The sequence below is a fragment of the Macaca fascicularis genome, chromosome 15 (assembly GCF_037993035.2).
Source record: "Macaca fascicularis isolate 582-1 chromosome 15, T2T-MFA8v1.1".
NCBI classification, from domain to species: domain Eukaryota; kingdom Metazoa; phylum Chordata; class Mammalia; order Primates; family Cercopithecidae; genus Macaca; species Macaca fascicularis.
This window is the reverse complement of record NC_088389.1, coordinates 3176502-3456141: the sequence shown is the minus strand read 5'-3', so window position 1 is coordinate 3456141 and position 279640 is coordinate 3176502. Positions and strand designations below refer to the sequence as shown.

General features: G+C 56.3%; 3 protein-coding genes and 3 long non-coding RNA genes across 24 annotated transcripts; 1 reads left to right on the top strand and 5 right to left on the bottom strand.

Moving 5' to 3' along the window:
• Positions 1–4355: 4355 nt before the first annotated feature.
• On the bottom strand, positions 4356–36969 carry UBAC1 (UBA domain containing 1). Of its 6 annotated transcripts, XM_074016053.1 has the most exons (11): positions 33937–34575; positions 33717–33840; positions 28726–31917; positions 27087–27160; positions 19724–19831; positions 18249–18351; positions 17891–17999; positions 17043–17265; positions 11685–11771; positions 9970–10108; positions 4356–4904 (listed from the first exon to the last, which is right to left on the bottom strand). In XM_074016053.1, the coding sequence occupies exons 4-11, from the start codon at positions 27111–27113 to the stop codon at positions 4789–4791; spliced, it is 912 nt and encodes a 303-aa protein (XP_073872154.1). In that variant the 5' UTR covers positions 27114–27160; positions 28726–31917; positions 33717–33840; positions 33937–34575; the 3' UTR covers positions 4356–4788. The 6 variants fall into 6 exon arrangements, 5 of the variants coding, with proteins under 5 accessions (XP_073872154.1, XP_065385929.1, XP_073872153.1 ...); XR_012424113.1 differs by lacking the exon at positions 33717–33840 and having other exon boundaries at positions 11685–11961; positions 28726–28846; positions 34353–34684; XM_065529857.2 differs by lacking the exon at positions 33717–33840 and having other exon boundaries at positions 28726–28846; positions 34353–34684.
• Positions 36970–54088: 17119 nt separating this feature from the next.
• LOC141408709 (uncharacterized) lies at positions 54089–55869 on the top strand. Its single transcript, XR_012425006.1, has 2 exons — positions 54089–54189; positions 54319–55869. It is a non-coding gene; the product is annotated as an uncharacterized lncRNA (long non-coding RNA).
• A 10298-nt stretch (positions 55870–66167) lies between these two features.
• Positions 66168–177937, bottom strand: NACC2 (NACC family member 2). 11 transcript variants are annotated; one of them, XM_065529840.2, is made up of 8 exons: positions 177837–177937; positions 128483–129424; positions 86640–86804; positions 84261–84366; positions 83594–83691; positions 76263–76295; positions 75956–76078; positions 66168–67416 (listed from the first exon to the last, which is right to left on the bottom strand). In XM_065529840.2, exons 2-8 carry the CDS (start codon positions 129363–129365, stop codon positions 67226–67228), a joined length of 1599 nt encoding a protein of 532 aa, XP_065385912.1. In that variant the 5' UTR covers positions 129366–129424; positions 177837–177937; the 3' UTR covers positions 66168–67225. The 11 variants fall into 11 exon arrangements, with proteins under 11 accessions (XP_065385912.1, XP_073872120.1, XP_065385913.1 ...); XM_074016019.1 differs by lacking the exon at positions 177837–177937 and adding an exon at positions 130593–130700; XM_065529841.1 differs by lacking the exons at positions 66168–67416; positions 75956–76078; positions 76263–76295 and adding an exon at positions 77091–82439 and having other exon boundaries at positions 128483–128639; positions 129000–129424.
• Positions 177938–181377: 3440 nt separating this feature from the next.
• LOC135967317 (uncharacterized) lies at positions 181378–193539 on the bottom strand. The gene is made up of 4 exons (XR_010581324.2): positions 193179–193539; positions 186889–187019; positions 185947–186095; positions 181378–182471 (listed from the first exon to the last, which is right to left on the bottom strand). It is a non-coding gene; the product is annotated as an uncharacterized lncRNA (long non-coding RNA).
• Positions 193540–198497: 4958 nt separating this feature from the next.
• TMEM250 (transmembrane protein 250) lies at positions 198498–203536 on the bottom strand. 4 transcript variants are annotated; one of them, XM_045374190.3, is made up of 2 exons: positions 202901–203536; positions 198498–200907 (listed from the first exon to the last, which is right to left on the bottom strand). In XM_045374190.3, exon 2 carries the CDS (start codon positions 200781–200783, stop codon positions 200364–200366), a length of 420 nt encoding a protein of 139 aa, XP_045230125.1. In that variant the 5' UTR covers positions 200784–200907; positions 202901–203536; the 3' UTR covers positions 198498–200363. The 4 variants fall into 4 exon arrangements, with proteins under 4 accessions (XP_045230125.1, XP_045230122.1, XP_045230123.1 ...); XM_045374187.3 differs by lacking the exon at positions 202901–203536 and adding an exon at positions 202399–202752; XM_045374188.3 differs by lacking the exon at positions 202901–203536 and adding an exon at positions 201873–202002.
• An 8389-nt stretch (positions 203537–211925) lies between these two features.
• LOC141408577 (uncharacterized) lies at positions 211926–217491 on the bottom strand. The gene is made up of 2 exons (XR_012424104.1): positions 216540–217491; positions 211926–212504 (listed from the first exon to the last, which is right to left on the bottom strand). It is a non-coding gene; the product is annotated as an uncharacterized lncRNA (long non-coding RNA).
• Between the last annotated feature and the right edge of the window lie 62149 nt (positions 217492–279640).

The following is a 279640-nucleotide window of genomic DNA, read 5'->3' as shown; positions in this document are numbered from 1 at the left end:
GGCGCCCGCCACCATGCCCAGCTAATTTTTTGTATTTTTTAGTAGAGGTGTGGTTTCACTGTGTCAGCCAGGATGGTCTCAATCTCCTGACCTCGTGAGCCACCCGCCTCGGCCTCCCAAAGTGCTGGGATTACAGGCTTGAGCCACTGCACACAGCCTGCCCAGCTAATTTTTGTATTTTTAGTTGAGACGGGGTTTCACCATGGTGGCCAGGCTGGTCTCGAACTCCTGACCTCGGGTGATCCACCCATCTCAGTCTCCCAAAGCACTGAGATTATAGGCATAAGCCACCGCGTCCTGCCAGTAAACGGGTTTTTAAAGCTAGGCTTGTATACAGGTTGTATTTTCTCTAAATATCATTGCAAGAAAGCAAAGGAAGCATTTAGAGGAGCTCCGTTATAAACAGGGGGCTGAGATGCCTGGCCCCACCCAGGCCCCATGCCCAGGCTCGGTGCAGTGTGGCCACACAGACTCACGGTGTCAGCAATGCCACGGGTAGGCAGCCTGGCAACGTAAGCCTAACATCACCACCTCGATCTGGAACAGAAGCCTCCCACACCAGATACTCCGGGAACTGCGGGTCCCAGCACCTGAGGCGTTGCTGGGGCGGTTTTCCAGATACTACCAGCCCCACCTGAACCCAAGTGGAGCTGCCACCCGAGTGAGGCTGCCACCCGAGTGAGGCTGCCACGAAGCAGAGGTCCCACAGCAGGAGCCGCTGCAGACGAGGGGCCGCGATCCATAGGGCGGGCTCTGGAGGCTGCTCCGCTGAGCCCGGCCCTGGTCAAGGCCGAGTGCTGTCAATAGCAGAGGCAACTGGCACAGCAGGCGAATCCGAGCGAGGCCCATGAAGGCAACTTGACCTCAGGTCCTAACCACGAGACACGAAGCTGTGGCTGCCACCCGCTTGACAGAACCCCACCCATCTGGGGCGGCCACAGCTCCGGGTCCCCAGACGGGAAAGGAAACCGGCCTCAGGAGCAGGAGCCCGTGGGGAGCCAGCGCGAGCACCCGGGGGCCGTCCTGTCCCCTCCCTCAAACCCAAGAGCAACGTGGGAAGGAAGCAGGCATGCGGGAAGCCCCTCGAGGCCAACGGCTCCTGCGTCTTTCCAGGAGTCGTAAAGGCACAGGAGCACAACCAAAATGAATACGGCTGTGCTGACAGGCACCAATAGGCTTTTCTTTTTTTGAGACAGGGTCTTGCTCTGTCGCCCAGGCTGCAGTGCAGTGACACAATCTCAACTCACTGCAGCTCCGACCTCCCAGGCTTAAGCAATCCTCCCACCTCAGCCTCCCGAGTAGCTGAGACTATAGGTATGCAACACCACACCTGGCTAATTTTTTGTATTTTTTGTAGAGAGGGGTCTCACTATGTTGCCCAGCCTGGTCTCAAACTCCCAAGCTCAGGCGATCCTCCCACCTTGGCCTCCTACGGTGCTGGGATTATAAGCATGAGCCACCACACCTGGCCCCAGTAGGCTTTTCTTACTGAGGGATCTCCTGAGACAGGGCCTTGCTCTGCTGCCCAGGCTGGAGTACAGTGGCCAGATCACGGTTTACTGCAGCCTTGACCTCCTGGGCTCAAGTGATTGCCATGTCTCAGCCTCCCCGAGTAGCTGGGACTACAGGTACATATCACCTTGCCCTGCTAATTTTTGCATGTTTTGGTAGAAACAGGGTCTCACTATGTTGCCCAGGCTAGTCTCGAACCCCTGGGCTTGTCAAGCAATCCTCCTGCTGATCCTCGGCCTCCCAAAGTGCTGGGACTCCAGGCGTGAGCCACCGCTCACCCGGCCTCCTGAAGCATCCTAACGGGAGACATGCATGAGTTCGTGTGAAGCCCGATGGGGTGATTCCCTTACCTGCACCCACCTGCCCAGGGCTGCAGGGGCCAGCCCAGCACCCCCGGGACATTCTCAACTGGGGGCTTTGCTTTTCTGTAGAGGATGAGAATGGAAACACAGAGCCCCGGGCACCCTGTCCAGGGCGGTGCTTTAAGTTTAATGTGCATGGGAAGGCTGTAGCCCCAGGGCCCAGCCCACAGCTTCAGGATGGGGCAATTTCACAGTGTGGGAGCAGAGCAGGAAAGAAAACAGATAGGAGACCTATGAACTATGTACTTTGAATTTGCAGAATAAAAGATTTAGTTGTCATTCAAAAAACAAAACACAGGCCGGGCGTGGTGACTCACGCCTGTAATCCTACCACTTTGGGAGGCTGAGGCAGGCGGATCATGAGGTCAGGAGTTCCAGACCAGCAAGGCCAACATGGTAAAACCCTGTCTCTACTACAAATACAAAAATTAGCTGGCTGTGGTGGCGCACGCCTGTAATCCCAGCTACTCAAGAGGCTGAGGCAAGAGAACTGCTTGAACTCAAGAGGCAGAGGTTGCAGTGAGCTGAGACAGTGCCACCGCACTCCAGCCTGGGAGACAGAGAGACTCCGTCTCAGGAAAAAAAGAAAAAAACAAAACAAAACACAACACAACACAGGTCAGGCGCAGTGGCTCACGCCTGTAATCCCAGCACTTTGGGAGGCTGAGGCAGGCAGATCATGAGGTCAGGAGTTCCAGACCAGCAAGGCCAACATGGTAAAACCCTGTCTCTACTAAAAATACAAAAATTAGCTGGCTGTGGTGGCACACACCTGTAGTCTTAGCTACTCAAGAGGCTGAGGCAGGAGAACTGCTTGAACTCAAGAGGCAGAGGTTGCAGTGAGCTGAGACAGTGCCACCGCACTCCAGCCTGGGAGACAGAGAGACTCCGTCTCAGGAAAAAAAGAAAAAAAAAAAAAAAAAAGAAACACAGGCCAGGCTCAGTGGCTCATGCCTGTAATCCCAGCACTTTGGAAGGCAGAGGTGGGTGGATCACTTGAGGCCAGGAGTTCGAGACCAGCCTGGCCAACATGGCGAAACCCAGTCTCTACTAAAAATACAAAACTTAGTGAGCATAGTGGTGGGTGCCTATAATCCAAGCTACTGGGGAGGCTGAGGTAGGAGAATTGCTTGAGCCCAGGGGGTGAAGGTTGCAGTAAGTCAAGATCACGCCACTTCACTCTAGCCTGGGCAAACAGTGAGACTCCATCTCAAAAAAAAAAAATTAGACGTTGTGGCATGCATCTGTAATCCCAGCTACTCGGGAGGGTAAGATTCGAGAATCACTTGAACCTGAGAGGTGGAGGTTGCAGTAAGCCAAGATCAAGTTACTGCACTCCAGCCTGGGCAACAGAGTGAGACTGTCTTAAAAAACCCCGTCTCTACCGAAAATACAAAAAATTAGCCAGGCGTAGTGGCGGGCGCCTGTAGTCCCAGCTACTTGGGAGGCTGAGGCAGGAGAATGGCGTGAACCCGGGAGGTGGAGTTTGCAGTGAGCCGAGATCGCGCCACTGCACTCCAGCATGGGCGACAGAGCAAGACTCCGTCTCAAAGGAAAAAGAAAAAAGAAGTGAGATTTGTGGGCTGGGCACAGTGGCTCACACCTGTAATCCCAGCACTTTGGGAGGCCAAGGTGGGCAGATCACGAGGTCAGGAGATCAAGACCATCCTGGCTAACATGGTGAAACCCCGTCTCTACTAAAAATACAAAAAACTAGCCAGGCATGGTGGCAGGCGCCTGTAGTCCCAGCTATTCGGGACTAGGCGGGAGAATGGCGTGAACCCGGGAGGTGGAGCTTGCAGTGAGCCAATACCGCACCACTGCACTCCAGCCTGGGCGACAGAGCAAGATTCTGTCTCAAAAAAAAAAAAAAAAGTGAGATTCGCAACTTTCGAAAAGCATTTTTAGTATTTCTGCCCAAAGAGTTTAAACTAACTTTAGTTTTAAATCTAAACCTCAAAAACAATGAAGAGATCTAGACGTGTGAAGAGAAACATTTTCTGAAAACATTCTTACTGAGCTAAAATACAGCCAGAGCTCTGCTAAGGTTCCCACACCAGTGGGCAGGGAAGGGAAGAGGAGGGGCTGGTTCAGGAGAGAAGTTCAAAACAAACAGCTCGGAACTGACTGCTTCCAACAACAACGAGCAGGCTTCACAACAAACAAAACTCATTTTCTCACTTTAAGACACAGGTAATGGTAATGTTTTTTAAAACGAAGAAAAAGGAGGCGGCCAGAGGCAGGCAGGCGCTGCCGTGCTCAGGCCCAGCACCTGTGTCCCGGGAATACGGGCTCAGCTCCAGTCCCTTAAATCCAATACAACACGAGGCTTTGCCCACCAAACGACGCCACAAGACCGCCCACATGCTGCGGTGGCCCCGGCGCCCACTCCGGGTGGGAGCAGCGAGCACGGAGCCGTGGGGATGCAGCCTCCCAGGGACGAATGGGCTGCTTCTGCGGCACCAAGAAAAGACCAAGATAGGAAATAGGAAAAGGGATTTTATTAAAGAAAAGTCATCTGTGAGTGACTAAAGTAGCATGCTTGACGTTAACACTCTGGGTTGAAACCTACCTCCGTCAAATAACACGTGGACTCTCCAAGCAAACGTCTATGGGGCAATTCAAGCAGCGACTCAAGAGCCCAGAGGAGCACTGGAGAGGAGGCCATCACTCCACTTCCCAGCACGACAACCACTTTTTTGTAAACACCTGGCAGACGCTAAAAATACGGCTTTACACACGACCGTCACCGAAGTTTATAAGCAATAAGATCAGAGAGCGGGAGCAGCCGCGGCGCCTCTAACAGTCCAGGGCCGAGGTGCTGAAGGTGAGTTTCAGGTGAGGTCCGCTCTGCCCAGTCTCCGGCCGCGCCAGGGGGCTGCTGTGGCCGGACAGCCAAGTGGGACGGCGCCACCTACGTGCGATTTAGTGTCTGGAAGATTCTAGAGATCTGCAGCATGACGGGACCCGTTTCTGGATCATTCATCCACTGGGTGCTGTTCAGCGGGTTCTCTAGCATGTCTTCAAATGCTGCAGGGAAAACAGAGCCAGCCTGAGTGCCCATGCCCCCACTCAGCCAACAGGCACAGGCGTGACTTTCCTCTTCGGCAGCTTCCTAACGAAGAGGGTGTGTCTCCAATACAAAGGCCACACAGAGCTCACTGCTAAGTGTGCACTCTCAGGCTGAAACCCACCCAACTCTGTCAGATGCACCCATCAAATCAGATCTGATCACAAACAATCATGCACTCAATTCTGGCAGGTGGGCAGCATGACTGTGCATGCTCATGGCACCCACACTCTGGGCAGCTGTCTGGCAGCCGCCAGGGCTCAAAAATCATCTCCCCCAACAACTCCACTTCCAATCCCACCCCGAGAAGGTCAGCAGATGCAGAAAGGACACACAAAGACACTGTTGCAAAGTTAACAACAAACTGGAAAAACGTAATGCTCAGCCTTAAGAAAATTACTTCTTTAAAAAACCAGCGCGTTTAAAATGCAACACACCACTTCTTCAAAATGAAAACTTGGGTTTTAACAGCTTTACAAAACTGTTTCCCCCAAACAGGTGGATTTTAGCAAACAGCTCTCCACTCCACCCACTGTGAAGGAGCACACGTTCTGCTGGCTGCCGGCCCCTCTGCAGGATCGACGGCTCCATGCTGACCTGACACACAGGGATGCACTTCAGCGTAAGTGGCCCCAGGTCTACAGGCTCCAGGGACAGTGCTCACTACAGGAGTTCACAGCCATTCACGGCCCAGTAGCCTGTGGCTGAGCACAGAGCTCAGAGTGAACCCGACTTGGCTCTGTTCGTGATCGGAAACAACCCCCAGGCCCTGAAACAATCTCTGGTGTTCTGATTAAAAGTCCCCAAAAACCACTTTAAAATCTCTGAAAAAGCCAGGCGTGGTGGCTCATGCCTGTAATCCCAGCATTTTGGGAGGCCAAGGTGGGCGGATCACAAGGTCAGGAGATCGAGACCATCCTGGCTAACACGGTGAAACCCTGTCTCTACTAAAAAAATACAAAAAACTAGCCGGGCGCAGTGGCGGGCGCCTGTAGTCCCAGCTACTAGGGAGGCTGAGGCAGGATTATGGCGTGAACCCGGGAGGCGGAGCTTGCAGTGAGCTGAGATCAGGCCACTGCACTCCAGCCTGGGCGACAGAGCAAGATTCTGTCTCAAAAAAAAAAAAAAGAAAAAAGTCCCCAAAAACCACTCTTAAAATCTCTGAAAAAGCCAGGTGTGGTGGCTCACGCCTGTAATCCCAGCACTTTGGGAGGCCAAGGCAGGTGGATCACAAGGTCAGGAGATCGAGACCATCCTGGCTAACACGGTGAAACCCCGTCTCTACTAAAAATATAAAAAATTAGCTGGGCATGGTGGCAGGTGCCTATAGTCCCAAGCTACTCAGGAGGCTGAGGCAGGAGAATGGCATGAACCTGGAAGGCGGAGCTTGCAGTGAGTCGAGATCGTGCCACTGCACTCCACCCTGGGTGACAGAGCGAGACTCCATCTCAAAAAAAAAAAAAAAAAATCTCACAAAAAGTCCCAGAAAGACAATGACAACCTGATGTCTACGAGAACAAACTATAAGGTATGAAACAGCTGTTTCACACGCAGGGCGGGGAACTTAATTTCCCATTTCCTCTCAAAAACAGCAAAATAAATTCTGGAAGGATGAAAGAGTTGAACAAAAAGATAAAGAGTTAAATATGAAAAACCACACAGATGATTATTTATCTGAGAATTTAATTTTTTTGGAGACAACGACTTGCTTTGTTGCCCAGGCCGGAGTGCAGTGGCGTGATCACAGCTCACTGCAGTCTTGAACTCCTGGACTCAATGATCCTCCCACCTCAGTCCCCTGAGTAGCAGGGACTACAGGCACATGTGCCACCACTCCTGGCTGATTTTGCTTTTTTGTTTGTTTGCTTTTTTTAGTAGAGAGGAGGTCCTGCTATGTTAACCAGACTGGTCTTGAACTCCTGAGCTCAAGTGATCCTCTTGCCTCAGCCTCCCAAAGTGCTATGACTACAGGCATGAGCCACCATGCCCAACCTGAGGAAGGACTTTCTTCTCTATATCCTAACTTCTGTATGTCAGAAAATGCCACACAAAATTAGAGAGCAAAAACCGTTTACAATACGCAACAAAGGCAGATGTGCTTAACATCCAAGAAGCTATTAAGGAAGCTCCAGGATTAATATTGCAATAGAAAAACAGATGTGCCGGGTGCAATGGCTCATGCCTGTAATTCCAGCACTCTAGAAGGCAGAGGTGGGAGGCTTGCTTGAAGCCAGGAGTTCAATACTAGCCTGAGCAAAAAAAAAGAGACCCCATCTCAACAACAACAAAAAAATTAGCTGGGTATGGTCGTGTGTGCCTGTAGTCATAACTACCCAGGAGGATGACTTGAGCCCAGGAGGTCAAGGCTGCAGTGAGCTGTGATTGCACCACTGCACTCCAGCCTGGGTGACAAAGCAAGACCCTGTCTCCAAAAAAAGAAAGAAAACAAATAGATGATATGCATACACAATATGTAAAAGAAGAAATGCAATGACCAACAGAAAAGTATTCAACATTGCTAATACCAAAAAGAATACAAGTTAAAACAATGGAGGTCTTGTCTATGATATGGAGGTGGGCAAGTGTGTGTGCTGGGGGCAGATCTTGCATGGACAGTGGCGCCATCACTGCACTCTAGCCTGGGTGACAAAGAAAGAGTCTATATCTATTAGAAAAAAAAAAAAAAGTTCTTGGACAGACCCCAAGGCAGCACACACTAATATCCTAAGGTATACAAACAGCTGGAGAGCTAGGAGGAATATGCTTTCAGTGCGAAAGGAATCACTAAGAATAAAAACAAACTCACAAAAGTCCATTCTCAAGTTTTAGAATTTGGGTACAAAGAAGATCCCTACCTCACACCACACACATACTTCTAGGTAGATTATGGACTTAAATAAGAGAAACTTTTAAAATATTTGGAAAAAAATTTAAAAAAGGAAAACATTTCTGACTTTGGGATAGGAGGGTTTTCTTTTTTCTTTTTCCTTTTTTTTTTTGAGATGGAGTCTCGCTCTGTCGCCCAGGCTGGAGTGGAGTGGCACGATCTCGGCTCACTGCAACCTCTGACCCCCAGGTTTGAACAATTCTGTGCCTCAGCTCCGGAGTAGCTGGGATTACAGGTGCATGCCACCACACCCAGCTAATTTTTTGTATTTTTAGTAGAGACAGGGTTTCACGATCTTGGCCAAGCTGGTCTTGAACTCCTGATCTCGTGAGTCACCTGCCTCGGTCTCCCAAAGTGCTGGGATTACAGGCATGACCCACCACACCCCGCCATGGAAGGTTTTCTTTAAAGCTTCACATCCTAAAAAAAACCACCCTGAAAGATATCAAAACATGGGATTCTGCCCATCAGCATGAGTAAATAAGCCAAAAACTGAACAATGGCATCTGCAGCACAAATAAATGGGAAAAGGGTCAGCATCCAGGAGGTGAGGACCTTTCTGAATGAATAAGAAAACAATCCGGGCCGGGTGCGGTGACTCACGCCTGTAATCCCAGCACTTTGGGAGGCCGAGACGGGCAGATCACAAGGTCAGGAGATCGAGACCATCCTGGCGAACACGGTGAAACCCCGTTTCTACTAAAAAATACAAAAAACTAGCTGGGCGAGGTGGCGGGTGCCTGTAGTCCCAGCTACTCAGGAGGCTGAGGCAGGAGAATGGCATAAACCTGGGAGGCGGAGCTTGCAGTGAGCTGAGATCCGGCCACTGCACTCCAGTCTGGGCGACAGAGCAAGACTCGGTCTCAAAAAAAAAAAAAAAAAGAAAACAATCCAAGAGAAAAGAAGGCCAAACACTGAGCAGACGGTCTCTCACAGCCGAGGTTCTACAGATGGCCAATACACTTTTGAAAGAAGGCCAGCCTTCAAGATCAGGGCATGGCCATCACAGCTTCCAGAGACACTTCCAGCCTGCTTGGGTGGCAAAGGCCCTCCCAACATCCCGGAACTCAGCTCCCAGGGACCAACAGGTCTGTAATCCCAGCACTTTGGGAGGCCGAGGCGGGTGGATCATGAGGTCAGGAGTTTGAGACCAGCCTGGCCAACATGGTGAAACCGGTCTCTACTAAAATACAAAAAATTAGCCAGGCATGGTAATGCACGCTTATAATCCCAGGTTCTCAGGAGACTGAGGCAGGAGAATTGCTTGAACCTGGGAGGCAGAGGTTGCAGTGAGCCGAGATCACGCCACTGCACTCCAGCCTGGGTGACAAGGTGAGGCGCTGTCTCAAAAAATAAAAAAAAGGGGGGGGAACATCGGGACTGGCACCACATGCAGACAACCCAATGACCCCTGGATTCCCGGTGCCTTCCATCAACAAAATACTCCACAACCCCCACAAAGAACGCAGTCAGTCAGTCACAGAGGCCTGCTTAAAACGTGATTCTACTTACACAAAAGCAGTAACAAATGAGAGATTGTTTGAGGAGACACAAATATGGCAAAACTCTACAGGGAAGCAGAGAGGTAAGCCACGGCCACGGCGACGGCCAGGCTGGAGGGAGGGATGAGGTACGTAGGGGAGGGGCACCCCAGGCCCAGAGCTGAATGGCAGATACAAGGCTATTAGTTTTATCCTTCTTTAAAGTTACAACATCATATATACTTTTGCATGTAGGTATCTGACAATAAAAATAAACAATTGCCATCGAAGACCCTGAGGAACAGTAAGAGCAAAAGCCCACACCACGCCTTGTTCTCATGTGAGTTCCTAAGCTGCTGGTGTGGTCTCCACCCCGCTGGCCCTCGGAAAGCCACTGGCACTGGTTTTCTGAAGCCTGTGTCAGAGTCGTCGCGCAGGAGACAGTCACACCACGATCAGAACCTGACCTGTGGGCTCCATGGTGACGTAGCAGAGCTACACCCGCAGGATGCCAACCTGCATGGCAGGACGTGCTGCCAGCGCACGGCGATCCTCAGCGCTGGATCCTCCGCGTCGCCTCCACAGCACCCGCACGTCCTACGAGGGAACCAGCCAGCCTCCCCGACCCGTGACTTAGCGTAAAGAAGGCGCACATACCTAGCAATGTTTTTGGGTTGGTCAGGCCCAGCTGCACCACCGGGTTATCCAGGATGGCCTGAAAGAGAGGACTGTCGGGGTCGATGCCCTTGTCCAGCTCCTCCGGAGAGGGCTTCCGGTCCCCCAGCAGCCACTCGCACTGCAAAGCCAAGAGCACCAATGTCACTGTTAGCGCCTTCAGTGCCTCTGCAAGACGCCGCCAGCAGCAGGCACAACGGTTCCTGCACCTTTCTTTTTTTTTTTTTTTTTTTTTTGAGACGGAGTCTCGCTATGTCGCCCAGGGTGGAGTGCAGTGGCCAGATCTCAGCTCACTGCAAGCTCCGCCTCCCGGGTTTTTACGCCATTCTCCTGCCTCAGCCTCCCGAGTAGCCGGGACTACAGGCACCCACCACCTCGCCCAGCTAGTTTTTTTGTATTTTTTAGTAGAGACGGGGTTTCACCGCGTTAGCCAGGATGGTCTCGAACTCCTGACCTCGTGATCCGCCTGTCTTGGCCTCCCAAAGTGCTGGGATTACAGGCTTGAGCCACCGCGCCCGGCCTCCTGCACCTTTCTATTGAGCCCCCGAGGCTGATCTCACTGGAAGGGACCCTACCATGAAGACAAGCCCAGTCTGGATTCACTGCTGTGCATGTCAGACCAGGCCGGACTGAGAAGGAAGAGCTAGTCTGCTTTTCTCTGCAGACGCTGGCATTGCCCAGCTTGCCTGTGGTCCTGTTATGGGCAGTCAGTAGTGCTGGAGCCATGAGGACACAGGCTCCTCATCTCTGTCTTGGAGGTGTGAGCCACCAACTCCACTGGCAGGAGGGATGGTGGGGGGGTGTCGGCCACCACAGGGCCCTCCCCCAGCACAGCTCCATCAGCCCAGCTGGCACACGGGCACAGGACAGGAATCATTCTTAGAGTCAGTTTAATCAGATAAATGGGCTGGGTGTGGTGGCTCATGCATGTAATCCCAGCACTTCAGAAGCCAAAGCAGGAGGATCGATCGAAGCCAGGAATTCAAGATCGGCCTGGGCAACAAAGGGAGATCTCGTCTCTAAAAAACTAAAATCAATTAGCCGGGCATGGTGGTGCATGCCTGTGGTCCCAGCTACTCAGGAGGCTGAGGCGGGAGGATCGCTTGAGCCCAGGAGATCGAGGCTGCAGTGAGTGTGATCACACTGCTGCATTCCACCCTGGGGGACAGAGACCCTGACTCCAAAAAAATAAAAAACATAAAAAAAAAAGATAAATGAACAAATTATCCATCCATAAAATATGTACATATAAGGCACCCTTTTAAAAAGACAAAGCCTAGAATTCTGTATTTTTACATTTTTATACTGTTTGTGCCATCTATCCTATTATCTCACTTAAAGAGCCACACAGCCGGCTGCATGTGAAAATAGGGAAACACACGGCCTCTACCATGCCCGGGGCACTCATGAGTGAGGCTCCCAGCACTCACCCAGCCTGACACTCACTCACTACAGCCGACACTCATTCACTACAGCCCAACACTCACCACAGCCCGACACTCACTCATCACAGTCGACACTCACTCACTACAGCCCAACACTCACCACAGCCCGACACTCACTCACCACAGCCCGACACTCACCACAGCCCAACACTCACTCACCACAGCCCGACACTCACCACAGCCCAACACTCACTCACCACAGCCCGACACTCACCACAGCCCAACACTCACTCACCACAGCCCGACACTCACCGCGGCATTCTGTTGGTTGTTGTTCACTCTGAGGGCATCTATCACCTCCTTCTCATCGAATCCCATCTCCATCAGGGAAATGACGGCCTAGAGGACAGCACAGCTGTTAGCTCGCTGGGGGCAGCAGGAGGCCGAGGAACCAGTGCCCTGCGTGCAGAGAGGGGGCCCTGCTCCCCGGCACCCTAGCGGGGGGTGCTCCCAACAGCACTGCGGACGTTCTCCGTCCACGTTCTCTTTCCTCACAGCTCTACTGAAACAGATCTTGGTTTTCAGCATCCTAAAGCCGAAGAAGTGAAGAGTATGACTGTAGTTAGCAGAGCCAGGGGGTCAGTGCAGCTCCCAGGCTTGTCTTCAGGGAGCCACAGGTTGTGGGGAGAAGCCACAGGTTATGACAGGTAGAAATGCATCGCTTATGTGGACATGAGGCAGTCAGGCCAACTTCAGACCCTTTCAGGTTTGTCCAATGGCTGTGTGGATAAGACTGTCTCAGCAGCCACTGCAGGTTTACCCCAGAGGGGCTTGTTATCCAAGAATAAGTGGCATTAGAGAAAGGCCACGTCAGTAAATGCAATCTCAATAGAAACAAAAATGTCATTGTAATCCGTGAAAAAAGGTTTTATTCAGATTTTATCTTAGAAAAAAAGTCCTAAAACTAATTTTTTAATTTTAATATTGAACAAAACTTAAGCTACAACTAAACATATACTAATTCATTTTTGGGGAAGGGCGTACATTTTTCTGGACACAATTCATGTAACAAGATAATACATCCTTTACTCTGGAGATTTATAACACAATGTTAAAGGGGTCCGTTTTGAAAAAATATAAATAAATAAAAAGAAGGCTTTATCAAAATTTCAAGGGCCTCTCCTAATCCCTGAAAGGTCAGATCCCACTCTCTTGAAGCCCCCAGAGTCCTCTCCGTCTTTGTCAGTTTTCCGGCCACCATAAGGCTGTAAGTGTAGGGGTGCCGGCCCCACACAGCTCCCAGCACCACCCAGGCTGACTTCACGCAGCACCGCCCCCCACGGACCGTGCGCGTCCGCAGCCAGTCTGGACTGCATTGTCAGATGCTTTCAAGAGAACCTGGCAGAAAAAGACTTGAGCTGGGGTGGAGCTCAGGAAGGATGCTGGCTGGAGCTAAACTGTGTGCGTGATCAGGTCAAAAGTCCCAGCCAGGCGCACTGGCTCACGCTTGTAATCCCAGCACTTTGGGAGGCCGGGGCGGGAAGATCACCTGAGGTCAGGAGTTTGAGACCAGCCTGACCAACATGGGGAAGCCCCATCTCTACTAAAAATACAAAAATTAGCTGGGCGTGATGGCACACGCCTGTAATCCCAGCTACTCGGGAGGCTGAGGCAGGAGAATCGCTTGAGCCCGGGAAGTGGAGGCTGCAGTGAGTCGAGATCGTACCACTGTACTCCAGCCTGGGCAACACAGTGATACTCCATCTCAAAAAAGAAAAAAACTCCGTATCTTCTATTTATGGTCCTTCCTGAGACACATCCTAACTCCAGGAGCTCCAACAATGAACTTTGGAAGAACTCACCATACAATATTTTGGTATCAAAGTCATATAGAATAGCCTGGAATCTATTGAATTCAAGGACAGGATGCCCTTCTCACTAGCTTCAATAGGAAGCACTCTCCCTCATTTCTACCTCAGCCCAGGAAATGATGCCCCAGTACTCCTGAGGCAACACCTGGCAGCCCCCGCCCTCCCTCCCAGCCCATGGGGGCAAAGACTTGCTTGTGGGCAGCAATGGGAGAGGGGCCTTGCACTCACGGGCTGCAGGACCTCAGGCCCTGCCAGCTCTGCCCCCGGCCGGCAGGTATCCTGTCCACCACTGGAAAGGGAGGGGCAGCAGGAAATCTGTTTTGGCCTCAAGTCAGAGATCTCCAATCCTTTCTCGGTAACGAAGCTAATATCTCGATCTCTACTGGATACTTGCCTGATCTCAAGACTCATACAGAAACCAAAGGGTAGAAGGACTGATAGGCTGGCCCCTCAAGCCTTGACCACCTTGTAACCTTTTTCATCAAAGACATTCTACGGAATATTCTGACACAGAGAGATGACAGGAGGGAATGACAATGGGGAAGATCTTAGGAAAATGAGCACGTTAAGATTGTTAAGAATGAGCATATTATTTAACAAAAAGGCTTAAGACGGCAAGAAAGAATATGACTAACAACCTCCAAGAGACCGTGTAGCACCACAACACGGGAGAGTGCAAAGTCCAGCCTCAGCGCACAAGGGACCCAGCTGGAGAGTGGCCGCTCCGCCCGACAGGCTTCCAGGATCAGATGTGAACTTGGCTCCCTAGGAGACAAGCACAACGAGACACACTTTCTGCTAAACCTAGAAATGCTAGATAAAAATAAAACAGAAATGCTTTTAGGCTGGGCACAATGGCTCATGCCTGTAATTCCAGCACTTTGGGAGGCCAAGGCAAGAGGATCACTTGAAGCCAGGAGTTCAAGACCAGCCTGGGCAACACAGGGAGATCCCTATCTGTACAAAATTTTAGAAATTAAAAAATTAGCCCCGTTTGGTGGTGCGTGCCTGTAAGAGCTACTCAGGAGGCTGAAGTAGCATCATTCGAGCCCAGGAGGTCAAGGCTGCAGTAAGCCATGATTGTGCCACCACACTCTAGCCTGGGTGACAGAGTGAAACTGTCTCAAAAAAAAAAAAAAAAAAAGAGAAACTTTTAAATGCATAGCTAAACTCACAAGAAAGGGATATCCACAAGTGACAAAAACCAAGAAGGAAGAGACAGAAAACTAGCTCTGTGAAAGGGTGTGCACAGGGTCTAACGTCCACACACAGACAGAACGTGCGCCTTGGGCCCATGGGAGGTAGACAGTGGGAAATGAGACCCTTACTGAAAAACGAGGACCCTGAAAAGATGAGAAGATGGACTAGAAAAGCATTTGTCTCAATGGGATCTAACTAAACTGAAAAGCTTCTGCACAGCAAAAGAAACTACCATCAGAGTGAACAGACAACCTACAGAAGGGAACATTTTTACAATCTATCCACCTGACAAAGGTCTAATATCCATCATCCACATGGAATAAACAAATTTACAAGAAAAAAACAACCTCATTAAAAACTGGGCAAAGGACATGATCAGATACTTCTCAAAAGAAGACAGTTGGCCGGGCGCGGTGGCTCACTCCTGTAATCCCAGCACTTTGCGCGGCCGAGGCGGGCAGATCACTTGAGGTGAGGAGTTTGAGACCAGCCTGGCCATCATGGTGAAACCCTGTCTCCACTAAAAACACAAAAATTAGCTGGGCGTGGTGGGTGCGTGCCTGTAGTCCCAGCTACTCAGGAGGCTGAGGCAGGAAGAATTCAGCCTGGGCAACAGAGCAAGGCTCAGCATTACTGATCATTAGAGAAATGCAAATCAAAACCGCAATGAGATACCATCTCATGCCAATCAGAATGATGATTATTAAAAAGTCATGAAATTGGCCGGGCACGGTGGCTCAAGCCTGTAATCCCAGCACTTTGGGAGGCCGAGACGGGCGGATCACGAGGTCAGGAGATTGAGACTATCCTGGCTAACACAGTGAAACCCCGTCTCTACTAAAAAAATACAAAAAACTAGCCGGGCGAGGTGGCGGGCGCCTGTAGTCCCAGCTACTCGGGAGGCTGAGGCAGGAGAATGGCGTGAACCTGGGAGGCGGAGCTTGCAGTGAGCTGAGATCCGGCCACTGCACTCCAGCCTGGGCGACAGCGAGACTCCGTCTCAAAAAAAAAAAAAAAAAAAAGTCAAGAAACAACAGCTGCTGGTGAGGCTGTGGAGAAACAGGAACGCTTTTACACTGTTGGTGGGAACGTAAATTAGTTCAACCACCGTGGAAGACGTGTGGTGATTCCTCAAAGACCTAGAAACAGAAATACCATCTGACCCTGCAATTCCATTACTGGGTATATACCCAAAGGAATAACAGAAATCATTCTATTATAAAGATACATGCACACATATGTTCACTGCAGCACTATTCACAACAGCAAAGATACAGAATCAACCCAAATGCCCATGGATAAGAAAAGAAACTGGGTAGGCTGGATAAAGAAAATACGGGACATACACACCCTGGAATACTAGGCAGCCATAAAAAGGAACGAGATCACGTCCTTTGCAGGGTCATGGATGAAGCTGGAAGCCATTGTTCTCAGCAAACTAACACAGGAACAGAAAACCAAGCACCTCCTGTTCTCACTCATGAGTGGGGGCTGAACAATGAGAACACATGGACACAGCGAGGGGAACACCACACACCGGGGCCTGCTGGGGGCCCGGGGGAGGGAGGGCATCAGGATAAATAGCTAATGTATGCTGGGCTTAATACCTAGGTGATAGGTTGACATGTGCAGCAAACCACCATGGCACATGTCTACCTTTGGAACAAACCTGCACATCCTGCATATGTATCCCAGAACTTAAAATTAAATTAAATTTTAAAAGAAACAAAGAAAAGCGTTTGTCTCCACGGGACCCTGTGCAGGGAAGACCTGAGCTGTGAAGCCGGGGGTTACACTGCAGGACATGAGGGGCAGGGGCCCCACTCATCACCGGCAGAAGCAAACTCAGAATCACCCCAGGTGGATGTCTACAGCCTGGCCACAGGGAACTCCACGGAAGACACGAGCCCCGCAGGTGAGGCCACAGCACAACGTCACACACCCCAGGGAAACCATCAACGCCACATGTGAGACGAGAGCATGCGGATGGAAGCCCTGACGGAGCGGATCTGCCATCTGAGCATGTCGGAGAAGACGGAGACCTCCGAGGAGGAAGTAAGACCCGAATCAAAACAGGAGAGAAGGAAGAACGGGGACATGAGGTGCGGGCGAGGAAGGTCCACACACACAGGCGCAGGGACCCTGCAGCCCTGCAGACCGCGCCATGGAGGCGGGTGGCCAGCCTGAGCGGCCCCTCGTTCACAGACACCCACCACAGCAGATGACCCTCCCGGTCTCTGAGCAGGACCCCCACCCCGCAGACACACGGCTAAATAGGGGCGGCTTGTGGACATGAGTGGTCAGCAGGAACTGTAAAATGTCGTTTTTCAAAAGGTGACGAATGTGGCAACAGAGAGGAAACTGGGGTGCCTGGATTCAAGCCAGGATAACTTACAGGGGTGCTCAGAAACTCGGGCCGCGGTCCAGGCTCGCCACTTCCCAGGCCCGCCTATAAACCCCCTTCCCCAGCTTCTCTCTCTCCTGGGACATGAGCCGGCTCAGCCCAAGGTCAGCCACACAGCCCCAGCCTCCTTTCCGTGGCGCCACCTCAAGGGAAGACATGGCGACTCTGCCTGGCGACAGGTCTAGTAACACATACCCGAGCATCAGCCCGAAACTCCCTTTTCCTCCGGATCTTCTTGAAGATTTCCGTGAGCTCATCTCTGGCCTCCTCGTCGGCGGTGCCGGCTTCTGCGGCAGCCTCAGGGGCGGCTGCGGTGGCCCCCTCAGCCCCTGAGGGAGCCTGGCCCGGAAGAGGCATGTCTATGGTCGGATCTTCTGCGTGTTCAATTAGCCACTCCATGGCCTGAGGCACCGACATGCTGCAAGGCAAGAGACTCTTTCCAACACCCCCAGGCTAACGGACTGGGGCCTTCGCCTCCTGTCCATTCCCAAGAGCCTCTGCTATGGTAGTGACTTCTCCAGCATCAGCTGGTGGCCCTTATAATGAGAACCTGAATGAACACAGGTGCAACGGAAGCTCTGGTCCTTGCCTCAGACTACCTTGAGACCCTGGGCAGAAACAGAAGCCCGTCTAAGGAGACGCAAGTGGACCAGGAGGTCTCTGCTGGGAGCTTAGGGATGGAGCGCCCCCGGCTGCCCCTGGATCTCGGATTATTCGTTTTAGATCTGAACACAGAAGCAGGACCAGTAGCTCACACGGAAATCCTGAGAAGATGTTAGAGGCCGTGTTCCTGCTACGAACGGGCTTCACCTTGAGTTCTCATACAACGGCCCAAAGAGAATTTATACAACGACTGCTCTGCCACATTCACCCCCAAAACGCTTTGCAGGCCCATATTTAAGGTACCTCTTGAAAACCCCACACGTTAGAAAAGATTCAGTCAAACAAAGAGTTTAGGGTAGGAGGACGTCACCCACGGTGGGAGCCCCACAAGACCAGGCCCCACGTGTCTCCGGCAAGGGAAGGAGGTGGCCCCCACGCACTGGTTCAGCTGAAGGGCCTTGGTGGCTCTGTTCTCCGGAAAGCCCATCTCCGTGAGCTGCCGCAGGGCAGCCTCGTCCACGCGCTCATCCTCGTCCTCGTCCAGCATCGCTGCAGGGGGAGACGACAGGGCCATGAAGGCTCCAGCCTCAGGCCCAGGGGCCTTATCTGAGCACAAACATTTTCAGGAATGATCTGTCTGAGCTCTGCCTGCCCGCCCTCAGGCGTATCAACAGGAGCTGCCGGTGAGGCAGGCCCCAGGCCCTCAGCACAGAGGTTCTGGTGGTGCGTGAGCTGCAGACGCTCCCCCAGGCAGGCAGCGAACCACGCCTGGAATGCAGCATCAGGGCTGACTCATACCATTCGCCTTCTTAAACAGTTCCACCGCATCTGGGTTCAGTGCTAACAGCTTCTGCGCCACCTCGATGAGAGACACCAAGATCTTCCGGAGTTCTGTCTGGAACTGCAGTGAAAAAAAAGGAGATCAATTCTCTAAATGTCCCGCAAACCTACTTGGACCTATGGCTTGCTCCCATCCTGGAACTCCGATCCTCAGAGTCGAGATGACACTGCTTTCCTGCAAGAAGCAGGATCAACTGAGGGCAAGGCAGGGGATCGGCAGGGCCAGGGGCCTCCCTGAAGGTGGGACTGAAGCCAGTGGAAAGGGACAGGAACGCCCGGTGGCAGTCACTCAGTGCTGGCCTGATACTCAGCCCGTGCCCAGTGAGGAAACCGTCGGTCCAGCCAACTGAAGACCCTCTCTGGCTTCACTGAAGAAAACAGAATCATCTGAGGCTCCACGCCCCTGAGTCTGCCGGCCCCCGGTGGAGGCATGCCTGCCACACAGCGGTGGCCATCACTGTCCTCCCCAGGCAGGACAAGTGGTGGGACGGAAGAGACGCCCTCCAGAACAGCTAGAGGTCAGGTGTCAACTGTCCCTTCTCTCACACAAGTGTGAGCCCTGGTGTGGATCCCACACTAGAGAAACACCTCTGAGCTGGACACACACAGGATGGGAGACACACAGGCTGGCTGCTGGGGAAAAGTCACCATGCCCTGGTCGGCACAGAACTCTCTGGAAGAGACACCAAGAGGTTCATTCCTAAAATGAAACAGGGGTTATGGCAGCAGTGCCCTTAGGTCGGACTGGCATCGGATGACGTTGGAAGCCAGCCGTCCTCCCACCCCAGCACAGCACGTGCCCCACTGCTGGGGCGTCCACGTGAGCACTGCAAACACTTTTCTTTTTTAACTGACAACGTTCTGATCCAAAATAACTCACGGGTTCAGATTTTTTTTTTTTTCTTGAGACAGAGTTTCGCTCTTGCTACCCAGGCTGGAGTACAGTGATGCGATCTCAGCTCACTGCAACCTCTGCCTCCCGGGTTCAAGCGATTCTCCTGTCTCAGCCTCCTGAATAGCTGGGATTACAGGTGCCCACCACCACGCCCGGCTAATTTTTGGTATTTTTAGCAGAGACGGGGTTTCACCATGTTGGCCAGGCTGGTCTCGAACTTCTGACCTCAGGTGATCCGCCCGCTTTGGGTGCAGAATTCTATCTAAACATTTCTGCCAAACTCAGGGCCGGACTGACGTTTTCCCAGGGGTATCTATCTTTCCAGCCCTGCCTTCAGATGGCTTTCCAACTCTTACTTGGAAATAATTTTTGATTTACAGAAAAATGCAAAACAGTGCAGTCCTATAGACCCCCTCATTGACTTCCCCAAATACTCCTAGAGAATCTCCTCTTGCTGCCCCGCCCTGCGGGAACCCCCCACGGCAATCCCCCACATGGGGACCCCACGCGCCCGCCGCCGCTCTGGGCCGACACTTACATCTCTCATGTTGGTCTGGACCGCGGCCCGGTCCATGTTGTAGGAGGGCAGGTTGGCGGTGGCCCGGAGTATGGCCTCTTTATCTGGAGCTTTCTGGTCTTGTTTTTTCTACACAGAAAAGTAATCAGAAAGTCAGACATGAACATAACAGCACCAAAAAGCAAGATGATGAAAACTGAACCAGCAGAGCTCTGCCCAGGAAAGACTCCGTCTCCTTTAGGAGCCAGAGGTGTAAACTCCTTGATGAGCTGGGGGAGCCTGGAGAGTTCTGGGCAAGGCCCAGGGACAGCAGACGTGTCCTCAGCGCCTGCTCTGCGGTAAATGAGAGTGAAGCGGTAGGTGAGGGGCAGAGCAGGAGCAAGGGTCACAGAACGACAACCACACGGGGGCTGTGGCAGGGCTGGGGCAAGGGAGGCGACTCCAGAAGAACCACCCAGGCTGCAGCTGAGCCCTGAGGCCAAAATCACCAACTCATCTCTGCTCCTTCTGGAAGCTCCTGACGGGCAGTTACGGCAGCAGAAACTCACGAGAACAAAAGTGATGGGAGAGGAACAGAACCGGAAGAGTGACAGCACATTCTCAGAAGACGGCAGAGGATGAGGATGGAGGGATCAGCGGAGCTACGAAGGCTCAGGCCAAGAGCAGAGCATGGACGCAAGACCATTCCAGCCTCCGAGAACTGCATCGGTGGCAGGGGACGGGGAGCAAGACCATTCCAGCCTCCGAGAACTCCATCGGTGGCAGGGACGGGGAGCAAGACCATTCCAGCCTCCGAGAACTGCATCGGTGGCAGGGACGGGGAGCAAGACCATTCCAGCCTCCGAGAACTGCATCGGTGGCAGGGACGGGGAGCAAGACCATTCCAGCCTCCGAGAACTGCATCGGTGGCAGGGACGGGGAGCAAGACCATTCCAGCCTCCGAGAACTGCATCGGTGGCAGGGGACGGGGAGCGAGCCTCAGGAGCTAGGACTCCATCCTCCCCCACCCTGCCCTGCGCTCCCCTGCCATCCAGTCCTGCCGGCAACTCCCAGAGAGCTGGGCTTGAGACCCCGGGCCAGAAGCCCTCGGCTCATGAGAGGGAAAGCGGCACCCCCAGCACCCTCGACAGGGAGACCCAGCAGCAGGGGAGTGGGGCAGACACAGCCATGAGGTGGGAGGGGGCAAAATGGCAGGGTCTGCACCCAAAGGGCAGTGCCCCAGCCAGCCACCCAGTCCCAAAGCACTGCTAACAAGATCCAGAGCCTCTGGAAGGTGGCATTCAGCCACAGACAGCCGGCCAGACGTTTGAGGAAAGCTTCCAGAACAAAAGACAAAAACCCAAATAAAAACAGGAACAGGCTGGGCGCAGCGGTGCATGCCTATAATCCCAGCCCTTTGGGAGGCCGAGGTGGGTAGATTACTTGAGGTCAGGAGTTCGAGACCAGCATGGCCAACATGGTGAAACCCCATGTCTAATAAAAATACAAAAATAAGCCGGGTGTGCTGGTGCACGCCTGTAATCCCAGCTACCCGAGAGGCTGAGGCAGGAGAATCGCTTGAACCTGGGAGGTGAGCTGAGATCACAACACTGCACTCAAGCCTGGGTGAGTGACAGTGAGACTCCGACTGAAAAAAAAAAAGAAAAGGAACAACAGAAAGCAGCACAAAGTGAGGAGCCAGCAGGGAAGACGACAGTGGTTATGAGCCAGGACACACGGCCCGCAGAGGAACACACGAGAACACTAGAAGACATCCGAGGAGGAGAACCGGCTTAGGAATTTAAATACGTTACAGCCAGATCAAAAACGCTACAGAATGCTTAGAAGATAAAGCAAGGAATCCCTCAGAAAACAGGCCTGCCGGCCAACTCATAAGTGTTACAGAAAGAGAAAAGAAAACAAGGAGATCAAAAAACCAATTCAGGACATTTTCCAGGACTAAATCTCCCAGAACTCAAACATCTGAATTTCCAGAGTCAATGCGCCAGGAAGAGCGAAGAGAGAAAGACCCGCAGCAGAGACACCGTGGAACATCCCAGAACGCTACAGCACACCAGATGGCAGAAGGTTCTAGAAGGAGCAGAGGAAGGGGAGGCCTCGGCTGGTGCTGGGAGGAGCGGCTCAGAGCTGCCTCGTGTGCTGCACACGGCGGTGCCCCCTCCACAGCTCCTGTGCTGGAATGCAAGGCCTCAAGATGGTTTCTCCTCCCGGGCACTAGAGGAAGTCAGGCTCCACCAGACCAAGGGACAGGTCGAGAAGAACAAGACACCTGGTCCTGCGGCAGGCAGAACTCGAGGACGGCGGCACGCTCCCCGTGCCTGGCAGTTGCCCGTGCGTGGCTGCAGAGCATGAGCAGGAGGACACAGTCCACTCTGGGTCAGGTTACATCACGCGGCACAGCCGACTCTGGAGAAAGAGCATGATCCTTGGTGGGCCTCACCTAATCAGACAGGTCCTTAAAAGGGATGGGTCTCTTTCTGGAAAGAGAGATTCAACACTTCAGAAATCCCGCTCCTGGCTCTGAAGGAGGAGGAGGCTGTGTGGGTAGGAATGCGGGCCACGCCCAGGCCCTGAGAGCAGCCCCCAGCCGGCAACCAGCAAGAAAATGGGTCGGAACTGGACTCTGCCAACCGCCGGAAGACCTCAGAAGCAGAATCTTTCCCAGCCTCGGAAAGGAAGGCAGCCCTTCAGCACCCTGAACACAGCCCTCGGCACTCTGATTTCAGCTCGAGACCCTGAGCACAGAAACCAGCTGAACTCACCCAGCCAGACTTCTGCCCTACAGAACTGCAAGCTACAAGCCGAGTGCTGTTTTAAGCGCCTACGTGCGTGGCGATTTGTTGCGTGGCAACGGAAAACTTGCACAGACTTAGCAAACTCTACCACAGGAGACAGGCAGGAAAGCCAGGCTGTGCAGCAGGCCTGGAAGGCAGCGACTCAGACAGATGCGCAGGCCAGAGGGATCTGGAGGGACAGCCCCAGGAGAAAGGGAAGGCCCCGGCGACCTGACATCTGTGCCCATGTTTCCAGAAGCTTTATCAGCTCTGTGGAAGAGCGTGAAAAAATGAGCGATAAGCCTACAAGAAACTCAACAAGCAAACGAAAGGAAGAGGCAAGTATTAATTCCAGGAAAAACAAAGTTGTGTGAGAAGGATGGATAATCTTAATCTATTTTGCTCACAGCTGAAAACTACACTTCAATTATAATAGTAATGAAAGCCCTGAGATCTTCAACCAGCATTATAATCTAACCCTCAAGGGAGGAGAAGGAGGTACTACAGTTTCTTCATCAAGAAGTCAATAGAGACTGGCCGGGCGCGGTGGCTCAAGCCTGTAATCCCAGCACTTTGGGAGGCCGAGACGGGCGGATCACGAGGTCAGCAGATCGAGACCATCCTGGCTAACCCAGTGAAACCCCGTCTCTACTAAAAAATACAAAAAACTAGCCAGGTGAGGTGGCGGGCGCCTGTAGTCCCAGCTACTCGGGAGGCTGAGGCAGGAGAATGGCGTAAACCCGGGAGGCGGAGCTTGCAGTGAGCTGAGATCCGGCCACTGCACTCTAGCCTGGGCGACAGAGCGAGACTCCGTCTCAAAAAAAAAAAAAAAAAAAAAAGAAGTCAATAGAGACTAAAGTTGGTCATTCAAGGAATAATAATATACACTTATTATTTAGAAATCAGGAAGAGAATTGTTAAACATAAAAAGAGTTATGAGTGGTTGGGCCAGGCGTGGTGGCTTACGCCTGTAATCCCAACACTTTGGGAGGCCAAGGTGGAAGAGACCACCTGAGCCCAGGAGTTCAAGACCAGCCTGGGCAACACGGCGAGGCCCCATGTCTAAAAAAAGATGTAAAAATTAGTAAAGTGTGGTGGCACACACCTATAGTCCTAGTTGCTTTACTCCTGGGGCTGAGGGAGAAGGATCACTTAAGCCCAGGAGGCAGAGGTTGCAGTCAGGTGAGATCATACCACACACTCCAGCCTGATGTGCACTGCCTGGCTTGTGCCAACACGCCCAGCTAATTTTTTATGTTTTTTGTAGAGACAGGGTTTCATCATGCTGCCCAGGCTGGTCTCAAATTCCTGGGCTCAAGTGATCCTCCCACCTCAGCCTCCCAAAGTGCTACGACTACAGGCGTGGGCCACTGCACCCAGCCAAGACCACTAATTCTTATTAAAAGATTTGTAGTATTATTTGACCTTTTAAAAACATACGTCACTTTGACTTACAAATTAATTCATAAATACAAAAATTAGCTGGGTATGGTGGCACACACCTGTGGTCCCAGCTACTCGGGAGGCTGAGGCAGGAGGACTCCTTAAGCCCAGGAGGTCAAGGTTGCAATGAGTTATGATTGTACCACTGCACTGTGGCCTGGGCAACAGAGTGAGATCCTGTCTCTGAAACAAAACCAAAAACTAAACTAAAAATTAATTTAGGCCAGGCGCGATGACTCATGCCTGTAATCCTAGCACTTTGGGAGGCTGAGGCAGGTGGATTACCTGAGGTCAGGAGTTCGAGACCAGCCTGACCAACACGGTGAAACCCCGTCTCTTGTAAAAATACAAAAAATTAGCCGGGCGTGGTGGCACGCACCTGTAATTCCAGCTACTCGGGAGGCTGAGGCAGGAGAATCATTTGAACCTGGGGGACAGAGGTTGCAGTGAGCCAAGATTGCGCCACTGCACTCTAGCTTAGGTAACAAGAGCGAAACTCTGTCTCAAAAATAACAATAATAATAATAATAAATTCATAAAAATATGAATTGATATCTTATAATGTTTCAGTTTGCAAATATTTGAAGAGAAAAGGTAAGCTCCTCAAGTTAGCTCCAAGCTACCCATCCAAGGGTCTGTGGGGCAGTGGCTATCCGGTCAGACACCACTGTTTATATTAGTTACGGGCCTGTAAGTCTGAACACCAACGGTCAAACTGTAATCTGAGAACTGTGAATGCTGCCTGCAGCAGTTCCCAGAAACAGGCCTGACTCAGGGACAGGCGGAGGCAGGCCCAGATCTGTCCACTGCAGATGGGTGGGGCGGCAGCCTGTGTGTTACTCATGCGTGGCTAGGTGTGGCTGAAGATAAGGAGGGGACCCAAGCCCAGGGCGCTCTTCCTGGGGACCCGTGGTCCCAGAGAAACCCAAAAATAGCTTATGCACTCCCAGGCATGGGCCTGGCCCAAAAGAGTTGGGCCCGCTGCTTCTCTGCGGTGAACACTCTCCTTAGCCTCTCAAAGCACGAGTAAGAAACTCTACCCTCGAGATGAGTAATGCAAAGACAGCAGGGGAAAGTGGCTGCCCTTCTTGCCAGCAGGCTCCACGCTCGGCCCGGACTCGGGCCCTGCTGTGGGGTAGGACGTGCCACTTGCAGAACGCATCTTCCTCTGCTCAGTGAGCTTTCCAAAGTGTGAGCTTCTGGGGCAGCCAGCAAACACCACGCTGCACGGTTCTCCTAAGGGACACGCGTGAGTGGACGGCGCAGACCACGAGTCGATAACGTGTGTGTGAATGTACACACCAAGGCCATCCAGTTCTGTTTTGCAAGAAACAGACAAGACAGGCAGAACTCAGCCCCTCTTAGTATGAAGAGTGCAGGCTGAGTGTCCCCCATCTGAAACGCCTGGGGCCAGAACCCCTCTTAGTATGAAGAGTGCAGGCTGAGGATCCCCCATCTGAAACGCCTGGGGCCAGAACCCCTCTTAGTATGAAGAGTACAGGCTGAGTGTCCCCCATCTGAAATGCCTGGGACCAGAACTGGTTCGGATTTCGGGTTTTTTCAGATTTGGGAATATCTGCATTCCAAATAATAAACTCGAAAAGCACCAACGAGCACTTCCATTAAGTGTCATTTCGGCACTCAAAAAGTTTCGGACTGCGGTGCATGTGGATTTTTGGATGGGGATGCCGAGCCTGTGTGGTGTGAGGCGCAGCTTGTCGCGAGTGCTCCCTCGCCGGCCACTCTCTGCACGCGCAGCCCTTATTCCGTGTGGAGGTTGGTTACCAACTTCCCTCCGTTTTTCTGTCAGGACCGACTTGGCTGCTTGAGAAGAGGAGGGAACGGGAGCACACGCAGGTGAAGGCGGACAGCAGCACGGGAGTGAACTGTCACGCAGGATGTGCCCCTACTCTCCTCTCTGTCTCAAACAACTCAGAGGCAGGTTTTCTTTTTTTTTGTTTTTTTTTTTTTTTTTTTTGAGACGGAGTCTCGCTCTGTCGCCCAGGCTGGAGTGCAGTGGCGCGATCTCGGCTCACTGCAAGCTCCGCCTCCTGGGTTCCCGCCATTCTCCTGCCTCAGCCTCCTGAGTAGCTGGGACTACAGGCGCCCGCCACCGCGCCCGGCTAATTTTTTGTATTTTTAGTAGAGACGGGGTTTCACCGTGGTCTCGATCTCCTGACCTTGTGATCCGCCCGCCTCGGCCTCCCAAAGTGCTGGGATTACAGGCGTGAGCCACCGCGCCCGGCCCAGAGGCAGGTTTTCTGTGCTGGTCCCGTGAGCAGGGACCAGGACTGACATGGATTAAACAGGCTCTGCCAGGAGAGAGAACCCCTTATAACCACATCTACTGTAAATGGCAAATATGTGGGTTGGTGAACAACTAGTATGGACAACTTCTTTATAATTCTTTTTTAAAATTATTTATTTATTTATTAAATTTTGAGATGGAGTCTCACTCTGTTGCCAGGCTGGAGTGCAGTGGCACGATCTCGGCTCACTGCAACCTCTACCTCCTGAGTAGCTGGGACTACAGGTGCGCGTCACCACGCCCAGCTAATTTTTTTGTATTTTTAGTAGAAACGGGGTTTCGCCATATTGGCCAGGATGGTCTCGATCTCTGGGATTACAGGCATGAGCCACCGTACCCGGCCTATAATTATTATTTTTTTCTTTTTTTTTGAGACAGAGTCTCGCTCTGTTGCCCAGGCTGGAGAGCAGTGGCATGATCTCAGCTTACAGCAAGCTCCACCTCCCAGGTTCACACGGTTCTCCTGCCTCAGTCTCCCAAGTAGCTGGGACTACAAGCACCCACCACCATGCCCAGCTAATGTTTTGTATTTTTTTTTTTTTAGTAGAGACAGGGTTTCATGGTGTTAGCCAGGATGGTCTCGATCTCCTGACCTTGTGATCCACCCGCCTCGGCCTCCCAAAGCGCTGGGATTACAGGCGTGAGCCACAGCGCCTGGCCATTTTTTTGTATCTTTTTTAGTAGAGACGGGGTTTCACCATGTTAGCCAGGATGGTCTCAATCTCCTAACCTGGTGATCTGCCCACCTCGGCCCCCTAAAGTGCTGGCATTACAGGCGTGAGCCACCGCACCTGGCCTATAATTCTTAAATGTAAACTTCTACCAATCAAGGTCCCCAATTGCAAACTTTGAAATTTACCTTTTCTTCTGCTGAGACCTCAGCCATCTTGGGAAGTGGTGATGGAGCACGCTTTTTTATCAATAATAGGACGTCTAGAAAAAACAACATGTATATCCATCACACTGGTTATCGTTTCATATCCACAGAACGGCATAAAGGGTGCTAGATGCCCTGAGAACAGAACAGCAGGGGTTCGGCCAGGCACAGTGGCTCCCATCTGTAATCCTAGCACTTTGGGAGGCTGAGGTGGGCAAATCACCCAAGGTCAGGCGTTCGAGACCAGCCTGGCCAACACAGTGAAACCCCATCTCTACTAAAACTACAAAAATTAGCCGGGCGTGGTGGCGCACACCTGTAATCCCAGCTACTCAGGAGGCTGAGGCAGGAGAATCACTTGAACCCGGGAGGCGGAGGTTGCAGTGAGCCGAGCACCACTGCACTCCAGCCTGGGCGACAGAGCAAGACTTCGTCTTAAAAAAAAAAAAAAAAGAAGAAGAAGAAGAAGAAGAGCAGGGCTTCAGCTGGGTGCAGCGGCTCACTCCTACAAGCCCAGCACTCTGACAGGACGAGGCAGGCGGATCACTTGAGCCCAGGAGTCCAAGACCAGACTGGACAACATGGCAAGACCCCATCTCTACGAAAATACAAAAAATAGCTGCACATGGTGGCACATGCCCACAGTCCCAGCTACTTGGGAGACTGAGGTGAGAGGATTGCTTGAGCCCAGGAGGTCAAGGCAGCGGTGGGTCTGACTGTGCCTCTGTACTCCAGCCTGGGTGACTGAGCGACACCATGTCTCCAAACAGCAGGGATTCCTTTGGTCTCCCCAAACCAAGGATCTACGCCAGCCTTCCCTCACTTTTTCAGGACGTCTGCGTGGCCCTAGCTGAGGTACAAGCTCCCAGGCCTGGCACAAAGCCCCAGGTGACCCGTGGCCCCAGAGGCGTGCACAGCATGGCCCCAGTAATTGTGCAACGAATTGGTGACAATCCTGCACGGGGCCCTCATTTTCACCAGCTCAGTTTTGAAAAAGTCTGTGAGGCCGGAGAGTTTACTCTCAACCCTCGGAGGTCAAAACTTGAGATGTGGCTCATCCTCAGCCCACGACAGTGACCACCCCCCACTGGCTTGGAGCTTGATGGTCACCTCAGTGGGTATCTGTTAGCAAAACTTCCAGGATTTTCAAAGCAGCTTACTTCAAGGAATTCCATCAGTAAAGGCATTATTTGAATGACATAACCAAAACCGATGTTAGCTCTTCAAGTGCCTCCAGACACAAAACCATAAGCAATCAAATGGACGTGTGTGTCTAACACTGCACTGGGATGCTGACAACAATCCCCACAACGAAGGTGAAAGCTGCAGAGCCCCTGGAGTCTCTCGCTTTGCTCCAAACAGAACTAAAAGCAAAATGCACGTGTGGTGTCTCAAATGTCTGCTGCTTGTTCCATTTCAATTTCTGCTGTTTTTCACAGGTATTCTATCACGGAACTCTTTTTAATAAAGGAAAAACAGAATGCTCTTAGTCGATCGCATTTTTGTGCTCGTGTCCAGCTCAGAACACTGACTCCTGTGGGTGGACCACCCCCTCCCAGCTCCAGCGCCCCCAGCAGCGCACGATGCCTGATGCCAACCCGCCCGCCCACAGCAGCCTTACCTTGGTCCTGGATGTTCTCTTCCAGGATGGTCCTGGCATCACTCAGCACCCTCTCTGAGGCAGCGTGGATTAATTTATGATGGGTTATACTTTTGGGATCTTCTAAGCTCCCATGAGCACACTGGGGAAAAATAGATATTTCAAGGCAGAAAATAAGTAAATCGTAATTCTAATAACATAGGACCTGGCATCCCAAGCCACACCTGGAATTTACTGGGTTTCCTTATGAGCTAAGAAATTACACCATGGATGAAATTCAAGAATTCCCACTAATAGTAGATGGCAAATGAAGCATCACAGCGCCAGATCCCCTGGGCCAGTGAGCTGATCCCGAGCCCACGGAGTACTCCTGAAGCAAGCTCCCAGCTCTGACATACCACACACCCTACTGACAATTCACAGCCACCAGAATTGCTTCTTCGGTCTAGAAAGATCTGGAAAATAATTTTAAATGAAAATAGCAGATCCATTGTTTTCTGATGGTCTAAAGTCCTACCTATGTTTTGGGCAGTCGTTTTTCTTTCTTCCACAGATGCAAGAAAGGGGCCCAAGAGACTGCCCAGAAAGAAGACCAGCTCACAGAGAGCCCGAGACTGGGATAGGTGGAGCATTTGGCATGATTGCTCTTGGCTTGGCCGAGTTCACTAAGCAACAGCCATGCTGCACCCTGAGATTGGGATAAGAGGGGCACTTAGCATGACTGCTCTTGGCTTGGCCCAGCTCACAAAGCAGTAGCCATGCTGCACCCCTGGGCGGCTCGAAGGGGGACCGATGGGCACACAGTCACCAGGACCCTGGAAACCCTGCAACACCCGCACAGGGAACGGGAGGCAACACGTGGGCAGCAGTGAGGAGATCCCCCTCACACACACCACAGCCACCTCTGACCAGTGCTCACGGGGGACCTGGGAAGCCATCTTGACAGCTACCGACTGCAAACTCCAGGAGGACGTTGGAGCAGACGGCTATGATCCCTTCCAACCCTGCCATTACGAAGACCTCACAGCCAACTGCTGGCAGGGGTGGATCCTGCTCCTCAATTCAGCCAGCATCCTCTCTGCAAAACAGCACACAGCTGTCCCTGACTCATGCACATGGCACTGGCTTGCGGGATCTCTGCTTTCCTTTGGACACGGGGGCTCTGCGTGTCGGCTCACCATTTTGTGAAGAACGGCAAACACCGATGGTGCCACATGATGAAGACCAAGGTCGGGACATGTGCCTGCGTGTTCGTGCCCAAGTCGGTCCAGAGCTCCATGACTCCACCCTATTATCTATCTGTCTCAGCACCATACGGCCCGACACATCACACCACACCCCAGCACACCAAACAGCGCCCACCTAAATACCCACCGTTTCCACAGCCTGGCCTGAAAACCCTTCAGAACTCAGAGCTTGGGCGGCGAGAAGGCTGACTATTTTCTTGCTCTTACAGATCCCCTGAGGTTAGATGGTAGAATTACCTGAAGATCAGAAAAGGATGAAACCCTCAAGGGGCACTTTCTAAACCTGGTAGCGGGCTCAGCCCGTGGGTCAGGAGCATGGCCCAGCCTGGAGTGGGGCCGGGGCACCACCCCAGGACAGGCCGTCCTCGGACGTCTCAGGTGGCCGGGCAGAGGCCCCGCTGGCAGCTCACTTTCTACCTCCCTTTGCTGCCACAGAGGCTCTGAAACACCCAGCACACACAACTGCTTGCTGGGAAAGAAAATCTAAGCACACACTTCACCTCTCAACACTGGCATTTGAAGAGTAACTGGAATTTTCTGTTACTCTTTTTTGAAAAAGTAAAAAAAAAGTTTTGAAAAAGGGGCTGTCACTCCTTCACACACAAGACTGGCCAGGCTGAGGGGATGTGAGGGGGGACGCGGCTACTGGGAAGACACACTCCTGCCATTTACGACAGGGCAGAGAGCCCCTCAGGTGCCTCTGGATTTGACAATGGCTCTGCTCCCTGAAATACTGGGGGTGCTTCTTCACGATCCTAAAGTTTGCAGGCCAGTTCATTTGTCAAGTTCAGAATATACAGACTACGAAATGCAATTTTCCAAAATAACTCTCCTACCGATTCCCAAAAAACCTGTAGTCCACGTGTCACCAGCACACCAGAAACAACGTGGAAGCGCTAGGACGACCACGTCACTCTGCTGCTTTGTCCTCAGCAGAAGCTGGGGTATGGCAGCAAGAAAGCCCCAGCCAAGGCGCTGGAGGAGGCCCTCACACCCCCACCCCTCTACATCCTGCTCCTCCCCAGAAGAGCACTAGGTTTCTGCTTGTTCCTGACGCAATCCGTCATCGGAGGACCCACCTTCATGCGATCTAGGAAATGGAAAATTTAACAGCTATACTAGTAGGTACTGTGTTCTATTTTGGCAATTTCATGAACTCCTTTTTTTTTTTTAAAGACAAGGTCTCGTTCTGTCACCCAGGCTGGAGTGCAGTGGCACAATCTGCACTCATTGCAACCTCCAGTTCCCAGGTTCAAGAGATTCTTGTGCCTCAGCCTCCTGAGTAGGTGGGATTACAGGAGTCCGCTACTATGCCAGGCTGTTTTTTACATTTTCAGTAGAGAAGGGGTATCGCCATGCTGGCCAGGCTGGAATTTCGTGAATGTTTACGACACGCACCAAAAACTCTACCGCATCACAGGTACGATTTTCCTAAACTCATTAACCACCTGTTGTACAAGACGGGTTCCCCTGCCCGCTTCTCCATTCCAGGGCCGTGGAAGCTAGAGACCACCACGGTGATCCCAATTTGCACAAAACAGAAAAGGGAAAGACAACAGCAAGAGTTGTAATCATAAAGCCCCTCGATTCAGCAATGCACAACCAGGAGCACAGCGGGGAGAAGCCGACATCATGCCCCTCCAGGTAGAGGGGAAAGAGGAAGGATAAAATCATGCCGGTGTCAGCACGCACTAGGGACCTGGCGAGGAGCAACAAAGCTAAAACACACCAGACCTCACTGCTGACGGCAGGATGACATCCAGGGACCGGCTTCCAGAGAGACGTTCAAATACACAACTTGAGGGTTCTCTTTTCTGACTAATGCATTCTAGCCCTGCCTGCAGAACCACGATGGGATGCAGTGGTGGGGAGCCTTTCTGACTCTCAGCTCTGAAGTCCTGAAATTTATGTCGGCTCTTGTGGTGTGGATATCCCCTGCCAGTCAGATCCTCCACACCTGCGGAGACTGCAGAGTGAAATACAATCTTAGTTTAAAGTAGGATAACGACAAAAAATCCCAAATGATACAGCTCAACATCAGATGGAGTAATAAATATCAGGAATATAATAATCAGCATCACATCGGAACTGGCTGCCTAACTGACCCCCAGTGCTCCTGAAATTCATGAGTGAGTATCTGCGGATCAAACAGCTCTCATTTCCTATTTCCTTTCATAAAAGAATGTCAAGGCAGGGCGCGGTGGCTCAAGCCTGTAATCCCAGCACTTTGGGAGGCCGAGACGGGCGGATCACGAGGTCAGGAGATCGAGCCCATCCTGACTAACACGGTGAAACCCCGTCTCTACTAAAAAAATACAAAAAATTAGCCGGGCGAGGTGGCGGGCACCTGTAGTCCCAGCTACTCGGGAGGCTGAGGCAGGAGAATGGCGGGAACCCCAGAGGCGGAGCTTGCAGTGAGCCGAGATCGCGCCACTGCACTCCAGCCTGGGCGACAGAGCGAGACTCCATCTCAAAAAAAAAAAAAAAAAAAAAAAAGAATGTCATGGTGGCGTGTGCATCGCGCCCTGAGGGAGTTAAACTAAATGCTGCACCAATGCAGGTGACATCCCATGTCGATGCAGTGTGGGGTCCACGGGATATTTTGGTCTATTCCATTAACCCACAAGTTTGTTTTGGTGCCACTCTGAGCCTGGCCCTGAACTTGCGGATATAAACCCAGCCGCCGAGGAGCTTCTGCACTGGCGCAGGGAGGATACAGCACCTCAGAGAAGTTTGTGGGATTTTTTTGTCTGTTGTAGTTTTTTTTTTTTGGAGACAGAGTCTTGTTCTGTTGCCAGGCTGGAGTGCAGGGGCGTGATCTCATCTCACTGCAACCTCCACTTCTCGGGTTCAAGTGATTCCCCTGCCTCAGCCTCCCGAGCAGCTGGGATTACAGGCACGTGCCACCACGCCCGGCTAATTTTTTTGTATTTTAGTAGAGACGGGGTTTCACCATGTTGGCCAAGATGGTCTCGATTTCCTGACCTCATGATCCGCCCGCCTCGGCCTCCCAAAGTGCTGGGATTACAGGTGTGAGTCACCCTGCCAGCCCAGAGAAGTTTTTTAAAACACAAGCAACTAGGCAAGCAACAACGCCTGGCTCAAACAGCCTGGATGCCCACAGAGTTACCGGCGCTGGAGCTTAGTGCTGCCCCGATGGTTGTCCAGACGGCAAAATCATGCAGACTGGGCCAGAAGAAAAGCAAGAAAGCAACCAAAACATACGGACCCTTGAACGCAGGGGGCTCAGCCCCCTCCTTGGTGTGAACCCTGAGGACAGCACCTCCCAGTTGTTCACAGCCAGTGCGTTGCAGACGGGACTTGCCAAGCCTGCCTCTGACAGTTCCAGAACTTCACAGAACCATGCTCACAAAAGCAACTCGAAAGTACTCTATGCAAGCAGCTGCTATGGTAAGAACTGAAGTTTATCCTTAGAGACCACACTTAGCTCAAGTCTAACGCACTCAACCTGTCAACACAGATACGTAACTTATCACATGGAGTCGCCGCTAGAAAGCTGCGGCCTCCTTCAACCTAAATTCTGCCAAGCCCTCAGATCATGTCAAGTATAGACAGGAGGTCGGTCTGACACACAGATAGGCTGCTTAGCTGACCTTACTGAGTCCATTAGAGACTCGAGAACTAGTGCCAAAAATCAGCAACCTAAGGAACTAAATACACAGGAGTATTTCGGGTGAATAAACTTTAACAAGTGTCTCAGCCAGGAGACCCTACTCCTGGGCCTTCCCTCTTGACCAATTTTACCTCTGCAGAAAAGCAGGGGCGCAGGGCCTTGTCCCGCAGCGACACTATTTCAGGCACTCCAGCTAAGAGGCACAGTGGCCAGCCCGGCTGCGCCAGCCAGGAAAAGAGCTCCAAGCAGCCGGCTCTGCGGGAAAGGGGAAGAGGAAGGAGAAGGGGCCTCTTAATGAAGGAGCCTACGTTAATTCTCAGCTCTCAGAGAGGCTGCTGGAAAAAACCTCACCCCAACAGCAAAAAGGTACAACTGCTGGAAAGTCGTCAGGCCCTGCTCCGTCGGCGACTCCACTCTCCAGGCCTCAGTTTCCCGATCTGCCCCTAACTCCCTGCGTAGCTGCAGAGTTAACTGAGAGGCTGGAGTGTATGTAGAGGGCTCGGCCAGGCGGCTGGCACCGGGCGAGCGCTTAGCGACCGGTGTCCGCTGGCCAGGCCCGAGACGAGCGTCCAGAGGTGTGGGATCTGAAAGGGGGAGAGTCGGACAACCGGGCAGGAGGCGCTGCCTCCACCCCCGGAGAAGAGGGCCTGGGAGCTGCGGACTGGGCGGCGGACCCCAGGCCGGAGCGGTTCGGGGACTGAGCCAGGGTCCGCAGTCGGAGGCGTCCGGGGCGGGTGTTGGGGGCGGGGGAGGGGGCCCGGCCTTACGTGCTTGAGGCAGCGCTCCTTGAGCTTCTCCACCGAGGTGTCCTCGGTGGCCTCCTCCAGCCACTCGGCGCCGTCGGACGCGCAGATGTGCAGCCGCAGCACCTTGCCCGCGAAGATCTTCTCCTCCTGCACAAACATCCCGCCGCCGCCGCCGCAGGGGCCTGTGCCCGCCGCCCGGGCCCCTGAAGGTCACCGGGCAGACGGGCGGGGCGGGGGCGGGGCCAGGCCGCCCGCGCGCTCCTTCGCTGGGACGCCGCCGCCCCGCCCCGGCTCCCGTCTGCCTGGCCGCCGTCACTCGCTGCGGCCTCAGCGGTCGCCTCGCTCCCGCCGCTGCAGCCGCTGGGGGCGCGCTGTCGCCGCCGCACCGGAAGTGCGTCACGGGCGCCCCTGACGCATGCCGGGAGATGTGGTTCTCAGACAGGCGTCTCGCTCCCGCCGCCAGGGGCGCACTGTGGCTACCGCAAAGGAATGCGCCACGGGGCGCGCCCGGAGCATGCCGGGAGCTGTAGTTCTCTGGCCGCTTCGTTGCTCCCCCACCTGCAGGCTCTTCCCACCCGGGGCACTCACCACGTGGGACCGTATAGGCTCTAAAGATAAAATACACGCTGGATCCCAAAGAAGTAACTGGAAAAAAGAATGTAAGGCATCTCGATAATGTTTTCATATTGATTACATGTTGAAATAATATTTTGTATCTATTGGGTTAAGTAAAATATGTCATTAAAATTAATTTCACCTGTTTCTTTTAACCTTTTTAAGATAGAATTTTAAATTGCCTACACGGCTGCTGTGATATTTCTTGGAGTGCAGTGGCGCGATCTTAGCTCACTGCAAGCTCCGCCTCCCGGGTTCACGCCATTCTCCTGCCTCAGCCTCCCAACTAGCTGGGACTACAGGCATCCGCCACCGCGCCCGGCTAACTTTTTGTATTTTTAGTAGAGATGGGGTTTCACCGAGGTCTCGATCTCCTGACCTCGTGATCCGCCCGCCTCGGCCTCCCAAAGTGCTGGGATTACAGGCGTGAGCCACCGCGCCCGGCCTGCTGTGATATTTCTTTTGGACTGCACTGCTGTAGAACGGAGGCTCTCCAAAGAAACTGGCTTTAGGCCGGGCGCGGTGGCTCACGCCTGTAATCCCAGCACTTTAGGAGGCCGAGACGGGCAGATCACGAGGTCAGGAGATCGAGACCATCCTGGCTAACACGGTGAAACCCCGTCTCTACTAAAAAATACAAAAAAACTAGCCGGATGAGGTGGCGGCACCTGTAGTCCCAGCTACTCGGGAGGCTGAGGCAGGAGAATGGCGTAAACCCGGGAGGCGGAGCTTGCAGTGAGCCGAGATCCGGCCACTGCACTCCAGCCTGGGCGACAGAGCGAGACTCCGTCTCAAAAAAAAAGAAAAAAAAAAAAAAGAAATTGGCTTTAACAAGCCTAGGTGTCTCTGATTCACACGCAGGTCAGAGAGCCACTGTTCCCGCGAAGCCTAGGTTTGCGGGGCACCTAGAGGGGAGGGAAGCCGCCCTTGGTGCAGGTGGCGCCAGGACTCATTGTCGGTGGGGTGTGACAAAGAGTCTTTGCTTCCCCAAACTTAGGCAGCCTCCTAAACCTTCTACACCATCTGTGCTCTTCCTTGTAAAATCCAGTTTTAGCGAAGAGCCTTGCTAAGTGAGTTTAGCAAGAACTCCCAGCGTCTATATCAGATCACCCTCCACGTCTGGTCAGGTTCCTCCTCCCCCAGGTGCTGTCTGATAGCTCCAGCCTCTCTTCAGCAAGAACCCTGTCGGATCGGTTTAGCCAGAACCGCCCTCATCCCTGATGTTTTCTCCTATTAATTTTCCATTCACTGACCCCACCCTGCTCCCTGGCTGTCAGTTTCCGCTTGCCCTTGCTGTATTCGGAGCTGAGCCTGATCTCCCTCAGCACTGCAAGCCCCCGTGGTAGTGGTCCCTGTACCTAGCGCAACGGTCCCGAATAACGTCTTTCTTACCACACTCCTAAATATGAATTTTGTAGTTCGGTTAGACCTGAAGCATTGACTGATCTGTACTCATTCATCCCATTCATTTAAAAAACCTTTACTGCGCCGGGCCCGGTGGCTCAAGCCTGTAATCCCAGCACTTTGGGAGGCCAAGATGGGCGGATCACGAGGTCGGGAGATCGAGACCACCCTGGCTAACACGGTGAAACCCCGTCTCTACTAAAAAATACAAAAAAAAAAAAACTAGCCGGGCGTGGTGGCGGGCGCCTGTAGTCCCAGCTACTCGGGAGGCTGAGGCAGGAGAATGGTGTAAACCTGGGAGGCGGAGCTTGCAGTGAGCTGAAATCCGGCCACTGCACTCCAGCCTGGGGGACAGAGTGAGACTCGGTCTCAAAAAAAAAAAAAAAAAAAAAAAAAAACCTTTACTGCGCAGAGATGAGTAAGGCACGGTTCCCGTTCTCAGAGGTTAGCAGTCTAACCTGGGAGGCTGTCTCCGGCTCTCACCTGCAGGTTTTTGCTCTCTCCACACCATTTTGCACACACGTCCTCATTTTTCTCCTGATAATTCCAACCTTGTCCAGATTCCATGTGTCCAGCTCAGCACTTACTAATTGCCTCTTACGAGCGGGAGCCTCTGCTACTCAGTGAAAATACGGTAGTGATTAAGATCAAACACGAGGATCCAGTCCTGGAATGGGGCATTTTAAACACAGGAAGCAGAAGTACCGACTGTTGGAGACCCTAGTGCAGTCGGTGGTAGTATCGTGGAAGCTGGTGGAGGAGGAAGGGGTGGAACACCAAGGTGGTGAGCGGAGAGTGGGAGAAGCCAGAGGGCTTGGGGGAGCCAGGTCAGAGCATTCAGACGTTGCTTAGAGAGCCACTCAAGGTGTGACCAAGTGGCAGAATGAATGGTGATGGTTGTGGAGGGAACAGGGAAGAGGGCAGGGCGTCCTTCCAGGGGAGCAATGTGGAGGGAGGGGGAAAGGAGAAGGGGGCTTCAAGTGGCCTGTGGGAGGGGAGGCCAGCAGGACTGGTGTAGACACAAGAATGAAATCAAGGATGACTTGAAGACTTCCAATGTGGGTGGCAAAGTGCAGGGCAGTGCCACCCTTTGAAGTAGGAAGCAGGAGGAGGAGGAGGAGCCATTGGCCAGGAAGGCATTGAGTAGCTTTGGACACGGGGACCTGGATGTGCTGGGGGCATTCACACGGAGGTGGCCTGGAGGCAGCTGGACCTACAGGGCTGAAGTTGAGGAGAGAGGCCCAGGCTGGAGACAAACACTGGGCAGTCAGCCTGGGCCACGTAGCAAGACCCTCTACAAAAAATAAGAAAATTAATTAGCTGAGCATGGTGGTGCACACCTGTGGTCCCAACTACTCAGAAGGCTGAGGTGGGAGGATCACCTGAGCCCAGGAGGTCCAGGCTGCAGTGAGCCGTAATGGCACCACTGCACTCCAGCCTGGGCAACACAGCAAGACCCTGTCTCAAAAGAAGAAAAAAAATAAAACAGGCCAGTCATGAGCACATCGTTGGCAGCTGGAGCTAAGGGGATGCCCGCCCCCTTCACATGTAGAGGAGCCCGTGAAGAAAACAGAGAAGTGTGGTACGAGGAAAGTTCCAAGAGAGTGGCTCCATGAAACACAGGGTGGAGAAGATATTGAGGAGAAAATGGGGCCCGTAAGAGAAGAACCAGAAATACCGTGTCATCTCAGGGAGTGTCTCCAGGGACCGGAAGGGGACTGGGGCCCAAGCCTGCCTGGCTGCGGATCTGGTATCTGCAGCTACGGTGATGCTTCGTAACAAAACCGCCCTAAAACTCAGTGATTTAAATAACCAGCAACTCCTCGGCACTTCTCACAAGTCCACAGTGCTGCTGGCCAAGCCAGGCTGGGCCGAGCTCATGGGGCGCCCACCGTCAGCTGGCAGGTGGGCTGGGCAGGATCCCTAGGCCCTCAGCCTCGGTCTCACGTTCCCCAGTGAGTTCCCACGGGAGTGTGTGGGGTCCACCACAGCATATTTTTCAGCCTTTGCTCGAGCCGTGTTTGTTGATGTACTCTGGACCAAAGTTAAAGAGGGAGGGGACAAAGTGACAGGGAAAGGCTGGAGCCATGGGAAGCCACCAAGAGGCCACAGATGCACCTGTTCCACCTTCCGAGAAGGCTAGGGGAACAGAGATAGGAGGGCACCAGCTGTGGGGGGCCCAGCGGCATGTTTCGATTGGAGAGGCTGGGCGCGTTTCTGGGCTGAGCATGAGAGCGGGCAGAGGAGAGGCTGGGGCTGGAGGAAGGAGGAGGGGTGGGTGGCTGGGGAAGGGGCTGAGGCTAGGGCCTCAGGGGCATCCCGCTTGCTTCTGACAGGAAACATCTGAACCCCCCATCTTGCTATCAAACCCTTTCCCAGTCTCCCTGCTTCCTCCTGACCACGGGCTTTACAGCGGGGGGCAGTGCCATCACCAGGACCCTGCAAGGGTCCACAGAGGCCACGCTAGCAAAGACTCAAGCCAAAGCTGGCCCGAGTCCTGGAGGGACCCCCATGCCCCCCCGTGGAAGGATAGGAGGTTCGTGGTACTCTGCGGCTACTCCAGCCCCCACCCCGCTTCACCCACGAGGCTGTCAACGGACGGGTTCTCATTGTCTCCCCTCCTCTCACGGGTCTGAGGCTGTTTCCTACAACAAATTGCCACCAACTGGGGCTGAGGGGTGGTTCTTAAAACAACGGAAATGTATTCTCACCCAGTTCTGAAGGCCAGAAGTCTGAAATCCAGGTGTCCGCGGGCCATGCTCCCTCTGGAGCCACAGGGAAGGGTCCTTCCTGCCTCCTCCAGCTCTTGGGACCTCCGGGGTTCCTTGGCCTGTGGCCGCATGGCTGCAGCCTCTGCCTCCGTCTTCATGCAGCCTCTCCTCTTCCCATGCCTCTCCTCCGTGTGCCTCCCATGAGGACTTGTCATTGGATTTAGAGCTGCCCTCATCTAGGATGATCTTACCTGGAGATCCTGAACTTAATTACATCTGCAAAAACCCTTCTCCCCAAATAAGCTCCCACTCGTAGTTCCAGGGTTGGGACACCGAGGTGTGTTTATCAGGGCCACCACCATCCAGCCCACCAGAGAGGCTTCCGGCCGACCCCCGGGTACAGCTGGAGCCCAGCAGGGGTTCCTCAGTGGCAGGCAGTTCCCACCCTGCCGGAGTCGTCGGCCTCTGCGGTTCTGATGCTGTCCTTTTTGAACAAGGGCTTATGCTCCTCCTCCCTCATTGTCTGTGTCAGAAGTGGCTTCTTGTGTCTGGTGCAGCCAAAGCACTCAGGCTGGCCTGGCCTGGCCCCTCACTCTGCCTCCTGAGTCTCAGTGAAGCCCCTCCCTCCCTCACGCCTGGGTTGCTCATGGCCGCACCAGCGCTCCTGCTTCTCTCCCTACCTCGAAGCCTGTGCCAATCCAGTCCATTCCTCAGAGCCCATTCCTCAGGCTCAGGGCTTCCTCCTCCAGGAAGCCCGCCCTGGCTGCATCTCCTCTGGGACACCACTCAGCACATCAAGTGTGTCAGCAAGGAGCCTGGAAATTGCTGGAAGCCGCCTCCCTGTTGGTGGCAGCTCTGCCCCAGGCCGAGGTCAGCTGGCAGTACCTCCCCCCAGCCCCTGAATGCAGGAGAGGAACAGCAAGTACCAGAGAGGTCTGGGGGGAGTCCCTCTCCAGTGGCCAGGCTGTCCTGAGGCCTCCTAGGCCCCATTCTCTGGGACTCCCTGGGGGGAAGGGCTGGCATGAAGGGAAGATCCCGGAGTCAAATGGCCCAGTCTGGCATCCACACAGTCTCTTTCCAGTCAAGAGGCCTGGACAGGTTATTTTCTTTTTTCCTTTTTTTTTTGAAACAGAGTTTTGCTCTGTCACCAAGGCTGGAGTGCAGTGGAGTGATCTCAGCTCATTACAACCTCTGCCTCCTAGGTTCAAGTGATTCTCGCGCCTAGGCCTCCTGAGTAGCTGTGATTACAGGCGCCGCGCCCACACCCTGCTAGTTTTTGTGTTTTCAGTAGAGACAGGGTTTCGCCATGTTGGCCAGGTTGGTCTCGAGCTCCTGACCTCAGGTGATCCGCCTGCCTCGGCCTCCCAAAGTGCTGGGATTACAGGCGTGAGCCACCGCACCTGGCCCGTTCTTTTCTTTCTGAGCCTCCGTTTCCCTTTCTAGGAGCATTAGGCTTTGGTATGGACATGGAGACACGACCCAGAGCCCCCTCTGAAAGAGGACCTGCTGCCCCCATCCCTCAGCCTCAGCCTCAGCCTTGGAGGCCACCTTTGAGGTCACACCCTTCCCTGCATGGCGGAGCTGAGTAGGGTGGCAAGACCCAGCCATTTCAGAGGGTCTCCCAGCAGGGAGCCCTTTCCCGAGTCCCCCGCCCCCCAGCTGGCCAAGGCCTGCATGAAGGTTTGGCTTCTCCCTCTGCCCAACGCTGCCTCCCTGGCCTGATCCAGCAGGTGTGGTCCCCAGTGCACCCCAAACTCCATCTCAGCCTCTGCTTCCTGGGAACCCGCCAGGCAGGCCCCCCTTGGTGCATTGGTCCATTGTGTGTTTAGTGCCTACTGTGTGCTGGGTGCTGCTTTAGGCCCGGGGTGCAGCGGGAAGAAGACAGACGAGGCTTCCCATCTGGTGGAGAGTGAGCCCCGTGCTCCCAGGGTGGGGGAGGGGCCTCTTGGTGACTGCAACAGACCCCGGCTCTGACCAGTTCAGGCAGAAAAGGAATTCAAGGAGGGGTTTCTGGGGCGCTCTCAGAACCTCCTGTGGCCAGGAGGACCAGGCTGGGCCCCAAGACCATGCTGCAGAGGGGTCTCCAGGAGAGCCCACCGCCACGGCCACGCCGGGCACCCTACCCACCCCCGACAGCTATAGGAGCAGGCTCTGTGGCGGCGGTGTCAGCCCTCAGATCTCCCTGCAGTGCTCAGGAAGGGGAAGGCCAGGTGCATTCTCTGGAGCTGCCTGCCAGCTCCCCCTGCCTAGTTTGGTCTGGGCGTAGCTGCCCAAGGCCCTGCAGGGAATCAGCGAGGGCCCAGGTGACAGATTCCCTGCATCTGCAGGGGCAGAGCCAGTCCTGGCCTGAGGCCTGGAGTGAGGCCACCCCAGCCTGTCCTGGCTCCTGTCGTGGCCCTGAGAGTTCCCTGGAGGAGCCCCAGCTGCCCTGGGTGGTGGCAGCTAAGGACGTGGCCGTCCTGCCCCCCGTCTCCCCGCCCCCTGCCTCGACTTAGCTCCCTGGGCAGATGTGGCCAGAGCCCCCAACCCCCATATGCTGTCAGCACCTGGCTGGGCAGGCCAAGCAGGGTCTCCTGGCAAAGGGGGCTCCAAGTGTGACGGAGGTGGGGTGTGCTGCTCTCATCCACTGCACCCTCAGGTGGCCTGGACCTAACCCAAAACTCAACAAGCAGCAGCCTGGCCGTGGTGCCTTAAGTCAGCCACTAGAGGGTGCAGGTGAGCTGTCAGCCTGCCTGGAGGGGCGAGGTGGTGGGAGTGAGTGTGCAGGTGTGTGTGTGTGCGCGCGCGTGCCTGTGTGTGGACGTGTTGTGTACATGTGTGCATATGTGTGCACTGTGTATATGTGCCATGTGTATGCACGCATGTGTCCGTATGTGCATGCATATGTGTGTGCATGTGTGCCATGTATGCATATGTGTGCATGTTCATGTGGGGGGAGTGTGTGTGCACCTGTGTGTGGGCGTGTTGTGTGCATGTGTGTACGGTGCATATGTGCCATGTATGTGCATGCATGTATCTGTGTGTGCATGCGTGTGTGCCATGTATGCATATGTGTGCATGTTTGTGTGGGGGGTGTGCATGTTGCTGTGCATGTATGTATGGGTGTATGTGTGCCCATGTGTGTGAGTGACTCAGGGCCTCGGGGCCTGGGATTGCCGCTTCTGATCCACAAACCCTACAGGGGGCCATGCCAGAGCCTGGGCTGGGAGCAGGAGCTGGCCTACAGGAGTGGGGGATACGTGGAGCTCTGAGGACCCAGATAGCTCAGGCCAGCACCCCCAGAGAGGGGCACTGGAAATGGGCCGTAAAGGATGACTAAGAGTTCTCTAGGCAGCAGGAGGGAGGAGGTTGGAGGGTGGCGCTGAGGCGTTCCAGCTCCCAGGGCCCTATGGGTGTGCTGGGGAACCCAGCTTGAAAAGCATAGCTCTGGTTCAACCCCCTGCAGCGGGAGACACTCAGGTGCAGAGAAAGGAGTGGATGAGCATCTAGTCACTTGGCCTGCTCACTGAAAAAGCCGGCATCAGGCCCCACACAGCCAGTCCGTGGGAGCTCCAGGGTCTCAGGACGTGGTCCCCCACCCTGCACACAAGGCCTCCCTCCATCGCTCTCCAGCAGCCCCCGAAAGGGACAGCCGCTGTAGGAGCGTCCTGGGGCTGCCAGAACAAGGCCCTGCAAACCAGGGTTCTTAAAACAATAGAAATGCATCTTCCCCTGTCTGGAGACCAGAAGTCCTAAGTCAAGGCACTGGCTGGCTTGGCTCCCTTCAAGGCTCCGAAGCGGGTGGCCGGCGGGGGCGTCTGTTCCAGCTTTCATGGCACTCCCTGGTCTGTGGTCACATCAGTCCAATCCCTGCCTCTGTCCTACATGGCCTCTTCTCTGTGTCTTCTTCTCTTCTTATACAGATACCAGTCGTTGAATTCAGGGTCCACTCTAAATCCAGGATGATCTCATCTTGAGATTCTTAACTATTGATATTTGCAAAGACTCTGTTTCCAAATAAAGCCACATTCAGAGGCTGCAGGTGGACATGAGTTTTGGGGCCCCTTACTCAACTCACTGCACCAACAGAGAGGTTATGGGTATTCGCTAGGGCAGGGCATGTCCTCGTCACCCTGCTCGGCCTCAACAGCCCCGCTCTGTCCTTGCCCAGGGGAGGCCCAACCCGTCTTCACCAGACAAATCTCCCATGAGCTTTGGCCTCGGTCTCTCAGCCAAGGTCTCAGGCCTTGTGACCTCAGAGGGGCGTCAGTTCCGAGTGTCCCAGCATGCAGAATGGGAATGGGATCAGGGGGCCGGGGAGCCGGAAGGTGGCTACACCCCCACCCTGTAGAAGTTAAGGCATTGGGAGCTTATGAAATGTGAGTGATCCCAAGGTTAATTAATTATTACATTAAAAATGCGCCCGTTAAGGGGCCTCGCAAACAGGAAAGTATTAATCACCCGTTTCCTCAGACTGACAAGCGCATTTCCCTAAATTCCTTGGCTGCTGACTTAACCGAATGATAATCTCCCTGCTGCTGCCATTTCCCATGAAGTCACAGCTCATGAATATTCCAGCATCGCAATTTGCTTTTTAAAAGGACAGACTTATTATTTCATTTTTAAGTTTGCTGTCATGAATAGTAATTTTCCAACCCCTAAATAATGAAATGGCAGTGACCACTCTGGCCAGCCGGGACCCAGGAACTCAATGACACAACGGGGCTAGTCCCTGCCATCCCCTGGGAGACAGGGGATGCCAGGTCACCCTGCACCAGTTCCCAACTACAGTCAGTCCATGGAAACCGCAGTTAATGGGTGGCCCTCCCCTCGGTACTTAACGGTTTATAAGCTGGTCCGCCTCCAGTTCCTGTCTTTGCAGCCACTCTGTTCATTGGGCCACAGCAGTTTTGCTATAGGTAACAGGTTGGGAAGCGTAGCCATGAAGTCAGACAGATGCCAAGTTCAAATCCTGACACTGCTGTTTGCCTGCTGTGTGTTCTTGGGCAAATCACTTAACTTCTCTGGGCCTTGGTGGCCTCATCTGTACAGTGGAATTGCAAACCAGGATCGGACCCCATGCTCACCCAGTGCCAGGGCTGGTGTTTCTTCTCCCTCTCTGCTGCCTTGGATCTGGAGAGACCAAGGACCAGACCCCACTGGCCTGAAGTTTAGATCTCCTCTTTTGATGGAGCAGAAATGATGGCACCGAGGGCTGGCCCGAGGAACAGCCTCTTCAGCTTCCCTGGGAGCAGCTTCCCAGGGTGGTTTCTATTACTCAATGCAATTCCAGGCTCTCCCACGTGCCCAGGAAGCCATGGCAGCTCACTGCACACATAAGTTTAAGTGGCAAATCCAATTTCACAACTCCTTTCTGTAATTGCTCACGTGAGGAGGAGCTCCTCCTGACACCCCCTTTCCAGAGATGGATGGTGGTAAGTGGGACGGGCCCTCCTCACACCGTCCCTCCTCTGGGACTTGGCATCATCACCATGGCTGGCCTCCCTGTGCCCCGGCTGTTACCAGAAGGAACTTCCCTCTTGAAACCCCAAAGGCTCCCACCATGTCAGCCCCTCAGAATGGGAGCATCTCCCCAACTGGCCCCCAAGAAGACTGGCTCCTGGCTGTCCTGGGCTTCCACACCTTTTGCACCCACGAAGCTTCTCCCCAGGCATCTACAGCCCAGTCCCTTCGGCCTGGCCCTCTCCCCTTGCCCCATCACCTGGCAGGAAGCCCCCACCAGGCTTGAGTTAGGACCCCCGTGTCATGGTCCCCCACATGCAGGTCCTCTGGGATCAGCACATTGAGCACCCCAGTTCCCATTGTTTACCTCTGCCCCTTGTTGCCCTTGACAGACCGAGTCCAGGTCTCACCACTTCCCTATTGCTCTTGCCTGGGTGCAGGTAACAGCTCTGCCTGCACTTGCGCTGGATTGCTCTGAGTAAGTGAATGAATGAATGAACTCCTATCAGAGGGGCCAGTGACGCAGGTTTCCCCTGAAAATGATATGTGTTTATGGAGTGTGAGCCACTCACAGACGGCTCTGTGAATTATGTTTTCATTTGCACGGCCTGCGCCACAACTCACATTTCAGAGCAATGGTAAGAAATGTGACTCTGACCCGTAGGGACCCACAGGGCCACTCCCAGCAACCAGGTTAATGTCATGCAGGTTCCGGGGTTGGGGTAAACCTCCAGCATGTAATTAGTTGATAGCACTGTGTGAATGTAAAGCGTCGGCAACCCTTGGGTGAACACTGTTGACTCAGGACCAAGGTTTTACTGTAACCGGATGCCTTTACCATCCCCGGGAATCATGTCACAGAGTCTGAGTGGGCCTACTTTCCGGAAGGCTGCGTGCTCTGGGCTGAAATGGCATTCGTGGAACTTGCAGTAATTTGTCACAGGGGCCTGGTGGGTGGAGGATGCTGGGGGGCAGGGCTCTCACACGAGGGAGGTTTGGCATCCTGGTTCCTGGGCACTAAATGCCAACAGCACAACTCCTTGCCTCCCTGTTGCAAGAGCAACAACAGACTCTCCTAGGGGGAAGGCAATGACATCACCCCAGCTGAGAATTTGGTACCAGAAGGTCGCAGGCCAGAGGCACTCAAGAAAAGAAAAGAAAAGAAACCGGAGTTTCTGTCTTCCCTGTGCTGGCTTCACCTGGGCCCTTCCTGTTCTGGCTGGGCTGGGAAACACTGGGCCCCAGAAAGCCTTTGTGGGGTGGGGTTAAGAGGTCCAGAGAGGGCAGGAACTTTCTCAAGGCCGTGGGGGTGGGCAGTGCAGAGCAGGGTGGGACCCGGGCCTCTGAACCGCCTTCTGGGGCACTGTTGCCTGCTGGGATCTTTCACTGAATCCCTCCGTCTCTTCTGGGCTGGGGCACCCCTCAAGTGCACAGCCTCCGGGAGGAACGTCCGCCTGGCCAGGGGAGTGCTACGAGCATCAGGTCAGAGGGGCAGGGGCCTGGGAAGTCTCCCCAAGCACCTTTTCTGCTTCAGCCAGAGGAAAAGAGAGCCCACAGAGGCTCCTAGGACCTCCTGCTCCTGCACCCAGGTCCAGAGGCACCGCCCAGGCAATCCAGGTGTGGCGGTGTCTCTCTCCAAGGTGCTGAAACGCCCCTCGCCTGGCCACCCTCCAGGCTGGAGTCCTTTCAGTCACAGGCCGCTGTCTCACCAACGCTCCCCGGACATGCCAGGGCCCCTCACCAACACTCTTCACCATCCACATCTTTTTATTTTAAAACTCTAGTAAAATACGCGTAACGTAAAATTGACCATTTTAACTATTTTTTAAGTGTATAGTTCATTTATTTACCTACTCTTTGTTGTCGTTTTAGACGGGGTCTCACTCTGTCGCCCAGGCTGGAGTGCAGTAGCGCCATCTCGGCTCACTGCAACCTCCGCCTCCCGGTTCAAGCGAAATTCTGTCCCCATTAACACTGACTCTGCATTCCCCCCAGCCCCTGGCACCCACCTTTCTACTTTCTGTCTGTATGAAATTGACTTCTCTAGGGACCTTATATAAATGGAAGCATATAGTGTTTGTTCTTTTGCAACTGGTTCATGTCACTTAGTACAATGTCCTCAAGGTTCATCATCCACATTGTAGCCTGTGTCAGAATTTGCTTCTTCCTTTTTATTTGTTTATCTTTTTTTGGAGGAGTCTCGCTTTGGCGCCCAGGTTGGAGTGCAGTGGCACGATCTCAGCTCACTGTAACCTCCGCCTCCCGGGTTCAAGTGATTCTCCTGCCTCGGCCTCCTGAGTAGCTGGGATTACAGGTGCACACCACCACGCCCGGCTAATTTTTGTATTTTTAGTAGAGATGGGGTTTCACCATGTTGGTCAGGCTGGTCTCGAACTCCTGACCTCGTGATCCGCCCACCTCGGCCTCCCAAAGTGCTGGGATTACAAGCATGAGCCACTGCGCCCGGTCAGTTTCCTTCCTTTTTAAGGCTGAGTAATATTTCATTGTATGAATGGACCACACTGGTTTATCCACTTATTTATTGATGGACTCCTGGTTGCTTCCATCTCTTGGCTATTGTGGCTGCTGCTGCTATGAACATGAGTGTGTAAATATTTCTTCATGTCCTTGGTTTCAATCATTTTGGGTGTAGACCCTGCAGTGGAATTGCTGGACCATACAGTTATTCTTTTTTTTTTTTTTGAGACAGAGTCTCGCTGTGTCCCCCAGGCCGGAGTGTAGTGGCGCGATCTCGGCTCACTGCAAGTTCCGCCTCCCGGGTTCACGCCATTCTCCTGCCTCAGCCTCCCGAGTAGCTGGGACTACAGGCGCCCGCCACCACGCCCGGCTAATTTTTTGTATTTTTAGTAGAGATGGGGTTTCACCCTGTTAGCCAGGATGGTCTGGATCTCCTGACCGTGTGATCCGCCCGCCTCGGCCTTCCAAAGTGCTGGGATTACAGGCGTGAGCCACCGTGCCCAGCCTGTAATTCTATCTTTAATTTTGTTGTTGCTGTTGTTGCTTTCTGGTTTGGGTCGTGCACCATCTTAACTGGTGCATCATCACCTTCTTTTCTGACTGCGTTTTGCTTTGCTTCACTTTGTATTTTTGCAGTGGGAGTTGCTAGAAGCAGGCAGGATGGTGGTGGAGAGCACAGTTTTTGAGCCAAACAGAGCTGGACCCAAAGCGTTGCCTCACCGCTCAGCCACACGTGACCTGAGACCGTCCTCAGAGGGAAGGAGGAAATGTATGTGGGGCGTGGAGCAGAGCACAGAAGGAAACAGAGGGCAGCTGTTTTCATCGTCATCGTGACAGGCAGGACTTTGTACTGAAGGGAGGACTTTAACGTGGAGGGCTGTGCACACAGGTGACTGTCCCACCTGGCTCACACAGGGGAGGCGGTGGCCGCTGCCTGCAGAGGCTCCTCTTTTCCTCGCCAGCTTATCAGCTAAGCCGCAGGAGGCCCACCGTCTGTGGTGATGATCTAATGCTTCCAGTTCTGTGGTAATGGCCTCTGAAGATGCACAAAATAGCTGATGTTTGGGCGCCCCCGATGCAGGAAGCATTCGGCACCGTTTCTGGGAACACGAGACATTTAAGTGACTTCCTTGCTGAATATTTCATGATTTACATTAATGGCTTTCTGGTGTTTTTCATAACAAAACTGTCCACATGATGATGGGTTAAAGTGTGGTTATTCCACCCACTCTCGCTGTAAAACACCATCCCCCAGTGCCAGTCCCTGCAGTCCCCCTGCTGGCTCTGTCTCCCCAAGGGCCCACCTCCTCCTAAATGAGGCTCCCCTCCTGTGGGACAGGTGTTACCCATGCATCCAGCAGGCACCTGCATGCAGTAGGGGCTCCGACATGGGGATGGAGGCATTTGTGACAGCTCTGTGCCACAAGGGAGGGCCAAGGCCAGGGACCTGCTACACCAGCCAGCCTGCAAAGTAGCCTGGGGTCTGGAGCTGGAGGGACCCTCCCAAGCCCTGGTCCAGACGTCCCAGCTTTTGAAGCACATGACTTGCCCATGTCATGACCTTGACGGGTTTGTTTGTGTGTGTTTGTTTGTATTTTGAGATAGAGTCTCACTCTGTCGCCAGGCTGGAGTGCAATGGCACCATCTCGGCTCACTGCAGCCTCTGCCTCCCAGGTTCAAGCAATTCTCCTGCCTCGGCCTCCCAAGTAACTGGGACTACAGGTGCACACTACTATGCCTGACTAATTTTTGTATTTTTAGTAGAGACAAGGTGTTCATCATGTTGGCCATGCTGGTCTCGATCTCCTGACCTCAGGTCATCTGCCCTCCTCAACCTCCCAAAGTGCTAGGATTAGAGGCGTGAGCCTGGCCTAATGTTTGTATTTTTAGTAGAAATGGGGTTTCACCATGTTGGCCAGGCTGGTCTCAAACTCCTGACCTTAGGTGATCCGCCCACTTCAGCCTCCCAAAGTGCTGGGATTACAGGTGTGAGCCACTGCGCCCGGCCGACCTTGACAGTTTTGGGAATTGCTGCTCAGGTTTTGTCGGGCATCCCTCAACTGGGCTCTGTCTTTGGTGTTCCTCACGGTTGGACTGGGTGATGGGTTTGGCGGGAAGAGCATGCAGGTGACACACCCTCCCACCACACCGCACGGGGGGACGCTGCCAGCATGGCCTTCACTGCCAGTGTTGACCTCGGTCACCTGGCCGAGGAGAGTTTGCTGGTATTTGCTTTGTCATCAGTGACTGCCACCCTCCCCCCCTTACTGTCTTCTCTGGAAGATGCCACTAAGCACAGGCCACACTTAAGGGGTGGGGACTCAGGTCCACCTTCTTGGGGGGTATCTACATACATTATTTGGAATTCTGCTTGAGAGATGCGTCCATTATCTCCCACTACTTGTTTATTTAATCTTTAATTTACAGCAGAATGGACGCATGTGTCCTTATGTTACACTGTGGGTTATGACCTGGGGTTATGCTATTTTGTCACTCAAGTTGTCCCAGCATTGGCCACCGGGAGCTCTTTTAGTTTGGTTCCTGGGCCCCGTTGACATATCCCCATCTGTTTTTCCCTCCAAGAGATTTTTAAATACATATTTCTAAAATTTTTAATTGTGGTAAAGAGCACATAACATGAAATTTACCATGTTTTTTCTTTTTTTTTCTTTCTTTTTTTTTTTTTTTTTTTTGAGGTTGAGTCTCACTCTGTTGCTCACACTGGAGTGCAGTGGAGTGCTCTCAGCTCACCACAACCTCCGCCTCCCAGGTTCAAGTGATTCTTCTGCCTCAGCCTCCAGAGTAGCTGGAATTACAGGTGCACATCACCACGCCCAGCTAATTTTTGTATTTTTTAGTAGAGACAGGGTTTCACCATGTTGACCAGGCTGGTCTCGATCTCCTGACCTCGTGATCCACCCGCTTCAGCCTCCCAAAGTGCAGGGATTACAGGCATGAGCCACCGTGCCCTGCCAATTTCCTACCTTTTTAAGACTTGAATGTCCCCACGAATTCTTAAATAGTGTGATAATAAGAAATATCTATTCCGACTTTGTCCAGGATTCCTGGCACAGGCTGCTAAAATCCTTGGAATCCCTGAGTGACAAGCTTGCCTTTGGGATGCTGACGAGATGGCTGGTGGCTGGGAGCCCCTAGACAGCTTCAGGGTGGGGGTGGTGCCCTGAAGGACCAGTCGCTGGTTAGAGGGTTGGAATCTTCAACCCCATCCCCTGACCCTGGGAGGGGGAAGGGGCTTGAGGTTGAGTTCGTTCCTGATGGTTGATGGTTTGATCAGTCAAGCCTATTTAATAGAACCTCCATCAAGGCCCCTAAATGATGGGGTCCAGGGAGCTTCCGAACTGACGAGCACATCAAGGTGCTAGGAGTGTGTGCCCAGAGAGGACCCAGAGGCCCTGGCCACCCCGCACCTCTTCCATCTGGAACAGCCTCTTCCATCTGGCTGTTCTGGAGCTGATCCTTTCTAATAAACTGGTAGCAGTAAGTAAACTGTTTCCTGAGTTTTGTAAGTCATTCTAGCAAATGAGGAAGAGGTTGTGGGAACCCTCGATTTACAGTCGGTCTGTCAGAAGCAGCGGTGGCCCCAACGGGAGACTGGCAGCTGAGGTGGGGGCAGTCCTGTGGGACTGAGCCTGCCTTCGGGGTCTGTGCTAACTCTGGGCAGTTGGTGTCGGCATTGAACTGAGTTGTTGAACACCCCCCGTTTGTGTCTATAGAGACCTGGAGAATTGGTTGGTGTGGAAAATCCACACATTTGGTGTCAGGGTGTGGTGGTGTACAAACACCCCTGAAGCCCTCTTATGGACCACCCCAGGGCCTGCTAGTTTCCGGGAAGTCACCACTCGAGAGGCAGAGGGCAGCAGATGGTGGCAGATGCAGGCACAGGGGCTCCTTACCCACCCCCGCTACCCTGTGCAGCCAGCTGGGCTGTGCAGCCAGAGGGCGAGGTCCTCCTTGGGTGGAGCATTTCTCTGCACACAGCTGTCGTTAGCTCAGTGCAACGTCACTGAGAGCTGGGAGAACCTGGGCCTTGGGATGAGGAGGGGTCTTAGAGAGATCTCGCACCTTCTCCCTGGTACAGGGGGGGGGGTGGTGGGCAGAGGTGGGACACGGCGATGGGGAAACCACCCAGCCAGGGCCCCTCTCACTCTGCAGGGGGTTGGCATCCGGCCCCCATGGTGCCTTAGAGCCTCTCCATATTCCATAACTCAAGTTGTAAAATCATAAAAACCAGAACTGTCCGGAGCCTCTTAGAAAAGCCGGGCACGTGCAGTGCAGGCTGGACTTGAAGAACACAAAATTCACCCTTTCATGGAATGCACGGCCTTTCCAGAGGATCCTCACCTGTGCGGGCTGCTGGCCCTTCTTGGAAAGCATTTGACTACCTGAGAGCAGCCCTGGGACACCCCCCATTCCCCCTCAGCAGCCCTGGGACACCCCCCAGAACCCCTCATCAGAAGCCCTGGGACACCCTCCATCCCCCCCAGCAGCCCTGGGACACCCCCCAGACCATCCCAACCAGGAGCCCTGGGACATCCCCCCATCCCCCCAGCAGCCCTGGGACACCCCCTAGACCACCCCAACTAGCAGCCCTGGGACACCCCCCAGACACCCTCCATCCCTCACTCAGCAGCCCTGGGACAGCCCCCATCCACCCCCCTCAGCAGCCCTGGACACCCCCATCCCCCGCTCAGTAGCCCTGGACACCCTGTTAGGGCCCCAGTTTCTCTACCTCCCCAGGGGCTCTCCTCTCAGACCCCAGCGACCCCAGGTGAGGTCCTGGGGGTAAGTCCAGGTGTTGGGCCTCCCTGGTGTCTACCTCACTCTCTGTGCTTCTCCAGGCATCAGCCCCTCTGCAGGGATGGGACAGGAGCCAGCGGAGGCGGAACCCTGGGCCAGGAGTCAGTTCCCCATCTCAACGTGCTGGGCTCCAGGGAAAACTGCTGTCTCCACCTGGACTCCATCTCCTGTCTGTCAACCAGGACTAGCCCTCTGCAGGCTTCCAGCTCCAGCCTGGCACTGGCTTGCAGTTGTCAGGATAGACACCTCTGAGCCTGAGGGTGGAGGCCCTGGGTGACTCTGGGTGGGGGGTGACCAGCAGCTCTGACAGCGAGGCGCATGGGGCAGGGCGCGGCAGCTGGAGGCCCTACCACACGTCACCGAACTCTACCAGAGGGAGGCCAGGAAGCCCAGACACCAGAACCACTCCAGAGCCCTCTGAAGGCATGACAGCCGGGGAGGAAAATGAGTCCCCAGACGCAGGGGCAGAGCAGAGCTGCCGGGAACCAGCAACAGCAGCATGGCCAGGGCGGCTGCCAGCCAAACCCGGGAAACAGGACCGAGCTGGGGCACCAGCCACGCAGAGAGCATAGGCCCCTCCCAGGGCCCTCACCCACCGCCCTGGGGGATGCAGTTGCAGGGAGGAGGAGAGGAGGTGGCCTTCTTTCCTCAGCCAGACCCTGCCAGAGCCTCCCCCAGCCCCCTTCCCCTGCACCCCGTCCCCTCCTCTCTCCCACCAGAAGGCTGGCCTGGCACAAGGACGCCCTTTAATTGTTGGAAACAGGAACGTGGAATATGAACCACAAGGACACTGGGTTTCAATCTGGCTTCAGGATCCAGGCACACAGTGCTTCAAGCCCGGTCCGCATCTGCGGCATGGGCCTCCTGCTAGGGCGTCTGGGAAAACCTAGACTCTGGGGACCGGCAGGGACTCAGCTGCAGGCGGTGGTGGCCTGTCCCAACCTGGGGCCATGTGGAGGGCAGTCCTGGGCCTGCAGACCACCCCAAGCAGGAGTAGACATACCTGCCCTTCCTCCAGGGACACCCAGGGAGGCCCGGCACCCAGGAAACATCCATGGCTGAAGCAGCGCAGCCGGAGCCTCGCAGCAGGCAATGCAGGACTACGGCCCTCGCTGCCTCCTCCCGCCTCGAAGCCCAGCTAGGGTGGGGGTCATTCCCATCTCCATTTCCACAGCCAGCCCCTGTGCTGAGTTCACGGCCGGCCCCCGTGCTGAGGCCGTGCAGGCCTGGCCCAGGAGGGTGGACGTTTCCTTTGTCTTTTTTTGAGACGGAGTCTCGCTCTGTTGCCCAGGGTAGAGTGCAGTGGTGAGATCTCGGCTCACTGCAACCTCTAGCTCCCAGGTTCAAGCGATTCCCCTGCCTCAGCCTCCAGAGTAGCTGGGATTACAGGCGCCCACCACCACACCCGGCTCATATTTTTTGTGTTTTTAGTAGAGATGGGGTTTTGCTGTTGGCCAGGCTGGGCTCCAACTCCTGGCCTCAAGTGATCCGCCTGCCCAGGCTCCCGAAGTGCTGGGATTATGGGGGTGAGTCCCCATGCCTGGGCAAGGTGGGCGTTTCCATCCACATTTGTGGGTGAGGACTGTCCCAGTCACGCAGTTCCCATGTCGTGGTGGCAGGACACGCACCTGCCACCCATACCCCTCCTTAGACAGCATATGGGGCAACTGAGCCAGGCTGGGAAGAGGAGTGGGCTGCAGACTCGGGGAGGGTCTGGGGGGGGGTCCCTAGAGCTGTGGGTGGCCTCACTCCCACAGTGGCTGCAGCACCCACCTACCTGGCTGTGCCGGCCCCTGGGACCCTGCCTCTGGCTGGCAGCACAAGCTTTAGGTGGTCACCGTACTGCTACTAAGAGATGGGTAAACTGAGGCACAGAGAAGGCTGGTGAATGGCTGCAGTGGGTGGTTCCTAGAAATTAATCAGCTCCCTCCTCCCACCTCTACTCCTACCCCCATCCCTCCAGCAAGACCAGAACTTTCGGGAGGAGCAGGGTCTGAGAGGCACCCCCTCAGTCAGCTGACTTTGCTGTGCAGGGCCCCCCAGCACAGTTTTGGGGCTCAGGTTGGGGGTGGTCCCTGAGCCTAGTGCCTCACTTCCACTCCTCCTTTGGCCTCTCCCCACCCCCCGTGGCCAGCCTGGCATCAGCGGCCTGGGCACCACGGCTGGGCCTGGACACACGAGCTGCATTCAGATCTGGTCCCTGACGAGGAGGCGGCGGGAACACAGTGTTCTCTTGGTGCCTGGCCAGACAGCCTGGCCCCTACCCTCCTCCACTCAGGCACTTTCAGCAGTGGCAGCGGAGTCTCAGGCCCTGCCCACTCCCAGACACACACTGTCTGTAGCCCAGGGCCTGTGGGTGCCCCCTGCCAGCCTGTGGGACAGCGACACAGGTAAGGGAGGTAATGGGGGAACCCTGCTGCCCTGGGCGAGGGGACAAGGACCCCACAGGGGCCAGGCCTGGCCACCACTGACCCCAGGCTGGAAAACCAGGACATGACCCTCCCCCACCCTGCTTGCAGGTTGTCACGGGACACGTGGCCCTGCCCAGGCATACTGGGAAGTGTCCTGGCAGCGCTCCACTCAGCGCAGGTCCCGAGGAGCTACAGGCATGACTCTGCCTTGAGAACTCCCCCCAGCCTGTTCCTTCCCAGCCTTGGCTCATGAAGCTCCTCCAAGGACCACAGGCCTTCCATGGCGCAGCCCTGCCACGAAGCCTCCCCACGTCTTGCCTCCAGCATCACCTGGCCGAGATGGACCTAGGGCATCCTTCCCAGCATCACCTGGCCGAGATGGACCTAGCACATCCTTCCAGGGCCGAGGTCATGGCCACATAGCCCCCAGTCAGGAGGGATGACGCCCCCTCCCAGAGGCCAGCAAGGTGGACATGGAGACCCCACTCTTTGGAGCAGAAAATGGTGTTGGATGAGGGGCAGAGCTCGTCCCGGGTCACCAGACCTAGGACGCCAGAGTCAGGATCTCACCCGAGTCTCCAGTGGGTGCCTGGCCATGGGTTCAGCTGTTCCACCTCTGTAAGGATTCGGGGAGCAGGAGGAGAGAGCCCCTGAAGTGAGGGGACAGTGGGGCCTTGTCATTGGGAGGACAGGTGTGTGGTGAGAGCCAGTGATGGGAGCATGGCCTGGACTGGCCAGGAAGTGGTAGGCCAGGGGAGTAGAGGTAACAGGGCCCACTGACAACAGGGCATCTTCTCCAGGGCCTCATTCAGTCTCAGACCAAGTTTATGCATCATTTTCCTCCTATTGACAATTGACCAGCCACCAGCATGGATGCCTCAGGGCCACCAGCACGGATGGCCGTCAGCCAGGAGGAGATGGGGGTCCTGGGGGTCCACACTAGTGTGCTGTCATCTCAGAGCCGGAGCAGCCAGGGAAGGGAAAGACATTTGAGGGGCACAGCTGGCCGCCACCGTCCGCTGAGGTGGGTCTACAGCAGGGGCAGGAAAGAGAATGTTCCAGCAAGAGGTGGAACCCCACTGATAGCCCCAGCCTGCCCCCTCACCCACCTGTCCCCCATCTCAGTGAGGACAGCAGGTGTGTTCTGATACCCTGTCCCTGCCTCCGTCCCGGCTGTAGGCTGGTCCCGTGTCACACCTGGGGGCCTCTTGCTGCTCCGTGGCCTCTGAGGCCCCAGGCACATGCTGGGTCCTGCCCAGCCCTCCCTTCTTCTGCTCTCAAGGGGACCCCTCCAGGAGACCCCTCCCTGCCCAGCGGCCCAGGGGGCTGCGTTTCCCAGCTGGCGCCCGAGAGTGGCGCCCGCGTAGTAATTCCTAATTAGAGCACAAAACAGGGGCCGGCCAACGATGAGCCAAACCAGTTGGATTTTGAAGAGCAAATATCCCGTTAGCACTACTTCTGCCGAGTCCACATGGCCGTGAAGCGGAGACATACGGGAGCTCGGTAATGAATATGGAAACCTTCTTTTCTGGTATTGCTCCCTCATAAACGAAGCCGCTTTATGGAACACGAGCAGAGGGAAAACGACTGCGCCCAGCCAGATTTATCTGCTCAGATGCTTTGTAGTGCTTCAGATTAATAAAAATATTTAATAAAGAATCAAGAGGGTTTATCTGTAATGCAAAGAGAATCACATTGCCTATATTTTTATTACTGAAAAATTGGAAGCAGGAAGAAATAATGATATAAGCTACCGTGTAAATGACAAAAATACCCATTCTGGCTATGTGCTTTGTGCGCCAGTCCCTCGCCGCCCTCTAAACATAATCTATTCGCGTGCCTCTTTCAGCTGATTCCAGAGCCTGCTCTGCACTGTGGAGTTTAATATCACCCTGTTCTCCACTGCACAGGGAAGTGATTAAATAAGAAATAAATTTGGCTGTCATTGCATTTAAAATCAAATCAAGGATCATTTGTTACTCCAAATGAAGCAGTTCTCCTTCCCTGCCCGTAAGTAGGCTGCTGTTCGCTGAACCATTTAGGGATGTATATATAGTAAACTCCCGCATAATGGCTTGTACTCTGATATGATCTTTATGGCGCTGCCTCTCCGAGCGCCGGGAGCGCCCATAAGCAGCACGTGGCTTTTTTAATTTAAAGTTATAGGTACGAGACTTCGCGGTCCATCCGAGTCTCACTGGAGGGGGCCCGTGTGAGATGTGGGGGCCACTGCCCGGGGCCCCTCCCCCTGCATATCCGCTCAGCTGCAATCAGCCCTCCTGTCCCCGGAGGAGGATGGGGGAGGGGAAGGAGCTAAGTCAGGTCCTCAGTGATGCACCCCTAATCCCAACCCAACCCTAAAGGGCAGGAGGGTCCGGGAAGCTGCTCACAGGCAGGAAGTGGAGGAGGGGGCTCTGCTGAGCTCCGTGGTGGGAGGGGAGTGCCGGGAGATAGGACGGCACAACGGACCCCATCCCGTGCATCCTCCTCACCTAGAGTTGCCGTCTCCAGGCTCGAGCGCCCCCCGATGCCTGGCAGTGGCCGAGAAACAGAGAAGGGCTGGCGGGGACGAGGAATCGGAGCAAGTCGACTTGGGGCATCGCGTGGAGGGCATCGTGGGCAGCTGTGTGAGGGGCCAGCCCAGTTGCTGGGCTAGCTTGAGGGCAGCGGGCCGCTGTCCCGTCATGCCCGTGTCCCCGTCCTGTGGCTGCAGCAAGAAAGCCCACAGCCTGGAGGGCTTAATTCAACACACGCTTTCTAGAGGCCGGACGCCCACAATCAGAAACAGACAGGCTCCTTCTGAGGGCCCGAGGGGAGCCCCTTCCGCCCTCCCGGTCCCGGGGCCTGTGGCTGCAGGTCCCCAGTCCCTGCCCCAAGGGCCTGCGTCTCTAACTCCCCTTCCTGTAAGGACGGTTTGTGGGGGCACATTGGATGAGGGGCCCCCCACTCCAGGATGGCCTCATCTAAACCAATCGCCTCTGCATGACTCCGTTCCCAAATAAGGTCCCTACGGAGGTTCTGGGGTTGGGACTTGGACGTATCTTTCTGGGATGACACAGTTCAGCCCGTGGCAGTCACCCTCACACGGATCTTAGGGTCTTATCTGTTCTTATCTGGCATCGACGGGTTGGAGAGAGGCAGGGTGACTGGTCTTATCTGTTCTTTTTTTTTTTTTTTTTTTTTTTTGAGATGGAGTCTTGCTCTGTCGCCCAGGCTGGAGTGCAGTGGCCGGATCTCAGCTCACTGCAAGCTCCGCCTCCCGGGTTTACGCCATTCTCCTGCCTCAGCCTCCCGAGTAGCTGGGACTACAGGCGCCCGCCACCTCACCCGGCTAGTTTTTTGTATTTTTTAGTAGAGACGGGGTTTCACCGTGTTAACCAGGATGGTCTCGATCTCCTAACCTTGTGATCTGCCCGTCTCGGCCTCCCAAAGTGCTGGGATTACAGGCTTGAGCCACTGTGCCCGGCCGTCTTATCTGTTCTTATCTGGCATCGATGGGTTGGAGAGAGGCGGGGTGACGGATTAGTACGTTTCCTGAAACTTTATGCCTTTAAATGCTAAAGTCAGCTGGGCATGGGGGCTCATGCCTGTAATCCCAGCACTTTGGGAGGCCGAGGCGGGCAGATCACATGAGGTCAGGAGTTCGAGACCAGCCTGGCCAACATGGAGAAATCCCCTTTCTACTAAAAATACAAAAATTAGCCGAACCTGGTGGTATGTGCCTGTAATCTCAGCTACTTGGGAAGCTGAGACAGGAGAATCGCTCGAACCTGGGAGGCGGAGGTTGTAGTGAGCCAAGATTGTGTTGCTGCACTCCAGCCTGGGTGACAGAGCGAGACTCTGTCTCAATAATAATAATAATAGTGATAAGGCCGGGCGCGGTGGCTCAAGCCTGTAATCCCAGCACTCTGGGAGGCCGAGACGGGCGGATCACGAGGTCAGGAGATCGAGACCAGCCTGGCTAACACGGTGAAACCCCGTCTCTACTAAAAAAAAATACAAAAAACTAGCCGGGCGAGGTGGCAGGCGCCTGTAGTCCCAGCTACTCGGGAGGCTGAGGCAGGAGAATGGCGTAAACCCGGGAGGCAGAGCTTGTAGTGAGCCGAGATCCGGCCACTGCACTCCAGCCTGGGCGACAGAGCGAGACTCCGCCTCAAAAAAAAAAAAATTAAAAAAAAAAAAAATAATAGTGATAAATAAATAAATGCTAAAGCCTACTAGGCTATTTTTTGTCGGAAAATCTCCTAAAACTCACCTCCCAGTGCCCTGCCTTCTCTGGGAGAGCCTGGGAGTCAGACTGGGAGAGCATCCTGGAGGTGGTGTCGGCCTCCTCTCCCTGCCTTTTTCCTCCTTCTACCAGAAGGAAGGCCACAAGCTGCCACCCACCTCTGGCTCCTGGCCTGGCCCTTCTGGCCAGGGCTCCCGTACCCGCCACTGTGCCCCAGGCGTGCAGCCTTGCTGACGCTGTCCCCTCCCCCAGCTGCTGAACACGAGTGGGTCGGTCTCCAACCCTCCCCCAGCTGCTGAACACGAGTGGGTCGGTCTCCAAGCTTCAAGCTTCTTGAGCCCTGTGAAGTGCTCTGCTCACCTGTTGATTGGGACTCGGGTGAACACGAGGCAGCGGAGGCAGTCAGAAAGGATGCAGTGGCCGGGCACAGTGGCTCAAGCCTGTAATCCCAGCACTTTGGGAGGCCGAGACGGGCGGATCACGAGGTCAGGAGATCGAGACCATCCTGGCTAACACGGTGAAACCCTGTCTCTACTAAAAAAATACAAAAAGTTAGCCGGGTGCGGTGGCGGGTGCCTGTAGTCCCAGCTACTCGGGAGGCTGAGGCAGGAGAAAGGCGTGAACCTGGGAGGCGGTGCTTGCAGTGAGCTGAGATTGCGCCACTGCACTCCAGCCTGGGCAATAGAGCGAGACTCTGTCAGAAAGAAAGAAAGAAAGGAAAGAAAGGAAAGAAAGGAAAGCAAGAAAGCAAGAAAGCAAGAAAGCAAGAAAGAAAGAAAGAGAGAAAGAAAGCGGAGGCCAGGGGTCCCCAGCCTGAGGTGTGGGAACTGGGCCCCTTCCTCTGGGCTCCTGGGGGAGGTGGGCGCACCGTGTTTCCCGGGCAGCTCTGTCCCGGCTGCTTGCAGGCCCCTCCCTTGAGCAGGTTGATTTTCAGTGCTCAGAGAACAACAAATCACTCTCAGACAGTAATGGGGATGAACAACAGACACTTAATTATGAGGCCACGAGACAGCGCGATTATTAATTTTAAATTGTGCAACCCAGTCCTGAAGGCTGAGCCTGGAGTGCTATCCCAGGGGCTCACGGGGGCCGGGGAGCCACAGGGCTGGCCAGGGCTCAGAGACTCGGCTGGGCACTGGACTTGGGGGGCACAGGGCCATGAGGCTGGGGGACACCTGGGTGGCCCTGACCTCCCCCTCCCCACAGCAGAAGGCCCAGGGAGATGGCTCTGCAGAACCTGGCGTGGTCCGGGCTGCAGGCTACCTCCCATGGGCTGACGGGGGTGTGGGCGGGGCCAGGACTCTGGCGCCCCAGAGGCTGGTCTGCCAGAGTACTCCAGGACAGATGAGGGTACGACCGTGCCAGCTCCCCACATCCACTGGGGGCCAATTCTGGCAGAGGGGGCCCACGCGGGGATGGCCTAACCCTTCCCAAAGCAGTCAGAGCAGGGGCTTTACTCTGTGCCTGGCTGGGGCCTAGGCCTATGACCACTCTCCTAGCCAGAGTTGGTGGTCAGTGTCTGCTGGGCAAGGAGGGCATCTCGGAGGAGACGCAGGGACCCCTGGAGGGGATCCCAGGTCCCTGGAGAGTCACAGACCAGACACGCGGCATCAGCTACTGTACAGAGGCTCAAGGCAGAAACCAGTGCAGGGCTGACCTTGAAAGGTGATGGGGGGCCTGTCCCCAAGGCTCGATGACACTTGTGTTCCTTTCTAGGGCTCCTCAGCTCTACCCAAATTTGCCATCTCCCAAAGTCCTTTCATCTCTAGCCACAGGGGTTCTGGATTTCCTCCGTGTCTATGGGGACTCAGGAGCTGCGGAGGTGGCCGTGGGGGGTGGCACGGGGACACAGCCCTGGACAGAATGGGGACACAACAGGACCTGGGGACCTGGGGGAGGCTGCAAGGCTGAGCACATCCAGGGACAGACTCCCGGCTGGCTCCTGTGGGAGGTCGGCGAGAAGCCCGGTGCCAGGCCAGGCAGCTTGTGCGACCGACTGCGCGGCAAGCTGTCGGTGCTGGCGGCACTTGGCAGGCGGCGGCGGCAAGGGGATGTTTGCAGACTGCCGCCGACAGCTTCCCGGATGAAATCTCCCCGGTTAGACTACTCAGAAGTGAGCAGTGCCTGCAGGCGGGTCTCGGAGGAGCGAGAGGCGGCAGAGGGGCTGCTGGGGCTGTCGGGTCCTTCTGGGGCCTCCCACTGGGCCTGCCCACCCGCTGTGGGCCTGGCCTGGGGCCTGGATCCAAGCCAGCACCCCCACACCCTGCAGGCTCCTGGATTCTGGTCTCTGGGGCAGTCGTGTTAGGCACCAGGGGAGAATTTGGGGGAGGGCTCTGTGGGGAGGGAGCCTCGGACCCCTCTGATGGGAAGCCCCTCTGCCTATTATCCCAGGTGGGCCGCACAGCTGAGGTGGGCAGAACCCCCCCCCCCATCCATTTAGGGTAAATTCCTTCCCCAGGAGCTGTGGGAGCATCTGCAGGCAAAGATGGGGCAAGCTTGCCGTGGTGGCGTTGCCATTTGTCACTGTTTCTGTTTTTTAATTCAGGAAGCACACGCACAAAGCATGCATGGAGCGGTTTCGTGGAGCAGACGGCGTCACCGGGCACATCGGAGGGTCGCACAGGGAGCGCAGAGCCAGCCTTGCGGCCTCTGGCCTCTGCAGGGGCAGCAGCTCCCCGACCTGCGCTCCCCATGCCCTCCCCTCTCCACGCCCCTCCGTAACCCCTCCCCTCCGGCCATTTCCCTCCCCTCTCCACGCCCCTCCGTAAGCCCTCCCTTCCCGCCCTTTCTCTCCCCTCTCCACACACCTCCGTAACCCCTCCCCTCCCGTCCTCTCCACACCCCTCCGTAACCCCTCCCCTCTCCTCTCCACACCCCTCTGTAACCCCTCCCCTCCCGCCCTTTCCCTCACCTCTCCACACCCCACCGTAACCCCTCCCCTCCCGCCCTTTCCCTCCCCTTTCTCCCCATTGCTCCTCTCCTCTCCTATCTTGAGGTCAGACAGTCACATCACATCCCCGTTCTGTTTGATCTCCCCAAGAACCCAGAGATGCCGTATACAGATCCCTGCCCTCCTCCCTCGTCCTGCCAGTTTCAGGGTGCCCCTATATGTAGGGCCCTCTCTGCTCTGTGCCTCTAGCTGGAGGCGGAGGCCCCAGCAGCTTCCACAGTCTCCCCGTGGCAGGGCACAGACCTCAGCCCTGGGATCCACCGGGGGTGGAGGCAGGGCCACTGCCACCTCCCGGGGCTTGGGCCCAGCCTCCCTGGTGGCATGCGCCCGTGAGTCTGGCGGGGTCTGGCCATGCAGGTCCCTCCCCCTTTAGGAACCAGGAAATGGAGGCTCTGAGAGCCAATGGCATCCAGTCCTTGGGCTGTGACGGGCAGAGGAGCAGGGGCAGGCAGCTTGAGGCCCAACCCAGGGGGACGGCAGGGCAGACACAGCCCTGAGCCCCTGTGTGCACAGTAAGTGGGGGACACTGATCTAAACACATGAGTTCAGGCCATGGTGGCTCACGCTTGTAATCCCAGCACTTTGGGAGGCTGAGGTGGGCGGATCGCTTGAGCTCAGGAGTTCAAGACCAGCCTGGGCAACATAGTGAGATCCCCATCTCTACCAAAAATTACAAAAAAAAAAAAAAAAAATTGGCTGGGTGTGGCAGTGCACACTTGTGGTCCCAGCTACTTAGGAGGCTGAGGTGGGAGAATTGTGGGGGTCCCGGAGATGGAGGTGGCAGTGAGCTGGGAGGTCAAGACACTGCACTCCAGCCTGGGCAACAGACTAAGACCGGTCCGGAAAAATAAAATACAAACCCGAGTTCTTGGAAAACCAGGACGAGGGCTGTGAACATGGTTGGAGTTTTGAGTGTGTTGTCACGTGAACAAGAGGCACCACTTGTCTGAAGTCTGAAGAGGCTCCCTGCTGGGGCGGCCATGACAAAAGGGAAGGTGTTCTCAGCAGAGGGGTTGGGGTGGCCAAGGCTGCATGGCAGAGACCGGGCGGAGGACCAGACAGGATGGAACGGGGGTCTGGCGGGGAACAGAGCTGGGCGTCGTGAGCAAGGGGAGACCCCATGGGGTAAGGGAAGCTCACCAGAAAAGCACAGAACACCCACCTAAGTTTTGATTTTAAATGAACAGTGCATTTTAAAAATAGAAATATGCCCCCAAATTGGATGGATCATATACTAGAAATTGATTTGTTGCTAGTATGAAACGAGAATTTCACTGGCTGTTAAGTATTTTTTTTTTCTTTTTTTTTTGAGACGGAGTCTCGCTTTGTGGCCCAGACTGGAGTGCAGTGGCCGGATCTCAGCTCACTGCAAGCTCCGCCTCCCAGGTTTACGCCATTCTCCTGCCTCAGCCTCCCAAGTAGCTGGGACTACAGGGGCCCGCCACCTCGCCCGGCTAATTTTTTTTATTTTTTAGTAGAGACGGGGTTTCACCGGGTTAGCCAGGATGGTCTCGATCTCCTGACCTCGTGATCCGCCCGTCTCGGCCTCCCAAAGTGCTGGGATTACAGGCTTGAGCCACTGCGCCCGGCCAGGTGTTAAGTATTTTTATGTGTTCCCTCTGGCCAGAGGGTGAGGGACAGACCCTTGGAGCTCAACTGGCCACACGGGAGACCCCCACCATGGCTCACCCCTGCCCTGGGAGTCCTGACGTTCTCACCGAGGGCAGCCACCTCCCTCTGGGATCTCCTGGCTCTTTCATCCCAAGGTCCTTTCTTGGTGGTGACAAAGAGGGGCAGAGGAAAGCCCTTAGCCCGGTCCCACACCAGGGCCCCTTCCTGGAGGAAGTCAGGGCTTTACCTTGGTTGACCTGGCTCCTAGGTAGCAGGTGGCCCCTGGCTAGACGCTCTGCAGGCCCCAGACACTTCCAGCACCCCAGCCTCCTGCCCAGGCTAGGGGTGTTCCTGTCTTGCTGGGCACCTGCAGGGCCTTGGGCTAGGCACAGAGAGGCCATGCGGCTCCCGAGGCAGCCCAGCCCTCGGCCAGGCCACCGGCCCGCACTGAGGCCTCTCTGCTCCCTGGCGTGGATGATAAATGTCTGCCAAGGAGTTATTACAAACAGTGCAGCTGCCGGTTACAGGAACTGTGGCCGGGCGGGCGTGGCTCTGCCGGCGGTCGCAAGGGCTCAGGCTTCGTCCGGTCTGGAGACTTGACTGCCCCCCCTTCTTTTTCTGGAGGGACAAAAAGACCAGATTTATCACGGCCATAAGAAATCATCCGAGCACTTAGCAGCTTCCAGCCCCTGGTTTGAGGGGAAGCTGGGGCGGTGGGGGCTGAGATGGGCTGGCCTACGGGGAGTGGGGGCTGGCCAGCTCCCGGAATCCCCCTTCCTGAGGCTGCTCAACCCACCAGGAGCCCGGGGAGGCTGCTGCTGGGGGAGGGGCTGTGGCTGGGAAGTGCCCCCGCCCCCTTTCCCCACTGCCCTCGCTCAGCAAGGCTTTTCTCCTGGGAGAGACAGAAGAAGCCCCAACCAGCCAGGACAGGCTGGGGATTTAGGCCTCAAGGTTGTTCTTGCGGCCCGAGATGTCCAGCAGCAGCAGGCTCCCCTCCCAGGCCCAGCCTATGCCCTGCAGAAGGGTATACCCCTCACAGCACCAGGTCCCCTCTCCCAGCCTGGTCCTCTAAGAGTGGCCTGGGCCACATGGTTTCACCCCTCTGATTTCCTTCACCCCTTGGTTTCCTTTCCTGCAAAATGGACAAAACGGGTGGCTTCCAGTGGATTCCAGGGCACCTGCCAGGCCTCCGAGGACAGCTCCAACGCGTAAGGGGCTCACCCCACAGGGGCGGCTGTGATGTTCTGCCCCCCCTCACTGGCCTCCTGGGCCCTGAGGATGGAACGGAGGGGCAGGCTCTGGAGCTTGAGGGTGTGGACCTCGGGGGCTTTGGTAGACGAGCCACCACTTCCCCGCCACGCCTTCAGTGCAAATCCCAGCGATGGGAGCTGTCGGTGATCAGACTCCAATATTCAAAAATAATCGGTGGGCCTGAATTTCCATACAATAACTGTCTTATTAAATCTAAATTTAATGTGTATTTGGAATCCTTAATTTAAAGTGTTACTGCGCCCACCATCTGCTCCACTCTCTAAATACAAAAGCAGCCAGCACATAACTCAGCGCGGCTGCGGAAAAGCGCGGTCCCGGGAGGGGCGCGCACCACTACTGCTGCTCCTGGCCGGCTCTCCCTGGGCAGCAGCACCCCAGGCACTGCAGAGCCAGGCTGGAGAGGTGTCTGCTCCTGACCCAGTATTCGAGGCTGCAGGAGCTCCGTGGCTGCCTGGCCCTCTACCCCTACCGCTGGGGCTCTGACAGGCCTGGACTCTGAGCCTCCCACCTGGATTCAGGCCGTGCCACCACCTGCCCGCCCTTCCCTCCTGTGTCCTGAACACCCTGCAGAGCCTGCTCCTGGCCATCTCCAGCACAAAGACTTCCCCTGCCGCCCTGACCACTGCCCTCTGCCTCCTCCCTGATCTGACGTGAGCCAGGGCCGCTAGGTGACCCCCTGGGGCTCCTTTCCTGTGAACTCACTGGTACCTATGGCTGCCTCTGCAGGGGCCACCCACGCTGGACCCTGGACTCTGAGCCGCCAGCCCTGGGTGCTTACAGAAATGCTTAGAGCCAGAATTGCTTCCCCGAGCATCGATACGGCCTGGAACAGCTCCCTTGCCTTCTCTGTAAGGGGGCATGGGGCTGCGAGGGGCTGGGAGGGGTTAGCCCAACATCTTTGGTGGCTTGAAAGGGCAGGGGTCTGCGGACTCTGCAGCCCCCTCCTCCCTGCCTGCTGGCTGGTCACCACCCCCCACCTTCTGTGGCCCTTCCTGGCCAAGTCCACCCCTGGCTTGGAAGGGAGGGTGGGCCCTGCCCGGGACCAGAGTACCCAAGGACAGCCCCTCCTGCACCAGGGAGCCCTCAGCCTTGGGCCAGCCCCTGTCACCCCGGCTCTTCCCTGTGATCAATAATGTCCCGTGGGCTGGACTCCCACTCCAGGCCAACCCCTCACCATGCCATCCTCTGCAGGATGAAGTCAGAGCCCTAGGAGGGGCCAGCAGTGCCCCTTGAGCCTGGAGTGGAGGCGAATGGAGTGGGGGCAGAGCCATGTCTCATCCCTGTGCCCGGGCCACTGGGGGCACAAATGTGCAAGGAGCCCACCACCCACCTGCCCATGTGCAAGCCCTGGGCATGCCAGACCCCACTCACAGCCAGCCCTGGTGAGGGCACCCGGCCCAGGTGAACCTCCCCAGCACCAGGTCCCCACACAGGGACAGTGGCTGGTGGAGGGCACAGCTGCACTGGCCTGATTCAGATTCTCATCTCAGCTCCACCACTCACTAGCTGTGAGGTGGCTTTTTTTCTAGCTTTTCTTTTTTTTTTTTTTTTTTTTTTTTTTTTTTTTTTTTTTTTTGAGACGGAGTCTCACGCTGTTGCCCAGGCTGGAGTGCAGTGGCGCGATCTCGGCTCACTGCAAGCTCCGCCTCCCGGGTTCCCGCCATTCTCCTGCCTCAGCCTCCTGAGTAGCTGGGACTACAGGCGCCCGCCACCGCGCCTGGCTAATTTTTTGTATTTTTTAGTAGAGACGGGGTTTCACTGTGGTCTCGATCTCCTGACCTTGTGATCCGCCCGCCTCGGCCTCCCAAAGTGCTGGGATTACAGGCTTGAGCCACCGCGCCCGGCCTTTTTCTAGCTTTTCAAAAATTGTGGTAAAATGCACAAAACACAGGTTGCCATTTTAACCAGTGCAAACTGTATAATCCAGTGGCATTAAGTACATACATAATATTATTGTGCAACTACCACCATTATCTAGTTCCAAAACCTTCTCCCACAAAGGAAGCCCCAACCCCATTCAGCAGCCACCCCTACACCTCCCTGGCCACCGCCCCAGGTCCCAGCCACCCCCGTCCACCGTCTGTCTCCACAGGGTCGCCTGCTCGGGGCCTTTCGTATCAATGGAGTGGGGCCGCACACACCTTCTGTGGCTGCCTTCCCTCACTTAGCAGTCTTTCCAAGGGTCATCCGCGCTGTGGCTGTGAACATTCGTGCACACATTGTGCCAGGAGGGAGCGACCAGGTCACGTGGTGATTCTGTGTGTAACTTTTTGAGATCTGTTTCCACAGGGTCTGAGTGCGCCATTTGACATCCTCATTGACCATAAGATCTGGAGCCCCTGGGCCGGGCACGGTGGCTCACGCCTGTAATCCCAGCACTTTGGGAGGTTGACGCAGGCGGATCACGACGTCAGGAGATCGAGACCATCTGGGCTAACACAGTGGAACCCCGTCTCTACTAAACAAAATACAAAAAATTAGCCGGGTGTGTGGCAAGCGCCTGTAGTCCCAGCTACTCGGGAGGCTGAGGCAGGAGAATGGCATGAACCTGGGAGGCGGAGCTTGCAGTGAGCCGAGATGGAGCCACTGCACTCCAGCCTGGGTGACAGAGCGAGACTCCGTCTCAAAATAAAAAGATTTGGAGCCTCTGGAAGCCACGACGTTCCCATCTGCTAAATGGGAATCATAACCTCTGCAGCACGTGAGGAAGCGCGAGGGAGAGGATGGGGTCTACTTTGCCGAGGGTGCACGCCGCGGCTCTGTCACCACGATGACCCACGAGCCTGGTCTTTGGAGGAAGCACCAGGCCTGTTCCACCATCTGCACGTGCTGACGCCAGGTGAGCTGTGGAACTGAGCAGAACCAAAGGGACTCCGATGGAACGGCTGAGGGCACTTCCGGCCCCGAGGCTCTGCTGAGCCGCTGTGAGCCCATGCTGGGCGGTCACGCCTGTCTCAGCTTTGTAGCAGCAGGTCTGGCCTGATGCTCCAGGAGGCTGCTTCGTTCTTGGCTCGGCCCGTGGAAACCATGAGAATTGGAGGTCCTGTGTGGGGCATCTGCGATGTACCAGCCACAGAGCTCGGGGCACACAGTAGCGTCTCAGGAAATACTGAATGGACACTGTTTTCCAATTTCCGTGACACATCTGTAAGATGGCAATCGTGATCCCATTTTACAAAATCTTAGACAAGTTAAGTGACTCTGAAAGTCCCCCAGCCAGGAGATGGAGCTGGGACCCGGTCTCAGGCCCACCTGGCTCCCGACGGCTAGGCCGCTGCACACACGTGTGCGGGTTGCTACTGCACAAGGGCACTCGGCTGAAGGGGAGGAAGGGGCGAATCTCCATTCCCCATCCTTTCTCCCTCCCCACCACCACATGCCGGGCACTGCCTCTGCCCAGGGGCTCCTTGTGATTGTCACAGAAGGCCGAGTGGTCTGGTGGGTCCGGGGCCCATTCTGTGCTGCTGGCTCACCCTCCACACAGCAACACCACGGGAGCCGTTTCCACGGGCGCTATTTCCAAGGGCACTATTTGCCTCTGTTGTGTGACAAGGGTGGGGGCCGGAGAGAGGCCTGCATCCCTGACCAGAGCCCATGAGGGAGAAGGCAGCACAGAACCGCACCGGCCTCCGTGTGGGGCTCAGGCTGCGGTCGCGGGCCCTCCGTGTTCTGGCTTCCAGCACGGGAGCAACAGAGGGGATCCTGCTGTGGTCAGTCCTCCCTTGCCAACCGGGGAGGTGGTCATTGTCCCATACAGAGAAGGAGACTGAGGCTCAGGGTGGCCAGGACGTAAGCCCAGGACCCTTGCCCTTCATGGTCCTCTCCACTCGACCCGCCCATCTTGGGTAATTGTGGTGTTTGGATCCAGCTCTTTCTCGGTGTTTTGGCACAGAATCCCCCAGTGAAATCCTTCAGGGGGCCCAGCGTGTGTGTCAGGCAGCTGAGCTTCCATCTGGGCTAAGCAAAGTCTGCCTGACCAGGCGTTTCCTGGGGTGTCCTACACTCAGGCACTGCTGTGTGCTCTGTAAAAATGGCCACTTTGAGCCCCCCCCATACCTTGCTGGTGAGCACCAGCATTATCCCATTTTACAGAGGTGAACACTGGGGCTGAGAGGAGCTGAGCTACACACCAAGGCCAAATGGGGAGCACCCCAGGGACCCCCACGCCTCCCAGCCCGAGGCCCGGGCCAGCACTGCGCTGGGCACAGCTGTGCAGCCTCCCCACCCCCTCAGATCCTCTCTCCAGCATTTCCCCGGGAAGTTGTACATGTTTTTACGGAGCTGGTTCTCCACCCGGATCACAGCCGCGGTCCTAGCGGTAATTGACTGCTCTCTAATCAAATTGATTTCCATTCCAGTGAGTCCTGCCGTCCTCTCCATTCCAGGAACGCTGTTCTAGCAGGCGGAGCTCCGTACAAATGCACCATCAACCTGCAGAACGCAGAGCGCACCACGGTCCTCTCTGCCACCCAGTGACAGCTAAATGGCCTGAGGGCTTAGGCCTGGCCACTCACTGATGCACTCCCACTGGGGAGAGGCACACATCCCGGGCTCATCAGCATCTGACAGGAGGGCTTGGTGCGTATTCGGAGTGGGTCAGAGTGTGGGATTTCTTTCCCATCGAGTCCCACGGGAGCCTCGCCTGTCCCCACTTGGCTGGGGCTGGCCCGGCCATTGCCTTCCGTTCCTGCAGTCCCGGCTTCTCCTCTTAGCTGTGGCCCAGCGTGGAGCTGGCTGGTTCCTCCTTCTGCACACTCTAGCCCGGGACTGAAGCCCCTGGAGTTTCCACATGGGCTGACCCCAGAGTCAGCTCTGTTTAGGCTGTTTCTGGGTCTGCTCGGACCACCGCCTTGGGGGTACAAGAAGGAGGGGGTGGTCCTGAGGCTGTGATAGTCCAGGGCCCTGTGGTTCCTGGCATCTGTGTGGAGGGACAGACCCGAAGCCCATCAGGGCTGGCAGGGACATACATACTCAGCCTCCTTCAGGTGGGCGAGGAGAGGGGTGGCCTGCCCAAGGCCCCAGGATCCCTGCCGCCCAGCTCCTGGCCTGGCCCCACCACCTGCACCCTCAGGTGGTGCTCCCAGATGCTGGAACAACTTAGGGGGGGTGCCTTGTGCAGATGGGGGACCTCCTGGGACTATCCAGGCCTTCCTGGGTGACCACACCTGTGGGTAGAGTGATGGGGTCTCCAGGTGTCTCCTCCTCTGTCCCATCAGAGGGAGCCTGAGTTTTAAAGCCAATGCAGCACTCCCTCAAAGCTTCACGACTGACCACAGTGGCTCCCAAGCCAGGGACTCTGACGGGAGGTGACCCCCATTCCTCCTCCCCTGGGTGCGAGAAGCTGGAGCCCGGTGGGGTGGGCATACAGAGAACCAGGAGGAGCAGGAGGAGCCTCTGTGGGTTCCCCTGGCGCTATCAGGAACCGAGGCTGCCAGCCCCGCCACTCCAGGGTGGCACAGGTGCCTCTGGGCTGGCTCCAGAATCCTGCCAGCCCCTCTGTGTGCCCGGGCCTGGGGGCTTCTTTCTGCCACAGCCACTGTTACCATGGAGGAGGGACACTGTCATCAGCTTCCTGCCCCCTGGCCAGCACCTGGGCTAGGTTGGCACTGGAAGTGCCACACGCTCACATCATTCACACGCCAGGTGAGATGCCAGCTGGGAGCAGGGCTCCCCAGGCCTCGTTCACAAAAAGCGTGGGATGCCCCTGCTGGCCCTTGGCTGCGGCTGCCAGTTCTCACAGCCTCAAGACTCTGATTCCAGAAACTGAAACCAGAACAGACAGGTGCTACCCAGGGACCTCCCCCAGCCCTGGGACCTCTGTCATGGGCCCCCTGTCCCTTCTGATGCCGAATCCAGTCACCAGTCTCCGACTCTGTGGTCATGCCTGGCTGTTCCGGGGCAAGCAGACTGCTGGTGCCCCCAAGGCCCCTGCAGCGGCTCTGCTGTGACTTGGCCTCTGGTGGCACAGAGATGGGCCTAGAGCAGCCCTGCCCCCAGGCAGTGGGACCCTCTCTCTTCCCATCCCTCCACTGCGGGCAGCTCTGGGGGGATGGGAAATAGTTTTATTTATTTTTATTTTTATATTTTTTTGATGGAGTCTTGCTCTGTTGCCCAAGGCTGGAGTGCAGTGGTGTGATCTTGGCTCAATGCAGCCTCTGCCTCCCGGTTGCCTAACCATGCCCAGCTAATTTTGTGTTTTTGGTAGAGATGGGGTTTCACTACGGCTGGTCTCAAACTCTTGACCTCAAGTGATATGCCTGCCTCGGCCTCCCAAAGTGCTGGGATTATAGGCATGAGCCACCGGCCGGGAAATGGTTTTAGTGCAAATGCCATAAGCAAGGCAGAGGCTGGGAGGCAGTGAGGCCCACACTGTCAGCAGCCAGGCAGGGGCGGCCCAGCCATGCCCCGGGCCCCAGGGTGCTTCGTCCTCCCCTGCTCAGCAACCCGACCAGCCAAGGCTTCCGAAACCCCGTTATCAGCAGACCCAGATCTCAGGTGCCAGCGTCAAAGAGAAAAACGCATCCTCGGAGGAGGATGCCAGATGAGTGGATATAGAAACTCCAAACTTCAGGCCTGGCGCGGTGGCTCACGCCTGTAATCCCAGCACGCTAGGAGGTCGAGGCAGGCAGATCACCTGAGGTCAGGAGTTCGAGACTAGCCTGGCCAACATGGTGAAACCCCATCTCTACTAAAAATACAAAAATTAGCCAGGCATGGCGGCGGGCGCCTGAAATCCCTGCTACTTGGGAGGCTGAGGTGGGAGAATCACTTGAACCTGGGAGGCGGAGGTTGCAGTGAGCCGAAATCGTGCCACTGCACTCCAGCCTGGGTGAAAGAGCGAAACTGTGTCTCAAAAAATATAAATAAATAAATAAAAAGAGAAACTCAGAACTTCTCTTGGGCCAATGCCCACCCCACAGCAATGTGACAGCCACAGAGACCCAATGAGCTGGGAAGGCCTGCAGGAATGGTACAGGGCTCCGTGGTGAACAAGGAGAAGCATGCATGTGGCCGGGACAGGCACAGGATGGCTGTGGACGTGGGAGTGCAACCGCTGACTGAGATTTGCTACCATACAGGTCAGAAGAAGGTTTTTTTTCTTTTTCTTTTCTTTTTTTTTTTTTTTTGAGACGGAGTCTCGCTCTGTCGCCCAGGCTGGAGTGCAGTGGCCAGATCTCAGCTCACTGCAAGCTCCGCCTCCTGGGTTCACGCCATTCTCCTGCCTCAGCCTCCTGAGTAGCTGGGACTACAGGCGCCCGCCACCTCCCCCGGCTAGTTTTTTGTATTTTTTAGTAGAGACGGGGTTTCACCGTGTTAGCCAGGATGGTCTCGAACTCCTGACCTCGTGATCCACCCGTCTCGGCCTCCCAAAGTGCTGGGATTACAGGCTTGAGCCACCGCGTCCGGCCTTTTTTTTTTTTTTTTTTTTTTTAAACACTCATCCATCTGGTAAAAAAGGAAACCATTCGTAAGCCCCAGTGTTGGTAAGGGGGTGGCATACGGGCACATCTCCAGCGAGGACCGTGGATCCTCTCGGGCAGGCAGTGAGGACACCTCCACCCCAGCGCTCCCATGAGCCCGGCAAAGGGAAGCTGAGCAAAGATGCGCGGAGCACCCCGATCTGGACGAGGCCTGCAGACCACAAACGCCGGAGGCAGCGAGTGTGCAATTTTTGGTCTGTGTAGTCTCTGCACACAAGTCTGTGCTGCATGAGGAAAAAGCCAGGTCTCTCCACCAGAGAGTGTGGGCCGACCTCTCCGGGCAGAAGGGATGCCCTTACGGCTTCACTGTGTGGCCAGGATGTTGAAGGCAGAGTCCAGGCCCACGCCAGATCCCCAGAGCCAGATCTGTGCACTAACAAGGCATGAGCCACTGCGCCCGGCTATGTCTAAATCCACCATTTTAGCCATTTTTCAGTGCACGACTCAGTGGCACTGAGCACAGTCACCTTGTCGTGCAGCCATCACCCTCGTCTGCAGAACCCTCCATCTTCCCCAACTGAAGCTCCACCCCCACGAAACACTGGATCCTGCACCCACAGCCGGGCCCCTCCATCATACTTCCTGTCTCCGTGATTTTGGTGACAGGGCACCTCACGAAGTGGACCCTTGCAGGAGGGAGTTGTCAGCCTGGCTCCCCTCACGGAGCCTCGTGCCCTTAGGGTGCATCCCTGTTTTAGGGTGCTTCATGTTGCACTTGGCGGATGGACCTTGTTTGCAGGTCGTCATCTTCATGGGTTCTGGGCGGCTGCACCTCTGGGCAGTGGGAAGGGGCACTGCCGTGACCGTGGGGTCTTGCAGGGTCTTTGGGGTTGCCAGAGTGCTTCTCCCCAGGGACCCTGATCCGGCAGAACTCCACCTGCCCAGCTGCAGCCAGGCTGGTCTGAGGGCACCCCAGGGAGGACTCCTTGCCTTTGGGACGGCCTGGCTGAGCCCGGGGCCCACCCCAGCTCTGGTGCTGACTCCCTCAGAGGTGTCCTGAGCTTGACTGGCCAGTGTGCATGCTCTTGCCACTGCTACTGTCACCCTGCCCCCTGAGGGACAGGGCCAAACAGCCCAATCCGTCCCTCCTTGGAGGAGAGCAGAGGAAGCCCCTCGTGGTGGGGGTGGGGCGAGGTGAAGGGACAGGTGGCACCTCAACATGTGGGTGTGGTTGGTAGGAGACCTCAACCCTGGGCTGGGATCCCAGTTCCGGGGCCACCCCTGGGCTGAGGTGCCTAGAAATACGTGCCCTCTCACCAGCTCACAGGCCCCAAGCCCGACCTTGAACCGGGTCGTGTCTGTCCCAGAGCCCCTTCGATGAGAAGTCACTGAGAAGCGCTGGTCTCCCCGAACAGTCCTGGCCGACTGACGAGGGACATGGGACAGCTGGGGAACCAGCGCCCCAGTGGGCAGCCAGAGCTGTGGACATTCCTGGGCTGCTGGAGCCTCCCAGCTGGAGGGGAGGAGGAGCGGGGGATGAAGACACGTGCTCAGAACCTCTGAGGCTGTCCCTCTGTCCCTCTGCCTCCTGACTGTCCTGTGTGACCCTCCCTCCCTCCCTCCTGAGTGCGGCCCACAGCTGGGGGCCACGGCTGCTTCCTTGAGAGGAAGCCTAGTTTTGGCCTCAAGAGGACTCCAGGAAGAGGGGCTGAGGGGGGCGAGGGATGGGCACCATGGAGCTGGCTTCTCAAGGGCTTGGCTTGGAAGGAGGGGGGCACCCTGAAGCTCCTGTGCGAGGGAGAGCTGCCTCCTGGTGCCAGGGCAGGCACCTGGCGCTGGTGCTCAGGGAGCCCCATTTCAGAACCTGCCCGACTACGGGGGCCAGAGGGACACATAGTGACCTCCCTGGGTTGCCTCATCTTACCTGCTAGAGCTGGCAGCCAGCCACACATCTCAGCCTTGGCCCCATCTCAAGGCCCCTGCCCCCAGCTCAGGACGCCCGCTCTGCCCAGCCTGGGTCTTGAGGGTGGGTGGGAATGGTACCTGGCAGAGAGCCAGTTCCTTTGGTGGCTCAGCCTGACTATTTGCTCACTGAGAGGTCTGTGCACCCCACCCAAACTCCTCTCTCTCTGGGCCCCCAAGCCTTCCGCAGCCAGCTGAGCCCTGCCTGCGAGAGAGGCCCTGGAGAGGGTGGGTGGGGACTTATCATTGGGAACCTTCCCACCTCCAGCCCTGCTCAGTACCCTTGGCCCACCCAGATCGCCTCCCTCAGCCTGGTGGGGTCCCAGGCACCAGGTGGACCCCTCCACAGCGGCTCCCCACTCCCTCTGGAAGCCCAACCCTCAGCTCACTTCTGCCGCATTTCCAGTGGGGCTACCTGGAGTTCCCCCAAACCCCACCCCAGGCTTCCTCTACCCGCTCCCAGCTCCAGCCCTCCAGGATGGCCCCAGATCCCCAGGGAGCCCCAAGGGGAGGGTGTGGCCTCAGGCCCTCAACATGAGGGTGGGGATGCAGCCCTCTCCAAGCCTCTCTACCCCTCAACTCTGTTACAGCCCATGGAACCCATGGACACCCCACCACTCAATCTACCTCCTGCCCCTCACCCGTGTGCTCAGACCCACGTGGGGCCCCCAGTGATCAAGAGGTCATGGGAGCCGGGTGCCTGTGGGCGGGCAGATGAGGCTCCATCCTCCCCCCACCCGCCCCACCCCCCTTCCTGCCCCCGGACTCTTCTTCTGGCCTGAGGTGCCCACTGCCAGACATCTTCCAGTCTTTGAGACCAGAGAGAGTCCTGGCCTGAGGGCCACAGTAACCCACGGCAGGGTCAGCCATTCCAGGCGAGCAGCTAGGGGCCCTCTGCCCCTAACCTGCTGGCCCCGCCCTCCTTCCCTTTACCCGTAAAACTCCCCCCGCCCGCACCATGGTTCCTCCCCAAGAGGCCTGTGTCCACCGCCAAACAGAATGTCTGGCCAGCCTACTCCTCACAGGCTGCCTGGTGGGATGGGCACAGGGCAGGGCTGGACATCCCCCAGCCCCTGGGTAACAGCAGAATCAGGCCGGGATGCTCTCACTGGCAGCCCGGGGAGCCTTCCTCTCATCAGAGTGGGGTCTGTCCATCCCACGGGTGCCAGAAGGCACGCGTGACCCAAAGCAGCTCAGGAGTGAGGGAGGTCACAGGGCCCCATCCCAGTCCCTCAGGCTCCCCGCAGGCGCCCTTCCCTCCCCAGACTCTGGGCTCAGCTCCCTCCCGGGCCCCTCCTCCACCCAGGGCTCCTGACCCTTTTGTGCCGAAGTACAAAGGGCCGGGGACAAAGCCGTGGGTCCTGCTGACGCAGCACCCTCCTGTCCAAACTGACAAAGGGGCACCAGGAGGGGGAGGTGCCCTGATGCCTCAGCCGGTTTCTGTGGGGGCTGCAAGGGCGAGGCAGCCACTGGAAGGACGGGGGATGGGGGATACGGGACATGGGATGGGATGGGCAGCAGGTGCCTGGCTCCCCCTCCTCCTTGGAAAACCAGGGCTGGCTGGGCTGGGTGGGCCCCCTCCCAGAGTGGCGGGATTCCTGAGCAGAGCTGGGGCATTCTCCACGACCCTTCCTCCCCTCACCACGCTGCCCAGACCTCAGCAGTCCTGGCTGCTGGGGTGGCCTGGAACCCACCTGGGTGGGGCATTTGGGGTCTTGCAGGTGTGCATCCAAGCTGCCTGTCCTCACCAAGCTCCCCACCAGCCAGGCAGGTGCCTGGACACTCAGCGTCTGCCAAGTCCACCCCGTGCAGGTGAATGAATAGGCCAGGTGGGGCGGGCACGTGCCACTTGTCTAGAGCAGAGTCGGCCTGGAGGAGCGGGGCTGGGTGGCCAGACCAGCCCTGAAAACAAACCCTGCCTTGGAGGACGGCCCCGAGAGCCGGGGGCTCTGCTCCTTCTCCAGGAGGATGACACTGAAAGCCCAGGGCAGGAGGACGGCCCCGAGAGCCGGGGGCTCTGCTCCTTCTCCCGGAGGATGACACTGAGAGCCCAGGGCAGGAGGACGGCCCCGAGAGCCGGCGGCTCTGCTCCTTCTCCCGGAGGATGACACTGAGAGCCCAGGGCAGGAGGACGGCCCTGAGAGCCGGGGGCTCTGCTCCTTCTCCAGGAGGACGGTCCTGAGAGCCGGGGGCTCTGCTCCTTCTCCAGGAGGATGACACTGAAAGCCCAGGGCAGGACGACAGTCCTGAGAGCCGGCGGCTCTGCTCCTTCTCCAGGGAAGTTGAGTCAGACGCACTTACCCTGGCAGCTTGAGGCTGGACTTGGTGGTGGGATGGGGACCGGAACGCTCCGTGTTTCCTGGCCACCACCAGGGAACAGACCCCTTGGGCGTTCCTGGTGGGGACAGGGTGGTGATGTGGCTCCTGTAGGAGGTAATGGCTCAGGGTGACCCCAAGCCACCATCCGCATTGCCACAGGGGCCCTTCCATCCAGGGGGCCCGTGTGGAAACCACATCCATCCATTTAAGACATCAGGGGCTGCCCTGTGCTGGCCCAGAGGATCCTCTTCTGGGAACACGGCCATGAAGCCCTGCCCAATAAACTCACCACTTCCCTCCGGGAGAGCAGGTGCCACGAACCCTGCAAAAGGGGAAGAGAGGCCAGGGAGGGGTGTCCGTGAGGTGATCAGGATGGTCCCCTGGACGAGACCCTCACATGACCGCAGGAAGCGAGGAGCCCACCATGCAGGTGTCCAGAGGAAAGTGCTTCCAGATGTAGGAGGCACCCATCAAGGGCCCGGCAGGACCCCAGGTCTGGGGGACACATGATTGCAAAGCACTCGGCCTGTCCTTGTGGACACGCCAGAGGAGCAAAGGGAAGTGGGGCTGGCCACGCAGCCTGAACCCCAGGACACCAGCCTCAGGGCTGGAGAGAAGGCCAATCCCGTGGGCCCAGCTCTGCCCACCTGCACTTGTCTCTCTGTGCACCTGGGGGCAGACGTGGCCCAGGAGGGGGTGGCAGGGGGGAGGGGGAGGGAAAGAGGGAGCCATGCACCTTTTGGGTGGCAGGTGAGGCAGGGGCTGCCCCACTTCTCAGATGATAAAACCAAGGCCCTGAAAAGCAGATCCCTTCGTCCTGGCAGGTCGCCTGGGGGTCCGGACAGGGCTCCCCTCTAACAGGCACACTGATACCTGCAGACATCCAACTCACCTTGTAAAACACTGGGGAGAGCAAGAGACGGGTCAGGTGGCCTTGAACCCCACAGCCAGATCCCTGCCCTGTTGTGTGGACAGCTGGCCTGGGGACACCGCTAACAGGGGCAGGGGTCCTGAGGCTGCCCCTGGGGGACCACTGGCCACCCCGCCTTCAACAGCCCAACCTTGGCTTCTCTGCGTCTCCCCCAAACCCCACAGGGCCAAGTCAAGTCCAGGAAACTTAGGTTTGAACTGACTTTATTATTTTGTAAATGTGAATTTTACAAAGCGCTTTACAATTAATGATCACATCCTTTTGTTTGCTTGTCATGGATTTCCACTGTCTGAAACGGCTCTGAGCACGCTTGAAGCCCTCTGTTTCCCTGGTCGCTTTTGGATGTTTCAGTTTTAGTTATTGATACAATGTCAGCCATGGCTAAAAAGTAACAGTCTTGACTCTACCGAGTAACAGCACAAAAAGAGAGTGAGGGCTTAGGAAAACAAAACAAAGGCTTCCTCCTTAAAAAAAGACAAAAAAAAAAAAAAAAAAAAAAAAAAAAAAAGCGAAGCATCTTCTGTGGCTGAAATCTAACTCAGTGGTACTGTGAAACCTTCCTTTACAGCACAGGAAAATTTATTTTTTAACAGTCGTGAGTTACAGTACTTTAACCCCTAAACAGACTCTTTAAAACAAACGTCTCCTTTTTAAAAGTCTCTCTTTTCCAAACATTCCGTCCGAAGGATGGATGTTCTACTTGCACCCAGTGCCATCCAAATGTTCAAGTCAAAAATATTTATACATTTTATACTTAGTTCTTTTCTTTTTTTTTTTTTTTTTTTGTCTGCTAAAAATAGTATTGCAAGTTTTGGCTTCTTTTGACATAAAAATCACAATCATGTGTACGATGCTAACAGTGGAAGCGACTGATCGGAATACGAGCAGGTCGTCCAATCTGAATGCTTTCGATTCTGCATAATTTTCCTTTCTTTTTCTTTTTCCAAAGAAACAAAACAAACACACACGAAAAACCTTTGCCATTTGAGAAACATCTTGTACCAAGCCCTAAATGCTCCGGTGGTGACACACACGCACGCACGCGCACACACAGACACAGACGCGCGCGCGCGCGCACACACACACACACTCGCACACGGAGCCGGAGCCGGCTGGCTGACATGACAAATTTATGCGGCAGCAACATTCTGAAACAGTAGTTACAGCTGAGGACAGCTACGAGTTCTCGATTCTGTTTAGGACTCGCTGCTGGCAGAGGGCAGACAGGTTTCTTGGAGTTTGCAGTTGGTTCATGGGCCATACACCTTTTTCCACTTGCTGCCAAGATGTTTCCATACAAATTTCCCTTCTGAGGGGAACCCAGGCAGTACACGGCTGGGTGGGGTGGGGGGACTGGGCCAGTGCTTACAGCTCCAGCTGTCGAATGAGGACAGGCCAGGGTCAGGCACTAGAGTCCCCTCAGAGGGGTCCAGCCCCGAGGGCCGACCAGCCCTCTGTCCCTACCATCCGCCTTCCTCCTGGCAAACACAAATGCCAAAGAATGACTCTTTCTGGAGGAGAAAGGAGGCCAGGCAGCCGGCTCCCACCTTCTAGGAGCCCTGACCCACGGTCGCCAACACCGGGACATCCAGGCGGGTCCTGCTGGCCTCTCGCCCACAGCTTCATCCACATTCAGGGGCAAAGTACAATAACCAAATCCAATGCAAAGTTAAGTGACGACAGAGAACTCGGGTGGGCAGACACAGTGCGGAAAACAAGACAGAATTCAAGTACCGAGGCACCCAGCCAGGCGCGGCCTGCTGGGCTCACAGTATCTGTCACACCTCCGGTCCCTCCTGGACCTCTGCATGCAAACCAGCTGCCTCCTGGGCCCATCCCCTTGGGGAAGAGGAGGGCAGGGCAGGAGAGGCGGCTAGGTATCAGGCCCACCACCTGCCAGGCGGCAGCTCCAACACAGTCCAGTCCCTTCTGTCCTCCTTAAAAGGTGCGGAGATAACGTAGCTCTGTAATAGATTCTATATAGGATATGCGTATTGCTAATAGTCAGGCTTAGGGATAAAGGTGCGGACAGCTCATAAATACTGAGTGGCTCGTCTCTCTCTACAGGGTCTGGATGAGTCAGGGTCACACTCACAGGACAGGACAACCCCGGATTCTGGAATTAGTCATCTTGTAAACAAAGGAGGGAAGGGTCCGGCTTTCTTAATTGGTTTCCTTGGGAAAAATGATCAAAGGATGCTAAGGCACTCTGGAAGGCCCCTCCGAGCCCGGGCCGCCGCCCCCGCCCCACGGTACATTCAGGACGCGGAGGGAGCACGCGGCAGGTCCGCTCAGCAGCCATGCACGTCCGCAGACACTCCCGACTCACGCCCACCGTGGGACACATTAGTGCAAAATGCTCAGCCTGGCCCGCCCGGGGCGCAGGGAGAGCTCAGAACCCATTCACATTAAATTATTATTATTTAAGTTTTGCCTATAGCTCTTGCCTTCCTTACCCAGAACAACAGAACAGACGGCGATTACAAACGAGGAAGGGGCCACGGGACATTGTGCAGGCCTGAGCAGCAGTCAGGCGTCCTCTGTGCAGCCACCGCCTCCGGCAGCGGCCAGCGGCTCCCTCCCTGTCCTGGCCAAGGGTGAGGGGCACCCACTTTGGAGTGGAGGGCGGAGAGAGCCCTTCTGTCAGCAGCCAGGCCCCCAGGGATGGTCAAATTAAAGTGCAAATTTGGGTGTGGGGCAGATGCAGGAAACTCCAGAGGGAACTGAAGTGCAGCTCAACCTCACCTACCCACCCCTGCTTCCTCCCAGCTCCGAGGAAGGTTTGGTCCAGGTTCCCAGTGGGCCCCATGGGGGCTCCAACCCCACCTGGGCCCAAGACAGGGGAGGAAGAGGCAGAGAGAGGCTCCCTCTAGGCTGGGTGGTTCTGAGCTCAGCAGGAGGTCCAGAAGCCTCTGCACCACTGATCCACCTCCGGCCCTAGGAATGCAGGCCTTGGTCTCCCTGGACTTGGGCCCTGAGGAACGGGTGGAGGGGCCGAGGTTAGTGTCCATAGTGTCTGCCCATGGTCCCCCACCTCCTTCTGGAAAGCAATTTATTTTTCTAGAGGGCAGGCACGTGCTGGGCGTGGCTGGAGGAAGCCCAGGGGGCTGAGTGCAGTCTATAGAGGCGGCCCCACGGGAGGTCTCCCAGGGCCTTGCCACAGGGGTGGGCTGTGGGGCAGAAAGGGGTTACCCAGTGGGAATGCGTCTAACCCACACCCTGTAGGTCCCCAAGCCAGGGTGCAGCACAAGGTCCTCCCCTTGCGGGGGCGGCCTCCACTTGATGGGTTGTGGAGGTTGGGGGAGTGGGGTGTGCTGGTCGGCCACCGCTCACCGGCCTGTGTGCACACGGGAGGGGGTGCTGACGGGTACAGCGCTGCACTTGTTTTGCACACGCAGATGGGGAAGCCGAGTTCTGGAGGGACAGAGGTGAGCAATAGACGTTTCAAGTCTTGGGATGGGGGGTTCTTCTGGCCACACTTCAGAAGGACGGCTGCCCCTGGACAAGGGCCCAGGCCCCCAAAACAAAACGGAGAGGCACCTGGGTAGGTGGCCACACCAGCACTTCACATAGGACTTCACATGGTCTGTGACCCCCACTACTTAAAAAATAGTAATTAAGTTTCAAAGGAAGCACTCCAGCCTCAAAACCTACCAGCCCCATCTTCCATGGGCCTTTCCTCCACTGTCTCTGGCCCCCAACATGCATCCCTAACCTTCTGTCCCCTACCAGTGCCCACACCTCCAACTGCCCCAGCCCAGACCTGTCTTGGCCACCTCCTGCCTGCAGCCTCCATCCATGCACACCCCCAAGGCAGATGGGGAGCCCAGTACTGGGAGGACTCACTCTAGCCCTGGCCCAGCCCTGGCCACTGCCTCCTGCCTGAGCGGAGCCCCCCTCCCCGGGTCGGACCCTGAGCTCAGCTTCACACATACTGGTCACCCATCCGGGACCCCCTTTTTCCCCCAGTGGGAGAGGAGTGGTCCCTGGCCCTGGGCGGGGGGCCAGGGGGGTGCACCCTGACTGCCACAGATGACCCGCCCCAAGTCATGGTGGGCCGGGGACAGGTACACCATCCCACCCAAAGTTTTTGCTCTATCGAGTCGGAAAGTTTCCAAACCATACATGAAATAGATCTAAATTACAACAAAACCTAAAAAAAACAAGACAAGCATAATCCCAAAGTGGCTGAGGCGGCAGAGGGCGGCGTGGGCTCCGTCAGCTGTGCACGTCCCACAGTGGGCCCGGGCAGGACAGTGGGAGGCCAGGCGGGGTCAGCGGTGCCCTGGGGGTCAGGGGACCGAGGGGCTGCAGAGCCGAGACGGATTGGGCAGAACAAGGACAGGGTGAGGGGGCAGAATAAAGTACCCTTTTCTCCACCCCCGAGGGGTGAGCCACAGCCATCCCTGCCCCCTCGCCACGCCCCCGCACACGCGCGCACACACACACACACACACTCGTGCACACACCCCACACAGGTGGGAGGCCTGGTGGGCCTGGCCCCGAGTCTCAGAAAGAAGCAAAAACGAGGAGTTAGGGCCCTGGGGCCTGAGCCCTGCCCCATTACCCCAGAGGGGTTCCACGGGTAAGGAAGGAAGGGTCAGTGACGCACACCCCAGCCCTCACCCCACCCCCCGCCACAGGCCACCGCCCCTGCTTCGCCTTCCGGGCAGAAGGAGCAGGAAGGGCAGGGAGGAAGGGGCAGGGCTGGGCACCAGGGGCCTGGCGGCCTCCCGCCCTCCCCGAGAAGGGGGAGGGAAGCTACACGTGGAGACTGACCTTGTGAATATCAAAAGGGAGCTCTGGGAGCTTCCTCACAGGAGGCTGCCAGTGGCCTAATTGTTTACAGTATAATGAATGCATTTGTTTCCTTCATCAATTTTAAATACAAGCAGAATAAAAATCACATTTTTCTCAGGCAACAGTAGCAGTTCAGTAGGTAAGTGGCTTGATCACATTTGTTTGTATTAGTAACGCATGCAAGCAGCTCTAGTACTCGGTCCCTCGCGCAGCCACCCAGCTCCGCTTACAAAGTCCCTGCATAAGTGCCCTCCGGCCTCCGGGCCGCGGCCGCCGGCGTCTGGGGCCTGCTGGGGCTGCCCCCGCCCTGCTCAAAGGGCTGTGGGGGGCTCTGGCCATCGGGGGGCAGTGGCTCAGGGGCGGCCACCTCCTGGATGACCGAGCCGGCCCCATCCACCTCCTCCCCGGCATCGAAGGCCGGGTTGGTGGCGGTGCTCAGGTCAACATTCACAGCGTCAGTTCTCAGAGCCACGATGGTGGCCGCGTCGCTCCGCCGCTCGGCATAGATGCGCTGCTCGAACACCTGTGCCGCGGCGGGCGGGAACTCGGGGTCAAGGGGCACACTGGCGGCCGAGGAGCCCATGACCGTGCGGTACATCTCCACGCCCTCCGGCAGCATGGACTTGATCTTGGGCAGCCAGCGCTTGCGAACGCGGCGGGCGTTGGTGCACATGTCCGCAGCGATCACGTTCATCTCGCTCTCCTTGAAGCTGGGGGCGAAGTTCTGACAGTACACTGTGAGGACGGGGCGGCGTGAGCTCAGCCACCTGCCTGCCGGGAGGGCCCGCCCCTCCCCAAGGCTGCGGAACCATGATGCCCTGGATGAGCCTCCCTGGCTGCTCCTGGGGCTCCCCTGGGCTCAGCCAGAAGACCAGAGGTCACCTTTCTCACTGCGCGGCCTGGGAGGCCTCCCCACCCCATTCCTCTGGAACAGTCTCTGGCCTGGTCAGGCCCAGCAGCCTTGGCTGTCCGCCAGCTGTGAGGCTCAGGCCTGTTTTTAATCTCTCCGGGCTTCCCTAGCCCCACTGGCTAACGGGAACTGGTCAGAGGGTCCCCCTCTCAGAAATAACAAGACCCTCCCCGTCCCCGTCCCAGCCCCAGCCTGGAGGAGGGGAGCGACAGAAGCCGTCACTTCAGCAACCCTCGCCTCCTTTCTCCAGCAGGAGCCCAGGCCAAGGCCGGGCCATTCCTCCCAACGGCATCAAACCCACAGGCAGGCCCCAGGGGCCACGTCCACCTTGGTGCCTCCCAGAATCTTCCCAGAGCCGCGGCTGCCACCCTACGCTTTGGGACTGTAATTCCTGGATGCAAAGGCCCCTTTGCTCTAAAACAGAATTTGCCTCACAGGTTTTTTTTTTTTTTTTTTTTTAAGGAAGAAAACAAGATAATGCTTCTTGGGCTGAGGGCCACAGGAGGCTGTGCTCTTGGCCACCTGGTGTGAGCCGGCAGCAGTCAGCATCTTCCACATCTGGGGTGCGGGCCGGGGGGCGGCGGTCTGCCCCGGAGATGGACCGGGCTCCGCCCCCACACGCCCAAGAGCGGGAGGCAGAAGCCGGCCGAACAGATGGCAAAGGCTCAAAATAACCGCAAAATGTAAATAAGGGGTTTTGTTCAAAAAGGAAAATTAGATCTATTTCACATATTAAAATAGTTTCGCAGCTGAATTCATCACACTTGGAAACCTACCAAGAACGTTAACACCTCGAGACCTGGCTTCTGAGAGCTGCTCTTTTCTCCTGTCTTTCCCTCAATCCGACCACGCTCGGCCCCCGGGGACGGAAGCTGCAGGTGGCCGGGAGCACCCCCGGGGCCCACCCAGTCCTCCTCAGGCTGGGATCCGAACCCAGCCTCAGCCCCAGCCCCCCACCCGGGAGACCCCAGGCTCTTACGTTTCACAGCGTTCAGCACCCGGCTGTCCAGCGGCTTCCGGCTGGGGTCGCTGGTGGATGAGCGGATGCCAGTCCCACAGCTGTTGGCCAGCGTGTTCCTGGTGGAGGGACCAGAAAGGGTGAGGATGACGGAGAGGGGACCTGGAGGCGACCCGCCCGTGCGAATGCCCTGCTGGGAGGCCACTTGGCCTCACCCTTGGCTGGTTTGCATGTGTCCCAGCTCGTGGTCCAGTGGCAGCAGCCAGCCCAGCCACCCTCTAAGGGACAAGACAAAGGAAAAGTGTCTGGGCTGAGAAGATGACCAGGTGACGGGGCTGCAAGGTGACCCAAGCCTTGTCCTCAGGGACTCTGGGGGCATCTGAGGAAGCTGCTGTGTCCTCGGGAAGGGTTCTGTCAGCCCATCAGCACGACAGAGTAAGTGTGGCTCTTTGCTTTTTTTTGTTGTGGGGGTTGCATCCATAAGGCCCTTTGAGAAAGACCATGAAAGACAGCCCCTCGCTCCCCGGGAGCCTCTCCACCGTCCCGGCGCTGACAGGCCGCGGCTGAAGTCAGGAATGCAAGGGGACTTTCAATGCCACAACCCTGGACAATCAGGCAGCTCACAGCTAAAGGAGCCAGAACCCTCCGCAGCTCCACTGTGCCCTCCAGCACCCCTGCCCCGACCTACCTGTCAAAGAAGGTGGCCAGGAGCCTCCGCAGCAAGACCTTGTGCTTCACCCCTGCGCAGAGGTGGCAGTTCATCAGCTGGCCGCGTGTGATGTAGACCCCAGAGCCTGTGGCCGCCACAAAGAAAAAGGGCTCATGGCCTTCCCGGGCCACTAGGGTCCGAAGAGGGGCACAGAGGGGTGAGGGGGAGGGTGGGGAGGAGCTGGAGGCCTCCAGGATTTTTTTGGGAGGAGCAATTTGAGGTCCCACCTGCTGGTCACCAGGAGAGGCCACAGCCAAGGCCAGCCCCGGCACGTCCCAAATCACACATGGAACTAAGCAGGGGGTGGGGAAAGCCACGGAACCCCCCCACCCTCCCCAACGAGCCCCAAACTCCAAGCTCTCCCCGCTATGCTGTGGCCCCCGGGCTCAGCTCCCTCCCTGGGAACATGCTTTGTTGCTGTTTAGAGACGGGATCTTGCTCTGTTGCCCAGGCTGGAGAGCAGTGGTGCAATCACAGCTTACTGTAGCCTCGACCTCCTGGGCTCCAGTGATCCTCCCACCTCAGCCTTTTGAGTAGCTGGGACCACAGGTGCCACTACCATGTCCAGTTAATTTTGATGAAGTCTCCCTATGTTGCCCAGGCTGGTCTTGAACACCTGGCCTCAAGCAATCTTCCCACTTCGGCCTCCCAGAGTGCTGGGATTACAGGAGTGGGGCACGGCACCTGGCCTGTGGGAACACACTCTGAAGGGCTGGCTCTGGCCCTGGGTCTGGGGAAACACTCATGTCTTTGCCTTTCTGCTCCATCCCAGATACCAAAGAGCCTCAAGCAACGATGAGGGAGACGGAATCCCCCGACTGGAGGGTATGGCTGGAGCTTTGCAGGGCCCAGCGCTGACCTCCTCTGAGTATGTGTGAAGGGGGAAACCAGCCGGGGCAGCGGCGTGGCCAGGGAGGTCCACGCTGTGCTATTTACCCTCAGAAACTTGACCACACCTCAGGTGTCCCACTAGGGTCTGGGTGAGCGAGGGCATGAACCAGCAGCAGGACTGACCCCGCTGGGAAGAACGGGGAGGGACTGCTCTCTGGGGACGGCCAATCTCAATGACCACAAGAGGCCATGTCCTGAAGGATACTGATGTCCAGGTGTGCCTGCTTCTAGGAGCCTGTAGTGCCCATGGCCTCCTCCTGGCATGGCCCGTCTCCTGACCCACTGCTCCCACAGGCCCTCCCTGCCAGGGTCTGGGCTGGAGGAACTCTCCTGAGGAGCTCATAAACTTCAAGCCCCACACCCCAAACACAGGCCACAGCTGCTGGAGGCTGGGGTGACAGACTGTCTTCCCAGGACCACACCAATGTGACGCACCAGGGCCCACGTGGGCACCTGTGCCCCAGAGCCCAACCCCAGGGGCCCACCCAGCCCTGGCAGCCCAGCACTGTGCTCCCCATCGAGAATCAGTGCCGGGGCAGGGTGAGGGCTCAGGGCACAGCAAGGTGGGCCCTTACCCCTCCTGGCCAGGGCAGCCCAACACTGCCAGGTGCAGCCCAGGAGGCCGCTCTCCCATGAGGACCGAAGTCCCTGGCAGCTGGAAGGCGAGGCCAGCCCAGGCCACTGGCAACCCTTAGGCGGCGGTGCACACTTGAGGCACTCGTCCTGCTGGGAAGGGAGGACCCTGACGTGCTGCCCAAGGTGTGGCCTTTGGGGGTGGACAGGAACAGGACAGGGCTGGGGCAGAACTGCTCAGGCTGTGGCCAAGGAAAGCGCCTGAGGGCCCCAGCGTGGGGCTTCCCGGAAAACCAGGAAGAAATCCCCAGAAAATGGCCCAATAGTCACCGAAGAAGGTGCCCATGGCACGGGTCAGACTGGCTTCAGCCTGCCTCATCTTCTCCTTGAACGGTTGTAAAAATCTACAAGGAGCTATGACGCCAAAGGAATCCAACACAAAAGGTAAACATTCCTGAGCGAGGCCTGGCCCCCACGGGCTTCTGGACTCAGACGTGTTTGTTCCGCCAGAAGGATCCCGCCTTGACAGCAGCTACCACTCAGAACCCGGCCGTTACCCCCAAAGGCTGCAACTGGACCCTCGGGGGGCGGGAGGGCTGGCAACCATACGTGACATGGTTTTATCTGTGACCCAAATTAAAACACGTTGCGACTGCAGCCCCTGCCAATCAGGAGCGTGACCAGCCCAGGGGATTCAATTAAAATACTAAATTAATTCAATTGAATAACTTCTCTTAATGACACATTCTTCTAAAAGGAAATTACAGGAAATTTAAGATTTTTTTTTTGACTGATTGGTGATGAGTACATTGTTCAGAGCACCGCAAAAAAAGAAATAATAAATGAATGAGTGAGGACATTTGCATACAATAGATGGGTGGGAGGTAGCCTCACCTGCCACCAGCTCCAGCTTTTCTCCGGGGTCCCCCTCCGAGTACAGCTTGGGATGGCAGCGGTATCCGATCTGGCTGATGAGGCTGGCAGGCAGGGCCACGAGGTCGCGGCGGATGAGGACGCAGGAGCGGCTCTCCAGCGGCACTGGCTCAGGCTTCTCTTGCACTGCGGGCCCAGAACAACCTGGTCAGGTGGGCATCTGGGAGGCTGGGCTGCTCTGTGCCTGCCCGCTTGCCCTCCATGCTCCCTGGGGCCTGGGTTAGACCCACTCTGCCTCCCTGGGCCCAGGTGAGGCCACTCTGTGCCGCTCTCCTGCTGGCCTGGGTCAGACTGGCTTTAGCCTGCCCCATCCCTACACTTGGTGCCCTCTTGCCCACCTGGCCTTGCCCTCACAGTGAAGCCCCTGTGAACGAGTGAGCAGAAGATGTGAGGCAAGGGATGCCCGCCCAGGCCCAGGGAATGAGCTGCTGAGGGCTGGCTCCTGGGAGGGTGCTATGCAGAGCCTGCTGGCCAGGCAGGAGTGACAGCTCAGTGCTCAGGGCCCCAAGGGAGCGTACAGCATGAGACAGGATGGAGGATGGAGGATGGAGGATGGCTTGGCGGGGCCAGCAGGGCAGCCACCTCTGGGGCCATAAAAACTGCCGGGTGGAGGAGAGGCGGGTAGCTGGACAAGGGTGACAGGTACTGTGGCCCCCAACTCTTCTCCCAGCAGCTCCCAGCAAGGGGCAGTGGGCCACGGCCACCTGACTCATAGGCAAGGACATGGGGACTCAGTGCATCCAAGAACACGGCCTGGGACCGCGCTGGCCTGACGAGGAGCAGCTCCATAAACACCTGCCAACAGCCAGGCCAGCAGATGCGCCAACACCAGGGGCAGCCCTCCTGCTGTCTGGGACTGTTCCTGACAAACCACTGCTGGGGCAGACAATGGCCAGGGACCCTGCACCCTCGGGACCTGCAGCTGCGCAGCGTGACCCGGATGGCACCATGCATCACAGATGGGCCCCTCGGAGGCTCTTGGGCCACACAGCCCATGGTGCCACCCCGGGGTCCTCGGGCGGGACTCTCTGCTGTCAGGATCACAGAGCCCCTCTAGAGTGTTCACGGAGGGCCAGGGCCGAGACCCCTCATCTGACAACCACGTGCTGGACACCCAGCATGCACCAGGCACGTGGGGCCGAGGAAACACAGCTCTGGCCCCAGATCCTGCCCAGCAATGCCTGGGGCTCCATTTTCCCCACGGGTCCCCACTTCCCTGTTGTCCCCTCCCACCGGCTACCCTGAGTCCCAGGAAGCCTCACAGGGCCCACCCTCACACAGGGGTCCTCACAAGCCCAGCAGGGTTCCAGAGTGAAGATCAGCTCCCCTGAGCAGACCCCCAGTACTCAAATGCCACCGTGGGCACCAGTCTGGCACTCCTCACACCCCAGCCTGGCAGGCTGCCCGCACAGCCACCCTGCCCAGGTGAGGGCAGAGCGCCGCCTCCCTCATTCCTGTGTCCCAGCACCAAAGACAAGGCCCTGAGAGGGCCACCTCCCCAGTCTGCTGCCTTCACTAGGGAATCCCACTGCCCTGGGCTCCTGCACACCCCACCAAGCTGCAAGGCCTGCAGGGATGGCCCCACGGCACAGCCTCCACCTGCCCGATTGCACGAGGGCAGCCTGCAGGTGGGAAAGGCCCTCAGGCCACCCAGGGCTGGACCTTGCTTGCCAAGGGCAGAGCACGGTCCCCTCGGCAGCCTCAGTGAGATGGGAAGTCCCCCGGTGGGGGGCGGGGGGGGTAGCTTGCAGGACCTGCTGGTCTCAGGTGTGCAGAGGGAGGGGCGGGGTGGAACCTGTGTGTCCAGCAGGCTCGGGGCAGGCAGCTCCATGCAGAGTCCACCAGCAGCTGCACCAGGATGCTCAGAGGCAGGTGCGCCTGGCCATGCTGTCCCTGTTCCCCGTCTCTCCAAACCACTACCTTCACTTTGGAGAGTCACAGAAAAACACTGCAGGAGTGGCTGAGCCTCGGGGTGTGGGGGCTGCCAAGGGGGCTGCCGGGGAGCAGCCTCAGGAGGACAGGAGGCAGGGAGGGTCCCGGAGTCAGCTGGAGTCACCTTTGCACCCAGCGCCTGTCAGGGAGGGTCAGGCCACCCAGCCCTGAGGGGCTGAAACCTTGGTTACTGAGGACCCCACGTCCCAATTCTACAGTGGGCGCCCCACTGAAGACAGTGGGTTCCACTCCTGAGAACCACGCGGGGTCTGAAATCACCCACCCTGGAGTCACCCCGACACTCCCTCCCCAGGGAACCACTCGCCCAGGATGAGCGCGGTGCACACTGCACCTGTCAGTCCCAGGGAGGAGAGGGAGCCTCCCAAGACCCAGGGACACCCGAGCGGAGGCCGCGGCAGAACAGAGGCCAGAAAGAGGGCCTCGAAGGTGGGTGCCAGCCCCTGCTCGGCCGCTGCAGAGATCAGGTAGCATTTCCCGGGGGTGGCAGAGCACCGCAGGATAAGCCCAGAATTACCCGGGTGCTCAGGGAACACAGCAAAACAACCCGGGTGGTATTTTAAAACATAATTACGCACCCCCACCCCCGGTGCAGCCCGCTGTGATTACACACGCAGAGGAGCAGCGTGGTGCGTGGCATTTACATAAAGAGTTCACCAACAGAAATAATTCCCCATCCACAACCACCTCATCTCGAGATGTTTTTCTAAACAGCAGAAGTGGTTTGTGCTCGGCACGCCCGCCCCTCCCCAGCCCCTGCCCGACTCCCCAAGAGCCAGAGACTGTCAGCATCAGAACGGCCAAAAAAACCTCTTCTATTTCTGCCTTGCCGTGCACTGGATGCTGCTGCTGGCTAAAAATACCCCGCACCGAGCGAAGCTCAACTGCAAAGGTGCTTCAAATGTCTTCACGTAGCCTCCACTTTCCCGACCCCCAACTCACCCTCCGCAGGAACTGAGCTTCAAGGTCCAAGTTACAACTGGGCTTTAAAAGAGAACCCATAGAGAGACCTGTTCACGGCAGAGACAGGACGGCTCATCCCTGGTGGCCCCCGGGTGGGCCATGCAGAGGCCCCATGAGTCAGGGTCAGAGCTGGGTTCCCAGAGTGGCGGGAGGCCCCTTGATGGGCTTGTGAGCAGGGAAGAGGCCCCTGCCAGTCACACCGAGGTCCCTCCTGAGCCTGGGTCTTGGGTACTGGGGGATCCATGGCCTCCTGTCACCCCAGGACTGGCCGCCGTAGCAGAACTGCCGCCTTCACCCTCGACAGCCCTGTGAAGAAACTCAGGTGCCAGGACGGTGCCCTCCAAACCTCTCGGTGACATCTGGGAACAGCTGGGAAGAGCAACAAGCCAACTGCATGGAGATGAGCAACAGCTCCCCCCGCACGGAAGGTGTGCCAGGGTCACAACGGGAGGGCTCGGAGCAGCAGCCTCCCGGGCAGCAGGGCCCAGCTACTGAGGGTGGGCAGGTGGGCAGCCTCCCTGGACCACACAGGGCGAAGTAAACACAACGACAAATGCAGCCCAGGACGCGGGGTTGGGGCCTTCAGGGACCGAGAAGGAGCCCCCACTGTGCCTTCCAGGTCCTGCTGCTCCCAGCTGGGCGACACCAGGGGAGCCTGGGACAGGGTGGCTGAGCCTGGAGGACACCAGACTCAGGAAGCGGCCAGACACAGAGGGACACACCCCGGGGCTCCACTCGCAGGCAGCCCCCAGAGTTGTCAGGTCCACGGAAGCGGGAAAGAGGGTGGGTGCGGGGCTGGGTGGGGGAACGGGGAGGGACCATTTCATGGGGACAAGAGGTTCATCTGGGGAAGATGGGAGTTCTGGAGCCGACGGCAGTGATGCTCACACAACAGTGGGAACGCGCTTAGCACCACCGAACCGCGCACGTAAAAAATCACTGCAATGGCCCATCTTATGTCCGCTTTACCACGATAACAACGCTCAGAAAGAACGAACGAACGTTGGAAGGAGGGGGCCGTGCAGGTCTGGAGGGAAATCGGGTGTCATTGGCCTTGCCGTAACTTTTCTCAACTCCCTGGGGGACACTGACTGGGTTCTGAGGAGCCTCACATCCTCCCCAGGCAAAATACCCCGAGACCCTGTCCACGGGCCAACGCCACGGCAGGACGCCCCAGATGGCGAGCCCTGTTCCCAACCCCAAAGCAGTGTGTCACTGGGGATTCGCCCAGGTGACACCATCAGAGACCGCACAGGCAGCCCCACCAGGGGAGTCCGTGCAGATGTGGGTGGCAGTCGGTGGGTGGCAGGGCCGCCTGGTGGAGCCCAGCAGAGCCTTGGCGGGGGTAGGAGGGAGATGGGGAGACCTACTCCCTAAAAGTATATGCCATTTGTTAGGCCAGGCATGGTGGCTCACGCCTGCAATCCCAGCACTTTGGCGGCTGGGTGCAGTGGTTCGCGCCTGTAATCCCGGAACTTTGGGAAGCCGAGGTGGGAGGGATCACGAGGTCAGGAGATCAACACCATCCTGGCTAACGCGGTGAAACTCCGTGTCTACTAAAAAAACACAAAAAATTAGCCGGGCGTGGTGGCGGGCGCCTGTAGTCCCAGCTACTGGGGAGGCTGAGGCAGGAGAATGGCGTGAACCCGGGAGGCGGAGCTTGCAGTGAGCCGAGATCGCACCACTGCACTCCAGCCTGGGCGACAGAGCGAGACTCCGTATCAAAAAAACAAAACAAAACAAAACAAAAACAAAAAAAAGTATATGCCATTTGTTAAAATGCAGAACAAGAAAATGAACCCCTAGTCCTTGACGATATAGAAACATACAACTTAAATGCAAACAGACAGAAGCAGTGCTGAATCACACTGATTTTAAGACTTCCTGTAAAGCTACAGTCATTAAGCCTGTGTGGTTCAGGAAAGTGGACAGACAGGTCAATGGCACAGAATAGGAGACCCACAAACAGACCCACGCGGCCACGCTCGACTGGCTTTTGGCAAAGGTGCACCAGCCGTTCAACGGAGGAGGCAGCGGCCTTCACAAACGGGGCTTGAGCAACGGGTCGTCCGCACACACGCACGGCACCCAAACCACCCTCCGTCTCAGCCTCGCACCCGACACGAAAACTGCAGAAGGTCTTCATGATTTTAGGTTAAGCTTAAAGCCTCAGACAGGACCCCGAAGCATCATCCACAGTGGAAATGATTGACGAGCTAGAATTCACCAAAATGAGAAACTTCTGATCTCTGAATGAAGATAAAAAGACAAGGACTTGTATCTAAAAAATATAAAGAAATGTCAATACTCAACAGTTAAAAACAAACAATCCAGTTTCAAGAATGGGCAAACTGCCGGGCGCGGTGGCTCAAGCCTGTAATCCCAGCACTTTGGGAGGCCGAGACGGGTGGATCACGAGGTCAGGAGATCGAGAGACCATCCCGGCTAACACGGTGAAACCCCGTCTCTACTAAAAAATACAAAAAAACTAGCCGGGCGAGGTGGCGGGCGCCTGTAGTCCCAGCTACTCGGGAGGCTGAGGCAGGAGAATGGCGTGAACCCGGGAGGCGGAGCTTGCAGTGAGCTGAGATCCGGCCACTGCACTCCAGCCTGGGCGACAGAGCAAGACTCCGTCTCAAAAAAAAAAAAAAAAAAAAAAAAAAAGAATGGGCAAACTATTTGAACAGACTCTTCCCCAGGGGACTCACAGATGGAAATTAGCACATGAAAAGACGCTCAGCATCCTTAGCCACTAGAGAAATGCAAATCAAGCCACGATGTGGTCCCACCTCCCAGCGCAGCAAAACGTAAAAAGACCAGCACTGCTAAGTGCTGGCAAGGATGCGGGGCAGCCGGGACGTCCTGACCTCACTGGGGAGAATGCAAAGTGGCACGGCCACTCTGGAAAACTGCTTGGTGGCTTATCAAGTTCATTTTTTTTTTTTTTTTTTTTTTTTTGAGACGGAGTCTCGCTCTGTCGCCCAGGCTGGAGTGCAGTGGCGCGATCTCGGCTCACTGCAAGCTCCGCCTCCTGGGTTTACGCCATTCTCCTGCCTCAGCCTCCTGAGTAGCTGGGACTACAGGCGCCCGCCACCGCGCCCGGCTAATTTTTTGTATTTTTAGTAGAGACGGGGTTTCACCGTGGTCTCGATCTCCTGACCTTGTGATCCGCCCGCCTCGGCCTCCCAAAGTGCTGGGATTACAGGCGTGAGCCACCGCGCCCGGCCCGGCTTATCAAGTTCAACATACACTTATGACACGGCAATTATACTTCTAGGTATATGCCCAAGAAAAATGGGAATTTATCTCCAAAGACAGCCTGCACAGGAACGCTTATCCCATCTCTATTCTTGAATGCCCCAGGCTAGACACAGCCTGGATGTCCTGCAACGGGCACGCAGACCAAGGCACTGTGAACCATCCACATGACGCATTACTGCTTGGCTGTGAAAAGGAATAAATGATTGGCACACAACCTGGATGGCTCTCCAATCGTGCTGTTACACAGAAACGTCAAACGGTTACATACTGGTGATCCCATTTGCATGACATTTTCCAGGGGACAAAATCTGAGGGACAGGAACAGATTGGTGGTCACCAGGTGTTGGGGTGTGGACAAGCCTGAAGGGTAGCATGGAGGGGTTTGGCGAGGGAGCCACTGTGAATCCGGAAAGGTCAGGCTACACACCTGTCCCCAGAGGCGCAGCCTGCACAACTCCAGGCTGCCTCTGCTCACACATCTGGAGGCTGACCTGGCACATGCCCTGCACTACCTCTGCAGCTGCTGGTTCGGCACAGACCAGCTCTGGCAACACTGGTGAACCTGGTGGCACTGGCGCAGAACAGGCGCACAGGGACCCGGGTGGAAATGGTGAGGGGCAATGTGGGGGCACCACAGACGGGTGACCAGGCCCGGGCGATTTGGTAACGGGTGCTCCACATGCAGTGGGTCCCGGGGAGATGACCCCACTCTCCATGTGGGGCTGTGTCCCACCCCCGAAAACACACAGGTGTGGACTCAACACCCTCCTGCCCGATGCCCAGCCAGGCCGGGACCACAACGTGCTTCCCAGCTCCCCGCCCAGGTGCCTCCTGATGGCCAGAGCCCAGGGCTGGCCGTGGGACCATGTGCTGCAGACGTGGCATTGAGTGTGGTCACTGCAGCTCGGGGAGACCTGCCCTCCCTGCTGGTGCCCTTTCCACCCAGCTTTGGGGGTGGGTCCGTGGTCCCAGCTGGCTGCCTCCTGGCCAGCGAGCCTGTTCTGGGCCCAGTGCTTCTGGCAGTGAGGGGAGCTCACCCTGCTGGTCAGTGTCCCCAGGGTCTGGCACACAGCATGCGCTTAACACACAGGCCCCATCAACTACCAGTGCTGCCTGGTGCGGTGCCTCTGTCATCCTCCAGAAAGACCGGAAATGACTTCAACACGGTACTTGGTGGAAACACAGAGGCCACAGTTATAAGGTACACCATTCTCTCATGTGCCACAGGGCAAAGGTACCACCAATTTAACCACATCATGCCATAACTGGGAAGGCAAAACCATCACCAGTTACCACGCAATGCCACACCACACCATGCCTGTGAGAAACAGCCCGTTTCGTGGATGCTGAGACATGGGGAAGTGCAGAAAATCCAGCCGGGAACGCCAGGAGGAAGAAAAATGAAGGCGGAGAGGGACGTTCACGTCAGGACGGAGGGAGGGAGGGAGGACCTGTGCCCACATCCGGCCTCTCTGGGTCTCCTGGGAACCCAGATAGAAAGGGGCTCGCTTGGCTGGGCAGGGTGGCTCACACCTGTAATCCCAGCACTTTGGGAGGGTGGATCATCTGAGGTCGGGAGTTCGAGACCAGCCTGACCAACATGGAGAAACCCCATCTCTACTAAAAATACAAAATTAGCTGGGCGTGGTGGCGCATGCCTGTAATCCCAGGTACTCAGGAAGGCTGAGGCAGGAGAATCGCTTGAACCCAGGAGGTGGAGGTTGCAGTGAGCCAAGATTGAGCCACTGCACTCCAGCCTGGGCAACAAGAGCGAATAACTCAGTCTAAAAAAAAAAAAAAAAAAAAAAAAAAAAAAAAGGGGGCTCGTTGGTCTCTCAAGTCCCCGTGACCAGCTCATGGTGCAGCTGCAGGGAAGACGTGGGGACCAGTAAGAGGTGGAGTCCTCACTGGCACCGCCAGGGGCTTGCACCTGACGTGAGGGGCCGACACAGTCCTGCAGCCAGGGATCCTCCCGAGTGACTGAGGCCCTCTGGGCTTCTCCGTGACCAGCTCAACAATCCCATTAAACCTGGCCCCTACCCTGCCCCACCTATACCCCTGGCCAGTGCCCTCCCTAGAGCTGGGGCTCCCTCCAGGCCTGGCAGGTGCTGCCATTTTATCTCCTGCAAATCCCAGCACCCACTCCTGATAGCACCAAGCCTGGTCCTGGAGACTCGAGAAGTCCCCAAGTGGTCCAAGCCTCCGACAGGGATCCCAGCGAAGATTTTTACTGCTGATCTGATGGCATCACTCTCCGGCTCTACCGCCATCCACGAATTTCTCAGACTTGCCCAAGGACGCCCTCGAGACAGCAGGCGGCCCGCCCTGCCTTTGCAAGAGCTTGTCCAGCCACGGGCACGGGTTGAACCAATCCCACCTACCACAGCACATGGCGCGGGTCACTGTGAAGACACTAGCAGGGTCCGTGTGTGCTGAGAATGACGACCAGGACACTAAGGACACACGAAGGGCAATGCATGGGACGGCACCCACACCACACAAGTATGTACCCAACGCCACACGCAGGTGCATGCCCCCAACCCCACAAATGCACAGCCCCCGACACACGTGCACATGCATCACACATGGAGGAAGCGCCCAGGATGTGTGCCAGCTGTGCGTTCCTCCGGGAGACAGTGTGTGTGTGAAGACAGACTGGGTGTGTGAGGACAGTGTGCGTGTGAGAGGACAGAGTGTGTGTGTGAGAGGACAGTGTGTGTGAGGACAGAGTGTATGTGGCGACAGAGTGTGTGTGACGATAGTGTGTGTGTGTGGGGACAGTGTATGAGGATAGAGTGTGTGTCTGTGTGTGTGTGGGGACAGAGTGCATGTGAGGACAGAGTGTGTGTGAGGACAGAATGTGTGTGGGGACAGTGTGTGTGTGACGATAGTGTGTGTGTGGGGACAGTGTATGAGGACAGAGTGTGTGTGGGGACAGTGTGTGTGTGAGGACAGAGTGCGTGTGTGTGGGGACAGAGTGTGTGTGACGATAGCGTGTGTGTGGGGACAGTGTGTGAGGACAGAGTGTGTGTGGGGACAGTGTGTGAGGACAGAGTGTGTGTGGGGACAGTGTGTGTGTGGGGACAGAGTGTGTGTGGGGACAGTGTATAAGGACAGAGTGTGTGTGTGGGGACAGTGTGTGTGTGAGGACAGAGTGCGTGTGTGTGGGGACAGAGTGTGTGTGACGATAGCGTGTGTGTGGGGACAGTGTGTGAGGACAGAGTGTGTGTGGGGACAGTGTGTGTGTGGGGACAGAGTGTGTGTGTGTGGGGACAGAGTATGTGTGAAGACTGTGTGTGAGGACAGAGTGTGTGTGGGGACAGTGTGTGAGGACAGAGTGTGTGTGGGGACAGTGTGTGTGTGTGGGGACAGAGTGTGTGTGGGGACAGTGTATAAGGACAGAGTGTGTGTGGGGACAGTGTGTGTGTGAGGACAGAGTGTGTGTGTGTGGGGACAGAGTGTGTGTGTGTGGGGACAGAGTGTGTGTGACGATAGCGTGTGTGTGGGGACAGTGTGTGAGGACAGAGTGTGTGTGGGGACAGTGTATAAGGACAGAGTGTGTGTGGGGACAGTGTGTGTGTGAGGACAGAGTGTGTGTGTGTGGGGACAGAGTGTGTGTGTGTGGGGACAGAGTGTGTGTGACGATAGCGTGTGTGTGGGGACAGTGTGTGAGGACAGAGTGTGTGTGGGGACAGTGTGTGAGGACAGAGTGTGTGTGGGGACAGTGTGTGTGTGTGGGGACAGAGTGTGTGTGGGGACAGTGTATAAGGACAGAGTGTGTGTGGGGACAGTGTGTGTGTGGGGACAGAGTGTGTGTGTGTGTGTGGGGACAGAGTATGTGTGAAGACTGTGTGTGGGGACAGAGTGTGTGTGGGGGGACAGTGTGTGAGGACAGTGTGTGTGTGTGAGGACAGAGTGTGTGTGTGTGGGGACAGAGTGTGTGTGTGGGGACAGTGTGTGTGTGTGGGGACAGTGTGTGAGGACAGTGTATGTGTGGGGACAGTGTATGAGGACAGTGTGTGTGGGGACAGAGTGTGTGTGAAGACTGTGTGTGGGGACAGAGTGTGTGTGTGAGGGGACAGTGTGTGTGGGGACAGTGTGTGTGTGAAGACTGTGTGTGAGGACAGAGTGTGTGTGTGAGGACAGAGTGTGTGTGAGGACAGTGTGGGGACAGTGTGTGTGGGGACAGAGTGTGTGTGAAGACTGTGGGGACACAGTGTGTGTGGGGGGACAGTGTGTGAGGACAGAGTGTGTGTGAGGACAGAGTGTGTGTGAGGACAGAGTGTGTGTGAGGACACAGTGTGTGGGGACAGTGTGTGTGTGGGGACAGAGTGTGTGTGTGGGGATAGTGTGTGTGTGGGGACAGAGTGTGTGTGTGAGGACAGTGTGAGGACAGAGTGTGTGTGTGGGGACAGTAAGTGTGTGGGGACAGAGTGTGTGTGAGGACAGTGTAAGGACAGAGTGTGTGAGGACAGTGTGTGTGTGGGGACAGTGTGTGTGTGGGGACAGTGTGTGTGTGGGGACAGTGTGTGTGAGGACAGTGTAAGGACAGAGTGTGTAAGGACAGAGTGTGTGAGGACAGTGTGTGTGTGGGGACAGTGTGTGTGAGGACAGTGTAAGGACAGTGTGTGTGAGGACAGAGTATGTGTGTGTGAGGACAGTGTGAGGACAGTGTGTGTGTGGGGACAGTGTGTGTGTGAGGACAGAGTGTGTGTGTGGGGACAGTGTGTGGGGACAGAGTGTGTGTGTGAGGACAGTGTGTGTGTGGGGACAGTGTGTGTGTGAGGACAGAGTGTGTGTGTGGGGACAGTGTGTGGGGACAGAGTGTGTGTGTGAGGACAGTGTGTGTGTGGGGACAGTGTGTGTGTGAGAACAGTGTGAGGACAGAGTGTGTGTGTGAGGACAGAGTGTGTGTGTGGGGACAGTATGTGTGTGAGGACAGTGTGTGTGTGTGGGGACAGAGTGTGTGTGAGGACAGTGTGTGTGTGGGGACAGTGTGTGTGTATGCAAGGACCAGCAGGGGAGAACGGCTTTCACTCTATGACCTTTTCCTAGTCTTTAAGACAGTGAACACACATTAGCTATGCAAAAATAAATATATTTAACTTTTAAAATGCCCCAGAGATTCCCATTGTGGATATGAGGGAGCAACTAATATTAGACTAACTCCCTCATCAAAAACAACTATCAAAATTATCAAAAAAAACAACGATAACCCTGAGGGGCTGAGATTCTGAGAACAGGGACCTACCGGCCATGGGGTGGAGCGGATGGAGTCGGCAGCCGTTGATGGAGCCGGGAGCCTTGGGGGCCCGGATCCTGAGAGTCGGCCTCAGGCTGCGATTTCAAAACTGTCCCTTGGATATTTGCTGACTACTAAGTAGCCATGTGTGCAGGCAGAGATGGAGCAAAAACAACTGCCAAGAAATGAAAAAAAACAAGGAAATCTAGAGTTTGGCATCTTGTGTATCGGAGAGAGGAAAATGGATTGATTTCAAGGCCAGCCAAGAGGAGGGGTTCTGGGGAACACCAGGCTTTCAGCTGAGGCCCGGGAAGGGCTACAGGCTACGGTGTGGCAAACCAGAAGCACCCCCGCCTTGGAGAATGTGGGCACAGGAGCTGCTGGATGGCACAGATCTCCCCTCACTGCAGACCTTCAGGCAACAGTCCCCAGACCCCTCTTGGAGTAGCACTGCTTAGGGCTTCTCATGCGTTTTCACACACTGTCCGGCCGTCCATGAGAAAGGGCCAGGACAGTGGCTCACACCTGTAATCCCAGCACTTTGGGAGGCTGAGGCAGGCGGATCACGAGGTCAGGAGATAGAGACCATCCTGGCCAACACGGTGAAACCCCATCTCTACTAAAAATACAAACACATTAGCCGGGCGTGGTGGTGGGCGCCTGTAGTCCCAGCTTCTTGGGAGGCTGAGGCAGGAGAATGGCGTGAATCCGGGAGGCAGAGCTTGCAGTGAGCCGAGATCGTGCCACTGCACTCCAGCCTGGGCGACAGAGCAAGACTCCATCTCAAAAAAATACATAAATAAAAATAAAAAAGAAAGGGCCAGGAATCCCAGAAAATAGCACCAAATGACAGAAAACTAATTCACAAAGAGATGTTAGATGTGGACCCATAGACCAAATGATAAAAAAAAAAAGAGAAAAATTTACAAAAGGACATCAGATCAGACAATTAGCAGACACCAACTTTAAAATAACAATTCTTAATGTGTACAAGAAATGCAGGCAACAAGATGGAAAATTTCACCAGAAAACTAGAATCGACAAAAAGGATTAAGTCCTATTAAAAAAAAAAAATGCAGCCGGGTGCGGTGGCTCACACCTGTAATCCCAGCACTCTGGGAGGCTAGGCGGGCTGATCACTTGAGGTTAGGAGTTCGAGACAGCCTGGCCAAAATGGTAAGACCCTGTCTCTACTAAAAATACAAAAAAAAAAAAAAAAAATTACCCGGATATGGTGGTATGTACTTGTAGTCCCAGCTACTCAGGAAGTGGAGGCAAGAGAATTGTTTGAACCCAGGAGGTGGAGGTTGCAGTGAGCTGAGATTGCGCTGCTGCACTCCAGCCTGGGCGACAGAGCAAGACCATCTCAAACAAACAAACAAAAATTCCAACAACTAACAATATGAACTCAAAAGAATGATTTAGGGGAAAATTAAACACTTCAGATGAGATTTGTGAACCGGAAAATAATTTAATACAAAATATCCAGATTGATGCGGAATAAGAAAGAATAGGCCGGGCATGGTGGCTCACACCTGTAACCCCAGCACTTTGGGAGGCCGAGGTGGGCGGATCACTTGAGGTCAGGAGTTCGAGACCAGCTTGGCTAACATGGCGAAACTCCGTCTCTACTAAAAATACAAAAGATTAGTCAGGTAATCCCAGCTACTCTGGAGGCTGAGGCGGGAGAATCGTTTGAACCCAGTGGGGTGGAGGTTGCAGCGAACCAAGATAGCACCACTGCACTCCAGCCTGGGCAACAAGAGTGAAAACTCCATCTCAAAAAAAAAAAAAAAAAGGAAAGATAAAAGAATAGAAAATACAGGAAACAGAGTAAAAGGCACATGGAACACATAGGACTTGGGGAAAGCCTAACATACATGCAACTGGAGCCCCCAAAGGAGAGGAGGAGAGGAGAGGAGGAGGGGAGGAGGGGAGGAGAGGAGGAGGGGAGGAGGAGAGGAGGAGAGAAGGAGGGGAGGAGGAGAGGAGGAGGGGAGGAGGAGGGGAGGAGGAGAGGAGGAGGGGAGGAGGAGGGGGGGAGGAGGAGGGGAGGAGGAGAGGAGGGGAGGAGGAGAGGAGGAGAGGAGGAGAGGAGGAGGAGAGGAGGAGAGGAGGAGAGGAGGAGGAGAGGAGGAGAGGAGGAGAGGAGGAGAGGAGGAGAGGAGGAGAGGAGGAGAGGAGGAGAGGAGGAGAGGAGGCTGAGGCTCTGAAGAGAAAGAGTGAGAGGTTCCCAGACCAACAAGGACATGGAGCTCCATGAAAAGGAAAGTGATCTCAGATAGGGAGTGAGGTGACGCAGGAGACACTGAAAAGCATGGGGAAAAAATGTGCAGATAAATATAAACACGATGTAAAATGACAAAGGCAGGTCTAGTGGTGCTTACAACATACAGAATTAACACACAGAACATTCTAACTCAGGATGAATGCTGAAATCCCTAAACTACAAGAACAGTACACAAACTTACAATAGGCATACACAGGGAAAAATGGAATACCTGATTAATCAGAAAGGAGGGGCAAGAAAGGAGAAGCAACAGGAGGTCAGAGGGGAAGAGCAGAGACCAACGGACAAGACGGTAGATTAACCCAGCAAAGTCAGTAACCAGGTGAAATGAAAGTCAAAACACTCCAATAGAAAATAATGTTTGTTGGCCGGGCGCAGTAGCTCATGCCTGTAATCCCACACCTGTAATCACGACTGTAATGGGAGGCTGAAGCAGGGGGATCACCTGAGGTCAGGAGTTCAAGACCAACCTGGCCAACATGGTGAAACCCTGTCTCTACTAAAAGTACAAACATTAGCCGGTGTGGTGGCACATGCCTGTAGTCCCGGCTACTCGGGAGGCTGAGGCACAAGAATCGCTAGAACCTGGGAGGCAGAGGTTGCAGTGAGCCGAGATAGCGCCACTGCCCTCCAGCCTGGACGATGGAGCAAGACTCTGTCTCAAACCAAATAAACAAAATTAATGTTTGTGAAGAATGAATAAAACCAAACCCAAGAGAAAACCTTAAACAAGAGGACAAATGATGGAAAGAGATGTACCATGTAAATATTAAACAAAAGGGAGCTAAGGTGGCTCTGCTAGTATCAGACCAAGCAGATACTAAAGCAAGACCTGTTGGTAACACTGAAGAAGCATAGTTCATGATAAGGGCATCAACTCAACAGGAAGATACGACACCTGAAATTAATATGCATTTAATAGAAGCTAGCACGACTGAAAGGAGAAATGGTCAAAACTACAATCATGCTTAGAGTTTTTTTTTTTTTTTTTTTTTTGAGACGGAGTATTGCTGTGTCTCCCAGACTGGAGTGCAGTGGCACAACATTGGCTCATTGCAAGCTCCGCCTCCCGGGTTTACGCCATTCTCCTGCCTCAGCCTCCCGAGTAGCTGGGACTACAGGTGCCCGCCACCACACCCGGCTAGTTTTTTGTATTTTTAGTAGAGACGGGGTTTCACCGTGTTAGCCAGGATAGTCTTGATCTCCTGACCTCGTGATCCACCCGCCTCAGCCTCCCAAAGTGCTGGGATTACAGGCTTGAGCCACCGCGCCCGGCCTTTTTTTTTTTTTTTTTTTGAGACAGAGTCTCACTCTGTTGCCCAAGCTGGAGTGCAGTGGCGCAATCTCAGCTCACTGCAAGCTCCGCCTCCCGGGTTTACGCCATTCTCCTGCCTCAGCCTCCCAAGTAGCTGGGACTACAGGCGACCGCCATCTCGCCTGGCTGGTTTTGTTTTTGTTTTTTTTTTGTATTTTTTAGTAGAGACGGGGTTTCACCGTGTTAGCCAGGATGGTCTTGATCTCCTGACCTCGTGATCCGCCCGTCTCGGCCTCCTAAAGTGCTGGGATTACAGACTTCAGCCACCGCGCCTGGCCATGCTTAGAGATTTTAACACACCATGTCCATAACCAACACAAGAAGATAAAAACACATCTGAAAGAATATACATTTGCCTTCCTTATCAGTACCACTTATGCTGTTTCTTTTCAGTGCATATGGAGCATATACAGGGGCACAGGGAAGGTCTCAACAAACACCAGAGGAACAAACTAGGCTGAGTGTGTTCTATTCCACTGGAAATTTAATTCAGGATTCATAACAAAAAAGATGACCAGAAAATCCAAAAAGGTTTATAAATTAAGCAGTACACTGCTACACAGCATAAGGGCAAAAGGGGGAAAAAAATCACAATTCGCTAGAAAATACTTTTATCTGAATGATAATGAAAATCTGACATATGAAAATGTGTTAGAATTAAGCAGCGCTGATCAGGAAGTACAGAACCCTAAGTGTTTTACTTTAAAAGGCTGAGGTATCCATGATCTACAGATCTCTCTCAGAAACTAGGAAAAGAATAGCAAAGTAAACACAAAGGAAGTAGAGAGAAACTGAAATTAAAAAAATATAAATACATCCATAACAGAAAAAATCCAGAAGTTGGTTCTTTGAAAAGACAAATATAATGGAAACTCGCTAGCAAGTCTGACCGAAAAGAAGAGAAAAGACAAAAATTGACATCGGCCGGGTGTGGTGGCTCACACCTGTAATCCCAGCACTTTGGGAGGCCAAGGTGGGTGGATCACTTGCGGTCAGGAGTTTGAGACCAGCCTGGCCAACGTGGTGAAACCCCATCTCTACTAAAAATACAAACATTAGCTGGGCATAATGGCGGGTGCCTGTAATCCCAGCTACTTGGGAGGAGGCTGAGTGGCAGGAGCCACTCCAGCCTGAGTGACAGAGAGAAACTCCATCTCCAAAAAAAAAAAAAAAAAAAAGACAACATCGAGAACACTCCATTACATAACAGGTTCTACAGAACGGGGTTGGCAAACTTCTACTGGAAGGGCTGCAGAGTAAATACTTCAGGTAGGCTGACCACATGTACTTTCTGTCACGTCTTTTGCTTTAGCTGCCTTTTTTTTTTTTTTTTACGCAGGGTCTCTCTCTGTCACCCAGGCTGGAGCACAGCGGTGCAAGCTCAGCTTACTGCAACTCTGCCTCTCAGGTTCAAGTGATTCTTCTGCCTCAGCCTCCTGGGTAGCTGTGACTACAGGTGACAGCAGTGGTGGCACATCTGGACCGGCCACTGCCATGATGCCAGCTGTAGTGGGTAAGGCGTGGCCAGGGCTGCACCCTCCACGGAGCTGACAGGAGCCGGAACAGGTAGAAACCCTGCCCACGTCCAAGTTGGAGGGGTGGGAGTTCCACCCTCCCAGGCACAGTCGCAGTTGCCCAGCTATGGCTGCAGACCTGAGCATCTCTGCACTCTTGGGGGCCTGGGAAGCCCCCTGCCCACACAGGCTCCGAAGTGCCTGCTCCTGCTGCCTGGCCTTGTCCCTGCTTTCAGGACCTGCTCTGATTTTGGAGCAAAGCTGTGGCTTAGCCCAGGCACTGTCACGACCTGGCCGGGTGCACACGCGCTCAGGGCAGTGCTGACACGCCACGTCCCTGCTGCCTTGGCCCCCTCTGGACGTTGGGCACCATCAAGCACAAGAGGGAGGCCGAAGAGGGGGCTAAGGGTGGCTCGGTTTTGGCCTGAAGGCACCCCTCAGCACGAACAGCCTGGGTGTGTGTGACCACCATGGACAGCAGGTTAATGGTGGCAGGAGGCAGACAGGCTCCTGGATGGAAAGGGGTGGGTGCCTGGTAAGCCCTACCTTCAAGCCAGGGATGGCCTGAAGCCCAGGGCCCAGGCTGTCAGTTCCACAGACCAGAGTGAGAACTTATGGCGACTTTTCCAGGCCCACTCATGGCCGCCCATGGACAAATCGGCATGCATGTCCTCCCCTCTGAAGGCCATAAAAACCCCAGACTCAGCCAGACTTGGGCAGACAATGGGATGGCCTACCTGTGGAGAGGAGCTACCTACTGTGGGTCTCCTCTCAGCTGACAGCTGAGCAGATGCCGAGGAGACCTGCCTGCAGAGAGGAGCTACCCACTCCAGGGTCTCCTTGAGTGCTGTACTGTCCCTCAATAAAGCATCTCTTCACTTTACTCGACCTCCAGTTGTCTGCGTACTTCATTCTTCCTGGATGCAGAACAAGAACTTGGGACCTGCCAAATGGCAGGATTAAAAGAGATGCAAGAGCTGTAACACAAACAGGGCTGAAACATGCCCCTTGCTCACCACATTGAGGGCAATGAGGAGAGAAGAGATGCAGCTCTTTGGGGATCCCAGACCCAGGAGGTTCACGAGTCAGGGCTGTGACACCCTCTTTGGAGCTCTCCAGTTCCTGGCATCTCCAAGCTTCCAGGTGCCACCATGTTTCCCAGGGTCAATAGAAGCTGCTTGAGGTATGCCCGGTCCAGCTGCAGGTTTGCAGGGAGCCAACACCTGTGCCGGTGCCTGGAGCTGCCCACCCCACCACAGGCAGCGTCCCTGGCTGTGCACAGTGGCTGGGCCTGGCGCTTGCTCCCTCACATACCCCTTGCTGCTCTGTTCCTGGCTCGCCTTCGGAGGTGTGGGATCCGGGCCGGTACTGCGAGCCTAGCACAGCCTGCCAGGCCAAATGGGTGGAATGAGCCCAGCAGGCACGAGCAAAACTCGGGTAAAGGCACCACCGGCCACAGAGGTTTCTGGCTGGTGAAGTGACATCCCAAGGATCCCATGACACACACTGTGCCTGGCTAAATTTCGTAATTTTAGTAGAGAGGGGGTTTCACCACGTTGACCAGGCTGGTCTTGAACTCCTGACCTCAAGTGATCCACCCGCCTCAGCCTCCCAAAGTGCTGGGATTACAGGCGTGAGGCACCGTGCCTGGCCCTTCCTTGCTTTTTAAAAGGAATCCTTTAAAAATATACACCCCATCCTTAGTTTGCGGGTTGTAGAGAAACAGGACACGGGACAGATCCGCCACAGTCAGAAGAGGCTCATGCCTGCTGCAGACATTCAGAAGATCTCAGAGAGGGTACTGGAACAATTTCCTGTCAATACATCTGTACATTAACACTTGAGACAGGATTCTCGCTCTGTCACCCAGGTTGGAGTGCAGTGGTGTCATCTCAGCTCACTACAGCCTGCGCCTCCCAGGTTCACGCGATCCTCCCACCTCAGCCTCCTGAGTAGCCGGGACCACAGGCAATACACCGCCATGCCTGGCTAACTTTTTGTATTTTTGGTAGAGATGGAGTTTTGCCATGTTGCCCAGGCTGGTCTTGAACTCCTGAGTTCAAGTGATCTGCCTACCTCAGCCTCCCAAAGTGCTGGGATTACAGGAGTGAGCCACCACACCCGGGCAATATATCTCACCTTTAGATGGAGCCAATGAACTTCTAGAAATACACAACTTACCAAAGCTGACACAAGAGGAAATAGATAATGTGAACTATTCCTGCAGCTACTCAAGAAAATGAAGCTAAATAAATATCTCCCTACAAAGAACTCCAGACCAAAATGACTTTGCCTATGACATTTTTTCAAATGTTTAAGAATGAAATAGTACAGAGTTATACAAACTGTTCCAGATCATTAAAGATAAGGAAATAATTCTCAATTCATTTAATGAGGTCAGATAATCTTGATATCAAAACACATGACTTTGGGAAGGTAAAGCGATGAGAACGTTGGTATCAATGTTAGTGCCTTTCCCTCTCTTTTACTCCACAGCCTCCTTTCTTTCTCTTTCAATCATTCACTCATTCACTCATTCATTCATTCATTCTGAGATAGAGTCTCACTCCATCACCCAGGCTGGAGTGCAGTGGCATGATCTCGGCTCGCTGCAACCTCTGTCTCCCGAGTTCAAGCAATTCTCGTGCTTCAGCCTCCTGAGTAGCTGGGATTACAGGCGTGCGTCACCACACCAGGTTAATCTTTGTATTTTTAGTAGAGATGGGGTTTCACCATGTTGGCCAGGCTGGTCTCGTACTCCTGAACTCAAGTGATCCACCTGCCTCGGCCTCCTAAAGTGCTAGGATTACAGGTGTGAGTCACTGTGCCCGGTCCATGGCCCCATTTTAAAACATAGAAAAAAGAACAAGAGGCCGGACGTGGTGGCTCAAGCCTGTAATCCCAGCACTTTGGGAGGCCGAGATGGGCGGATCACGAGGTCAGGAGATCAAGACCATCCTGGCTAATACGGTGAAACCCCGTCTCTACTAAAAAATACAAAAAACTAGCCAGGCGAGGTGGTGGGCACCTGTAGTCCCAGCTACTCGGGAGGCTGAGGCAGGAGAATGGAGTGAATCTGGGAGGCGGAGCTTGCAGTGAGCTGAGATCCAGCCACCGCACTCCAGCCTGGGCAACAGAGCGAGACTCTGTCTCAAAAAAAAAAAAAGAAAAAAGAACAAGAAAACATAGAACTTTTCCTTAAAGGAAAATTAGAGGGCAATCTCTCGTGAACATGGCAACACAAATCCTAAAGAACATATTAGCAAATAAGAAATGTATGATCTCATCCCACACAGCTAGTGGCCACTCATGGAACTGATTTAACCCACATGGCTTTTACTGCTGCCTCCAGGCCCTGGCTCTGTACTCCCACCTCCTCTAACTGTGAGGTTTTGGCATCTGCACCAACACCCACAGTTGATGTGTACGGGCACGGGCAGCTCTTCAACAGCTTACCTGATGTTCAGGCCTCGTGCTCTGCATAAATGAACGGGGGGGTGGGGGTGGGGGCAAGGGGCGTCCTCTGCAGCACCCTGGGTGCCCAGGGTAAATGAATAGGGGGCAAGGGGCATCCTCTGCAGCACCCCCGGTCCTCACTGCCCAGGTTTGGCCACAGAAGGCACGACTTCCCTCCTGCTGGACTCCTGGAATCCCACCGGCCTTTTCTGTCTGAGGCTCTGTGCAGGACTCTAACACTGAGGAGGATCCATGGCTCCGGAGAGCCGTCCAAAAGGAGGGGAAAGAATATTAGCAAGCTGCATCCAGAGGAATGTGTAACAGAAGGCTGCCACAGCACAACTAGGATGCATTTATTCCAGGAATAGGAAGTTATTTCAATATTTGGAAAAGCAGTCAATGCAACTAAGCACATTAACAGAGCAGGACTGTTACAAATGCTTAGAGAAAGCTTTTGTTACAATGCAACACTTACTAGGAAAAAAAAACTCTCTTAACCTAGGAAATGAAATAAATTTCCTTAATCTGATAAAATGTATCACAGTAAGGCCTAAAGCAAATATCCTACTTAAAGAGGAACAGTGAAAGCTTTTCCTGAGTTGAGAAATGAGACAGGGATATGTAAGAAGTTCTGGCCAATGAGTCAACAAAGGAAACAAAGAGGTTAAAATTAGAAATAAAGAAATTGTGGTTATGAGCAGATGACATGTCTGTATCCAAAACAGGCTGGGCCTAGTGGCTGATGCCGGTAATCCCAGCAGTTCCGGAGGCCGAGGCGGGCGAATCACTTGAGATCAGGAGTTCCAGACCAGCCCGTCCAACATGGTGTAACCCATCTCTACTAAAAATACAAAAATTAGGCTGGGCACGGTGGCTCGTGGCTCACGCCTGTAATCCTACCACTTTGGGAGGCTGAGGCGGGTGGATCACTAGACTAGCCTGGCCAACATGGCAAAACTCCATCTCTGTAACCCCGTCTCTATTAAAAATAACAAAAAAATCACCCAGGCATGGTGGCAGGCGCCTGTAATCCCAGCTACTCGGGAGGCTGAGGCAGGAGAATCACTAGAACTCTGGAGGCAGAGGTTGCCGTGAACCGAGATCACACCGCTGAACTCCAGCCTGGGCAACAGAGCAAAACTCCGTCTCGAAAAAAATAAAATAAGTTGGGCATGGTAGCACACATCTGTAATTCCAGCTACTTGGGAGGCTGAGGTAGGAGAATCACTTGAGCCCAGGAGGCAGAGGCTGCAGTGAGCCACGATTGTGCCACTGCACTCCATCCGGCCTGGGTGACAGGAGTGAGACCCTGTCTCAAAAATAAAATAAAATAAAATAAAATAAAATAAAATAAAATAACAAAATTCAAAATAACCTGCAGGTAGACTCTCAGAGTAAATCAGTGAGTTAGCAAAGTGAGCAGACTTCAAAGATAATCCAATTTGTTTCTACATATTAGTAACAAACATGAAAAAAAGAAAGTTAAGTACTATGTAATTCAAATTAAAAAATGAACTTCTAGCCGGGCGCGGCGACTCACGTCTGTAATCCCAGCACTTTGGGAGGCCAAGGTGGGCGGACATCTGAGGTCAGGAGTTCAAGACCAGCCCAGCCAACACGGTAAAATCCCGTTTCTACTAAAAATACAAAAATTATCCAGGTGTGATGGTGGGCGCCTGCAATCCCAGCTACTCGGGAGGCTGAGGCAGGAGAATCACTTGAATTCGGGAGTTGGAGGTTGGAGTGAGCAGAGATCTGCCAATGTACTTCAGCCCAGGTGACAGAGCGAGACTCTCAAAAAAAAAAAAAAAAAAGAATTTCTAGGAATAAATCTTTTTAAAAAAAGATGTGTAGAGAACTACAAAATATTCTAAGAAAAATGGGGACAGACATAAACAGAAGGATACACCACGCCCATGGACTGGAAGACCCAATATGGTAAAAATGTCAGGTCACCCCGCATCAGTCAACAGAACCAATGAAATCCTAATCAAATTCCAGCAGAGGGGTGTGTGTGTGTGTGTGTGTGTGTGTGTGTGTGTGTGTGATATTTGGTAATCTACTTCTGAAAAGCATATGAAAATGCAAAAAATAGGGAGGCCGGTCAGGAGATTGAGACCATCCTGGCTAACACGGTGAAACACCGTCTCTACTAAAAATACAAGAAAATTAGCCAGGTGTGGTGGCGGGTGCCTGTAGTCCCAGCTACTCGGGAGGCTGAGACAGGAGAATAGCGTAAACCCGGGAGGCGGAGCTTGCAGTGAGCTGAGATCTGGCCACTGCACTCCAGCCTGGGCGACAGAGCCAGACTCCGTCTCAAAAAAAAAAAAAAAAAAAAAAAGAAAATGCAAAAAATAGCCAAGGCAAGACAAATCATAAGGAACTAAAACTTGAAACAGTTAGAGAAAATATTTAGAAAGATTTAGAAAAAAAATTGTAAAAACATGTACTGCCATAGGGAAAAACAGAGAGATCAAGGGTATAGAACAGAGTTCAAATACAAACACACACATTTTACAGACACCTCATACACAGCAAAGGGCCCCTGCAGGCCAGCGGTGGAAAAGACCTTCTTGGTGAGAACGCAGGTCAACTGGAAAGTAAAACGGGAACAAGTGAGTTCTGAGCCCTGGATCGCACCACACACAAAAATCCATGCCAGAGATACTACAGACCTGAAAGTCTTTAATAATAAATCATAAGAGAGTCCGAATCTTGACTATCAGGAAAGAAAAATAGGAAGAGAAAAAGAAACAAGCAAAGGAGGAAGGTCAGGAAGAACCCTGGAGTGTTGGTTGCTTTGGGGGGTATCAGTATGAACCCACAATTCTTAAATATATAAATTCCCAGCTCTGACTGCTAAAAGGCTATAAAAACAAAAACATTTAGTGGCAGTAAACAAATCTAGCAGAAACATCCTGATTTCTAAATTCCCCACTACAGGAGAAATAACTGATTCTAGGGCTAGGGACCAGAGAGTCTAGGATGAGCCTGGAATATTTTGCCGAACAAGACAGCAAGAAAATGCTCTAAAGGCCGGGCGCGGTGGCTCAAGCCTGTAATCTGTAATCCCAGCACTTTGGGATGCTGAGATGGGCGGATCACGAGGTCAGGAGATCGAGACCATCCTGGCTAACATGGTGAAACCCCGTCTCTACTAAAAAAAAAAATACAAAAAACTAGCCGGGCGTGGTGGCAGGAGCCTGTAGTCCCAGCTACTCGGGAGGCTGAGGCAGGAGAATGGCATAAACCCAGGAGGTGGAGCTTGCAGTGAGCCGAGATCGTACCACTGCACTCCAGCCTAGGCGACAAAGCGAGACTCCGTCTCAAAAAAAAAAAAAAACAAAAAACCCACAACTCTATACTGATAGTAAACAAATAGTAACCTAACTAGTAAATATGGGAGCTGTGGAGTGAGAAATAATCATAATTGGGGGTCAGGCACAGTGGCTCACGCCTGTAATCCCAGCACTTTGGGAGGCACTGGCGGGCAGATTACCTGAGGTCAGGAGTTTAAGATTAGCCTGGTCAACATGTCGAAACCCCATCTCTACAAAAAATACAAACAGGCCGGGCGCGGTGGCTCAAGCCTGTAATCCCAGCACTTTGGGAGGCCGAGACAGGCAGATCACGAGATCAGGAGATCAAGAGATCAAGACCATCCTGGCTCACACGGTGAAACCCCGTCTCTACTAAAAAATACAAAAAAACTAGCTGGGCGAGGTGGCGGGTGCCTGTAGTCCCAGCTACTCGGGAGGCTGAGGCAGGAGAATGGCGTGAACCCAGGAGGCGGAGCTTGCAGTGAGCTGAGATCCGGCCACTGCACTCCAGCCTGGGCGACAGAGCGAGACTCCGTCTCAAAAAAAAAAAAAAAATACAAACATTAGCCAGGCGTGGTGGTGGGTGCCTGTAATCCCAGCTACTTGGGAGGCTGAGGCAGGAGAATCACTTGAACCCGGGACGCAGAAGTTGCAGTGAGCTGATACCACGCCACTGCACTCCAGCCTGGGTGACAGAGCGAGACTCCATCTCAAAAACAAAACAAAACCCAATCCTATCTGCACCCATCAGAGCAGTACCTGACCCAGGCAGGAATCATCAATAAATACTAGAATTAATAGATAGAAGGCTGAGAGGACACAGGATATTTACACAGCCTCTTCTCACAAAGGGGAAAACAGAGACCACCTGGCAGAGACCACCTGCACCAAACCATCAAAGGAACATCACCAATATTGAGCCAAAGTGGTGTCACATGACTCCTATGACGCACTGAGAAGGTTTTGCTGCTGTGAACTGCAGCCAAAACGCACAACCTGACCCCAATCCTGAGATGAAACCTGACAAACCTAAAGAGAGGGATATTCTACAAAATAATGAACTGTGCTTTCCAAAAGATCAGTGTCAAAAAAGATAGAGGCTGAGAAACTATTCTAGAGAATAAAGGGATGAAAGAGAAGAACCACAAAATGCAATGTGTGATTCTGGATTAAATACCACATCAGGGAAAAAACCACTGCTCTAAAGCACAATATTGAGACAACCGGGAAAATGTACAGTCTGTAGTTACATGAGGATGATGTATTGAGATAACATTTCTTGAATTTTGCAGAGCGTATTGTCGTTATGTAAGAGAATATCCCTGTCTGTAAAAAACAACAACAACAAAAAAAACAGTTCAGCCTTTTGATGTAAAGGGCATAATATCTGCAACTTACTTTCAAATGATTTAGTGAAAAACCTCTACGTGTAAAAAGAATGACAGAACAGACGTGGTAAGTTCCTACCAATTGTGAAGGGGATACAGAAGTTCTCTGTACTGGCCGGGCGCGGTGGCTCAAGCCTGTAATCCCAGCACTTTGGGAGGCCGAGACGGGCGGATCACGAGGTCAGGAGATCGAGAGACGATCCCGGCTAACACGGTGAAACCCCGTCTCTACTAAAAAATACAAAAAACTAGCCGGGCGAAGTGGCGGGCGCCTGTAGTCCCAGCTACTTGGGAGGCTGAGGCAGGAGAATGGCGTGTACCCGGGAGGCGGAGCTTGCAGTGAGCTGAGATGCGGCCACTGCACTCCAGCCTGGGTGACAGAGCATGACTCCGTCTCAAAAAAAAAAAAAAAGAAGTTCTCTGTACTTACAACTTTCCTGCAAGTTTAAAATGATTTCAAAACAAAGTGTGTTTTTTGTTTTTTTACAAACATAGAGAGCATCATCATGATCCTGAGGGGTGAACAAATTTCTCTAAATAGGATATAAAAACTGCTATTGTACAAAAAGTTTGATAAACTTCACTATAAAAAATTACATTAAGAAAACGGAAAGCTGCACAGTGGGAGAAGCTACTTACGTGTCTGACAAAGGATGTCAATTCACAGCGTAGAATGCACAAAGTGGCAAGAGAGGGACAGATAACTCACTCTATGAGGAACTGGGGCAAAATATTTAATTAGGCACTTCACAAAGGAGGATGTCCACGTGGCTGATACGCCTATGAGAATGTGCCCAACATCATGACTCATTATTGAAATTCTACCTAACACCACCGTGAGAGAATCAAGGACGGCAACTTGGAGATGCTCAACAATGCAACAACTACAATGTCCAGCATCTATTAAAAAAACAAACAAGTGAAGGCCGGGCGCGGTGGCTCACGCCTGTAATCCCAACACTTTGGAGGGCCGAGGCGGCCAGATCACAAGGTCAGGAAATTGAGACCATCCTGACTAACACGGTGAAACCCCGTCTCTACTAAAAATACAAAAAACTGGCCGGGCGAGGTGGCAGGCGCCTGTAGTCTCAGCTACTCGGGAGGCTGAGGCAGGAGAATGGTGTAAACCCAGGAGGTGGAGCTTGCAGTGAGCTGAGATCTGGCCACTGTACCCCAGCCTGGGCGACAGAGCCAGACTCCGTCTTAAAAAAAAAAAAAAAAAAAAAAAAGTGAGAAACCACAGAAAGATCACCCTTAAAGAGAAGAAAAATCAGTAAAAACAGAAACAGACCAAGAAATGACAAAATGCTGGCATTAGTTGATAAAGGTTACTTTATATATACATACACACAAACATAGATACATATATATACACAAACACATACATCTATACATATACACACACACATATATACACACGTGTATTAGCTGACAACTGGCTATTATAAACATGATCAGAGCATTATAAAACAAAACAGGAACTCAATGAGGGGAGAAATGAAAAGTATAAAAAAAGAACAAAACAGAACTTTAGAAAAGAAAGCCCTTGAGCATGAAGAAACCACAGCAGAGATTACTCAGCTGAAAGTCTATGGAAGAAAAAGTCTAAATAATAATCAGAACCTCAGTGACAAAAACATACATTTAGTTTAACTTCTAGAGGGTAAGGGGCAGAAGAATATTTGAAGAAACAATAATTTTTAAAATCCCAATTTTTTTTTTTTTTTTTTTTTTGAGACGGAGTCTCGCGCTGTCACCCAGGCTGGAGTGCAGTGGCCGGATCTCAGCTCACTGCAAGCTCCGCCTCCCGGGTTCACACCATTCTCCTGCCTCAGCCTCCCAAGTAGCTGGGACTACAGGCGCCCGCCACCTCACCCGGCTAATTTTTTGTATTTTTTAGTAGAGACGGGGTTTCACCATGTTAACCAGCATGGTCTCGATCTCCTGACCTCGCGATCCGCCCGTCTCGGCCTCCCAAAGTGCTGGGATTACAGGCTTGAGCCACTGCGCCCGGCCCCAAATTTGATTTTTTAAAAAAGTATAAATGCACATGTTCAACAAATCCTAAGCAGAATAAATACAAAGCAACACAAAGGCATACAACAGTCAAATTGCTGCAAACATGAGATAAAAGCAGCCTGAAAAGAAAACACAATAAACACAGAAGAAGATAGATAAGGATGACTGTGATTTCCCAGGCAATTCAGAAGACAAAGAATATGACATCCTTAAAATACTGAAAGCAAAAAGAAACCCTGTCAACCTAGAATTCTATATGCAGCAAAAGTTTCCTTGAAAAGTGAAAGTGACAATAAATTACACGAAGAAAGCTGATGCCTTTTATTGTATGTAAGGTATACCTCACTTAGGCAGATATTTTTATATAAAGTTTTTTCTTTTTTTTGAGATGGAATCTCACTCTGCTGCCCAGGCTGGAGTGCAGTGGTGCAACCTCAGCTCATTGCAACCTCTGCCTCCCGGGTTCAAGCAATTCTCCTGCCTCAGTCTCCCGAATAGCTGGGACTACAGGCCCACACCACCACGCCTGGCTAATTTTTGTATTCCATTGTATGGCCACACCACAGTTTGTGTACTCATTAGTAATTATGAACTAAGCTGCCATGAACATGTGCACATGTGATTTTGTATGCATTTAAGTTTTCTTTTTTTTTTTTGAGACAGAGTCTGGTTCTGTCACTCAGGCTGGAGTGCAGTGGCACAATCTCGGCTCATTGCAACCTCTGCCTCCCAGGTTCAAGCAATTCTCCTGCCTCAGCCTCCCAAGTAGCTGGGATTACAGGCACCCGCCACCACACCAGGCTAATTTTTTGTATTTTTAGTAGAGATGGGGTTTCACCATGTTGGCCAGGCTGGTCTCGATCTCCTGACCTCAGGTGACCCACCTACCTCGGCTTCCCAAAGTGCTGAGATTATAGGCATGAACTCCCGTGCCTGGCCAAGCTTTCATTTCTATTGGGTCAATTAACCTAAAGAGTAGGACTGAAGGTCATATGGTTAAAAAAAAAAAAATGAAAACTGAAGTGCATACAAAATCAGGTATGCACATGTTCATGGCAACTTAATTCATAATCACTAAAAACCTAATGTCCTTTAACCGGTGAATGCGTACAGAAATTGTGGTGTGGCCATACAATGGAATACTACTTACTCAGCAACAAAAAGCATGAAATGCTAACACATGTGAATCTCTAATGCATTCAGATCCACGAGGCCACGTAACTGTACACAACGCCATCTATAAGCCAGGAAACAGATTAGTGGTGGCCAGGAGTCAGGGGAAGCTGGGGAGAAATGACCACAAAGGGGCAGGATGAGTTTAGAGTGATGAGATTGTTCTTATCTCGACCAGGGAGGTGACTACAGAACTATAAGATTTTTTTTTTTTTTGAGATGGAGTCTCACTCTGTCGCCCAGGCTGGAGTGCAGTGGCTCAATCTCGGCTCACTGCAAGCTCCACCTCCTGGGTTCACGTCATTCTCTTGCCTCAGCCTCCCGAGTAGCTCCGACTACAGGCACCTGCCACCGCACCTGGCTAATTTTTTGTATTTTTAGTAGAGACAGGGTTTCACTGTGTTAGCCAGGATGGTCTTGATCTCCTGACCTCGTGATCCACCCACCTTGGCCTCCCAAAGTGCTGGGATTACAGGCTTGAGCCACCGCGCCCGGCCTATATGCATTTTTTTTTAAACACCAGGCTGGGCGTGATGGCTCATGCCTATAATCCCAGCACTTTGGGAGGCCAAGGCAGGTGGATTGCTTGAGCCCAGGAGTTCCAGATCAGCCTGGGCAATGTGCTGAAATCTTGTCTCTACAAAAAAAATCCACGAAAATTAGCTGAGTGTGGTGGCATGTGCCTGTAGTCTCGGCCACTCAAGAGGCTGAGATGGGAGGATGGCTTGAGCCCGGGAGGCAGAGAGTATAGTGAGCTGAGATCGTGCCACTGCATTCCAGCCTGGGTGACAGAGTGAGATCCTGTCTCAAAAAGTAATAATAATATAAATTATTTTGAACCTCCGAATTGTACACCAAAGAGCAAATGTTACAATATGTAAAAATTTTTTTTTTTTTTTTTTTTTTGAGACGGAGTCTGGCTCTGTCATCCAGGCGGGAGTGCAGTGGCCGGATCTCAGCTCACTGCAAGCTCCGCCTCCCGGGTTTACGCCATTCTCCTGCCTCAGCCTCCCGAGTAGCTGGGACTACAGGTGCCCGCCACCTCACCTGGCTAGTTTTTTTTTTTTTTTGTATTTTTTAGTAGAGACGGGGTTTCACCATGTTAGCCAGGATGGTCTCGATCTCCTGACCTCGTGATCCGCCCATCTCGGCCTCCCAAAGTGCTGGGATTACAGGCTTGAGCCACCGCGCCCGGCCACAATATGTAAAATTTTAAAGTTATTAAAAATGGAAAAAGGTTATTTTATGGTAAAAATAATATCAGGCTTATAGCATATGAAGAAGTAAAGTGTAGGACAACATTAGCACAAAGGACTGGGGAGGAGGAACATGAGAAGATACTGTTTTAAGAGTCTTAAGTTATGCACGAGGGGTGTCGCACAACTGAGGAGGTGGGCTGAGGTATGTGAGAGATGCTACCGTGTGGTCTAGAGCAATCGCTAACAACTGAAGCAGAAGCAGAAATAGCTAGTAAGCAGGTGTGGACCTGAACACGAACACTGGATCATATTCAACAGAGAAACATGCAGGGAAGGAGAAAAGGTAAATGAACAAATTGCAAGAGGGCAGACGTACACCTAAAGCCACTGAAAATTACATCAAATGTAAATGGTCCAAAGATCCCAAATAGGCCAGGCGCGGTGGCTCAAGCCTGTAATCCCAGCACTTTGGGAGGCCAAGACGGGCGGATCACGAGGTCAGGAGATCGAGACCATCCTGGCTAACACGGTGAAACCCCGTCTCTACTAAAAAATACAAAAAACTAGCCGGGCGAGGTGGCGGGCGCCTGTAGTCCCAGCTACTCGGGAGGCTGAGGCAGGAGAATGGCGTAAACCCGGGAGGCGGAGCTTGCAGTGAGCCGAGATCGCGCCACTGCACTCCAGCCTGGGTGACAGAGCCAGACTCCATCTCAAAAAAAAAAAAAAAAGATCCCAAATAAAAGGCAGATTGTTAGACTGCATAAAAATGCAAATCCCAACCATATGCCGTCTCTAAAAAATACACTTTAAGACACAGGTAGGTTAAAAGTAATAGGACAAAAAGAGCCAAAACCATGCAAATACTAAATATAAGAAAGCCGAAATGCTATGGTAATACCAAAGTAGACTTCAGAGATGGATAAATGACATGAAAGACCATTACTATGACTAGAACAAGATAAAAGAGAAAATCCTAATAGTTCTATGCCTAAAGTAATATTGCTAATTAAAGTCAATTGTAATTGGTAAGAATGCTGCTAATTACAGTAAATTGGTAATTAAAAGCTTTCCCACAATTAACAACAGCAACAAACCCGAGGCCCAAGGGGCTTCACTGGTAAGACAAGTGTATCAAACGCTTCAACAATGTCAAGCTTACATCAACTCTTTGAAAAAATAAAGGAGAAGGGAACGTAAAGCCTACACAGATACCAAAACCAGACAAAGACATTAGAGGAAAATTACAGATCAATAACCTTCATGAACATAAATGCAAAATTCCTTGAGAAAATATCAGCGAGTTGAATCTAGCAATATATGTACAAACTGTAACACAAAATGACCAAGTGAGGTTTATCGCAGGAATGCAAGGGTGGTTCAATACTGGAACAGTAACTGAAGCAATACACCATATGAACAAAATTAAGGACACCTACAAAATCACTTGCATAGATAGAAACTTCCACAAATTGATCAAATGCAGCCATGAAAAACCTACAGGTGACATCACATGTAACAAAGAAAGGCTGACTGTCCCCCCCGAGAGAGAGCATGGCAAACATGTCTGCTCTCACTACTTCCACTCAATCTGGAGTGGAGATCCAGAAACACAAGGCATGAAAACTGGAAAGGATGCAGTAAAACTGTCATTATTCACAAACAGGATGATGGCCTACGTAGGAAATGCCAAGGAATTTACAGAGAGCTATAAGAACTAATCACTAAAGGTAGCAAGGTTATAGAATACAAGGTCAGCATACAAAAAAATCAACTTTATTCCTATGTACTGACAATAAACAATTGGAAAATGAAATTATAAACAATATAATTCACAAACGCACCAAATTAAAACCAAACAGGAGAATGGAGAAATACATGCAAAAAATACATAACGTCAGCAATTCTACTCCTAGGTATGTAAGTAAACGTATGGAAAACATGCGTCTGTAAAGACTTGTACATGAATGCTCACAACCACATTATTCAAAATAGCCAACAAGTGGAAAAACTCCGAAAGTCCATCAACTACTGAACTGATAAATAAAATGTGGTATTATCCACACAGTGGAATCTGACTTTGCAAGAAAAAAGTGGCCGGGCGCAGTGGCTCACACCTGTAATCCCAACACTTTGGGAAGCCAAGGCAGGTAGATGGCTTGAGCCCAAGAGTTCAAGACCAGCCTGGGCAACATGGCAAAACCCTGTCTCTACAAAAATACAAAAAAATTAGCCGGGCGTGGTGGCGCATGCCTGTAGTTCCAGCTACTCTAGGGGCTGAGGCTAGAGGACTTCTTGACTCTGGGAGGCAGAGGCTACAATGAGCAGAGATCGTGCCACTGCACTCCAGCCCGGGTGACAGAGTGAGAGTGAGACCCTGGAAAGAAAGGAAAGAAGGAAGGAAAGGAAGGAAGTAAGCAAGCGTTCTTGGCTGGGCACAGTGGCTCATGCCTGTAATCCCAGCACTTTGGGAGGCCAAGACAGGCAGATGACTTGAGGTCAGGAGTTCGAGACCAGGCTGGCCAATGTGGTGAAACCTCGTCTCTACTAAAAATACAAAAAAATCCGCTGCCACGGTGGCGGGCAACTGTAATCTCAGCTACTCAGCAGGCTGAGGCAGAAATCGCTTGAACCCAGGAGGTGGAGGTTGCAGTGAGCCGAGATCGCACCACTGCACTCGAGCCTGGGTAACAGAGCAAGACATGATCTGAGAAAAAATAAAGAAAGAAAAAATGAAGCATTGACATATTCTTCAACATGGGTGATTCCTGATGCCAAAAGAAAAAAGCCAGTCACAGTATATCATATGATTGCCCAGAATAGGAGTCTACACACAAAGTAGACTGGTGCTTGTCTAGGGCCGAAGAGAATATGGGGAAACAGAAATGTCTGCCAAATGGCATGGGGTTTCTTTGAGGGATGACAGGAATATTCTAAAATTGATTGTAGTGATGGCCACACAGATCTGAATATACAAAAAAAAAGAAACCACTGGATTATTACTTTAAATGGAGGAACAGTATGGCATGTGAATTATGTCCCAATAAAGCTGTTACATATATGAATGACATCCATATACTAAAAGCTACGAGAAATTACAGTGGCAAGAAATTGAGAGACATACTTTCTTCATGGGTTTTTTTTTTTTTTTTTTTTTGAGACGGAGTCTCACGCTGTCGCCCAGGTTGGAGTGCAGTGGCGCGATCTCAGCTCACTGCAAGCTCCGCCTCCTGGGTTCACGCCATTCTCCTGCCTCAGCCTCCTGAGTAGCTGGGACTACAGGCGCCCGCCACGGCGCCCGGCTAATTTTTTGTATTTTTAGTAGAGACGGGGTTTCACTGTGGTCTCGATCTCCTGATCTTGTGATCCGCCCGCCTTGGCCTCCCAAAGTGCTGGGATTACAGGCGTGAGCCACCGCGCCCGGCTCTTCATGGGTTTCTTAGAAGCCTCAGTATTGTTAAGAGGTCAGTTCTTCTCAAACTGATCCACATATTCAATGCAGCATCAATCAACATTTTAGTAATCTTTTAGTTAGAGATCAGCAAACAGCAAAGGACTATGATAATCCTTCAAAACAATTTCTTTCTTTCTTTTCTTTTGTTTTTGAGACAGAGTCTCACTCTGTGGCCCAGGCTGGAGTGGCACGATCTCGGCTCACTGTAACCTCTGCCTCCTGGGTTCAAGTGATTCTCTCACCTCAGTCTCCTCAGCAGCTGGGACTACAGGTGCACGCCACCACACCGGCTAGTTTTTGTATTTTTAGTAGAGACGGGGTTTCACCATGTTGGCCAGGCTGGTCTCGAACCCCTGACCTCAGGTAATCTCCCCATCTCAGCCTCCCAAAGTGCTGGGATTACAGGTGTGAACCACCGCATCTGGCCCAAAACAATTTTCAATAAGAAAATGAAGTCGAAGACCTACGCCACCTGACTTGAAGACTTATTTACAGCTACAGTAATCCTGACAGTGGGATATCTGGCATAAGCACGGACACACAGATCAATGGAACCGAACAGAATCCAGAAATAGGCCTGCACGTACACAGTTGATTGATTCTTGTCAAAGGTGTGAAGGGAATTCAGCGGAGACCTGGTGCTGCAATGACTGGACGTCCACAGGGAAAGGAAATGAACCTTCCTGCTACCCGAGCCCTTCTGCAAAACTGAGCCCAACACGAACCGTCCACCAGAACATCAGAGCAAAAACTCTAAGACTTTCGCAAGAAAACACCCACACACAGACACACACACAGAGACACACACACACACACAGACGCACACACAGACGCACAGACACATACACAGACACACACACACACAGACGCACATACACAGACACACATACACACACAGACACACACACACAGACACATACACAGACACACACACACACACAGACGCACACACAGACGCACAGACACATACACACACACACACACAGACGCACACACAGACACACAGACACATACACACACACACACACAGACGCACATACACAGACACACATACACACACAGACACACACACACAGACACATACACAGACACACACAGACGCACAGACACACACACACAGACACATACACACAGACGCACACAGACACACATACACAGACACACATACACACACAGACACACACACACAGACACATACACAGACACACACACACACACAGACGCACACACAGACGCACAGACACATACACAGACACACAGACGCACATACACAGACACACATACACACACACAGACACACACACACAGACACATACACAGACACACACAGACACATACACACAGATGCACACAGACACACATACACAGACACACACACACACACAGACACACACACAGACACATACGCACACAGACGCACAGACACACACAGACACACAGACGCACACACAGACACATACAGACACAGACGCGCACAGACACACACACACAGACACACACACAGATGCACACGCACACACACACACACGGACACACACGCAGACACAGACGCACAGACACACACACACACACAGACGCGCACACAGACGCACACGCACACACACAGACACATACACACAGACACACACGCAGACACAGACGCACACAGACACACACACACAGACACACAGACACATACACACACAGACACAGACACACACACACACAGACACATACACAGACACACACAGACGCACACACACACAGACACATACACACAGACGCACACAGACACACATACACACACACAGACACACACACGCACAGACACACACACACAGACACATACGCACACAGACGCACACACACACAGACGCACACACAGACACATACACAGACGCGCACAGACACACACACACAGACACACACACAGATGCACACGCACACACACACATACGCACAGACACACAAGCAGACACAGACGCACAGACACACACACAGACACACACAGACGCGCACACACACAGACGCACACGCACACACACAGACACATACGCACACACACGCAGACACAGACGCACAGACAGACACACACACAGACACACACACAGACACACAGACGCACACACACAGACGCGCACAGACACACAGACACACACAGATGCACACGCACACACACACAGACATACGCACACACACGCAGACACAGACGCACAGACACACACACACACACAGACACGCACACACACAGACGCACATGCACACAGACACATACGCACAGACACGCAGACACAGACGCACAGACACACACACACACACAGACGCACACACACACGCGCACACAGACGCGCGCACACACGCACACACACAGACATACGCACAGACACGCAGACACAGACGCACAGACACAGACACACACACACAGACGCACACACACACACAGACGCGCACACAGACGTGCGCACACACACACACAGACACATACACACAGACACACACAGACACAGACGCACACAGACGCGCGCACACACACACATACACACAGACGCAGACACACACAGACACACACACACACACGCACATACACAGACACAGATGCACACACAGACACACACAGACACAGACACACACAGACACAGACACACACAGACACAGACACACACAGACACAGACACAGTGTTGCCCCATCCCGGATGGGCAGGAATTCACACAGAGACACAGAATTTTAGGTAGACAAGGATTTCTCGAACAGGCTACAAAAAGCACTAGCCATAAAATACATTAATATATTCATCTTCATCAAAATTTAAAACTTCTGGCCTGAGAGTCACCATTACGCCAATGAAAAGGCAGGTCGGACTAGGAGACAGTGCCTGCAATACACATATGTGAACTTACTTGCAAATTATATAGGAAACTCTTAAACTCCAATGTTTAAAAAATGGACAAAAGATCTGAAGACATACGTCACAATAAAAGTTATATGAAGTATCGCTTATTCAACCTGTAAAACATGCTCAGCATTATTGACCATCAGGGAAACGCAAATTGAAACGACAGCGGATGTCACTGCTATTTCACCCGCTAGGAAGGGCTGAAACGTTCAGGCTGACAGAGAACACCGGCTGCTGTAAGGGCGTGGGGTGCCTGCCGTTCTCACCGGCTGCTGGTGGGACCGCGGCCTCATGCAGCCCCTTGACATCATGCATTCAACTGCACGGCGAACAGAAACCATGACACACGGAAATAGACAGGATCTACTGCTGCACGGTTCCACGCACAAGGATCCTATGAGAAGCAAAAGGGCAGCAGGAGGCAGCAGGGTAGTGGTCCCGTGGGGCCAGGGTGGGGTGAACAACCCCACGCAAAGAACCCCAGGGTAACCCTCCACAAGAGGGAACTATTCTGTATCTTGATTGCAACATCGCCCTTGATCGAACTCACTGACGGCACACTTTACACAGAATACAAATACTTCTGGTTTTTGTTTTTTGGTCGGGGACAGGGTCTCGCTCTGTCACCCAGGCTGGAGTGCAGCGGCGAAATCTCAGCTCAATGCAGCCTCTGCCTCCTGGTTCAAGTGATTCTCCTGCCTCAGCCTCCAGAGTAGCTGGACTACAGGCGTGCATCGCCACACCCAGCTAATTTTTGTATTTTTAGTAGAGATGGGGTTTCGCCACGTTGGCCAGGCTGCTCTTGAATTCCTGACCTTAAGAGATCCGCCCAGCTCAGCCTCCCAAAGTGCTAGGATTACAGGGGTTAGCCACCGTGCACGGCCAATACAAACACTTCAACAAGGAAAAAAGGCGGGGAGGAGAGAACAATGGCCTAGACGGGCCGCACCACAGATGAGCCACGTGTACAGGATGCTGATGAAAGCTGCCACACGGTCCAGTGCGGTGGCTCCCACCTGTAACCTCAGCACTTTGGGAGGTTGAGGCATGAAGATTGCTTGAGCCCAGGAGTTTGAGACCAACCTGGATAAAATAGCGAGACCCTGTCTCTATAAATAATTACAAAATTAGCTGGGCATAGTGGCACACAACTGTGGTCTCAGCTCCTCGGAAGGCCTGAGTTGCAGGGCTGTTGGCCCTTCAAAGCAAAAGGAACTCTTCACCCCCCACCCCTGCAGCCAACAGCACTCCTGGGTCTGCCCACCTCTGCTTGGGGCTTCCTCTTGGGCCCCATCCTGTCCAGGCCAGGGATGAAGGCACCCCTCTGCTCCCTGGGTGGGGGTGGGGGGTGGTGGTGGGGGGTGGGGGGTGGGGCTCTAACAGTGTGGACGCCCCCTTCCCAGGCCACGAGGCAGCAGTGGGGGGAGGATGGTGCGATTTGCACACCTGGCAACCCCAAGTCCAGCCCCTCTTCCCGCTTCTCTCTGGGAACCCCAAACAACAGTCCTGAGTTTTGAGCTGCTGGTGGGAGCGGCCTCGGACACACAGCCCTGCCCCCAACCAGGCAGAAGTGCCTTCCGGATGGGTGATGGTGGTGGGTGGGTGGCTGCAACGGAGACCACCATAGCCAGCAGCCCTGGCCACCTGGGTTCTGTGGCCCAGGGATGGGAGTAGTCCACCCAAACCTGGGTGTTCAGCCAAGGGCTGGACGAGGTCAGCGCTGACCTTGCAAGTCACCCTGAAAAGGGTGGGGCCTGAAGCAGGCCTCTCCTGATGGGCAGAGCCAGGATGCCAGGATAGATGTGCTACTATGTGCCAGGACCCATGCCCAGTAGCATCTGTCCAGGGTCCAGGATGTGGGCAGCTGGGCTGAGGCTGGATGGGAGGGTCTCCCAGAGCCTGAGCAGTTCCAACTCTGCCTGTTTTGCCTGAGTTCAGGCCGCCCCATGGAAGTGGATACCGACCTTAGGGATGGGTGCCTGACCTTCATGCTCCGCAGAGAGGCACACAGGGGACACCGGGTGGACCCCAGAGAGGTAGAGGTAGGGGTAGGGGGGGCAGAAGGGAAGGGGAAATGCACAGGGCCACCCACTCACAGGCCCACAGGCCCTGCAGCCAGAGCTGTCCCCTCCCCAGAAAGGGTTACTGTCCTGGACACACAGGCCCTGTGGCCAGAGCTGTCCCCTGCTGGGAAAGGGTTACCGTGGAAGTGTGTGGCTGGTGTCAATACCCAGGCGTGGCTCTGTCTCCGCCAGCCACACAGAGTGACATCTACCAGCTGCAATTAAACATCTGCCTGCCCGAAGCCACTGCTGAGGGCGTGAAAAGGACGGCTAGGCGAGCCCCGTCAAGCACAGGAGCGGGTGCGGGTGCAGGTCCGGGCAGCCCCCTCCCCTTCAGAAGACAGGAGAGAAGCCCCAGCATGGCACTACCCCTTCCCTCGCTGTGCCCTCTTCGAGCTCCATTTCCCTGTCCCTGGACCTCAGTGGGCTGCCATGCCGCAGGTGCCTGTCCTCAGCTTGGGCGACAACGGCCACCCTCACCATGATGAAATAACCGCCAGGGCCCTGTGCCGTCCTCTGCCCTGGGGTGAAAGCAGCAGCCGTGCCCATCTCGGCTGCGCTGCAGGGACCTGTGGAGCCCGATGTGCCAAGGAGACCACGGGAACAGACCCCTGAGGGCAGCTGGGGAGCTCCCACCCCAAGCCCAGCCGCAGCTGGCACTGCCCACCAGACCTGCTGCCTTGCCCAGGGAAGTCCCTGGCTCCTGGAGTCACTGCTGGACGTTCAGGTGCCCCCGAGCCCTGAGAGCCAGCAGGAACGCAGCCACACCCTCTGCGGGAATGAACTCGGGTAAGCGAGGAAGGGGGCCTGAAGAGGAAAGGGCCTGCCGCTCAGGCCACAGCACCACCAAGTCCTGAGGCTCGGGCTCCCTCTGCCAGGCCCACCTCCTGCTCTCTCCAGGGGCTGGCCCCTGACTCGTCCCCGTGGTGGGGGGGGGGTGGGGATGGGGGTGCAGGGGAGGCAGAGGCAGGCATTTCGCAATCTCTAGCTCAGATGCACGGCCCCTGACGAGGCGAGGCAGGCACGCCCGTGCTTCACTGTCCGGAGGTTTCCCCATCAGCCAGAGGGGAACTGCACTGGGCGTTTCCCTTCTGGTGGATACGATGTTTTTCTTTCACCCCTGGGTGCACCCCACCCCCAGCTCATCTTACTCCAGGGTCTCCCATCGCTGCCGGCCACAGGGCCAGGAGGAAGGTCCCTGCCCGCCGCAGGGGTGACGGCTTAAGGCCCAGGAGGGCGCCATGAAGTGACTGCTGCAGAGATGAGGGCTGGTGGGTGGGAAGCACTGAGCGGCCCCAGCCAGAGTCCACCCGATGGGGCCTGCCTCGCTGGGTGTGGGGGGTCTGGACTTGGCCCCATCAACCTCACACACCCAACACAGAGCCTTCTCAGCAGCTTCACTCCTGACTGCAACAAATTGAAAACAACCTAAACGTCCTTTGATAAGGCCCTGGATAAATCAAACGTGGCGGTTCCTTCTGACGGGTGGCGACGCGGGACTTGGAGAGAGGGAGGAGAGGCACGAGACCGACGCCGTGTGGAGACCCTCGCCGTGAGGCCACGCAGACCATGGGACGGGGGCTGCCCCGGGGTCGAAAGGCAACTCACTTTATCTGTAATATTTTGACTTATTTCAAAAACAAGAGAACAGCCCTAGAGGACAAGCTGTCCATGGTTCTTAACGCGAGACACAGTGGAACAGGCACACGCATTACCACACGCCGAGGTGCAGCTCCGGGACCCTCAGCAATCACTCAGGCCCTCCTCTCACTCGACAAGTGGGGAGACTGAGGCCAGAGAGGAGGAGCTCAGCCTGCAGGGACCTTAGAACACGCTGGTCCTACCAGCCCAGAGACAGCTGCCCGACTCCACTTTTGCACGGCCTGGCGAGGGCAGCAGCCAGCCTCCTGCATGGGTATAAGGACGTTCCCCGGACGAGCCCAGGGCACGGGGTACGGGGAGCACGGGGCACAGGGAGCCAGCACCCAGGGGCAGCTCCGGGTCAGGGGACGGCCCCTCCCTCTACCTGCTCCCCCCCATGGCACCGCCAACCCAGCACACCCAGCGACGCCAGCAACGTCACAGCCAGTAACCTAGATTTTAACCAAGAAATCACACACCCCCTTTCTCTGTCCCACTTATGGGCTTGCCGAACAGAAACACCACGACAAGAAACCCAGACTGTGGCATCCAGAGCCAAACTGTATGGTAGGTGGGCGGGAGCAGGCCTGGCCTCCCAGCCGCCCACTTTCTACCATGCTGGCGTCAGCAACACCCGTGCAAAGGCAGGACTGCCTCGCAGCACCTGCGGCCTGGACAAGGCCCTGCAGGAACATGGCCTTGGGGGCATCCCCGCCCCTCAGCCCCAGCAGGACGCTGTACCTCGTCTGGTCTGAGTATGGGGGAGCTGGAGGGAAGGACTCGCCAGAGCGGCTGCCTCCTGTTCCCACCCAACACACATCCGGGACTCCACAGAGCCGCTTCCTGGCTGCAGTCCTGCCTGCTTCCCAAAAATCCGTCAAGGCAGTTGGGCTTGGGGGCTTCTAGCTCACGAAGTCCAGGTGATGTGACGGCTTAAGGCTGACCTAGCACCCAGGAGCAGATGCATAGGACAAGTCACAAGGCTTCACTGTGCTTCCAGCAAACCTGACACCCAGCCCTGCTTTCCATTACCCCAAACACACTGAGGCCCAAGGTCACACTGGAGCAGCAGGGGGCTGTGCAGGGAGGACCCTGGGAAGAGGTGTGGACACGTTGGGTCTATTTCCATCTCCATAGAGCAGCTTCCTGACCTGTCGGCAGGGCACTGTCTGGCTGCCATCATTAGGGGAAGTCCTCAGGGACTGCAGGGGTGCTCAGCCTGTCTGGGGTTCTGCCCTGGGACCGGAGCCCGTGGACAGAGCCTGTTCCCAACAGGGCCCCTGGGTGGGCCTTGGGAGCCTTCCCCAGCAGCCTCTGGCTGGTCCCCTGCCTTCCCCAGGGCCGCTGTCAGCAGGGGCAGCGGGAAAGTACACACGGGGCGGACTCCCCGGAGGCCTCAGCCAGTCGGGTCCACAAGCACTGACATCCTGTGCGGCCTCTGTGGTAAGCCGGAGCCCAGTGTGCTCTGCCCTCGGGAAGGGCCAATTCAGCAGCTAGCACAACTCCTGGTCTCAGGAAAAATCAAGCCCTACCTGCTACCACTAAACAAAAACAAAAGCTGTGAAGCCCAGATCTAGATGGCCTGTGAGCTGGCATTCTGTAGGATTCATGCAAACACAGCAATATACATTTAAATAAAGTGCGGAGTTCTCAGGAAGATACCACGGAGCCCAGAGCACCTGCTGCCAAAGCAGTGGCTTCTCCTGCAGGCGGAGAGGGAGCCAGGTTGGCCAAAGCAGAGGCTACCTCGCTGTTCTGGCTGTGGTGGCACATGCTGCACAGGGACCCAGCTAACCTAGGGGTCCGAGCTGGTGGGTGGTCCTGGCCCCCTCTGCCCCCAACCAGCACTGCAGGAGGGGAAGGGCGGGGGGGAGTCCCATCAGGGCATGAGGATATGTGTGGTGGGGTGGAGTCCCCATGCTGCCCCTCGGGGCCCACCACCTGCCCGCTGCTGGCACTATGCGCCCCCACCCAGGCCCAGGCCACTGCACACAGGCCCTGCATGCAGACCAGCCAGGCGGCCAGCCCAGACACACAGTCAGGTTGCGGGGACACCCGATTCTGGGCACCAACTGTGGGACTCTGCCCAGCAAAGCCTGAACAGTCTCCAGAGGCTGTAACCCAGGAATCTCAAATTAGGGCAACCTGGGTTTGCGGGTCCCAGGAGGGGGAGCAGCCCTTCTTGAAAGAAAGGAAGGGGGAGGAGGGAGGACGGCCACTCACTCGGCTCAGCGCAGCGGGCACTTAATGGCCCGTCCCTGCTGTGGGGCCTGGAGAGGTGGTGGCAAAGGGGTGGAGTTCAGGGGAGCCTCTGGACCTCGCCAGGTGAGGTTAAAGGGGAAGTAGGCGGGTCCTCCTGGACACCTTGTGGCGCCAGGCCCTTCACAGATGGGGAATATGAGTTCTCGGGCAGGTCCCTGGGCCACAGACGCCTGAGTTTCCTCATCTATCCAGTGGAGACAAGACCCTTCCTACAGGCTGGCAGTCTCCCAGGAGTTCCTGTCTCATCCAGGACCAAGTCTGAACTCCCTGGTGAACAGAGCTCTGCCACCTCCTCCAGGCTTGGTGGGGGGCTCCCCTGTGGCCCCGCAAGCCTCCAGCCCAGCGGCCTCCTAAGCCGCCCTGGTCCCAGGCATGCCCTGCTTCCCAGCCAGGTGGTGTGGGGCTCCACCCCATCGCGCATTACCTGCATAGCTGCCAGAGGCCTTGATGTACATCTGGCCGTACTGCTCCTCCACCATGGTGTCGTAGGCCTCGTCGTCCTCCTCGTCCTCCTCATTGTGGTACGAGGTGGGGCTGTCGGTGGTGGGCAGGCTGCTGGCGCCCGGACTGGTCCGCTCCCCCTGGGGGTAGGGCATCTGCTGGATGCCGGGGATGAGGGTGGCCAGGCTGGGCACCCCGTAGTAGGAGACTCGGGGCAGTTTGAGAGGGGCTGCACCCGCCGCCACCGCAGCCCCTGCGGCCACCGCCACGCCGTCCCGGGGCCCCGTCTCCAGCGGACGCTTGGGGGCCAGGCCTGGGCCGGCTGGTGGCAGCTCCATGGCTTCATGCTTTACGCGGGTCAGCAGCGGGATGGGCACCGAGGGGGACACGACGTAGGGGGCGGCGGCGGCGGCCGGCTGCAGCTGGTTGCAGGGGCTCTGGGGCTCGGAGCCGGCGTCCTCGATCACAGCGGTCTGCGAGTCGCAGTGGGGCGAGCTCACCTTGAACATGAGGTCGGTGCCGCGCTCCACGATGTGCTGGATCTGCAGGAAGCCGGCCGTGTACATGACCACGAGCTGCTCGCTGGCCGTCATGGTGAGCCTGCCGGTGTAGCAGAAGGACAGGATCTGCTGGAAGCAGGCGGGCGGCACCGAGCCGGGCAGCTCGAAGGCGTTCTTGCTGTTGCCGCTGAACAGGTCGCGGAAGTAGAGGCTGCTGGCGGCCAGCACCGCCCGGTGGGCCTTGAAGGCCTGGCCCTTGACCACGATGGACACATCGCAGTAGAGGCCCAGCAGGCGCTGCTCGTTCAGGCAGCCCAGCACTGTGTTCCCGAAGTTGGGGATCTCGATGTGCAGCATCTGAGACATGGCGGGCGGGCAGCGGCGGGGCTGGGCTCTCAGCGCGGGGCGGCCCTAGAGGGGCTCATCTGTGGGGGCAGGAGGCACGTGGTCAGTTCCTCCAGGTCCAAGGCTCCCCGCTCAAGGGGCCATTCCCACACCCGCCCCCTCCTGCCACAGGCTTACAAAGAGCGAGCCTTCCCCACGCACCCTTCCCCACCCCTCCCGGCTGGGACACTCCAGAGAAGGGACCCGGGGTCTCCCAGACGCCCTGGCAGAGGAGCAAGAGGGCCCGGCCAGCACCGCTGCAGACCCCCGGGGCGCTGCCCGGCAGAAGAGCGGCCCCACCACTCCCAGGGGGCTGCTGTTAGCGACTCGGGCTCAGCAGGCAGGAGGAGCGCAGGCCTGAACCTGCCCCGGGACAGGAGCGGGGGGGGATGTCGGGGAAGACGGGGGCGCCTCTGAGCAGGTCTGCAGCCACTATCCTTCCCTCAAAAAAGTTCCAGCCCGCACAGGAGCTCCCGGGAGGGGCCGCGCCGGAGCCGTGGGGAAAGAGGGAAGGAAGGAGGGAGGGGTCTTTGGAGCTGTGCAGTTTGCGGTTTGCTTTTTCTCTCTTCCCTCTGAGCAGCCTCACAGAGGGCCCCTGGGGGGAAGGCGGGCCAGTGTCCCCTCGTCCCCCCGAGCCTCCCGGGCAGGTGGGGAGGGGCTGGTGGTGCCGGGAAGTCCGCTGAAGCCGCGTCCACTCCTCCCCCGAGCAGAGAGACCACCCTGGGCGCGCCCGCTCCGTTCTCCGGTGTTCTCCCGGCTCGGACCAGACCCAGGTTCCCGAGCCGCCGCCAGAGCAGGAGTTGGGAAGCCTGTCGCAACCCCACTCGCGGACGCCCCCCACCCCGCTCGCCTCGCTCCCCTCGCGGGCCAATCCCGACGGCCCGGCCCCAACCCAGGTGACTACAGGGGTCCCAGCCCTCGCTGGGCTGCCCGGACCCCGGGGCTGGGAGCTGGGGAGGGCGCCGCTGTTTATCTGGTGCGCACTCCGGAGGGGGGCGGGGGCGGCCCAGAAGGCGCCGGCCCAACTCCGCAGGGCCGCACAAAGGCCGCTGTGTCCCGCGGGAGGAAAGTGCGGGCGGCCGCAGAGGCGCCGGGCGGCGGGAGGAGGGCGGAGCCACCGCGCCTGGAGCTGGGCAGGTGGACGCGCGCCGGGGGCGGCCCGCAGTGCCCCCGCTGCGGAGAAGTTGCCGGCCGGTCGGGAAGACCTACCTTCCGCCGCTGCGGCCGCCGGCCGGCACTGCCCGCTCCGCCTGGCAGGACAGGCTTCCCGCACGCAGCCCGCCTGCCCAGCTGCTCCGCGAATGCAGCAAACGGAGCGGGAGCCCTGGGGCGGGGAGGGCGCAGGGAGCCGGCAAGGAGGAGGAGGAGGAGGAGGAGATGGTGGAGGAGGAGGAGGAGGAGAAGGAGGAGGAGGGCAGAGCGCCTGGGCGCTGGGCTCGCGGCCGCAGCTCAGCTGCACCCAGGCCGGCCCTCCCGGGCAGCGCACCGCATCTCAATGAAGGGGCCGGATGCAGACGAACGTTCCGGCGGCTCGGGAATGAATAGCCGCCTTTGATTTGGGAGCCGAAGTAAATGCCAGCTCCCAGCCCCGGCTTTAAAAACAGTGGAGTGTTGGTGCCAGAGGAATGCGCGGCCCCGGGTGCTGGTACGAGACAGACTTTTGATGACTCACTGCAATGCAAACAAAGATGGCAGAAATACTGTACAGTAGTGGAGAAATGCTTCCCGGTGCCACGGCAACTGAGACAGCCTAGAAATTTATGGTGCAGTTTTGCATATGAATTACCCAGTAAACTGCCTCCCGGCCTTCCAGGACAGCCCCAGTGTCAAAGCATTTAAACTATTCCAAACAGTCTGCAGAGCTGGCAGAGCTGAACTCCTCCACCGCGGGCGGGGAATGGGCAGAGGCGCTGGGGGAGGGGGGCAAGGGGTCAGGACAGATAGGGGAGCCAGGGAAGGGGAGGGGAGGTACAGCAGAGGGTGAAGAGAGGCACAGAAACGGCAGGCAGCGGGTGGGCGAGGCAGCACCCCAGGTCCTGGCGGCCTCAGAGCTGTGTCCTCTGCCCAGGCGGCAGGCCCAGGAGTCCAGCCCCAGCACCCCTCCCCATCCCACTCCCAGCGCCCTCCTGGCACTTTAAGAAAAGAGCGACTTTGTGGCCGGGCAACCAGGAGCCGGAAGGGGCAGCCCCGCCGGAGAGGTCCCAGCAGAGGGCAAGGCAGCCGCCCCACTCCTCCCGCACACTCCGGGCTGCGGCCACACAGGCTCCTGGCGGCCCCACTTCTCAGCTGACATCAGCTGCACCTCCTGCCCAAGGGGTCCACAGCATCTGACCGTTATTGAGCCTTTTCCTGGGAAAGGGCTGCTGTGCAGGACTTGTGGTGGCCCCGGGGTGCCTCAGAGAATGTGCACTTCCTCCTGGGCTCACACCACCCTAAGTGAGGCCCTGAGGCCGACCTCTGGATTGCGCAGCCTCAGTTTCCCTGCCACTGGCGGTGACCCCCAGGAAGAGAACATTCCACCCAAAAGAAGGGTCCAGGCTCGAGGCCGTTGAGGTGAGCCCCCTCCTGCCTGGCCAGCTACCTCCACCACTGTAACCCTGGTAGCAGGATGCGGAGGCGGCCCGCACAGGCCTGGTGGGAGGCAAGGGGACAGCGCCCTGCCCCTCACTCCCGGCGTCCCTCTGAGGCATCCGGAGACCAGAGAGAGGGCCATCTGGTTCCTCCCTAGTCACACACTGTGGGTTCAGTTTCTCCAGACCAGACAAAAAGCCGCTGAATGGGGACGGGAAGAGATCCAGGTGCGGGGAAGCTGCCGGCAAAGGCCCGTGGAGGTGGCTTCGTGCCTAGTGTTTTCTGCCTCCTACGAGGGGCTGGTGACGACTCCGGGAGACTGGGATGGGGGCGTTTACAGAAACATCCCCACTTGGCCACGCAGAAGAGCTGGGCTCCCCGGGGCCAGGAGATGCAGGGCCCAGCTGTCACCCTCCCCGCCACACCCTCCACCCTCAGGTCCCCACTTAGTTGCCGCCTCCTCCAGGAAGTCTGCCAGGTGCCCTCAGAAGCTCGGCAAGGGCTGAATGCTGGACACAGCCCGGGCAGGGAGGTGCAAGAGAGGGGCCTGTGCAACACAGCAACACAGCACAGAGGGCAGAGGCCCCTAAACAGCTCCCTTCACAGACCCACTGCGCCCACCACCAGGAGCCTCCCAGAGAGCCCATGGCTTCTGTTGGGGCAACTTCACCCCAAGGACGGGAGTAGGGATGTCTGAATCATACAGGGGCTCTTGTACCAAAAGAGGGGACAGGCAGAGGCCTGCACAGTGCACCGGCTCCTGGGGGTCCCAAGAGCCTGGGCTGCGCAGGCCAGCAGCCACGGCTGACAGAGAGAACAAGGGACAGTGTAGGCTCTCAGCCTGGCCCTTCCAGCAGCAAGAGGGTCCTGGCCTGTTGGCCAGGTTGAAATCCTAGGTCCCGTGGGCACCAGCCACTTCCTGTAAGGACGCCGCAGCCTCAGATGCTGAGCTGCGAACTGGGGTTATAATTTACCCTCAGATGGTTCCTGGGGGTGAATGAAACAATGTTTGTGAAGCCCGCGGCTGGAGCCTCGCACACAGTAAGCCGGTGATGCCTGCGACCTGCTGTGACCTGGGCAGGAGAGCAGCTCTCAGCTGGGCATCCAGGTGGCCGTCTTAGCGCCCTGCCCAGTTCGGCCTGCATCCACACCTCAGGAACGGGAGCCCCAGGGCTGGGGGCCAGACCAGCTCTCCCAGAGAAGGGACCATTATTCCCTTTGAAGGTGATGGGGCCGTGTGGTCCCTGGGGATCGAGGACAACTGGAGCTCTTGCTGGCTTGTCCTCAGGCCACCTGCCCGGTGAGGCTGCAGCCCCACGGCCCAGCCTGCTGAGAGCCGGACAGGAGCTGGTTTTAGGTTGCTTTCTTGGAAGGCTCAAGAACAAAGCTGAACTTTAGGAGAAAAGAATAAAATAAAGGCTTGGCTCACGCCCCCAGGGCCAGGAAAGCGGACACACGGGGACTGACCCTCCTACTGCCAGAGAGGAGGGGGCCGAGGGCCCAGGTGGGCCCAGGGACATGAGCAGGGCTGTCTGCTGAGGAGGGCAGGGCCAAGCCCTCCTCAGACACCAGGGCCTCTCCACCCTCCCCTGCAGATTCTCTGGTGACTCAGTTTCCCCACCACTTTGCTTCCCAAGCCCATACCTCCTATTGTTTCCCCTCCTTGGTGAGATTCACCACACTCATTCACTTATGGAGAGTTCTGCAGAGCCAGGCAGAAAATCAGAGGTCGCCAACTTTGTTTACCCCGGCCATCCTCAGGATTGTGGCACCAACGACCCTTGCTCTCAAAATGCCCTTCATCAGAACGGAACCCACTTTGGAAAACCTCTGTAGATGACCCAAGGCCCGAGTCCAGTCCCTGCAGCTGTGCCAGCCTTGGGTGCCCCACCCCACACAGACACACACAGAGGAGGCTGGGTTCCTCTGAGCCCACAAGCCTCCCTGAGGAATAAGAAAATACGGGTAGCTGCGGCAGGGAGGGGCGGCAGCTCTCTTCTCTGCAGAGCCTCACTTGAGGAAGGCTGAGATTCACGCCAGGCTTGCCCTGGGGTTAGGGGTTGCCGACCGTGATGAGCCTCATGCCCAGCAACCTGCCGGTGGGTGAGAGGAGCCCACGGGGAGGACAGGGGCTCACTGGAACCGCAGCCTGATGCACACACAGGGGTTAGGGCAGTGTCTCCAGAATGACCCCCCTGCCTGAGTGTCATCCTGGCAGGATTCACACAAGAACACAGGTTACCAGGTTGGTGCCAGGCCAGGGCACCTGGGTCCTGGCATCTAGTGTCCAGCAGCAGAGGCTCTGGCAGGTAGAAGACCCCTGAAAGCATCCCCCAGGCCAGAGGACAGGGACAGGGACCAATCAGGCAGCCCAACAGGAGAAGCCCCTTTCCCGGGGCCCAGCCAGGCAGCTCCATGGTCTGAGGGCCTCGCCCAGAGTCCCCAGAAATCCTGCCCCCTCCACCTCCAGATTGTAAAGCACTTCCTAAGCCCAGCACAGTAAACTAGAGGAATGCAGCACTGAATTTCTGCAGGATCACTACAAGCAAGGGGAAGGGAGGCGAGAGAAATTAAATTAAATTAAATTATCTTGCAGGATTTAATTTCACCAATCTAATAAGAGGTTCTGGACCTCGGCAAATGCACAGCCATTAAACACGTGGTAGAGGAAGGAGAGAGGTGGGACACGGGAAATGTTCTGCGGAGGGGAGAGCCCCTCTACCCCCAGCCCCGGCCCCTGGTGAGACCGCCTGGCAGTAAGTGAGGACATTTCCTAAAAGGTCAATGGAAGGCGCTCCTGGAGCGTGAGATGGTGTGGGGATGGGGCGGGCCTGCTGTACCAGCTGCTCTGGAGTCAGCAGGCGCACACGGGGTGTCACAAACACGAACACCGCCTGGAGGCTGCTTCTCGGTGGACTCTGCCCGCCTGGGAGCAACGCCTTCCCTGTCCCACATAGTGCAGGCTCCAGGAGGACTTGCTTGGACCCCATACCTTCAGAAGAGGGGCCCTAGGGAGGACAAGGGGGCGGCAGGGGCCCCGGAGGTTAACCCTGGCAGAGGGTAGAGGCTAACCAGCTCCGGATGTGCCAGGGCCCCAGGGAGCTGGGCGTGGCACCAGCTTAGCCTTCAGGTTTGCATTAAACTTTTAAGACACCAGAAAGCAGAGCTGGGCCGCCTGGAGGCCTGGCTGCTAATGGAACCACCAGCTCCACGCAGATGAGATGCAGGAGCTCCGGGCCAGTGCCCTCGGTGGCCAGGAACTCCCCCCAACCCCGAGGCCCCCACACAAGCCAGGATGGCGTGTGCTGTGTGCTCACCTCCCCACTACTGGACACGCAGATGAGGAAACTGAGACCTCACAGTCGGGAGGCAGCTGGGCCAGGCCCCTAGCCGTCATCCTTCCTGGGTGGTCTCTGGTCATCAAGTCACAAGAGCCAGAGGGGAGGCCTGGCCCTGCCCAGCAGACCCCAGGTAGCGACGACCCTGCCGGGGCCCCAAGGACTCTGCAGCAGAGAGGAGAGTTGCACCAGGAAAGGGGCACACAGGCTCCCAGCTTCAGGGTCACAGAGGTGCGGGGAGTCTCCGGGCTGACGGGCCCCCTGGGACTGTCACTGTTGCCCCAGCCTGGGAGGCGGAGGAGAGCCGTGCAGGGCTGGGCCCAGGCCGGGCTCCCTCCATTCAGCAGGGTCCCTAGGCGGTTTCTACCCCAGACCACAAGCCGGGGCCAGCATCAGCCGTGAGAGCCGGCAGTAACTGCACTAATGAACATCTGCCTGGGAAGCTTTCTTCCCAGATGGAGAAGAGCAGTACTCCAGGACCTGCAAATCCACAACTCCGTGTATCAGCCCTTCCTCTGGGGTCAAAGCCAGGGACACGGCAGGGGGCCTCTGGATAGCACAGCCCCCAGCCCCCACACCCAGGGTGGGTCTCCAGCAGCCAGTATTTCGTGGGAGGGCTGGGAGGACGCTCCCAGCACAGCAGCAGCAGGCTCTGCGTCCGATAGGGCCTTGTGGGGTGCCCATGGTGTTGGCCCGAGGGTCTGGTCCAGGGGCCTGTGTGACTGAGCCGAGCCCTGCGCTTACAGGGAATGACCCAGGCAGCCATGGCTCCCCTGAGGCACGGCCCCTGGCCAGCGACACGCTCATCTCTAACCTTCGCTTGCAGGATATTCTGACTTTCTTCTGGGTGAGGACTTGGGGGACAAACACGGCACAGACTGGCAACAGGGATGGCTCAGAGGAAGAGAGTGAGTCGCAGGGTGGGGAGGGATAGGTGGGGCTGGCACAGCTCCTGTTGAGCCTCCAGACCCACCCCGTGGACCCGCCCTAGCCAACAGACCCACTGGGTTCACACACCGTGCGATGCTCCCTCACACCACAAAACATTCTAGAAGGTTTCCAGAGAATTAAGCTGTGTTTTGAAAGAGCCAACAATCTCCCTCACCCGTATTTGTAATTTAAATAACGTAAGCTTGAAGAGCGTCTCCCTCGGGCACAGTTTAATAACTTAAAAAGCCAGCGCCAGCGCCAGCTCCAGCGCAGGGCCCCCTCCTCCCCCAGGGCTGCGGCAGGGTCTCCCCGGCACCGGGTGGCCAGGTGGAAGCTGAGATTGAGGCTGCCCAGGCGGAGCGGCCGGGAGGGGAAGGACCCTCCTTGCTCGCTCACCCTCTCTCTTGATGGCCTGGGGCAGCTGTGACCTGATCATCACTACTGGGGCCGGGGGTTGTGGAAGCTGTCGGATCCCAGGCACCGGCGGTCAGAGGTGGGCACTGGGAGGCGGTCTGGAGTGTGCTGGGCCCCGCCGCTGGTCACCCAGCCCATTAGAGACGGCGACTTCGCGGCACACTCTCATGGTTAATATTCATAGCTCTCCTCATCTGCATATCATGCCATAAATAGTCGAGGCGAGGTAAGACACAAAGCTCCCCTGCATTTCTAATTATGCTTAAAACTCTCATGTAAATCAGAGCGACACAGAAACACTACATCAGCTGCTGGGGGCGGGGGGGGGGGCGCCCAACGATGCCTGGAGCCACACGCCTCTGGGCCCTGGCAAGGGTGCTGCCGGTGCCACCTCTGCCTGGAGTTGGGCAGCAGGGAACCCAGGCTATGTCATTGGGGTCACCAACCTCGCCTCGCCTTTGCCCCAGAGGGCGAACTGCAGGGCAGACACTGGCAGCACCTCACGGTCGCCTCCATCCCTGCTCCACCCCGCCCTGCCCGGTCCCCACGGGCTCCCAGTGCCTGGCCCAGGCCCTTTCCAGCCAGGGACCTGGGATCACATCTTCAGGGGTCTCCGGCGGAAGCTGCAGGCACCTGCTTAGGAGGGGGCTCCGGAGGCTCCCCAGGGCCCTGGCCATCCATGTTTTACCCCTTGGACATTCCCGTCTGGGACCTGGGCTTTCTCAGCTCTTCAGAAAGATGGGACGTTGGATACACACGGACATAAACATGGGAATGACAGACTCTAGGGACAACAGGATGAGGGAGGGAGGAGGGCAGAGGCTGAAAACCGACCCACCGGGTACCATGCTTACCACCTGAGTGACAAGCTCAATCGCAACCCACCTCAGCATCGCACCATGCACCCAGGTGACAAACCTGTACACATATCTCTGAATCTAAAATCAAAGTTGAAAAAAGGACAAGATTCAACTCACGCAGCACTGGCGGTTCGGAAAAGCCCCCACCCGCACGCTTCAGGCAATGCCTCACGCTGAGGCGTGGAATTGGACGAAAGTCCTGGGCAGAGCCCAAGCCATGAAGGGGACGCAGGGGCCAGGGCAGGATGGTCTCCTGACCACCACCCCAGCCCAGTGGATAGCACGGCCCCCGGATGGGCAGCAGAGGTCCGGGTGTGGGAGGCATGACTCTGGCCCCTGGGCCTGGCCCTCCTGTCTGCAGGGAGAGGCAGCGCGGGGGCTGTAGAGGGAAGTTGCTGGGTCAGGGGCAGGGGAGAAGCGTGATCTGGAACCCACATCAGAGCCTAAGACGGCCCCAATCCCTGTGGGCAGCACAGAAACAATCACAGGGTCCCTGGAGAAGATTCAGCTGGGACGTCTGAGGGCAAAACTGCCATCCAGCACGCCCAGGAGCAGGGCCATTCCCCGCGACTGGGACACCCTCAAGGCTAAGGCCAAAGGTGCCCAGGCTAGAGCTGCACAGGGGCCCGCAGAGCTAAGCAAGGGGCACAGCCACGCTTGGTGTCCAGATGCGAGCACCAGTCCTCCCGGAGCGGGGCCCCAGGACGTGCCAGGTCAGCACCTCCAGAGAGAAGCTGGCACGGGGGCTGCGCGAGAAGCCTCAGAGCCCAGATCTAGTGCTCCTGAGACAGTGGACAGCAGCAGCCCAAGGGGAGTGACCTGCACTCTGGTTGCGAAATTCCACCTGGGGCCGCCTCCTTGGGTGTGTGGTCCACTCAGGGAGCCCGGGGCGGGGAGGGGGATTGTCAAAGTCGGCTAGACATTAAACAAAAGGCAAGTCCCTTCTCCAGCAATGCGTCCAGGTTGGCAGGTCCAGCAGGGGACCTGAGCAGGCTGCAGGCTGGGACTTCCCAGCCGGTTGCAGGGACACCCTCCATAGGGCTGGCCTGGGTCCTCTCTACCATGACAAGGACAGGACAGTCTGCCTTGGGCAGGGCTGCTGGCTACATGGGGACTGTTGGGCCTCTGTGTGTGTCCGTGTGGCCCACAATCATGTCACCCAGAGTCCCCAGCTTTCCGCTCAGCCTGGCCTCCATCAGAGTCCCCTGAAGAGTCCCCACCTCCCCCTGTCAAAAGGACCCCAACTCCTCAACCCTAACCCAACTGCAGCCAAGACCCACCCCGATGTCCTGACCAGAAGAGAGGAGCTGCACCCTGTCCCCTCCTCAGGGTGCACGGGGAGCCAACTTGGGGGACCTGCAGGAGGCACAGGGCCAAAGGATGCAGGGTGACCCCACTCTGCCATGAGACAGGGATGCAGAGATGCTGGCTGCCCGCATCTGCCCTGGCGGCATGCCCAGACCTATTTTTAAGCCCATTTACTAGAAATCCCACAAATTAAAGGAAATACGGATAATGTAGTAAGAATCCTGGGGGCCAAATAAAAGCTGCACATAATTGTCCTCGTGCTCCAGTGTGAGAATCTTAACCACAAAACCCAAATCTCCCCAAAGCTCTTTTGAAACACTGAAGAATCTTGTGTAAAAGAGGGAAAAGAGGCGGGAGGCGGGGAGGCCTGCACTCGGCTCTGGGATCACGGGGAGGCCCTGGAGCCGGCTGGGCTGCCTTTAAGCCGGGGCCATAAAAGGTAATTACCGACATGAAAAATAAAGACCATAAATACAAACACCCAACTTCTACGGCTTGGCTCGGGAATGGCAATTGCAAAACTGGCAGCAGGCGCTTCTTTCCAGAAGGCAGGGCCAGACCCAGGCCCCATCCCTCTTCCCTCCCTGAGGGTCAGCTCCACACTGGGGCCGGGTGGGGGATGCCACTCTACCTTGACTCATCTGGTCCAGTCCCGAGAAGGCCAAGCCCTGCTTGATCCTCCCTGGCAAGGCTGGACTCCAGCACCACACGCTTAGCCCCATCGGGTCTCAAAGGTGCCAGCTGGGGCGGCAGGACACTCCCGGGTGAAGGGCGTGGGAAACACAGCCAGTGATCACAGAGCTGTGAGGGGACCCTCAGAGCCCTGGGCACGTCCCCACCAGCCCGCTGGTCTCCAGGCTTCAGCCCTCCCCTGCTCATCCCTCCCGCCAGACATGGCTGTCTAGGGATCTGCCAGCTGACCAGAGCCTTCTCTGCATCCGGGAAGCCCCCCAACACAGTCATTCCCTGAGAGACTGTGGGTGCAGGGGTCAGGGGTTGGCCCGGGGGAAGGTGAAAGGGGGAGGGGAGGATGTCACCCCAGGATGCCCTGGCCTGAGGCCACAGTTTGTTCTGCACCATCATAGGGTGGGGACAAGGGCCCACTGGCTCTGTTACATACTAGAATGGACAGACGCTCCCTTGGCGGCTGGGGGAGGAGGAATAATGCCCGGTAAGCGGCTCCTCTTCTGCCTCCACCCCTTGAATGCCCCTAAACCCCATCAGGGTCTGCAAATCCCCCACTGTGGGCTCAGATTCTGCTGCCTACGGGTGTCTCCCACTGCCTGGCTGGGAGGGACAGGCCAGGACTCCTGATGCCCCAGCTGGAGTGGTTACCAAACACAGGCTGCCCCGGCCTCCAGCCACTGGGACCCACAGCAGACACTGCCCATGGTGGCAGCTCCATTTCCCGGGCACTCACCACACAGAGGCACAGCCCTCAGATGGAGGGGTCCCCTCCCTCCAGGCCCAGATGCTAGAGGTCACCAGGCCCAACTCCCGGGCCGCCCCCTCATCCAGGAACCCTGACCATTGAGGGGTCCATGGCATTTGGCCACAGGAAGCAGCTGGAAGCAGAGAGAAGGCAGCCAGGGTCGGGGAGGGTAGATGGATGGGCCATGCTGATCGCACCCAAGAGGATGTGTGTTCACGTTCCGGAACCTGAGCAGCTAAGAGCCTGTACAGCTCACACCGGGACCCAGCAGGTCTACCCCAGCCCCCAGCCTCAGCCCTCATACGGCCAGGCGGCAACACCCTTCTGGTCAGAAAGGGGCAGATTGGAGGTCTACCAGGCTCAGGAACCAGCGAGAAGCCAGGTGGGTAGGCGGGGACAAGCCCACAAAGCAGAGAAATGCAAGCCCAGGTGCAGAGCACGCCATTAAGAAAAGTCAGTGGCTGGGCATGGTGGCTGTAATCCCAGCACTTTGGGAGGCCAGGGCGGGCGGATCACCTGAGGTCAGGGGTTCGAGACCAGTCTGGCCAGCATGGCAAAATCCCATCCCTACTAAAAATACAAAAATTAACTGGGCATGGTGGTGCGCACCTGTAATCCCAGCTACTCAGGAGGCTGAGGCAGGAGAATCGCTTGAACTGGGGAGGTGGAAGTTGCAATGAGCCGAGATTGCACCATTGCACCTGTACTCCAGCCTGGGCGACAGGGCGAGACTCCGTCAAAAAAAAAAAGAAAAAGAAAAAGAAAAAAGAAAGAAAGAGAAAGAGAGAGAAAGAGAAAGAGAGAGAGAGAGAGAGAAGGAAGGAAGGAAGGAAGGAAGGAAGGAAGGAAGGAAGGAAGGAAGGAAGGAAGGAAGGAAGGAAGGAAGGAAAGAAAAAGAAAGGAAAGAAAGAAGTTAGCAAGAAATTAGCAATTAAGCAACATGATGACTACAAGTCCTTCCCCGCTTGACGCCAAGGGACCACCCCGCAGTCACTTGTTTACCTAGGATGGCGCAACTTTGACCTGCCATCTACCCGACCCCGGCAAGTTACAGGTATACATGTCAGCTTTTGTCCAGGAAACATGCAAAGATTTCTCTCTATAGAAAAGACAATCCCAAAGACAGTGAGGCTTTGGCCCGTGGGGGCATTAACCAGTTTTAGACCTTGTCTAGCAAGATCTGATAGGACCTCATCTTCAGTGCCCAGGCCGAGGGGCTCCTCTGGCACACTCCCAGCCAGTGATCATCCTACCTGCTCCTTCGTTGATGAGTTAAATACATAATACATGTTCTCTGTATATTCGCACCATCCTCATTTATCACTTTAAAAATTATACAGGCGGCCGGGCGCGGTGGCTCACGCCTGTAATCCCAGCACTTTGGGAGGCCGAGACGGGCGGATCACGAGGTCAGGAGATCGAGACCATCCTGGCTAACACGGTGAAACCCCGTCTCTACTAAAAAATACAAAAAACTAGCCGGGCGAGGTGGCGGGAGCCTGTAGTCCCAGCTACTTGGGAGGCTGAGGCAGGAGAATGGCGTGAACCCGGGAGGCGGAGCTTGCAGTGAGCTGAGATCCGGCCACCGCACTCCAGCCTGGGTGACAGAGCGAGACTCCGTCTCAAAAAAAAAAAAAAAAAAAAAAAAAAAAATTATACAGGCTGGGCACAGTGGCTCATGCCTGTAATCCCAACATTTTGGGAGGCCAACGGGGGTGGACTGCTTGAGCCCAGCAGTTCAAGATCAGCCTGGGCAACATGGCAAAACCCATCTCTACAAAAAAATGCGAAGAATTAGCCGGGTGTGAAGGTGCATGACTAGTCCCAGCTGCTTGGGAGGCTGAGGTGGGAGGATCACCTGAGCCTGGGAGGCCGAGGCCGCAGCGTGTCGTGGTCGTGCCACTGCACTTCAGTCTGGGTGACAGGGCAAGACCCTGTCTCTAAATAAGTAAATAAATAAGATTATACGTTGACAGGACATCCCAGCAACATGAGGTATGTGGCCCGTGCTCAACCCCACACCTGTCTTCTCGTGTCTTCCCGAGGGAAGAACCCAGACTTTGCCATCACCGTTTTCTTGGTTTTTGTTGTTGTTGTTGTTTCACCCTTTTTCCCTGGGACTGTTTCCGTGTCTGGTTATGGGTCAAGTCTGTCAATCTATCTCTATCCTGTCAAATGTGTGGTTTGAGCCACATTCCTGTTCCGCGGCAGGGACCGGGGATTAGCAGCTACCAGGACCCCTGGGCTGGTCTCAGCCATGCTGTGCAGAGCACCTGGGAGCGACGTGCCAGCGAGGGGGCCCTGGAGACTGGGGTCTGACTCTGCGAGCTGACCCTGTGGAGATGCCTGCAGGGCCAATGAGGGGCTCAGGTTCTGTCCCTATTGATCATCTCTGTTCTTCAATCGAGGAAAGAGGTCATATACATTGCAGAAGCAAACACTTCCCTCCAAGATAAGAAGAGGTGAGCCATTTTCCAGATTTATGTTTGACCTGTGGCTGAGCCTGCAAGTTCTCTGCATGTCCATCACCAGGATGGACATGCCTTTCCCTGCCATAAAGTATAGCATTTTTCCTACCTGGGAAGGGGATGCACAAACAAGATTACAAAAGCTCTTAAAGAGGCCGAGCGCAGTGGCTCACACTTGCAATCCCAAGCACTTTGGGAGGCCGAGGCTGGTGGATCACCTGAGGTCAGGAGTTCGAGACCAGCCTGGCCAACACAGTGAAATCCCATCTCTACTAAAAACAGAAAAATTAGCCAGGCATGGTGGTGGGCGCCTATTATACCAGCTACTCAGGAGGCTGAGGCAGGAGAATCGCTTGAACCTGGGAAGTGGACGTTGCAGTGAGCCGAGATCATACCACCTGTACCCCAGCCTGGGCAACAGAGGGAGATTCTATCTAAAAAAAAAAAAAAAAAAAAAAAATGAAGTCACTTAAACAGCTGTGCCCTCATTGACTAGCAGATACTGTGCAACTTTACATATCTAACACTGTTAGAACTCGTGGAATATAATGAAACTGTAGGCCAGGCGTGGTAACTCAGGCCTATAATCCCAGCACTTTGGGAGGTCAAGGCAGGAAGATCACTTGAGTCCAGGAGTTTGAGACAAGCCTGGGCAACATGGCAAGACCTCATCTCTACAAAAAATTCAAACATGAGCTGGGCATTGTGTTATGTACCTGTGGTCCCAGCTACTCAGGAGACTAAGCGGGGAGAATCGCGTGAGCCCAGGAGATCAGGGCTGCAGTGAACTATGACTGCACTACTGCACTCCAGCCTGAGAGTGAGACCCTGTCTCAAAAAAAAAAAAAAAAAGACAAAAGTAAATCCTAATCCTTAAAAACTACTAGGAGAATGAACAAGCACAGCAAGATTGCAAAATATAAACTCAGTATCCAAAAATCACAAGTATTTCTCTACACTTGCAATGAACAACCTAAAAATAAAATCAAGTAAACAATTCCATTTACAACAGCATCAAAAAGCATAAAATACATAGGAATACATTTAACAAAAGTAGTGTAAAACTCATACTTTGAAAGTTTCAAAATTCTGTTGAAAGAAATGAAAGATCTAAATAAATGAGAAGATATCCATATTCATGGGATGGGAAGACCTAACATTATTAAAGTCTTCCTTAATCACGTTAATTAAGGAATATGCCCCAAATTGATCTACAGATTCAATGCAATCTCTATCAAAATTCCGGTTAATTTCTTTGCCAATATTGACGAGTTGATGCTAAAAATTCATATGGAAATGCAAGGGTCCCAGGAGAGCCAAAACGATATTGAAAGAGGAACGAAGTTGGGGCAGTCATACCTCTGAATTTCTAAACTTGCTATAAAGCCACTGTAATCAAGACAGTGTGGTGCTGATCTAAGGACAGACTTAGATCAATGGAATAGATGAGTCTATAAATGTATTCATGTGTCTGCAGCCAATTAATTTAATAAGGGTGCCAAGACCATTCAATGGGGGAAAGAACAGTCTTTTCAAAATATGGTGCTGGGACAACTGGATAGCCACATGCCAAAGAATAAGGCAGGACCCTTCCCTCACACCATATACAAAAATTAACTTAAAATATTTCAAAGACCTAAATGTAAGAGCTAAAAACTACAAAACTCTTACAAGAAAATACGGGATACATCTTTGTGGTCTTGGGTTAAAGAATGGATTCTTACATATGACATCAAAGAGCAAAGCAACTCAAGGAAAGAACAAACCAGACCAGGCGTGGTGGCTCACGCCTGTAATCCAACACTTTGGGAGGCTGAGGCAGGAGGATCGCTTGAGCCCAGGAGTTCAAGACCAGCCTGGGCAACATAGCAGGACCTTGTAGCTACAGAAAATAAAAAATTAGGCCAGGCTTTGTGGTGGCTCATGCCTATAATCCCAGCACTTTGGGAGACAGAGGCAGGCAGATCACTTGAGGTCAGAAGTTCAATACAAGCCTGGCCAACACGGTTAGACCCCATCTCTACTAAAAATACAAAAGTTAGCCAGACGTGGTGGCACACACCAGTAGTCCCAGCTACTCTGGTGGTTGAGGCAGGAGACTCGATTGAACCTGAGACACCAAGGCTGCGGTGAGCCAAGATTGTGCCACTGCACTCCAGCCTGGGTGACAAAGCGAGATGCGGTTTCTAACAAATTTAAACAAAAACAAACAAATAATACAAAATTAGCCTTGAGTGGTGGCACATGCCTGTAGTCCCAGCTACTCAGGAGGCTGAGGTGTTAGAATCACTTTAACCTAGGAGGTTGAGGCTGCAGGAAGGGGCTGGAGCCGTGTTCATGCCACTGCCCTCCAGCCTGGGTGACAGAGACCCTGTCTCCAAAAAAATAAATAAATAAAAAGTAAGAAAAGAAAAACCAGACATATTAGACTTTCTCAAAATGTAAAAATCTTGTGCTTCAAAGAATACCGTAAAGAAAGTAAAACGAGGACAGGCATGGTGGCTTACGCCTGTAATCCCAACACTTTGGGAGGCAGAGGTGGGCGGATCACGAGGTCAGGAGTTTGAGACCAGCCTGGCCAACATGGTGAAAACCCATCTCTACTAAAAATACACAACTAGCCGGGTGTGGTGGTGGGTGCCTGTAATCCCAGCTACTCGGGAGGCTCAAACAGCAGAATCGCCTGAGCCCGGGAGGCAGAGGTTGCAGTGAGCCACAAACACACCACTGCACTCTAGCCTGGGCAATAGAGTGAAACCCCATCTCAAAAAATAAAAAATAAAAAGAAACCAAAGAATAGAAGGGAATATCTGCCAACCATACAAGAGACTTATATCTAGCATATATAAAGAATTCTGACAACTCAACAATAAAAAGACAAATAACCCAATTTAAAAATAGGCAAGGCATCTGAAAAGATATTTCTCCAAATACTGTGCACAAATGTCCAACATACACATGCCAAAATACTCAGCATCATTAGCCATCAGGGAAATGCAAATCAAAACCACAAAGAGATACCACTTCATACCCACTAGGATGGTTATCATCAAAAAGACAGAAAACAAAGATTGGTGGAAATATAAAAAGATGTAGCGATCGGGAATGTAAAATGTTAAGGCCACGTATGGAAAACAATCTGGAATATCCCCAAAAGGTCCAAGAGAATTCCTACATGACCCAGTAATTCCAACCCTAGGTATGCCGCCAAGAGAAAGGAAAGCATGCATCCACACGGAAACTTGTTCGGAGTGTTCCTCGCAGTATCATTTCCAAGAGCCAAGAAGTGGAAATACACAAATGCACCTGCTAAACGGATAAGTAAAACGTGGAATATCCATACAACATCATTTGGCAATGATAGGAATGAAGTACTGAGAGAGCACGGATGAGCCCCACACTAAGAAAAACATTACGCTAAGTGTGAAAAAAATGCTGGTCACAAGAGGCCACATATCATCGATGAGATTCCATTGATCCAAAATGTCCAGATCATTTAAAAATATATTTAAAAAGAAAAAAAAAAAGATTTAGCTGGATGCGGTGGCTCAAGCCTGTAATCCCAGCACTTTGGGAGGTCAAGGCGGCCGGATCACCTGAGGTTGGGAGTTTGAGACCAGCCTTGGCAACATGGCAAAACCCCGTCTCTACTAAAAATACAAAATTAGCCAGACATGGTGGTGGGCGCCTGTAATCCCAGCTACTCGGGAGGCTGAGGCAGGAGAATTGCTTGAACCCAGGAGGCGGAGGTTGTGGTGAGCCAAGATCGCACCATTGCACTCCAGCCTAAACAACAAGAGCGAAACTCTGTCTCAGATGGTGAAACTCTGTCTCTACTAAAGATACAAAAATTAGCTGGGCGAGGTGGCAGGCACCTGTAATCCCAGCTACTCAGGAGGCTGAAGCAGGAGAATCACTTGAACCTGAGAGGCAGAGGTTGCAATGAGCCAAGATCACACCACTGCACTCCAGCCTGGGTGACAGAGCAAGACTCCGTCTCAAAAGAAAAAAAGAAAAGATCTGTCGTTGCCTAGAGCCGGGAGCAGTGGGGTGAGGGAGGGATGGGGGAATGAGAACGACTACCAAAGAGTGTGGGTTTTTTTGGAGTGATGAAGATGCTCTAGAATTCATGACGGTAATGACTGCGTAACTCTGAATACAGACGTGTTGATTAACGATGGGAATATATTCTGAGAAATGCATCATTAGGTGATTCTGTTGTGGTCTGAACATCACAGGTGATTTTGTTGTTCTGTGAACATCACAGAATGCACTTAAACAAAGTTAGATAGGCCGGGCACGGTGGCTCACTCCTGTGATCCCAGCACTTTGGGAGGCTGAGGCAGGCAGACCACAAGGTCAAGAGATGGAGACCATCTGGCCAACATGGCAAAACCCCGTCTCTACTAACAATACAAAAATTAGCTGGGCATGGTGGTGGGCACCTGTAAGTCCCAGCTACTCAGGAGGCTGAGGCAGGAGAATCACTTGAACCCGGAGGCAGAGGTTGCGGTGAGCCGAGATCGCGCCACGGCACTCCAGCCCGGTGACAGAGCGAGATGCCATCTCAAAAAAACAAAAAAAAAAACAAAAAAAAAAACAAAGCTAGATGGTACAGCCTACTGCACACTCAGGCTACATGGCATGGCCTAGTGCTCCTGGGTTATAAACCTATGGGGCATGGTACTGTACCAAATACCGTAGGCAACTGCAACACAATCGGAAGTATCTGTGTATCGAAACATAGTAAAGGTTCAGTAAAAATATAGGATAAAAGATTAAAAATGATGAAATTGTAGAGGGCACTTATCATGAATGGAACTTGCAGGACTGGGCGTCGCTCTGGGTGAGTGAGTAGTGAGAGAATGTAAAGGCCTGGGACATTACTATATGCTACTGAAGACTGTAAACACTGTACATTTAGGCTATACTATATTTATCTTTTTTAAAAAAATAATTGTGTGACTGGGCACGGTAGCTCATACCTGTAATCCCAGCACTTTGGGAGGCCGAGGCAGGCGGAGTACCTGAGGTCAGGAGATAAGACCAGCCTGGTCAACATGGCGAAACCCTGTCTCTACTAAAAAATACAAAAATTAGTTGGGCATAGTGGTGTGCACCTGTAATCCCAGCTACTCAAGGGGCTGAGGCAGGAGGATCGCTTAACCCAGGAGGCAAAGGTTGCAGTGAGCCGAGATCGCACCACAGCACTCCAGCCTGGGCAACAAGAGTGAAACTCCATCTCAAAAAAAAAAAAGTAATTTTGCAGGGACATTATGATGGCTACAATGTCACTGGGGAATAGAACTTTTCAGCTCTATTATAATCTCATGAGTGCACCACTGTATATGCTGTCCACTGACCAAACTGTTGTTATGCAGTGTGTGGCTATCTACTAAAAACCACTAAACCGTACAGTGTATGAGTGAATTGTATGACACATAAATTGTCTCAATAAAGATATTATTTCAAAACTAAAAATACGGATAAGCCAAAATGAAATTTTAAAAATCGAGCGGCTCACAGGAAGGCAGGAAAAAGAAACAAAAGACAGGATAGAATAAAAAACTGAAATAGGAGACAAGGCCTTAGCACATCAATAATTTCATTAAATGTAAATGATCTAAAAACATCCATTAAAAGACAGAGATTGATAGAATACTTTTTTTTTTTTTAAGATGAAGTTTTACTCTTGTTGCCCAGGTTGGAGTGCAACGGCATGATCTCAGCTCACGGAGACCTCTGTTCCCCAGATTCAAGCGATTCTCCTGCCTCAGCCTCCCGAGTAGCCAGGATTACAGGGCGTGCACCACCACGCCCAGCTAATTTTTTGTATTTTTAGTAGAGATGGGGTTTCACCACGTTGGCCAGGCTGGTCTCAAACTCCTGACCTTGTGATCTACCTGCCTCGGCCTCCCAAAGTGCTGGGATTATAGGCGTGAGCCACCGCGCCCGGCTTGAAGTGAGTTTCTTTTAGACAGCATATAGCTGAGTCATATTTTAAAATGTCTTCTATCAACCGGGCATGATGGCTCACACCTGTAATCCCAACACTTTGGGAGGCCAAGCCAGGTGGATCTCACCTGAGGTCAGGAGTTTGAGACCAGCCTGGCCAACATGGTGAAACCCCATCTCTACTAAAAATACAAAAATTAGCCAGGCGTGGTGGCAAGCACCTGTAATCCCAGCTACTTGGGAGGCTGAGGCAAGAGAATTGCTTGAAACCAGAAGGCAGAGGTTGCAGTGAGCCGAGACCATGCCACTGCATTCCAGCCTGGGTGAAAGAGTGAAACTTTGTATCAAAAAACAACAACAACAACAAACAAACAAACAAAAACATACCTCACTTCAAATATGATATAGGTAGGTTAAAACGAAAAGAATAGGCCGGGCGCGGTGGCTCAAGCCTGTAATCCCAGCACTTTGGGAGGCCGAGACGGGCAGATCACGAGGTCAGGAGATCGAGACCATCCTCGCTAACACGGTGAAACCCCGTCTCTACTAAAAAATACAAAAAATTAGCCGGGCGCGGTGGTGGGCGCCTGTAGTCCCAGCTACTCGGGAGGCTGAGGCAGGAGAATGGCGTAAACCCAGGAGGCGGAGCTTGCAGTGAGCTGAGATCCGGCCACTGTACTCCAGCCTGGGGGACAGAGCAAGACTCCGTCTCAAAAAAAAAAATAAAAAAAAAAAAATAAAAAGAATAGAAAAAGATAAATCATGCAAACTTAAAACAAAGCTAGGGTTGTTTTATTTACATAAAATAAAGCATATTTCAGAGCAAAGAAAATTATCAGAGATAGAGTAGGACACCACACAATAATTAAAGCATCAATCCACTAAGATACAGCAATCCTAAATGTCCATGTACCAGACAACGGACCTACAAAATACATGAAGCACAAACTGACAGAACTAAAGACAAATCCACAATTCTAGTGGAGGCTTCGACAACCTTCTCTCAACAATGACAGAACAACTAGATAGAAAATCAGCAGAGACAGTGAATTAAATAACATCAACAGGATCTAACTGACATTACAGAACTCTCCACTTAACAACAGCAGATCATATGTTCTTTTCACGTACCTGCGGAACGTATGACAAGACAGATGATATTCTGGCCCAGAAAAAAAAACCTCAAGAACTTTACATGACTTAAAATTACACAGTGTGTTCTCCAATCACAGTAGAATCAAACTAGAAATCATAACATAAAGGTAACAGGGAAATCTAGAAACAGAAATACACAACATACATCTAAGTAATCCATATGTCAAAGAAGTCTCAAGGAAATTAAATACAATGAAAAGAAAAATACAACATACCAAAGCTTGTGGGACTCTGCTTAAGTGGGGCTGAGAGGAAAATTTATAGCATTACTGGATGTATTAGAAAAAAGGAAAAGTCTCAAATCAATCATATAAGCTCTCATCTCAAGAAATCAGAAAAAAAAAAAGCCCCAAAACTCAAAGCAAGCAGAAGAAAAGAAATGATAAAAATAAGAACATGAATCAATAAAATTCAAAACAAGAATAGAGGAGGAAAAAAATCAATGAAACAGCTGGGTTTTTGAAAAGATCAATAAAACTGATAAACCTCTAGCAAGACTGACAAAGAAAAAAGAGTGGATACAAATTAATTTTAGTATCAAAAATGAAACAGGAGACATAATTACAGACCCTGCAGATAGCAAAAGGATAATGTGGAAACAATAAAAACAATTTGAGGGCCGGGTGCGGTGGCTCACTCCTGTAATCCCTGCACTTTGGGAGGCCGAGGTGGGCAGATCATGAGGTTAGGAGTTTGAGACCAGCCTGGCCAACACAGTGAAACCCTGTCTCTACTGAAGATACAAAAATTAGCTGGGCGTGGTGGCACGCACCTGTAATCCCAGCTACTCAGGAGGCTGAAGCAGGAGAATCACTTCAACCTGGGAGGTAGAGGTTGCGATGAGCCAAGATCACGCCACTGCACTGCAGCCTGGGTGACAAAATGAGACTCTGTCTCAAAAAAAAAAAAAGAAATAAAAGCTAGTCATGGTGACAGGCACACCTGCAGTCCCAGCTACTCAGGAGTCTGAGGTGGGAGGATCACTTGAGCCCAGGAAAGTCAAGGCTGCTATGGGCCATGATTGTGCCACTGCACTCCACCTCTCAGAGAAATAAGGAGAGGAACTTCATATACTTCATAGGGAGCATCTACCAAAATCCTACAGCTAAAGCTCTCTCCTTAAGATAAGGAGGAAGCAAGGCAAGAGTGTGTTCACACCATTCTTGTTGAACACAGTGCTGTAAGTTTTAGCCAGTGCAGTAAGTGAAGAAGATGCACACGGAATGGAAAAGAGGAAATAATCCTGTCCCTATTTGCAGATGACATAATTGTCCATGTAGAAAATCCCAAGAAATCTACAAAAAGAAACCTCCAAGAATTAATAAGTTAACCAAGGTCACAGGCTGCAAAATGAACAATTGTTTCTATATACCAGCAATAACCAAAACTTGAAATACCATTTACAGTCATTCAAAAAAAAAAGGCAACATCTACATATAAATCTAGCAAAACATGCACAGAATCTGTATGCTGAAAACTACAAAATGCTGATGAAAGAAATCGAGATCTAAATAAAGAGACGTACCATGTTCATGGATTGGAAGATTCAACATAGTGAAGATGTCAAGTCTCCCCAAACTGGTAGATGAGTTTAACACAATTCCTATCAAAATTCCAGCAAGGACCAGCTGCAGTGGTTCACACATGTAATCCCAACACCTTGGGAGGCCAAGGCAGGAAGATTAATTGAGCCTGGGAGTTCAAGACCAGCTTGGCCAACATCGCAAGACCCTGTCGCTACAAAATGAAATAAATGAAAAGTAATCAGCTGGGCATGGTGGCATGCATTTGTAGTCCTAGCCACTCAGGAGGTGGAAGTGGGAAAAGAATTTGAGCCCGGGAGTTCAAGGTTACAGTGAGCGATGATCATGCCATCACACTCTTGCCTGGGTGATGGAGTCAGACCCTTTGTTTAAAAAAAAAAAAAAAAATGGGGGGGCGGACATGGTGGCTCACGCCTTAATCTCAGCATTGTGGGAGGCCGAGGCAGGCTGATCATGAGGTCAGGAGTTCAAGACCAGCCTGACCAACATGGTGAAACCCTGTCTCTACTAAAAATACAAAAATTAGCCGGGCGTGGAGGCGGGCGCCTGTAATCCTGGCTATTCGCGAGGCTGAGGCAGGAGAATCACTCAAACCCAGGAGGTGGAGGTTGCAGTGAGCTGAGATTGTGTCACCGCACTCCAGCCTGGGTTACAGAGCGAGACTTCGTTTCAAAAAAAAAAAAAAAAAAGAAAAAAACCCAGCAAGACCTTTTGTAAATATAGATGAGCTTATTCTTAAATATATATGAAAAGGCAAAGGAATGAAAATAGCTAAGACAATTTTTGAGAGAGAATTAAATGGGAGAAATCAGGCTACCTGATTTCAAGGGTTATTATAAAATATAGTGATCAAGGCTGTGTGGTATGGACAGAGGGACACACATACGGATCAATGGAACAGAATGAAAAAAAAAACCCAAAATAGATCCACACAAAATTTGCCCAACTGATTTTTTTAAAAAGAGGCAAAAGCAATTCAGGGGAGAACAGACAGCCTTTGAAGCCAATGGAGCTGGGGCAACTGCATGTCCAGACGTAAATGTGCTGAACTCCATCCAAGCCTCACATCCCATTCAAAATTACACAAAAGCCGGGCATGGTGGCTCGAGCCTGTAATCCTAGCACTTTGGGAGGCCCAGGTGGGTGGATCACCTGAGGTCAGGAGTTTGAGACCAGCCTGGCCAACATGGTGAAACCCTGTTTCTACTAAAAATATAAAAATTAGCTGGGCATGGCGATGTGTGCCTATAATCCCAGCCACTCAGCAGGCTGAGGCAGGAGAAACATTTGAAACCGGGAGGCAGAGGTTGCAGTTGGCTGAGATTGTGCCATTGCACTCTAGCCTGGGCAACATGAGCGAAACTTTGTCTCAAAAAAAAAAAAAAAAAAAAAAAAAAATTACCCAAAGGCAGGGTGTGGTGGCTCACGTGTGTAATCCCACCATACTGGGAGGCCGAGGTGGGCAGATCACTTGAGGCCAAGAGTTTGAGATCAGAATGGCCAACACAGTGAAACCCCGTCGCTACTAAAAATACAAAATTAGCTGGGCCTGGTGGTGCACGCCTGTAATCCCAGCTACTTGGGAGGCTGAGGCATAAGAATTGCTTGAAACCAGGAGGCAGAGATTGCAGTGAGCCAAGATCACATCACTGCACTCCAGCCTGCACAACAGAGCAAGACTCTGTCTTAAAAAAGAAAAGGAAAAAAAAAAAAAAAAAAAAAAGCTGGGTGTGGTGCCTCACGCCTGTAATCCCAGCACTTTGGGAGGCCGAGGCGAGCAGATCACCTGAGGTCAGCAGTTCGAGACCAGTCTGACCAACATGGAGAAACCCAGTTTCTACCAAAACTACAAAAAAATTAGCTGGGCGTGGTGGCGGGCGCCTGTAATCCCAGCTACTTGGGAGGCTGAGGCAGAGGAATCGCTTGAACCCGGGAGGCAGAGGTTGTGGTGAGACGAGATTGTGCCATTGCACTCCAGCCCGGGCAACAAGAGCGAAACTCGGTCTCAAAAAAAATAAAATAAATAAATAAATAAATAAGCCCCAAATTAATTGGAGACTTAAACATAAAACTAGGGGAGAAAAAAAACCGTAAGAGAATATCTGCAGAATATGGGGCTAGGCAGACAGTTCTTCCGTAAAAGGAAAAACTGATAAATTGGACTTTATCAAGATTTAAAAACTGTTGCTCAGCACAAAACACTGGTAACAGGATGAAAAGACAAGACACAGGTTGGTAGAAAAAACATGCCAGGAACACATTTAACAAAGGACTAATATCGAGGCTACATAAAGAATTAATTGGCCGGGCGCGGTGGCTCAAGCCTGTAATCCCAGCACTTTGGGAGGCCGAGACGGGCGGATCACGAGGTCAGGAGATCGAGACCATCCTGGCTAACACGGTGAAACCCCGTCTCTACTAAAAAATACAAAAAACTAGCCGGGCGAGGTGGCGGGCGCCTGTAGTCCCGGATACTCCGGAGGCTGAGGCAGGAGAATGGCGTAAACCCGGGAGGCGGAGCTTGCAGTGAGCTGAGATCCGGCCACTGCACTCCACCCTGGGCGACACAGCGAGACTGAGACTCCGTCTCAAAAAAAAAAAAAAGAATTAATTAGGCGGGTGTGGAGATGCATGCTTATAGTCTCAGCTACACAGGAGGCTGGGGTGGGAGGATCATTTGAGCCCAAGAGTCCAAAACCAGCCGAGGCAACCTGGGGAGACTTTGTCTGTACAAAAAATAAAAACAGGCCGGGCGCGGTGGCTCAAGCCTGTAATCCCAGCACTTTGGGAGGCCGAGACGGGCGGATCACGAGGTCAGGAGATCGAGACCATCCTGGCTAACATGGTGAAACCCCGTCTCTACTAAAAAAACACAAAAAACTAGCCGGGCGAGGTGGCAGGCGCCTGTAGTCCCAGCTACTCGGGAGGCTGAGGCAGGAGAATGGCGGGAACCCGGGAGGTGGAGCTTGCAGTGAGCCGAGATCCGGCCACTGCACTCCAGCCTGGGCGACAGAGCGAGACTCTGTCTCATAAATAAATAAATAAATAAATAAATAAATAAAAACTAGCTAGGCATGGTGGAGTACACCTGTGGTCCCAGCTGCTTGGGAGGCTGAGGTGGGAGGATTGCTTCAGCCTAGGAGGTCAAGGCTGCAGCGAGCTGTGGTCTCGCCACTACATTCCAGCCTGGGCGACACAGCAAGACTGTCTCAAAAAAAAAAAATATATATATATATATATATTTAATTTTTTAAAAATTGAGGACCCCAGTACGAGCTGCAGTGGACAGGGCGTGTGAGCGCGGATCCAACTGCATCAGAGTATAGTTCTGCCCATCGGGGAGAAGAGGCGTTTGTCTCAAAGTGAAATGCACAATTGGTCTAGAATGCCAAAGAGAGTAGGAAAAGACAAAAGACTCCAGGGGATGTATGGACAACCCGAGAATGTTTGCAGAAAGTCGACTTGATTGCCCTCGGTTTATAACACCTGTAAATAAGGAGTATGAAAAGAAGCCGCGTGTGTGCTACAATTTTGGCACAATTTGCTCAGTTTCGACGGGTATATTCCTAATTGTTTTAAAGGTGCTTATGCATCCTCCACTGCCAAGTACTGCATTCGCGTCCAAGCAGGATTTGGTGATCCGTCTGCTAAAATGCCTACTGGTCTTGGAGTATCTGGTCTGCCCAGAAACAGGGTCAGCAGTAAGCGGTGATCCTTCCCTCTGCCCTGAAAGCAGACCCCGGCTCTCGCCGAAATAACCAACAGGGCTTTGCACAGACTCTGTCACGTCCTTGACTATTTTTTTTTTTTTTTTAATTAAGATCTTGGCCGGGCACAGTGGCTCATGCCTGGAATCCCAGCACTTTGGGAGGCCGAGACGGGCGGATCACGAGGTCAGGAGATCGAGACCATCCTGGTTAACACGGTGAAACCCCGTCTCTACTAAAAAATACAAAAAAACTAGCCGGGCGAGATGGCGGGCGCCTGTAGTCCCAGCTACTCGGGAGGCTGAGGCAGGAGAATGGCGTGAAGCTGGGAGGCGGAGCTTGCAGTGAGCCAAGGTTGCACCACTGCACTCCAGCCCGGATGACAGAGCAAGACTCCATCTCAAAAAAAAAAAAAAACACGCCAGGCATAGTGGGACACACTTGTCATCCCAACGACTCGGGAGGCTGAGGCAGGAGGATCCCTCGAGCACAGGAATGCGAAGCTGCAGTGAGCTATGATCCCGCCACTGCACTCTAGCCTGGGCCCACAAAGCAAGACCCTATCTCAAAAAAATTAAAAAAAAAAAAAAAGAAAACAAACCGGGTGCGGTGACTCACACCTGTAATCCCAGCACTTTGGGAGGCCTAGACGGGTGGATCACGAGGTCAGGAGATCGAGACCATCCTAGCTAACACAGTGAAACCCCGTCTCTACTAAAAATGCAAAAATTAGCTGGGCATGATGCCGGGTGCCTGTGGTCCCAGCTACTTGGGAGGCTGAGGCAGGAGAATGGCGTGAACCTGGAAGGTGGAGCTTGCAGTGAGCTGAGATCGTGCCACTGCACTCCAGCCTGGGCAACAAAGCAAGATTCCGTCTCAAAACAAACAAATAAAAAAAAAAATTAAAAAAAAAAAACAAGAAAAAGAAAAAGAAAACAGGCCGGGCACGGTGGCTCACGCCTATAATCCCAGCACTTTGAGGGGCCAAGGCAGGCAGATCACGAGGTTAGGAGATCGAGACCACCCTGGCTAACACAGTGAAACCCCATCTTTACTAAAAACACAAAAAAATTAGCCGGGTGTGGTGGCAGGCGCCTCTAGTCCCAGCTACTCGGGAGGCTGAGGCAGGAGAATGGCATGAACCCGGGAGGCAGAGCTTGCAGTGAGCCAAGATCGCGCCACTGCACTCCAGCCTGGGTGACAGAGCAAGACTGCATCTCAAAAAAAGAAAAAGAAAAAGAAAACAAAGTTTTTCATTCCAGAAACATTAAGGTTCCTTACAAAGATGTTAATAATTTCTGAGGTTATTTAAAATTATGTCTTATCCCTTCAATTAACACAGACAGGCTGGTCAAAACCATTCCTCATTCGCCAGCCTGGCAAGGCTGCCTGCCTTCCACAAGGACCCAACCTCTGGTTCAATATTGACTCCATACTGACTGTGTCTCCGCCAAGTCAGACCCTAAACTGCACCGACAGACAAAGCTGGACCTTCCGAACGACCATCCCCTGCGACTCCCAGAGGGCCCACGTAGGTGATCACATTCTATTCCCAGCTCACCCGGAGGGCTCGGGTCTGTGTCATTCTGAGCCTCAGCGTCTACATCTCACACAGAGCGGCAGGAAGCGCAGCCTTCCCAGCCAAGGCTGAGTCGGCAGGGTCAGGGGATGCTGGTGGGAATGGGTTCTCACGTGGTCGCCTTCTGGGAGCCCGGGAGCTCTGTCCCCCACTCACTGTTGCGTATGGGGCTGGGGGAACAGCAATCGGATCCTCACGCAACAGTAGAGGATGTGACCTCCTCCAGGCTGACGCTCTTGGTTCTGTGTGAAATGAACCGATTCCACCTTGTCCTCAATGGTGGCTTCTGCTCCCTCGAAGAGGCAGGTCAGGAGTGGGGAGCCCCAGGTGTGGGTGCAGCAGGCTGCAAGGACCCACACACTCAGACTTGACCTCAGACACTGTCACACGGCCCCAGGGAGGTGGCCAGGACTCCAGGACGCCTTCTGGTCCAGTCCGGCACTGACCGGGATGCGGGTGAGCTGGCTGCGGCCGCCTGGCTGGGATACTGAGCGGGGAAAGCCCTCCCCAGCTCCCCCGAGGCCGGCTGCTGCAAAGTGACTGAAATGCTCCTTACAGGTGCCCACTCTCCCCAGGCTTGGAACTTGGAAGCGAACGTCTCCCGGAGCCCGTTTCCCTTTCACGGCCATCAGCAGCGGCTCCGTGTGAACCTGCCGTCTCCTACATCGCAGTTCAGCTTCTCAAACTTTGACTGTGCAGCCGGGGCCAAGCCCGGGCTGTCGTGACCGAGGACGCATCTTCTTTCATGGGGCACAGGCCCACATTCGGGGTTCAGGGTTGCAGGTCCTGTGGGAGCAGAGCCTGCAAGGCTCCCCCAAGAAATCTGTGCGGACCCTGTCCTGAGCTCCCTATGCTCGGCCTTCCACACGCAGGGAGGGCACCTCCATGCAGACCGCACCGAGGGGAGGAGACTCACCCAACACCCACAGGCCCTGTCAGTGAAACCTCAGAGACAGGGGTCTTGGGTTTGGGCTCCGAGGCGCAGGACACAAGATCCAATAAGAACAAAGTCATCCCCTCTGGAGTGAGAGGCTGCTGAAAACGGAACCCCGGCTTCCCTACAAAGCGCCCAGGAGCAGCCCCACAGCCCTCCACGTGCTCAGTGCCTGTGGCCCTAACACTGCTGCCCGTTCCTCTGCTGCGTCTGTGACAAAACTCGGAGACACCTGCTTCTCAAAGCCCTGCCTGAAGGTTATTTGTGGTCACAAAGAGATCCTGCAAAGAACAGTCATCAAAAACTTGGAAACAAAGCAAACAGGCACCTTTTGCGGCCTCTGCCTGATTTGCAACTCAGTAGTAATGACACCCCGTATACTCCGTGACATCCTAAGTCTCATATATGCAACCAAAAGAGAAGCAAATGATTTCTGTCCAGTAGCAAAGAGAACCCCAAGGGGCAGGGCTTCTCGGCCCTGCGGAACTGGAAGCAGCGCTGTAACTAACCGAACAATCTGTCCAGCCTCCTCTCCTCAGTGACTCTCAACGCCCAGTTCCTCAAACGTTCTCTGAGCCAGGTTTCCTGTCCATACCATGGCAAAAATGAAACGAAATTCTGATGCACCCCTCAGCCCGGTGAACCTCAAAGACGTGACGCCGAGTGAAAGCTACCAGACACACACAGACGACGCCACGGGGTTGCTCTCACACGCGGGCCCAGAGCAGGACGGTTCAGAGAAAGGAAGCAGAATGGAGGTTTCCGGGGCCTGGGGGACAGCGGGAGGGGAGCTGGTGTTCAATGGCTGCAGTTTCGGTCAGGGATGATGAAAAAGTTCTGGAAACAGAGGTGAGGGTTGACAACGCATGTGAATGTTCTTACTGACACTGAACTGTGCACTTAAAAATGGTTAAAATGGTGACAATTTCAGGTTGTGTACATTTGACTACAATTTTTTAAAAATGCATTGGCCTGGTGTGGTGGCTCACACCTGTAATCCCAGCACTTTGGGTGGCCAAGGCTGGCAGACTGCTTGAGCCCAGGAGGTCGCAACATGGTGAAACTGGGTCTCTACAAATAATTTAAAAACTAGCCTGGCTTGGTGGCATATACCTGTAGTCCCAGCTACTCAGGAGGCTGAGGTGGGAGGATCGCCTGAGCCCAGGAGGTGAAGGCTACAGTAAGCTGTGATTGCACCACTGCACTCCAGCCTGGGCAACAGAGTGAGACCTTATCTCCAAAAAAATTTTATTTAATAAAAATAAAAATCCTTAAAAGTTACACTTTGATCAGACCTGCATGTGAAAGGCCAAAGAATAAAGCTTCAAGAGCTGAAGAGAGGCTGAGCGCGGAGGCTCATGCCTAGAATCTCCAGGCTCACTTTGGGAGGCCAAGACGGGCATATCACCTGAGATCAGGAGTTTGAGACCAGTCTGGCCAATAAGGTGAAACCCCGTCTCTACTAAAAATACAAAAATTAGGCCGAGCGTGGAGGCTCACGCCTATAATCCCAGCACTTTGGGAGGCTGAGGCGGGTGGATCATGAGGTCAGGAGATCGAGACCATCCTGGCTAACATGGTGAAACCCCGTCTCTACTAAAAATACAAAAAAATTAGCCGGGCGTGGTGGTGGCACCTGTAGTCCCAGCTACTCGGGAGGTTGAGGCAGGAGAATGGAGTGAACCCGGGAGGCGGAGCTTGAAGTGAGCAGAGATCACACCACTGCACTCCAGCCTGGGCGACATAGCGGGACTCCGTCTCAAAAAAAAAAAATTAGCCGGGTGTGGTGGCGCATGCCTGTAATCCCAGCCACTTGGGAGGCTGAGGCAGGAGAATCGCTTGAACCCGGAGGTGGAGGTTGCAGTGAGGCAAGATCGTGCCATTGTACTCCAGCCTGGGCAACAGAGCAAGACTCCATCTCAAAAAACAAAAACAAAAAAAGCAGAAGATAAACATTGCCTTTGGCAAAACAAACAACAAAAAGAAACCAGGGCACAAGGGACACTGTTGATAAATCGTGCTTCATTAAAATAGAGAAAGATAAAGACCAACACTAAGAAAAAACAAGCTGAGAAGGACAGAGATCTGCAACTAACTTCAGCAAAGGGTGTGTGGTCAGAGTATGGAAAGAATTCTACAAATTCTACGAATCAATCAAGAAAAGGGAAACTCACAGAGGAGGGAGGGGCAGGAGCCCAGAGCAGGCCCTTCACACCCAGACAGTGTCACATGAGCAGGGGGCAGCTGTGCGGTCACCAGGGAAATGCGAGGGGACCCCAAGGACTCAGGCCACACCCACACGGGGGAACAGACAAGGGGGCAATAAAATTGTGCTTAAAATTATTTATAAAGTAATAAAAGGTAAGTGAAAGTAGTTTGAAAACTGAATAAGGATCAGTGAATACTGGCTCGTGCTTTATTACACAAAGGTGTGCTTTTAAGAGTGAAAACCATGTAAATAATATCCGTCCAATCATAGTACAAAAAAAAAGAAAACTTTTTTTAGTAGAGATGGGGTTTCACCATGTTGGCCAGGCTGGTCTCGAACCCCTGACCTCGTGATCCGCCCGCCTCGGCCTCCCAAAGTGCTGGGATTACAGGTGTGAGCCACTGCGCCCGGCCCATAGTTTTACAATCACGAGGTTTGCAGTACCGTCTTTAAACGATCCACACATGAGTTTACGGACACAGTGGTAGACAGTGGGATGGACCAGGCACCCACTCAAACCCTCATCCCCAAGGCCGGGTGCATACTCACCCCCTGGTAGGGGGTCCCCAGGACCCCCAGCCCCCTCAACCTTGTGGCCAGCCCCACCCGCCTGCAGTCCAGAAGACGCCAGAATTCCATGAGGCTCAGTCCCTCGGAATGCAGAATTCATGAGCCATGAGCAGGACAGGCACATCTGGGAGCAGGTTCTCCAAATAATTCCGGCTCTCATTTCAGGAACTAAAGGCCCAGGCTTTTCCATTTAATCTTTAAATGGCAACCCTTAATACAGGTTTTTCCATTTAATCCTTAAAGTAAGCTCAGGCGAAATACCATGGCCCTACTGTACAGATGAGAAAACTGAAGCTTGCAGTTGGGAAGTGGCCGGCTCACTGGCCCTGGAACCCTACCTGGATGCATAGACAGGATTCCAGGGGAATGTGCTCCTGAGCCATAAACCTGTGCCGGGCAAGAGGAGCCAGCCCAGCCCCCAGAGCAGGACAGAAAGGGCCGCGGGAATGGCCAGGGGACAGGTCAGGCGCCTGGGTCTCAGCCACATCAGAACTGAGCAAAGCGAGGCCCCTCAGGCAGGGCTGTCATCACGAGTGTGGCACCACAGCCACCGCCGCGTCCCAGTCCCCGGTATGCACCCCCAGCGTGGTCCTCTCCAGGAGCTGAGGCTCTCAGGGGCCAGACCTCTTGCCCCTCGTCCAGGCGACCCTGTGGGCAGCAGGCGAAGCCAAGGGAGGCTGAGGAGCACACATCCATCCCCGCGGGGAGCAGACGCCCTTGGCACTGTCACCAGCATGACGCCGCGCCGCCGTCCCTCTCCGATTCCCTAACGGTTCCCGAGGGAGCACTGAAGGTAAATATGTTAATTTGACTTCAATCATAGCTTTTTTTTTTTTTTTTAAGTGCACGTGGTATTAGTTTAGGGCACATAACCTGAAAACTACTCGCGCGTGTCTGCGCGTCCCGTCCTTAGCAAGAGAAAGCTTGAGCTCCTGCCAAGAGGGCTCGGGGCTGAGGGGCCACAGGGGCAGACATCCCCCCAGGGTGCGCACGGCACTCTGAGCTGAGGGGGAGACCAGGGAGAGGCCGGGCACGTGCCCAGAGTCCCACACCCGGGAGGGGCTGCCTGGCACCCATCCACCCTCGGGCCTGATGCAATGGGGTGCCATCCTCTGGCTTCCAGGCAGGAGACACTCCTACGAGCACAAGGTGCCAACTGCAGAAGCCAATGCATGGGCTCCCGGGGCCCAGGTGCAGCCAAGAAACAGGATCCCCAGACAGGCCCCAGGCTGCACAGGCCGGAAGCCAGCAGGTGGGACAGCAAGCCCCTCCTCCACCACAGGCACCCCACGGCCTGCTGAGAATGACATGAAGGACCAGGCTGACTGAGTGGAAAGGCCGCTTGGCCCTCAACCAAGGGCAGAAGGGAGGCTGGAGGCCCCCCAGAGATCCTTCCTGGGGCCCTGCCATGGCCAGCACTCCCCAAATGCCCTCCAGGGTCACCAGAGACCTGGAGCGTGGCTGCAGAAGCCAGATGGGTCTCAGGCCTCCCACTACCCATTCTGCTACTGGGAATAGGAAAGTTACTGAAATCTTGAAAGCAGTAAGATTTCAGGCCACCAGGACAGGCGGCAGCTGGGGAAGTCTCCACTTTTCAGGACCCCAAGGCCCCAGGGGCCAGGCCACAGCCACGCTGTGGAAGGCGCTGCCAGCCCTGCCACCTGTTCCCCAGGGAAAGGGGGCCCTTTGGGAGATCTACAGACGGGCTCCGCTGGCCATGGGGCTGCCTGGGACAGGCCTGGGGCTGATAGCCCACACCCTTGGCCACCCACTGTAGTCATGGCCCAGCCTGGCAGACACCCACAGTCCCTACCCAGGGCGTGGCTGCCAGCCAAAGCCCATGCCACTGTGCCCTGCAAAACCCAATGGTTTGACCACAAGGCCCTCCTAGCAGGGCCCCGTAGCCACGCCACAGCAGGGGTGGTGCCAGAGCGGCACTGCATCCCCAGCCTGTGTAGCCTCATCCCAGCAGGGCCCCCACACCCATCTGTGCTCCTCTTCTCTGAGCCCAGGCCCCTTTGCTGCCCCTACATGGGCGATGCCTCCTCTCAGGGCATCCAAAACTCAACCCAGGTTCTAGGAAACTCCACCTGGCAGCCCGCTGCAGTGGGGTCTTAAAAACTAAAAGTCTCTACTAAAAGTACAAAATTAGCCGGCATGGTGGCGCACACCTGTAATCCCAGCTACTCGGGAGGCTGAGACAGGAGAATTGCTTCAACCTGGGAGGCTGAGGTTGCGTGCTGAAATCGTGCCACTGCACTCCAGCCTGGGTAACAGGAGTGAAACTCCATCTCCACCCCCCCGCAAAAAAACAAACAAACAAACAAACGAAAACTCCAACGCTACTGCCAGTGCACCGTCCCCCACCCCACAGACCACACAGAATCAGCCCACGAAGGACACTCCATGGAGCTCTTATCTGATTCGGAGGCCGTGGGGTGTGGGTTAGCTGGGGGTCTCCTCCTCTCTGGACACGTGCAGACGGGGCCGTGACACACACCCAGACCCCAGCAGAGTCACTGCAGAGGATGCAGATGCAGGGAGAGCAGACGGCAGACGACCACAGGCCAGCCTGTGCTCAGCACAAACTCCGGCCAGCTGCATCAGACCCCTGGCAGAGCCGCCCCTGCGTGCTACGGTGCCAGGACCCAGTCACTCGAGAGCAGGTCGGGGGCACACAGGCCTGGGACGGACAGGCCCAAGGTAGTAGCCCCTCCCGCTGTCCCCCACCCCAAGCACATCAGATTAATGGAGGTGACGGAGGAGGAAGTTTTCATCCCCAGAACACCACGGGCCCAGGGTCACGGATCACAAACGGCTGTGGGGAGAAGAAACACGTGTTTCCCATATTCCCGTAACACAGGAAACCGTTCCCAGAGGAGGAAGGCCAGATCAAAGGGACCCCCAATGGCCACCTCGGGACTCTCCAGCTGCCCAGGCCGCTGGAAACCCAGGGAAGGAGCCAGGTGGACTCAGGCCCAACGGGCACTGGGGCCTCTGCAGGACAAGGCAGGGGTCGGCATACCTGGGCTCGGCCTGCAGAGTGACCGGAACGACCTGCACACCACTCTCCCAACCAAAGTGAAGCCAGCCACCCACTGGGCACCCCATGACCCGGCCCCGCTCGCTCACAGCCATGGTTCCCATCCTCCACGCGTCCTCCCAGCTGGGAACTCGGCACTCGGACCTGCTCTCGGAGCGCGGGGTGCCCGGGAAGGCGGTGCCGGGCGTCGGCTTCCACCTCGGGCTGTAACAGAATTCCCTCGTGACGTTTCTTGGAAATCAGTGGCTGTAATCACAGCTGCCGAGTCTCTGCAAGGGCCTCTCAGCTGCTGGGTTTCGGTGTAATTATTACGAAAGCGCAGTTAAAGTGAGGATGAACCGAAGCCTCTGGGAAAACCCACGGGCCCAAGGAGGGCAGCTGCGGCCCCCAGGCCAGGAACACACTCAGGCCCTCCCGGCTCAGACCCCGGGGCGCCATCCCCACCCAGCAGCGGCGGCAGCTGGCCCCTGAGCAAGCTCCCTCTACCTGGATGGCACCTGGCCCAGGTAACCAGGCAACACCAGGCCGAGGGCAAGGCGGGGAGGGCAGCCAGCCCCCACCCCCGCCCACCGGACCCCTGCTGTCTTTGCACCACTCCTCGCGGCCCAGCCCACCTGCAGCAGCACCCCCGAAACCCCAGGGTCCCTGCAGAACTCGGAGATGAGGGTGGAGCTGTCGCTGGAGCCAGGCTGCAGCAAAGGCCCATCTGCCCCGGCCAGGGCCTCCCAACCTCCCTGGGCCCATTTCTCCTTTCACAAAATGGGGGCACCAGACATTCCCAAAGACTCTCCGCCCGAACACGACCTGCCGGGGCCCCAGGTCAGCACATCACTAAAGCAGGTGATCGCCCAGGACTCCCAGCAGAAGGGAGAGGTGGGGCTCAGGCAGGGATACCCCCTCTGCCTGTCTCCCCAGGGTCTTCACCCACAGGACCATCGGTGTGGCCAGGATGCCACGGCCTGACGGAAGGGGGCGGGGAGCCTTGGGTCCCACACAGGCTTGGGAAGCAGAGGCCACCCCAAGGCCAAGTCCGGGCTCTGCCCAGCCTGTGCCACGCACTGAGCCGGGGGCTGGGATGCTCAGGTTCACCTGTCTCCCCACCATGCCTGTGAGAGGTCTGGGCAGGTGTGCGCAGGGCCGAGCTCACAGTGGGCCTCACGTCCGTGGGGTCACCATCCATGAAGCACTGGGTCTGGCCCGCAGAGCCCGACAGACAAAACCAGGTAGAGCCGAGGCATCTTAGCAGGTGCTGCTGAGCTGACGGAGACCCTCCGCCCGCCAGGCCCGCGCTGCCTCCTCGGACCAGCCTCCCACGAAGCACCCAACCCCAACAGAGGCACAGCCCTCAGTCCAGCGTGTGCACCACTAGGTCACGGCCCCCTCTCGCCGGTGGGTGGGGCTGGCTCTTGGCTAGCGGATCCCACGGCCGCCCTGTTCTCTGGATGTTGACTGCCTTCCCTCTCCCCAGAGGAAAAGACAGACGCCATCTTCCATAAGCAGCTGAGGGTATTTTTCTGCTCATTTACCACCGTGCATGGCCCTCTCCATGCCTAGGATTTGTGCTGCCTGACTCACTTCTGCCAGATTTCAGGGCGAGGGGGAAGACGCCGTGTTTTACGGCTGCCATAACTTCTGCCCCATTAGACATCTACACTCACGTGGAAGCGACCAGATTGATCTGACGGCCGAGCACTTCACAGGGCAGAACCTTTCTAGCACAACAGAAACCCGAGGGTCCTCTTCCTCGATGCCAGAAACGGGGCCACCCTGCTGGAGCGGAGGCTGTGGCCATCACACACTCCCAACAGAAGAGCCAGCGGCCACAGGGCTCAGGGGAGCTGGTGGGGGTCAGCCCCTGGGGAGTTGCTCTCCTGGGTCCAGGCACGGTCAGCGCTTCACCCCAACCTGAGCCTAGGCACGCAGGGGTCATCTCATTGCTCAGGGAGGCAGCACTGCCCTCCCTTCCTTCCCAGGCTGGACTGGGGAGGAGGCAGCCACGGAGAAGAGGGAGTGGGTCTCTGTGGGGCAGGTGGGCACTTTGGCCTTCACCCCTGTACTGGGAATAGCATCTCCCCAAAATCCACATGTACCCAAAACTCAAATGTGACTGTATTTGGAACCAGGGTCTTTGCAGATGTACGATCAAGTTCACATGAGAGCTTCCCAGATTTAGGTCAGGTCCGGAGGTGTCTTCTAAGGAGGGAAAACGTGGACATCTAGGAAGGGCGCCGCACAGAGACCAGGCCGAGACTGGCACGAGATGGGCACGAGACAGGCACAAGCCCAGGGCACCACAGGCAGCCGACACCACGCTGCGGAGGCAGGCGGGGGCCCCGAGACACTGTGGCCTCAGGCTTCTGGCCTCCACGGCTGCGCAAGAAGAAATTCCTGCTGTTTCAAGCCTCCCTGCCCCTACCTGTTAGTGGTGCCATGTTCCAGCAGCCCACGACATTCACCTACAGGACCATCGGTGTGGCCTAGACCGCTGCTGAGGGGACCCCGGGCCCAGCTGGGTTGAGGGCAGATCTTCTTAGACAGACCATGTCCGTCACAAACCCGGCCGGCCCCGGCAGCTCTGGGACCCAGAGACAGACGCGGTCATAGCTGAAAAAGCCTCTCGGCCCCACCCCAACTTCTCCCTCATCACTCAGTGGGGAGACCCAAGACTTGGCCACAACCCCGTCTCCTAGTTCCTCTACAGCCACACAGCCCAAGAAAGAGTGGGGAGGTGGGGACAGCGGTGCCAGCCGGGGGTATCCCTCACTCACAGTGGCTCCAGGGACACCAGAGGGACAAGGATCCAGCCAGGAGGGGACCTGTCTTTCCGGGAGCAGTGGGTTCTGATGAGACCCTCATCACCACTCACCAACCTGCAGCCTCCCTGTTCCCAGGCCAAAGACCTCCACACCCAGATCTGGTCCTGGGTAGCCGACCCCTCCCCCAGCCCCTCCTGGGTCCAGCCCTGCCCCTGTGCACACCTGTGGCCTTCACCAAAGGCGGGGTTGCTGGAGAGTTGCTTCCAAGACTCACCCATCACACAGACACTTCCTATGCAACGTCCGGTCTCCAGCTGGTGGAGCAACATCCAAGGAGGCAGCATCTCTGACGTCCCCACCCAAGACGCGACTCACCAGGAGGCCACAGACAAACCCACCTTGAGGCTGGGATCAAATCTGTCAAACTGGCCTGGACCTCAGAGTCAGGATTATGAAGGCCATGGAAAGGCCACAGAATACACCAGGCTGGAGGAGCCCAGAGACACAGCAAGACTCAAACAGATGTGCATGCCACGTCCACAGCAGCAGCACCCGACAGCCAAGAGGCAAGTGGCCCCGGGGTCCGCCGACGGGTGACAGTCAAAGGAAATGGCGGCAGGCACATACACACACACACATCATACAGCCCGGAGAAGGGACGGACTCCGCCACTCCCTGCAACCCGGAGGAGCCGTGGGGACACGGTGTGCAGCAAATGAGCCAGTCACACAAGGACACCCGCTGTGGGACTCCACTCACATGCAGTCCCGGAGGCAGGCCCACAGAGACAGGAAGTAGAACGGTGCCTGCCAGGGGCTGCAGCAAGGATGGGGAGTTTGTGTCTGATGGGGAAAGAGGTTCAGTTTGGGAGGATGAAAAAGTTCTAGAGATGGTGGTGAGGGCAACACAAAAATGCACAAGCTTCGTTCCACTGGAAAAGCTAAAATGGTAAATGTTATGTACGACTAATCAGAACGTTTTTCAAAATCTGAATTTATAGCTTAACCAACATAGAAAGATTTCATGTCTACAATTTTTTTTTTTTTTTTTGCAAGACTGAGTTTCGCTCTTTTCGCCCAGACTGGAGTGCAGTGGTGCCATCTCAGCTCACTGCAACCTCTGCCTCCAGGGTTCAAGTGATTCTTGTGCCTCAGCCTCCCGTGTAGCTGGGATTACAGATGTGAACCACTGTGCCCGGCCCAAAAAAATTTGTTTAATGCCGAGCGCAGCGGTTCACACCTGTAATCCCAACACTCTGGGAGGCCAAGGCGGGCGGATCACAAGGTCATGAGATCAAGACCATCCTAGCTAACAGGGTGAAACCCCGTCTCTACTAAAAATACAAAAAATTAGCCGGGCGAGGTGGCGGGCGCCTGTAGCTTCAGCTACTGGGAGGCTGAGGCAGGGGAATGGCGTGAACCCGGGAGGCAGAGCTTGCAGTGAGCTGAGATCATGCCACTGCACTCCAGCCTGGGTGACAGAGCGAGACTCCATCTAAAAAAAAAAAAAAAATTTAATTAGCCAGATGTGGTGGTGCACAAAAAATGTTTTAATCAGCCATGTGTGGGGATGCACACCTACAGTCCCAGCTACTCCAGAGGCTGAGGCGGGGAGATCACCTGAGCCCAAGAGTTTGAGGCTGTAGTAAGCTATGATTGCACCACTGCACTCCAGCCTGGGCAACAGAGCAAGACTCTATCTCAAAAAAAATTTTTTTTTTTAATTAAATTTAAAGAGACTCAACAAGTAACTCTACTGTGGGGTCTGCACTGGATCTGCTGGTGTAAGGCCGGGAGGGGCCTGAGGGGCGGCTGCCAGGGGGTGGGTGCAGGCGAGTGGCGGGCAGCCCTCAGCCCACGCTGGAACAAGACACAGGTATGCAGGGGAGGTTTACTCTCAAATGGTTCAGGAAAATGTTATTTGTACAATATGTGTCATTTTTCTGTAAGTTTAATAGCTTTATCTTTTACCTTTTTTCTTTTTTTTTTTTTTTTTTTTTTTTTGAGATGGAGTCTCGCTCTGTGGCCCAGGCTGGAGTGCAGTGGCCGGATCTCAGCTCACTGCAAGCTCCGCCTTCCAGGTTCACGCCATTCTCCTGCCTCAGCCTCCCGAGTAGCTGGGACTACAGGCGCCCGCCACCACGCCCAGCTAATTTTTTTGTATTTTTTAGTAGAGACGGGGTTTCACCGTGTTAGCCGGGATGGTCTCAATCTCTTGACCTTGTGATCCGCCCGTCTCGGCCTCCCAAAGTGTTGGGATTACAGGCTTGAGCCACCGCGCCCGGCCCTTTTACCTGTTTTCTTAAACAACTAAAGCAAAGTCCCCACCTGCCAGTGCTGGGCAGCCAGGTGGCGTAGATCCCTCCACAATACTGGACTCACTGTGGAAACAAGGCCTGGGACAAGGGGTTGGCAGAGCCCAGAGGCCGGGCGCCATGCAGGGCAGCTCCGATGGGAGGGGTTCGCAGAGCCCAGAGGCCGGGCGCCACACAGGGCAGCTCCGACGGGCAGGAGTCGCCTCCAGGCCCTTCACCTCGGGCTGGAGAAAACCAAGTCACCCCTGGGGACCCTCGCTGGACATTCTAAAAACCTTCAGAAGCCACTCCCTGAACGTGGCCAGGACCCTCCATGGGCCTTCAGAGCAGCAAAGTGCAGGGCTGGCCTTCCCGTGAGAGAACCCCCATGCCCCGCAGCTGGGCACAGGATGAAGGGCACGCGTCCCCCGAGGCCTGCCACTCAGAGCTGGGAGGGTTTGGGGGCAGGTGTGCCTCTGTTCTCCTGCATCATCAGGAGCCTGGTGAGGCCTAGGGCTGAGCCGTGGGGCAGCTGCTGGTCTGGATGGCACCAGGCCTGGCTCTCGAGGTCCCAGATCTGGGAACGCCTGGGCTTCCCTGAGGTGTGGCTTGGTTTGGGCCCCAGGGATGTCACATGCCCCCAGCTTCCTGACAGCCGTCTGCCTGCCAGCACCCAGCCACAGCCCCAGCCCGGGCTCCGCTGTGACCCACACGCTGTCATTTCCAGGCCACTTCCTATGACATGGACTCACCACCTAAACTGGGTTACAATAATTAACACGAATCCTGTTCCCAAACTTACATAACCGCAGATGACAACGCCAACTCGTAGGAAAACCCTCCCCCACCAGTGGCCCCATTTCCCTCCCACGACCCCCACTCAGCTTGGGCCTGGAGCTGGCCGGCTGCACCTGTTTCACGCCCCTCCAGGTGCCGTCCCAGCAGCAGCTGCTGTGCCTGGCTCCTCCCACTGTCCCGGGTAAGTGCAGAGCCAGCCCCCCCAGTGCCCTCTACGCACTAAAGGCTTTCTGCCCCCCCACACCACAGCGGAGGTTCGCATCTACCTGACCCTTTGAATGAGGCCTTATTTGGAAACAGGGTCTTTACAGATATCAGCAGTGAAAGGAGGTAAGATGAGATCATCCTGGATGTAGGGTGGATCCTAACACGCATCCTTGTGGAAGGGAGAAGTTTGGGCACAGATGCACAGAAGGAAGGTGGCCGTGTGAGGGCAGAGGCAGAGACGGTGCTGATGCTCCCACATGCCAAGAAAGGCCCAGGACAATGGCAGCCTCGGGAGGTGGAGGGTGGCGTGGGATGGAGTCTCCCTCAAAGCCTCTGGAGGAACCAGCCCTGAAGATGCACAGTGTCGACTCCGGGCCTGCAGAACTGGGACAGGAGCACTCTCTGAGGCTTCCTGCCACCAAACCTGTGGCCTTTGTCAGGGTGGCCCCAGGAGATGGATACCCTGCCCCCCTCCAACAAACCCCAGGGTGCTGGAAAAGCCCCTTCCCTCCTCCCGGACTGTCACCTGTACAGGTGCAGACACCCTGCCCTCCTGGAGCTGGCGGACCCTCATGGGGACCCCCAGAATGGCATTTGCAGGGGTCGGGCCAGCCCCACAGGAAGGGAGGGCAGCAGAGCCAGCCCACAAAGGGCCTGGCTGGGGAAAGGCCCCGCAGCCTCTGGGGCCGCCTGGGAGCCCTCTCTGGGTCTGCCTTGGACTGGCCCAAGACCTTCCTGGTGACCAGAAAGCGGGGTACTGTACCCCATTCGGAGCTCACACTGGGAAAACTGAGACCCAGGGAGGCCATGGCATTTGCCCAGCTTCCACCGCGGCACTGGGGAAATGGGGCTCAAATCCCAAGACAGAACGTGCTCTCCAACCCTGGAAGTGGCTGCTCAGCTGAGGACAGCCCAGGACGGCACCGGCAAGATCCCCATCGAGGCCTCAAGCGCCCCATCCTCCCCAGCCTGAGCTGCTCAAGGAAGGGCAAGTCCTCCCTGTCCTTTGTCTACTGCCCAAGGCCGGTCACGGCCCGGGAAGGCCCAGCTTCCCGCCCTGGGGACTCTGCTGAGAAGTTTCGGAGGTGACCTGGAAGATGGGCACCCCCAGTGGCTGTCACTTCATGCACGGAGGTGAGCGGTATTCGGGGACTGTCCAGCTTCTACGGTCTCCAGGAGGACCCTGGTCCAGAGAGAGCATCAGCAGCCCCTCGGCTCTGCGGGGTCAGGGGAATTTTGCTCTAAACACGCCCTGTCCAGCTCCCTTACAGAGGGACGGAGCCTGTGGGGAGAATCTTCAAGCTGGGAACTGTCCCACTGCTGGGCCTGGTGTGGCCTCTGTCATGGTGGCCCCAGGAGATGGATACTCTGCCCCCCTCCAACAAACCCCAGGGTGCTGGAAAAGCCCCTTTCCTCCTCCTGGCCTGTCACCTGTACAGGTGCAGACACCCTGCCCTCCTGGAGCTGGCGGACCCTCACGGGGACCCCCAGAATGGCAGGGGGTCCCACACCAGGCCCAGCTGGAACGGATGACAGGGGCAGGGCACACACTGTTCTCAGCAGGGTGCGAGGGACCCTCAGACCCCACTCCCTGCCTCTCTCCCCCAGGGCACAAATTTGAATCCACACGGCAATGCTGGATCCAAGCCACCGCCAACATCTTTCCCGGTAGCTGCCCCTGGGCCCCTGGAAACTGCAAAGCCACAGTGGTCAGTCAGCAGGACGAGCCACTGTGCATGGACACGGCCCAGTCTGTGGCCAGGGACCCTTTCTCGGGGGCACTTGGGGCTCGTGAGGACCTAGGTCCGGTGACCACCGCAGTCAGCCGTGGTTAACCATCAGCAGGGGACTCACTGCCATCCCAACCACAGCGGCCTTGTTGAGGCCCCCACCCAGCCGGCCAGGAGGCATCGTGGTCTGGGGTCACTGAGACACACGGAGGCAAAGGACTTGGTCTTTCCCGACCCACTGTTTCATGCCTCCTAGGGTCCCCTAGCCACAGACAAGGGCTGAGGCCTGGGCATGAAGGGCTGGGCTGTCCCACAAAGGGACCTACCTCAAGCCCCGAGGGGAGCCAGCCCAGCCCCCGGCATCCTGGGAGAAGGTTTCCCGGAGGAGACAGCGGGCAATTTGCATAATATTCTTTGCAAGTTAATATCAGCCTCTGATAATGATCTCGGCATCGCGTGGAGCGGCTGAGGCGGCTGTTACAACACTAAGTAATCATATTTTAAATTATGTTTCCCTTTATAGAAAGGTGTTGCAAAAACACACAGACACGAAATCTGTCTGTTGCAGCCCCGCTGCCAACCACCTGACCAGCTTTCCCGGCGCCGCGGGTTACGTTTGCAGCACTGCAGCCCGGGAGAACCAGCGGGGCGGCAGCCACAGGCTACCCCCAGGCCCCCACCCAGAGCCTCCCCCTGCCAGGGGACCCTCCCAGCTGGGGACCCCACCCAGATCTGAGCCAGGCTCTGGCCAGGGCCTCAAAGGAGGACCCACGGTCCACGTCTGCTTGAGGTCCCTACGGCCCTAGGAGGGAGACAAGGGGACTCCCCCTCCCCACAGCCACCCCCCTTGCTGGAAACCTAGCACCCACCGAGGCCTGACTTCCAGGCGAAGGGTGGGGGTACAGATTTCAGAGAACTCAAGGCCCTTCAGGTTCTGCTCCACCTGAGCCTCCATGTCACCCCCCCAACCCCGCCTAGTGGGGGGGCTTCTGTCAGCCCCTCCCCCAGCGCTGGGGGCCTCTCCCCAAGAAGGTGAATTCAGCCTTGGGGTGCCCTCCCTCCTGAGGCTCCCCCAACTCCTGTACCTCTACACCCCTTGGCACATCTACAGCTGGGGGAGGCCCTGAGTGACCCTTGTCCCCATTCATACGGGGGACCCCAGCCCCAACAGAGTGAGTCCTGTTCTTCTACTCTCCCTCTTCATTTAGGAGCCACGGCCGACCACTCAACCTCTATTTTCTTAAAAGCTTTTTTTTTTCCTTTTTTATTAAAAAAAAATCCAATTATAGCACAAATCTCTCAGCAGGGGTCAGTGTGGAATAAGAATAGCCAAAGTTAATGGACATGACACAGGCAAGATTAATGCCTAAAGGGTTTCAAAAGTTGTGTGATGCGGATTTCATTAACATTTTAATTGTAATGTATCTTTTTAATCTTCTCTCACCCTAATGGCTTTATATCCAAAAAAAAAAAAAAAAGAAAGAGAGAAAAAACTGCTGACAACAACAAAAAGTATCAATATACAAAATTTAACAAAGGCGCTTAGCTGTGCAATGGAAATGAAATTAAATGAACAAAACTCTGTTAACGCTGATTTTTTAACAGCACAAAAGTCAGGAATGCAGCAAAGATGGTTCCTTCCCCTTTCTTGGCACAGATACCAACTGGGTGGTAGAAGGGAGACGGGCACATCCCCCGGGACAGATGCCCAGCCTGGGTGGGGGCCCTGGCCACAGGGGATGCCTCAGGAGGACCCTGGGAGGAGAAAGATGCAGGACAACTTCCTTCTGCTCCGATCCAAAGGCAAGGCCAGCGCTGACTCCCTCAAAGACCGCCCCAGAAGCACCAAGGAAGGCCCACAGCTGCCCCCTGACTCCAGGCGTGCCCAAGAGTGAGGAGGTAACTCTTCCAGAAAACACTAGCCAACTGGGAGGAGGCCCCAGGACAGTGGGGGGGGAGGGGCATCTAAAGTGTCACTGTAATGAGGGAGGCACCAGCATTTTGTGGGGTGGGGGCTGGGTTGCTAACGAGTCTCCCCTCGGCAGGCACCCAGCTCCCAACGCCCTCCGTGAGGGACCCCAGACGGCTCTGACCAACAGCACAGCCTGGATTCCAGCCTCCAGCTTCCAACACCAGCTCCTGAAATGTACTCAAGCCTGACTATGGAGGACTGGGGAGATTTTTATTTTCAATCAACAAACATATCTTGAGGCATGGCTATGCTGAGGTTGATGCTCTACCCCTTCACAGACTACCAGGGAGGCCACCACCAGCCCAGGGCCAGGCTGCCCTCGGGGCCCCAGTGGCTGGGCTGGGGCCGGCCAGACTGAGCTTGGGAGACATCCCTGCAGCATGGCTTGCTGCTCACCCCAGTGACTATATATGGGCACTTTCAGGCCCCTTTGTTCCCCGCCCCCAGCCCTGCCTGCTTCCCAGGCACAGGGGCAGGAGCTGGGCGGGCCCAGGAGCTCGCGGCCGTCCATGGCGCTGTGCCCTCCTGGATGCCAGGGCCCCGCACTGGGGGAGGGGAGGTTCCTCTAGAGAGACCCAGAGCAGCCTCTCCTCCCCGTGGGTCCCTGCAAACCACGTCTGGAGAAAAGCCTGCCTCTCGTTCACCCGGGAGACTCCATGGCGGCCTCCTCTTAAAGGGTAATGAGCCTCACTGGGATTCAGTCACTTCACCGGCCCAACGGCCCCCAGGCCAGCCCCAGCCGGCGTGAAGGCGGAAAGGTCGGGCTGCCCACATTCAGCCTCCAGCTCCTCGGAGGAGGCAGAGGATGCTACTCTGTAGCAGGATGGCCTCAGGAAGGACCTCCTCACTCAAGGTCACACAGCCCGGGCTGGGCGTTCTCCCAGGAGACCTGAGCCCAGGGTTCTGGCTGCCAAGTGCTCCAGTGGGGACCAGGCCCAGCAAGCAGACACTGGGGATGTGGTGGGGCCCCAGGAGCCCCAGGTCAGGGTCCCAAATGCCCTCCCCTACTCAGCTGATCCCCTGTGTGGACAGAAGTGAGTGCCGGACCCAGAGTTCATGTCCCCAAATGACAAGCCTCCAATACTTCCAGACAGACACCTTCATGCCCGCCCACTGCGCCCTGCTGAGACCCTGTGTAAGGGTGTGTGCTTCCAAAACCCAAACTGTAAACAACAAAGGCAGGAAGGCCACAGCTGAGGGAGCTGGGGCTCCCAGCAAATGGGCAGCTGCAGGTGACACAGTAAGGGAGCCCCGGCCAGCCAGGAAGCATATTTTACAAATGATCTCATCTCACCAAGCGCCAGAGCTGGTGAGAGCAAGGATTTGCTAAAAAAGAAACAGAGGTCGCCAGGATCCTGCCCTGCGAGAGAGGCCGGCGGGGAGGGGGCGGGGGGCAGGCGTGCAGCAGCAGCCCCCGGCCTGGGTGACCCCGCATTCCGGCCCCCAGAGCCAAGGCCCAAACAACCTTCCAGTCACATCTCCTCGGTGACTCTGGACAGGCTGAAAGGGAAACGAGATCCACCTGGGGATTAGGGGGCGCCTCGGGGAGGCCGGCGTGGGGGCCACACACAGCTCTGAACTGGGGTCCAGTGGGGAGATAAGAGTAGAGAAAGGCTGGCCAAGCTCCCCCACCCAAGGCCCGACTGCCCACCTCTGGGAGGACCAAGAGCGTGCCCAGAAAGGGTGCCAGGAAAGGAACGAAATGCTGGGGAGAGGGCACCTCGGGGAAGGCCCAAGACCTAGGGAGCTGGGTCTGCAGACACTCACTGCCAGGGAGCCTGACTGGAGATGGGGTGAGAGGCCCCAGTGAGCCAGCTCTACAGGTTCCCATGCCCCCTCATCAGCCCCCAGTCAGACCAGACCCAATCAGACCTCACAAACTCCCGCACCTGCCCACGCACATCAGACGATGGCTCAGGTCCAGCGTCCAGACAGGGACTAGCACTACTTCTCCCCTGTCCTGGAGGACGCTCCACGGCCTCACACCACGGGGCTTTGCCTCCCCTTCGAGCCAGGCCTGGAAGCCCAGCCCCAGGTTTCCTCAGCCCAGGCCAGAAATGTCACCCTGAAGTGGAGAGTGGCCTATCTTGTCCTTAGAACCACAATGGGAGGCTGGCCAGCCTGGGCCATTGAGGCAGGGACATGCACTACCAAGGCAAAGGTGGACTGGGCTGGGGGAGCGGCAGAGTCAGGGGGCCCCAGAGTCAAGTTCCCAAATGTGTTCATTACATTGGAGTCCGTAGAAGGCCCCAGTTCTCCGGAGAAACATGCTGGTGTAGCCTGGGGTAAGGGGTGCCACTTACCCCCCGCCGCCGTGGACTCGGAGCCTCGTCCCACCGGCCACAGTCCAACTGGACCCTGGAACCCACTACATGACCCTGCAAAGGGGATGGAGTGACCCTAAGGGGCTGTGAGATGCAGAGAGGCAGCCTGGGGACAGTGTGTGGAGTTGGCTAGGACAGGGCTGGCTGAGAAAGGAACATGGGCTCTGCCCCACTGACGGTGGCTGGGGCCAGTGGGCACTCAGTGCCCTCTGCGTTCCAGGGACACAGGTCAGAGGCACAGACCTCAGAGGAAGGGGCACAGGGTGGAACCCTGGGAACTCAACATCCCGGAAAGGATGACACCCTGGTTCCCTGTTCCATCCCTCAGGCCTGGGAGACCACACTGCCCACAAACCAGGAAAGCAGGACTCCAGAGGCGGAGGCCAAGAGGAGCGCAGGCCTGGAAGAACCGCTCAGCACCAAGATCGCCACTGTTGTTTCATGAATAATGCAGCCTCATGCTTTAATTGGAAAACACAGGAAGAATTGAAGAATTTTTTAAAAGTCACCACCAGCCCCCCGGCCAGGGCAGAGCGGCCTTGCACACCCTTCCAGCAGCCGATGGTAAAGAACAGAGCCTGTTCTCCAAGCCTGCAGCAGCCCAGTTCCCACCGCTCCCAGCACGAGATCTCCCCGGGGGTGCCTCTGCCGCAGCGGCCACCCTCCCGCCAGGCCGGGGCCAGCGCCATCGGGCCCTGGGTGTGACCACTGCGAAAGGATCCCTGGCCACTAAGAGGTGACAAGTGGTATCTTGTTCCACTTTCTGTGCCCATTCCAAGTGGCTTTGCTGAAAGGACAGGGGGCCACCACCTTGGGTGGCAGCTTAATTTCCTCGCCTTGGACTCTGGCTCGGCTACCACCCAACGGTGACCCCAAGGGAAAATGCCAAGAAGCCTCTCGAAGGGAGGAGCTGGGAAAGGCCCCACAGAGGACCGGAGGGGTGCTCCGACGGTGGCTGGGTGAAGAAGGGGTGGGTGGCTGAGAGGTGGCGGGGGCTGCCTGAACCCTGACCTAACTCTAGGTGCCCCTGCTGGGGGTGCTACAGGCTAAAACACCCTGCAGAACGCTGAGCTGAGTGTCCCATTGGAGAACAGGAGGGAAGGAGGTCAGGAGCCCGCCAGAGGAAAAGAGGGGTGGGTGGGAAGACCGGGCGACCTGGAGGGACAGGGACCCTGGCAGGAGGCAGGAGAGGGCGGCCACGCTGGCGGGCGGGAACACCAAGGTGCACGCGCTCCCGGAGGCAGCTCCACGGGATGGGAGTCCGGGCTGCCTGGGGCGTCCACGGGTCAACACCCCCGCCACACACAGAAAGGAACGCACAGCAGAGAACACAGCTCAGGGCACCCAGCGGCCCAGGGAGACGGGCCCACCAGCACGTGGGTGAAACACCTCCAATCGGGAGGCCCCGCGCGGGGGTTGGGGGAGGGAGTGGAACGGCCTGGGAGGCCAACTCCAGGGACCGGGCCTCGCGGCCCGCAGACCCACAGGTTTAAGCGGTTCCACGACGAGAGTCCAAGACCAATCTTCCCCCAGAGCCTGGCAGAGGGGCTGGGAGGTGACCTCTGACCTCCGACCCCACACGATCCCAGCAAGAGAAGCAGGAAACTCCGTCAGAAGGCCTCGGTCCGCCCTGGCAGTGCGGGGTGCGCGGCGGGCCCCAGGCTCCGCTGAGTTTCTTAGAGAAGAAGCTGGGGGCCCCCGACCTCAGCTCCGCAGAGGCATAGAAGCTGGCGAGAGGCGAAGCCCCCTTCCCCTGCGGCCGGACCCCAGTTTCTCCCCAGGCTGGGACCCGCGTGGGGGAGGAGCGGAAGGCGGCGACGACCCACGAACGGGCCCACCTGGACCGGGAGGGCGAGACGCCGGCCCGGCTGGGCCAGGCTGCTGCGCAGATGCGCCGGGAGGGGTGGGTCCCTCTTCCCTGGCCCCGGGCCAGTCCTGCCCGAGCTTCTACACCCGGAGGGCCGAATCGGCCAGTCGGGTCCCAGGGGAGGCCGCGCGGGTCCCCAGAAATCCAAGGAAACCCAGCGGGCGGTGGGGAGCGCCCCGGGACGCCTGGAGCCGGGGTCTCCCCAGAACGCGCGGCGCGGCGTCCCGGCCCGGGGTCGCGGGCGCCTCCGCCGGGACCTCCCGGCCCCGCCCGGCCCCCCTCCGCGGGCTCCCGAGGCCGGTTCCCGCGCGCACGCCCGGGCCGGCGCGGAACTCGGCCGCACCCGCCCCGCGCGGCCGGCACTGCGGCAGGGGGCCCGCGCCAAGTTGGGCGGCCGCGGAGTTTGCGGGAAGTGCGGGCTCGGCCCGCGGGACGACCCCGCCCGGCGGCGTAACCCGGGGGCGGCCGCGCGCGCCAAGTTGGCGGTACCTGCGGGCGCCCGGCCCGGTCCGGCCTGGGCAGCTGCGGCGCGCCGCCCGCGGCAGGAAGTGCTCGGCGTCCCGGCGCTCCGGCTCCCATGGACTTTCTCCGACCTCGCCCAGCACCGGCGGCCGCACCGCGGCGGGGGCGGGGCGGCGGCGGGGGAGGTGCCCGCGGGCCGTTAAAGGGACAGCGCGCCGGCCGCGCGCGCGCGCACTGGCAGCCAGGTGGGCGGCCGGGGCTGGGGGCCGGGGGCCGGGAGGGTCCCAAGTGGGGACCGGCGGAGCGTGGGGAACCCCGAGCGCGGGGGAGGGAAGGCGGCAGCTCCTCGCCCCTCGTGCGTCCTCCTTCCGGAGCTGCCGGCGGCCGACCCTGCGCGGGACACCGGGCGGGAACCGGACGCCGCGGCGCAGAGGACAGGGCTCGGCTGCCGGGCCGGGGAAGGACCAGGAGTGCCGCCCTCCGCCCTCCCCGGGCCCTGGCCTCGGCCGGACTCGCTAAGCCCGGGAAAGCCACCGGGCCCCCCTACCCCGCCCCCGGCGCGCGCCCTGCCCGCGGCGGCCGCGACTGCACGGTGCAGCCTCCGGGATCCGGGCGGGGGAAGTGCGTGCATCCGCAGCCGCTCTGGACGCTCGGGCGGGCCGTGGAAGACGCCGGTGCGGGAGCGCCCTTGGGCGAACCTCTGCGGCGCTCCGGCGCCCGTCGCTGCTGCCCGGGAACTGCAAGCTGCCTGGACTGGGCCCGGTGCTGCCTTCAGGCCTGGTGTGATCCGGGCGCACTGGCGCGTTGACAGTCATTCTGGCACCGGCCACGCAGCTCTCCGTCTGTGCAAGGCCACGCTCCTGAGGACAGAGGTGCAGTTTTAAAACAAGGGCACGGAAATAAAACCGACCACACACCGTAAAGGACCCAGAGACCCTGCCTCAGCTGCCCCCGCAACCTGGTGCCTGAGGTCAGGACAGGCTGCAGTGGTCCTGAGAGGCTGAGCCAGCCTCACTCCCACAGCCTGCTCAAGGGTCCTTGCAGGAGAATGGAGTGATACCACCTCAGTGGGGCGCTGAGGGCGCTGGGAGAAGGGTTAAGGAGATGGCCACCAGCATCCCCGAGAACACCTTTGGGGCTCTGGGGATCAAAACCTGGGGCTACAGCCCTCTTGGCACAGTCAGCCAAGGTCATTCCCTGGACAAATTAGACGCTTGGCCAGGTTCTTGTCACCCCAACCTCAAGCTAGGCCCTTGATCTTGGCCACAGACTGGCCCTGACCCCAATTTTAGGTTCTACTCAGCTCTGTGTCCACAGCACACACACACCCTCCCAGCTCACTCCCTGGCTTGCCCTCTATGGGGGTGAGTATGGAACCCCACAGGGACTCTGGGCTCTCCCCGCAGAGCCCCACCTAGCCCTAAATGCAGTCCCAGGTCCCACACCCCAACCCCCCTCCCCTCCACCACTGCCACTTCCAAACCAGCCCCGCAGTCTACTGGGAAGGAGGCAGGACTCTACAGGCTGGAGACACTCGGCCACACGTGGCTTGGTGTGTGGGCTTGTGGTCCTGGCCCATGAGGGGCAGGGTGAGAGGGACAGGTGAGCAGACAGCAGTTGTGCAGTGGTGTCACCTGGTCAGCACAGGTGGAGGCAGAAGGCCCTGGGCGCCAGGTGGGGAAGGAGGGTTCTGAGTGTCTCCCACGCCCAGGGCGTGAGCTCAGCAGCCTCAGGGTTCTGGTTCACTGAGCACAGCTCCTCCAAGCCCCTGAGAATGGTGAATCCCAGACAGATGCCTGGCGCTGCTTCCAGCCCTGGGGCAGGCCCCAAGGGGCTACCCACTAGGCCCCCTGGCCCTCTAGGGATGGGACCGATTGTTTTAATCACTTTTATTTTCTAAATATTAAAGACATTCTTCTTTAGTGAAAGATATTTGGAAAGCATTGAAAAGTGTTTAGAAGATAGCAGATACCCAGAAATCAATTCCCCAATTTCTGTATGTTTATATGTATGTACACCAACATATACTTACACCTTTTAAAGCAAACTCTGCATCCCTACTGAATTCCAGGCCTGTGCTACTGAGTATGTACGCCTTACCACATTTAACGTTCACAACAGCACCATGAGGTGAGCTCTCAGTTTATTGCTTTTTTTGTTGTTGTTTTGTTTTGTTTTTGAGACAGAGTCTCACACTGTTGCCCAGGCTGGAGTGCAATGGCGCAATCTCAGCTCACTGCAACCTCTGCCTCCCGGGTTCAAGCGATTCTCCTGCCTCAGCCTCCTGAGTAGCTGGGACTACAGGCGTGTGCCACCACGCCCAGCTAATTTTTGTATTTTTAGTAGAGACAGGGTTTCACAACGTTGGCCAGGATGGTCTCAATCTCTTGACCTTATGATCCACCTGCCTCGGTCTACAGGCGTAAGCCATCAGTGCCCGGCCATTTTTTTTTTTTTTGAAATGGAGTCTAACTCTATTGCCCAGGCTTGAGGGCAATGGTGCAATCTCAGCTCACTGCAACCTCCACCTCCCAGGTTCAAGCAATTCTCCCGCCTCAGCCTCTCGAGTAGCTGGGATTATAAGCATGCGCCACCATGCCTGGCTAATTTTTGTATTTTTAGTAGAGACAGGGTTTCTGCATGTCAGCCAACCTGGTCTTGAACTCCTGACCTCAGGTGATCCACCTGCCTCGGTCTCCCAAAGTGCTGGGATTAGAGGCGTGAGCCACCACACCCGGCCTTATTCTCGTTTTACAGCTTAGCTTGGGGCTGACTCGGGGGTCCCCAGCAGGGCTTGGGCTGAGTGGGGCTCACCCTGGGTGCATCCTCTGTATTTCCTCCCGGTGTTTGATCTTGTTGATTCCTGGCTGGTACAAGGGCCTGGTGGCCACGGTCTCAACTGAGCATAGCAGCTCCACTGCTATGGGTCTCCAGCTCAGGGAGGCCCCTTCTGGGATCTGGGCCTGAGTTCTCACGGCCTTATAGCTTGATTTTTCCCCTTCCATCCAGAAAGCATCGGGCAGCGGGTAAGGGGAGGTCACAAGCCACATCTGCAGACACTGCAGAGCCCCTGGGTGCACTCAGGAGCCATACACAGAGGACCAACCTATTGGCCTGGACACCTGCCTGTCCTCCCCTGGATGGCAGAAGCCTTTGGTGGCTCTCCAGGTGCTGCTGCCATTGTGCGGGTGGTGACATCCCACCCCAGTCTCAAGCCAGATCCAGTCTGTGCCCATCCTAACAGCTTTGTGTTAAAGTCATGTCGGTGCCACCCTCCTGGTCCGCAACTGCCCTGTTCTCCAGTGACTGCCACAGTCCCGCCGCCGGTCTCTAGCTTCCCCTCCAGCCCTGCCCCAGCCTGTCACCACACAGCAGCACAGGGCTGTTTCTAAACCTGTTGGATTACCCCCACCTGCTCAGAACCCCCAAGGGCTCCCCAATGCACTTCTTACTCAGAGCACAAGCCCAGGTGATTGGGTGACCAGGACCCAGCTCCCTACCCCCGCCTCATACCCCGCCCCACCCATGCCCCACATCCCTCCTCACATCCCACATCTCACATCCCTCACCCACGCCAGTGCCTGCTCAGCTGTAGCCAGGCTGGCTTCTGCTGCACCTTCTGCCCCAGGGCCCCTGCACCTGCTGTTCCCACTGTCTGAACCTTCTGCCCCTGTGTCTCCAAGGCTTGCTCTGTCACTTTCTTTGAGTCTCCGCCCCAATATCCCTGGCTCAGGAAGCCTTCCGTGACCCTTCCTTATGCAAGAGCCACACGGCCATTGGCAACAGGCACCTGGACCCCATCCCGACACTGGTCCACCCTTGGCTTCCATTAGCACAGTCTCCCACTTGGTCCACTGTCTCATCACTGGCCCAGCGGGGTGCCTGGCACAGAGCAGGTGCCCTGAGGACTCTCAGAATTGGAGCCTAGGCTCCATCTGTCTCCACCCTGTTTCCTGTGCCCCGTCCCCCGCACCTGCCCGAGTTCTGGTGCCTCTTCCCCATCCTCAGAATGCCCAGGGAGCTCCTCAGCAGAAAGGGAAGTAGCAGGTGGGGGGCCTCAGGTGCCTTCCTGGTGCTGCTGTTCAGGTCAGCCCTTGGCCAGGACTGTTGGGCTGAGAAGACCCCACCAGGACCCAGAGCCTTTCACCATCCCAGCACAGGCTCTCTAAGCTGTGCTGCCAGGACAGCTCCCCAGAGTCAGAGTGCACCCCTGCGCCCCTGCACCCCTGCACCCCTGCACCCCCGCAGCAGGAGGACAGCCAGAAGGCTTCCCTGCCCACTCTCTCGCTTGCATCTCGCCTGTCAACACAGAAGAGAGGTGCAGAACAGCCTTTGGTGAGACGGCCGGTGGCGCCGCTGTCTCAGGAGGAAGCCGCTTTCATTGTCTGAAGAGCAGTTCACCGGGGGCAATCAGAAACCATCTGATTTCGGTCCGGTCCTCTGCCTTCCTGGGGCAGGGCTCGCCGGTGAGGGAGGAACTTCCTGCTCACTGGGAGCCTCCGTGGTCCCCCCCACAGACACCCAAGTCCCAGCAGTGGGGTTGGAGAAGACGTGGTGAGGCCCCTAGCCTTGTGGCTTACCTGCAGCAGATGATAAAGGCCCCATGAGACGCGTGCGCTCAGTGAGACGGCTGGAGAAGGCTGCTTCCACTGGAGGGATGGGCTGAGGAGGAAACGAGGGAGTGGGGGACCCTCAGGGGTCGGGGGGTAACAGGAAGCCCTGCCTGCTGGGGCCTGCACCCTCAACTGCACCCAAGGGGGCCCTGTCCTGTGAAGCTGCCCCAACACCTGGTCTCAGAGGGCTTGCGGTCTAGCAGGCAGCACGGGGAAGGTGTGGCAGAGGTGAAGAGCGGTGGTGTGTGTGCCTGGTGGTGGTGGGGGGGGGTGTGCGGGGCGGTGGGGGGGTGTGTGCGGGGCGGTGGGGGGGGTGTGCGGGGCGGTGGGGGTTGTGTGCGGGGTGGCGCACGGGCGGGGGGCTGTGTGGGGCGGGGGCTGGGGGTTTGTGCGGGGCGGCGGGGAGGGGGTATCTGTGGGGGCAGCGGGGGCGTGTGGGGGGGTTGGCAGGGATGTGTGTGCAGGGCGGGTGGGGAGTGTGTGCAGGGTGGCGGGGGCTGGTGTGTGTGTGCGCGGGGCGGTGGGGGCCTGTGTGGGGGGCAGCTGGTGGGAGGGGTGTGCGAGGGTGGCGGGGGCCTGTAGTGGGGGCAGCGGGTGCGAGAGGTATGCGGGGCGGCGGGGACCTGTGTGTGGGGCGGCGGGTGGGAGGGGTGTGCGGGGTGGGGGGGCGTGTGTTGGGGGCGGTGGGGGCCTGTGTGGGGGCCAGCGGGTAGGAGGGGTGTGCGGGGCGGCGGGGGCAGGCCCAGGGCCATGGCCTCCGGACCAGAAAGGCAGAGACTGACTTGGGCTGGGTTCTTTCTCTTTTTTTTTTTGCCTTTTTTCCTAAATCGAGGTGAGATTCACGTAACCTGACAGCAACCACTGTCGAGTGAACAACTCCGTGGCATTTAGCACATTCCGGGGCTGTGCGTCCGCGGCGACCAGCTCCCAAGCCGCCTTCATCCCTGCCCGCTGTCTCCCCTGCTTCCCAGTGCTCAGGAGTCTCCCGGCAGCGCCTCCTCCATGCCCTGCACTAGGCCCCCTCTTTGTTTTCTGAGTGCTCGTTCCTTCCTTCCATCATAATCCGTGGTTGCATATCAGGGTGTCGGTTTCACTCCCATCCGTCCTAGAGAGAGGCTCCAGGAAAGCCCCGGCTGCTCCCACAGCCCCCTTGTTAGGGCCCTGCTCTGTGCCAGCCTGAGGGTGGAGCCGCTGAACCAGCCCTTGCGATTGGGGGCTAAGCTGGGCCCACCAGCCTCACCCTGGGCCCTGGGTGCAGCCCCCAAACTTACAGTAGAAGCCAGGCCCAGTGTTTCACCAATTGGGGTTTTTGCCTGGTACCTCCAGCTTGGGGTTCAAATTGAGCCCATTACCCCTTTTATTACTAAAATAGTCCTGATCCTGTAACCCCCAGGCTGCTCCAGGGGGCAGCCTCCTCCTCCTGTAGGAAGTCAGCCCAGGAGCCCAGGGTGGTGCCTGCTGAGTCGTGGAGAAGAGCGAGGGGCCAGGGTCCCCAGAGTCCAGGGGACGAGGGCTGTGCACAGCAGAATGGCCCAGAACACTGGACAGGGCCTCACCCACCTGTCCACCCAGAGACTGAGGCCACATTCCAGCCAAAGCCCCACTCAGAACATCAGGCCTTGGCAGGTCCCTGGGGAGTCCACCTTGAACACCACCCCTCGGGGTCCGGAGGCAGCTCCGGGGGAAACCACCTCCGCTTCGGTTCTGCAGCCAGCTCCTAGAAGGTGTGCAGTTTGCAAGGCCAAGCCCAGCTGGCCCCACCCCCACCACCGGGTGCACTGGTTGCGGTTCCACACACCTGCAGGACAATGGGAGATGCAGGCAGGCCCTGCGTCTCCTGACGAGCTGGACTGGACCCCTGGTCACTCCCCCACTGCCATTTCTTTCTTTAGGGCGGTTATTCTAGTGAATGGGTTCAAAGCCTGGGCTGGACCGCCCTGGGCCCTCCACCCCTTGGGGGGTCCCCATCCTGTCTAGGATCCTGCTGGACAACAGGGCACTTCTATGGGCCTCAGATGCCAAGGACACCTGGCATCCTGGTGGCTCTTTTGGGCATCACTGTTGTGGCCACCATGAGGCCCAGTGTGCTGATCCCAGCAGCTCGCGCCTCTGCCTGCTGGGCTGACCTTTGAGGCCTGTGTCCACACCAGGCACTGGGCTGCGTGGAGGGGACAGGGCTAGCTCCAGGAGGCCAGAAGGACCCAGCTTACCCTGCAGTGAAACTGTCCCTCTGTGCTCAGAGATGTCCCTCCTAGCCTGAGCTGCTGACCTCACCCACTCCTCAGCTGGGTCCCCCCACTCACACTATTCCTTGCAGCACAGTGGGCTCTCCCTGAGCTGCTGACATAGGGCCTTTGCACCCATAGCTCCTCTGCCAGCACCCCTGTCTCTCTGCAGGGGCAGGTGAGCTCCAGCTCATCCCCAACGCCCAGCTCAGGACTTCAGGGAAGCTGTCTCTGAACTCCGGTGGCTCTCCCAGCACCAGGCTCCCTCCTCAGGGCCCTTGATGCAGCTGAACTGACATCCCCCTGCCCCCCAGATGAAGAGACACCACTTGCTGGAGGAGCCAGGAACCTGGTGGACACAGCAGAGGCCTCTGCGGGTTCCCTGAAGGGCCAGATTTTGGGCCCAGTTGGCCCAGAGGTTAAGTGGCCAGCAGGGCTGCAGGTGAGGCTCTCCGTCCTTCTGGGGTATGTGGGCGGGCCGGCACCCCCGACTCCCAGGAGGGGCAGGAAGGCACCTGGCCCCCTTGAGAACAAGGTCACTGGCCCCTGCTCCTCTGGGGCTCCTGTTCTAGTAGCAGGTGGCAGGCTGGTTAAAAAAGAGACCCAGGTCTGCTATGGAGGAGGCAGGAGGTGGCGAAGGAAGAGGCTGGGCCAGGACTGCGTCTGGATGGAGCTGGCGGCTGAAGGGGAGCCTCCTGAGGTCTGGTTGCAGGGGAGAGGGCTCTATGAGACCCGCTGGGTTCTCTCCCTGGGGTCCAGTGAGGGTGGGAGTGGCAGTGGAGGGGCCGTGAAGGTGGAGCCAGGAGGAACGAGGAGGGCTGGGAGGGAAGGGGAGTGTTCAGACTGAGGTCGGTCAGGTGGGCCCGCGAAGGCCACCCTATGTCCTGGGATAGGGAAGATGAGGACGAATGGGCCGCTGTGGCCATCCAGGTAGGGACAGGCAGTTGCTGCTGGGTTCTCAAGTGTCCAGGGAATCAGGGCCAGACTGGGCTTGGGTCAATGATGCAGGAGTGGTCTCTATGGCTGGACAAGGTCGCTGGGGGCTGGAGGTCACTTGGGGTAACCATTGCTCAAAATCCGCCCCTGGTTCCTGGTCCTGTCTTAACCTCTTGCATCTAGCCACAGCTGCCTTGCCCTTCTCCACCTTCTTCTAGTGGCTCTGGAGCCTCGCTGCTCTCCTGGGCTTTCGCACCTCCTGGATGCTCTCTGCCCACCCTCCATCCCTTGAGATCCCCAGGGCAGAGCAGCTGCCTCTAGGAAAGGTGGAACCATTGGAATCACAGGGTCCCGGGGCCAGACCTGCTGAATCCAAATCTCAGGCGACCAGTGTGCACGCTGGAGTCCATGATGGAGTCTGGGGGGCAGCCTCTGAGCCCAGCCCATCCTCTGCTCCAAGCTGCAGGTGCTGGGACTTGCTGGTGCCTGTGGAGCCGGCTCAGGATCTGGCCCTGGGAGGAAAGGGAGGCTCTTGGTCATCCAAAGGTGCTGTGGCGCAAGGGTAAGTGAGGGAGAAGAGCATCCCAGGGTGGCGGAGGTGGCGGGAAGGTCCCCACCATGAGAAGAGGGACGTGGCATGTGGGGCCCCTCTGGGCTGGGGGTGCAGACAGTGCAGCACAGGTGCTAGCAGAGCCCTTTCCTCCAGGTGCCCACAGTCAGGCCAGATTCCGCCTATTCACCCTGGCGCACCCCAGTGGGATGAATGCCGCCCCCACGCCCTGTGCATAGGGACCTCTGGGGCGGGGAGGATGCCCTGAGGTGTCCATGCTGCACCCCTGGCCTCCTGCCAGCCAGCTTCATGGCCGTCTGTCTGCCAGGATTCAGGGAACTCGGAAGGGCTGGAGGGGAGGCCGGGTCCCAGGAATGCATCCCAGAACAATCCAGAGCATCTATGCAAAGGACCCAGTGCCTCTGTGCAGTGGAGGGATGGGGAAGTGGGGCATCGCCCGGGACTCGGGCTTCAATTCCCGAGTAACAACGAAGGGCCGGGAAGCCACATTGCTGAGCGCCTGCCCAGATGCTGGGCTCGGGGCACTGCCCTGCTGCTGCTAGAGCAGTGCCCCGAGCCCCCAGCAAGTGCAGCCAAACACTGCCCATTTCTGTGACCTTCGTGCCGGATGCCCGGGAATGCGGTCTCAGGAGAGAGCGAGCACTGGTGTCCCACCCCCTCCTGCAGCTCACTCCCCTCCACCCCTGCAGCCTACCCATGCAAGCCCAGGGCTTCTCCAGGTACAGGGAGCTCACCTGGCTCCGGGCAGGGTGTGCCAGCCGGTGTGCAGGTGCACAGCCATCTGGAGGTGGCTGCTCTGTGACAGAACGGCCCCTGCTTTAGTGTCCATGGGGGAGGGTGTTTCCTGGTGCTTCTTACATACAAGCTGAAGGACAGAACAGGCAGCTGATGATCACATAAACCACCTCACTTCCAAAAACCCTGGGCACGTTTGCTTTTATTCTAATTCGCCTTACCAGGACCAGGACAGGAATGTCTATCAGTTTCAAGTCCTGCTAATCTGCTCAAGCACTACTCTACTTGAAGCATGCATTTGCTTCAGAGATTCCTAAATTCCCCTAGGAAAGCAGCATCTGGGTGGGCCTGCAGCTCTGCCCCACTGAGAAGGTCTCACTTTCCTCAGTTTCTCTGGCCTGGGCCTTGTGTCATCTGGTAGACCCCGCTCCACTGGCGGCTGAGCCAGGACCCAGTGTGGTGGGTCTGGCCGATGGCGCCAGCACACCTGCACCGCAGGGGTCAAAGGGGACCCCGGCAGCTCAGATGCGGAGTGCATGGTGGGGTGGGTGGGGAGCGCTCACTGGCTTACAGACCAACCCGGCAAGCAGGTCCAGTGTGCTCCTGAGGGCAGAGCCAGGGTCTCCAAACCACCGGCCTCCCTTATTTTGCTTTTCCCCTCATCTCTGTGGTCCTGTGGTTAAAGTGAGGGCCAGGTGTTCTCATCTCGCAGCTGGAAGTCGCTGAAGGCTGGTCTGGAGATAGAGACCTGCTCATCTGGCCCCACACTGCTCCCGGAAGGCCCCCTTCTCTGGGCAGCCTCTGCTTCCCCGGGACCATCTTCTCCGGTGGACAGCAGGAACTGAGGGGCACAGCAGAGCTGACCAGCTAGGGGGGCTGCATCCCTGTCCCCAGGAGGAAGCACCATTGCAGATGCTGACCCGAAAGCAAGAGTGTTGTGACCCAGGCCCAGGAAGGCTGGGGTGAGACCCTGCTGTCCAGGCCCTGCACGGCCTTAGGCTGGGGCAGTTCGTCCAGGGAGAACAGAGCAGGGATGGAGCTTGGGGGAGCTGCCTGCATGGTTGGATGTGGCTCCTTCCCTGCCACTTCTCAGCCTTGCTCTGGCCTGCCACAGTGGTGCCCACAGAGTCTTGGCGGAAAGAACAGAACATCCCACGGCCCTGAGCCAGGTCCCTGGAAGGATGGTGACCTGGGGCATCTGCTGTGCCCTGGGCCAGCTGGCATGGGCATGGAGCGTGCTGCATCACCCTCTGAGGAGGAGGTCGGCTCCCACAGGGCCTGGGACATCTGTGGGCGCCTCGTCAGGCGAGTTTGGGTCTCTTTCGCAGAAGAAAACTGGGTGAGTATTTTGGTTCTTGTCAGCGGTTGCAAAGCCCGTGCCTCCCTCTGCTCCTGAATTAGGGCAGTGCCGTTTTGGGTTCCGTATGCCCTCCCTCGGTTTAAACTGGATGCTCTAATCGTCTTCCTCTTTTGTCCTAAATTTCCCTCTAATGTTTTATGCAGCTGTAAAGCAGCTGCTGCCTCCTGCTCCAGAGAAGGCTGAGGGTCGGGTGGCTGCAGTGACTCACCTCCTCCTGGGAGACACTGCAGAGCCCCTTGGCCAAGTCAGGCTCAGGGGACAGCCAGTGCCCTTTGCAGGACACGTGAGAGCTGGGCTTGGGAAAGCCTTCGGTAGCAGCTAGAGGTTCCCAGGTAGGACAGACAGAAGGACGTCAAGGGGTCAGGTCCCAAACAGCAGGGCTGCCTTTCTGTGGTGTGTGTGTGTGTGTGTGTGTAGGGGGTAGTTGTTTTTTTTTGTTTGTTTTTGAGATGGAGTCTCACTCTGTCGCCCAGGCTAGAATGTAGTGGCACGATCTTGGCTCACTGCAACCTCCAACTCCCAGATTCAAGCGATTCTCCTGCCTCGGCCTCCCAAGTAGCTGGGATTATAGGAGCCCGCCACCACGCCCAGCTAATTTTTGTATTTTTCACAGAGACGGGGTTTCACCATGTTGGCCAGGCTGGTCTTGAACTCCTGACCTCAGGTGATTCACCCACCTCGGCTTCCCAAAGTGCTGGGATTACAGGCATGAGCCACCGTGGCTGGCCTGGGGGTGGGGTTAGTTGTAAGTCAGCGAGAGGCAAGCACAGCTCCCGTGGGACATCCTGCCCGCCAGAGGACGCACTCGTGGAGGCCTCGGCTGGCCCTTGGCACAGTCATTCAGAAAGTGGGTCCTGAAGGCCTGCTATGCACGAAGCCCCGGGGACCCGTGGGACAGCAGCGTGTTCTTTTGTTTGTTCGTGTTAGGCTCAGAGCTCCCAGAGAGGGTCTAGCATCCTTCTACAGACCCACCCCTGAAGACACCCCCCACCCAGGATACATCCCTGAGAACAAGCCCCGGGAAAGGGTTTGGGCCACAGATGGCCTTGCTGCCCTGGCCCAAGGTCATTAGATCTGCCTCGGGCAGGGCCTGCAGCCAGTCCCTGGCACCCTCCCTTGAGGAGAGGGTCTGCCCAGTCTTGGTGGCAGGAACGGGGCACCAGCCTCCAGTGCTGCTTCTGTGATCCCATGGCCCAGACCCAGGCCCTGACCCAGGCCCTGGGAAGACAGTGACCCAGGAATCTGGAGATCCCTGGCCCACCGTGGCAGCCACGCCACAGGTGACGTCGGGAGCCCTCCCCTGAGTCCAGCCCCAGCCCTGGTTCCTCCTCCCTGAACTTCCCACCTGGGGACAGAATGCCAGCCTAGGGCTTCCCTTGGGAAGAGCCAGTCCAGCGCCTCACCCCGCTGCAGGCTGTAGGCCCAGCCTCCCTGGGTTCCTGCCCCCTTATCTCACAGGAAGAGCTGGGCCCAGAGAGGGGCAGATGGCCGCACAGCCCCACGAGGGGCTGCGGAGCCGTACCTCTTCCTGCCAATCAGCCCAGCGACCGGTGACCCCAAGTGTGGGGACTGCAAAGGGAGTGCTTGCCGGTCCGCGTTTGAAAACAGACTTTTTCCCGGCAGGAACACGGGACTCACCTGCCAATGGCTACCCAGGCAGAGGCTTCCCTGTTCCTCCAGGGGCCAGAGTCCCTCCGTTTTTTGGGGGACCATCTGAGGGAACACAGGAAGGAGCCGTGGATGTGGAGGGCGGCCGGGCCAGGACATAAAACATGACAGCAGAAAACCCTCGGACACACAGATGCCACACACCCACACGCACATACGTGCACACATACATGTACCAGGCACGTGCCCCAGCCAGGTGAAGGAGGGTGAGGGTCAAACCAGGCTGCACCGAGCACCCGTGGTGGCTCAGCTCCGGTTGGCCCAGCTCCAGGCTGTGAGGAGAAGGGAGATGGCGGCATTCTTTTTTTTTTTTTTTTTTTTTTTTTTGAGACGGAGTCTGGCTCTGTCACCCAGGCTGGAGTGCAGTGGCGCGATCTCGGCTCACTGCAAGCTCCGCCTCCCGGGTTTACGCCATTCTCCTGCCTCAGCCCCCCCAGTAGCTGGGACTACAGGCGCCCGCCACCTCGCCCGGCTAGTTTTTTGTATTTTTTAGTAGAGACGGGGTTTCACCGTGTTAGCCAGGCTGGTCTCGATCTCCTGACCTCGTGATCCGCCCGTCTCGGCCTCCCAAAGTGCTGGGATTACAGGCTTGAGCCACCGCGCCCGGCCGATGGCGGCATTCTTTAGGATGCTTTTATCCACTATGGGAGCAGGAAGACAGCCAGGGTTATCACAGCACAATTTGAAAAACATACAAATAATTCATGTCAGCATGATGTCAGGGTGTTGTAAATAATGAATCCACACTTAAAACCCAGATTGATAGCTTCAAAGGGCAGCTCCCACCCCTGGACAGGTAAGCAGGGCGCAGAGCCAGCCCCTCTTGGTTCTGAGAAGCAAGCTCAGAAGAGTTCAGGTCAGGGGAGCCCCGGGACCACCCTTGCTGGGAGGGAATGGGTGGAGCACGGCCCACGCAGTGAGCAGGGCCAAGGGTCTAGCAGCACCCGAGTGTTGCCCAAAGGGGAGGGGGAGGGTACCGGCCTGCGTGTGCCTGCTGGGAAGAACTGGAAATCCACATGCTCCTGTTTTGCAAATCCCTTCACCAGGGTGTCAGCCACCAGAGTGGGGAAAAAACTTCTCCTGCTGTGAGAGCTGGGGGCAGGCCCAAGGTGCTAGGGGCTCCCGGGAGGACTGGCCATGGCCACCCAGGTCAGGATGGCAGTCCCAGGCCTTGGTGGCCAGTCCTCGGCTGCAGACCCCAGTGAGGACAGGGACCTCACCACCCACTGCCAGGCGTCTGAGGCAGCAGTGCCCCCGTTAAACCTGAGATGGCCAGGCGCGGTGGCTCACGCCTGCAATCCCAGCACTTTGGGAGGCCGAGGCGGGTGGATCACGAGGTCAGGAGATGGAGACCATCCTGGCTAACACAGTGCAACCCCGTCTCTACTAACAATACAAAAAAATTAGCCGGGCGTGCTGGCGGGCGCCTATAGTCCCAGCTACTCGGGGGGCTGAGGCAGGAGAATGGCGTGAACCCAGGAGGCGGAGCTTGCAGTGAGCCGAGATCGCGCCACTGCACTGAAGCCTGGGCAACAGTGCGAGACCCCCGTCTCAAAAAAAAAAAAAAAAAAACCTGAGATGAACTTCTGTGGGTCTCTCGGGAAGGAGCCCCGCCCCAGCCTCTGGGCCCCCAGGACGATGGCCGTCACTGAGTAGTGATGTCATGTCACCCATCGGCCTCCTCTGCCTGTGGCCATACAACAGGCCCAGGCCTGTTCCATCCCGAGGGAGGTGGATCCTGACTGGAGCTGGTAGAGACTTATGGCCACACCCTGCCAAGGTGTGCCTGCTGGGACCTGGACCCAGCCTGTCACAGCCCCTCTCCCTGTGCCATCCGCCAGCCCAGGCTTGACTGATCTCCGTATGAATATTCATACAGCGTTCTGCCGGGACCGTCGTTAATATTCTGAGAAAACGGCACGAATGCCCGTCCCTACATTGTGAGCCATGGTCACCGTGCTGCTGATACGATGGTGGCTGTGGATGTTTCGGATGCAACTGTCAGGCCTCCAGGCTTGGGAGGGTGGGGGCAGTACCACCATCTCCGGGCCCCACCAGCACCCGTCCTCTGACCACAGACCTCCCAGCCACCCCACCTGCCCCTGGCCTTCACCTACCACCGTGTCCTTACCTGACCTAACCTCGACCAACGGCACCTTCCTCACCCCCCTCTTCCTCACCTATCCTGCCCCTGCTTCTCCTGCTCTGCTCTGACCCCTCTTCCCTCCCCGCCCTGCATTTACCTCACACCCACAGCCCTCACAGGATGGGGACACCAAGGTCCTCGCATAAACCAAGCCGCTTTACAGAGCCCACTTCCCAAACAGAGCTGGCACCCTCCTCCCCTGGGCCCTGGGGCTGGGTCAGCGCCCACCGGCTCCCCAGGCCTGCCCCATGCCCTCAGCTAGAGGCAAACCCAAGCTCATGGGCGCGGCAAAGCCGGCAGGAGGGGCCCTGGGGGCTGTGGCTCACTCCTGCACCGCCCTCCTGCTGCCCTGAGAACCCCTTGGCCCCGGCTGTTCCCATTGGTCGGGTGGGGCTCTGTGGGGCCCCGCCCCACCCGCCCCTTCCAGTCTCCGCCCAGGTCAGGACGGCAGGTGGCCCCAGCAGGGCTGGCCTGAGATGGAGGAACGCGGCCCCGACCTGGGCTATGGGGAGACTCTGGATATGGCGGTGGATCCGCTGACGGGGCTTCGGATGTGATTATGTCCTGGGGGCTGATGGTACCTGAGAGCACCAAGAACCAGCTCTGCCTTCCGCCTCCCACGGGGCCTCTCCTCTGCAGGAGGCCGTACGCGGACTACAGGGGAGGGGGCGCCTGGCAGCCCGCCCGCCGCAGCAGCCTGCCACCCCGCCCCCAGGCGCAGTGCGGGCCACACACCTCGCGCCACAGCAGCCCTGCCAGAGCCCGTGTGACACAGCTGCCGGCATGCCCGGGCACGCTGCCCAGCTGGGCTGGGGGAGGGGCACCGGGCCAGGAGCCGCTGAATCAGCTGCACCCGGACAGCCCCGCCTGGGCAAGGATGCTGGTGCGGCGGGGCGCGCTCTCTTTTGGGAACTGTCGGGAGGCGCGCCAGGCGGTGGGGTGGGGGGGTTTCTGGACTGCGGCCTCTGCAGCCTGCTGCATGGGAAGTGCTGCTCTCCGGAGCTGGGTGCAGGGCAGCCCCTGCCTCCGAGGGCATGAGAGGAGGCCTGCAGGGAGGGCCTGGGCAGAGAGGGGACCTTTCCTAAGGAGACCCATAAAGAAGAAGAGAAACGCACTGGCCTCTGCAGATCGAAGCACGTTTGTCTCCCCCGGAAAACGCTGAATCAGCACTCACAGCACTGCCAGGGCCCGCGCCCTCCTCCGATCGCACGCTGGAGGGGACAGGCCCTTCCAAGGTCACAGAGCATCAATATCACCATCGACGCAGCGGCACAGGGGTCGTGCTCTGGTCCAGAGTGGGGGCTGCGCCTGGCCCTGCTGTCCTTCCTGCTGGGGGCTGTGTTTGGAGCCCAGCACCTTCCCCCTCAGCCCCTGCTGTCCTGTCCTGCCCCCGGGGGAGGGGCGGGAGGTGGAGGACATTCCTGTGTTTGTGCGTTTGGGGTGGTTTTGCCCGTGGAGGCTGCACACGGGGACTCTGCCGGGGCAGCCTTCCGAGGCCACCTGGTCCCCCCTGCGCTGGGGACGGGACAGCACGTGGCCCATCTTGACTGAGCATCTTAGACCTTGAAATCCCCAGCACCACCCCCTTCCAGCCATTGCCTGCCCTCTGCTGGCTCCTCAGCTCAGATTCTACTTTTCAGCAACAGAGACCCCCGGCTGGTGCCCAAGCTGGTGGCCCCATGGGGTGGACGACAGGGAAAGGGGGGCTCTGGGAGCCACTTGGCACAATCCCCCGGGCCAGGCACAGACTGAAAATCAGACCCCACTAAGTCAACAGCCCTGGCTGGCTTTGGTGGCTTCCTCCACACTCCGTGCCCGGCTGTGACTTCCTGGCTCAGCACTCTATTCAGCCTGAGACTGAGCCGCTCCCCACCTCCAGATCTCCCTCCCACCTGTCTCCACCCAGGGGCCGCCCTCCCCAGAGCCCCTCTGACTCCTCCCTCCGCGGCCCACCCAGCTCCCCCTCAGCTTCGCCCCTGCCTTGGGCTGGAGACCTTCTCTGTGGTCCAGGCTCGCCCACCCTCCCCCATCCTCCAGGCTGAACACTGAGCTCTGGTGCCAGGCTCCTCACTCCCAAACCCATGACTCTCAAACCCACTGCTGTCACTGGGGGCCTCTCATCCAGCCAGTGCTGGGCAGCTCTGATTCCAGAAACTTCCCAGTACGTTCCTGACCTCCAGGCCAGTCTGCAGCTACCTCCACTTCCCCTTGTCCCCAGGAGCAGCCAGCGGCCCTCCCTGCCCATACCTGTCCTTCCCAGCTCACCCAGGTCCGGCCGCCGCCTGAGTCCCTGGGGCCACTTGCCTCCCTCACAGGCAACCCGGGCCACTGGCAGCAGGAGGGAAGCCGCTGTATGGACCAGCCACCTTGAAAGGATGGATCCTGTCTCCTAACCAGCTCCCAGCTCCCTCTAAAGCGCCTGCACACTGCCTGAGACCTCTGCAGGAGTCCACAGTGGCCATGTGCTTAGGTTCTGTCTCAACACCTTTTCAGTCCTCTACTCCTCCCCACTGCTGGAAGCCCCTGGAAGCCTCCAGGCATGTAGGTTTCAGACAGGTGGAGCCCACCACCAGCAAATCAGGCTGCTCTAAATGTGACGTTTCCGTGGAATGCCCTGATCCCCCGGCAGAGATCCTGGCATGTCTCCCCACCCAGCAGAAACACAGCTGCTGCTGGGAGGGCTCAGGCTGCCCAGGACGGACAGCCCCGGACATACAGCACCATCGGCGGTCCCTGGAGATCCCTCTCTGGGTGGCACCCTTACCAGTCACTGCAGCATGGTCTGGTCTGGGTGTCTGTCACTGTGGACAAAGGGCCTGGGGACAACCTCCAGGTAGCTCTGGCCTTCCTTGGAGCCGTGGCCGCTGCACAGCTCAGCTGGTCATCTGGGACCTCAAGGGGAGAACAACTTCGAAAACAGAATCCGTCAAACAGGGGAGATGCCTGGTTAACACAGCCCAAGTTTGGCAGGTCTGCTGGGGAGCGGTCGCAAGCAGCTCCACCACCCCTCAGATCCCCCACAGGGCTCTTCAGCCACCCAGGGGAGCCGGGTTAGAGGGGCTCCCGCAAGGCACACATCGTGGCCATGGGGAAGCTCCCTGGCTCTTGGAGCCTGTGACATGCCCCGGCCAGGGAACGGCCTGAGCCTAGGAGGTTGAGGCTACAGTGAGCTGTGATCGTGGCCACTGCAGCCTTGGCAGCAGAGCGACACCCCATCTCTTAAAAAAAAAAAAAAAAAAGGAGGCCGGGCGCGGTGGCTCACGCCTGTAATCCCAGCACTTTGGGAGGCCGAGACGGGCGGATCACGAGGTCAGGAGATCGAGACCATCCTGGCTAACACGGTGAAACCCCGTCTCTACTAAAAAAATACAAAAAACTAGCCGGGCGAGGTGGCGGGCGCCTATAGTCCCAGCTACTCGGGAGGCTGAGGCAGGAGAATGGCGTGAACCCGGGAGGCGGAGCTTGCAGTGAGCTGAGATCCGGCCACCGCACTCCAGCCTGGGTGACAGAGCGAGACTCCGTCTCAAAAAAAAAAAAAAAAAAAACTTTAAAAAATGCCCTTATTATAATCCAGCCACGAGTGGCTCCTTCTGTGGGAACTGCTTCCTTGGGTCTGATGAGACATTCAGGTGTCACGGTGGTGCCTGTCGCTGTACTCAGTGGTCCTGTGGGCTGGTGGCTCCTGTACACTGCAGTGCGGATGAGGCGTTCGCACTGTCGCGGGGAGTTCTATCAGATTGAGATGGCCTAGGCAGGGAACAACGGAAAACATGCCAAATCCACTGAAAACCAGAGTGAAGCCAGGCGGGGAGGGCCAGGGAAGCCCCCAGGGAAGGCAGGAGCCCTCCTGCAGCCTCTCTGGTGTGGGGCGTGGCCAGGTGTGACCAGTCAAGGGCATAGCCACCTTCACCCACACCTGGCAAAGCAAAAAGACCAGGCCACTCTCCCAGGCCAAGCCTCACAGGGCCCGTTGGCTAACTGCCCCAGCTTTGTGTGCACAGGTAAGGCTGTGTAGCCAGGCCCTGCGCCCACCTCAGGACTCGGCTGCGGCCTGGCATCCCCTGTGGGACACACAGAGCCCCCAGACCTTCGGATCAGAAGCCCGGTCTGGGAAGCAGTGCTCCACACCAAGCTTCAGCCCTGGGTTTGGTAAAACAAGTGTCACCCTCCTAAGCTTTTCAGGGGCACACATTTTAGTAATGATTTCACGAACTCTGCCGTCAAAAACAAAACACCAAAAGTTTGGTGAAACGGTTCCACAAAACTCTACAATGGATAACTTGTTACCTAACGGAATCCAGAGTTTTCCTTCATTTTCTTGAGACGGGGTCTTGCTCTGTCACCCAGGCTGGAGAGCAATGACAGAATCATGGTTCACTGTAGCCTCAACCCCTCCCGGCCTGGGATCAAACAATCCTCCCCATTCAGCCTCCGGAGTAGCTGGAACTAGAGGTGAGCGCCACTATACCTGACTCATTTAAAAATCTTTTTTGTAGAGATAGGGTCTCCCTATTGCCCAGGCTGATCTGGAACTCCTGGGCTCAAGCGATCCTCCCACCTGGGCCTCCCAAAGTGTTGGAATTACAAGTGTAAGCCACTGCACCCAGCTGGTTTCCCTTTAAGTGATACTTTCTGGCCATAATAACTGCCTGGGAGGAAATCGTTGTCATCTTCATGTTGTTAGAAGCCTTTGCAAGTGAAAAAATGAGAAACGTGAACTTCCTCCCTTCACACAAGCTAAGGAAGGCTTTACAAAGCAAAGATTCTAGAATAATATGAATAGCTTGTCTCTCAATCTTCAAACTGGTTTGTGTTTTAGAGACAGAGTCTCACTCTGTCACCCAGGCTGGAGTGCAGTGCTGCAATCACAGCTACTGCAGCCTCGATCTCCTAGGCGCACACCACCACGGCCAGCTCACTTTTATTTTTTTTTTATTATTATTTTTTTTTTTGAGACGGAGTCTTGCTCTGTCGCCCAGGCTGGAGTGCAGTGGCCTGATCTCAGCTCACTGCAAGCTCCACCTCCCGGGTTCACGCCATTCTCCTGCCTCAGCCTCCCGAGTAGCTGGGACCACAGGCGCCCGCCAGCTCGCCCGGCTAGTTTTTTGTATTTTTTAGTAGAGACGGGGTTTCACTGTGTTAGCCAGGATGGTCTCGATCTCCTGACCTTGTGATCCACCCGTCTCGGCCTCCCAAAGTGCTGGGATTACAGGCTTGAGCCACCGCGCCCGGCCCTTAGCTCACTTTTAAATTTTCTGTAGAGATGGGGTCTCACTCTGTTGCCCAGGCTGGTCTTGAACTCCTGGGCTCAAGTGATCCTCCTGCCTTAGCTTCCCAAAGTGCTGGGATTACTGGCGTGAGCCACTGCACCTGGCCTCACACGGTTTTTTTGAATAAATAAGAACTTTGGTTTTCTTTTTCTTTTTTTTTTTTTTTTTTTGAGACGGAGTCTCGCTGTGTCTCCCAGGCTGGAGTGCAGTGGCGTGATCTCGGCTCACTGCAAGCTCCGCCTCCCGGGTTCACGCCATTCTCCCGCCTCAGCCTCCCGAGTAGCTGAGACTACAGGCGCCCGCCACCACGCCCGGCTAGTTTTTTGTATTTTTAGTAGAGACGGGGTTTCACCATGTTAGCCAGGATAGTCTCGATCTCCTGACCTCGTGATCCACCCGCCTCGGCCTCCCAAAGTGCTGGGATTACAGGCTTGAGCCACCGCGCCCGGCCGGTTTTATTTTTCTTCCAACCTTTTTTTGTGTGTGTGCATCTCCCCCTGCGGTGGATCGTGCTGTGCTTGCTCACAGCCCTGAGGCCTCTCGCCTTTCAGCAGCGTCGGAAACACTAAGACTCTGAACTAGGCCAGGTGGAGGGGCTCACGCCTGGAATCCCGGCACTTTGGGAGGCCGAGGCAGGTGAATCACCTAAAGTCAGGAGTTTGAGACCAGCCCGTTCAACATGGTGAAACTCCATCTCTACTAAAAACAAAAATTAGCTGGGTGAGGTTGCGGGTGTCTGTAATCCCAGCTACTTGGGAGGCTGAGGCATGAGAATCACCTGAACCCGGGAGGTGGCGGTTGCAGTGAGTCAAGATTACATCAACGCACTCCAGCCCAGGCTACAGGAGCAAAACTCCGTCTAAAAAAAAACCGAAAAAACTCTGAATGGGCCAGTCAGCTGAATGCAACCTCCACCGGCCTGCATAGCAGTGTCCTGGTGACTGCCCTGCTGACAAATCCTTGCTTGTCAGCTAGGCCACCTCCCCACGGCAGCTTCCCACAAGGGGAACCCTGGCTTCAGGGGCTACTTCCCCAGCATCACAACGAGTGTTTGTGGAAACTTTCCCATCTTACAGAAGAAGATGGTTTCTATGGTGCTCTGGATGATTATTACGTCCTTCAAAAAGGAATAAAACAACTGAGCTTTAAGCAATCACTCCATCAACACATTAAAAAAATAGGTTTAATGCAGGTGGGTCATCTCATGACGAATTTCACAGGCACTGGGGACAGCAGGCGGCCAGGTGCTCAGAGGGCACCAAGGTGCCGCGACTCCCTGCAGCGTTGACACCACACAAGCGGCACTGCCAGCCCCCTCCTGCCTCCCGCCCCACCTTCACCCTCAGCCGAGGGGCCTGGGTGACTCTGAGTAACACATTAACAAAAAACAAAGCTTCTTTGAGGAAACAGCGTGACTTAGTGCAAAAGATTCTCTGCAGCAAGAAATGAGGCCCACGCAGAACTCCTGCCCGCCTGCCCAGGGCCTGGACACAGCCCGGGCTCAACGGAGGTCATCCACAGAAGCTGCCAACAAATTAGCACGGTTTACGGCCAAAGATTTTTTTGCTTTCTCTACCTGATTCAGGGTTTTTCAAAAAGTTTCTCTTCCAGTGGCACACAACTGTCCTCCTGGCTCCTGGGCCACTGGTCCACCTGACAGGGCAGGGTCACAAGTCCCACCCATGCCCGGAGTGTGGGGACGTGGATTTGGGGTGACGCTAGGGTTGTCAGTACCGCACCCTGTGTCCTGCTTTAGGGCAGCTCTGCCTGTTGTCCCTGTAATCATTATTCAGGGCACCCTCCCACTTGCCCCCAAAGCCACACGGCCATGGGCAGTCCACCACAGTGCTACCGCGACTGCAAGGCTGAGGAGCAGAGCACGGGGTCCTGGATGAGACCCCGGCCCATGGTGGCCGCCCTCCCTGAACACAGGCATCTGTGCCCCTCCAGCCCACCTGCCTCTGTGCCATCATTTGGGCCTCCCAGTCACTGGAGGGCAGCGTGGGATAGGATCTCAGCATATACCGGGGACTCTAAGATGCTGCTGGTACCACACAGGCTCCGGGGCTGTGGTTGCCACACTGAGGCCTCTGCCACCTGCTGCGGACACTCGGGACACGCAAGTCTCCATCCCAGCTCACTGCAGCCTCGATCTCTCACGCTTTCTTTGAGGATGTTCCCCCAAAGAAAGAGGCCCAAAGCCCTCCTCTGCAAAAAAACCCAGAAAGGAATGGAAGTGCCTCCCCAGAAATCCACAGCATCTGAGGACATCCTCACAGCCCTCCCAGAACAGGCAGACAGGCCAGTGTTGCTGGAGTCAGCCCTTGGCTCCCAGGGTTCCCCCAGGCCAGCCCCTGAGCTGAGAGCCTGCTGAGGCCCCTCCCACCTGAGCCCCTCTCCACCCCCCTGCTAGACTGCATCTACACAATCTAAGGAGACCCTGAAGGCTGGCTGGGGACTCAGGACCCACACAGCCCCTCAGGGTGACAGAGGGTGGTACACGGGCAGTGCCAGGACTCAGGCGGCCCAGGGCAGAGTAAGCAGCTTTGTGGCAGTGTGGTGTGTCAGCGAGGGGAGCCTTCCGTGTCCCGTTGGCTGGGCCTGAGACCAGGGAACGCAGGAAGGGACTGTGCAGCCAGGATGGCCCCCCCTCCGGATTTGTTCCTGGGCACACAGCCCTCTGTGTCCAGAGGCCTCCCAGGGTGACATCTAAAGTCCCTGGCAGCTGTGGTCCTGGAGAGAAGCCCACAGAGAGGCAGAACAGACGGCCCACTCCGCAGTATGACCTGAAGTCGTGTGAACAGGAGCCACCCGCAGGTGGGCGCCGCCCCTGAGAGTGCACATGGGGAGGGTGGACGCAGGAAGCCAGCCTAGGGGCGGCATCCGCACCCCCATCACGGAAGTCTCAGCCCTTTCTTTTCTCTCCGTGGGCGCCAGGCAGCAGCGACTGCCTGCGGCATGGGCAGTCCCACCGATGTAAAGAACACAGCCACAGGCCGGGACGATACATCAAGCTCACGCCCACGGCCCTCACATGTCCACGAAGACCATGAAGCACCAGCCCAGGCCCCCGACTAGCAGCATGGTGACATGGATGCCGTAGATGAGCAGCTCGTTCACCAGGCGGAAGTCCACGCGCCGGCGGCCCAGCAACAGCAGCAACACCGAGAGTTTGCGCTGGAAGCGCAGCAGGACGCGAACGCCCAGGTACTGTAGGCAGAAGAGGGCGGCCAGAGCACCCCAGAGCGCCGCGGTGAACAGGCTGCAGCTGAAGTAGAGCAGGAAGCGGATGAAGCCGTACAGCCAGCGCGTCTTGATGTACACGTCGAAATTGTTGTACTTGGTACGGGCCAGGTGGGAGGCGCGCACGGGCCCGCAGGCTGCATGCAGGCAGGTGGTGTGCGGGCCGTGGAAGGAGCGCACCCGCCTCGGGATGGGCATGACCGGCATTGGGCCCTGGTGGCGGCGGCGCTAGCTCGCGGTGGTGGCGGCGGCGTCCAGGCAGCGGTCAGCGTAGGGGTCATGGGCGCCTAGGCCTGGGAGCCGGCCACTGAGCCTCGCGGGAGGCGTCGGCCTGCGGGGAGAGCCGCAAAACCCATGTCAGTGTGAGGACACTGTGTGGATCCTTCCCCAGGCAATCAGCTGGCGAAGGCGGACACAAACTCCAGCGCCCGGACTACGGGAAAAGGGAGTCCAGGGCAGGATCTGCGGGCACTCCCAGGCTTACTCTTTTCACAAACCCTCCCAAGGATACTTCCAGGGGGCCCACCACCTGGGGAAGCCAAAGTGCTTGTTCTAGGGCAGCACTGGGGAAGGGGGGCCTTCGGGGCAGCCGCCAGGGGAGGCCCCCGGAGGTGGTCAATGCCAAAACGGATGGGAAGGGGCAAGAGTGGCTCTTTCCTGCAGGATCCCCGCAGCCCCCCACAAGCTGGACCACTCTCTGCTCTTAGGCAGTTTGCCTGTTACTGCCCTGGTCTTCTGTGGCTGCCTGAACCAGGACTGACACAAGCCCTAAAATGGTGCCTGCAAAAAGCCACCACAGGGCCGGGAGAAGGGACTCACAGGTGAACCGAGAACAAGCCCGGTGGGGGCAGGTGACTCCAGCAACCTGACAAGTGCTAGGGGCCAGATGGACGGCTGGGGGGCCCTGGGGTCACCTTGCTGGGCCTGAACCCTGGCACTGTCCTTCCCTAGCAGTGACCTTGGGCAGGTCACCTGACCCCAAGACGGCTCCTGCTCTGTCCAATGGGGGTGCCAGTAGCACTGCTCTTGCGAGTAGCTGTGGGAGGTAAGAGGCTGGGCCTGGCGTGCACAGTGGAGGCACAGCGCCCAGGTCCCCGTGTGGGGTCGGCCCGGGGTCTGGCAGCGGCCCTACAGACTGGGCTGCAAAGAGTAGACGCGGCATTTGGCTCTCTAGCTTCACCTAGTAAATGCCGTTTATAGCTTGCCTAAATAATCTGCAGACGGAATGAACTCAAAGGTCAGGAAATAAAATCGGAGTAGGAAAGTTGGTAACACTAAGGGGACTGTTGCCAAGACCTTCGCCTGCCGTCAGATAGATTCAGCCTGGGGCCCTGCCGTGGGTACCTGCCCGGAGCGGAAGCGGGAGGGACCGGGCCGCCGGACCCTCCCGTGCCCGCAGGGGCCAGGGGCCCAGCCTCGCCCTCTCCCTCCGCCCGGCTCCTCCACGCGGTGCAGGAGCCAGAGCGGCCCGATTTAAGGCCGGCCTCGGCCTGGAGATCGCAGCCACCGGGACCCCAGCCATGGCGGTGCCCCTCAAACGTGGCTCGGCGGGGCTGTGTCCCCGCGGGGTCTCACGGCCCGCGGCTCCATCCGGGTCCCCGTCTTTCTGCAGACGCCCGCTCGGCCCGGCCCATGGACCCAGGACCGTTTCCTCGGGGCCGCAGAGACGCGACGGGCCACCGCAACGCCTCGTGAGCACCGGGCCTGCGCCGCGCCGGGCCCCCTGGCTGCAGAGCCCCTGCCGGAGCCACTTCCGGGTCCCGCGCCGCGCGTTGCCCTGGAGACGGCCCCCGCCGAGGCCGGGTCCCCGCCCGCCGCTCACCCGGTGCCCTCTCCGCGGCGGCGCTGGCGTCCCGGACCTCGGGGCCGGCCGGCGGTGCTGGGGGCCGGGCCTGCGGGCGCCCCTGTCCCTCGGGGCTCCGTGCGCAGGGCGGCCGCATGGTGCCGGGACGCGGGGCTGGGGGCGCCGGCGGGGCGGCTGCGGGCGTGGTTCACGCGTCCCCGGCTGGGGTCGCCCTGCAGGTGAAGGGGCGCCCGGGCGCGGCCGCCGGAGGCGTTTGGCCCAGCGTGGGAGCCGTAGCGCCGTCCCTCGACGGCCACCGTAGGCCGGCCTCACGCCCCCTCCACCCGCGCCGACCGAGCCGCGCTTCCCTTCCCCCTGCTCCGTGCCCGCTCTGGGCGTCCCGGACTCGACGCTTCCCGAGGCGCGCGTGCGTGCGTGCGTGCGTGCGCACGCTGCGAGCAGTCCGCAGCGTTCCCTCCCCCGAACGCCCTCGGGGTCGCGCCTGGTCTTGCGCAGGCGCAGATGGCTGGCCTGAGCCTACCGTTCCTGGGGCGCCTCGGGGCGGTGCGCAGGCGCGCTCCCGTGGAGTCGTCCTTTGGTCCCAGAACAGGGCTTGACCCTGGTAGTGGCCCCGGCCTGAGGTGTCTGCGACTCGGCGCGCTGCTGCCGGTCGCTGGGGTGGGGCCGGGCCCCGGAGGAAGCCGCCTTCCCGGCGGAGATGGGCGGCCCAGGGACCGGGAACAGATCTGGTCCTCGCGGGACCGTGTGCGAAGGCGCCCTACGAGGCTCGGGTCTGGGGCTGGGAGGACGGGGCGGCGGCGGGAATGGGGGCGTCCCCCGGGCTCCGGGAGGGCGGGGAAGGGTGGGGGCGGCCGATGCCACGCGGACCCGGGCGGCAGGGAGCGGGTGGGTGGCTGCCAGGCCTGGTGGGCCAGCGGCGACTTCGGCAGCCGAAGAGGGGACAGCCCCGGAGCGCGAGCAGGCCCAGCAGCAGCCCCAGGGTTCCCCCAGTGAAGGAAAAGGACTTGTGTTAGTGTCCCCACGCCTGGTTCGTACAGGCTGGCGGGTGTCCTGGGGGTTTCCAGCGAGGAGTGTGTTGGGGAGCGCTCCTGGGTGTGGCTGCTGGGTGGGAGGGGAAGGCAGGGTCAGCAGGCCCTGGGGCGACCGGAAAGTGGGTGGCCCTTCAGATTCATGGCACTGGAACAAGGGGGCTGGGCCCTCCTGCCCACCAGGCCCGTCATTGGCTACAGCGAGCTGGCTCCTCCCAGGACAGCGAGCTGGCTCCTGGACCCACGTCCTTTGGACCAGGGCCGCCCTGAGGGCTGGCGCAGCTACGTTCTCCACTGTGGCCCCATCCTCGCCACTGGAGAGAGAGCCGCCTTTACTCCTGCATGAGCAGGAGTTCGAGGAACATCTGGACGACCAAAGGGCACCAGGAGGTAGCACAGCAAAAAAGGCCAAGAGCCCGTTTTCTTTACCGATGGCTGGTGGCAAATATTCCAAAAGAAACAGGTGTCAGGCAAGAAGTGTTGGTTCACGGCAGTCATTCCACTGCTTTGGGAGCCGAGGCAGGGGCATCACTTGCCCCAGAAGTTTGAGACCAGCCTGGGCAACATAGTGAGACCCCTGTCTCTACAAAAAAATTAAAATCAGTAAACAGGTCTTCCTTCCTCAATAGCCCCGTTGCTGGCACACCTCTCTGCCTCTCCAGATGTGAGGCAGATCCACACGTTTAGCTATTGAGATAAGGCTGGGCGTGGTGACTCACACCTGTCGTTCCGGCCTCAGATCTCTTGTGCCCAGGAGTTTTAAGACCAGCCTGGGCGACATGGCTGGCAACATGGCCTCCACAAAAATAAACATTTTAAATATATAAACATTGAGATAATAAAAAGCATCTTAATGCCTGCCTTCATTTTTTGTCTTCTGTTTTAAGGACCATTAGAGACAAACTAACTAAAGAGAATTCTCCCTCCCATGCAGCTCATGCTGGGACGCCGGCACTGTAAGACAGCTCCCGTGGCCAGAAAGAGGGTGGTGTGTAAACCAGGTGGTCACCCGTCACTCGGCTTCTCACGTGCTGGTGAGGGTGGTCGCCTGTCCATGGATCAGGGCTCACACCAGGCCCATCTGGTGCTGTGCCACGGGAGGGGCAGAGCCACAGCCCCAAACTTGCTGTGCGTTTCCCGTGTCCTCCCTGCCCTGCAGTCCCCTGGCCCCAGCTCTGGATTTGACGCCCCCTGCTTCCTGCTGTACCCGCCCAGAGAAGCGCAGCATGTGTGCCTGCCCTTGCCCCCATGCTGTTACCCTGCTCTGGGTACCAAGGACACAGGCACAGCAGAGCCCCCACCCTCAAGGCACCTGCCATCTTGTGAGAGGGACAGGCTGAGGGGCAAATGACTGGAAAGGGTGGCAAGTGCCATGTCAGACATATGGTCTTCATACAGGGGACGTCCCAGGACTGCTGGGCCAGAGACCCTTCCTTGTGGGTCAGCATCACCCAAGCCAAAGGCCAAGGAGGTCCCTTGGGGGTTGTGGCCATCAGAACAAAGCTGCCAATGAACAGACCCTTAAAGGAGTGGCCAGCTAGTGAGGCTGTGACTGGCCCTGGCTGCATCCAGACCCTAAAGTGTCCTGCAGCCAGGGGCAGACACAGGTTTTGTGGGGCCTGAGGCTTCTGTGGTTTTAGGGAACTTCCTTAAGAAAATACAAAATTAGGAACAGGCCTTGAAGCTTCTGTTGCCAAACTTAGGGTCAGGTGAACCCACTGCCAACTGTGCCCAGAAGACAGCCCCCCAGGCTGAGTCAAAAGTGGTTCATAGGCCGGGCGTGGTGGCTCATGCCTGTAATCCCTGCACTTTCGGAGGCCAAAGTGGGCAGATCACGAGGTCAGGAGATCAAGACCATCCTGACTAGCACGGTGAAACCCTGTCTCTACTAAAAATACAAAAAAAAAAAAAAAAAAAATTAGCCAGGCGTGGTAGCAGGCACCTGCAGTCCCAGCTACTGGGGAGGCTGAGGCAGGAGAATGGCGTGAACACCGTAGGCAGAGCTTGCAGTGAGCCGAGATCGCGCCACTGCACTCCAGCCTGGGTGACGGAGTGAGGCTCTGTCTCAAAAAAAAAAAAAAATAAAAAAATAGTGGTTCACAAAATCACGTCTAGTATGACCCCTCGTCAGCACAAACATATTCTTAGATGTCTGTTTCTGGGTGAAGTCCTGGAAGCAGATAAATGTTTGCAGAGGTGATGTGTGTGTGGTGGGATTAGAGAGATGAATATATTTTACTTTTTTTTTTTTTTTTTAACATTTCTGTACTTCTGATTTTATGTTTTCAGCATGACCAAAAAAAAAAAAAAAAAAAAAAGAAAAGCTGGATTTGGACAATTAAGAAGTGCATATCAGCCAGAGTGGCCTGAAACATGTCCCTGTAGTAGAATCTCCGGGAAAGCTGGGGCCCTCACTCGCCAGTACCTCAGGCTGGGCCCGCAGTCACGTGCTTCTCCCTACAGGAGGGTTCTGTGTCCTGAATTCCAAAGGTGCAGCTGTCCCCTTGTCAGCTTGTCTGCGTTGATGGTTCCACACTCTCTGGTCGGCCATCTGCCCCACCAGTCTCTGCTCCCCGCTAGATGGTGATGGCCAGCTGTGAGGGTGGCTGCCCAGGCTGACCCTGCTGCCTGCTGCCCATTGCTGCCAAGGTTGGGATATCACTTGGGGTTTGGGGTGAGGGGACAGTGAGGGGGAGCCCTGGTTGCCCTTTCCAGGAGAATGAGAATTTCAGTGCGGAGCTGTTTATTATTCGACTTCAACAGAGGCGCCACAATCGGGGAAACGCCCACGCGCCTTGGGTTATAGGACAAGTCCCGTCTGTCTGCCTTGAATTTTGGTTTGGAGAATCTGCAAGCCCCACACGTGTGGAAGCACCTGTGCCCCAGGTGTGGGTTCCGGTCTTGGTCGTGTTCGTGGCTGGACGCTCTCCCTGAGGCCACTCCTTCTTCACAGAAGACAGTGGGGGTCGCCCTTCCCTGGCTGACCCTCCAGAACGGCCAGCCTCCCCTAACTCCCTATGAAACCAGGGTGCAGGGCGGAAGCCTGGACCCCTTTACAGTTGCTTTTTCTCTCTCTCTGTCTCTCCTCCATCTTCCAAGCTCCTACTTGCCCTTCAGGACCCAGCTCGAATGCCCCATCTCTGGGAAGCGCCTTCAATCTCGGGCTGCCCCTTCCGTCACACACCCTGTCCCCAGGCGGTGAGGGACATCTGACTGTCTCCTGCCTCCCCCTCCTTCACACGCAAAGCCGCCCCCGCCTATTGGTGGCCTATGTCTCCGCTGGCCCGGTGCTCTCTTGCCGTGGCCACTGTGGGTTTTGGCCTGGTGACCCAGTCCACGCGTGCACAGCGCAAGTAGCTTCCCAGGACACCGATTTCCTCCCCGGCCACGGCTGTTTCTGGCCCTTTGCCCACTCCCTAAGCTCTGCGCCCGTGACCTGGCCACAGCTCAGTCACCCCAGGACCACCGTGTGCTGGGGATTTGCCACAGGTTTGCCCTGGCGTGTGAGGTCCAGCGGGGTCCCCATCAGCTTCCCTGTCCGCGTCCCTGTCCCCTCCCGGCCTCCTTCTGCGCTGTGGGCAGTGGCTTGGCGCCACCTGCTGGGCTGGTGCCCATGGTGCCACCAAGCGCAGGAGGGACCAGGCGGCTCCTGGTGGGACCCGGTGGCTCCAGGTCTGTGGCCACGCAGCTGAGAACACCTGTTGTCCTGCCTTTGCAGGGACAGCGAGGCAACCCCTGCCTGGAAGGAGCACTTTCCCCACCGAGGCCAGCCCAGGGCACGTGCTGAGCAGGTGTGTTGAATGGGTGGAAACAGTACAACCCCTGGTCGTGGGACGGGTTGAAGCCCACCCCTGACCCCTCCAGTACCATCCCTCTGTCCCTCCACTTGCTGGGACTGGGGGCGGAGGATGGGGTCACTGTGGGCACTTGATCCAGCTGGTTGACTTCAGGGTCCCGGCAGGGAGTGGCTCTTGCTGCCAGGACAGTAGAGGCCTAGAGAGTCCTATCTCTGACAGCAGTCACCTTGCAGGGTTCGGGCCAGAGAAGGGGAAGGGATGGGAGAGAATGGCCGCCTCCAGGGTCATTTTCACTGGTTGTTGGACAGGGCCAGTGTGACTTCAAGTTCAGTGACACCCCCCTCTCCATGTCTCTGGGATGAGGTGGGGGCCTGTGGCCCCACTGAGCTGAGCCACCCAGGAGGCTGGGGAAGGAGACGCAGTACACAGAAGCCCAGCATCCTCCGGCTGCACGGACATCTCCACCCAGGCCCTTCTGCAGCCACCTCCCCACTTACCCAGCAGGAGACCAAGCCAATTCTTTTCTGCGAAACTGGGCTGGCCTCTGTGACTGTCCTGCAACTAGACAGAGGCCTAAGGGACTCTGCACAGTTTCTGGGCTGAGGCAGAAGCAGCCCCGTGGCTTCCCCTCTGCCTCCTGCATGCCGCCTCCTCTTAGCTCTTAGCGCCTGCTGGGAGAAGCTGGGCCCCAGCGTGGACAAGCCTCCAGGAGACCGGAACACCCACCACCCTGTGCCTTCCCAACTGAGCCCCAAACAGCGTGGAGCAGAAGAGTCCTGCCTAGCCCTTCCCTGGAGACTCCTTGAGTGTAACCAAATGGTTGCTGTTTTGTGCCTCTGAGTCTGGGGTGGTCTGTGATGTGCCCAGCTGGCTTGAGTGGAAGAACGTGTCACTTCAAATCCTCATAGCCACCTTCAGGGGAAATGGCCTTGCCTCCCCTGGCAGATGTTCCCATGTCAGGCAGATGTTTTATTCGCCACAGAAAGAGCAGACTGTATTAATGGAGGGCTGTGCAGAGTGACCCAGAGCAAATATTCCAGACCCAGCCTGCCACTTCCACCGTGGCTCCACCGCTTCCTCACCGTGGGCAAAATCTCAGCTCTCTGGGCCTCAGTCCCTTTGTCTATAAAGTGGAGATAAGGACACACAAGCATCAGAGGGATGTTGTGGGAAACAGCTTTGCTGGCCTGCGTGGAGCCTGCAGAGGAGGGCCTGTCCCCCGCTTATGGGGAGCCAGCCCCCAAGGTGGCCCATGATGGCTCCTTGCCCTGTGTGAGCCAGAGGGCAAGGCAGGAGGGTGGTGTGACTTTGAGGCCAGGTCACACAATCCCTCAAGGCTTCCATCTTGCTGACTCGGATCACCCATGAGAGAAGCTGAGTGAGGGCACGACAGCTGCCATGTTGCAAGGATGCTCAAGCAGCTCTGGGGGAGGCCCTCGTGGGAGGAACTCAGGCCCCCGCCAGTGGCCAGTGCCACGTCACCGGCCGTGTGGGCGAGCCCCTCAGAAACAGACTCTCCAGCTCCTGCTGGGCCTCTACAGGGCTGCAGGCCTGGGGACATCCTTTCTACAACCTCATAAGCGACTCTGAGCCAGACCCTTAGCTTGGCCATGGCTTGGTCCTGACCTACAGACCTGGGCGAGATATGAAGTGTTGTTAGGGTTTGAATTGTGGTCCTCCAAAATCATATGTTAAAATCCTAATCCCCCAGCACCTCAGAATGTGACTACATTTGGAGACACTATCATTAAAGAGGTTACTAAGGTAGGCCAGGAGCAGCTCGTGCCTGTAATCCCAACACACTGGGAGGCTGGGGCCAGAGGATCACTTGAGTCCTGAAGTTCTGAATCAGCCTGGCAACATAGCCAGAACTTGTCTCTACAAAAGAAAAACAAAGAAAGAAAGAAAAAGAGGGAGGTGATGGTGTGGGGGTGAGGGGGAAGAGAGGAAGGAAGGGAGAGAGGGAGGGAGGAAGGGCCATGAAAGTAAAATGAAGTTATTAGGGTGGGCCCAAATCTGACTGGTATCTGTAAACAAAGGGGAGATTAGGACACAGACATGCACAGAGGGATGACACCGTGAGGACACAGGGAGAAGACGGCACCTGCAAGTCCAGAAGAGAGGCCTTGGGAGGACCCAACCCTGTGCACACCTTGATCTTGGTCTTCCAGTCTCCAGGACTGTGAGAGGGTAAATAAATGCATGCTGTTAAGGCCGCGGAATCTGTGTTCCTTTGTTATGGCTGCCGGGCAAGGCAATCCAAGGGTTGCTTATTTGACGGCGTCCCATTCTGGATGTTCTCTGATGAGGAGTGATGGAGAACTGTGTACCAGGCACTCCGCTGAGCATGGCAGGGGCCTTGGTCACAGCGATCCGGGAAAGTGTGCTGTGGTTGTCCCTGTTTACAGGGGCCAGGGGGTGCAGCGACTTGCTCGAGGTCACTTGGGCCATCAGGTGGAGGCTGGGGGGCAGCACTTGGACCAGTGCTTTCTGTACCCTGTTGGCCTGGACACAAGCTCCCCATGGTGTCCTCTTTGGAAGGATGGGGGGCAGTGGGCCCCTCGGAGCCCCTGCGGGAGAATCCTCTTCCCTGACAGAGGCAGACACTCAGGTTAGGGAGAGGGTTGGTAGCCTCAGAGCCCAGCTCCTCCCCTCCCTGCGGTCCCCTCAGCCTGCTGGCACTTTCCAGATCTTTCCAAGCCTGGCTACATCACTCAGTCTCAGTGCTGAGTGCTGGGTGCAGAGGCCCTGCTGCCTTTGCCATCTCAGGGTCTTTGTTACTTCCATGCTTGTGCTTTCTTGTCCAGCCTCTCTGGAGCTCAAGCTCTGAAAGGAGGCGCACTCCTCTGTTTCCCTGAGTTCCTGGTACCTGGCAGGCGGTAGGGCCCAGTGTGTACTTGCTTGGTTGGTTGGTTGGATAGTTGGTTGAATGATTGGTTGGTCAGATGACTGCTTGGTTGGTTGGTTGGATATGACTGGTTGGTTGGTTGGATGGTTGGTTGGTTGGATAGTTGGATGGTTGGTTGGATGATTGGATGGTTGGTTGGTTGGTTGGTTGGTTGGTTGGTTGGCTGGATGGTTGGTTGGTTGGTTGGTTGGTTGGTTGGTTGGCTGGATGGTTGGTTGGTTGGTTGGTTGGCTGGATGGTTGGTTGGTTGGTTTGTTGGTATGTTGGATGGTTGGATGGTTGGTTGGTTGGTTGGCTGGATGGTTGGTTGGTTGTTTGGTTGGTTGGATGGTTGGTTGGTTGGTTGGTTGGATGGTTGGTTGGTTGGTTGTATGGTTGGTTGGTTAGTTGTTTGGTTGGTTGGTTGGTTGGCTGGTTGGTTTGTTGTATGGTTGGTTGTTTGGTTAGATGGATGGTTTGTTGGTTGGTTGGATGGTTGGTTGGTTGTTTGGTTGGTTGGTTGGTTGGTTGGCTGGATGGTTGGTTGGTTGGTTGGTTGGATGATTGGATGGTTGGTTGGTTGGTTGGATGGTTGGTTGGTTGGCTGGATGGTTGTTTGGTTGGTTGGTTGTTTGGTTGGTTGGTTGGTTGGTTGGCTGGATGGTTGGTTGGTTGGTTGGTTGGTTGGTTGGATGATTGGATGGTTGGTTGGTTGGTTGGATGGTTGGTTGGTTGGTTGGTTGGTTGGTTGGTTGGTTGGCTGGTTGGTTTGTTGTATGTTTGGTTGTTTGGTTAGATGGGTGGTTGATTGGTTGGTTGGATGATTGGTTGGTTGGTTGGTTGGTTGGTTGGATGGCTGGCTGATTAAAGTGCCTGGCTTGTGCTGGCTTTTCAAAAATGGAGGCCTGAGGACTTGGGAGGGCCACAGGCCTCAGCCTTGCATGGCCCACTGGCATCCACAGGCATGTAACTCACCCAGGGGCAGCCCTGGCACCATGTGTCCAGTAGCCTGTTGGTGCCATGCAGGGGTGAAGAAGACATCAGGCACAGATCTGCATCTGGGGGCCTTGTGAGTGGTGTCAGGGGCCATCAGGGAGGCATGGATCACAGATGTGCTTGATTTCAGAAGTGTCCCTGTCCCACCATCCCAGGCTGCAAGAGGAGAGTCCACGGTTGGGTGAATGACTTCAGATCCCTGAACATGCATGTCTATGAGCTGGGCTTATCCTTTTTGGCTATTAATGAAGATTTAATGCTGGGAAGCCCTTAGCTGAGGCTGGGGCAGAATAAGTGCTTAATAAACACCACCGTTGGAAAGCAGTGATGTTCTTGGAATGCAGGGCATTGGCTAGGCTCATGAACAGAGACCCCACGCTCTTAGCATGGGGAGGATGGTGCTGCTTGTCCATCTTCTTGGTGGTCCTGGTCTTCTCTGGGCAGCAGGCCCTTGGCCGCCTAATGCAAGTGGCCTCATCACACCCAGATTCAGATTACAAAGTGGGCTTAGGAAGCCTGCATTCAAGGTTAGCACTCACCCTGGGTTCAGGCCCTCCTCCCAGGGCCACAGTGTCCCTAGACCCAGGCCTGGGCTGTATTTTCTCCTGTGCTAATTTCACAAAACACACAACTCATATTCCTGTTGATTGAACAGTTTTGTGTTGACAGCAGTGAAGATTTGTGACCAAGTTTATCATTACCCCAGTGCGTGGACGATTTGTACGGCTCTGAGGCGCTCACGGGGGGATACATTTTATGGCGCGCTTGGAAGACAAACATACGCATTTATATGTCACTTGTTGCCATATAAATGCTAACTTGTACTTCTTTCAAAACTTTTAATGAATTGTATACATTCTGGAAGATTTACAGGGTGAATGGGATGACTCAAAATGTTACTTTAAAAATATTTGTCACTTTGGCAATAGCATCAAAAAAATCTGGAAGATATTGCATTCAGAAATAAATCATAAAAAGAAGCATCTTACAAGAGGTTTATTTTGGTCATTAATGGTTGATGGGCCCCCCCATGCAGGATTTAAAGTTAAATTATGCAAAGTCAAAAACAAACCTTATAATACTTAATCAAACATGCATAAAACTGTCAGACCCAAATAAATTCTCTCAATTAACTTGCTTCAGATTGTGATTGCATTCGCTAATTTAATCAGCCTCAGAGTAATCTAGAGGCTGGGAAATGATGAATTCCTGTGAACACGAGCCCGACGGGGGCCAGGGCGGGACACCAAGCCTGGAGCTGAAGGCCTTCCGAGGTGGGGACCGAGAACCAGCTCTCTTTCCAGCTGGGGAGCTGTTTCGGTCAATCCCTGACGTGGAAGTAGATTCCGTCAGCCAGGCACAGGGCTCGACTTCACTGCTGTCTAGGAACAGCCCGAGGCAGCCTCCTTCCCACACCTGCAGCAGCCAGACCAGGGAACACCGTCTGGAAAAAGCTCCACTCCGGTTTTGCTTGGCTCCACCAACCTCAGCCTGGGTCCCTCTGTATCTTTTCCCAAACAATGAGAACCCAAATGTGCTCAGAATGGCTGTTTCCATCCACATCGCCCCTTCAGAGCCTGCTTGTGCCTACCGAAGATTCCTGATTAAATCAGGATTATGTCCTTTTCTGGGGGAAGGGGCCCTGTCTTGGACACCATGGGCTGGAGGTGGCGCCTGCACTGTGGGCTTGGAGCCTCTTGGGCATCCGCGGCTCTGCCCCAGGCTTACTCGGCCACTGCAGGAGGCCGCCTCGTCCGGCAGAAACCCCAAACCCAGGCAAACTGCACTGACACCCCGAGACCCACGCAGGTGTTTGTGCTTAAAAATGGAACAAAAGTTTTGTGGGTATTTTTGTAAAATTTAGTGAATCTAATTCAACCAGAGCCAAACCTGTTTATTGTGTCATTCTAGTGGATGAGGAAGAGACAATGGAGAGAGAGAGACAAAGAGAAACAGACAGAGAGACAGACAGAGAGAGGGAAGGAGAGACAGGCAGAGGGAAGGAGGGACACAGGGAGGGAGAAACAGAGAGACAGAGATGGAGAGAGACAAAGACAGAGACAGAGAGAGGGAGGGAGGAGGAGGAGGCTGGTGCATGCCTTTTCTGAGCTGACCGTGAGCTGAATCACTTTGGTGCAGTCCAAGGCCCTGACTGCTGCCTGAACCCACCTTGGGACCCCACCTCATTCCTCCAAGGCCCCCTTCCCCCCACCTCTTGGTGGACCTCCGTGAAGCCCTCAGCACGCATCTCTGTGGCACCCTGCACAGATGGGGCTTCAGGCCAGCCTCGGACGTTTGACGGCCCCTGCTCTCCATCTGGCTAAATGCCCTGTTTTAATTGAATTTCAAAATAGGGGTGACGGGACATACATGGGCTTGCATTCTGCTTTTTCCCTGCTTGACCTTATGGACTGAACATTTTTTCAAGTCCGAGTACCCCTCATAAATCTCGTGTTCAGTGGCTGTGGTGTATTCCAGAGTTCAGATGTGCCATCATTCACCTCGCCTTTCTTCTCCGATTGGGTGTGTGAGTTGGTGCCAATGTTTTGTTATTATAAATGCTGCTGTGATGAACATCCCTGCACATAAATCTGTGCACGCGTACATTTCAAATACCGCCCTCTGGTTGGACCTGCCGACGGGGCTGAACTTTCTAAGGCTGCTGACACGTGCCCTGGCAAGCTCTGTGCTGCCCACTGGCCGGCCGGGCTGGGGGCTCCCCGCCTGAGCCCCACCATCGCCACCCTCACCCACCCTCCCTGGGGTCTTCTGAGAGGCAGCGAGGCTGTTTCCTGCCAAGGGAACCAGGCCTGGCATCAGCCACTTACAACGTAGGCAGCTGAGAGCGCCCCTCGCAGGGAGGAGTTGGGGGGCTGAGGGGCTCAGGAGCGTTTGTCTCGGGAAGGGAAGGCCCGAAGCATCTGGGGAGCTGCTGAGCTGTGACCTGGCTGGAAGCTGGGAGGGTGACGTCCCTGGAAGGGAGACACTGGCATGCCACAGCCAGGTGCAGGCAGCCAAAGGACAAACCCCGGTGTGAGTCTTCACGCCCAGAGACTGGAAGGGGAAAGGTGGGTGCCAGGGGCTGGGGTGGGGGTGTGAGTGTTCCATGGGGACAGAGCTTCAGTGGGGAAGATGGAGACTTCCGTGGATGGAGGGAGGTGATGGCTGCACCATCAGGCGAATGCACTCAGAGCCACTGAACTGTGAGCTTAAACATGGTAAGATGGGCCGGGCGCGGTGGCTCACGCCTGTAATCCCAGCACTTTGGGAGGCCGAGACGGGCGGATCACGACGTCAGGAGATCGAGACCACGGTGAAACCCTGTCTCTACTAAAAGTCCAAAAAAAATTAGCCAGGCGCGGTGGCGGGTGCCTGTAGTCCCAGCTACTCAGGAGGCTGAGGCAGGAGAATGGCAGGAACCTGGGAGGCGGAGCTTGCAGTGAGCCGAGATCGCGCCACTGCACTCCAGCCAGGGGGACAGAGTGAGACTCCGTCTCAAAAAAAAAAAAAAAAAAAAGGTAAGATGGCGAATTATGTGTATTTTACCACAAGAAAAAGAGAAAAAAAGGATATCAAAAGTGACAGACAGGGAGCCCAGGTAGAGGGTGGGTAAAGTGAGGAGGGCTGGAAGGTGACAGCGAGAGCCATTTTCATCCCAACTCCCAATTCCAGCATCGCCGGGCAGCTTCTGTTAGAAGAGAATGGAAATAAATACACGCTGTGCCGGGAGAGCAGGTCTACGCAGGACAAGCTCTGGGACAAACAGAGGCCGGGGATGCATCCCCACGCCTGCCTTTGGGGCCCCCGGGACCGCCCGGGTGACAGTGTCCAGGTTGGGCCACTCACAGTGGACCAAGCAGGGCCACCACTGACGGACCCCTGAGCTGTTGGCAGAATGACAGGCCATTCCCAGCGCTTCTAAGGCCGTGGTGCTCTCACCAGAAACACCCTCCCATCCTGCTCAGGCATCTGGGGCTCTAGAGACCACTCACCCCCGGGCTGGGAACGAGGGGCGTCCTAGACTCTCCTCCTCACTGTCACTCCTGTTGGCCAATCTTGCTGTCATTACCTGTTTTTTTTTTCTTTTTTGGTCAGACAGAGTTTCGCTCTTGTTGCCCAGACTGGAATACAGTGACATGATCTTGGCTCACTGCAACCTCTGCCATTCGGGTTCAAGTGATTCTTCTGCCTCAGCCTCCCCAGTACCTGAGATTACAGGCGTGCGCCACCACGCCCAGCTAATTTTTGTATTTTTAGTAGAGACAGGGTTTCACCACATTGGCCAGGCTGGTCTCAAACTCCTGACCTCAGGTGATCCACCCACCTTGGCCTCCCAAAGTGCTGGGATTACAGGCATGAGTCACCGTGCCCGGCGCCATTACCATTTTTTAAATGTAACTTTTTAGTTGATATGACATTTCCATGATTGAAGATCAAACCACATCCTGGCTGTGTGATTAGGAATGTATGTTTACATTCCCTTTTTCTTTCTTTTTTTTTTTTTTTTTGATTGTGGCAAAAGACACATAACAAAATTTGTCATCTTAACCATTTCCAAGTGCACGATTCCGTGTCACTGAGCACATTCACGGTCCTGCAGCCCATCACCATCCTCCATCTCCAGAACTCACCACCTTCCCAAACTGAAGCTCTATCTCCATGAAACACTTACTCCCGTCCCTTCCCAGCCCCAGGACCTTCCATTTGACTTTGTCTCTGTGGCTCTGAGGGCCCTGAGCGGAATCACAGGGTTTGTCCTTATTCATCCTGCCTCTCTTACGTTCAGGCCAGAAGCACGCCACGCCTCCGTGATCAGGTACCTGAGGCCTGGAGTCCCTTCCGCAGCAGAGCACAGACATCCTCACCCACTTGCACAGCTGCGTGGCTCTCCCTCGGGGGACGGACAGGGAGGCTCTGGCGTCCCTGCTTGGCTGCTCAGGTACCTACAGTGTCATCAACACCTTCCCAACTATGATCTGTCCCCTCCTCGCATCACACCCCACAGCACTGGCCCAATCCTTCCAGATGCTTCCACAGGTCCTCCTGCAGTTGCCTCCCACTCAGAGGGAACCTTCTCAAAGGCAAGCCTGACCCACAGCCAGGAGTCTGGGCTCCTTTCTGAGCATCTAGAGACTCTAACTCAGCCCAGTCATGGCTGAGGCCACCCGGTCCCAAGGACACCAGGCTGCCCATGGCCAGGGGCCACACCCCCGACGCCCCTGAACCTTTTCCCATGTGCCCCCCCCCCTTCTTGGCAGTCTCGCATCCCCTGGCAAACTTTTCCTTTCATATCCTTCAAAATTCAGCTCAAGGCCTCCTCTTCCAGGAAGCCTTCCTGATTGCAGGCCAGACTCACCCCAGTGCCTGTCCCAGAACCGGCCCTGGAGAAGGAGGGGCTGTCCGCACACCTGTCACCCGCTGCATCACACAACTTATTCAGGCAGGGCTGACCTGGTTGGAATGAGAGAAACGCTCTCCAGGCATCTCTGACAAAAGGTTCTTGGCAGCCGTGCTGTCTTGGTTGTCCTGGGGCGGGTCCTTGCATCTGATTGCTCTGTCCTCTGTCCTGGCAGCAGTCCCGGACACCAAGGCCAGGCTGGACCTACCTCTAGGAGTGCTCAAGTAGGGAATGGGGCAGCTGGGGGTCTACGAGGAGGCCAAACAGGGATCAGGAGGGTAGAGGGCGGAGGGCGGTCCCAGGAGAGAGCTCCCCCTGCAACCTGGGGTGTAGGCCAGGGGCCTACATGAGAGCAAACCTCGGGCAGGGCTAGTGGCTTTCTAGGCAGGGGTTTGGGAAGCGCCACACTTGGGTGTGGGGGGAGGGGAGCATGGGGTGGTGCCTGGATGTGGCACCGAGCCCATGGGTATGAAGTGTTGGGTTTCGGAGGTGAATGCGGGTGGCCCAGACAGGCTGCAGGGTAGACTGAGCCCTGGGCGGGGGGGGGTGGGGGGGAGAAACGGCCGCCACGCGGCCAGCAGGGGGCGCCCCCGGCCCGCGCCCAGCGCCTGGCCTCGCTGGGGTCCGTGGCTCGGCTGGATCCCCCACACCAGGTCTGACTGAGTCTCTATCCTCCCTGTGCGGCTCCTGCACCCCGGCGAACCCGGCTCTCTCTGTGCCTCAGTTTACTCCTGCGGTCCGCTGAGCGGGAAGTGGAGCCCTGGCTCGGGGACCTCAGCCCGAGGCCGGCGCTGCTGCGGGAGCCCAGGCTTCCTGAGGCCGCCCCATGCACAGGGGCGCTGCAGAGCGCGGAGCCCGGGAGCTCGCACCGCCTGTTCGTGGTGTCCCTGGGGTGCAGGGGTGGAGGACATAGGGATGTGGGGGCCGTGGGCAGCCCCAGGCGGGACGCTGTGCCAGTGCCGCCCCAAAGGCCCAGTGCGCAAGGTCCCTCGGGCCCCGGAGCCTGCCCCGCCCCTACCCGGTACCCCTCCAACCCCAGCCTGCTCCGCCCCTATCCCCTGGGCCTCGCCCCCGCCCCCGTCCCCACCCCTATCCCTAAGCTTGCCCCGTCCCCAAGCCCGCCCCCAGCTCCCGCCAGGCCCCTGCAGCTGCCCAGCCCCGCAACCCCGAGCCTGTCCCGCCCCCGCACCCGATACTCCACCAACCCGGGCCTACCCCTACCCCGCTCCGCCCCCGAGCCCGCCCCCCAACTCCTGCCCGCCCCGTCCCGCAGCCGCGCAGCCACCACGCTGGCTCCGAGCTGGTCCGAGGAGCTGCAGCGGCGCTCGCCAGCGCCAGGGGGCGGCGTTGTCCTTCCCGCGGCTCCGGGACCCCCGCTTGCTCGGGGAGGGGAGACCGCCTTGCAGCGCCGCCCCCAGCCCCGCGCCGGGACCCCTGTGCCCCTTTCCTTCCTCCTGATAGGGGAAGAGCGGCCCCGCCGCCCGGGCGCCGACTTTTCTTGCAGAAGCACAGGCGGGGGGTGGGGGACCCAAGCCAGGGGCGTGTGTGCGCTCGGCGCCCCCTCCAGAGGGTCACCCAGCAATCAGCAGCGGTGGGGCGGGGAGAAACAGAGACAGAGAGAGAGGGAGAGAGAGACAGAGAGGAGGAGGGAGAGAGACAGAGAGAGAGCGGGAGACAGGCAGAGAGAGAGAGACGGGAGAGAGAGAGAGAGACAGAGACAGGGGAGAGAGAGAGAGGGAGAGAGAGATAGAAGGGGGGAGAGAGACAGAGAGAGACAGGTAGAGAGGGAGAGACGGGAGAGAGAGACAGAGAGAGAGACATAGAGACGGGGGAGAGAGAGAGAGGGAGAGACAGAGAGAAGGAGGGAGAGAGACAGAGAGAGCAGGAGACAGGCAGAGAGAGAGAGAGACAGAGATGGGGGAGAGAGAGAGAGGGAGAGAGAGATAGAAAGGGAGGGACGGGAGAGAGGGAAGGAGACAGGGAGAGAGGGAGAGGAACAGAGACAGAGATGGGGGAAGAGAGACAGAGACAGAAACGGAGACCCCACTTCTCAGGCAAGAGCACACGGGGCATGGGGTTGGTGCGAAGCCCTGCTGTGCACCGGGGCTCAGGTGAGCCAGGCTGGCACCGGACGCCTCCCGTGGAGACAGCATAGGGTCCCGGTTCCACCGGGATGCTCCACAGTCTCCTTCCGGGCTGGCAGCGAGGCCGTGGGGAGCAAGTGATCTGTCTCGGAGCTGACAGGCTGCGTGCGGGGCACAGACCGAGCCCTCGGGGAGGCAGCGGTTAGTGCGGCTTGTCAGGCCAGTCAGTGGTCGCAAGAGAAAGGGCTTGGCCTTTCAAGGGTGCCCTACACTGCACAGTGACCCCCTGGCCGCTGGCCCTGCTGGCGCCATTGTCTCCCTCTAGTTGGTCTGAGCTGCTAAGGATAGGTGTGGACAGGAGTCCCACAGCCCTGGGACTGGCTCACCGCGTCCTCTTCCAGGGGGCGTTAGAACTGAAGCTTGAACACAGCCTGGACATCTCCCCAACCTTCCCCCTGGCAGGCAGCTCCTCCACCACCCTCCAGTGTCCCCAGCCACCCCATTCAGCAACTTGGGCGTAAAACAGACACCCGTTGGCTGAATGGCTCTTCCGGACACAGACAGCTTCAGACAGGAGGCAGGGTTGGCGGGCCAGCAATGGCTGATGATGCTCTGGGGTTTCTGGAAAGATGGTTCTGTGAGGTCTAGGGGAGAGGGAGGGACAGTTCAGAAAGGAGTTGGTCCCGTAAAAGCGTTTGTGTGATAATGGGCCGGGCGTGGCTCACATCCATAATACCAGCCCTTTGGGAAGCCAAGACGTGAGGATTACTTGAGGGCAGGAGTTTGAGACCAGCCTGGGCAACATGGTGAGACCCTTGTCTCTACAAAAAGATTTCTTTTTTTAAAATTAGGCATGGTGGTGCACACTTGTAGTCCTAGCTTCTTGGGAAGCTGAGGCAGGAGGCTCACTGAAGCCCAGGAGGTGGAGGCTGCAGTAAGCCGTGATCAGGCCACTGCACCATGGCACTCCGACAGTGACAGAGTGAGACTTTGTCTCAAAAAAAAAAAAAAAAGAAAAAAGAGAAAAACTAAATATAGACTTCTTCTTCTTCTTCTTTTTTTTTTTTTTTTGAAATGGAGTCTCACTCTGTCACCCAGACTGGAGTTCAATGGCACGATCTCGGCTCACTGCAACCTCTTCCTCCCAGGTTCAAGCCATTCTCCTGCCTTAGCCTCCCAAGTAGCTGGGACTACAGGCGTGGGCCACCACACCTGGCTAGTTTTTGTATTTTTAGTAGAGATGGGTTTTTACCATGTTGGCCAGGCTGGTCTCGAACTACTGACCTCAAGTGATCCACCTACTTCGGCCTCCCAGAGTGCTGGGATTACAGGTGTGAGCCACCGCGCCCAGCCTAGACTTCATTGTTTAAAGCAGTTTCAGGTTCATAGCAAAATCATCATTCCTCAGAGTCCTCAGCGTATATTAGGCGCCCCTCTTGGAGGTGTGCATGGCGTGGCTTTGAGCAGGTACATAATGACAGCACCCGCCCTCACAGTGCTCTATACTATAGTTTCCCTGCCCTAGGAATCCCCGGCTCGCCTCATGCCTCCTTCACCCCTGCCCCGGGATTTCCGCTGATTCTATTGGATTCTTTCTTCGGATTCTGGCCAGGCAGGGACAGGGGTTCACACTGCTCAGACAGGAGACAGGATCCTGGGATAGGGGCACTCACCCTCAGGACGGGCTGAGGACTGACTCGAGGCCAGGGTCACACACCCGGAAACGTGGCTTAGCTCCATCCTGTGGGCAGCCAGACGGGCAGCTGTCGTGACCCCTGCTGGCTACTCACGCCCCTTGGCACAATCGTGGCCATGGGGGAGCTGTTCTGTTGTGGAACATGAAGGTAATGGAGAGCCACAGTGGCACAGGCAGCATGTGACCAGCTCTCAGACAAGTGCTCAGGGAATGTCCAGCAGGGTTGTCACCCCGTGTGGAGCAGACAGCCCTGAAGTGGCCCCAGCATTTCCTGCAGTCGGCCAGTGAGGCAGGGTCAGTTGCTTGAGCGTCTGGAGGCTTCTCCCCTGCCCAGCCCGCCTGCTGTGTGCCCACAAGCTTGGTGGCCAGGAGACATTTGTCAAAGGAACGCCTGATTGCATGAATGAACAGATGCCTTCTCCCGTGAATTGCCTTGATGCCTACAGCGGCAGGACCAGAGGCCCCCACCTGGCTGTCAGAACTATAGGGCGATCGGGTGGCTTGCTGTACCCACCCCCATAACCTCCCGATGGCCATTTATCTGCAGAGCTGGTCCCCACAGGGATCAGAGCTTGGCAGGGGCTCCGATTTGCCCAGCCTTGAGGACTTGGCCATCACATACCAGGGTCCAGGTAAGGGCAGCCAGTCTGTTGGCCCTGGAATGTTGCTTGTGGTGGAAGCCACGAGCGTCCCTCACCCCAGACGCCCAGGATGCTCTGGACACAGGCCACAGGGGGCACGGGCGTCAAATTAGCATTGCAGGAGGGTCCTGCGACTGTTGATATCAGCACTTCGGGGTTATTTATGAATTCATCTATTTCCTGGGACAAGCCTTTCTGCATTCGGTTGCCATGGTAGCTTTAAACCCGGTATCTTATTAATTCTGCATGTTATGAAATAAATATAGATCAGACAATTGCAGTGAAGGTTCTATTTTTTTATTATGCGTTTGGTTCTTGGTGCCGGGGATGGGATGCTCCCAGCACACCACTGTCAACACACATCCATCAGCCTCAGGGGCCTGGGCGGGCTGCAGGGGCGCACTCCTGCGCCTGAGAACAGAGTGGAGCTGGGGACGGGACACGAGGCTGCCTCAGGGAAAGGGTGAGGCTTGAAGACCCCCTGGGCACCGGCAGCTCCTGAAGGAATTTCTGCAGGCCGGCAGGGATGGACGCACCGGGGAGGGAGGCCGGTGCCCTGGGGTGCTTCGGCTGGAATTGCAGGGCCAGTGGGTTGGAATGGCCCCCAACTGTGGAGTGGGAGCTCGTGATGATGCCGAGCGGAGGTGCCAGGAGCAGGGGCCGCTCAGCCGCCCCTGGCGCTGCCTGAGCAGAATAAGAGACTCCATGGAACCAGCACTGAGCTGCCCCTGGCGCTGCCTGAGCAGAATAAGAGACTCCATGGAACCAGCACTGAGCCGCCCCTGGCACTGCCTGAGCAGAATAAGAGACTTCATCGGACCGGCACTCAGCCGCCCCTGGCACTGACTAGGCAGGAGAGACTCCATCGGAACCAGCAGGCGTCACGGTCCCTGATGTTCTTGAGGTTTCAGGCTGGCAGGGAGAGTCCAGTTAGGGAGGAACCAGAGGTGGAGAGGGGGCCTGCCGGGATCTCTTTTGGGCACCTTGGCTATCGCTTAGTTTCGTGGGCCGTTGTGGGGACTCAGTGAGCTGCCCTGATAAAGCTGAATCGCCCGGCGGGCTGGGAAGCGGGGATGTTTCCACCTCCACTTTGCAGAGCCCAGAGACATGAAGTCACAAGTGCACCAGCCCATGGCGATCCATGGGGACTTGAACCCAGGGCTGTTTCCTGCAGGGCCTGGCCCTCCCTAGGCTCTGAAGCAGAGTCCCCCATGCCTTCCTGATCTCTTCACCCTCAGAAAAGCATTCCCAGGTCTATCTGTGCTTGCCCACTGCAGACCAGGCAGGGGCCGTGTGGCCAGGGGTCACCTCTGTAGCAGTCAGTGCCTAGGGCTGGCAGCAGGCGGTCTGAGGACCAGCAGGGGCAGGGGCCATGTGGCCAGGGGTCACCTCTGTAGCAGTCAGTGCCTAGAGCTGGCAGCAGGCGGTCTGAGGACCAGCGGGAGCAGGGGCTGTGTGTGGCAGAGTGGCTGCTTGGGAGTGACGTTTTCTACCTGAGTCTCCCCTGCCCTGGGTCCTGGTTCTGGCACAGATGGTTCTAGGGAAACAGTGACAGCCTTTGGCTGAGTCAGGCCTTTGCTTCCTCTGACCACTAATGGCCCTGGGCTCAGGACCAAGAATGCACCAGGAACCGGGACGGGCAGGGCCAGGTGAGCAGGGAAGAGGGAAGGGTCCCAGTAAGGGAACTGGGTGCAGGGTGCCCAGCCAGGGCTCTGCAAGCAACCATCAGGCAGAGACCCGGTGCAGAGGAGACTCCTAGAAACATGCCACCTGCAAGCAGAGGAGACGGTGTGGGCCCGGCTGCGGAGCTCCCAGGCACCCCGGGGCGGGTCATTGGCTCAGGGGCCCAGCCCCCTTCTGTCAAAGGGCTGGGAGGTCACCAGGGTCTGTCCAGCTGCAAGTCCCCAATTCTCTGCAGAGTCTGGTTCTTTGGGGCAGGCTGGGACCCCGGCTGCCTGTCACCCTGCCACGGCTCTGCAGCGGCTCATCGATCCCCTCCTCGTCCCCTGCCAGCGGCTGCGCCAGCGTGAGCCACTCAGACGTTCCCAGCCCCCGGGGCCCGATCAGGGCATCGACAGAATGCCACGCTCGCCATTTAATTAAGCTTAGTTTAATTAAAACCCTGGAATTCTTTATTAGACTTGGTAATTGATTTAATTTTCTGTGGAATTCAAGTGCCAAACACCTCGATTGTGTGAGCTCCTGAATTTTGGCAGGTGGAGACAGAGAACCAAAAAGAAGAATCCTTCCTCCACTGGGTGAGGTTTGTGTCACAGCAGCAAGGGCAGAATCCTCTGCTGACCCTCCCCTCCCCTCCCCTCCCCTCCCCTCCCCTCCCCTCCCCTCCCCTCCCCTCCCCAAAACCTCCCTTCCCTAGGCCTAGGGTTTTTCGCCACGGGGAAAGGCCGCCCTTGCTACCAGGTGGGGTTTCTGGAAATCCCACAGAGGCTCGGGTCTCTGCTGGTCCCGGGCTGGCGGTGGAGAGGGGTTTCCTTAGGTGATCCAGGGGGGCTTCTGGGTGGGGAGGAGGATGTGGGGTGCAGGGAATCCATTTTTGGAAAGTTTGGTCCTTCCTGGCCACCTTCAGCCCTGCCTCGCTCCTGAGGGACCTGTAGGCCTGATGGCGGGGGTCTCGCCCAGTGGTGCCTCACATGTCGCCAGCCGGGTCCTCAGAGTACAGAGCACCACGCCGTGGCTGCACTGGAGCTTGATGGCCCCGGAAAGGAGCAGGACACAAGAAAAGCAGTGGGTGTTTGCACGCAGGAAACCCGTCACTCACCTGTCTCCCAGGAATGCCAGCACCGTCTGCAGGACGTGCCAGCTTCCAAGTCACCTCCAGATTAAAACCCGCCAGGCATCTGGAACAGCAGCTCCAGCCACAACCCTTCATTACTGAAAGCCTCGGAAGGACGCAAGGCCTCTTGTCCAGTATGCAGTGGTGACCTTTGACTCTTGGCTGCTCCCGGGGCGGGAGAATACCTTCTGTAGAAGGAAATTTCTCTTTCCTAATTGGGATAGACCATAAAAGCAGGGGTTTTAAAAAATTATTTATTTATTTTTTTTGAGATGGAGTTTTACTCTTGCTGCCCAGGCTGGAGTGCAATGGCGCGATCTTGGCTCACGGCAACATCCGCCTCCCGGGTTCAAGCGATTCTCCTGCCTCAGCCCCCTGAGTAGCTGGGATTACAGGCACCCACCATCATGCCTGGCTAATTTTTGCATTTTTGTAGAGATGGGGTTTCTCCATGTAGGTCAGGCTGGTCTCGAACTCCTGACCTCAGGTGATCCACCTACCTTGGCCTCCCAAAGGGATTACAGGCGTGAGCCACCGCACCCAGCCAAAAGCAGCTTTTAAAAATACAGGCTGGTGGCAGAGCACAGGGGCTCATACTTGTGATCCCAGCACTTTGGGAAGATGAGGGGGAGGACTGATTGAAGCCTGGAGTTGGAGACCAGCCTGGGCAACATGGTGAGACTCCATCTCTACAAAAAATAGTGTAAAAAAAAAAATAGCCAGGTGTGATGGTGCATGCCTGTAGTCCTAGCTACTCAGGAGGCTGCAGTGGGAAAATGGTTTGAGCCCAGTAGTTCAAGGCTGCCGTGAGCTGTGATCACACTGCTGTACTCCAGCCTGGATGACAGAGACTCTAGCTCTTACCAAAAAAAAAAAAAAAAAACCAATCAATCAATCAATAGAATAGAGGTAAGGGCTGAGTGCGGTGGCTCACACCTGTAATCCCAGCACTTTGGGTGGCCGAGGCGGGTGGAGGGTGGATCACCTGAAGTCAGGAGTTCAAGACCAGCCTGGCCAACATGGTGAAAGTCCGTCTCTACTAAAAATACAAAAATGAGCTGGGCATAGAGGTGCATGCCTGTAATTCCAGCTACTCAGAAGGCTGAGTCGGGAGAATTGCTTGAACCCGGGAGGCGGAGGTTGCAGTGAGCTGAGATCGAGCCACTGCACTCCAGCCTGGGCGACAGAGCAAGACTCGACTCAAAAATTAGAAAAGAATAGAATACAATAGAATAGAATAGAATAATGGTTGAGTTTTACAAAAACACTCTGGTGGTTCTCTAAACTCTGAAGCACAGAGTTACCATGTGACCAAGCAATTCAATTCCTGGATTCAAACCCAAAAGAAATGAAAACAGGCACCTTCAAGAACTTACACGGAATGTCCACAGCAGCGTCACTCACAAAAGCCAAGATGTGGAAACAGCACCAAGGGGCCATGGATGGGTGAGTGGACAAACAGTAGATCTATTGAGGGAACAGTGATCTGGGCCTGAAAAGGAATGAGTTACTGATTCATGCTAAGACCTGGAGGAAGCTCGAGGACATTGTGCTGAGTGAGAAGAGCCACACACGAGCCCACGAGCCCATGAGCGTGTGATTCCGTTGACAAGGAAGGCCTTGTGTAGATCCCTGAAGGCAGGAAGTGGAGGAGTGGGCACAAGCTTGTGCTCTCTTTCTTTTTCTTTTCTTCTTTTTCATTGTAAAAATTGTGATTTAAAGAAACCTAACAAAAATGTTGCCATCTCTATTAGTCTATATCTATCTTTTCTATATATCATTATAAATCTCATCTATAAAGACCATAATGGCTGGGTGTGGTGGTTCGTGCCCGTCATCCTAGCACTTTGGGAGGCTGAGGCGGAAGGATTGCTTGAGCTCAGGAGTTTGAGAACAGCCTGGGCAACAAAGTGAGACCCTGTCTGTACAAAAAAAAAAAAAAAAATTAGCTAAGCATGGTGGTGCACACCTGCTGCTATCCCTGCTACCTGGGAGGGCCGCAGAGGATTGCTTGAGCCCAGGAGGTCGAGGCTGCAGTGAGCTGTGATTGCACCACTCCACTCCAGCCTGGGCGACTGAGCAAGACCCTGTCTCAAAAAAAAAAATCATAATAACTGTCTTTATATATTGATGTAGATATATGTAGAAAGAGATTTATTCTGAGGGGTGGGCTTCTGTGATGATGGAGGCTGAGAAGCCACACGACCTGCTGACTTCCTGCAAACTGGAGACTCAGGAAAGCTCTGCGTGGTTCCCATTCAAGTCCAAAGGTGGAGAACCCGGAGTGCTGAGGATGGAAGTCCCAGGGCAGGAGACCGAAGCCCCAGCTGGAGCAGGCAGGCAGAGCGAGAACACGCCCTTCCCCAGCCTGTGTTCTCTCTGGTCCCTCCGCAGGTGGGATAAGGTCCCCCACACTCAGCAGGGACATATCAGTTCAGTTCCAATACTCATCTCTTCTGGACACACTCTCAGGCACACCCAGAAATGTTGTTTTTGAGACAGGGTCTCGCTCTGTCACCCAGGTTGGAGTGCAGTGGCGTGATCTCGGCTCACCGCAGCCTCAAATTCCTGGGCTCATGCGTTCCTCCCACCTCAGCCTCGAGTAGCTGAGACTACAGGTGCACACCACCATGCCCAGCTAATTTATTTATTTATATTTATTTATTTATTTATTTATTTATTGAGATAGAGTCTCACTCTGTCACCCAGGCTGGAATGCGGTGGCATGAACTCAGCTGACTGCACCCTCTGCCTCCCGGGTTCAAGTGATTCTCGTGCCTCAGCCTCCCGAGTAGCTGGGATTACAGGCGTGCACCCCCAAGCCCAGCTAATTTTTGTATTTTTTAGTAGAGGTGGGGTTTTACCGTGTTGGCTAGGCTGGTCTCGAACTCCTGGCCTCAAGTGATCTGCCCTCCCCAACCTCCCAAAGTGCTGGAATTACAGGCATGAGCCATTGTGGCCAGCCTAATTTATTTATTTTTGCAGAGACTGGGTCTCACTGTGTTGCCCAGGCTAATCTCAAACTCCTGGGCTCAAGCGTTCCTCTGGCCTCAACCTCCCAAAGTGTTGGGATTACAGGCATGAACCATTGCACCCGGCCAAATGTTCAAACAAATATCTGGGAACCCAGGAGCCAAGTCAAGTTGACACACGAAACAGCCATCACACCATCCTCACTATTTTGAACTGCACACTTCAGTGGCATTAAGCACATTCGCATTGCTGTACAAATATCATTTTTCTCCATTGACAGAACTTTCTCTTTCCAAACTGAAGCTCTGTTCCCACCCCCTCCCCCGGCCCCTGGCATACACCCCTCTGCTGTCTGTCGCCAGGACCTCTTGTAGGAGGAATCACTCAGGCCTTGCCTTTTCATGGCTGGCTCCTTTCCCTGAGCACAGCGTCCTCCAGGCACGTCCCCATCACAGCTCGTGCCAGAATTTCCTGGAGTTTTTCTGAAGTGAAGAAAATGTTCCAAAATTGACTGTGTTGATAGTTGCGCACATCTGTAAGTACACAGAAAACCGTTGAATCATACGCTCTAACTGGATGAATTGGATGGGATGTGAGTTCTATCTCAATAAAGCTGTTATTTAAAATATAGAGGTCAGCTGGGTGCAGTGGCTCACACCTGTAATCCCAGCAATTTGGGAGGCTGAGGTGGGCTGATCACCTGAGGTCAGGAGTTTGAGACTAGCCTGGCCAACATGGCGAAACCCTGTCTTTGCTAAAAATACAAAAACTAGCTGGGCGTGGTGGTGTGTACCTGTAGTCTCAGCTACTCGGGAAACTGAGGCAGGAGAATTGATTGAACCTGGGTGGTGGAGGTTGCAGTGAGCTGAGATCACGCCATTGCACTCCATCCTGGGCAACAGAGGGGGAGTCCGTCTCAAAAAGCAATAAAAATGAATAAAAGTTAAAAATAAATAAATAAAATATAGAGGCTAAGTGCAGGCCACCTGCCCCCTCATTCCCTATCCTGTGAGGGGCTGAGCTCTAGAGACCAGAAGCTGTGGATTTTCCAGCCAGGCCTTATTGGCTGAGGCACACATGTGGCTCCCCCAAGACAAGAAGCTTCTGGAAACTCATGGCACCCAGCACCGAGCCAGCGAGCCAGCTTTCTTCCCTGCTAAGCCCGTCCCACCCCGGCAGAGCCCCCTCGTCTCTGCCCACCCCAACCCGGAGGTGCTCACCCTCAGCTCCTGCCCAGCTCTGGCCTCCTGGCAGCATAAGGAGCTTTCCAGAGCATTCCGGAGCTTTCCAAGGCAGCAACTGCACTCCCCACCATTCTCCAAAGCTTAATTCTGCTCTCACCTGGTCCCAGCTGTGACCAGTGCCGGTCTCAAGAAGCCCACAGCCCAGGGCCCATCTTCCCTGCAGACCGGACAGCAACGCCACCTCTCAGGGGACTCACAGGGACGGGGCCCAGGGCAGTCTCACGGTGGGAGGCTGGCAGGACCGACCCGGGGCAGGGCCTCCTTCTGCCACCACCATAGCAGGCGTCACTGAGAAGGAAGCAAAGCCTAGACCAGTCTGCAGAACTGACGCATCCAGGGAGCTGGTGGTCCCTGTGTGCTTCCGGGGTTCAAAGGGCAGGGGGTACGAGGGGAAGCAGGGAGGCTTGAGACCCTCTGGACTTCAAGATCACCATTTCTGCCCCATAAAGCCGATGCCTCCACCAACACTGGCCCCTGCAGGCCTCGCAGCTCCCCTCGAGCTCAGGAGAAGCTCAAAGGACCCCAGTCTCCCTGCCTCCCTCCCAGGGTTCCCTCCCCACCTCCTGGGGCTCCCTCCCTCCCCAACCTACACCCCCTACCTTCTCCCCACCCCGCTCCTGCACTTACCAGGCCCTTCCCCCAGCCTAACCCTGGCCCACCATTTATTCAGCCTGTTTAGCATCGTAATGCAGACTGGTTGTGCTGGGTCCTACAGGTATTGATTTTGCTCTATTTTACTGGTTTTAACTTAATGACTAGAAACCCCAAACAAATAAAATTTCCTTTAAAAACTCAGGGAGATCAATGCACGCGGGCTGGAATCACTATTCTACGAGCCGAAGGGCTCTCCGCATCATCGCTCATGGCCAGAGGCTCCCCAGGGGCTTGGGAAGGATCCTAGGGTGGGGGTGGGGGCGAACATACCTCGCCTGCTCAGGGCGGCCGTTTCCCTCATAAAGCGAGACCCCCACCCTCTGACTGGTGAGGCTGTTTAAAAGCCTGTCTCCAGGTTGTAAAACTGGAAAAATTTAAAACATATTATTCATCTGTTTCCACATGTCCCAGGTGGCCTCCGAGGTTGGCCGGGCTCTGAGGCAAGGAGGGGTCCTGGCCCTGGGCATGGATGCAGATGTAGTGGACCTCTCGGAGCACGCAGGTGCTGAGGCCCCCAGCCCGGGCCGGCCAGGACCGTCCCCGTTCCTGGTTGGTGGACTGGGCCACAGGTCAGTCCGTGCCCCACGGCCTGGGGGCCACTCCTCCTGTGCCCTCCTGCAGGCTGCCCAGGGCGGCTGTCTTTGTGATCATCAAGGTCTCCCAGAGATCCTGGAGTGGCAGGGGCCCCAGTCCATCTAGTGGAAGGGGAAACTGAGGCAAGGTCCTGGACAGGGAGTCCCGGCTCTGCCTCTTCCAGTGAGACCTGGAACAAGTCTCTCGCCCTCCTAGGTCTCCAGGTTTGTGGTTGTGAAACCAGGGGGCGCTCAAGGGACACTCAAGGCTCTCAATTCTCCCCATCCAAGTCCTCAAAGTCAACAGGACCCACGGGGTAGGGGAGAGGAGGAGCAGAGTGGGCCAGGGGCTGGGGTGGGGAGCGGGCGGGGGTGGGGACCGGAGGCCTTGCCCTCCCTTGACCTCCCAGAGCTGCCCCTGTGCTTCCAGGAGGGTGAGGAACCAGCAAGGACCCCCACCCCATTGCACCGAGGTCCCCAGGCCAGGCCTGCAGCCTCCCTGGAGGGGCCCCTTTATCGCCCCTCCCCAGAGGCCCAACCCAAGCTCCTCACCCCAAAGGCATTCATCCAAGCAGCCAGGACGAGGGTTCCCATCCCCACCGCTCACACTTGGGAGGGTTTTTAAACCAGCTGGGACCAGTTACAGGGAAAGCAGGACCTCTATGCCCGCTGGGGCCAGCCCAGCTACCTCCAGCAGGGCTGGGTTAGCCTTGGAAGCCTGTGCATGCTGGGGAGGGGGCAATGGGCTTTTCGCCTGCTCCCTCAGCCCACTCTTTGGATTGCCCTGGCCCCCAGCAGCTGGAATCCCTGCTTCCCGGAGGCCCACACATTTCTGCAGCCCAGCTCCCCACCTCACCCGTCTCCCTCCTAGTATTTAGGCAACTTTAGGGACACCCTGGTCATCTCATCCTGACTCGGGCAGGATCATGGAGCACATGATTTAATCTCCTTGTGCCTCAGTATCCCCCTCGGTGCATTGGGGTTCATGCCTCTGGGCTGACAGAAGTTGGCTGCTGGGACACTTAGGCCCCTGGAGGAGCCAGGAACAGCCCCCTGGCCGGCTCTGCAGTGCACACGTGGTCAGGTCCTGAGGTGGTCAGTCTGGAACCAGCAGGGCCTGGCAGGTGGTGTCTCCGGCAGGTCTGGAGAGATGCTGGCAGGTGGGTGGTGAGGCTATTGAGAAGGGTGCTGCAGGGCCCACGGCAGAGTCTCCACGTCCTTCCCACCTACATGGGCTCCCTGGCTTTGAGCTCTGCAGAGGGTGACATGTCCAGGGAATGGGGAACGCAAGCCTTCCCTCTGCTGGGCCACAGCACCATCTCCAAGTCTGGGTCAGCAGCCAGATGGCTGGACGCTCTTTGCAAATTAGTGTTTCACCATTTGACTTTCAGCTGTGGAAGGTGGTGACAAAAGCCTTGGTCCCCCACACTCAGCTCTCGGCAACGGCTCTGCCTGGGTTCCCCTGAAGCACAAGGACTTGTCACCCGCCACCCGCTCTGGGCCCTGTGGGTCCAGCTCTGCAGCCCAGCCCACCACTTACAAACACAGTAGGTCAGGCAAGTGGCTTCTGCTCCCAGGTCTTGATTTTTCTCATCTGCACAACGGGCCTGAGCTCTATAGCGGAGGCCAGGGCGATAGCAAAGGCTCAACGCGGTCAAACCCCAGGACCTCCAGTCCAGCGCCGCCCCGCGTCCTGGGGACACTGTGTGGATTGAGCATTACGAATGCATTTTGTAAGAAGGAATCTGGGGGACTCCAGCCCCACTGGACAGATGGGAATACTGAGGCCCCAGAAGGCACCCGTGAGAAGGATGCAGGCTCCAGTCCTGGTCGCAACACAGATGCATGCCTCTCGGATCCTCTCTGCCCCCCACTTCCTCAGGGGTCAGGGTTCTCAGGAATGCTCAGCACGTGGCGGCCCACCTGCTTAGAAGGCCCAGGCAGCTCTGCCCAGGCCAAGGGCAGCCGAGGCCCTCCAGCAGGCCAGTGTGCCCAAGAGTCCTCATCCTCCAAAGCCCAGTAGCTTAGGCACAATGGAGGGATTCTGCAGCTGTGTTTCTGTAAGGAGGAAATCGTTGACTCTGATTGGGGGCAGGGCATTTGGGGGCGTACCTGGAAGGGGCACCATCACAGGAACTGGGAGGCTGGCACCTGGGCGGGTCCCGTGGGACCCACTGAAAAGTGACCCACATGTGTGAGTTGCCCATGGGTGTGGCTGGGACCTGGAGAGTGGCAGGGAAAGAAGGGGTGCCGTCCCAGGCTCCCAGACAGCGTCTGCTCCGGGCGGAACTTGTTTATTCACCACCCACCCAAGGCGGCCAAGGTTGGAGGTGCAAACCCACCAACTCCTCTCTCCCCTCCTCCCCTTCCTCGTCCTCCATGCAGTGGAGGTTGCCTGGCTTTGGGATCCTCTTCCATTTCCTCTCTGCAGACATCACTCCTGCACCCAATCCCCAAGTCCTGGAAGGTTCTGGAGCCTGAGATACTCTCCCTGAAACTCAGTCCATTGGTGGGACCTTGGCCTCCCTTACCTGCTAGGAAGCCCCTTCCTCGGGCTGCCCGCCCTTGGGGCCTCCAGGCAGAGCTGGAGTGAATCCACTTGAGGGAGCGGCACCATCCAGAAGGGTCCCCAGTGGATAGGGGAAGGGCAGGAGACCTGCACCTTGCCAGCTGCCCTGGCTTCCCGGCACCCTGGGGGCTGGTGGGACCCTGTTATCGCTATGTCGGGGAGCAGAGCCCCGGGGTCAGGCTGTGGATGGCAGGAGGGCTTGCGGAACTTGGCTGTGGACATCTGGCCACTTGGTTTGGAGCTGGGCAGCACTGAGCAAGTTCTTCCCTATCCCTGGCCTCAGTGTTCTCAGCTGTAAAATGGAATAATAAGTTCAGGTTGTGAGGCTTAAACAGAATAAAGTGAGAGGAAGGGGCTTAGCTCATTCTGTCCTGAGAGCAGCCACCCCGGGGAGGCCTGGGGGAGCACCTCATAGACAATGCCTGTCTCCATACTCAGGTGGTTCTAAGAAAGAAAAGCCATCCCGAGGACCCGAGGACCCGTCCGGCTGCCACTCCAGTCCCAGCAGCCAGCCCCTGGTCACCAGGCCCCCACCCCCAACCCCCTCCTCACTCGGGTCTTAAAAGGAAAGAGCTGCTGCTTCTACAACGAGGATGCAAGACCTGAGCAGGACCCCCAGCGCCCTGGCTTCACTGTCCTTCTTCCCACCTCCGAGGGCAGAGCCACGAAGGCAAGTTTCTGAGCAGAGCCCAAAGAGGTCCCTGAGGTCCCTGGAGCCTCCAATAGGCCCCCAGAGTCAGGGCGGAGGTGGCAGGTCACCTTCGGGAAAGGAAGTGTGGACATGTGTGTGGTGTGTGTGCACAACGTGAATGTGCTTGCGTGTGTGCATCTGTGCATGTGTGCATGTGTGATGTGCAAAGGTGCACAAGTGTATGTGTGCAAGGGCAAGTGGTATGTGTGCACATGCACATGTGTGTAGGCATGTACATGCATGACCTGCTGTGTGCAAACCCATGTGCGTGCTGTGTGGTGTGTGCATGCACCTATGCAAGCAAATGTGCACACGTGGTACGTAGTGTTCAAGAGGCACATGTGATACGTGTGTGCACATATGCATACGTGTGTGATGTGTGCAATGTGTGTGTGCATGGCCGTGTGTATGAGTCCACACACACCATGGGAGAAAGGAGCCCATGCTCACAGCAGCGCCTCGAGGGACCCGCAAAGCCCCCCTTGCTGATTAAGTTCCCAGGCCCAGGCCACCCCCAGTGTGGAAGGGGCACCGGCCACGGAGTAGTGAGTGGGCAGAGCTCCTCTCCCAGACCCCAGGCAGGACGGGCCCCGCCTCCACCCAGCCGGTGCCCCTGCCTCTCAAAGCCAGTTTAATCTGATTGCTGCGGACCGGGTGAGAAGCTCCCCACCTGCCAGATGTTCTCCAGGATTCAATTGTTAATATCTTTCATCAATTATTGAAGGGGAGGGCTCCCTCTTTTCTTAAAAAAAAAAGGCCCCAGCACAGGCGCACAGGAGGTAACCAGCTCAGGTTACCTGGTCTGCAGGTGCCAACTCGGCTGCGAGGAGGGCAGGGAGGAGTTGAGCCCCAGGCCTCTCAGTGAGCTGGGTCAGCACCCCTGGAACAGCTGCCCGGGAGGGAAGGTCCCTCCACTGCAGCCCCTCCCTGCCTGGCCCTGTGGGAGCTCTGATCTCTTGATCCTCACAACAGTCCCCCCAGGGTGCCTGGCGGAGGGGATGGCAGAGAGGGCTGTGCCTGCTCGTGGGCTGCGCTCCCTGGGGCTGCACATCTTGGGGAGACACAGTTACGGGCTTGTGGTCTTCCAGGCTGGCTCCTCTGTGCCTGGTGTCCAGCCCCTAACTGTCTGCTGGGACTGGCTGGCAGCTGGGCCTCCACGGGGATTGAGTATTGAGCTGCCGCCCACCCGTGGCGGGGCCAGGAGGGAAGCCCAGGGGCCTTAGGACACAGACACGGGCAGTTGCTGTGGCGTGTCCACTCGGAGAAGCTGTGTGGCACATGGGTCCCCGGCGGTGCATACCAAGGTCCAAGGTCTCATTTTAGAGTTGAACATGAGGGTGGAATTGCCTCTCTGGCTTCGTAGAGCAGAGGGTGCAGCATGGAAGGGGAAGCGGGATCCCCAGGGCCAGAGCCAGGGCCGAGGTTCGTGCCCAGGGCCCCAAAACGTCAGCCCCGAGCTGCCGCACCCTGCTGGGCCTCCAGGGGCCACTTGGCCATCATCCTCACGCCCCCTCCAACCATGGAAGGCAGGTCCTGCCCCGGGTCCATTTCACAGATGAGGAAACTGAGGCCTGAGGAGGCAGCGACCCGATCAAGGCCACACAGCAGGTGGGGGGATGGAGGTGGGACCAAAGCCCCACACGGCCAAGCCCTGAGCCACCAAGCATGTGGCTGCCTCTGGGGCACCAGCAGCTAACTTGACCCTCACACCCGAGCATAGAGACCACCCACACCGCTCCCTGCCTGGCCTGTCACCGCAACACAGACGGGGCAAAAGGACACGTGTCCTGTTCAGCAAGTGTCCGGTGTCGTGACATCCGATCAGGCCATTCAGCTCGTCAACGCTCATTCGCTGGGGCCTCTCTTAGGCGCCTGAATTATGCAGGAGGCCAGGCAGATGGCGGCGCACACAGTAACTGGAGCCTGGGCAGGCGGGCACACTTCCCCTCCCCCGCTGCTCTCCTGGGGATGAAGACACGCACGGGGCAGGGGGGCCCCCGGTCCCCGGGATTCCACTGCAAGGGACAAAGGGCCCGCATAATTCAGGACCAAGGAACGTTCCCCTTAAGTGTGTTTGTTCCTCTTTGAATTCCAGATGGAGGGTGCAGCCTCCTTTGTCATGTTCTGGGCGGGGCCCCTGGGCGTGTGGAGCTCAGATGGACGGGAAGGCGGTGCCAAGAGGGCAGGGGCCTGGCCCAGCCAGGGAAGGGGTGGGGGAAAGAGGGCAGGCCCCAGGGCCTGTGTCTACTGGGACAGGGGAGCCAGCACTTGCTGGGCACCAGGGGCTGGGCTGTAAAGAGGGGACGTGGGGCTCAGATGAACAGAGACCAGGGGCCTGTACAGGCCAAGGGGGCTCCACCCCTGGCATTCTCTAGAGGTGGTGCTGTCTGCCCCAGGCTTCCCTGAGCAGCCGGTGAGCTGGCATCACCTACTTTCGCTGGAGCACCAAAGTCACGAAAGCCCTTCTACCGGGCTCAAAGGTGCAGGGCACCCCCCAGGGCAGCTGAGGTCAGGCTGGCGTTGGACAGCGGGGTGGGAAAGGTGGATGTTCAGGAAGACACTGCAGCCTCGCTGGGCCTCCAAGAGGGCAGTGGTGGGCATCCTGGTCTAGGACACAGCCCACCGTTAGGGTGCGGGCAGAGATGCGGGGGCACTTCTGGGTCCCCGTCTTTGCTTGAGAGGTGGGCTTTCTGGTCCTCACTCTATAAAAATGGCAGCCCCGAGGCCTGTGCACTACCCAGGCCCCAGGACACAACCTCTGGCCTTGAGCCATCCCCACAGGCAGCCCCAGGCCGAGCTGGTTCCACCCCTCAGCCTCTCCCAGGCCCCCAGCCCCCTGGCCCTCCTCCCACACCTGAAGAACTGGATGGAAGAGCCGGTCATTCCAACCCAGAGCCCACTCCACAGTGCCTTGGGTCCCCTTGGGTGGCAGGCCCACTGTGCGTCAATCCAAACAATGATTTATTTCAGAATTAAGTGTATTACACCGAGAACTTGCCAGTTCCGTCCTGCCAACGTGCACAGGAGATCTGGCTAATTAAATATATTATTCAGTGTAGCCTTGATTGTTGGAAATGAATCAGTTTAATTACAGTGAGAATCACGCATCATAATTAACGTCACAGCTTTAAATCAAAGATGGGGGAGGGGACTTCCTGTTGCACACCTTGGCAAGGGAGCGGCGGAACCCAGGACCCACTGAGAGAAGCCACCACGTTCACCCTCGAGGCCTGATTCTGCCCTGTGGAGGGGGAGCTGGGACCTGGGCACACCACACACTGCCCTGTAGAACGTGGGCAGTGACAGAAACAAGCCTGCGGGCCGTCGAGAGATTCAGGGCGACTCGTCGGTAGAATTCTGGAACCCAATCTGGCACTGGACTTGGTTCAGGAAGTACTAAAGGCTGTTGCTGATGCCAAGTTCTGCTCTTGACAAAGACCACTCGTCCCGTGGGCCAGGCCCGTGACCCTGCTGGCCGTGAGTTCCTGGGATGGGTCTGGGCCTGACCTGTCCCTCCTCCAGGGTGGCCTGAGTGGAGTGTGGTGCTGAGACAGATCTGCACAGGCCGACCGTGGCCTTGGAGGTCCTTGGACTCGTCTCCAGCCACTCTCATCCTGGAAACAAAGCTCCTGCTTTCTGGGAGGCAGCTGCCACCAGGCTCTCTGGGATAATCAGACGTCTGCCCTCTCTCTGTAGCCCCAGGGCTGGGGCCCTGGGAGGAGGCTAAGGCCACAAGTCCCTCTAGCCCCCTGCTCCCAAGCCTGAGGTCCCACTGTGGCAAAGTCATTCTCTTGGGTCTGGAAGCCCCCTTCCCTCTCCCAGAGAAAACCAGTCTGACTGACAGGGCTGTGAACACCCTGGGAGGCCGAGTCCATCTTATCTGTGTCTTCAGGATCCAGTGCACCGACGTCTGTGGAATGAATGAGTGAGTGAATGAGTGAGTGAATGAATGAGTGAATGAATGAGTGAGTGAATGAATGAGTGAATGAATAAATGAGTGAGTGAATGAATAAGTGAATGAGTGAGTGAATGAATGAGTGAATAAATGAATGAGTGAATGAATGAGTGAATGAATGAGTGAATGAATGAGTGAGTGAATGAATGAGTGAATGAATGAATGAGTGAACAAATGAGTGAGTGAATGAATGCATGAGTGAGTGAATGAGTGAATGAATGAATAAATATGCTAGAAATTTGGGGCTTTCAGGGATTGTGCATCAAAACCCCAGAAGAGGAAGAAGGCAGGTCCCCAGCAGCCCCCATCCTGACTGGGGAATACCAGGGGCTGGGGCCTGAGCTGTGATCACACTCTCCAGCCCAGGTGGGCCACAGGCCATGCTGGGGGACTCAGATCTGGGGATCCCTGAGTTTATTGCTGAAGAAATGACAGCCCAGAGAGGGGACAGGGCAGGAACAAACAGGGTGTGGGGGTCACGGGCACAGCTGGGACCCCGCCACTAGGCGCTTGTGGGATCAGACCCAGCTGGGGTCCTGAGGCAGGCGCCCAAACCCCCTGCCAGCAATAGCCACCACCTGTGTCCTCCAGAAGTTCTCAAGGTCAGTGTGGTCCCCTGAGGAGTGGGGTCGGGGCCTGGAGAGCGTCTGTTCAGAGAATACCCAAGCAGCCAAAGGGCGCAGGCCCTTGGGGAGCTCTCGGGGCAGCCCAGTAACCACCTGATTCCTTTTTAATTTTATTTTCTTGATGAAAACAGCAGGATCAATCCTGCTGACCATTTAGCAAGGTGTCTTCATTTGCATATTTAAAAGATGCTGCAGCGGGAGGGCGGTGGGGGATGGGGGGACAGGCTTCAGGCTGATTGAAGCGGAGGCTCATTTCGGCTACAGGGAATTTAATTTCCACTTGGAAACTGAGAATAGATTGCGGTGCCGTGGCCGCCCACAGGCCGCCGTGCGGAGGAGCTTCGAGAAAGCGGGGAAAGCGTCTCCGGGAGCACTACGCGTTAGCTCCGTGTCACTTCCCTTCATCGTCTGTCCTGCCGCTGCTTTTAGCTGAAGTTATGATTGAAATTTGAAGGCTGGAGGTCTAGAGAAAGGGGAATTTAGTCCTGTGAAGGTGGCAGCTGGAAAGTCCCATTCCCCGAGAGTCCTGGGCACAGCCCCACACAGCCCCGCACAGCACCTGGGGAGGAACCCTGGTTCCTGGGATGTTGGGAAAGGCCCCCAGCAGCCAGTGGCCATCTGGCCTGTAATCTGCATGGTGAAGTCACAACAGACACTGTGGCCTCACCCTCAGCAGTTTTGGGCAAGGGGGTCTGGTCAGCTGCCCTGTGGCCAAAGCCCCACCTTCATGGGGCTCAGCAGTGGTGGCTGAGATGCCTCAGGATATGGTCACTCTTGGTCCCCTGCAGAGAGGCCTGCCATCCCCCAACAGTGAGGGTGACCCTGCCAGCCCTCTGCTTAGGATGGGAACCTGCACAATGCCTTCCTCCTCTGGGATCGGGCTCTAGTTGGGACTGGGGTCTGGGCTCAGGGCTCTTCTGAGACAGGGATCAGGGCCTGGTCTGAGGCGGGAATCAGGGCCCGGTCTGAGATGGGGATCAGGGCCTGGTCTGTGTCGGGGATCAGGGCCTGGTCTATGATGGGGATCAGGGCCTGGTCTGAGGCGGGAATCAGGGCCTGCTCTGAGATGGGGATCAGGGCCTGATTTGAAGTGGGAATCAGGGCCTGGTCTGAGACGGGAATCAGGGCCTGGTCTGTGATGGGGATCAGGGTCTGGCCTGTGATGGGGATCAGGACCTGGTCTGAGACAGGAATCAGGGACTGACCTTTAATGGGGATCAAGGCCTGGTCTGAGACAGGGATCAGGGCCTGGTCTGTGATGGGGATCAGGGCCTGGTCTGTGACGGGAAATCAGGGCCTAGTCTGAGGCAGGGGTCAAGATCAATGGCCAGGGTCAGGGTCAGAGTTTGAGAGGAACAGGGCTCCGTGTGTGGCTGTGGTCAGGAAGGGCTAGCTGAGCAGCAGTGAGCTCAGGGAGGCTGGAGGAGCTGGGAAGAAGAATGAGGCTCCAGAGCGGCCAGAGGAGTGGATTTGTCACTCGATCACAGCAGAACATGGGCTGCGGAGGGGGATCGGCCAGGCCGGTTCACAGGTGAGCCTCGTTGCTGGGCCTCAGCCTCATAGATGCTCACCCTGACCGTCCAGTGAATGGTCGGTCTGAGGGGATGAAGAAACCACCTCCTTTGAAGGGCTGGGCACGGCAGAGTGCTCCGGCTCTGCAACCCTCCAGGCCTGGGCACAAGGCCCCACAGAGCCCTCACTTCAGGACTTAGCAGCTCAGAACCCCGACACTTCCCAGAACCAGGGTTCCACTGCCGCTGCCTGGGTGGTGCCAGTCCCTCATGCTGTCACCCGTGTCTGAGGCTGGAGGGGTCAGGAGTAAAGGAGCACTGATCCCTCTGAGCTAACCACAGGCCCAAGACTTCATTTTTCACAAGGGGAAACTGAGGCTCGGGGCCTACAACCAGTATGTCCCACATCCCAGAGCTGGTGAGTGGCTTCCCTGCCCACGGCACACGAGGCTGGGCTGGGGTGTGCATGTCCGTGCCGCACCTCCGCCAGGAGCCTGCCCCACCCAGCGGTGAGGCCCCTGGCATGAGAAGAAGTCTGGGCTCCTGGCCTGCCCTCGGTGCCAGCGGCTGCCCTGCCGGTCTTGCACACGGCTTTGGGGAAGGCCGAAGGCTGCCCTGGCCGCCCCCTCCTGGAAGGGCTGCCTGGCAGGTGGCAGAGACACTGCCATAAAAGGGGCTACCCAGGGCGGGGCAGGCTCTGCCACCTGCGGGCTTCAGGACCTCACCTCTCCTCCCGCAGTCTGCTCATCGGTGGAGTGGACGGAACAGCAGCCCCCACCCCGCAGTGTGGAGGTGAAGCAAGCAGTCCCATGTCGGAGGCTTAGAGCAGAGCCCAGCACACAGGAAGGGCCCGCGCTGGTGGCTACGTCTGGTGAGGAATGAGGTCTCCATGCGCCACGTGGGTTAGGAGAGGAGCACGTTCTTCTTGGAACAGTCCCACCTGCTCCAGAACCAGTTTCAGACGCTGGATTAGCGTCCATGGGATCAAGAAGGGAGCCATGTGGCCAGTCTGTCCCATCCCCCCAGTGTCTTCTGTCCCCCCAGTCTCTCCCTTCCCCCAGTCTCTCCCATCCCCCAGTCTCTCCCCTCCCCCAGTCTCTCCCATCCCCCCAGTCTCTCCCCTCCCCCCAGTCTCTCCCATCCCCCCAGTCTCTCCCATCCCCAGTCTCTCCCATCCCCCCAGTCTCTCCCCTCCCCCCAGTCTCTCCCCTCCCCCCAGTCTCTCCCATCCCCCAGTCTCTCCCATCCCCCAGTCTCTCCCATCCCCCCAGTCTCTCCCATCCCCCAGTCTCTTCTGTCCCCCCAGTCTCTCCCATCCCCCCAGTCTCTCCCATCCCCCCAGTCTCTCCCATCCCCAGTCTCTCCCATCCCCCCAGTCTCTCCCATCCCCCAGTCTCTCCCATCCCCCCAGTCTCTCCCATCCCCAGTCTCTTCTGTCCCCCCAGTCTCTCCCATCCCCCCAGTCTCTCCCATCCTCCCAGTCTCTCCCATCCCCCCAGTCTCTCCCATCCTCCCAGTCTCTCCCATCCCCCCAGTCTCTCCCCTCCCCCAGTCTCTCCCCTCCCCCAGTCTCTCCCCTCCCCCCAGTCTCTCCCCTCCCCCAGTCTCTCCCATCCCCAGTCTCTCCCATCCCCCAGTCTCTCCCCTCCCCTCTTTCCTGTCCTGCCCCTCCCCCTGACATATTGGCAGCCGTCCGTGAGGGGGTCAGGAGGACAATGGTGTCCTTTGGACCCTTGTGGAGAATCCCCGCCAGGGTCAGAAGGGCCCAGAGGGAAGAGAGGACTCTGTGGACGAGGTTGTCCATGGAGAGAGAGTCCAGATGCACTGTGGGCCCTGCGGGTCAGCCTTAGTCCCCGTCACTGGGACCTCAAGCTGGCCAAGGCCATGGCCGGGCCCTGGCTCCTAGAAGGGGGGAAACTGATGGCTGGACGTGTAAGTGGATGACGGCCTCCAGGGAGGGCTGTTCAATCCCTGGCACTGGCATCGTTCTCTCTGCCCCCTGGAGCTCCTGGGAAGATCCATTGAGCAAGTGGTGGGGCTTCCACGGCCCGGAATATTACGCAGCTGTCAAAAACGATGTGTAGGAAGAGTTTCCGGTAACACGGGGAGATCCCGAGTTTCCAATAACACAGGGAGATCCCGTGGTGAGAAAAGGCCGGTTCAAAAACAGGATCTATAGGATGTCCTTGGTGTGCAAAGAACGAGTGTGGCAGAAAATGTGGGAGAGCAGCCGCCGGGATCCATGGACGGATGGGGAAGGGGTTGCTGTGTTTCTTCAACTGTTCTGTGTGTCACAGGTTTGGGATGATGAGTGCGTCTGACTCTGATAATCAGGGAAAAGTGGAAAATGAAATGGAAGCAGCCAGCAGTCAATAATCCATCAGTGTCCTCAACTGCTCCGTTAAACACAGGTTACCGCACAGCCCAGAAATTCTCTATCAGGGCCTACCCGAGAGAACGAAGGCAGGCCCCACAGACACGTGCCCAGCTCCTCAAGCTGCTCCATTAAACGCGGGGTGACCACACAGCCCCGAGGGAACGAAGGCAGGCCCTGCAGAGACGGAACCGTCCACGGTCACAGCAGCTTCATTCACAACAGCCAAAAGGGGGAAACAGCCCAGGCGTCCGCCGGCAGATGGGTGGATGAACACGCGGTCTAACCGCGTCATGGGGTGTGATTTAGGTGTAAAAAGGATGCAGCACTGACACACGGGAAAACACGGCGAGCCTCGGAGCATCCCGCCGAGGGCGAGAAGCCGGGCACAAAGGCCACGTTGTGGGATTCCATTCACAGGCAGAGCCTAGAACAGACATCTGTAGGGACGGACAGCAGATTTGAGGTTGCCAGGGCTGGCGTCGGGGGCTGGGTAGGTGACTGAGGACCTACGCTTTCTTTTTTTTTTTTTTTTGAAACGGAGTCTTGGTCTTGTCGCCCAGGCTGGAGTGCAGTGGTGCAGTCTTGGCTCACTGCAACCTCTGCTTCCCATGTTCAAGCGATTCTCCCGCCTCAGCCTCCCTCCCCGAGTAGCTGGGATTATAGGCATGAGCCACCACGCACGGCTAATTTTGTATTTTTGGCAGAGACGGGGGTTTCTCCATGTTGGTCAGGCTGGTCTCGAACTCCCGACCTCATGTGATCTGCCCGCCTTGGCCTCCCAGACTGCTGGGATTACAGGTGTGAGCCACCGTGCCTGGCAGGCTTTCTTTTTGAGGTGATGAAAATGTTCTAAGATGGACTGTGCTGACGGCTGCACAACTCTGTGAATGTACAAAACACCCCACTGTTTTTAGCATATTCTGAACAGTACACTGCAAATGGGTGAGTGGTACAGTATGTGAATTACATCTCAATAAAGCCGTTGCTCAAAAAGGCAGCAGCTCCAGCAAACGGTGAATCAGGGCAGCAGAGGATGGAGCCCTCTCCTCCTCCTGGGGGGACAGATGGCGCAGCCCCCCGGGGCTCGGCACCCTCGTCTGGTGCCCTGTGCTGTGGGGCTCCAGGAGCCTGCCGGGCGGCCATCGCCGGGGTGACGGCTGAAAGGCGGGATTGAAAGCGTTGGAGGGGCCTCCGTGGGTTGAGGTCGATAAATCTCGCCGGCTGTGCGGCCTCCCGCCCGCTCTGTTCAGCAATCTGTCCGGCTGCCTTTCACCAGCCCAGTGGCTCCCATTACCTCGGGGGAAGAGTCACAAATCACCCTGACAGACCAATCAACAGGCCAGGGAATTTTTACACACGCTGCCTCTTGAAGGATGAGTCCCCCTCAGCAGCGCATCAGAATAAATCTCCTCAAAAACTTTCCCCTGGGCACACCTCCCCCCCAGGGCCCCAAGTGGCTGGTGGCCTCCCCCGAACTCACCAGGGCCAAGCCCACCTGCGTCCCTTCCGGCTGGCTGGGCTGGGACCCTCTGCCCCGGTCCGCACTGGACACCTCCCTGTGTCCCAGGAGGCCAACTCCAAGCTGGGGGTGGTCTGGGGGCCACCAGGGCTGGCTCTGACCAAGTCCACACCTTGCTGTCTGCCCACGTCCCCGCCGGGACACTGCTGGCCCCTCAGTCCCCCACTCAATGGTGTTGGGCCCTCCCGGTAGGGCAGGAACACCTCATTTCAGCAGGAAGAAAGAAAGCTTTATAAAATAATTCATAGGAAACTTAAAACACTCAGACACCAAGAAATTGCAAATGGGGAAATATGATGGATTGTGGGCTGGAGGAAGGCGACTTCCGCAGGCAAAATTGATCCCTTGGAAAATGTTTTTGTCTGCTATGAAAAATGGGTAATATCTCGCTGGGGCTCGAGAGCTTTAATCCCGAAAATCATTTGCTTTTGATTTCCTCTTAGCCCCTGTTCTCCCCCCACCCATTCCCATTTAGGAGCCCTGGGCCTGCTCGTGGCGGGGGCCCCTCTTTGTCAGGGCACCTGCTGGGGGCTCCCCCACTTGGTATCGTCTGGTCTACTTAGAGAGGGTCTTTTCTCAACTGACGGGGGTCGGCTCCCAGCATGGCCACCTCCTGTGCCCCCAGTGCTCCTCTCTTCAAGAATTCCCAATTAGCTCGTCCCGTATCAGGGTCTTTTTAAAAACCGTGCATCCAGGAAAAACATTGCATCATCTCTCAGTGGAGCTCGCGGAAACCGTATCATCTCCTCCCCACCAGATACGCTGAGCGATGTTTCAATCAGAGATTCATGTCGGTAAACAGAACCAGAGAGGGGCATCCCAACCCCTCGTCCTATAGAGGGGGAAGCTGGGGCCAGAGGGGAGGGTCTCTCTGAGTAGTCAGAAGTGGAGCTGAACCCAGGGTGGGCTTGGCTTTGGTGGAAGACGTGGACACAAGCCCAGGACTCCGGCCGCTGTGGAGACCGTGGCCCTCAAACGCTGGCCTCATTGAGCATTTGTGCGTTCACCCCGCAACCATGTACCCTGACCAAGCTGAACCCATACATTTGCCTTGGAGCCTTCTGGAAAGAGACGATCAACCTCCCAGAGTTTACCCATCAAGGTCAGCACAAGTGATGTCCTGACCCTTAAGCTCCAGCCAAGCTTGGCATTGCATTTGTTGATTGATTGATTGATTGATTGACTTGGAACTTCCTGATCCCTTTCCCAGAGCTGCCTGTTGCATAGCACCAGTGATTCCCCCCCACTCTCACCCCATGCACCGCGGCAGCCGGTCCTAATCCAGCCATCACCAAAATGTGTGTGTGAGAGAAGGTATGGAATGGCCTGCCTCCCATTTACCCGGGAGGGATTAGCCATCCACTGGCCTCTCCCGGAAGACCGTCGAAGGCCAAGGGCTCTGTGATTCAAGGCCACCCAGCTCTGTAATGAAATATACCTCCCTTGGTGTATTTCACAGGGACATTTGCACACCTGGGCTGGCAGAGACATGGCCACCGTGCAGAGATCTATTTCCGTGGCCTTGCAGACGATGGACCGGGCCCGTCTACAGAGCCGTGGTGGAGCTGGTCGCACGCGCACGCAGGCCTATTTTTCAAACAATTGATGAATTCCGCAGCGATGTTTGCTGCCGTACATCACTTATTGCCGCACTGTGGGGCTTTCTGGTTCTCCTCCCACCTGTGATATTCCACAGCTGACAGCTGGAAATGGGGCAAGTTCTCTCAAAAATACTCATTTGGGGCTTACTGAGGTATCAATCATAGTTATTTTCTTTTTTCTTTCTTTCTTTTTTTTTTTTTTTTTTTTTTGAGACGGAGTCTCGCTCTGTCGCCGGGGCTGGAGCGCAGTGGCCGGATCTCAGCTCACTGCAAGCTCCGCCTCCCGGGTTTACGCCATTCTCCTGCCTCAGCCTCCTGTGTAGCTGGGACTACAGGCGCCCGCCACCTCGCCCGGCTAGTTTTTTGTATTTTTTTAGTAGAGATGGGGTTTCACCGTGTTCGCCAGGATGGTCTCGATCTCCTGACCTCGTGATCCGCCTGTCTCGGCCTCCCAAAGTGCTGGGATTACAGGCTTGAGCCACTGCGCCCGGCCTCTTTTTTTTTTTTTTTTTTTGAGGCGGATTCTTCCTCTGTCACCCAGGCTGGAGTGCAGTGGCATGATCTTGGCTCACTGCAACCTCCACCTCCCGGGTTCAAGCGATTCTCCTGCCTCAGCCTCCTAAGTAGCTGGCATTACAGGAGCCCGCCACCACGCCCGGCTAATTTTTTTTGTATTTTAGTAGAGACGGGGTTTCACCGTGTTAGCCAGGCTGGTCTAGAACTCCTGACCTTATGATCCACCCACCTCGGCCTCCCAAAGTGCTGGGATTACAGGCATGAGCCACCGTGCCCGGCCCAATCATAGTTATTTTCAGACATCAACTTTGAAGGCGAAAGGGGGATACTCGGAAAGCAGGACCCTCTTTGGGAAAGTCGGGGGCAGGCTGGGGCAGTGGGGGTCTGTCACCCCAGGAAACTGAAGCCTAGATGACTTAAGTCTTCGACCTGCTCTGAGGGGCGACTGAACCCTGAGAACTTGCTGTTGGTTCTCCAGATCCGCAGAGACGGGTTCAGGGTTGCTGGGGTCCCTCAGCGGAACCTGCTGCAGGTGTCAGAGTTCCTGGATAGGACCAGGCGGTCAGGGCCTGGTGCACCCGAGAATGTCAAATCCGCTTCACAGAGGCATGGGCTCCTGCTGGGAGGACAGTTTGCCCCATGCCTGCTGCCTCTTCCCGCAAAACAGGAGCCTGAACTGGCTGCCCCGAGGCCTTCGCCAGTGTGTGGCCAAGGCGTGGAAACAGCCGGGTCAGAGTGTGCACGGGGCCTGGGCTACATGAAGCCTGTGTTGGTGATTCCACCACAGGCGGCCGATGGAGAGCCCAGCCCTGGAAGACCCCGTCAGCCTCTGGTTGCCTAATTAAAATGACAACCCCTTCCAAGAGCCCAGCACCGGGTTGGCCGTCCTGCCCCCAAGAGCTCGTGTGCCAGGGTGGGGCCACTCAGAGTCCAGGCCCCAGTCTGGGACTCACAGTTACCCAGGAAGAGGAGTGGCCAGTTATTCCTGGGACCGGACCGGAGGCAGGTGGGCAGGATGACTCAGGAAAAGCCACTGCTTGAGGGCCAGCAGCACAGCAAGGTGCCCGGACTTGGCCCGGGAAGGCAGGGCCCAGCAAGCTGGAGTGTGTGGGGCATGTTGGGAGGGTGGCGTGGTGGCTGCACTGGGGCTGGCTGGGTGCTGCAGGGGTGAGGCTTGGAGATGGCAGGAGTCAGAGGGCCTGGGTGGGGTCCTGCTCTCCACGAGCCGGCCCCCCTGGCTCTCCCTAGGGAGCAGACACCTGTGGGGAAGGCTGGGCCAGCTGAGGGGCAGCCTCGGAGAAGCAGCTGCAGGAACATGATGTGGGCTGTGTCTGCAGGTGAACGGCTTCTTCAGGGCAGTGTAGGAGGGGAGGTTCCCAGGAGCGGGGAGGCCCGAGCTGCGCTCCTCAGTCCCCCTGCCTCCGGTGTCCCCTGGAAGGAGGGGCGGGAAGCTGGCGGCCCCGGCTGATTGTATTAGACAGGCCTTTTATTGATCCATCTCTTGCTTATCCCTGGTGTCTCATTTCAATAAACAGCAGTTTGGAGAAATTAGCGAGGGACTCCGGCTCCTTCCCCTCCCCCTGCCCCTCTCCCCCATCTTCCTTTGGATTTGTCAGGAACGGAAGATTTATGAGGATTCTCGTAAGATTCTAATTTGTTCCTGAGACGGCAGGCTCGGCGCGTAGAGGTCACGGGCTGAGCCCTTGCTGTTTACATGCTCTGACATGGGGACACAGCCTGGGCCAGGCCAGGGTCCCGGCAGGGGCCTCAAGGCTCATCACAGCTGCAGTCATCCGAGGAACTCAGCGTGGTGACAGGGAGATGTCGCCAGACCTCTGGGGCCGAGTCAACCTTGGGAAAAGCCATCAGGAGGCAGCCTGGTGGGAGGGGATCGCCCCAGAGGGCACCACACGGTTCTGCCACTGCTGGGCAAGTGGTTATCACATCGCCCGGGTCTCAACCCCTCATCTGCAGGGGAGATGACAGTTGTGTATGTGTGTGTGTGCATGTGTGTGCATGTGTGTGGATGTGTGCATATGTGTGTGTACACGTGTATGGGTGTGTGCATGTGCGTGTGCATATGTGTGTGTACATATGTGTATGGGTGTGTATATGTGTGTGTGAGCGTGTACATATGTGTATAGGTGTGTGCATTGTGTGGGGGTGTGTACATATATGTATGGGTGTGTGCAGATGTGTGCATACATGTGTATGGGTGAGTACATATATATGTGCATGTGTACACATGTGTATGGGTGTGTGCATATGTGTGTACACATGTGTATGGGTGTGTGCATATGTGTGTACGCATGTGTATGGGTGTGTGCATATGTGTGTACGCATGTGTATGGGTGTGTGCATATGTGTGTGCATATGTGTGTGGGTGTGGGCATATGTGTGTGTCCGTGTGTGTATGGATGTGTGCATATGTGTGTGGGTGTGCGCATATGTGTGTGGGTGTGTGCATGTGTGTTTGCATGGGTACACATGTGTATGGATGTGTGCATATGTGTGTGGGTGTGCGCATGTGTGCATATGTATGCATATGTGTGGTGTGCTTGGTATGTGCATCTGTACACACGAGTGTGTGCACTTGTATGTGTACATGGCATATGTGCCTATGTGGTATGTGCATGTGTGCTGTGCTTTCACACACATTGACACTGGCAGCGCCTTGTCAGTTTTTTTCGTTTTTTTTACCCAAAATGCGACAGACATTTTCCCAGATTATTCAATACTCTTTCTCTTTTTCAAAACTATATTTGTCATGGCTACACGAACTCAGGGGATGGATTGTAGCATAAAACCCTGAGTGGTTTCCCTTTTCTCCAGACCTTTTGGGGATGTTGTCCCTTCCCTTCCCTCCCCTTCCCTCCCTTCCTCTCCCTTTCCCTTCCCTTTTTTTGGAAACAGGGTCTGGCTCTGTCACCCAGGCTAGAGTGCAGTGGTGTGATCATGGCTCACTGCAACCTCCACCTCCTGGGCTCAAGCGATCCTCCCACCTCAGCCTCCTGATTAGCTGGGACTACAGGCAGGAGCCACCACACTGGCTACTTCTGTATTTTTCATAGACTCGAGGTATTGCCATGTGGTCCAGGCTGGTCTTGAACTCCTGGGCTCAAGCAACTGACCCGCCTCAGCCTCTCAAAGTGCCGGGATTACCAGCGTGAGCCACCATGCCAGGCTGGGATGCTATTTCTTTGCCTTTATAAATGACATGTCCATGCAGGTACCAGCCCAGCAGCCTCTGCCTGGCGGCCCCCCTGGTTGCCCTGTCTCTCCCTGGTGTCCACAGGGTCCCTCTTAGTCATAGGGTCCCATTTAGCGAGGCCCACCCAGCCCGTCAGGGAGCCATCTCCCTCCCTCCTTTCCATTCCCTGCTTATTGCCCGTCCCACTTCCAGCAGGTGGGCTCTAGAAGGGCCAAGCTGGCTTTTGTTTCCTGCTCAATCTTCAGTGTCTAGAACAGTGCCTGGTACACCGTGCCTACTGGATGATTTTTTTTTTTTTTTTTTTTTTGAGACGGAGTCTCACTCTGTTGCCCAGGCTGGAGTGCAGTGGCGCAATCTCGGCTCACTGCAAGCTCCGCCTCCTGGGTTCACGCCATTCTCCTGCCTCAGCCTCCCGAGTAGCTGGGACTATAGGCGCCTGCCACCGCGCCCGGCTAATTTTTTCTCTTTTTAGTAGAGACGGGGTTTCACCATGGTCTCGATCTCCTGACCTTGTGATCCGCCCACTTCGGCCTCCCAAAGTGCTGAGATTACAGGTGTGAGCCACCGTGCCCGGCCTACTGGATGATTTTTAAAATAGATTCTGGCCAGGTCCAGTGACTCACGCCTGTAATCCCAGCTACTTGGGAGGCTGAGGTGGGCAGATCACGAGGTCAGGAGTTTGAGACCAGCCTGGCCAATATGGTGAAACCCCGTTTCTACTAAAAAAACAAAAATTAGCTGGGTGTAGTGGCTCACACCTGTAGTCCCAGCTACTCAGGAGGCTGAGGCAGGAGAATCACTTGAACCTGGGAGACAGAAGTTGCAGTAAGCCAAGATCACACCACTGCACTCCAGCCTGGGAGACAGGGTGAGACTCCATCTCAAAAAAAAAAAGATTCTAACAATCATTGACTTTAAAAAAACAGCTTTATTGAGTTATAATTCTCATACCATATAATTCACCCATTTAAATTGTATAATTCAGTGGGTTTCGATATATTACATTATTAATTTTTTTAAAATGGAGGCAAAACATATATAACGTTTGCCATTTTAACCTTTTTAAGTGTGGAATTCAGTGGCATTTAATACATTCACATTTTTGTGCAACTACCACCACTATTTTCAAAACTTTTTATCCCCCAAACTAAACCCTGTGATCATCACACGAAAGTCCCATTCTCTCCTTTCCCAGTTCCTAATAACCACTGTTCTACTTTCTGTCTCTATGATTTTGATTCCTCTAGATACCTCATGTAAGTGGAATCATACAGTATTTGTCTTTTTGTGACAGGTTTATTTCACTCAACAAATGTCCTCAGGGTTTATTCATGTTGTAGTATGTGTCAAAATTCCATTTTTTTAATGACTGAATAACAATCACTGCCTTTTAATTGGATGTTTAGCTCATTTACACTTAATGTGATTATTGATATCACCTGTTATTTGTTTTGATTCCTCCCATTTGTTCTCTGTTCCTTTTTCCTTCTTTTTTTCTGCCTTCCTTTGAATTTTATTTTATTTTTTTATGTTTTGGTTTTCTTTTTGAGACACGGTCTTGCTCTGCTGTTTCACCGTGTTAGCCAGGATGGTCTCGATCTCCTGACCTTGTGATCCGCACGCCTAGGCCTCCCAAAGTGCTGGGATTACAGGCGTGAGCCACTGCGCCCGGCCATATTCCTATAAATATTCTTGAGCTTTGTTCCACACATTGTTAAATTACTGGAAAGGGTCTGATCCTTCAGAGGCTTGACCTTGAGTTTCGTTATCATGTTAGACTAGAGCACTTTCTATTCAGGGCTAATTGTGCCCCAGTCCTAAAACAATACCCTTCAGGGTATTCCACCCGATGCTCCACGTGTTATGGGGTCTTCTCACTGTGGCTGATGGCAGCATGAACTACTCTCAGTCCTGTATAGTTCCAAGGATTGCTCCCTCTGCAACTCCCCTGTGGTTCCTTCTCAGCCTTGGGCAGTTTCCTCACACCTCACACTCATGTGCTGGTCAGTCCTCAGCTGCTGAGCGGAGGGGACCCTTCTGTAGGTCTCTGGAGTGCTCCCTCTCTCTGTACAACTCTCCTCCTTTTAGCCAGCTCTCTCCCCTCCTGCTCTTTGTCCTGGTCTCCTCAACTTTGTTTTGTCAACTTGCGGGGACAGGGACTCTCTTTGGGTTTCCCCTTCCTACCTTGAGGCCTGGCAGTAAGCTGGGGCCACTGTAGGGCTGCCTCCCTCGCTTCCCATCTCTCAGGGATCACTGCGCTGCACTGTGCCGCCCGGCTTCCAGTGTCAGAAAACCACGCGTTCTGTACATCTTAGCACGTGAGCAAATACAACCCCTGTTATTTCATCATGGTTGGAGGCAACAGTCCCTTAATGGTTTAATAACTATTTCTTTCTTTCTTTTTTTTTTTTTTTTTTTTGAGACGGTGTCTTGCTCTGTCGCCTGGGCTAGAGTGCAGTGGCCGGATCTCAGCTCACTGCAAGCTCCACCTCCCGGGTTCACACCATTCTCCTGCCTCAGCCTCCCGAGTAGCTGGGACTACAGGCGCCCGCCACCTCGCCCGGCTAGTTTTTTTTTTTGTTGTTGTTGTTTTTTTTTTTTTTTTTGTATTTTTTAGTAGACACGGGGTTTCACCGTGTTAGCCAGGATGGTCTCGATTTCCTGGCCTCGTGATCCACCTGTCTCGGCCTCCCAAAGTGCTGGGATTACAGGCTTGAGCCACCACGCCCGGCCATAACTATTTCTTTGTTTTTGTTTTTGTTTTTTTTGAGACGGAGTCTCGCTCTGTCGCCCAGGCTGGAGTGCAGTGGCGCAATCTCCACTCACTGCAAGCTCCGCCTCCCGGGTTCACGCCATTCTCCTGCCTCAGCCTCCCGTGTGGCTGGGACTATAGGCGCCCGCCACCACGCCCGGCTAATTTTTGTATTTTTAGTAGAGACAGGGTTTCACCGTGTTAGTCAGGATGGTCTCGATCTCCTGACCTCGTGATCCGCCCATCTCGGCCTCCCAAAGTGCTGGGATTACAGGCGTGAGCCACCGCGCCCAGCCTACTATTTCTTGATGAATGAATGAATGATGCTCCCAGGATGCCTTCATGCAAAATGCTTTTCTCGCACTCAGACTGATGACAATTGCCTTAGCACCATGAGGGTTGGGCAGGTTGTCCTCTCTGCCTCCTGCTGCAGTGTCTGAGCCACCTAGGCCAGATGGCTGGCATGAATTGACCCCAGAAGTGCAACTGGAAGGTGAGCAGGTCTCAACACTTTGAAGGCCCTTGTCCCATGTGACCCAGCTGCTTTCTGGCTCTCGTGGAACAACCCGGCTGGACTTCTGTGACTGAGGGGGAGGCGAGGAGAGGAGGGGATGCTGACAGTGACCAGCCCTTGCTGGTCTCCGCCTCAACGAAGCCCAAGAAGAGGGGCTGGAAGCTCTCCCCTCCACGTTCTCTTCTGTCCAGTGAGGACACCCAGGTGGCCAGTCAGCCCTAGACCTGGTGCTCAGAAGGGGCCCTTCTCCCTGAGGCTCCATCAGCATACTGGGGTGCAGCCCACACGGGACTGATGGCACGTCCCAGCCCTATGTTCAGCCCCTGAAAGCCTGCGGGGAGGGTCCAGAAGTCTGAGCTGGTCCAGCCCCAGCATGAGGGGCCTGGGGGGCTGTCTGCAGGAGGGCATCAAAGTGACAAGCTGCAGGCTCCACTATAAAGAAATGATGGAAATCTGGGCGTTTCTGGGCTGTTTTCCCCAGCATGGGCAGGGGCTCTTGTGGAAGTCACGGAGGAATGCTCTGGTCCTTGGGGGAGCATCCCAGCCCTGCTGTCTGGGCACTGACACCCTAGATGGGGTCTCACCGGACTTTGACCTCACAGAGCAGGAGGCTCTGAAGCTCAACCCAGTGCATTTAAGGTGCCTTGCAGGATCACAGTCTTGTGCCAGGTTGGGAGAGGAGGCAACAAACAATAGTGAAAGAGAGGTCAGGGTGCCTAGTGTGCACAGCCAGGCAGAGGGGCGTCTCCCGAAAGGTCAGAGAGGGGAGGCTGAGGACAGGGAGAGGGCCAGGCTCCTCCCCCTTACTTCCCCCAGCCCCTGCCACGGCCTCAGGGTGATGGCCCTTCATGGAGAGCCCTCAAAGTGCCCCCAACCCTGTCACTGGGAGAAGGGCTGGGTGGGAGGGGGAGGACAGGGCCATGGGGCCTGGCGGGGAGGGAAGGGGCTTTCAGGGATCCAGCACTGGCCAGAGCATTGAAAGGTTCCAAGGGCGCTGTGCCCCTTCCACCTGCCCTCCCTCCTGGGCAAGCCCGGGCCACCAGGTGGGCGCTGTGCCCCTTCCACCTGCCCTCCCTTCTGGACAAGCCCGGGCCACCGGGTGGGCGCCTCGGCCGTTTGGGATGATGGATCGTGGCATCTGCCCTGATGCAGCAGATGTGGGCTGCACTTGGCCTCAATCGCTCCCCAGGGGCCCCGATCGATGGCGGCCCGTGCGCGGCCCCAGCAGCCTGTGATGAATGGCTGAAGATTGATTTTCACTTAATTGACAATTTGGTGAACCTGTTTGCAAAATCCCAGGTTGGGCCCAGACAGTCTCGAGGTAATAATAGATGGTCGGGTTGACGCTGCCCGGGCCAGAGTGGCAGCCAGGGGGCAGTAGAGGCAGCCCAGCGATTGGGGACCCGGCTGTGCCCGGGCTGAGCTCCCCTCTGCAGACCCAGCAGGGGCAGGTGTGCCAAACCAGATCAGGAAGCCCCAGAGGGGTGGGCCCTGGCACTGGTGGTTACTAGGGCAGGTTGACATCCCGGGCAGGGGTTTGATCCCGGCTGGGCCCCCTACTATATCACCAGGGCACTGCTTCTGACCCTCCCTGACCCTCCGTTTCCTCTTCTATGAAGTGGAGCCCACCGGGCACAGCCTGGTCCCCCCATTCCTGGGGGCCTTTGCTGTCCTCTGGCTGCCATCTGGGCTCAGGCATACCCTAGAGCCCCATCTCATTGCCGAGGCTGCCTGCCCTCCCTCTGCTCAGACATAGAGGCCCCCACATTGGCCCCAAGGCAGCTCCTCTCCCACCTGGTGGCCCCATGCTGACATGGCCCTGGGGCCCCTGCAGATCCTGTGGATGCCGCTTTCTGCCCCATCTGTCTTCCCCACGGGGCCTGGGTGACACAGCCAATCAGATGAGGCCACTTTCTGCCTAGACCCCTCCACTTAGGTCCCCACCGAGCCTCAGACCCTGTCCTCTTCCCCCAGCTCCCACCCATCCCCCTGTGTTCTGGGCGCCTCTGTCTTCTCCACGTGGCAGCCTCCTTCCCACTCTGGGCACCCCGGCTTCTGCCAGCCTCAGAGCCTTAGCACTTGCTGTGTTCTGTGGCTGCAAGGCCTCTCCAATGATCCACACAGGGGCAGCTCCAGTGAGTCATCAAAGCCTCTGTTTAAATGTCCCCCACCCAGGGGAGGCCTTCCCTGGCCCATGTCTCTGCTGCAGCCAGGCCCTCTCTCTTTCCACCTCCTTTTCTTTTTCTTTTTTTTTTTTTTGAGACGGAGTCTCGCTCTGTCGCCAGGGCTGGAGTGCAGTGGCCGGATCTCAGCTCACTGCAAGCTCCGCCTCCCGGGTTCCCGCCATTCTCCTGCCTCAGCCTCCCAAGTAGCTGGGACTACAGGTGCCCGCCACCTCGCCCGGCTAGTTTTTTGTATTTTTTAGTAGAGACGGGGTTTCACCGTGTTAGCCAGGATGGTCTCGATCTCCTGACCTCATGATCCACCTGTCTCGGCCTCCCAAAGTGCTGGGATTACAGGCGTGAGCCACCGCGCCCGGCCTCCACCTCCTTTTCTTTAGAGCCCTCATAACCATGTCAAAGTCCCTTCCTGGATGCGGCTTGTTTGCCCGCCTGTCTGCTGGTCTGTCAGCCCTGTAACGAAGGGGCACTGCCCGTGTGGTCACCTGGCTCTCTGGGCCATGACCAACCCAGCCCTGTGTCTGCTCAGCCGGCACCCAGGAAGCGCTCTCAGCACCTGGACCAAGCCCTGCAGACGCTGTTCCTGGGGTGACATGGAAACAGCCTGGAGCTCACCTTGCCACCTGCCCCTGAACTCATTAGCAGGGCCAGACTTGGGAACTGTAATAGGACCCTTGGGTAATCCCCTCCAGGGGCTGCCCTAGACAAAAGCCCAAATTAAGTCAGTAGAATCGCAGGGGAGAGGCCGGGGGCTGGAATTTACCCCCAAGAGCAAACAAAGAAACTCCTCTCTCAGAGGCAGGCCGCTTAAGGTCTAATTTCCGTTCCACGCAATTTGACACCACCCAGGAGCCCCTTGGACTGGCCTGCTTCCCTGGTCAACGAGAAAGCTCCGAGCCCATGGGTTGGCACCCAAGGTTCTTGGCAGAGCCTCACCACGGCTGCAACAGGGCCCATGGGCCCCACCCCTGCCCTGGGACAGAGCCACAGCTGGGCAGAGGGTGGGGCCCTTCCTGTTGCAAGCGGTGCTCAGGGGACCTCTGGAACCTGCCTCCCAGTCTGAGCCTCCGAGGCTGTTCTGAGGAGGCTGCCAGTGGTCTCGGGGGAGATGTTGGACACCCCAGGGGCTCCCAGTGTGCTGGGTGTGAGAGACGGGGTGAGATAGGGAAGCACAGCCTTTGACATCAAGGTCCTTGGCGTAGCCTTGGTCCTGGTTCCCCTGCTACTGTGTGAGCAGCTCTAGCAAGTGGCATCACCCCAAGAGGCTCAGTTTACTCATCTGTAAATGGGGCTGGTGGTCCCAGGGAACAGATTGTTACAAGAATCTGCTAAGATGTCTGGGGTCCCTGCTTCTCTTGGGGCTCTGTGGTTGTTGGTGACAGTGTCTGATGAGGGAGCCCCACGTGTGAGCGTGAGGGTGTGCGAGCGGGGGACGGGACCCTTGCATACACACTGGCACTGTGGGGAGGGGGGCCATCGAGGTGTTGGCCTGGCCTTGCTCCACAGTGACCAGGTAGCCTCTGAACTTGCAAAAAGTGTGTGGGTCAGGGCAGGGGTGGAAGTTATTGGCGGGCCACAGCCCTGCTGAGGTCGACGCACTGTGGGTGGGCAGCACCAGGTTGAGTAGGTTTTTCGTTCCTCTGCTCACACCCAGTGCCTGACGCACCCCAGGAGGTGAAGCTGAGCGACCAGTGCAGCCTGTCAGGCCATGGGCTGGGGCAGACACAGGCACTGCCTCCAGCCCCCTCGGGTGACAGGAGAGGTGGCCACGAACCCTGCTGGGTTCATTACTGAACACCGAGATCATCCATTCCTCCCATCTGTGGTTTCCTGATGCCTCGACAGCTCAAAGAGCCTGAAACTCACCTGGAGCAGGTGCTGCTCTGCAGCTGGGCACAGGTGCACCTGGTGGACATTTAGAGACATCCCTCTGAGGCCAAAATGCTTCCCTTTGGAGAGCAGGAAATGCAGCTGTCAGTTTGTCCCTGTAGTCCTCCAGGTTCTTGGCCCACCTGGCTGTCAGGAGGCATTGCTGTGAATTCCAGAGTTTTACAGGCTTCCTTGGAGCCAGGAATTGCTCGAATTCCACAATCTTAGAGCCTTCCCTGGAGGCCCACGGAGTAGAGCTTCCTGGAGGCCCATATGACAGTGGCAACAGTGCTGCAGCCCAATTTCCACCAAGGGAGGACACAGGAGACCCTGGGGGCTCTGGGGGAGTGGGCTTCATCCTGGCTCACTGTCAGCCCGGGAGCAGCAGACCCAGGATTCAGTGGGCTGGATGTGCCCCCAGAAAAGGTGTGTTCAAGTCCTAGCCCGTCTGTATCCTGGGAGTTGACCATCTCTGGGAAAGGTCTTTGCAGAGGTGATGAAGGTAAACATTTTGAGATGAGATCCTCCTGGATTAGAGTAAAACCTAAATCTAATGACAGGTGCCCTTCGAAAGGCAGAGGGACACAGAAAGGAGGGGGGCCATGTGAAGGCAGAGGCAGAGACGGAGCAATGTGGCCACAAGCCAAGGAATGCCGGGGCATCAGAAGCTGGAAGAGGCAGGAAGGATCCCCCCTGGAGCCTCGGAGGGAGCCTTGAAGGTGGCCCTGTGACACCTGGTTTCTGACTTCTGGCCTCCGGAATGCGGAGAGGATCCATGTTTTAAGCCCCTAGTTTGTAGACCTCTGTTATAGCAGCCCCAGGAGACCCCAACACAGACCCAGGCCTGTGGCTGAGCCCACGCATCCCTGCTCCTTGTCACCCCCGAGCCAGCGCTGCCTTCCCGTCCACAGCAGCTCTGCTCTGCTCCTCAGCCCTTTCCCTACCACAGCGTCTTCCACTGCATCCCTGTGAGAGCCCCCCACAGCCCAGGCCCGGCACACTCGAGTGACTCCACCCAAGGCGGGCCACACAGAAGGGTACAGGCAGGTCACAGGTACTGACCCCACATCAGGGAGGCCTGGGGCAGGGTCTCAGGAAGCAGGAGGAGAAGAGGGTACAGCTGGGAGACAGCAGGCACAAAGACCCTGAGGCTGCAGACTCAGAAAGGAGCAAGTGTCTCGGGTGTCTGGAGTGCCTGGGGTGTCTGGGGTGGGCTGGGGTGTCTGGAGTATCTGGAGTATCTGGAGTATGTGGGGTGTCTGGAGTATCTGGAGTATCTGGGGTGTCTGGGGTGTCTGGAGTATCTGGGGAGTCTGGGGTTTCTCGAGTGCCTGGGGTATCTGGGGTGTCTGGAGTATCTGGGTGTCTGGAGTATCTAGGGTGTCTGGGGAGTCTGGAGTGTCTGGGGTGTCTGGGGTATCTGGGGTGTCTGGGGAGTCTGGAGTATCTGGAGTATCTGGGGATTCTGGGGAGTCTGGAGTGTCTGGAGTGTCTGGGAAATCTGGAGTATCTTGAGTATCTGGAGTATCTGGGGTGTCTGGGGTGTCTGGAGTGTCTGGGGAGTCTAGAGTGTCTGGAGTGTCTGGGAAGTCTGGAGTATCTGGAGTATCTGGGAAGTCTGGAGTATCTGGAGTATCTGGGGTGTCTGGAGTATCTGGGGTATCTGGAGTATCTGGGGTGTCTGGGGTGTCTGGAGTATCTGGAGTATCTGGGGAGTCTGGAGTGTCTCAAGTGCTTGGGGTAGCTGGGGTGTCTGGAGTGTCTGGAGTATCTGGGGTGTCTGGAGTATCTGGAGTGTCTGGAGTGTCTGGAGTGCCTGGTATATCTGGGGTGTCTGGAGTGTCTGGAGTATCTGGGGTGTCTGGAGTGTCTGGAGTATCTGGGGAGTCTGGAGTATCTGGAGTGTCTGGGGTGTCTGGAGTGTCTGGGGAGTCTGGAGTATCTGGAGTGTCTGGGGTGTCTGGAGTGTCTGGGAAGTCTGGAGTATCTGGAGTGTCTGAGAAGTCTGGAGTATCTGGAGTATCTGGGGTGTCTGGAGTATCTGGGGTGTCTGGGGTGTCTGGAGTATCTGGAGTATCTGGGGTGTCTGAGGAGTCTGGAATGTCTGGAGTATCTGGAGTATCTGGGGAGTCTGGAGTGTCTCAAGTGCCTGGGGTAGCTGGGGTGTCTGGAGTGTCTGGAGTGTCTGGGGTGTCTGGAGTATCTGGAGTATCTGGGGTGTCTGGAGTATCTGGGGTGTCTGGAGTATCTGGAGTGTCTGGAGTATCTGGGGTGTCTGGAGTATCTGGAGTGTCTGGAGTGTCTGGAGTGCCTGGTGTATCTGGGGTGTCTGGAGTGTCTGGAGTGTTTGGAGTATCTGGGGTGTCTGGTGTTTCTGGGCTGGGCTGGAGGGGCTGGGGCAGGAGGGGTGGAGAACTGGGAGGGCAGCCTCTGCCCTAGGGGCACGTTTTGTGCACAGCAGGTACATTGGCTGTCCCTGGCTGCTAACCTGCTGCCAACCTGGAGCCCCTGTGGGCTGAGCAGGCCTGGCTGACACTACCCAGGACGAGCAGGGTAACAGCTGTGAACAGGGGCCAAGGGCCAGGGCGGGGCCCGCTGCGTCCTCTCTCTGCACCTGCTCCCCGTGTTCTCCGTGGTTCCTCTTACTCTGAGGCCCCTCCCTATGGCTCAGAACAGCTCAGAAAGTCCTGGCCAGGTTGCCCCCCAGTTGGCCTGGGCGGTGCTGTGGTCCAGCCTTCCTGACCGCATCGAGGCAGCCATGCAGGGGCCTGGGCTCCAGGGGCCTGGACAGACCCTCCCTCAGCTGGGGCAGCTTTCTGGGGCTGAACCCAGGAGTTGGACCCCAACACATTCCTGATCCTTTCCGGGACCGCTTCCACTTCCTGCCTCCTTTTCCTCCCTGAGCTCAACATGTCAGAGGAGGGCGAAGGCCTTTGTTTTGAGCGAGTGAAAACTGATGCTAAACTCTCAAGCTCACACCATACAGCAATGAAACGTCCATCAGCTTTCCTGTTCCCAGGCTGGTCCTCCTTAGCCTGGGGTGACCTGGAGGTGGCTCCCCACCCCCTCCCAGCCAAAACTTAAATTGAATAAATAGATGAGACTTCCGAGGGGCCTTCGAGGAGGGGTTCTCCCGAATGCAATCAGCCAGAAAGGGCTGAGAGCTTTGGAAACGATTTCATTCATCAGCCTAATGGCTTTGCAACCCTGTCTGAGGAAGCTCGGGGTTAGGGCTTTTGTCTCTGGTGCCAGCGCCTAAGCCCCTTCCCTGGGCAGGAATGTGGGCTCCCTGGACCCCAGCCCAACCCCACCGCCCTGGAACCAGAGCCACAGGCTCAGCCGAGTTGACTTTGGCTCCAGGGCCAAGGCCCCAGCTTTTCCCAGGCTCTGCAAGATTTTGTTCCGAGCAGAGCAATTTCTTGGGCACTTTCCCCGGATCAAGTGTTAGCCAGGGCTGTAAATCTTTTGTTCCAAAATGCAGACCTCATTCTTCTTGGTTTCTGACACAGATTTGCAGTAAATTAAATGAGAGGGGCCTGGAGGTGGGACTTAACGTCCTGAGTGATTCTGTGGGGTGCCAGCCGTGGAAAGCGCCGTCTTCGGAAAGGCCACAACCTTGGATGTGGGATGTGGGTTTCTCTCGCTCCTCTTGGTCTGAGAGGGCACCAGGAGACCTTCTGCCCGGGCCAGGCTGTCCTGGGCACCAACTTTTTTTTTTTTTTTTTTTTTTTTTTTTGAGCCATCTCCGCTCCCTGCAACCTCCGCCTCCCGGGTTCAAGCAATTCTCCTGACTCAGCCTCCCAAGTAGCTGGGATTACAGGTGCCCGCCACCACGCCTGGCTATTTTTTGTGTTTTTAGTAGAAATGGGGTTTCACCGTGTTGGCCAGACTGGTCTTGAACTCCTGACCTTAAGTGATTCTTCTGCCTCAGCCTCCCAGAGTGCTGGGATTACAGGCGTGAGCCACCGTGCCCAGCCAGTGACCTCCAACTTTAACCAGGAGTGGGGCTGGCAGGGGGCTGCGGCTTCGCTGGTTCTGTTCCGAGTCTGGGGTGCAGAATCCCCAGCCCTGTTGCTTCTGTTCCGAGTCCTAGCTTTGGAGCACACAGGTCCCGGGCGCCCTCTCCCATACTCCAGGCCCCGGGCCAGCTCTCTCAGGTGGTCTTGTCTCCCATTCACCGATTAGGAACCGAGGCTCTGAGAGTGGTCAGGGGAGGCCTTAGCGGGTGGAGCCAGCCTCAGCCCAGTGCTCCAACCCAGTGCCTCTGCCCATGCCCCTAGATGGCCTCACATGGGGCAAATATCACCCAGAAGTTCACATCCAGCACAGTCCTCAGGCAGCCCCACCGGTGGGGCCTGGACAGTGCTCCCAGGGGCCTCGCCAGCCCAGGCCCTGAGTGTCCCCATCTCTGCCATCTGAGGAGGGCAAGGATGGCTTCGTTCCTTATTGCTACAGAGATTTCTGGGACTGTTCAACCAAGAGCTGCCATGCCCTTGGTGGTGGAGGGTCCGGGAGTGGGTCACTGCGGAGGGCCCAGTCCTGCAGAGGAAGCTGCGTGTTCTCCCTGTGCTCCAGGGAGGGCGGCCGGCGGGGTGGGCAGCGGGGCTTGGCTGGGCGACTCCTGCTCAGCTTACTTTGAACAAACACAGTGACCTAAAGCAGAGCCGGGCACTCCAACCTTTTCATCAGGAAAGATTTAATTTATTGGGAACGCAGAGCCACAAATCACAGGCCTGGAGATTTATCGCCTCCAGGGGCAGAATTGACCACAGAGGGAAGGCAGCCTTCCCAGGCCCGCCTGGCTCCTTTAATAAAGTTGAAAATGTAAAATACGCCCCGTCCCGCACCGGGCGCCGTGGGCCCCGCGGCTGAGTTTACAGAGGTGGCAGCACGACCCTCATCTCCTTAGGAACTCAGTAGGGGCCTCCTGGGCCGGGGCGTTTAGGGTTGCGGTGCTGGTGGGGGTGGCGGTGGGGCGGGTGCCGAGGAGGTGCTGGGGCCCAGGAGGCGCCCCAAAGATCAGCCTTTGGAAGACTTGGAAGACGGGAGGAAGAGCACCAGCATCGCAGGCGGGGGCAGCACTGGGGGAACTGGGATCAGGGCAACCGTCCTGGGGAAGGGGGCGGCACTGGGGGAGCTGGGATCAGGGCAGGCATCGCAGGCGGGGGCGGCACTGGGGGAACTGGGATCAGCGTGGCTGTCGAGAGCTTCACAATCAACAGAGCCCGTCTCTGTGCTCATGGAGCCTCCAGGCCCCAAGCTGGGCTCTTCACGATGTCTCGTGCCCGAAGTCCTGGTGACCAGGCATCAGAGGCTCTTCCTACTCCCGGCTCACGGGCATGGATGCTGAGTCAGACCGGCACAGGCACCTGATGCTGAGAATGCTGAGACCCCAAAGCCTGCATGCCCCAGCCCCTGGCTCCTCACTCTACCTCCTCAGGTCCCCAGCTGGTAACACTACCACTCATACACAAACCCCAACCCACCAGGGCTCAGCCCCACATTGAAGGTCAGCCCCGACCCTGTGGGCAGTGCTGGGGGCGAGGAAGCCCCAGATGCCCCTCAAATCAGGGGGAGCCCCCGATGCTGCCTGGGGCACTGAGATCTTTGTAGGGGGTAAGGGACCCCCCTTACCAGCGCTGCAGACAGCACGGGCAGGCCTGTGATCATAAGCGGCCCCTGCTGGACCCGGCACCAAGGCCAGGAGGGGACAGAGCCGAGCTGGCCGAAGGGGCAGGGCTGCCCACCCCCATCCCAGGCTTGTCCCCCTCTGTAGCTGCCACAGCTCCATCCCTGAAAAAATCCCCCCAGTCCTCAGTGAAGAGCCCCAGAGCTGGAGGGACCCTCCTCGGGCCCCCTCCCCATTCCTGGCTCTCCTGTCTGGGATCATCCTTAGAAGATAAGCTAAGCCTGTGCCATTCAGCCTCAGTCCATCCCTCAGGCAGTGTCAGCTCTGAGCCCCAGGGCTTCCCTCCAACTGCCACTTCCAGGGAGGATCGAGCAGGAGCAGGGGGGTTTTCCAGCAGGGACTGCGAGGGCTCAGGGCAGGCCCACGGGTCCCCCTGGGAGGTTCCACAGTCTGAAACTGGAACCTGGAATCTCGGGACCTTGGACAGTCGGGCACGGAAAGACAGACTCCTGAACCTCTTCAGTTACAGCTGGGGAAACTGAGGCTGGGAGGGAAGGGATTCACTCAAAGTCACAGGGAGGTAGTGAGCCCACAGAGGGCCCAGCCAGCCTCCAACAGACGAGAGACCCTCGGGGTCACCCTTACTGGCTGGGATGGTTCCAGTGTTCCCCAGAGAACCCCTGGGGCCCCCTACATGGCTCCTTGTTCTCCCCCCGCCCACCCTGCAGTAGGGACCCATCCTCGGAAAGTCAGGCTGCCTCAGGAGGGGCTGCCTGCCCTTTGTCCTGCTTCCCAGGTGGGAGGTTTGCTCCTTGCCACGGAATCAGACCCAACGGTGAAGCCCTTTCTTTGGCCTGAGCTAATTTCTACAAAACAGCACCCCCTTGCCATGTGTCTTCCTGCATGTCAAATAAATAAATAAATAAATTTAAAAAATAAAACAGTGGCCGGACGCGGTGGCTCAAGCCTGTAATCCCAGCACTTTGGGAGGCCGAGACGGGTGGACCACGAAGTCAGGAGATCGAGACCATCCTGGCTAACACGGTGAAACCCCGTCTCTACTAAAAAAATACAAAAAAACTAGCAGGGCGAGGTGGCGGGCGCCTGTAGTCCCAGCTACTCGGGAGGCTGAGGCAGGAGAATGGCGTAAACCCGGGAGGCAGAGCTTTGCAGTGAGCTGAGATCCAGCCACTGCGCTCCAGCCTGGGCGACAGAGCCAGACTCCTTCTCAAAAAAAAAAAAAAAAAAAAGAAAAAGAAAACAGTGTCCCCCTAACCTCCGTGACCCAGTGGTGCTTTCTTGCAAGTTTATCCAGCAATGCTGAAGGCAAACCTTCCCAACCCGGGACACATGTGGCTCAGGGTCTCTCCAGGAGTGGGAAGTTCAGGCCGAGAACTTTCTTCAGCAGGGAAATCAGAGGAGTGGCCTCAGAGGAGAGAGGAGGTCAAGCAAGGTCTGGCAAGGAGCAGATGTGTGTGCGCACAGGCGTGTGTGAGCGTGCACACCTGTGTGCAGTGTTTGTGTACATGTGCATGCGTGTAACTGAGCACAACGTGGCCGTGTGCGTGTGTCCCCACACCGGGTGGGAAGCCCCCTGCGTGAGCACGTGTGCACACACAGCATGCTTGCCTGGTGTGTTCATGGACACCTGTGGGCAGCCTCGCCTTCTTTTTTTTTTTTTTCGAGACAGAGTCTTGCTCTGTCACCCAGGCTGGAGGGCAGTGGCGCGATCTCGGCTCACTGCAAGCTCCGCCTCCTGGGTTCACAACATTCTTCTGCCTCAGCCTCCCGAGTAGCTGGGACTACAGGCACCCGCCACCGCGCCCGGCTAATTTTTGTATTTTTATTAGAGATGGGGTTTCACGGTGTTAGCCAGGATGGTCTCGATCTCCTGACCTCATGATCCACCCGCCTCGGCCTCCCAAAGTGCTGGGATTACAGGCGGGAACCACTGTGCCCGGCCTAGCCTCATCTTCCTGGGCCGTCCCACATCAGGCCTGGTGCTCCCAGGTTCCAGAGCCCTGAGACCCCAGGGCTGAGACAACCTGGCAGCCCCTGTTCTGAGTCACCCATGGGCCCCTGGACAGACCAGCCCTCCCCATGCCCGGGGCCTCCCCAGTGCCCAGCTGCCCAGGCCCTGGCAGAACCCGCAGCCCGGCCCCTGGCCGCAGCCTGCTCTCTCCCCTCACCAGAGGCTGCAGCTCCGGGACCACCCACCTGTCCAGCCCGTGCCCCCTCTCCACCCCCCAAGCACTCTCCTTAATGTCTTTCTCATCAGGAGTTTTAAATTATAAGCCTCAATGAGGTCTATAAATTTGACTTCATAAAATCCCGCGCACATCATTTTCCAGCAGAAAAGACTCTCTAAGAAATATTTGCCGTGTGACCCTCTGCACCCCCTCCCTGGGCAATAGAACATTTATTCTAATATTAAAATGGCAGGCGTTCTATAAATCGTGAGTCACCAACACTCTTCATTGATTTTCCTGCGGTCTCCAGCCCGGGGTAGGAGCCGTGTGAATATCTGTCTATTCGATTGAGATTCATACCCTATTTGGGGGTCAAAGAGCGAGACCTTGTGAGCTTGAACTTCTATCAGCCCAAAGCTGATCAATACTTGGAGATATATTGGGGGCCGGCTGCTCACACAGATTAAGTGGCCATAAATACAAGGTGAGGGGGTACCTGGCACCTCCAGAGGGAGGCAGGAGGCCTGGAGGGTCTGATTAGGGTTGGAGGCTTCCCTGGGGGCCCCAAGGGGAGGGGTCACCTGAGAGGTTGGATTTGGCATGGGGGAGCCAGGGGTGCAGGGCCAAGTTGTAGGGCAGGTTGGGGGTTACCTCCAGCCCGATGCAGGGCCTCCTGGCCCACCTTGACGGGCTCAGAGGTGTGGGAGCCCAGAGGGACAGCCACCAAGGCCTGGAGAGGCTGGGAACAGCCGAGAGACCCTGGTCCTGGACGGGGGGGAGGGCCCTGGGATGCAGGCTGCTGCATCAGAGGGATCTTCTCATCTCTGTGCACCAGAACGTTCTGCAGGCTGGAAGGGTTTTAATCATTCAATTAGATGATTTTCATCACTAAATCACTTGTTTTTTGTTTTTTGTTTTTTGTTTTGTTTTGTTTTGTTTTTGAGACGGAGTCTCGCTCTGTCGCCCAGGCTGGAGTGCAGTGGCCGGATCTCAGCTCACTGCAAGCTCCGCCTCCCGGGTTCACGCCATTCTCCTGCCTCAGCCTCCCGAGTAGCTGGGACTACAGGCGTCCGCCACATCGCCCGGCTAGTTTTTTGTATTTTTTTTTTTTTTTTTTTTTTTAGTAGAGACGGGGTTTCACCGTGTTAGCCAGGATGGTCTTGATCTCCTGACCTCGTGATCCACCCGTCTCGGCCTCCCAAAGTGCTGGGATTACAGGCTTGAGCCACCGCGCCCGGCCAAAATCACTTGTTTTAATCATTAAAAAATGGTTTAAATTTTACCCATGGTTCTTTGCTTGGTTTTTGGGGCCTCGGAGGCCTGTCCTGTCATCTCGTAGAGAATGAGATCTTGATACTCTGTACAGGTGGATGTGATACCTGATGCATTTCGGGGAACTCGGCACAAAATGGAAGAGATTTTTGCAAAGGGGGCTGGGGGATCAGAGTAGGGACCGTCTATGCTGGAGCCTGAATTGCACTGGAAGCGGCATCTTCAAGGTTGACATGTCCAGCTACAAGTTCATTTGAGTAACAGACCAAGTAAATATTTGAGGTCAAAACCCTACCATATTTTTGGCCAGGTGCAGTGGCTCACACCTGTATTCCCAGCACTGTGGGAGGCTGAGGCGGGCGGATCTCGAGGTCGGGAGATCAAGACCATCCCAGCTAACACGGTGAAAACTCCATCTCTACTAAAAATACAAAAAACTAGCCGGGCGTGGTGACAGGCGCCTGTAGTCCCAGCTACGGGGGAGGCTGAGGCAGGAGAATGGTGTGAACCTGGGAGGCGGAGCTTGCAGTGATCTGAGATCGCACCACTGCACTCCAGCCTGGGCGACAGAGCGAGACTCCGTCTCAAAAAAACAAGAAACAAAAAACATTAAAAAAAAAAAAGCCCTACCATGTTTTTTAAAAAAAAACCTTACCACGTTAAAAGAAGTATTGATTTGCTTGGGGAGGAAGGGAAGGAAGGAAGGAAGGAAGGAAGGAAGGAAGGAAGGAAGGAAGGAAGGAAGGAAGGAAGGAAGGAAGGAGAAGGGAGGGAGGGAGGGAGGGAGGAAGAAAAGAAGGAAGGAAGGAGGGAGGGTGGGAAGGAAGGAAGGAGGAAGGGAGGGAGGGAGGAGGGAGGGAAGGAAGGAAGTGAAGGAAAGAAGGAAGGAGGAAAGGAAGGAAGGAAAGGAGAGAAGAAAAGGAAGGAAGGAAGGAGGAAGGGAGGGAAGGGAAGGAGAGAGGGAAGGAAGGAAGTGAAGGAAGGAAGGAGGGAAGGAAGGAAGGAAAGGAGGGAAGAAAAGGAAGGAAGGAGGGAAGGAAGGGAGGAAGGAAGGAAGGAAGAAAGGGAGGGAGGGAGGGAGGAAAGAAAGGGAAGGAAGGAAGGAAGGAAAGGAGGGAAGCAGGGAGGGAGGGAGGGAGGAAAGAAAGGGAAGGAAGGAAGGAAAGGAGGGAAGCAGGGAGGAAGGGAGGAAGGAAGGAAGGGAAGGAGGGAGGGAGGGAATGAAGGAAGGAAGGAAGGAAGAAAAGAAGGCAGGCAGGCTCGCTCCTCTCTGGGCCTTGGCCTCCCTGCTTGTCCTGCTTCCTGGGGCTACTCCCCTGCAGAGGCCACCTCCTCCCTCTCCTACACTAGACCCATCCTCGCCCTTGGGGTCTCTCCTGCTTCTGCCTTGGACTCCAGCTCATTCCGTTGGACCCCAGGACCCTCGAGGCAGGCCCAGGGGCTCCCTCCTCCCTGCGCCCTGCACTGCCCTGGGCTGGTGACATTGTTCATCCTACACTTTCATTGTTCATCCTACACTTTCCGAGCACCTATTGGATCCTGGTCCCAAGAAAGCGTTAGAAAGTCTGCAGAAGCCAGCCCTGCCTCGTCCATCCGGGGCAGGAGGAGCCACAACTCCTGGGATGTGGGGTTTTATGAAGGACAATGTGGGGGCAGAGCTCACAGGACCCACCTCTCCTGGACATGGATGTAGGAGTCCCCAACTCTGAAGGCATGCCCTAGCTGTACCCTTGGGGAGGGGGTCCCCTTCCCGCCTCCTCATAGATCACCCACCCCAACTGGCTGGAGGCCTGCCTGCCAGCCTCTGACATCATGCATGTAATCTATTAAGTTATTAGGGAGATAAATAATTTGAACTCTGGCCTTTTACCTTTTCCCCTGCGGGCGACTGCCCTGCACAGCTCCTCGTGCCGCCCCGCCTGGAGGAGCAATTTCATTAGGAGTGTCCGCGGCAGCTGGCAGAGGCCAACCCGTGGGGCCCGCGAGTGGAATTTCTTTATGGAGATGAGAAATAGGAATATGAAATTTTAAGCCGCAGCGGATGTAATTTAACTTTGCATTATTTATCGGGGACACAAATCCTTTCTAACATTGGTGGATTTGGGAGGCCAGGGCAAGGTCTTGGGGGCCCTCAGGGAGCGGCCAAGGCACTGGCTGGGCACCCCTGCCTGCCTCCCCCAACCACCCACAGCCCGTAAAAAGAGTCAGGGCACCGAGGGGCGGTGGGCTGGGGCTGTGATGCCTGCCCGGGCTGCAGGGTGAGAAGGAAGGGCCCCAGCTGGTGGTGGGGCAGGGGTCACTCTGCCAAGGCTGGACAGAGATAGCAGCCCCAGGCCCTGGAGATGGGAGGCCCCAGTAGGTGCCCTGGGCTGGAGCCAGCACCCAGGCTGACTTGTTCAGGGCCACACCGGGCCCTGTTCTCCTGTGTGCCCAGCCCCAAGTCGGGACCCGAGTACACCACGCCCACCGGCCTGGCCAGATCTCCCGGGACCAGTCAGCACGGGCCAGGGACCGGCCCGGGGAGGGGTAGCCAAAAGTATCCACCCCTCGGAGGCGCATTAGTGTCCTGGGGAGGCTTTCATAAAGTACCGCCAGCTTTGGCGGTTCACACAATGGGAGGGCGTCCTTCCGGAGTCCGGGAGCCACAGTCTGAAATCGAGGTGGCCCGCTGGGGTAGCTGCCTCCAAGGGCTTGGGGAGAATTGTCCCGTCCTGTGCCTCTCTCCCCGCTCCTGGTGGCTGCTGGCATTTGCCCGTTGGCTTCCGCCACACCTGCCTCTGCCATCACTTGGCCTTCTGGTACACCTCCCCCGTGTCTTTGGTCCAAATCCCCCTCTAAGAAGAGGAAATGCCTGGACCCGGGGCAAGGACAGTCTTAGTAGGATCCGCATTGGATCAGGGCCCCCTACTCCAGTGTGGCCTCATCTCCCCTTGCTCTCATCAACAAAGACCATATTTCCAGATAAGGCCATATTCACCGGGACGGGGGTTAGAACGTGGGCATATTTTTTTGAGGGACATAGTTCAACCCCTAAAAGGAAGTGGGGGGCAGGGATGGGGGGGCTGTCATCTCACACCCACAGAACGCTCAGAGCACCCAATAGCCCAAGTGTGAAGTTGTGTAAGAAAAATTTAATTTGTTGGCCAGGCACGGTGGGTCACATCTGTAATCCCAGCACTTTGGGAGGCCAAGGCAGGTGGATCACCTGAGGTCAGGAGTTCGAGACCAGCCTGGCCAATATGATGAAACGTTTCTACTAAAAATACAAAACTTAGCCGGGAGTGGTGGCAGGCGCCTGTAATCCCAGCTATTTGGGAGGCTGAGGCAGGAGAATCACTTGAACCTGGCAGGTGGAGGTTGTAGTGAGCCAAGATCGCACCACTGCACTCCAACCTGGGCAACAAGAGCGAAGCTCCGTCTCAAAAATAAAAACAAGAAAGAAATTTTAATTTGTTAAATATCAGTATTCCACGCTCTTGAATGTTTTTCTTTGTTTTTTTTGCATAGAAAATATTATTCAGCATAGTTATTTTGGTTTTTGAAATATTCAATTAATTTAAAACTCTAGTTGTTCATTAAGCTTTCAAGTTCAGTTTACAAATATGATTCCATTAGGAATCTTAGTAAATGGTTTTTTTTTTGTTTTTTTTGTTTTTTTTTTGAGACAGAGTCTCGCTATGTCGCCCAGGCTGGAGTGCAGTGGCCGGATCTCAGTTCACTGCAAGCTCGGCCTCCCGGGTTTACGCCATTCTCCTGCCTCAGCCTCCTGAGTAGCTGGGACTACAGGCGCCCGCCACCTCGCCCAGCTAGTTTTTTGTATTTTTTAGTAGAGACAGGGTTTCACTGGGTTAGCCAGGATGGTCTCGATCTGCTGACCTCGTGATCCGCCCGTCTCGGCCTCCCAAAGTGCTGGGATTACAGGCTTGAGCCACCGCGCCCGGCCAGTAAATGTTAAGAACAATGTGAAGGAACTTTCACTACTCAATTAAATTTCCTTCAACATTTAAATTTAAAATTTGGTTTCCCGGCTGGGCGCGGTGGCTCACGCCTGTAATCCCTGCACTTTGGGAGGCCGAAGCAGGTGGATCACAAGGTCAGGAGATCGAGAACATCCTGGCCAACATGGTGAAACCCTGTCTCTACCAAAAATACAAAAATTAGCCAGGCGTGGTGGCAGGTCCCCGTAGTCCCAGCCACTTGGGGAGGCTGAGGCAGGGGAATTGCTTAAGCTCGGGAGGTGGAGGTTGCAGTGAGCGAAGATTGCGCCACTGCGCTCCAGCCTGGCAACAGAGCGAGACTCTGCCTCAAAAAAAAAAAAAAGAAAAAAAAATTGGCTTCCCTTTTAATCACTTCGGTTGTTGGACGTAAAGCAAACGCCTCGTGCACATGGGCCATTCTTTCATGTCTTAAAAACACATTAAACTTGCAAACGTGAAGCCTCCTCAGCCCTCTTATATTTTCGATCTAGTGTACAAAGTTGATAATGGATTGACCTGAAAATTAACCATTTCCTTTGGAATCGCAGCTAACTTCTGACTTACGGGTCACATGACTTTAACCAAGACAAAAACAGAAGAGAACAAACAGCAGGTTCCTTTACCCCAAATGCATCGACGTTCCTGGAACCATTTCTCTGTTTTGTTGAGTTAAATGATGCCTCCTCCAAATGAAACAACGAGGAGTTGTTTTGGGGGGACCATGTGACCCTGACCCCCAGGCCAGGTGCAGGGTCACAGCCTGTGAGAAGTCACAGCCTGTGCGAGGTCTGGCCATCTCCTAACGCCACCTCCCCACTCGAGCTGCTGCTGCCTGAGCCCTGACCTCTGTCAACATCTCCCCCATCTGGAAAGCCTGACCCCCCAGCCCTGGTCAGCTCCTGGCCCCTCCTCACCCCTGCACGGCGCTCACCACTCCTGATGCTAGGTGTCGGCTCAGTGGGGGCTCAGTGGAGGACAGGCTGAGTGCCCCAGCGTCCTGGGAGCAGCTGAGGTATCCCTGGCAGCAGCTGAGGTATCCCCAGGAACAGGAGGAAGGGGCAGCAGGGTCTCGCCGGCTGTCTCAGCTCCCCAATCCCCCACAGCTGTCCCCCTCGACCCCGGGCCCATTAACACCTCTTGTTGCCGCCCTGTGACTGGGGGAGTCAAAGGAGACAGTTCAGTTTAAAAATTCCTCAGAGGGTTTGTTAAGGAACAGTGACAGGGGGCGGGTCTGGGCAGGCCTCGGGGGTCCGACCCTTCTAGACCCTCGTGTAGTGCCCGCCTGCCCGGGGCCTGCACACAAAGGGACAGATGGATGGCCAGATGCAGGCACAGGGGCGCGGGCGGCAGGGATGGGTGTGGGGTTGGATGGTCCAGGCGGCCACCAGGGGCTTCCTTCTTTGCAGTGGCCGGCCACGTCCCTGGGCTACCCAGGCAGCACCTGCCCCGCAGGTGACTGAGCCCCACCTCCGGAGCCAGCCCCCCAGGTCCACCGGGTGCCCTCCCCGGCCCGCTACCCAAGGGTGCCACAGGGCAGCCACACGCCTGCCTCAGGGTGGGAGGAGGGAATGCGGCCAATGGTGGAGGGAGCCACCCAGGGTGGCTCCTGGGGTGGAGGGGACGGACCGAGGGCCCCAGAGCCTGGAGGTGAGCTCTGCACGGCAGGAGGGAAAGTGGGCGCTGGCACCGCGCGGCAGTGGTGCTGGCGCTGGCGCTGTGAATAGGATTGGTAGCAACAATGGACAGCAGCTGCCGATGCTCCAGCCGTTACTGCGGGAAACCGTTTTAGGCCTCAGCCTTTCCAAGCTTCCTCTCTGGGTTGCTGGGACACACCACGTGGTTCTCCTCCTTCTCTGGAACTCGCCTCTTGCCCACCCCTCCTCCCCAACCCTCCACCCCAGCCCACACCCCCCCACCAGGGCACCTCTTCACACTGCCGCTGTGCTTGGAGAGGGCACACTCAAAGATGCCAATACCCACTGTGTGACCCAAATACACCACTCGTCTCGGCCCCTCCCAGTACCCTGTCCCACGATGGGTAAAAGGGGCTTCCTTCAGTTGCTCCCTCCCCGAGAGAGACCCCTCACTTTCTCTCAGTGTCCCCCAAAGCCTTCACAAGCTCATGACCACATCCACCCACATCCCTACCTCCACGCCTAACCCCACACCCCAACCACCACCGCCTCCACCGGGGGCATTGACTGACTGGTCCCTAATCACATTGCCGCCCTGGACGGAGAGCCCCGAGGGGGCAGGCGGCCCTCCGGGCAACCCCAGGGCCCCCACCCAGCCCTGGCTCAGCCTCTTTGGACCTGGGCTCTTCCCACTGCAGCTCCCACTGGGATGCCCTTCCCAGGTGGGGATGCCTCAGGCCTCGTGGGAGCACAGCCTCTCAGGGGAGCCTTCCTCGGCCACCGCCGCCACTGCAGCTCAGCTCCTTCCTGACCTCTGACGCTGGAAGGGACCCTGCTGCCTCGTTCAAGGTCACATCCCCAGGCTGGAAACAGCATTTGTTCCCTTAACCCTAAGGAGAGGCCCACGAAATAAACGAATTCCCGACCCCACACTGCAGGTGAGAAAATGGGGCCTCAGAGAGCTCCGGCGCTGACAGAAGCCGGCCAGCTGTTCGCTGGTACATCCGTAAGTCATGAGGGCTCCAGGCCCACTCGACTGTTCCGGAAACGGGCGTGGGGACAGTTTCAGAGGGAAACTTTTCTCAGGTCCTCCAAGCTGACCTCATCTGTCTTTATTATAATTTCAGTATGTGAAAATCACAAGGCAGGTGAACATCCTCGGGCCTGTGGCCTTCGGTAACTGTAAAATCAAAACAGCTTTGGCTAAAATTCGGAACAGTGCATTCCAACTAACCGCGCATTTCAGTGACAACAAGGCTCCTTCCTCCGTCGACCATGTTATTGTTGCACCCGAGAAGTCCACGCCCATTGCGCCGTCCAGTGTCCAGTCCACTCTTATTGCCACCTGGGAGCTGTAGGAACCCCGGGTACCGGGTCTCAGACCTGGGGTTCTTGGGACTGGGTCCCGGCCACCACGCAGTTTGTTTCCATCCCCTCACGTGGTTCTAACGCACAGGCAGGGTCAACCCCAAAACACAAAGTTTTAAAGATTCTGGCAAGGCACCCAGGATGCGTGGAGAACGACGGCCCCTTGGCTGCAGTTTGAGAAACTCAAAGTCACCCAACCAGGGCAGGGAAGGAGGGAGAGCGGGGGCCGGGTAGAGCCACAATGGCGACCGTGAACAGGGTCCCCACGTGCTCAGAGGCCCCCTCAGTGACAGAGAGGGTTACGGATGGGGAGGGGGAGTGGTCTGGGCATGGGAACATTCTAGAAATCAAAAAGAAGGCTGCAATGTGAACAGTCCTCCCCAAGGGGTTGCTCCTTTGGTCAGGGAGTCGTCCCTGGGTAGGGGAGAGGCTGATCCCCCCGGGTGAGTCCTGGGCCACCATCCGCACCCTAGGCTGTGTGTGTCTGGGTCTGTGTCTGTGCTGGTGGGGGGCTCATGAGCCCAGCTGCTGCCAACATGGCCCTGTTGGCCTGGTGAGCTGCCCCTACTCCACCGAGCTTGGACGTGGCCCATGACTGCCTGGTAGAAGCAATGAGAGAGGCCTAAAGGGACAGCCCAACTTCAGAAGGCTCTGCCACCCCATTGCTGGAGGGTCACAGATGGCCTGGGAAATGGTCATAGTGTGACAATCAAACCAAGAGGTAGGTTTCAAGTCCGTACATCTCGGCCGGGCGCAGTGGCTCATGCCTGGAATCCCAGCACTTTCTGAGGCTGAGGCAGGAGGATACTTCAGGCCAGAAGTTCGAGATTGGCCTGGTTAACTTAATAAGTCCCTGTCTCTCCAAAACATTGAAAACAAAAGCTGGGTGGGGTGTCCTGTGCCTGTGGTTGCAGCTACTGGAGGGAAAGAGGGGCTGAACTGGGAGGGTGGCTTGAGCCTGGGAAGTGGAGGCTGCAGTGAGCCGAGATCCTGGCACTGCACTTAAGCCTGGGTGACAAAGAACCCTGTCTCAAAACAAAGCAATACATCTCCTAGAAACCCCACCCTGGGGGCTGGGATGTGGTGTTTCCTGCCTGTAATCCCAACACTTTGAGAGGCTAAAGCGGGAGGATTGCTTGAAGCCGGGAGTTGGAAACAAGCCGGGAGTTGGAGACCAGCCGGGGCACCAAAGGGAGACCCTATCACTACTCCCGCCCCCCCGCCCCCCCAAAAAAGCCGGTTGTGGTTCTGGCTATAGTTGCTGAAGTCCCAGCTACTCAGGAGGCTGAGGCAGGAGTTTTGCTTTAGTCCAGGAGTTGGAGGCTGCAGTGAGCTATGATGGCACCACTCCACCCCAGCCTGGGCAACTGAGTGAAAGCTTGTCTCAAAATCAGTAAACAAAGATAAAATTTTGGGCCGGGTTCAGTGGCTTACACCTGTAATCCCAGCACTTTGGGAGGCTGAGGGGTTTGGATCACGAAGTCAGGAGTTCAAGACCAGCCTGGCCAAGATGGTGAAACCCCGTCTCTACTAAAAACTATAAAAATTAGCCCGACGCGATGGCAGGCGCCATCCCAGCTGGTAAATCCCAGCTACTCAGGAGGTCTTCGTAAGGCAGGAGAATCACTTGAATCCGGGCGGCAGAGGTTGCAGTGAGCCGAGATCACGCCACTGCACTCCAGCCTGGGTGACAGAGCCAGACTCTGTCTCAAAATAAAATAAAATAAAATAATTATTTTTTACTTAAAAAGATAAACCCACCCTGGGCAAAATATGTGTGTGCACCGCCTAGGAAAAGCCTGGAAGGAGCATCAGCAAATGGGGTCTGGATAGAGGACCGGTGGGGCAGTGTCAGGTTCTGTTTTCCAAATTCTCCACAATGAGCATATGTTACTTTCGTAACAAAAAATCAACCATGCATGTGAGTTTATACACGCTGAGCGTGGCCAGCCCGGCCCCTGGGAGATGAGACTCGAGGAACCCGTGGCCACCCAGGTCTCTCTGTCCTGAGCCCCGGTGGGGAAGGAGGCAGCCCCTGTCAGCCACGCTGCCTTTCAAATGCCCGGTGGGGTCAGGGCTCGGTGTGCCCACTGGCGACATCGTGTCTGCAGACGGTGGCCTCTCCACACACCCTGGCTGCAGAGGTCCCAGGCCTGAATGTCTCAGTCCCCCGAGAGCCTTGCCAGAGCCTGCCCAGCCCTCCCTCGGTTCTGAGGCCCGTGTCGCCTGCAGGACTGGGGGGACCCCCGCCTGCCCGTGTGTTGACACCAGCCTGGGCGGCAGGAAAGGTGCCCGCCCGCCCGCCCATAAAACTCCTGGCTGCCTTATCCATCTCCACCGCGATCCCAATCCCACTGCCATATAGTTTCACTTTAACTAATGGGACACTTAGTTTAATGACGAGAGTTTGCATAAGAGGAGCCTGCTAATTAAATTTTAAACCTTGTCATTCCGAGGATTACCGAGCTCTGAACAAAGCGTTTGCCAGGGAGAGGAGCGAGCCCCACCCTGGGAGAGGCCCGGAGCTCCCTGGCGTCAGCTGCTCTCTGCCCCGCAGGGCGCGCTGGGCGTCTGGCACAAACCACAGAAGGGCCTCTGCCTGCCACAGCCAAAAAGGAGCTTTTGTCAGGCCTAGGAGTCTCAGGGCCCTAGATCCTCAGGCAGCCCCCAGGAGGGGCCTGGTTCCGGGGCCTTTGCCCTGAAGAAGTGACTTCAAGGGCCCTCTGGCCACACCCCTTCTGGGTGCCAGACGGGGCGGGGTGGCTGTCTCCCAGGGACAGACCAGGGGAGTAAGTGCTATAACGAACCGCCCGAGGTGGGGCTCCCAGACAACCCACTGCCCTTTCTGCCGTCCTCCCCCTCCCCCTGCCTCATCCCAAGGTCAGCCCTCTCGGACTCAGAGCAGGTGGTGGTTGGCTGGTCCCACCACCCCTGTCCTCTGGGAGACCTAGCTGAGCCTTCAAGTGTGGCCATCCCTAACGCTCAGCCACCCACCATATCTGCAGCCAGCGTTGTTCCCCAAGCAGAGGAAGACAATGGGGAGGGTGACATGAGTCATGGTGTCACCCCTAGAACAACACAGGTCTCAACCTCTGACCTCTCTGAAGGTCTGTCAAAGCCAGCGGTCAGGGCAGGCCAGCCTGAGAATAAAGCTCTTGCAGAGCTTTTGGCTGAGGACAGGACAGAACCACTCTATAAATGACCACCAGCCACAGGCAGTCAGTGGTTTCGGGGACACTGGAAAAGCACATCCCTGCTGGCCCCCAAGGACCCCAGTTCCCCGCCCACCTTGGTGGGCTCTCCCCAGTCAAGGCAAACCTGTGGAGACGCAAGCCTTCCGGGGAAGCCCTGGGGCTGCGGGAGGTGGGTTAAGGACATCCTGTACAACACAGGCCGGCTGTGATCAGGTGCTGGGCACAGACGCACTGCTGTCCATGGCCCAGCCCTGTGCACAGGTCAAACCCGTGGGGTTGACCCGTGCAGGAGAGGCTAGCGAGGCTCAGTCCTGCTGCCCTGGGCCAAGGCTCCCGAGAGGGGTGAGGCGGGGAGTGGCTCTCAGAGATGGCAGCTTTTGGAGCCAGGTGGGATGTTGCCCGAACCAGGCTAACCACAAGACTTCCCGTCTGCCTCTCCCGCTGGGAGCCAGGCTCATCCTCCAGGGCAGTCTGGGAGGGAGTAATCCTCCCGTTTAAAACTGAGGTAAAGTTCACATCACGCAAAATGAACCACTTTAAAGTAAACCCTGTGCAACCATCACCACAGTCTAGTTCCAATCCAGCCACCACCCCCAGCACCTATGCTCTGGGAGAGCGTGGGGGATGTTTGTGCGTGTGCCGTGCTGTGGGTGTGTGACCTCTTGGAGAGCAGATGAGCCTGTGGATGAGCAGATGTGGGTGTGCAGGTCAGAGTGGGTGTGCCCTTCACCCACCCATCCCAGGCTTTGCCTTGGTGAGCCCCACGGTAACCCTGGGAAGGAGATTGTACTTGCTCTTCACAGACTCAGAGAGGCCGAGCGTTTCGCCCACGATCACACAGTGTGGCCGGTGAGTCGCATGGACGCAAAGGACGAGGGGCCAGTTCTCCCGAGCCTGTACTCCGGGGCCTGCTTTGCCCAGGGTGTCCCGCCGTGGCTGCCTGACTCCTGGACCCACCCAGCCCCAACGATGTGACCTGGGGGACCCCAGCCCTCCTGAGATGGCAACCCAGGATGGTGTAGGGGGAAGTGTGTGGAATTGGGTTTGGAGGGCTGTGTAGCATCTGGAACCTGTGGCTCCCAGGCACGGCTGCCCCCAACAGCCACAGTGCTGCAGCCTCTCACGCACATGCAGGGCAGACTCTGCCCCGGGGGCTGCAGAATCTGGAGTCTTCTCCTAGGTTTGGCCTTGGGCTGCGTCCTACACCCCGAACGTGACAGCTGCATCTTCGTCTCATACCTACTTTTGAATGCCAAGAGGGGGCTCCGCTGGTCAGGACAGAATATTTTTATGGTAAAAAATGAGCCGCAGTTGCATCAGCTCCAGGAGGGTGGGAGCCGTCACCCGAGGTCGCACAAGCAGACTGATGAAAATTCTGCTTATGAAGTCGCTGCTCCCCCATTAATTAGGGGGGAGGGGGCGCTCCGGCGCCACCACACACCTCGCCCACGGCCAAAAGCTTGTCAACATTTTCCACGAAGAATGAAAATGTAAATAACTTTCAGATTATTCAATGTCACCAAGGTATGGAAAAAGGTCGCCATACTGGGTGTCATTTATCTCATTGTGGATTTAAAGAGCTTTTTTCTATTAAATTTCTTAAAATTAATGTTTTATGTTGCTCAGAGTAATTTAAACAATTATGGGCTTAAAGAATTGATCATCACAGCCTCTGGGATTTAGCGCTGCAGGCTGATTCCCCTGAAAAACCTCTGATTTATCAGGGCTGCTACTCGACCAGGCAAGCCCAGGGATTTGGGCCCCCACCCGCTCCTGTCCCCCCTTGGGGAGGGGGGCTGGACCTGGCAGCAGATGGTGAGGAGGGAGAGGAGGGGAGGGTAGAGCAGGGGGTGTCCCTGCTCTTAGGGAGAGGAAGGGGTGCCGCTGTGACTTCTAAGGCATCCCCTGATTTGGGAAGGTCCTCTGGGCTAAAAGAAGCTCTTCGTGTGAATTTCATATTTAAGAGAAAATAAGCCCTTTTAATGTGTTGGTTGAAATTATTTTATTATTCAGATATTTAAGTTGGATGATGTAATACAGTTGCCGGATTCAAAGTTAGCAAGCCTCTTCTCCGTCCCACCAAGGGGAGGCCACCCAGAGCCTTGTGCCACCCCCACCCCCGCCCCCGCTGCAAGGGGGATGGGGTCCTGGCAAGGGTCGGTCCTCTCTGGTCAGGGACCCCTGCTGCCTCTCGGGTCGGGACCCCAACGAGCGAGAAAAAATAGACAAAACGCGTGCCGTGCCGGGGCGCACGACCCCGGCCCCGGCTCCCTGCACCCCCGGCTGCGCAGAGCCCTGGCCCTCCGAGTTTCCTCTGCCGGCGACGCCAGCAGAACCAGGCAGGTCCCATCTCGGGGTCTCCCCCAGCCCGGACGACCCCTCTCCCACTGCGCCCCAGGCCCTGCCTCACCCGCCGCCCCACCAGGGTCCGAGACCGGGAGACCCCAGCCGCGGGCGGGACATCAGCCTTCGATCTGCCCCCGCACCTCCCGCTCCGCGGGGAGACCCGGCGCCAGGAGCCCCAAATTCCGGGCCGACAACCCGCAGGCGCGCGACTAAAGCTTCCACCATCCGCGAGAAGGCGTCTCCACCCTGGAAGGAAGGGGCGTCGGTCTCCTCGGGGCGGGACCCAGGGAGGATGAGGGGTCCGTCTTCCCCTTCCCTTCACCTCGCTACAGCCCGGAGCCCGCAGACTGCCCCGCAGCCCAAGGTCTCACTCCGCCTGAGGTCTGCAGCTCTAGCTGGGCGCCCCGGGGCCTGGCGGGGGTCCAGGTGGGGGCCGCGGCCCTAAGTCTGATTCTAGGTTCGCCCTCGTGGGTACTGAGCGGGAGCCGGAGGAGGTCGGAGCCTGCGTTTCTGTCCCTGGGGCGCGGGGAGGTCACAGGGCTCCCTGCAGGCCCGCGCTGGGTGGCACCGCGTACCGCGCGCGCTGTTCGGATCGGGAACCTAAGGACAGCGAGGTCACGCAGACAAGCTCTCCAGGGCACCGCGGGTCTCCCATCGCGGAGGCCGCCTCCGCAGGCCCCGCTCCCCGCGCCGATCCCGCCGCGCCCCCCTCCCCGCGGCTCCCAGGTCGGTGTCGGGAGCAGCCCCGCCCCCACTCGAAGCGGGGGCGGCCCCGGGCTCCGGGATTATCGACGCGCCGCCAGCTGGAGCGGGCTCGGGCGGGGGCTGCTGCGGGCGGGGTCCCCGCGGGAACACTCGGCACTTTATTAACCTGTCAGCGCCTAAAAGGTCCCGGGCGGCCTGGGGGAGGGGCCGGAGGCCGGGACGGGGTGGGGGCGCGACTGGGGGATTTGCACCCCCTCCTCGAGGCTGCCCCTCCCAGCCTGCGCCGCACCCCGGCGGCCGTGCCCCCTCCCTAAATCCCGCCTTCGACCTGGGCCTGGAGCCGCTTTCCCCCGCGGGTTGCCCGTTGCCCCCGGAGAGAGTTCGGGGTCGTCCCTCCAGCGCCCGTCCCTGGCAGTGGGGCCGCTGGCTGGAGTCTCTGCCCTGGGGGTACCGCCGCCGAGGCCGGCCCCGAACCTCGCACTTTCCCGTGGGCGCGCCTTTGCTCGAACTGGTCGCCGTCCCCACGCGCCATCCCCGCGTCCGACCCCATCTGCTTCCACGCTCGGCTCCAGTTTTGCCTCCATTCCCAGTGGCCGTCGGGGCCCTTCTCCCCTCCCAGGGTCGCCCTGGTGACCTGCACGTCTTTCCGCTTCCCAGGGGTGCCCGGTACCTCCTTAGACACAGAGGGGCTGCCCAGACTGGGGGCCGAAAGTCAAGCGCCACAGGGAGGGAGAGAGGGCGGCGCTGGGGCGGGTGGGGCTTGGGAGGACCCGACAGATACCCCGTTGACTACCTGAGCAGCACACCTCCTTCCCCACAGCGGGGGGCGGGGGGTGGGGGTGGGGGGACCCAGGCCAGGACAGGCCCTTTCCCCCTCTGGGCCTCAGTCTCCCCACAGGCAGGGGCCGCTGGGCGGAGCACAGCCAATTCCAGAAATGTTTACGGAATGAACAGATCCAGGAGCCCACCAGAGCCCCTGCCGCGTTCAGCCCTGCAGACCTGGGGTCTGTGGGCGCCTAGAGGTCAGCAGAGGTCAGGGTCAGGGCAGCCTGGACATCAGACCCTCTCCCTGTGATGTTTCTCAGAGCTCCTTTACCCCAGCCCCATCACTCCCAGACCCCAGGGTTACCCAAGCCTGCATAGCTGAGGACAGTCTCCCGCTCTTTTCTCCCCAGCTTCACTCCCCTCTTCCCCCTCTTCCCTCCCCTTCCCCTTCTTCTCTCCTCTCTCCTCCCTCCCCACTCTTTCCTCCCCTCCCCTTCTCCCTCTTCCCTCCCCTCTGCTCCCTCCCCTCCCCTTTCCCGGGCCGCTGTGGGACTCAGAAGAGGACATGCCTGACACACATCCCAAAACGATGAAAAGGACGTCCCTCAAAAGACAACTGTTCCCTTGGCTGGGCGCAGTTGCTCACGCCTGTAATCCCAGCACTTTTGGAGGCCAAGGCGGGTGGATCACCTGAGGTCAGGAGTTCGAGGCTAGCCTGGCCAACATGGTGAAACCCTGTCTCTACTAAAAATACAAAACCGGGCGTGGTGGTGCAGTCCTGTAATCCCAGCTACTTGGGAGGCTGAGGCAGGAGAATCGCTTGAATCTGGGAGGCAGAGGTTGTGGTGAGCTGAGATCCTGCCATTGCACTCCAACCTGGGCAATAAGAGCAAAACTCCATCTCAAAAAAAAAAAAAAAAAAAAAAAAAGACAACTGGTCCCAACCAGTTTCCCCCAAAAGATGGCTGGTTCTGGAGTGACTTGGTGGTCAAAAAAGGGGGAAGATCCTGGTTCTGCAGCTTCCCTTGGCCACATTCTGGAGGGGCCTCCCCACCCTTACTTGGGGGACTGAGGCCAGTGCAAAGATCCCCATGAAAGGCACTCCCCCGCTCCTCCACCTTCCCTCCTCTCCACTGAGAAACAGGCAGACCAGGCTCCAAGAGGGCTCCTCCCTCAGCCCCCACTGTGCCCCAGGGAGACCCTCAGAGGAAGAGACCCTCAGGGAGGAGGCCCAGCCCTCCCATCCTGCAGGAGGGAAGACCCAGGTGGAAGGGCCAGTCCTGCCTGCTTCTACCACTGCCCCTATAGGAGCACTCACCTGGGGGTGGGGGTGGGGCGCATACGACTTCCTTCTGCCCTCTGAGGAGACTGTCACCACTGTCTTCTCTTTATGGCTTACGGCGGTGGGGGGGAGGGTTGGAGGGGAAGCAGGGCTCAGAGGGGTCGAGCCCCCAGCCCAGGGTCACACAGAAAGTTAGAAGAGCCAGGATTGGAATCCAAGCTGGAAAGACTTCCATGACCATGAG

Coding starts and splice junctions, on each gene's coding strand:
- UBAC1 (XM_065529857.2), bottom strand. CDS start 34,490: ATGTTTGTGCAGGAGGAGAAGATCTTCGCGGGCAAGGTGCTGCGGCTG. Junction 28,847..34,352: donor AGGAGCGCTGCCTCAAGCAC/GTAAGGCCGGGC, acceptor ATTTTTCCCCAG/TGTGCTCATGGGAGCTTAGA. Junction 17,266..17,890: donor AAGGCCCTTCAGCTGAACCA/GTGCGTGGGGGC, acceptor CTTGCCTTGCAG/CATGTCGGTGCCTCAGGCCA.
- NACC2 (XM_045374191.2), bottom strand. CDS start 129,365: ATGTCTCAGATGCTGCACATCGAGATCCCCAACTTCGGGAACACAGTG. Junction 84,367..86,639: donor AAAGCTGGAGCTGGTGGCAG/GTGAGGCTACCT, acceptor TGGCGGCCACAG/GCTCTGGGGTCTACATCACA. Junction 83,692..84,260: donor CTGGCCACCTTCTTTGACAG/GTAGGTCGGGGC, acceptor TCCCTCCACCAG/GAACACGCTGGCCAACAGCT.
- TMEM250 (XM_045374190.3), bottom strand. CDS start 200,783: ATGCCGGTCATGCCCATCCCGAGGCGGGTGCGCTCCTTCCACGGCCCG.